A 219,430-nucleotide genomic window follows, 5' to 3' on the forward strand; every position below is an offset into this window, starting at 1 on the left:
GTTAAGGATCCGTAGAACCGAAACTATCGTATATCCGAAATATAAAATATCCATATCCGTCATTGAGATAATATTACTACGTATGGAGGAGACACCACGAACAAAATCTGTGCGCCATTTTTTTGCTCTAACTAAGTTTTAAAAATTATTATCTAGTTAGGTACTTAACGATGAAAGTTATTCCTTTGCACTTTTCCGTATTATTTGTATTATTTGTGCAATATCGTAACACACACGAAGGCATGTTTGATGCGTTTCACTTTAAAACCATTAAAAAATACCGCTCAACATACGTCACATGACGTATGTTGAGTGGAACATAAGTGATGTAGGCGGTGTCGTCTCCATATTAATATTATCTCAATGATATCCGTAACCAAAACTGAAATATATGTTCCGGATAATTTCATGAGACAAGTTACGACAAGTTGTTTTAATCGGCTGAGTGACACGCGCCGCGCGCGTCTTTTGGATTAATTGTTTACTTCTGATGCACAAGTCATAAACAAGTCAGCAATCAAATTACGAAATTACAAATACTTAAATTGGATAAACCGAAAAATAAGTGTTGTGAAAGTTAGTATGTGAATGTGTGTGTCATGTGTATTAATTTATTAAAATTATTAATCAAACAAACGAAATTGATAAATTAGTGGCTGAGATAATTGCGTTACAAAATTTGCCATTTAATTTTGTAGAAGGTTCAAATATTAATGCAGGCAGTATTACCACGTTATAATCTAAGAGGTCGGCAGTATTTTACCAATTTACTGTGTACTGACATCTACAATAAATTCATATTTCATGGAAGCAGTAAAACAAAAGATTTCCACTAAATCATTAGCTTTTGTAGAGGACGTTAACCAAACTGATACAATCAAAACAAAAACACTGTTAACCTATAGCCAGTATGGACGCAGTCAAGTTGAATATAAAATTTTTTCAGTAGTAGTGAATAATTAGTATAAGTGAATAAGGAAATAAATTGTAACAGTGTAAATAAGTGAAATAAATGTATGTCGAAGGAATGGTGTTTCTTTGTGCACAAACCCCAATATATACAGTCCACAACAACACTAAATACTCAATCTCAATGTAAGAGATGTACATCTCTGGTGCACCGGGTGCGAGGCAGTACCAATAGCGCTCTTAAAATGATTGCAGACAGATTCGATTGTGCGTACTTGCACCATTGTGAGCAAGTACACACATCTTATATTAATAAAAATAAAATGACTAATTATAAATGGTAAAATATACAATAATGATAATATTTAAATTAATGTAAATGTAAACTGTATAAAACAATGTAAACTAACATAGTAATTAAGAAATAATATAATATAATGCTGCGACAAAACAACGTTACGGCGGCTTTGCGGTGCGGCGCCGCAACGCATCGTGTGCCCCCGCCGTTAGAGCCTCGACAAGAAAATGTATTGTTGGTTAGAACAGTTCGTAATTCAGAAGGAAATACTACTGCCGTGGAGTACATTACTACTGATTGATTTATTTGAGTTATAAACGTATTTAATTGTAAATTAAAATAAATAAATGGTTTGATAAATACATTTTTAATTAACTACCCTAACTTTTAAATTAAATTAAATTACCTTTATTTTTTGTTCGTGGATATCACGAGAAGTGCGATCTAATCCCAATTTTTTAAAGAGGATTATGTGGACCGATGAAGCAACTTTTACGAGAACAGGATATACAAATCATAGAAACGATCACCTGTGGCTCCAAGAGTACCCACATGCAGTGAGACCCAGTAGCTTTCAGCACAAGTTTTCGGTAAGTGTATGGGCTGGAATGATAGACGATATCTTAATTGCCCTCTTATTTTGCCCGCTACATTGAATGGTCCAAGATTTTTGGAATTCCTGCAACGTTGGTTAAAAACAATGCGCGATTGGTACATCAAAAATATGACGTCACAGGCAACACTGTGTAACTTTTTGCAATTTATATCATAGTAGCATTTGTTCTTAAGTGAATGTAGGCGTTTATAAAGAAAAACTATATATTTAAAACAATTTTTTCATGAAACTCTACAGAGAACAAGAAAACCTATGGAATTGTTTCGATAAAAACTATCGAAATAGAGATATGAGAAAAGAATCTTTGGAAAATATCGCAAAAGAAATGCACCTAGGTAACACCGGAGAGGTAACCAATAAAATAAAAAATTTACGGTCCACCTACAATCAAGAAGTGAGTAAAAACGAAAAAAGCAAGAAGAGTGGCGCTAGCGCAGACGATGTGTACAAACCATCCATAAAATGGTTTGATATAATATAGCCCTTATATTTCACTGCGTTTTGCCAAATTGTTCTTATTTAAGGCCGGTTGCAGAGCTTCACCGACCATCAGTGCGTACGTCAGTCGCGCTTGTCATATGTATGGAAATACGCGTGCGTATGGTCGGTCTAGCCAAAGAAAAGAAAACAACATCCAATCTGATGAGTACCTAATTCTTTATTTCACTGATAAATGTTACATTTTTAGTTATTAATCATACGACTTTGCCAGGAGACAGCACCGTCATTACAGAAGTAGTTTTTATATTTTTCTCTCAATTTTTCGGCAACTGCTTTTGATCTGTTATTTGTTCGCGATCGGGCGATACTCGGTAATGCATTTATTTCTCATCTCCACGTTCCAAGGTTGACAGTGAAATTTGTAATATCTTCATAATCTACACTACCAGGAGGAGTGTAGATGTGTGGTGAAGATTTCCGTAACCAGTTGTGCAGTACGCATGTAGTTCGAATAATTTTTATTGTGGTCTCCTCTTGCAACTGGATAGGTTTTCCCAAAACGCGAAAGCGAGATGCTAAAATACCGAATCCATTTTCTACTATGCGTCTTGCCCTAGAGAATCTGTAATTGTAAGTTTTTTCAGCTGTCGTAGTCTCATTGGGATAGCGTTCAATAAGTACGTCTTAAGAGGAAAAGCATCATCTCCCACTACAATACCGCCTTCTGGCAATAATGTGTCATTTTCCAACACTGATACAATGAGGAAGCTTGGAAAACACCACCGTCAGAATTACGCCCATATGAGCCTATGTCGTCGCTCGACGCTTTAATGTCAGCCAACACTACGTGTGGAAGCTGTTAAACTCTTCTGGTTTTCACCCTTATCGCTACCAACCCGTGCAATCACTACACGGCAACGATGGAACCACCCGAATACAGTTTTGTCAATGGTTATTGAGACATTTAAATCGTAAAATCGAACATTTTTGGGCGCTAAATAATCCACACGTAATCACAAATAATTACCATCAAGTCCGCTTTAGTGTCAATGTCTGGGCTGGCATAATTGGCAACATAATTGTTGGCCCTGTCTTTATTGAAGGACGATTATCAGGTGGTAATTATTTAGCAATGTTACGCGGTGTAATTGAGGAATTATTAGAAAATGTGCCACTAGCCTATCTTAGAAATTATTCTTATCAACACGACGGCGCTCCGCCTCATTACTCAAGTGAAGTGCGTGATTTTTTGAATACAAAATACGGCCACAGGTGGATTGGGCCCGGAGGACCTGTACCATGGCCTCCCAGGTCACCGGACTTGACGCCAATGGACTTTTATTTATGGGGTGAGGTGAAAAGACGTGTTTACGTTGAGGAGGCACAAAGTGTTGAGGACCTCAAAAATAAAATAATTAGTGCGTTCAATGACGTTAAAAGTGAAAACGAGACACGTAATTTGTTAAAAAGACCTTTTAGAAAACGTGCTAGACTGTGTATTGAGAGAAACGGACTCCATTTTGAACACATTTTAAAATACACTTGAAATTATTATGGGTTGATTAGGTAAGTTTGTTTTGAATTATTGTAAATAGCTGATTCCAATTTTTTAAATACGCCATATTAAACACTTCGCATAATTCTTTTTTATTATGACGGTCCTAAGCCCGTTAAAGTATGAAGGGAAAATTGGAATCTGCTCTCTTACGTAATTATTATTATTAACACGAGTGGTTATCACTACTTAGAAAGTTAATTGTTACTTATTGATAGTAACAATAAGTAATGTAGTGTGTGTTATTATTCGCAGTAATCGAATATTGTAAATTCAGCGATGTTTGTGGCGCGGCGAATGGCGACACTCCTGCGAGAGTCAGTCGCCTGCCACTCGCCTACCTAAGTTAACGTGTAATAAAGTAGTTCAGCATATCCAGTATTTAATTTGAAGACCCCAGCCTCTGTACACTAAACTGGTGACCCCGACGAAGAACTCTCGAAGAAAGTTTGTAGTGAAGGGAATCGGCGTAATTAGTGACATTGGCTGTGGGGTAAGTTTTGTTCGAGATCAAATTCCACGCGGCACGGCGACAGGAAGTTAGCGTGACGCAATCGAAGAGCGCGCGTGGCACGTGGCGACTACTGCGGCAGGCGGCTCATCAGCCCATCGGCTATTAACTCATCGGCTCAATCAAAGAAGAAAAATGAATAAACCAGCAGCATCAGACACGGAGATCAAGGAAGGGGCGTCAGGCGCGGCGTTGGCATTGATAAGCGAGTCCACCAAGCTACCAGAATTTTGGACAGACTTGCCAAGGTTATGCCAATTAACTTTTTGTTACTATCAGCGCTAAAAACAATACCAAATCTCAATCACGCTTATTATTTGCCCCACAATGAGACTCGCATTCGAATGTGTAAAGTTTTATTCGTGCATACTCTTGCAATTTCCGATAAATTTATTAGAACTGTTCAAAAGAAAAATTACAGCTTCAGAATTCCGTCAAAAGAAAACCGAGGAAAACATGGCAACCACAATAAGGGCCGGTATTTCAGTTGTCACTGATCTTAGGAATAAATATGAGGTGAAGCTTAATTTCATAATAGCGTATTTCAATCCCGACCTAGTCTGAATTTACGCCTCAGTGCTGCCCTAAGCGTCAAAATAATTAAGTGACATATTTCTTGACCTTAAAGTGCGCCTCAAGTAACAACATAATTAATAATTGGTGGATTTTATAATTAAGCTAAATAGTTGCCTAACCTAAAAATATTTTCAAGCGTATCTTATTCGAAATTTCGTATTATCTTATTAGAAAGAATCGTTGTAAATTTAAGTATTTTAATAAATATATATAATTAGATTTTTAAAACAAAACGTAAGGATTCGTTTTCAGAAAACTTCTGTTTTCAAAACGAAACCTTAATGGATACATGTATCCATGTACATGTATCATATACATAAAAAAAGCCCTAACTACACAAGTAGTGAGTTGGAGGTTCTACAAAAAATATTTATAAAATATTTTAAAATTATTGAAAATAAAAAGAGTGATGCGGTATCCTGGCAAGCAAAACAAGCGCAATGGAATAAGATTGCATTAGAATTTAATTCTCAGAACACCACAAACAGGTATTTATATTGTTATTTTGCATTTCTAATACTAATCATACACTAATAATAAATATATTTATTTTATTTTTAAGCAATGGAGTATTTTTAATCTAGGTGCAGCAAAGTAAAAAAGAAATGGGAAAATATGAAAAAAAAACTGTAAAAGATAAAGTCGCTGGCCATAGGAAACATGCCACGGGTACTGGAGGAGGACCGCCGAATCCAGATCTGAAAATGGAACCCTGGGAGGAAGAATTCTTAATGCACATAAAACTGACAGCTGTAGGCCTTCCACCAGTATTTCATTATGACAATCAAGATCGAACATATCCTTTAAAAGCTTAATTATTTTATTGCAACAATGAATTCAATCTACTGTCATATAATTTATTATGCTTGTTTTTTTTTTTTGGTTTTATATAGAAATACAAGTCATAGAAGTTGGTGGGTTTGACCCTCTGATTGAGGCTGTTGCTGTTGAACCTTCAGACATAGACACAGACACATTAAAGGTGATTATATTGATTGATATTAGATAAGTGTTACAATAACGTCCTTATACTTTGATAAATAGATTTTCATTGTTTTGCAGGATTTACAGTACAAAGAAGTGACTTTGAAAGACATCGAGAATCCAGCAATAATTAAAAAGGTAAAAATGATTGTTGCATTAAAAAGGTAAAAATGATGATGAATTCCCGAGGACTTCGGAGTAGAAAAATAATATCATTAGTCGAAAAAAATCTTTCGACTAAGTGTAAGTTGTATATTTTTTATAGGTAGTATTTAGACAAGTCGTGTTACAGAATTTCAATTCGATTGCCGCCATTGTGTCGATATCTAATTATACCTTAAAATATTGAACTCATTACATTTCTGCTGTGAAAATTCTATTTAGAATTTTTCACGTCATATGGTTCGAAACCACTTATCTCAACCTGAAGTGCAATTAGCATTATCACATCTTAAATAAACATAAATTTAGCGATCTACAAAAAAAGGGTAATTATGTAAGTAATTCACAAACTGCATTCAAACCAGTGAAGAAGTGTAGGTTTTCTGAAAAGGCCGATTATTTACCGTGTTCCAAATGTTTAGGTTTTTATTCAAGGAAACAACTGTGGAGACATGCAAAAAAATGCAATAATACAACTTTTACAAGTCATGCACAAGTTGATGCACAAAATTTTCTTGTACGTTACGTTAAAGTCGACAATAATTTAATGAAAAACGTGTTTCCTCGTATGAAACCAGACAAGATATCATTAGTAGCTAAAAAGATAAATTAATTTGTATGTTTGGAGCTCAATATTTGAGAATACATCGCGAGGATCATTTTGCAACTGTAGTCTCACATAAGATGAGGGAGTTAGCGAAATTGCTTGTGGAAATAACTAAGCTGAACCCAAATATCAATAGCTTTGAACAAGTATTAAAACCACAATATTATGACACTTTAGCATACGCAACCAAAATAGTAGCCTGATACAATGAAGCAACACAAAAATTTGATGCCCCAACTTACGCCATGAATATTGCTACATCCATAAAACAATGTTGTAATATAGCGTTAATAAAAGAAAGAGATAGTAAACCGAAATCTGGCAACGTCGCACTCACAAATGCCGTTCATGCTATGAGGACGCTAGATAGTCGATGCGATAGGTAATTCACGATTAATATATCCAGAACGCTGAGACAAAAGGCACTCACGACAGTAGAATCGAATAGAATAGAATCTTCAATGTAAATTTAATTTCCCTGGCGTTATTGGCTGTATTGACTGTACGCATGAAGCTATAATCAAGCCAAAAATCATCGAGCATAATTATTTTAACAGGAAAGGATACCACTCCTTGAATGTTCAAATGGTATGCTTTGCAACAGCTGAATTAATTTGATTTATACTTATTTTGATATGAAAAATTTATATATTTCTATTCTTAAAAAATTATATCAATAAAACATATTTTTTAGATTAATTGACAACAGTACTAAAATATTAGTAAATAAATTGAGTTAGTTAGGTATATAAATCTAGATGGTTAAATCATTTTCAGATTTGTGACCAAAAATTAAAAATTTTGAATGTAAATTCGAAATATGGTGGAGCTTCACACGATGCCTTCATTTTCTCATCCAGTAAAGTAGAAACCTACATGCGTCACTTAATCAGCATGGGGAACAGTCTTGGTTATTAGGTAAATAACTTAAGTATATAATATTTAAAAAAAAAAATATTTAGGCTCAGGCGTTATGAATTAATCAAATTTTAAGGTGATTCTGGATACGCCCAAAGGCGCTGGCTAATGACGCCAATATTGAATGCTGCACCTGGGTCGAGTGACGAAGTGTACACTACTCGTCATGTGCAAGCACGGAACTGTATCGAGCGTTGCTTCGGTTTACTGAAAGCATGTTGAAGGTGTTTACTCAAACATAGAACCCTGCATTATGAACCTCACATTGCCAGCAAAATTGTGTCCGCATGTTGTGTCTTGTATAATATTGCAGTACAAGCTCGTTTGCCACAACCTGTTTATATTGCTGAGCACGAAGATTCTGGTGACATGGATCAAACCGGTACGGCTCATCCCAGCAACCAAGAAGACCTTATGCAAGGCAGGGTACTACGAGCTTGCTTAGTAAATCGATTGTAGTGTGTGTGAGTGAAGTCCCATTTCCCCTAGGGGGGTAAGGGGCAGATGCACTATGCATACATCTGTTTCACTGATCGATTTTCTTTAGGGACAAGTAGGTGATCAGCGTCACGTCAAGCGTCAGCCATTTGTCTCGGCGTACTGGACGCCTATAATTTATAACCATGGTTCGGGACTCAAAAATGTTGCGGCACGAACACGAAGAAAATCGCGAAAAATTAAATGAACACACAAAACACGGAGTAAACTCAAACTCAAACTCGCACTTAGATTTTATGCGACAGGGAATCAATTATTATCGACAGCGGACCTAAATGACATAAGTAATTCTACTTGCAGCCGAATTATAAAGAGACCTGAAGCTATAGTGGGTCTACTAAGAGAGTTCATAAACTTTCCAGACACTGAAGAAGCACAACAAATAGTTAAACATCAATTTTACAGAATAGCTAGATTCCCAAATGTTTTAGGATGTATAGATATATAAAGATTCAATTCGCCAGGTGAGTAACTTTTCATTTATAATTTTTTATGTGTGAAGTAGTTAGGGTAAATATTTAGATTAATACTAAGCCTTACCCTATCTACATACTTATTGTAAAATAGATTTCCGCCCGCGGCTTCGCCCGCGTTTTCAAAGGAAAACTCGCATAGTTCCCGTTCCCGTGGGATTTCCGGGATAAAACCTATGCTATGTGTTAATACAATTTACCCTCTATATGTGTGCTAAATTTCATTGTAATCCGTTCAGTAGTTTTTACGTGAAAGAGTAACAAACATCCATACAAACTTTCGCCTTTATAATAGTATTAAGATTTTAGGAGGAGATGATACTGAGTTATTCCGAAATACATGTCTGTCAATATGCAAACAATAAGTACTGCAAATTTATTGATAACAAATGTGGTGGCCCGCTGGCCTGGATCAACTCATGATGCTACAATTTACCAGGGCTGTCGTACATAATATATTAAGTTTGAAGCAGGTGAATACAGAGGAAATTATTTGTTAGGAGACAGTGGATATCCATTAAAGGTAAAAATAAAAGAAGGAAGTCTGGTGTCGAAAAGTCATTTTGGTTGCATTTGCAGCGGATCCTACCACGAGTTCCAGAGCAGTAGCTCGAAATTTGAACATTTAGGTGTAGCACACCATGCACCAAAATGGCAAATATCCATTCGATGGCACGGGTGTGCAGGGTCTAGAAGAGCACGAGCCCCAAAGAAGGATTCAGTTCTGCCGTTACCTTCTCAAATTGAAGATGGGTGGTTTTTAAAATCAATCTTATGGACGGATGAAAGCAAATTTAGTAGAGAGGGCGTAACTAATTTCCACAGTATCCACGAATGGGCCGACAAGCACAATAATCCACACTGGAAAAAGCAAATCACATTCCAGAGGAAGTTTCAGTCAATGTGTGGGCAGGAGTAATTGGCAGGACGTTGATTGGGCCTCACTTCTTATCGGATTTAAATAGCGATAATTATTTACATTTTCTTCAAAATGATTTACCGAAGCTGGTAGAGGAATCTGGGGCCTTAGACAAAGTAACAATTAAAAAACGATAACGAAGTTAGAAAAAGCAAAAATGTATGGGATTGACATACGCCGCGTTAGATCACGTGGTCTATCTAATGTCAATCCCATACATTTTTCCTTTTCTAACTTCGTTATCGTTTTTTAATTGTTAATTTGCCTAAGGCCCCTGGTGCCCCGATATTTGAAACAGATCACGAAATTATTTTTCAGCAAGACGGCTGTCCAGCTCACTGGACGTTAAATGTAAGGGAACATTTAAATAACAACTTTCCCGATAGCTGGATCGCCAGGGATGGACCAATCCCTTGGCCCGCTCGGTCACCAGATTTGACCCCTTTAGACTTTTTCGTGTGGGCTCGAGCCAAGGAACTGGTGTACACTGAAGTTGAAATAAACACAAGAGAAGACTTAAAAAAGAGAATTAATTCAGCATTTGAAACAATGAAGTAGCAAATGATGTTGAAAGTAACAACAACAGAAGTGAGAAAACGGGCCCGCGCTTGTATAAGAAATAACGATTATTATTAAAACCGGTATCCATATCGACACATAAATCTAATTCTGTTGTTTTAGGGGAAACTGCAACTGTTAGCATTAGTAACCATACCCAAGAAGATGAGCTTACAAACGATGATGATGTTATAATACCAAAGAAACCACCTCAATGTAACCGTGTTATCCGAGGTAAGGACTACTGTTTTTCTGTGAATGTTTTATTTTAAATTTTTCCAGACATTTTTTGACAGCTTTTTAAACAATAGTACAATGTTTGACATTGAAAAGTTTATTCTTGAAGTGAGAGAGACCTGCCCTTTACGATGTTCAGTTGGCCGAGTATCGAAACAGAAATAAAAGCAAAGTATTGGTATGATGTGGGAAGTGCTATGTTCACAGAGTGGGATGACCTAACCTCTAAAGAAAAAAAAGAGAAACACGTACAATATTATTTACTTAGGTAATTTTTGTTGCTATAATTGTTAGTTTTTATTGTCTATGGTAGGTATAACAAAATAATATACATTAATCGGTACAAAACCGTTGTTTCAACAATAATTATAGGAAAGATAATTTTCATTAAACGTGATTAATGACTATACAATAGTCATTTTGCCAAGGAACCGCGCCCACTGTGTTAAAATAATCTTTAAATAAGTTTCGAATTTGCATCCCCGAATTCCTTGTCCTTTGAATTACGGGTGTCACATTTTGTTGATTATAAATGTCTTCATTTTCCCCGTCAGTGACATTTAATGCTCGACGCTTTATAAAGTTGTGCAAAACGCAAGCTGCTTTTATTACAAGAATTGAACTGTCCGGTTGAAGATTTCTTGTATTATGAAATATGCGAAATTTTGAGGTGATTTGTCCAAAGACTTCTTGTGACATCTTTTTGCATTACCAATGTGCAAATTTGTCAGAGAGTGAATTTAAGAAGGTATTACCTATGAACAAATGTAAGTGAAAATGTATGTTGTGTAAATCAAGAAAACAAGGATTGTTTACTGGACCGTCTTCCCCTAAAGACAGTGTTGCACCGACTCAGTCTCTCAATAATATAATGAAACATTCCACGTAACGTCTCGCACGAGACAGTCTGTAGTTAAAAATCTTTTTGTCCGTAGGAAGACATCGACCTGGATACGGTCGCATTAAATTTCGATGAATACCGAATACGCATCTCATAAAAATTGAAATGTATGATATGAAGAAACTATCCAAGATTCCAACTAGTGATCACTGGAAGCACGCTACCACGAGGATTAAATATTACGTAAAGAATAATAAGGATAGCATCTACGACAACACAAACGATTACATTAAATGTTCATATGATAACAGATTATCAAAATATGAGACGCATAGTGGGCCAAACTGTGCACAAGTGCTTATGAATCGCCTTAGTGAAGATGTGAAAACAATAGTTAAAAAAAATAGTTTCCAAAAATGTCCCATTCCATTATCAGATGAAGATAAAATTAAAATTTCAAATTCAAACATATGTCATATTTGTGAAACTGAGTTAAATGGAGATCCTTTTTACGATTTTGATTGGCACAATGGCAGTTTTAGGGGTGTTGCATATCAAGTGTATAGTTCTCAGTACAGAACCCCTCGTCATATTCCTATATTTTTACATAGCCTCAGTCACTACGATGCTCATTTCATTGTCCATGCATTAAACCTCGATGATGGCAAAGTTGAAGTTATACCACAAAAATAAAGAACGATACATATCATTTTCAAAGCCGTTAACAATAAATAATCAATTAGTAAGTTTAAGATTCGTAGATTCATTGAAATTTTTATCGTGTAGTTTAGCTAAAAATCTTAATGATGATCAGTTTACAGAACTAAAAAGGAACTATCCTAATAATGAAGATTTTTCACTTTTAAGACGGAAAGGTATTTATTTATCCCTATGAATTTATGTGTAATAGTGATTGCTTGAAACATCCATCACTTCCTGATCAACACCAATTTTATAGTTCACTCACAGATTCAAATATTTCAAATAATGATTATAATCACGCAAAAGATATTTGGCAACATTTTAAGTGTAGTAGTATGTCTGATTATTCCAATTTATATTTTAAAACTGATGTTTTACTTTTGACTGATGTATTCTAAATGTAGTGTGTAATGTATAATGTATGTTATGTATGTGTGCGTCATACTATATAGTCCTGTGGTTCTTCAGTTTATGTGCAGTTGTAAAAACAGTTCAATACATTATAATACAAGCTTACAGTCGAGTCAAGTGTTTCATTACCACCAACCATTGCTACTTTGTAAATTTGGTGACTCGCCGCGAAGGCAAAACAACATAGGAAATATGGACGCAACAGCCATTAATAACGATGAGGAAGTCACGGTACCGTAGGGACCGTTGCGTAGGCAAAAGACGAAGGTCTTTAAGAAAGGATCAAAAGGATCCGAGAATACCGCCACGCCACCGCTACCCCCGAGAGATCCCAATTCCACGGGACCTAGACCAACTAGACTATCCACCGTTCCTACGAAGCCTAAAAACGAACCGATGTTCTCAGACATCGATATGATGGGTTTCCCTGGCGTAGCCCCATACCGCAGAACGAACGAGTTCGCTATCACGACAGAAGGATTTATTCCTTTATGTGAAAAGGAGTACGATATCATAGTCTTCATATCTATCTATCATAGTATTTTTCCGTTGTGTCCTGAAAACATATGTGTGGGTAATACTAAAATAATTAAATTAGTTTCGAGAGAGAAGAGAGTTCTTGGTTAAAGAAATACAAAGACTTAAATACTAGTTTGAGAACGTTAGCTACATCAAACTTTGAAAAAGACTTTTTTAAATTAATGAACAATTCTGTCTTCGGTAAGACTATGGAAAATATTGAAAAAAGAGTAAACGTTAAACTACTAACTCACTGGGATAATCGTGATAAAGTTTTAGGTGCTCAGGATTGGATTGCTGAACCAGAATTCCATTGAAAACAAAATTAATTTATGATCAGCCGATTTATTTAGGATTTTGTATTTTAGATATATCTTATGTATGTATTTAATTATAACTACATGATTAAAAAGTTTCATGATAAAATTAAGTTATTGTACACCGATACCGATAGTTTGATATATCACATTTTTACAGACAATTTTAATGAGGGTATAAAACTAGATCTACTTCACTATTTCGATACATCAGATTACCCGGAAAATAATATTTACGGATATCCAAAAATTAATAAAAAAAAATTAGGTTTTTTTTAAGATGAGAATAATGGTAAAGTATTCAAGGAATTTGTAGGGTTGCGATCAAAAATGTGTGCCTTAGAAATAAAAGATAAATTTATAGCAAAGGCAACTGGTACTGGTATTAGTACCGATGATCCTATAGTGGCCGAATGCTGGAAATATTTTAGTGGATGTGACCCCAAGTATATGCTCGTCGGTAACATACTTCGTTATTGGATGGAAAAGAAGAATAGTTATCCTTGGCTGTTTAACTGCGTCAAGCTTTGGTCTGGTGATCATGACGCACAACGCTGAGGTTGTGCGTCATGATTTAGGCATACAGCCATTTCCGGTAAGTTTAGAAATGCATTAGGTAAGTAGTACTGGAAGCACTCTGCAAGGTTTGCTGTCGTTTTTATAGCGCCCATTTTTTTAGTAGTTTAGACCCTTTCTAATGTAAAGTGAATTTAAGTGAAGTTAAATTTACATGTTTCAGGAAAATGACACCCCGTCTCCATCACATGAAGTGCAACAAATACAAGATGCTGATACTGACAATGTAAGATATTTAAATTTAATTCATAATTTTATGGAATTAATTAATAATATACTCTTATCTAGCATTTATTTGTTTATATTTACTTATTATAGATTCATGTACCACAACAACAGCAGAGTCAGGCACCTACTGAGGAATCACCAGCTATTTTATTTTATGTAAGTTATATTGTACTAAATACTAGTCACATCAGATTTATATAGGTAGTAATAGGTACATGTACCCACTATTATAAATCTGATGTGTCTAGATTATACTCTATTAGATCTGAATGTACACCTATAAATATTCAAATTCATCATTACCAATATAATTCAAAAAGTAATTTATCTGTAGGGTACTATTTGCAGTCAAAATATTTTAACCCTTAATTACTCGCGTGGGGTATATCTGACCCCACGGCGTATTTGAAGCGTCGTATCTCCGCTATTTTTAAAGCTACCTGCGTGCCTTTCTGAGTAGCTGCCTAAATACCTTCCCCTGCCGTGAATCACTCGCGAGCGCCGCTCCATGTTGTGTGGTTGTATCAGGAGATCGCGTCTGGGGTATATATTGCCCCACGCGAGTATTCGTGCAACTTTTTTGGACGAGTGAGTATGTGTATTAATATTTTATAATGTGCAGTACATATACAAAATGGTTCGTTTTTTTTTACTTATCTTTGTTTTATGTCTATTTGTTTTAGGTTAGAACGCCTAAAATGGCAAGTAAGCGTCTTTCTGACTACCAGATTGTTGAGCGTTTGGAAGACGACGAAGAAAGCATCATAGATAGTTCCGATGAAGATGAGGTAGACGAGGACGTGATCCAGAGTGACCACAACTCAACCAAATGTGTGCAAACTATAACGTCGGCAGACGAACAAAAATATGGCCTATGGTTATATTTACCACACTGCCTAGGGCCATACAAAAACGGCTAAAAAATGCTCAAGTTCAGGATCCTAGCCCCACTTCCAGAGGTGGTCCATCGACAACTTATAAAAGGTGCCATATATGTCCAAGGTCAAAGGATAATAAAATAAGATTTATGTGTGCCAAATGCTACCAGCAAGTTTGTCACGACCATTCTACTATGATATGTGAAAAATTATTGAATAAAAAGTTCCTAAATTTAAAGTTTCGTCTTTAAAAGTTTATTATATTTATATTGATTAAAGATAGTTTTATAATTTAGAACAATGTTGTCTCTTTCTAATTTTTATAATAAAAATAAAAGTATGTCATTAAAAATATGTTTTATTGTACCTTTAAAATTGGGGTTAAATATACCCCACGCGAGCGTAAGTGTAACTATATGGACGCGAGTAATTAAGGGTTAATATAATTTTATCCCATAAGGAAGATACCATTTTATCCAATTTACTTTTCAGGATCCCACTCTGATTGAGGACAGTCAAGAAGAACACACTCGTAGTTACAGACCACCAGCTCGTGCAATTTCGAGAAAACTGCTGTTTGCTTCCTCATCCAGCTCAACTGTTGGAACAAGCCAAAGCATTTTACGGGTATGTATCTGAGTAGAGACAGATTTGAGTTGTCACAGCAAGTGTAGACTGGCCTGTTGGTCTAGTGGTTAGTGACCCTGACTGCTATGCCGGAGGTCGTGGGTTCGATTCCCACCCAGAACAAATGTTTGTGTGATGAGCACGATCATTTGTTCTGTGTCTGGGTGTAATTTATCTATAATATGTATGTATTTAGAAATATATAAGTATGTTTATCAGTTGTCTAGTACCCATAACACAAGCTCTGCTTAGCTTGGGACTAGATGGCGTTGTGTGATAGTTGTGGAATATTAATATTATTATATTAAGTGTATCCTGTGACTGTGATGATTCAAATCATACCTTGAGAACAGATCCGCTACACTCTGGCTTTAGTTGGGTAACCATGTCACATGTTTTTTTTGTTTACTTTTTTATTTAACTACTTAAACCTAATTATTATACGTAAGATTTTTTCAAATCTCTTTCTGAAATTTCATGTGCATTCCTTGGAATTGTCAATATTTTTAATTATAATATTAGGAAGTGGGTTTCCTTTTTAAGATTGTTTCTGTTGTTTCAGAATAACCAGTTAGAGCACACTCCTCCTCCAAATCCTCATATATATCATCCGAGCCTGTCCCCTCCAACGGTAACACTGTCCCACACACCCACACCTTCACCTTCACGCCGTGGTTCCACCCAAGTAGCCTCCCCAGTGATTCAAAGAACTGCTGCTTCATCATGTAAGTGAACAATAAATTATAAACAACTTTCATTACCATTAGATGGAGAATTTTAAAGAAGTATGCATTTTCCATACTAAAATTTTCTTTTTTATTTTCTACTTAATTTATAAATTACTTAGATTAAGCGACAAAAATAAGTTTTGGCTTAGGTAAAATAAATAATGGTCATTCTGCTCACAAAAGATTTCATGTTTAGAAAATTAAGTAATAAGGTTTTTTTACTATTGGTAGTTGTCTATGATGGTCATTAATCGATATAATATCAAGCAAGCTGAATAAAGTAAATCATAGAAGTGACGACTTAAAGAACCTTCATGTAAGTTATGTAAATATTTATCTTTTTAGCTTCTCGTCACGCAGCTTCAGTTGCTTCACCTTCTCGCCGCCCTAGGACAGTTCGTGGTAGTCGAGGTGGTTCTGTGTGTAAGTACAAACTATCAAAACTTCACTTTTGAAACAAATGACAACGAAAAGCTGCTATTTATTTATGAGTTTTTATTAACGCGTGTACTAATAGGTGTTCTCTTTTCAGCATCACGTCACACGTCTTCAGTTGCTGCTCCTCCACCATCACAACGGCGAACGGAATTCTCCACCACCACCGAGAGATTCCTGAGGGTGGAAGAACAGCAGCTGGAGTTACAAAGATTAAATTCACAGATCTTACAGTCCTTTCTGGAGAGGAGTGCAGAGAGGGATAAAATTTTAGCTGAAGCTGTGGCTGCAGTCGGGAAAGGGCTGCAAGCATTGGCAGAGGCCAAAAATAGAGATAGGGTGTAGCAGTATGAGTCGTGTTTTAGTTTTTAAAGTATGATTTTTAGTTTTTAAAGTAAGATTTTTAGTTTTTTAAAAACTAAAAATCTTACTTTAAGTTCTGTAAGTTTTTTTAATATTTAAATTAAACACTTTTAACGAATACTAGCGCAGTTTTATTGAAAGACCCGCCTCACACACCACAGAATACATACAATAAACAACACCAAAATCAAAATCGAATATTTTTATTTCACTTAGGTGCTCGGTTCGGGTTGGTCGATTCCATGGAGAAGAACCGGCAAGAAACTCCATGGTTACTCTTTTAAAATATGGTATAGTTTTACAAACTGATTGTTACAAATTTTGAATAGGTACTTAGATATGTGAGAAAAACGTAGGTCTGGTAATAAGGGGAAAGTCCTTACGAAAATTAGCACTACAAAAGAAGAAATATATATAAACACACGACCTACTATGTTCTCACATTCACAAACAAGGAGTATGGAAAAATCTGTATAAAAAGAAAGCTATAAAGCTGGGTTACTTCTATATTGTCTTACAAACTAACAAATCTGAACAAAGAGAGTAAAAGCTTAGCTAAGGCAAAACGAACACAATAAAATAAAAAAACTATCAGGAATAAAATAGATGAATCATATCCTAACACGTGGATAGAAGAAGTTAAAGATTACAAATAAGTGCTGCTGCTGAGCTGCCAGGATCAAATTAATTATGACGTGAACGCCAAAGCCTATTCACTATGTTTCGCCTATGTAATTGCCCTAGAGCTAAATCGGTGTTAGATGGCAAATCCCTAGTTTGCCTCCTTTGAACTTCAGCAATTGTTTGAAGCTCTTCTAGTCGCTCTTCTTCCGAAATTGTGAATGCCGGCATTCCTGCGCGATTGCACATGTTGTGCAAAACACAACATGCGATAACTATTTTTGCAACTACGTCTGGATGATAGTTGAGCACTCTGTGCACTAATAAGCACCTAAATCGTCCTTTTAGGAGGCCTATTGTTCTCTCTACTGAATTACGAGCAGTTAAATGACGCTCATTATAATAAGCTTCTGGGGAATTATCTTCAGCGCCACTAATTGGTGTCATAAGGAAGGCGCGCTGAGCATATCCTGAATCACCTGAAAAAAAACATAACTATGTAGTTTTTATACCTAGTAATTAGGCTTATATTCTGAAGTAGGGGCAGGGAGGGATTAACTTACCGAGCAAAACAACTTCTTCACCAGCATTTGTTAATGCCTCTAAGTGTTCTTTTATAACACCATAATTAAAAATGAAGCTATCATGAGTAGCTCCACCATAAGTTGGATCCACATTTAAAATATTTAAATCTGCATCTGTAATCTGAAAAAAAAAATATAATAAAGATAATTGAATACCTAATGATAATTGATTACAACATTGAAATCCATTTTACCAATTGCACATTTCTTGCATGGTAGCCTTTGCGGCAGTAGAAACGTTCTTCATTCTCTGCTGGTTTTTTCATTGCCACCAGAGTGCCATCAATACACCCAAGAGCTGCTGGAAAGCCAAACTTTTTGTAGAACCTGTAATTTGTAAAAATGTAAAAAAATCAAAGGGTCACTTTAATTATAATATATTATACCTACTAACCTTTCTTTTAACATTTGTCTTTCTTGTATATTTTGAGGAAACCTTATATATTTTCTTACTATGGCCGGATTATTCAGAGCTTCCACTACTTCATTTATGCAACGAGATGCTGATGGTTGCGATAAATAGGTTCTTATGTTTTCTTTAATAATTTTCTGATAACTGCCATTAGCCAAGAATGACAAGGTGCATAATATCTGAAACAATAAATCAATAAAAAAATAAATACCTACTTTACCTGGATCTAGTCAAAACAACAAAGGGACCAATTTGGTTATTTTCATGCTGAATAGAATACCAATATTATAACTATAGGTACCTTAGACTAACATGAAAACATATATATGAGTACAGCTAGCGGGGAATCCACAAAGGGAATAAAATACTCCTTAATATGAAGTGTTTTTCTTAAATTAGGTATGGTATGCTTGGTTACAAATCTTTCCGCTATAAACTGTGTAAATACTTACAAAATTAACTTTATAGGTACTTAGTAAAATAAACTTACTTTTACACGAATTGAAAGTCCTTTTCCTAGACGTTTTGTGGGCTTTATCAGAGGCAGTAACTCATACTCCAGTTGGTCAATTAACTCCTTTGACAATCTATACACGCTCACATAGTCGTCATCTCGGGTTAATAAAGATAAACTTCGAATTTTGGTAGATTGTCGACGCTTTTCTAGTTTATCCAAAGCGTGAGCTTCTTCTAATATAGATTTATACAAAAACATTCTTGCCATCGTTATCGCTTAATTAGGTAGGCACTTATTCACTTTAAAAATACTAATGCTTTTATATAAACACTATCTAACTATGATTTCTTCTATTTTCACTCGTAAAATAGATACTTATAATTTGACACTTTGAACCGGGTTTGAGTGCGAAGTGAGCGTCGAGCTCACGGTGGAATTACCTTAAAGAATGCCACTTTTTATGTCATCTCATACTTTATCTGTCAAAATCTCGAGTTCAATATAGTTCAACTCGCAAACACGCTCGCAAGAGTAGCGCTAGTGTAGATTCGAATTATCAACCGAGTTTTAAGAATGCCAATCAAGAAACTCACAGCGGATTCAGATTCGAAGTTTAGAATGAAGTCTTACAGAATCACACTTCAGCGCGGCGTCATTCTCGATTGAACGCTGCGGTGTGCGGGTATGCGTCACGACATATATGAATGCGACAATATGAATTTTTTCGAAGACAATTTAATAGAATTAGTTCGCAGCTATCCTTCTTTATATAAAAATAAAGACAAAAAACATAAAAGTTTGATAATTACAGCAAAATTGTTCATGTTCACGTCTACCTTCGTAGCTGCCGCAAAATCAACTGACCACCTCTCCGCAGGGAAGGTAAATGCTGCGTCGTGACGCTGCGTTGGGGCGCATACCTCAGCGTTGTGCGTCATGATCACCAGACCAAAGCTTTAGGGCGATAATGAGCGTTCCCGCCACGAGCATACCAAGCGAGCGAGTTTTTTCAGTCGCAGGATTAACCATTACGGCTAAAAGGTCACAGTTAAGTCCTACTTCAGTCGACAGAATAATATATTTTATACATGACAATTATGACATGTGCAAGAAACAACTTAGCCACATATCCCTTTTTAACACGTATGTGAAAAGAGGTTCCAGCCATGATGGCAAGTCAAAGTACTTCACAAAATGATGCGAATAATCCACCACCCCAGCAAAAGGCGAAGAAACCATTTCCGAGACCACGACCGCAATTCAAGAATCGAGAGTTTCCAAATCCGATTAAACAGTCAAATACATCCACTCCAAACAAGTACAAAAGGTAAAATAATTTGCATATTATTTGTAATTGTCATTTATATTTTGCTCGTACTTTCCTATTTTATAATTCCTTGTTTTTTTTTTTATTTTGATTGTCGCCATAATATTTTTGTTATTAATATAATTTAGATTTTATACGATGTTTGATCTCAAATAAACGTGCCATATTGATGTTGATTATATAAAAATAAATAAGAAATTTAATGGAGATTTAGGCGTATTTTACTCATTTTCTCCATTCACGCGATTACGCCGATGACGCCGCCGCCGCCGGCAAATTAGATGCTAGACGCCGCCGCCGGTCAAATGAGCATCGGCGCACATGTCTACTATGTACTCATTAGATTTTACCTGACTTTTGGGAGTCTTTGTGGGAGTCACAAAACAGGTTATTGAAGTGGCACCAAAAATAAAAAGGAAGAAGCTGCTATCGTCTACTGTGGCACTAGCCGCTAGAGATGGCTGGCGTATCATACATCTCTACAAATTCTGACGACGGAGATCAAGCGACGCATCTCATAAAAATTGAAATGTATGATATGAAGAAACTATCCAAGATTCCAACTAGTGATCACTGGAAGCACGCTACCACGAGGATTAAATATTACGTAAAGAATAATAAGGATAGCATCTACGACAACACAAACGCCCTCGTATACAATATTACAAAGACAATAGCAGAAAGTGAAAAAGTTAAAAAATACTTTTTTAACAATGATCATTAGTGAATGTGATTCTGTTTACTTAAATTACTTCTATGTACTCATTAGATTTTACCTACATTGTTTGAAATTGGGTATCAGTTGCTCTACCAACACTTAACTGTTACTTACTGTACTACATACTTTCTTCTTTATGATAAAGATGGAAAACTTCAGTGAAATGTGCACCAGTGCTTTCTTTTCTGCATCCATTGAAGAGAATATAGAACAATCCAACAGCAAATTCAATCAGGAGCTGTCTAAAGTTTGTGATGAAATGGAGAAGCGTGAACTATTCGATTCATCGTATGATGATGAGTTGTATAATCAATGTTTGATGGTTGAAACAACGTTGATGTAAGTATTTGAAGTACAAACTCAAAAGAAATATTGTCTAATAATTTTCATTTTTGTTACAGTCAACCAGAAGTTGGAACAGGTATCAATCGAGGTATCACTACTTGTTCGGAATAGATAAAATAATTAAATGGTCACACTGATAGCGGAAACGCGATGTATTCAATTGGCGACGAATCGGGGTTCGCATTAATTATTGTAGCATTCTATCGGGGTCCGCCAATCGCGCCGCTAGCGTGAAGTCGTGTTTTTAGTGTTATTACCGGTCGCCTCGGAAGTTATTTACGCGCGCATCGGAGCGTGTCGTCGATTGTTTTACGTGATGAACACGTAGTAAATTAGTAAAAGCGGCCCGCGGAATTGTTAATTGTACTTTTTATTGATATTAGTAATCACGCGCTGACCGCGAGTTATTATTGTGAAGTGAAGGACGACGGCAATGGCGGCTGTACTGTGGTGACGTACACACATCGTAAATTGTCTCTTTTGCATTATCTTTTATTATCTATTATTCCCGTAAATATAGTTTTTCCTCCCCGAGGGGCCCCTATTGTTTTTATAACATTTGACTGACCGACACACCACATATTATGTGCAGTTTATGTTCTACGCAACGTGGTAATCTCAGGTATGTACCTAGGTTTGATTTAACTATTGTTGTATTATGGTAGCAGAGCAAAATAAATAACAAACATAATTCGTTGGTATACGGAGCGTGGTTGATCGCCGACCACTAGGTTTTTTTTGGGTAAAACGTAACACTACTAATGAAAATAAGGTTCATCAATTGAAACCAATGACGTGGACAACAATAAGGTGGAATGTGATACATACCATGTTTATATTAATAAAAGGTATCTAAACAACAATTTAAAAAGCAATATACATAAAAATAATCTTTTAAAATCACATAATTCATTAACAAATTTTACAGTTGTTGAAACCGCTTTTGGCAATCGAATTTTAACATATAGAATTAATAGTAAAACACTTCAATCGGAACAGTATTTTGAAACACCGGAATCGTTTTTAAATTCATTAAAAATCGATATCTTATTTTTGATAAATGAATGTATTCAACAACATACAATTGTTTAAATTAACTTCATATTGCATACTGATTTCAAACAACAAACTAAAGATATTAAAAATACGTTTGATTTTCAAACGTTTAATTACATAATTTATCAGGAAGATGACTTAAATAATTTTTATTCGTCACTGGACTTAAAAAGTTATCTACTGCGAGTACAAATATTGGCAAAAAAATGTTCACGTGCTTGAACAAAAGATATAGCAAACTTCATTACTTAAGTATCTGCAATGTCCAGATGTATATTTCACCTCTGCGCAAGACGATGAATTCCCGAGACCAGGTAGCAATGAAATGCTACAAATGATTGTCAAACTTTTAACGCGCACTGGTTGTGATCCGCCAGGAGAACAAATCGAAGAAGAGCAAGCATGTCAGTCACTTGACAATGAAATGCAACCTGAAGTTGCATTAAGTAAGAAAGAGGAGCTTAACGCTGAGATACAAAAAGCTTAAGTGGTCGATTCAGAGTCAGACGTACTCAATATGATTTAAAATCAACTATTCGTATAGAAATGGCTCTATTCGAAAACGGGGGTGATCGTGGTCGCCATCTGAGTATGGATTATGACTACCTTCTGACAGTGACTCCCATAAACGTAGAACCAGAAAGAATATTTTCTGCTACTGGCTTATTGTGCAGTAAAATTGGATCACGTCTTGGCGATAAAACTTTAGACTCTCTTATATTTTTAAGAGCCTGTTATAACGAAGAAAATATCGAGTTGTAAAATGTTGATGACAAATTTTGAAAATATTTTTTATAATAGTAGCTGTGCATATCGATACGAATGGCATCGGTCAATATTTTGATTCATATGGACGAACACCTGAACGATATCATCTCCAGTTCTTGAAAAGGAATTGTAAGAGATGGGACTGGAATGTTGTTATGATTCAGAATGATTGGACTTCAGTTTGTGGTGAGTATTGCTTAATGTATTTGCTTTATAAGTTTCAGGGATATTCAATGCATAGTTTTACGAGCATATTTACAGGGAACACACTGTACAACGATATTTGAGTGGATGAGATGATTCGCTCCTATTATATAAGTAGACAAGGCTACAATTCAAATGTTCATCGTTAATTATTTTTGTATAGCAAAATGGACAAATGGTCGCCAAATCTAAAACTCGCTTTAGCAAGAAATCAGGGACACCCCGAAGTTCGGTTTGGTTAATAGAAAGGTTATTTTAGGAAACGTTATTTGGTGACCATTTTCCATAAGCACACAAACCAGTAGATAATAAGCAACAACATTTTGGAAATAAAAATGGCAGTAAAATGAAGGACTGTGTTTTATTGATGATTCAGAATAGCGAGGTAGGTCGTAACAAAGAAGTTTAATACAAAAGCATTGATAAGCGAGGTGCACAGGCTTTCTTAGTTAGGGAGAACCCGGAGATACTGCGCGCCTTTCAAGCACGCAGTACCGCCGCGCCGGGGCTCAAAACGTTGCCGCGCCCGTTGCGCAACCACAGAGGGACTCTCCTGAGTCCCCACCGCTGTCCCCAGTGTCAGTCGAAGCGGGGTTCGAAGCCCCGACCGGAATGGAGTGCGAGAGCGCTCCTCATTCATCAGCAGCTTCGGAGGCGGAGTCCTCAGATTCGTCCGACGGTTTCGAAACCGTCAAATATAAAAAGAAACGCAAATTAAAAGACTCTGCGCCGCCCGCTAAAAGGAACGCGACCGTTCGTGATTCCTCTGCCCCTCAGGCATCCGCCCCTCAGGCATCCGAAGACCCGACCGCGGGCAACGCCGCGACGCGTAAACCGCCTTCCCCTCCCCCCGTTTACGTGAGGGATAAGTCAGCCTGGCTGAAAATCTCAGCCTATTTAGATAGTGAAGAAATCCCCTTCAAAGCTCGCCCAACTAAGGACAATATTCGTGTCCAATTACAAACTTCAATTCCAATTACAACTTTTGATGTATTTATTGGGCTCTTGGAGTTTTATACAGATTATATTATTACCAATTTTAAATGTGATAAATCGATCTAAAATCTAAAAGATCTGTATTGGTCCGGGAGCCAGCAGCAGATTTTATGACCAAGTTCCTCTCAAGCGGTAATTAGTAAAATGCATCAAAGTATAGTATTATGAAGCCTCGTGAACGTCAGCTGGAGCTCGGTTGGGGGGAAGAGCGGTTGTAGCCTCCCGTATCAGCTGACGGTTTTTCCACCAAGATACAGCCAGCTGACATATATATTTATCCACAGTTACATATAAGCTATCATCAGGTAAATTTTTGTTTGAGAGGAAATAACGGAAAATAAATTTTTCTTTAAATTTAACTTTCATGTTCGAGACACCAGCTGACGTATAATACACCATGTTGTAACCAGCTGACTATTTTTTTTCGTTGAGATATTGGGTTAGCTACAATTTGACAAATTTTTAGCTGAGAGGAAATGAATGAATGAATGTATTTTTTTTCGTATGTGCGTGGGAGGCACCCCCCCAACCGAGCGCCAGCTGACGTTCACGAGGCTTTATAATACTATACTCTCATGCGTCTGACGAATTATCTCTTGAGAGGAAATAGTTAACCAAATTTGCACCTGGCTCCCTAACCATATAAAACGGAACGTCACGCCTGCCTGTTTTTGACAGATGACATGCCCGCCAAAACGCCTTCTACTGACGCAGGACGCTCTTTTTTCGTTGTATTGGTACCGATTTCTGTTCATAACTTTTATATAAACTTTCTGATCATTTTGTTAAATTATATTCATTGATTTACATAGATATTACACCTATTTTGTTAAATAGCAATGGACTCTGAAGTGGTAAGTGACTTTTACGCATCCGTACCATTAATAATTTTGTTTCTTCGTGGTGACGCCAAATATGTTCGAACGCATTTTTTGTAAGAATATCTGTTTATTTTAGGTTCGAGGCAAACCTCTGACGAAGGATGAGACAAAATTATTGCTGGGCTTAATTGAGAGCAGCCCAATAATTTTGTCTAAAACAAAAAACGCCGCCAGCAACAAGATGAAAAATGAGGAGTGGGTCAGCCTGACACACAAATTTAATGCCACTGCCTATGTTTGTCGTCGATCACCCCAGCAGCTACGTTTAAAGTGGGAAATTTTAAAGAAACTTGCTCGTAAACGCAGCACAAAAATTAGGATGAATCGCATCCAAGTAAGTGTTGTAGAAAATTTTTTCATCTTTGTTTGAAATTATAGGTAGGTACTTATTACGTATAATGTTAAGTAATTTAGTACATAGTAAGTACATCAGTTTATTATTTTCACAGACTGGCGGTGGCATTCCAGAGTACATTCTCCGGATGACATTCTGGACAGAGTGGCCGATTTACTGGGGAGAACTGCAAGCGGCTTTGCTGTGCCATTTGGTGGTGACAACGAGGAAGCAGTTTTTGTTTGTGCTGGTGATGGTGATGGTGGTGGTGGTGGTGATGGTGATGATACTGGCGATGGGGCTGGGCAGGCTAGGGTGCTGCCGGTAGAATCAATACCAGTGTTGGTAGACCCAGGTATTGGTACTACCATGCCAGTAACAGTATATGATGCAAATACTTCATTTCCATTATCTATTATAGTTAATGGTAGTAGTACTCTTATATCAGAAAAAACTATAGATAATGCCACTTACCATGAAGCTGGGGACAGTAAACTACACACACCCAAGAGGACATTGAGTTCGCCTAAAATAGGTAAATATATTACCATTCATTAATAATTATGATTCATTAATAAATATTGTGGAGGAAGAGGTCAAAGGGGAAGGGGGGGCAAAAGGCTCTATGACCACTGAACTTTTCGTGAATTTTATCAACCACTTGGCAAAATATAAATCTCCAAGCAACTGCCTTCTTATTTTTGACGGAGCTTCATCACATTTAGATTGCGACATTGTTGATGCAGCGGAAAAACAGGACATAGTAATCAGCTTATATTTACTTTGATCAATTACAATTTTTAATGCCAACCTTAGAAATTAATGAGACCAGTGCAAGTTTATCAGAAACGACGCCGGAAGGAAACCATAATCAAACAAATGAGTTGACTGATACTCCTGAAAATACTCGCAAAAAAAAAAGAAAAATACTGACAGCGAAGACTGCACTTCACGACAAGTGGATAAGCTTACAGCAGTGTTAGAGCAGAGCATTAAAGCTCGACAAGGAGATAGTATTCAAGATTATGATAAAATGTTTATGTTATCTTTGAATTGATTCAAGTAATAGATAAATATAAATGCAATCCTCAATTTACTGGCTATGGATTTCCATATACTTCTTTTGAACATTGTCAAGGTCATACAGGTCATACATATTACACCCGGCCAAGAACGGAAAATTACTCAACCAAATCCATCTACATTGGAATATTCCCGAAGTATATATGAAATGTTTCAAGACAATAGTAAAATCCTTCAAAATGACGATATGGCATTCTATAATTCCCTTTTGCCAATTACAAATACATTTACCATCTCTCAAAAATGGCTTTTCGTTCTGAAGTTCTAAAAATAGCTAACATGATCCATCATGGCATCACAAGCTTTAGTCGTCCCCTGTCTTCCAGTACGACATTCATAGTAACATCGCCAGAGTATTCACAACATGCAACACAAGAATCAGCATAGTCGCTCTCAAATTATTGTTGATATGGCAATATGGCATTTATTTGCAATGCTTCTTTGATGTTCCGAAATGTTGTTGCTCGTTGGCCTGGCTCATGATGCAACTATATAAATCATAAATCAAAAACTGAGTAAGATTTACTTTGCTGACAACGGCAGTTAAACGAGATAGGAATTTGATAAACCAGAATATTGTGGAAATATGAAAGAGGGCAGGAAACGGCGCCATGTTTACGAACGAACTGGCTCGTGTAAAACAGTATAGAACGAAATTAAAAAAATGTAAATGTTATATTTAGTGTATGATTAGCTGTAAGGTACCTTTAGCGCGCAATAATTTTACTGCGCAGTCTAACTTTAATTACTCCTCATTAGGTTGTCGCGCCTCTCTGGCGCTTAGCAAAGAAACAACAACAAGTTCTAACAAAGAAAGACGTGTTGTTATTGCGTCGCGCACTAGACAGCCGTTAGGTCGTTAGGCCGCGGCGGTCTGCATGTATAAAACTCTGCCGCCGCCGTTGATCATGGCCAGACAGTCTTAATCATGTTTGCTTATTAATATTATTTTGTCTTTAATTTGTATTATAATAATATTTTAGTGTTCCCTATTGTTTTGTTCCCTTTGTGTTTGTTTGCTTTGTTTTATTTTATTAGTTTAATATTATACTCTGACTGTAAGCTGTAAATATTTGTGCAAATATAATTTTGTGTGTTTTAAAATTAAAGTCGTTTACCAAACTGAGTTTATAATTTAATTTATTTTCTTTTAATACGCGGCCACACGCTATACCTTGTACGAATAAATACATAAAGGGTATATATTTTTATGGACTATTTAGTGACCTTAATTGATATTCATATAATGGACTACCCCTGGTTCGGCTTTATAATAGACCAATTTAACATATAATCAAATGAAGTGCCACAATTGCTAGTGGCTAACTAGTTTTAGTAGTTATTAAAACTATGGACAGGAGATGCAAATAAAAGAATATCAAATTATTTAACATTCCTGGAAGAACGATGGAAGGTTGTATAAATAAAGCCAGAGAATTACTGTATCATTATTTTGTACCGCATCATGTCGTTATAAATCATATAAATAGGCAAGAAATAATTTATAGAAACTTAATAATACCAAAAGGGCTTGTTAAAGAAGATAGTGTACAGTGTACACCCATTGTAATTATAGATGGCACATATTGTTATGTTCAAAAAAGCTCTAATTATTTAGCAAAAATATCACAAATATGAAAACTTAGTAAAGCCACTTTTAATAGACTGTACTGATGGTAACATTAGTGAAGTACAGGGCCGTTATGCACCAACTTCTTCAGACGCTCAAATTATGCAGCATGAGTTTTGTAATGTAAATGGCTGTGCCAGTACAGCAGTACTTTTAAGCTAGTGATGCATTTATACTCTATAGAGGCTTCAGAGATGCAAATAAAAGTCGAGCAGTCATCATAGTAGTCGGTCGGTTGTAGTGTTGTTAATGGGAGATTTAAAAGAGACTCGGTGCATAAGACAGCCGTCAATAAAACAGAGAAGATACATCAGCAGAGAAGACGACAAGAGACTCATAAATATAGCGGAACTTGCCGCAAGATCCGGTTAACTATTGTATGACCGGATCATCAAGATACGGCACTGAGCTACCGCAATATTAGGTCACACCAACAGTGATTCTGGTTCAAAGCCAACGAATCCGCAGCATGAAAGGACGAGCCGTAGGAGATGTTTTAATATACGGCGGAAAACTGGAGGAAATGTTATAAACATTAAGTGCCACACGGCAGCGACTTTAAGCGATAGCGACTCGCTAGCGATGTCAAAATCTTTGTGTGGACGTGAATATTAGTAGCTGTCAATGTGGCGATCGAATCGCTGTAAATCTGAAAAGTCGACAGTCAAACAGTCGCCAGCCACATCGTTGCTGTGTGGTCGTTTATTGTGTACACAGGTAAACAATCCTCAGCATAATTAGTACAGGAACACGGTGTGCTTTAAAGTACAGCTGTTGTTAAAAAACTCATGGCACCTTTGCTTAGCAAAGGATATCGATTATCGATTACGTGTACGCCGTGTGTGAGCGATTTTAAAATGGCGGACCTACGTTAATATTCTCGGGCTTTTGTAACTGAATTAATTTATAGAATTATACCGGGAATTACCAACATTATGGATGGTTAAGAGTAAAGATTACTCAAACAGAGATTTAAAGTCACAAAGCTGTGAGATATTAGTGGAAAAATTTAAGGCGGTGGAGCCAAACGCTGATCGAGATTTGGTGATAAAAAAAATTAAAAATATGAGGGATGTTTGGCTAAGACAACACGAAAAGATTGAAAATAGCTTGAAATATCTTTTAAATATGAATATTCCGGAATGGCTGTGAAAGATATTCCTACTCCATCATTATGGTATTATGATTTACTTAACTTATCAAAGAGAGACACATGCGTACGGACGTATACCCTTTCTTTTGGACGTGAACGTTTATTTAGTTTTACTTGTATAATAGGACACTGAAGAACTTGAAAGATCTCTGATTTCAACATAAATGGATGACTCCTCTATTGAGTCACAGCCCCTACGTAATTGTAGTGGGTGTCGAGACAAACGTATACGACACATCATCATCGTAACTCTGTTGACGCTCATTATCATCAAGAGGAAATAATTACGTTTCATCTCTTGACACCTCTTATCCCCAATACTATAATGATAAAAAAGATAGAGTGAAGGGTGTTCTGGGCAGATTTCACAAAAGTGGCAGAAACCATCCCACAGAAAAAAGAGGCGGTGATCATAAAAGCCAAAGTTATGAAGCAAAGAAATTGTCTGTTCAATGGTTTATCGAAAAATTTAAAGGACAAGAAAGTCATTATTGTCGATCCAAAACACAGAGATTGTACCTTACCATCCGGCCTTAACATACGCATAATGAGCGTGAAAGTGATCTGAAAGTAAAGCTAGGATTTTTTCGCAAAATATTTAACTCGTACTACAATATTGGTTTGGAAAATCCAAGAACTGATGTTTCATCTCCTTACAAGAGCTAATAAAAAATGAAACCGATCCCGCAAAAAAACTGGAAGCGATGACTCAAAAAAGAATCCATAGATTAAAATATAAAGCATTTTATGCGATTTTGCAAGAGGAGGACAAGTCAATCAAAACTATAACCTTTGATTGTCAGAAGAATCAAGCATTACCCAAGGTTCCAGATCAGAGGCGGCTCGTGACAAAATTTTATGGGTGTTCACTTGAAATAAAACACTGAAAATACATGATGTAAAGCTGTACAATTTATAAAAAAAGGGTGTGTACTTATGTACACGCGTTAGAAGTTTATACTTCTTTGGCGTATGGAAAAAAAATACTAGATTAAACAACTTGAACATAGTTATCAATTTTCATACCACCTAGAACTAACTTCATGCTGTTTAATTTAGGTGAATGATAAAACCAATCGTAATTCAAGCATTATCCTTGCAAAAAGTTTACTAAAGTTTACTAATACTAAAACAATTAGTACCTATATGCCGGCGCAGGAGACCCAACTGTAGGTGGCGTGAATCATTTCTCAAAAGTAATTTTATCATATGAAATCAAAAGACTCGTTCAACGATGCTGCATTCCTCGAGGAACAGATATTCATAAATCTTTTTATTAAATACAATACTGCCATACCCTCAAGCGCTGCAGTCGAACGTCTGTTTTCCATGGGTAAAATGTTAACACCAAAGCGAGCCTCGCTTTCAGACGAGAACTTCAACATGTTAATGTTCATGAAGGGGAATATGCAGCTTATGCCCGACGATTAAATTACACATATGAATTATACAAGTATTTTGTTTTATTCCTAACCTGTTAACTTCCAGAACCTAAACCAATAAGTTGTATAAGTTCACTAACGCAACGATATAAAAATGCAATTTTACACATCTGATAATAAAGAAACTAAACCAAATAAAAGATCAAAGCGTGCGAAATCGCTTTTCCCTGAATCACAATATCGTAATACTAAAATATTAACTAGACCTCTTGTCGATTCATTAGATGACGATGATGATGATACGTCGATTCAATATCATGAAAACACATCTACATGTAAAGACAGAGATGACTTATGTGTGATTTCAACGTCATCAGCCAGACCGTATCAACATGATGTTGTCTCTTCAAAGTGAATTAAAGTCAATCATCAAATTTGAACTCAAATGTACTAATAGATCCTAACCTTCTACTAGTAAACTTTCATCACCAGCAAAACGCAAAACCATGCACTCCCACCACTCCCACAGACAAAAGACAAAAACAACAATAAACAAAAGTCCCGAAAGCCCCGGAAAGTCCCGGTTCTATTCTGAGCTAGTCCCGGACTTCCTGGGACTCAAATATAGTACCGAGACTTCATTCCCTACTGCACAATCTTCAACGGTAAACAAATTGCAGGAAAAAATAATGTTAAGGTGTGTCACAGGCCCAAATTCTCAATCCTAACTTTACAGCAATGGAGTCTTCACAAAGTAAACTTTGTATGACCGAAGTTAAGAAGAAGACCGAAACTTCGGTCATACAAAGTTTACTTTTGGTAAACATTGGTTTACGTTTGGCAAATATGTGCCGTAGTTTTAAGTTATTGTAAGCTCTTTTATAACCTATAAATATATTGCTGCCTGAAACGAATAATTAAAAAAAATAGTCTCTTTTTTTGGTGGAGATATCATAAGCATAAGCCAGCCTACAGTTTGTAGGGTTATAGCCCAAGTATCTTTGGCAATAACTAAACAGTTACCCAGATACATACACTTCTCGAATACAGAACAACAACAAGATCAAAAAAAAACAATTCTAACAACGAGGAAGAAGTCTTATCCGTCATGGATTGAACAATGTTATAGTGGCAATTGATTGCACCCATATTAAAATTAATAGACCAAGAAATGTGGAACACTCGGAGACCTATAGTAATAGGAAAGGTATCTTTTCTATCAATACTCAAGTAATAACATGGCCAAATGTGAAGATTTTTTTATATTGTAGCATGGTGGCCAGAGAGCTCCCATGACAGTAGAATTTTCAGAACTTCCCGTGCCTTCAGATAATTTTCTAGAGATGAGATTAATGAAATTATTGTTTGTGACGGTGGAATCCCTTCCTTGACATTTTTGTTAAGAGCGGTGACAGACTAGCGTTTTATACGCGCGTATGAGTAATGAGCTCGTTTTACGAAGCGCATGTAGGCGCGTATAGACATGCCTTTTGTCACACGCTCTTACCTATGTAGCGACGACAAGCCAATTCACGAGTTATCGAATTTCAAGTGTAGTACTTAGAACAAGACCCGACACCTACAAGTGTCGAGAAAAACATTCGAATCCCCCTGACGTGAACGTACAACCAAGAACTTTTCGATATTTAATGCAGATTTGATGAAAATTTGATAAGATCTAAACATTAGACAGCTACAGTAGACAGTATACAATAAACATTTAAACAACTTTGGACCTCAGAAACTAAAAATAACAGCAATCAAACACTAACAAAAATAACTGTTTACACGAACAACCACAGGGAACAACCACGAACCACATTTTTCTTTCAATTCAATCTGCAAAATTCGTTATTTGATTGTCAACCACGTCCATTATCCAATATCCATAGGGCACAGAATCACAGATTAAGTATTTAGTTACTTATGCACAGAATGTTCAACCAAAGACAATTAATAATTTTCGTTTGCACAGAGTATAAACTAGGTATCATGTGATTTAATACTCATAAAAATACCAACAAAAAATATATACTCGCACATAATATGCATAAAAACCATTTATGATTTTGACGACAACGTTCCAAATATATCAAATAATGGTTAGAACTTTTATATATTTAATATTCATATGCTAAGTTTATATGTATTCTGATCAATGATCATAAAAGGCTATAAACAGTAAAATCTAATCTATCTATAGCGAAAGAAGATTTTAGCGGAAAATTTAACTGGTACTACATACTGAATACTCTTACTTTGTCAACATAACTACTTTATAGCTAGATCTAGCAATTTTTTGATGTCAGGCAGCTACAATTTTTTGAAACTAGTAGCTAAACTTTTTAGCTACTTTTCCTGGCAACTTTTTGTTGTTGGCCAGAGCGATGAAAAAAACAAGATGCCGCCCGGGAATTCCCAAAAAATAGACCAGAAGCAATAATCTTCTACAAGGGTGAGCGAGATAACCTATCATGCGACTTGCTTACTCACTAAGGGGATTCCCCTTTTACCTACTACTTTCGTTGAGTTTCGTGGGTCTTTGCTTTAATTTCATTTTATTATTTTCATTCAAAGCTTAAATCTTCAAATCTACGCAACTAATTTTGACCCGGAATCTGTTTGCTTTGATCTTTGAAATTAAGCATCAGATTTTGACGAGGCTTTTGTTAAGAATGGTTCTTGAGGAAGGTTTTATTTAGTATATATTATTATGTTTTCTGCAAAGCGGATGAACCCGCGTGCGGAAATTTATATATTATGCCGCTCTTTGGTTGACATTATAATCATAGTTTATCCTACTAATATTATAAATGCAACGTTTGTGAGGATGAATGTATGTAGGATAACAATTAGAGACACACACACATAGAGGATAACTTGGATAAACACATAGTACTTGACCAGTTGGTAGTGGCCCTGCCTGCCAAGCCGGAGGTCGTGGGTTCGATTCCCACCCGGGGCAAATATTTGTGTGATGAACATAGATGTTTGTGCTGTGTCTGGGTGTTAATTATCTATATAAGTATTTATTAAAAATTATTATCAGCCATCTGGTTTCCATAACAAGCGATAGCTTAGTATGGGATCAGATCGTGCCGTGTGTGAAAATTGTCCCGAAATATTTATTTATTTATAGGTTCCATCCCGGAAATTTCACGAGAACGGGAAATATGTGGGGTTTTCTTTGAAAACGCTGGCAAAGCCGCGGGCGGTTAAGTTAGTTTTAAATAAATATTAAACTTTCTACAGCTCTGCATCAATACAATAAAACAAACCAATACTTCTAATATTTATTAACTGTCAACTTTGGTTACACGGTAAACAATGGTGAAACAAAAAATGAAAAAAAAAAAAAATAAAAATATTTTTTTATTTAAATAAAAAATAAATTACACGATTTCATACTCATGGATCACAATAATACATAATATATAGTGGTGTAGACGCCATGCGGCTCAATACTCGACTCCTAACCATTAACTACAATTACTATTTGACATAATTAAAATGGCGTGTGACATTTAAAAATTACTATACATCTGTACTCTGCCGTATTGAAAACACGAAATGAGTCATCAACAAAAATTGGCAGTGGAATTTGAACGCCATACATAAAAAGGTCAAATAAATAGCGCCTAAATGTTTTTAAGTGTTCATTTTGATTTCGCGGCTTCCTCGGCTTCGAGCCTTTTGCGCATAGACTCTGGCATCTCGGCCGGTGGTGGTCTGGGCATCCTGAGCCATACCTGTCGAAAAATTAAAAAGTTAAAACACGACAAAATGGCGGCAAATGTGACACGTGTGACATTTGACAACTCATAAATTTTCGTGTCCACATTTCATATCGGTAGGAACAATTGGTTAATTTGATTAATCATAGTACGTTAGTCTATATGTCTGTCTATTGCTTATATTGAATTTTAATTATTTAAAAAAAAAGAAAACCTCAAGGCTGTATTCTATATATCATCACGCTAAGACCAACAAGAGCTGAGCACTGCGCGTAAAACCGCAGGGCACAGCTAGTGGTCAAAAAATATTTTTTTATTATTATTAATTGACTGTCCGACCGAAATTAGGGATATTTTACAGTGAAATTTTGTTTTTAGTTTTAAGTAAGTAATCTTTAAATTTTATGTTTATACTAGCGGTCCGCCCCGGCTTCGCCCGTGGTACCTACATGTTTAAACTATCCTATCTCTCAAGTTGGATCGAACTGCACATGGTGTGCGAATTTTATTATAATCGGTTAAGTGGTTTAGGAGTCCATTGAGGACAAACCTTGTGACACGAGATTTATATACAGATTATATGTATGTCCACTTTTTTCGAAAAATAATGGCTTTATTAATTTATATATTACTAGCGGTCCGCCCCGGCTTCGCCCGTGGTACATGTTTACGTTTTCTCTACATAAGAACTAGGGATGTAACGATACCGATACCGATACCGATATATCGGCCGATATATCGGCAAGCCGATATATCGGTATCGCCGATAATAAATCAACCGATACCGATATTTTTTTATTAAATTCTTTCTTTTCTTTTATGTTTTTGCATTGTATTCATTCATATTGTTTTATTTCTGTTTCTGTAATAGTGTTAAGGAAGAGCGGAACCTCCTGACACAAGCATTTTATTTGCTTACTAGGAGTGTTCTAATCACAAATTTGTTTATGTAAAGGAAAGAAATAAATAATTTTGAATTTTTTTTTATTTTTAACGTGATAACGTTTTTAAAATCGTTTTAGTCGGGTGACATGTGCATAAACTTGTGTCACACCAAAACCTCACGAGCGCGATCGCAGGTATAACGAGAGAGAGACGGACCGATCTCCCGTTTCATCTCGAGCGCTGCCACTGCATAATGTTATCACGTAAACATCTCGATCGTAAACCTACTTTACAAACAACCAATTTTTTTGATATCAAATAATTCAAAAATCCGCGCCCAATGAACGATGCGGGAGGCCGCCCGCGCGTGCGCACTTTGTTTTCTGAAAAAACTCTACCAATTATAGTAAACTTTTATTAGGTACTGATTGTATGTGTATTACTTAAAGTTTAACTTCGTAAAATAATAATACTAAAATAAATGGTTTTGTTGTTTTTTGATTTGGCATTTTTATTTAAAAGAATACGATTAACAGTTGTCTCTGTTAAATGTTGGTAACTTTTTATGCATAATTCACTATTTATTTTTCTACCAAGCCATCGATATCGGTATCGGTATCGGTATCGGTATCGCCGATACATTACTACAAATATCGGTATCGGTATCGTATCGGCAAAATCATGTATCGTTACATCCCTAATAAGAACCATCCTCGTACTTCAAGGAATATAATAAAAAAAGAATTATCGAAATCGGTTCAGCCGTTCTCGAGTTATGCGCTTACTAACACATTTTGCGATTCATTTTTATATATATATAAGATTAGTAATAATTACCTTGACCGCATCATAAATGAACCATTGCAGAGCAGTCAGTGTACCGATCATCACAATCCTGGGGCCGAGACCCTTCCACACTCCGGCCATGCCCAGCTTGCCGATGATCGAGCCAACTGTGGCCGTCTTGTCCTGAAATTATTTAATATTATATTAGAAGGAGTTGTATGTATATGTATGGATATTATATTTATAGTTTTTAATATATCTTCACTACAAAGTAACAAAGATTTTCCACAGGACAGTTCTTTGGAATATTATGATATATTATGTAGTTAGATATAAGTTACATAATATTAAGTAATATTGACATGATTTTAAAAGAGCAACTATGGAGTTTCTTGCCGATTCTTCTCCATAGATACTGCTTTCCGAATCGGTGGTAAATGTTAAAAATACTTATGTAATGACGTTTCGAAAGTGCTACTAAATAGTATTCTAATTGAATAAATGGATGTTTGAGTTGAGTTGAGTTAGATCCATCCCTATGCTTATATCTTCAAAACTACGCAACAGATTTTGAAACAAACGCCTAAAGAATTTTCACTTTAAAATACCCATTCAAATCAAAATCCGTTGCATAGTTTTAGGGAAAGGGACAGCTACTATGTTTTTTATTTTATACAATGTCGTGAAAGTGAAGTATATATGTATTTAAAATTATATATTATGTATGTTTATCAGCCATTTGCTTTCCATAACACAAGCGAAACGCTGAAATATATATTTATTTTGGCTCCTGAGACACAGTATTAAACAAGTTCGAAAGCCGAATGATTCATTATTTTCACCAATCACCTGTATTATTGTGACAATAAAGATTTTTAAGCTATTGCATAGCTTCTATCGCGGGCCTTGAGCGCGGGGACCGAATCGAGAAATTCCGTAACGAAAAAACCTCACGCTCCCCACTCCGACGGGGACGGAGGTGTGACTTGAAGGCATAGCATGCAATAGCTTTACCGCGGCAGTCCTCGAGTGCCACACGTCTTTTTTTAATAATTAATTATTAAAAAAAGACGTGTGGCACTCGATTTTTTTAATTATTTATTTATCTCTCACCTGGTTAAGCTTAGATACGACAGTGTCCGCTGGGTGTGAGACGATAGCGCAGAACACACCAGCAATGTAACCCGCTGCGAAGGTCACAACCAATTGTTCACCCTTACTGCATTGGTCGCGGGGCTTGGGCACTACATACTGCGGAAATATGGTAAAATTATCTATACTAATATTATAAAGCTGAAGAGTTTGTTTGTTTGTTGGTCCGATTTAAAAAATTCTTATATATATTTCATCACGCTACGACCAACAGGAGAGGAGCTACGGGGGTGAAACCGCGCGGAGCGGCTAGTCAATTTATATAATGCATCTATGCGAAAATTATTAACTATAATTTTGTATCGTGGCTTGGGCACTACATACTGTGGAAAACGATAAAAAATTAATTTTTAAAAAACATGGGCCATATTATGACCTCATATTCCCAGTCAGTTTACGCCTTGAACTGAACTGACTGGCAAATTCATATAGATTTTTTTTCACTAGTAGTAAATAATGTATATGTGTCGACCATTTTTGTTTGTTTTTAGAAAGCGATTCGCTTCTGGTATTAGCCGGCGCTACCGCGGCACTAACTTAAATGACTATAAACAAGTTCTTAAAATATTCTGAATTTTTTAATGTTTTATGGACTCTCTAAGATATTTTATACGATCTAGCCAAATGTCGATGACCAAATCGTGAAACGTTGACGATTTAACGATCTGATCAAACTATGTTGGCCATTTCATGAAATGAGCAAATCTACGATATGGCCACGACATATACACATTTAGATGTAAGATACCTATAGTGAGAGAGAGAGAGAATAATAAAATTTACTTTTGTAAGTTACAAATGTTAACTTTTAAAATTAAAAATGAGACAATTTTTATTTATCAGTGTTTTTTTTATTTTTTTTTACCTTATACAACAGTTCGAGGGTCTTCTCGAAGCAGGCGAACTTCATCATGGTGTATGGGATCTGTCTGCCCCATAAGGGCACCAGGCCCTTGTAGAATGTCCCGTAGCCCTCGTTCTGGACCATCTTGGGCCACGCCTCGCGTAATGTCGACGCGAAACCGGGCATCGTTTGGATTCGCACCTGTTTTATATAATTATGTATTATTTTTAAATATCCTACGATTAGACTACGATTATACTACGTTTAGAAGCTATAATTTGATACAACTCAAAAACGCATGTTGTATTTGCCTATAATTGGATCTACATCTTGCAATGCATGCTAATTATATCACATACTCAAAATATATTATAAATATAAGATGTACATCTGTTGGCAAATCAAATAAATAAATAAAATCCTACTAATATTATATTTCTGTTTCTGTAATAGTGTAAGAGCGTATACGCACTATGCGGGTAGCCGCATTGCGGGTAGCCGTCCGGCTGACCGCAAGCACAATTATGTACGTAATATTCATTTCTATGCGCACTGCGATGCGGCTACCGCAGACCGCACAGTGCGCATAGAAATGAATATTCCGTACATAATTGTGCTTGCGGTCAGCCGGACGGCTACCCGCAATGCGGCTACCTGCATAGTGCGTATACGCTCTAGGAAGAGCGGAACCTCCTGACACAAGCATTTTATTTGCTTACTAGGAGTGTTCCAATCACAAATTTGTTTAAGACCTAATGTAAATGAAAGAAAGAAATAATTTTGAATTTTGAAATTTGAATTATAAATGCAAGTTTATCAGGATGGATGTTTGTTACTCTTTCACGCAAATACTACTGAACTGATTACAATGAAATTTGGTACGTAGCCGAAAATCCCACAGGAACGGACACTATGCGGGTTTTTCTTTGAAAACGCTGCCGTCTGCGTTTTCAAAGAAAAATCTAGTAAATATATGCTTAATATTATAAAGCTGAAGAGTTTGTTTGTTTGAACGCGCTAATCTCGGGAACCACTGGTCTGATTTAAAAAATTCTTTCGATGTTAGATAGCCCATTTATCGAGGAAGGCTATAGGCTTATCGCTGAGACCAACAGGAGCAGAACTGCGGGTAAAACCGCGGAGCGCAGCTAGTAAATACCTTAGCGGCCTCCAAAGGCGATAGAGCGATGTCAGCAAAGAACTCGGCAGACGCAGAGGCAGCCAAGTAAACACCAGTTCTGTATGTGTATGCTGTTTCCTCGTCTAACATGCCTGAATAGGCCACTTTGAACACTTCGTAAAGACCGAATTTGCAGAGACCCTGTATGATAGATACATAATAATAAATATAACAAAAAAAAGTGACGTTTCAGGGGAATTTTGTAAAGGTTTTCTCATAAAAGTGTGTCGTCACAGACTTTCGGTAGGAACAATTGGTTGATTTTTGTTTAATCATTGAGTAAAAATAAACTTGTAGTGACTCTGTATGATAAATAAATAGTAATTATTATAAATAAATGGTTTTTTGGGAGAATATGGACGTTTTTTCATAGATTTGAGTCATCACTGACTTAAAAACAAAAGAGAATATGCTTAAAAAATGGTCCGGGAGCCAGCAGCAGATTTTATGACCAAGTTCCTCTCAAGCGGTAATTAGTAAAATGCATCCAAGTATAGTATTATGAAGCCTCGTGAACGTCAGCTGGAGCGCGGTTGGGGGGAAGAGCAGTTGTAGCCTCCCGTATCAGCTGACGGTTTTTCCACCAAGATACAGCCAGCTGACATATATATTTATCCACAGTTACATATAAGCTATCATCAGGTAAATTTTTGTTTGAGAGGAAATAACGGAAAATAAATTTTTCTTTAAATTTAACTTTCATGTTCGAGACACCAGCTGACGTATAATACACCATGTTGTAACCAGCTGACTATTTTTTTTCGTTGAGATATTGGGTTAGCTACAATTTGACAAATTTTTAGCTGAGAGGAAATGAATGAATGAATGTATTTTTTTTCCTATGTGCGTGGGAGGCTACAACCGCTCACCCCCCCAACCGAGCGCCAGCTGACGTTCACGAGGCTTTATAATACTATACTCTCATGCGTCTGACGAATTATCTCTTGAGAGGAAATAGTTAACCAAATTTGCACCTGGCTCCCTAACCGGCCTGATTTTTTTTTTTAATCAGTCAATTCATATAAAACGAGAAAAACAGATTTTTATGAACTGACACCTGATTTTAAAAGTTGCGACCTTTTGCGACAATCTAAGTGAGTATTAGGATGCCAAAATACAAGATTTTATGTGGTAATTTATACAGGGTATCTCGAATTTCCCAGATTTGCAGCTAATTGGGCCTAAAATGACTACACAGCATATTTCCTAGTACATATCTATACTAATATTATAAAGCTGAAGAGTTTGTTTGTTTGTTTGAACGCGCTAATCTCGGGAACTACTGGTCCGATTGGAAAAATTCTTTCGGTGTTAGCTCATTTATCGAGGAAGGCTATAGGGTATATATCATCACGCTACGACCAACAGGCGTATCATCACGCTACGACCAACAGGCGTGGAGCCACGGGGGTGAAACCGCGCGGAGCAGCTAGTAAGTAATAAGTATAAATATATGTTATGTGTTTACCTGCAGCGAGTAACCAATGAATGTAGGCGCCCACCCCTTAGCCAGACCACGCATACCCTCCTCCCGTACAGACACTTTGAAACCGTTGACCACATTCTTGTACTTGTCGGGGTCCACTTGGAGACGGCACTTGACCAGATCGAGGGGCACCACCGCTGTATGGGTTATACCTGAAATTTGGGGGAATATTTAGTAGGTATATTTCGTTTTATATACTGCTTTAATAAATGTTTCTTTCTTTCTTTCTTTCCATCGATTCAAAAGTGCTTCTAAAAATTGAAGTCCCGTGTCCCCAAGTGGGGTAAGGCCTAAGAGGCAGATGCATTATACATCTATTTCACTGATCGATTTTCTTTAAGGGACAAGTAGGTAAGCCTTCTACGCCCAGCCAGACCGAGACATTTTTTTTCGTCTCCACCGGGAATCGAACCCAGGACCCCTCGGTTTTACACTCACGTGTCAACCACTGTACCAAGGAGGCGGTCTGTGTGCTTCTAGACGAAGTCTAATTGAATAAGAATTGAATAAATAAATGTTTGAGTTTATAGCATTTAAACGTCGGTATAATAATGACTAAATCGCGTTTAAATCCCGTTAAAATCTTATTTCTAAACGATATATATAGCCAAGCGATACGTGGATGGAATACACATATACGTACGACATGACGACTTATTTTGATACACGCATTTCATAGTGACATCTTTTGGCATATTTATTATCAAATACACGTGTGAGTGATTTAGATTTCATTGTTATAAACTATATTTAGAAGTGTAATTAGTAGTAAAAAAATGAATATAATATACTACTAACGTCTTTCCACCCGCGGTGAAAGCCCGCGTGGTCAAAGAAAAACACGCATAGTCTCCATCCCCGAGGGATTTCCGGAATAAAACCTATCCTATGACCTTTCTCATGTGTCAAGCTAAAAAATTTCATCCAAATCGATTCAGCTATTAAAACGTGAAGAAGAGAGAGACAGAATAATAGCTCAAAGACAAAAAGCTACTGACATGATTTAAAAGAGCAACTATGGAGTTTCTTGCCGGTTCTTCTCCATAGATACTGCTTTGCTAATCGGTGGTAAATGTTAAAATATGTAACGACGATTCAAAAGTGCTTCTAGAAGAAGTCTAATTGCATAAATGTTTGAGTTGAAGTTTAAAGTTTATTCCATAAGAAAATCAGAAAATTCGGAACAGAAATTTTATGTAAAAAATGCTATTCTTACGTATATAAATAAATATAAACATTTACAGCCGTACAAATAAACGAGTTATAACATTTTATGCAAAGAATAAACTAAGAATAAGGAAAAATCATACAAATAAACACGAAATAAATGTAACCTAGTATAACTTCGTAATAAGTATTCATACTAATGCTATTCCGTCCTTATTACGGCTACCACCCTAGTATAAGTCTGACATAACCGAGTTAGAACATATCTTTTAGTACATTTTGCTGTGTTTTACAAGTTTTAGAAGCAATTTTCAATCTAAATTTGAGATAATAGCAATGAGAGTAATACGAGAAGTAGAAAAAGTTGAGCAAATTAATAATTTCATTACGTACCTATTGAAATGGAAAATTTTGTATGAAATGTCAAAATATACGAAATTATGAAAAACCCTTTTGATATTTATAATGATTTATTTATTTACAACATGCGCCAAACCATACATACATTACACATAAAACTTATTTCTAAACTTATCACAATAATATACACTTTCGTTGAAAATATAAATCTTCTAAGCTTGGAGTTGTATGTTTTGAGTAGGTACCAGTTATTTGGCAACTCTCTATCTCAAGGTGGGTTTATCTTCTGTTCTCCAGATATTGGATAGCGTTATCTATCATTTGCTTGCATATTTAATGATATATTTAAATTATTTCCAATAAATATATTTTAAAAAATAAATAAACAGAACATCGTATGATGAAACTTCACAACAAATTCGACGTTGTCAAACGAGCGTCAGCAAAATGACAGCACCAAGGCTTAACCGTAGACAATTTCAATGTTTTTCATAATTTTGTGAATGAATTGCGACGTTGCCGCTTTGAGCCTATTGCATAGCGTGAGCATAGTTACATCGACGTTATTCCAAATTTATTTGTAAGAAATTATGACATCCTTATTCTTTATTTATTCTTATCATATCTATGCATTGCATAAGGTTTGAATAAGCAAGTTTTTATTTGTACGGCTGTTAGATAAAGGTATAAATACGAAAATCTGTAGATTATTACGTTACACTTTGAACTTGAATATTACTATATCAAGGTCGTCAGTTTATCTAATCTATCAAATGCGTAATCATAAAGCATACTGTAACACATTTTAGTACATTGGCTTTTCATATAATTGGTCTATAAACTAATAAATAAAACTGAAGTGTTTGTTTGAACGCGCTAATCTCAGGAATAACGGGTCCGATTTGAAAAATTATTTCACTTTTAAATGAATAGATAGTCCATATATCGAAAAGGTCAAAATGTTTTGCCCAAAAACAGCAAACAGCTGATCCGATCTGTATAAAATTAGGTACAGAGATAGAGATAGATTATTGTCTGGACTAGCTGTGCCCCGCGGATTTGTCCGCAGTGCTACGCTCCTGTCGGTCTTAGCGTGATGATAGCCTATAGACTTCCTCGATAAATGGGCTATCTAACACCGAAATAATTTTTCAAATTATACCAGTAGTTCCTGAGATTAGTGAGTTCAAACAAACAAACTCTTGAATATAGGCTAACTTTTCCCGGTTATACGAGAGACGCTGCGTGACACAGCTAGTTAAGTTCTAAAATATACTTGCATAATAACAATAAGAATGTAAAACATTATTATTTACTTTTCTACAATAATTAGCCCAGTTTCAAATGCGTGTTACTAAGGCTTGGCGAGAAGCCATTTTCATCCACATCACCTTGACTACATTGCGTAATAATATTATTATACAATAATAATATTCGAAAAAGTGTGACCATACAATTTTTTTTTCAGTCATTTTAACAAATTTCCGAGTACGGATTCGAACCTGCATCCTCGCCGGTCTCAAAGGCTTCTTTGACGCGTGAGACTTGAGAATAAAATTTCAAGGCTGCGCACAATATAAATAAGACTAATATTATAAAGCTGAGTTTGTTTGTTTGAACGCGCGAATCTCGGGAATTAGTACTGGTCCGATTTGAAAAATTCTTTCGGTGTTAGATAGCCCATTTATCGAGGAGGCTATAGGCTATATATCATCACGCTAAGACCAACAGGAGCGGAGCAATGCGGGTGAAACCGCGGGGAACAGCTAATATATAAATAAGCACTTACCGCAAGAAAGGATACCGCCCAAGCCGCACAGCGCGAAGTATTTGGTCGATCCGAACTCGCAAGAGTCCCCCTGAGCTACGGAGGCGGCCATACCTCCCTTGAATTGGGAAAAATAAATAAAAATAGTAAAAAAAAATCACAGGGATCTTTGATATGTATATTAACATATCATTTCATATAGGATTATGCACAAAAAATTTTAGATTTTTATAAAAAAAAGTCGTGTAGTTGCACCACGTTAATAAAAAATTAAAATGAAAGAGCGTTATATAATATTCATGCTATTTGTTTCGTTGGATTTGTCTCCGCTTAGATTAGTAAAATCGAGAAGATAAAGTTTTTAATAAAGAATCAATTACAGGCGCAGAAACAGGGTGAGAAACTATAAAAATATAATGTTTGCAGTCTTCTGCCATCTACCAAACTCATAGGAATGCTGTTCTATGAACACTTTATAAAAAATAACAATTTTAAAATTGCCACTTAAATATTTTTTTAAATGTTTAATCTGTAACTCATTGACGATTTTATCAAGGTTAATTAAAATTTTCCACATAGTGAAAATAGTAAATGGCCTCGAGGCAAAGTTTTTCTTCAAATTTGAAATTGAGACTGACTAATATTTAACGAAATAATAATAACTTTTATAAACGTTGGAATGATTGAGTATTAGAAAAACAGTCCACAATTAAATTTAGGTGGTCTCCTTATTTTCAATATCCTTATTTTGCTGGTTGATAACTTTGTACATCCTACGTCCTACTAATATTATAAATGCAAAAGTTTGTGAGGATATATGTATGTTTTTACTCTTTGACGCAAATACTACTGAACCCATAACATTGAAATTTAGCACACATATAGAGTGTAACTTGGATTAAAACATAGGATAGGTTTTATCCCGGAATTACCACGGTAACGGGAACTATGCGGGCTTTTCTTTGAAAACGCCGACAAAGCCGCGGCAGGAAAGCTAGTTGTATTTACATAATGTCATAATATATAAACAGCTTATCTTAATCCAAGGGATAAATCCAACAACAAAAAGAAATTAAAATCCGCTCATTGTTCTATACTAAAAGTGTTGCAACAGGACTTTCATTATTTTAACTACATAATATTATTAATATATAAAAGCCCTCAGATCTCATAATCTATTGGTCACAGGGTACCACCACCAGTTCGCAGACACGCTGCTGTCGCCAGCAGTGGTGGTCACACACCTTCTGCTAACCGGCCACACCCTCAAGCATGAGTTCTCATCATCGGGCTATGGTTTCTTTATGTTGTTTAATATGGTGTTTTAAAAGTAATCTCTATTTTATGTATTTAAAATCATGTTATACCCACACACACACACGCGCACGCACTCACTCACACACATACATCTGCACACATATTATATTTGTAAACTTTAGTTAAGGAAGAGCGGGTCCTCCTGACACATGTTTTTGTACTAAGAGGACTCATCCATTTTCTGTCTTTGAAAATTGTGTGTATGACATAAATATATTTTTCATTTATCATTTTTTTTTTTTTCATGTTATCCCTGTTTATTTAGAAAAATCAAAGATATGATAATTTACAGACGTTTCTACGAAAAAATTGTCAATCATGTGAATAAAGTAATATTTGAGGCATCTAAATAATAAAAATAAATAGGTTCTTTTAAGGCTAAATATATCTTATGATTTATTATTAAAATTTACCATAGTTATTAATTTCTAATTATTATTATCTATAAGTTATAAGTTTATAACTAAGTATTTAAAGTCCATAGTATTTCAAAATATAAAATTCAAAAGTTACCTACCTATATTAATATTTTATACTTGGGCCGTATTATGACCTCTTATTTCCAGACAGTTTACGCCGTGAATTTAACTGACTGGCAAATTCATATTATGATCGCAATAACCAGCCATGGTTGATAACCGTTCATATTGCCAATCAGTTCGATTCACGGCGTAAACTGTCTGGAAATAAGAGGTCATAATACGGCCCCAGGTATAAAATATTAATATAGGTATATAAGTAAACTGACGTTTACTGTGTAGTCTGGAGGAATAAAAATTAAATGTAAATTGAGTTACACGGTGAAAATCACAAACATATTTCAGTTACCTGTTCCATAGGTGCGGCGATGGCTGGTTCGCAGTTGGCCGGTGAGAGTGGGCCGCGGAACGGCGAATTCCGCGCCGTTTCCATTAAGGATGAGAACATTGTTACTGAAAATAACAGAAAATGCACCTTGTAGTATGCTTTTCTACCAATTAAGTGTACTTTTTAATACTTAGATAAAACACATAACTATATGGAAGTTCTGCAAAAAACTTTATCTTAAAGCCTCAGATCAGAGATCAGAACCCTAATAATAGGCCAGTATAGATTTGTAATAATCAAAATATGTAAACTATATTTCATCATTCAAATAATTCAGCTCACATAAACATTTTTTTAATAATATTTATCAGATTATTCTGATTTCTGACCAATTATTAGCCCACATCAAAATTATTCACAACTTATAATTTTCACCTGTATGCCTTCATTTTAGCCATAGTCAATGCCCTTTGTCGGAATGACATAAGATAAAAAAAAAGTTACAAGCCCTCAGATCTCATAATCTATTGGTCACAGGGTACCACCACCAGTTCGCAGACACGCTGCTGTCGCCAGCAGTGGTGGTCACACATCTTCTGCTAACCGGCCACACCCTCAAGCATGAGTTCTCATCATTGGGCATTATTTATTTAATGCTTTTGTCTCTTATAATACCTATACTAATTTTAAAAAGCTGACGAGACCTGTCTAGTCAAAATTAAAAGCAAGCCTAAATACCTAGTACAAAGAAATAATTGGTAACTCAACCAAATTTGTATGAAAATATTTTGAAAAGTAAATATTTATTTAAAATGACATGCAAATTTTTTATCTGAGAAAGGTAATGGCTTCTTATTTTATTTAAACTTTGAAAATAAATATGTATTTAAATATTGCAATGTTATTAAAAATTATATTACTTAAGTAAACAAAAAAAAACTTTATTATATGTTATACTTATTAAATAATGTAAGTAATCAATTCAGCTCACTCAAAATATAATTTATCTTTATGATATAAGTAAGCCTTTATAGATAGTGGTGCATTGCAGTATTATTGACACATATTTGATTGATGTAAATTTAATAAAAAAATAAGTTTTCTATGGCTTAGTATTAGTACTGGAAAATGCATCCTAATCCTATCCATTTTCAATATCTAATTAACAATAAACATAATTATTGTATAATATGCTTAAGTACTTAATTAAATTAAGATAAACCAATTTATCAACGAATGCTTTGATTTGCAGCAATTTCTAAAATTGTTCTAGAAAGAATTTAAAATTTCAAAAAGCAGTAAGTATTCAAAAAAAGAATCCTCTGTCAAAGTTTTTAAAAGTGACATGAGAAATCCGAAAAAAAGAAGTTTAAAACTCGGTCATAGCTTTTGGACCAACAATTTAAACTGAAATTGTAGTCAATAACTCAATAAATGTACTTTCAAATTGAAACTGGCTAAATCTGATCAATACTGAACGGCACTGGGTGGTTCTCGGTAACATCGTAAACTATACATTAAGTCACAATTTGGATATTACCAAAAGGCGAATTATATCGAGTAGAACATACTGCATTATCCAGAATACGCTTTTTTAAATATTATTTAATAATTAGTACAAGGTCACGTGCAAACATAATTCCATCAGGTTACGTAAGGTAAATTATAAACGAATTTTCAATAATTTTATGACATAGCAATGATAAATGTGTAATACTAGCGGGTGTACGAGTTCTTAGCCTGTATATAAATAAGAATATATTAAAAAATTAACTTACATATCTTATATCCTGTGGAAACTATGGGACACACACCTCACCGCGCTTGCAGCACAGTGACAAAAGGAAACGACGGCGACGCTGACAGCGCCATATCGGAAGTTACATAATCACGTGGAAACTATTGACAAGCGGCGCACGCTGTACAGATTAGATAAAATAATGTTACCGTATTATAAATTTTAATAAAAGCATGCTATGGTGGTTTGAAATTTTTTTGCCGGCCGGCCAAGAAGCTTGTATCTAATACACTGGAGATTTCAGTATGAACATTAACTTGTAACAAGAAAATAATGTGACCTTGAATGACGCCTGTATGTTTTTTTATCCCTTTCACACCTAACTTGGCAAGTTAGGTGTGAAAGGGATATACATATAAGCTTCTTGCGGCCGCGGCCGGCGCTTGCGAATTAAAAATTATAAGATGTTTAATATACGTTATATGTTTGTATTAGTATGTTGCAAAGTTGTATAACATGTACTGGATATTTAGAAATTTTCTTTCCGGATCACGTCAAATAATTTTGTATATTACGCAAATATTTTTCAATACATAAGTATTACCATTCCTTTTTATTAGTTATTACCATCTAGGTATTGTTAATTGATATAATATGATAGCACAAGGGTGCTTTTCCACCAGAAATGTGCTATGCAGCTATGCTATGAGCCTATGAAACTATATGTGACTGTTTCCACCAATAGTATGGCGCTGGCGGTGCGAGTGAGACGTGCATAGTGCAATGAAGATGAGCCGCTGCAAAGTAGCTGTGTGAGGAAGATGCGAAGCTCGATTTATGCATCAATAGTAGGCGATCTGAACGTAGCACGCATCCATAGCACGCATCCATAGCACGCATCCTTCCATACAAAAACATGTCTCAGCTGAGACCGTTTCCACCAGTGCTACGCTATGTGCATGAATGAATGGCACATCTGTGGTGGAAAGGCACCCTAAAAGTTTTATCAATAATAGGTACTAGTAATAAGTATGTTTTAGGGCCGATTTTTCAATCGCGAGATAAACAGTCTAATAACTACCCCTCGAATAGATTTATTCAATTATTTATCTAACTCATTACGGCTCGCCTATTTTTCAATCGTGATTTATTTGATGAATAACTATCTGACCAAATATTTCCATATTGGCAGCACTGCTCTCGGAGTGGCGAAACAAACATATTAAATTAGTCAGGTTAGAGCGGGATAGAGTCAAATCTTGCAATTTGTCAACAACCGTCATTATGACTCACGTCAGGAGTGCACTTGTCTTCTATGATTGTTGATTGTTGTTTTGATTCGAGTAAAGAGTTTGGTTAAATTTGTGTTTCAATTTATATATTTTACGATGGAAACGACATACTTAAAGGCAGCGTTCGGCAAATTTTCAATGGCATGGTCATCAGTACTATCAGAAACATCAATTTCAATATGATTTTAATTGATAATAATTATATAGAAAGAGGTTTAATCACGGACATGTATCAAGATAGACTAAGCGAGTGTATGTACTTCCCGTGTCCAAACTACGTTATTGAAACTTACTTGACGCTGGCCTACACTCAGTCCGCGCTTGCAGTTCGCCAAGGAAAGACGTGAAGCTGAATAAAGTAAAATGCCGAATTGCGCCGTTATAAACTGTAGAAACTCCACAGCTGTGAGTGGCCAAGTTAGCAGAGATGTTTCCTTCCACCGGTAAGTAATTTTCTAATCAGAATATGCACTATTTATTTTAAAATCAAATAAAGAATATTTGTGGAAAACGATCGTGACAAACACGGATACCAAATCATACGAAATGATTCGGAATACATTGCGGCTTTTACTTGGCACGGTAAAGATCGCGTCGTATGATAACAAGCAATGAATAGCGTCTTCTCATTTTTCTGTTCTCATTTTTCTGTCCAATTTTGTGGTTAGTGATGTTCATTTGATGCAACAGTTCTCGATTCTAATCGATTTTATAATCGAACAGAAAAATGATAATTTGTAGGAGCAATTTTTCAGAAAAAAAGGCATAGATTTTTTTTGTCATTTAATACGACTTGACCTAGAACTTTTAAGTATTTTAATACAAAGGTACTAAAAATAAATATTACGACATGGACGCCATTAGTTAAAGTGTCATCTTGGGAGTTTTTTAAGAAAACTCCTTATTGCTTAGACTATGTTTGTTTTTTCAGTTTTCCAAGTAACCCGAACATAAAAGGAAAATGGATCGATGCAACGGGACATAAAGATTGATTGATTGACAGTTTCATTACTTTCTTTCGATGGCCTCTCTAGTACGTAGTACATGGTAACTCAATGGGCATATGTAAGAAAAAGCTAAAACACATTAGTTTACTTGTTAGAATATTAAAAGGTTTATAACTTTATTTTATCATCCCTCTGTCTATGGTAATTATCATTTTTCTGTCTTGAATCGATTTAGTAATCGATTACGATTCATTTATTTGACTACCTCTTAGACATAGATCTAGTTTGATCTGATTTCTTTCGATTTACTTCGATGGGATAGGACGATACTAGAATCGCCGCGCGAGTGGCGGCCTAATCGATTTAGCGTAAAATGAAATTAACATCACTAAAAAGCGCTCGTGACGTCATAACGCGTCAAGGTCAGTACAAAAAATATGACACGCTTGGTTTTCATACAGATCGCGGTACTTGCGTTGTCTACTTAAATATACATGTCTGTGGGTTTAATTGTTAATAATTCTACGCTCTATGTTATGACATACGAAAATATCTCAAATTTGACGCGTCAGTTGTCAACTCAAACGCCTAACAGTCGAATAGCGCGCTATCTGGCCGTTGGAGCGGCAAATAGATTTATTCCTCAAATAACGTAGTTATTCGATAGATAAGTCCTATTCGTCTATTGAAAAATTGAATATTTTGTTAACTGAAGAATAAAGTCTATCTAGCTGTTTATCTGGGCATTGAAAAATCGGCCCTTATAGTTATAACTTATAATTCTCACCTATCGCCTATCGGGGCCTTGCTCGACTCCATCTTGCCCAGCCACCCAATCATACCAACTTCAATAGAAAATCTCTCTGGCTAGATTTACGGACATCCATACAGGCTGTAATGTTATTTATAATTATTGTTGTATGATAAAAATGATAATACAAGCGTTCCGTCCGGCGTTGGCCGCTTAAACAAATATAAAACCTCATAGGATTTTCGGTTTCACTAATAAGTAGGTAGTTTGTTATTTACCTAAACAATTATTTCATCTGAATTTCATAAGCAATATAAGGGCACCCGTACACGGACCGCTTCAAGCAGTTGAAACCGACGGCTTGAAGCCGCGACCGCGCGATGAACTAGAAGACTTCTATCTAAGACATTCATTCACGGCCACAGCAGTCGCGGCCGCTTCAATCCGTCAACTGCGCGGTTAATGATAGCGACAACCTTGACAACTCGAGCAGTTAACGACCGACCGCTCGAGCAGTCCATGAACGTCGCTCGGCCGTTAACTGCTCGAGCTGCCCGTGTATAGCGGCTCTTATAAATTATATCTAATATTTCATAAAGAATTTTTGACATAATATTATACCCTCATAGGAGGCCCGCCGCCCGGGTCTTTGCGTGGGAACATTAGTGGCTGATAAGAAGTTAAACATAAGATGCACCATAATATTAATTTATATTCTTTTAAACAACTTTTCTTCAGCAAACCTTTCGCGTGTCACCCTAGTGTCACCATTTGACTTTCGTCTTGTTTTTTTTTAATTATTTTTAACAATTCTTCTTGATTATGAACATAAACAAATTAGGCCAAACAAATGAGGACATACGTCATACTTAATTAATTTTATTTATTAATTATTAGAAATATTCTTTCTTTTTACGTTGATGTGGGAACTGGGAAGGTATTATTTTCTAATCATTATAAATTAATATTTTTACATTGCATATTTAGGTAAATATTTATCGTCTTTTTGCACGTTTAGGTCACGAATTAAGTTCTATCAATAATTTGTCATCAATCAATGTTGTCATAATCGATTGATAAATAATCAAAACATACTGGTAGAAATATACTAAAATTTACAAAATGAAATTTAAAAGGTATATATCATAAATTCCAGTAATTATCAGATATGAATTTACTAGGCTTTAGCAGCTTCAGCTTCACGTTCTACTGAACATTCCTTAAAAACCGCTAATTATTTTCAGTTAAAACTATGGTACCTTCAGGTACATGCAGATAATTCGATCCTCATGCCACCACGCTGTCATAGAAAGAAATGCGGCAGAAAATACCCCCATGCATTTGTATCTTCACCACGACCATGTGTTGACAGCCTGCACCTACCTCTAGACTTTTATCTGCCCCATCACATGTTCTACCCACCACCGTATTATCACGCACCCTTCATAAGGCACGAATACATCTGCGAATGTCCCGAAAGCCCCACAGTAAGCGGTCACAGTTCCATAGATTACATGGCAGCTAATCATAATAGACCTGCTGATAAACACAAAATATGCCCGGGAAATTGCACGCCACCTGAAGTAACTGATCCTCAACATGATCAATTAGTTCACAACGATAATAGAGCACAGAGACACGCACAAGTACCGTATACACCGTCAACATATAATGAACAACCACCGCAGTATCCTAATAACCCAGAGACCTCTGTAAGAAATGATCGCCAGAGATACGTAGAAAAAACTGATCAGCAGCATATAAACTTCGAAGAAGAAGAGTCTGTCTCATACCCTCATGGTACATACCAACAGATGACAAGAGCGCAAGAAAGAACTGGCTATAAAGAGCAAATTGACTCATATCCTAGAAGAGAAAAAGAAGTACCTATAGGAGAGCGGAATGCTACATACACAACATTGGAATCTGATCCAGGAACGCATAATCCACAACGTCCATTGACCAAAAATCCTGATACAAACACATTTCATCAATCAGTTAATCCTTCTTCCCAACAGATAGATTCACCTGGACACCATAATTTTCAAGGACCGCCTCCTCAATATACAGATACATTAGATGTTTCACTACCCCATTATTCCCTTCCACCTAGTTCCTGCTGTAAAAACCAACGATTCTCGGATTCACAAAGAACAATCAATTCTGAACGGACACCAAGCCCGCAAAATAATTCTGGGTTTAGACGTTACCAAGATTCCACTCCTGACCCAATAAGAAGATTTCAAGATGTAAGTTGAATTGATAATCTTAATAAAGATCAATGCACACGTGGATTTACTAAAGGCTAACCTATACGTGCCTAAACTAAGTGGCATATTGTACTTCATATTATGCGTCCTCTCTATTTAGTTATGTCGTTGGTAACGTGGCTATAGCCAAACTCTTGTTCTTCATCATGCTGATGAATCGATAAATATTTAATCAGTATCAGAATATCTGATGTTATTTGTAGTATCCATTATCTCATGGTTTCCATAGCAGCCTAATTTGCAAGAAAACTGCGGTTTTATGCAAGGCATTGACCAAATAATGAATAATTAAGTTATTCTTTAAATTTCAGAGTACCATAGAACCTAGATACCCGATGGCATCTGATTCCAATCCACCTCCATGCTGCGCAAAGGCATTCGACCAAAGAAAGGACAATAAACCACCTCTGTCCAAAGGTATGAGTGGAGCTCATAGACCAGGCTTCGTATTCAATGAAAATACAGACCACACACATGATTTATCTGCTAAAGGGTGTATGTCCAACGGGTCGGGTTGTATGCACGGCATAACCAGCATAATGCCAAAGGCCACACAGATACAAGAAAAGTTACCACAGCTAGAGGAAAAAACGTCTACATGTTCTTGCAAGGAGAGCAAAAAGATTCAAAAAGGAGGACCAAAAAGTAAAGAAAAGAAAGAGGCTGCTACTGACGTAAGTCACTCGGCTTCGAATTTGAGAAACCAGAGATTTTGTTCATGTAGATATCCACCTGCGTTCGGACAGTTTAGTTGTTCAGGGAATATTACGGGATCATGCATGTGTAATGAACAAAATTTTCAATAGATTTAAATTTGTAAATTAGTTTTCGAGTGCCTAAATTTTAATTGTAAATTAAAACAGTTTCAAACATAATAGTTTAGTGCATCTGTGTCAACTTGAATTGGTGGGAAATAGAAAAAAAAAAACTTTTTTGCAAAGAAAAAGTCAAAATATATGTGCAGCTCTATAAAACTCATGATTCTGAATATTTGTGTCTTAATCTTGGTTTTAATAATAACGAAAAATAAAACACCCATTTGTATGTCATAACATGTTTTAATAAAATAATGCACCACAATTCCTAGATATTGTTTTTCTTACAAAAAAGATATGACGTCAACTTTTCAGAACTTTAAAAGACGGAAAGAAAGAGATTTAATTTCTGTTGGTATTCGGTTTTATTTTTCCACATTTCAAAGTTTTTTGTTGCGTTTTAAACACAGTTTTAAGCTTTATATTTTTCCCAGGCTTCGTTTGATGTTCTACAACATCTGTAGGGTAGGAAATTAATTATAAAATGGTGCGCATTCTATAATATTTAAATATTTTAAATGACTGACTACAAAAAAGTCTCCAGCATCAAAAATCTAGAAGTTACTATTTTAAAAGTTATAGGTACTTACCTACAAAAAAGGCAATAAATTTGTTTGATAAATAATTTTATATTTAACTAACTACCTACTAAGTATAAAATGTAACGGATTTTTTTTTCAGTTTGCTCGTGCCCCGTTGTCGCCCTTTTTATTCGAGTTATAGAGTATGTACTGGGTCGTGATACGACAACGAACAATATTTAAACCATTATTTAAACTAATTTAACTAGCATTCAAATCTAAGAATTTTTATAAGTTCGGAAAATTAACTACTTTATATTTTCGGAAAATATAAAAGTTGATAACCTTTTTCAGACCACGTCAACTTTTTGGAAGGATTATCTGAGGGTTTGTCATCACTCTTTTTATAGTCTTGATCTGAAAAATGAAAATGAAAAATTCTTATTTATAAAGCATTAATTGATTGCTTTAAAGTCTTAAAGCAAGTATAGTCATACCACAGACATGTACTAATATTATAAAGCTCAATAGTTTGTTTGAACGCGCTAATCTCAGGAACTACTGGTCCGATTTCAAAAATTCTTTCGGTGTAAGATAGCCCATTTATCGAGGAAGGCTATAGGCTATATATCATCATGGTAAGACCAACAGGAGCGGAGCAATGCGGGTGAAACCGCGGAGCACAGCTAGTACAAAATCTAAGTAATACCTAACCATGTAATTTCTCCAACTGTGACCTCAGAGGCTGTATAAATACTCGTATAGGATGATTATCATTTGCAAAACCATGTTTCGTCATATCAACTGAAGCTGTTTCCTTGTAACATATCTTCTGGAGGAACTTCTTGGTTTGAGCGGACATAGTACTATTATGAGCATGGCCTTGCTTGCGTTTTGTAGCCATATTTAATTTAAGCACTTTTCTTATTAACTTTTCATTATAAATTTATACAGAACAAAATATTTTGTATAGAAGAGGTGCATGTTGTGACAGTATAATCAATTTTGAAGTTTTTGGTCATGTTCTACGAGTTTATAGTTTGATAGAATTTTTATAGAGGTAAAGAGGAATGTTATAGATTCTCTTATTAGGACCGGGACATTGTGGCTTCGTTTTTTTTGTGGTGTTTTTAGAATTCACGTTACATTAAGCCCGGCCGTACACGGAACTGCGGAGCGACGTACGCGGTCGGTCGTTGACTGCTCGAGCTGTCGCTACAAACCGCAGAATTGACGTCTTGAAGCGGTCGCGACTGCTCAAGCAGTCCGTGTACGGCAGTGTATGTCTATAGTTCACCGCGCGGTCGCGGCTTCAATCCGTCGGTCTCAACTGCTTGAAGCGGTCCGTGTACGGCCGCCCTATTTCTTTAAATCAGGGGGATTACCATGATGTCATATAGCAGCACTCAGCACACAGCATTTACTAATGCTAATATTTAATAATTGCTAATATTTATTTTTATTTTAATACTAGCGGTCCGCCCCGGCTTCGCCCGTGGTACATATTTATGTTTTCTCTACATAAGAACCATCCTGGTACTTCAAGGAATATAATAAAAAAAGAATTATCGAAATCGGTCCACCCGTTCTCGAGTTATGCGCTTACCAACACATTTTGCGATTCATTTTTATATTATAGATTTATATTTGACACGAAAGTCGAATTCAATATACCTTAGTATGTAACATAGAAAAAAAAATGTTGTTTTTAGGTCAGTTAAAAATAAAAAAACACCTTTACGAATATCTATATCATTTATTTATAATCTTAATTCACTAAAATAACACTTGTCACATAAAAACTAAACAAATACAAAAATTTTAAAATGCGCGGCCGAGGTTTCTTTAAAAAAAGTACGCATTATTCCTCAATCATCACTATGCTTTTGTTTTTTTTTTTATAAATGGTTAGATTTAGATGTCTTATTCAGCAGCCGTATTATGACCTCGTATTTCCAGACAGTTTACGCGGTGAATTGAACTGACTGGCAAATTCATAGTATATTCGCAATAACCAGCCATGGTTAATAATTATGGTATTATATGAATTTGCCAGTCAGTACAATTCACCGCGTAAACTGGCTGGGAATAAGGACATATATGACATGTTAGATAAAATTGTTAGAAATACATGGGTCATTTATTAAATAAAGATTATATTTCAAATGTATTTTCTACTTGCTTTCTCTTCAATATTTTTAGTCGCTAAGATTTTTTTTATAATATCGTACTCACTTAATTTTATTATTGATTAGTCTTTTAAAAGTAAAATTTGATGTTATCTAGTTCAACAAAACAGTGTGAAGGCATAACATACATCTTTTTTACCTGCCAAAGTAAAAATTTTGTGAAAAAAAAAAACATCAGAACCCAACCACCTATAAACTAATAACTTTTAACAATAGGATAAACGCACATATATCCAATGTAACTTTAAATTAACGTATTACATTGAAACCGTACTTGGCCCACCAAAAACCTGCGTATTGAGACTCAGTCTATAAAAAATATCTCATACAAAATAATGTGGTTTTTTCGCAATAATTCCATATTCCTGTAACGCTGGCACTAAGTCCTCCATTGTCATGATATATTTCTTTTCTTTCGGCCCCTTTTGGTTTTTCGAACTCTGCGCTAGCTGGCTTGAAGTACGCATTTTGCAATGCTGTAACGCGTCATTGGCTATGTCTGATAAGAACTTCTGGGACGCTAATGCAATGAGACGGATCAATCTGTAATTTTAGTTGTTTTTGATTAGCAATATGTTGGTAATTCTTTTATGTTGTTATTGTTGTGGGTTAGAAAGAAATGTTTGTTTCATTAATACTAATATCATTTTACAATAATTTTATGTGTAAAATTATCTGACATATATTTTTACACAAAAATTTATGATTTTTGTTTATCTACTTAAAGCATAATCATTTATAAGTAACATATTAATAGTTTCTTCATAAAAAACGGATTATCATCTTCCCTTTACTATATTTGAAGAACTATGTACTTTGTTGAACTTTTGAAGTATCAAAAGGATGAGGAAGTAGATAAAACCTATTTTCATTCAAATTTAGTATCGTCCTTGATCTTGTCGTATTGTAAAGAACAGAATAATACATTTCCTATACTCAAAAAGTGAACAGTTCATTGTCGTAAACTTGCTTATGTAAATGTACAAAAATACCAAGAAAATATTATAAATAACTTCACATTATTAAACGTATGACTAACCTGGGATCCTGAGATTCGAAGCCAGACATATTCAGGTAATAAGCGACAACTGAATCAGGTATGGATGGAGTATAATTATCTAGTTGTAACAAGAAGTCACTCAAAGCATGCCCGACGCCGTTGTCTTCCTCCATACCGACGGACGGGGAGTTCATACGACTCATCTGCATGCTAATGAAAATTATTTATATTCTAACTATTATTAAAAACATAAACGAAACGTAATTTATAAATAAAAAGCTCACCCTTGCGATCACAGTTGATGAAAGTAGGTAATAAACTAAAGAGTTTTATTGATGTCAAATGACGTTTGGTGCCATCATAGACAATGTTCAGATGTTTTTCATTTTTGTACTTTATTGAAACAAAATGCAATCTAATAATGAAAATTAGGAAAGGGAATTAAGTACTTAATATCAGCCTTTGAATGTGTAACCAATTGATTAAATAATGTTATTAAAATTATAATTATAAATATATATTTTTTGAATACGCTACGCGTATAAAAGTGCAAAATTAACTCATATTTTAATACACCGTACTACGATTTTTAACATAAGTACATATACTTTTTATTATTATTTTTAAAAGTAAAATAAAAATATTTACGACTTTCAAATAAACCTAAAGCGTCTTATTTACGGTCCATCTTGACGTACGTCCCGCCAAGGTCATACACGATGCACGACGCAAAACGACAGTGAATAGCGTTGACGTACGTCAATAATTATTATTATTATCTTGCTGGATGTGCACGACCAACTTTTCATCCAGCAAGCACCCCCACCACCGCGAACGTCGTGCAGATGGACAGTGAATAGGCTTGCTGTACAGCAGATCAGTGTTGCCAACAGAAATTAATGTAAATACTTGGAAACGTGGCCTATTGATATGATTTTTTTGTGATAACTTAGTGAGTAGTGAGTGCATGAACAAGCAAGAAACAGTTATTTTATATTTTTATGTACACAGGAAATACCCAATTATCATTACTTTTGGATCAACCTAGTACACATGGACAGTTTATATTCAGAAGTTATTATTTTAAAAGAACTCCAAGGCGAATTGTTGAATAACACAGATTTTATGCAAAAGTCCACTGCAGAAAAATGGCAATTTATTTAAAAAAAAATGTCTTGACGAATTTGTTTGTTTAAAAAAAATGATTAGCTATATACTCTCTGTTCCCGCCACTTCAGCATTTACTGAAAGAGTCTTTTCGGTCATTAATGTGAAGTGGCGGGAAGAGAGAAACCGAGCTTCATTAAAAATTAATTAAAAATGAGCTCTTGAAATATATAAATTTAGATTTGGAATGTTTGGATTCATATAATTCATTTAAAAATAATGAAAAATTCTTAGTTACTGCAAAAAGTACAAAAAAATACATTTTTAAAAATATTTATTTACTCTTTATTTACCTCCTTTAAAATCAGATATACTCTATTTCTTCAAATAAAAGTTGGCAACCCTAGCCATGCTTGATGCGCGCACGATCGTCAGTAGGATACATCCAGCACCGCGGCCTTGAGCCGACGTACGTCGGGGATTGACCGTGAATAAGACGCTTAAGTTATGACTGAGCAATTTTCATTTAACAATATTTTCTCACATGATAACACTTCGGAATAACGTTCCATTATTTCATAACCACATTTTGATTAGTTACAAAAATATACATTCATTCCTATATTACTTTTATGACATAAATATTACTTAACTTAATGTTATTTTAGTTCTTGTATAAAATATAAAATGTAATTGAATACATTTTTAGTCAGATAACCACGAAAAATTAATTACATTCAAACACGCTTAGTGCGAAACGAAACGCAGAATACATCAGTAATACCATGTGTTGTGTAAGGTCCCAAAAGTGTGGAAAGTTGGCCAAATTGTGACTATTTATGATAAATTTATCTACTAAAAAGGAAATATGCTAAAATTATTAAAATTTATGAATCTATCTTGTATTATATAATTTATTATGAAAGCTGTTATTTCTATGGTCATGTTCATATCTAGAAGGTCACGCCTGAGGAATGTCAATAACTAAGTACGATAAACTATCTTTAAATGAGTAAGAGATGCTTAAAAGTAAAACCATCTCTTATTAGGAGTAAAAACTAGCACAATTGACCGCAAACTATTAACGTGTTTAAAGTTTGCAATAATGTTGCCCACGTGAATAAACGGTGGGGAGAATAAAGAAAACGTTCAACAACATTGACCTCGTGGTATCTGCCGTCAGGTTGGCAACCCTACCCCTTCCTTCCTTCTTTTGCGCCGCTCCTCTAGGCAGAACTGCGAGAGAACGTGATCGATCGAATTTCAAAAAAGGCACACACCTACCCCTGTGCTCCCCGAGATCACGAAATTGCTCTATATCTCCTGATTAAAACATCGGGAGTTAGTGATTCGTGATTTTTCAATATAGTGTGTGTTTGAGATTTCACCTAAACGCCCTCGCGGCGATTACCTAACGAAGAACCCACCTAATTGAAAAAAATGTCAGGAAAGGGATTAGCAGATCCGGTCGCGTTCGCGAAGGACTTCATCGCCGGTGGTGTGTCCGCCGCCGTCTCCAAGACCGCGGTAGCGCCCATCGAACGTGTAAAACTGCTCCTGCAGGTGCAGCACGTCAGCAAGCAGATCTCCGCGGACCAGCGCTACAAGGGTATCGTCGACGCCTTCATCCGCATTCCCAAGGAACAAGGTTTCCTATCGTTCTGGCGCGGTAACTTCGCCAACGTCATCAGGTATTTCCCCACACAAGCGCTCAACTTCGCGTTCAAGGACAAGTACAAGCAGGTGTTCCTCGGTGGAGTCGACAAGAACACGCAGTTCTGGCGTTACTTCGCCGGTAACCTCGCCTCCGGTGGTGCTGCCGGTGCGACTTCCCTCTGCTTCGTGTACCCGCTCGACTTCGCCCGTACCCGTCTCGCCGCCGACGTCGGAAAGGGCGATGGCCAACGTGAATTCAGCGGTCTCGGAAACTGCATCTCGAAAATCTTCAAATCCGATGGCCTTACGGGTCTGTACAGAGGATTCGGTGTGTCCGTACAAGGTATCATCATCTACCGTGCGGCGTACTTCGGTTTCTACGACACCGCCCGCGGCATGTTGCCCGACCCCAAGAACACCCCCATCGTCATCAGCTGGGCCATCGCTCAAACCGTCACGACAGTCGCCGGAATCATCTCATATCCGTTCGACACGGTCCGTAGGCGCATGATGATGCAGTCTGGCCGCGCCAAGGCTGACGTGCTCTACAAGAACACCATTCACTGCTGGGCTACCATCGCCAAGACGGAGGGAGGCTCTGCGTTCTTCAAGGGTGCCTTCTCCAACGTACTCAGAGGCACTGGTGGTGCTTTCGTACTTGTCTTATACGATGAGATCAAGAAACTCCTTTAAATGTAAGAATTGTTACCATCATTTCAAATGGTGATTTAAAATCGCTACAATAGCCACTCCTTTGAAATCATGTATTATTAGATCAATAATGCATCCTAGTAACTTATTTTTAGTTAAATAAAGTGTTATTCGATGATTCCAGTTTGTAATTGTTTCATTGAAAAATTTCATGTTATATAACATCTGATATTCTAACAATGTTCAATCATCAACTTAAAAATCAATGTAATGCAGACAATTGAATATCATTCTGCATTCCAAATTTAGAATCTTATTTTTCTTTTTCATGCATTGTTATGTGCCAGTGATGTTATGTAACATTTTCTGTCATGTGTTAGGCCAAGGTTTCAAAGTACAGATTAAAAAAAGCATCTCATTGATCTAGCATTGATGTTATGTAATTAAATGTTTCAGGCAGCATAACCTATCTTATTATGTAACCTGTGTAGTGAATTTGCAAACATTCTGCTGTATAAAATTGTGATTATACTGTTATGTAACAGGCTTGTATGTTTCTGTGAGTGTAATGGTGGCCCACATTGCAATCATTTGGTAGGAATCAATGTATGTTAGTAGGTGTGGACCAGAAACATCTTTCAACTGCTCGGGTGTGAGTTTTTTAAAGAAAATTCATGCAAGACGAGTAAATAAAATGATAGTAATTAATAAATTGTTTTTTTATTGCTGTTACACTTATAGTTTTTCCTTACAATTTTTTATACATTTCAATAGAAACATTTTTTAAATACAATTTTTTTGTCAATTTGAACAGTAGAACAGATATGTTAAAGTAAATATAATTTTTTTTCTTAGACTAAAATTAAATTATTCACACTACACATAGGTTTCTTAAAAAATGGTACTTGATAATTCCTAATACAAGAATGAAAAATAAATTTAATTGGCTGCCTGAACTTTATTCATTAGAAATTATAAGAAAAGAGCTAATTACATAGGACATTAACTTTTAAATTAGAGTAAATAATAATTTAATTGATTATTACATAACTACATTTAGACCAAATTTTAATGGCCAATTACTAGACTATTAAATTAAATGGCATAAAATTTTAAGAAATAATGCATTCTTTATTAGGTACCCCATAGAAATAAAAGCAAGAATGCATTTTTAATTTTGTTGTTCAAAATTTTATTATGGCCATGCTGGGTACAACACCAAATCGAATCAAAATGGTCGCCCGGTGGAGCATGCGCCTGTCAGATGTTAATGACTTCGAAATTGTGACGTCACCATGACGTAGGTTGCTAGGCAACACCGTCTGGACTGCAGTATGACGTCATTCGTTACGTAAGTTTGAACTTTAGGTAGGTACACGGTTGAGACCTGAATGAATAGTTATTGCATTTTCTCATTGATTGTGTTCTTATTGTGTTAGTCTCCTACGATAATTACATTAGATCATTATTAGACCTACCTATTACATCGTTAAATGAGATAATTATTATGCTGTTAACCTTACCTTACCCTATATTTCTATCACAGATTATGTAATAAGCAGAGTAAACTTCGCCGTTTTTTCCATTTTTACTTTATAAAATAGAAACTGTTCTGATAGACTATACTTACGTTACTGTTTTAGATATCTAATAATATTATAAATCTGAAAAATAATAAGAAATTCACTACCTAGTTAGTTAGTTAGTAGTAGGTTCATACTTTTTTCAGAATTATGTACTTAACTACTACCTAGCATGGACGTATAAAAAAAGACGGACGCCGTATTACGAACAAACAACGTGAAGCCACCATAGTAAGCTAGCGATCGTGTAAAGACAATAAACACGCACACACTCTCACCATAGTAAGCTAGTCGGCCGCCATTACGTCGTGAACTACCGACTGATTAACTGCGTCACTGTTTCACAAAAAATATTTAAAATGCCGTCTTGCGTGGTTAAATGGTGTCGCAACAGTACAATTTTAAATAACAAAACACAAGGGATTACATTCCACAGGGAAGCAAGTTATTTCTTTTATGTTTTAATGACAAAATTATTACGGCAAAATTTATAGAAAAAAATACAGCCGCCATTGTCATCAACACAGCTGTTGCCATGGCAACATGGCACACACACATGGATGTTTCGCCGCCATTACTAGGCTTCACTCAATGTTTAGGCGATATACCGTCCGTCTTTTTTTATACGTCCATGCTACCTAGTTAGTTTTTTTTTTTTTGACAAAAAATTACGTTAAAAGGTTTCTGAAGTAAGTAGGTACATACGTTAAATCTTAATTATGTCACATGGTCCATATATGTATGTTAGTATCTTATCTTATCGTGACCTTGACGTATTTGTGTAGCCATTAGCCCATAGTCGCGATTTCATAACAAGTGACAATCGAACAATAATGTCTTGGCATAACCTGGGATAATTTTTATGAAAAAACGACTAAAAGCCGTCTTCAAATAATCAGAACTAGGAAAACTAAGAAAAATAATTATAACTAAATGGGTTATGATGGGATAACATTGAAGTTAGGCACCGCAGCATTCACCGGAAATAATACAGTCGAATTGAGATCCACATTTTTTTTAAAGTCGGTTTATAATGCTGTTTGTTATTCAAAAAGATCCCAATGATTCGCATGTTTAGTTACCCAAAAGATTCGGTGAATCGTATTTTTAACATTAAGGTAAAATTAGCTTTTCGCTCGTGTAGGCCAAGTAAATTCCCCATGTGGGCAAAGTAATGAAATGTTTCAGCGGTAAAAAGTATCCTGTACAATTATTAAATAGGTACCTAGTACCTACCTACTTATAATTTCTAGCCTCCTAATTTATTTCTTGAGACGAGAAAAAAGACAAATGTTCTATCAAAGATTAACTAGACAAATATTGATTTAAATAAAAAATATCTTTACATAATTCAATTATCTTTAAAAAATATGTCTGTTTCTGTTAGTATAATTTTATACTATGGTTATACTGTAAAAATACATACCACAATCATTGTACATATAAGTACAAATTTAAAGGTTATATCCAATAAATAAATTAAATAACTTCGAATAAAATCAATTTTAAAACGTTAAAACTATTACATAACTAACAATAGATATATTAATAATCAATTGACATCAATTGAAACCAGTGGCCGAGAGATAATACCTACTATTGATAACGTTATTAACGCAATAACTATGACTTATGATTATATTAATAAACATATAGAAGACAATACAATAGACTAAAACAGGATAAATTATTTATCTGTCCTTCTGGATTTTCACTAAATCGACTTCAAAACTTAGCTTCAGAACAAAAGAAGAGGCTCCCAATTTGACCTTTTTTTGAGTAGGTATGTTACCTCTTGGCTCTAAACTTTCGACAAGGTAGGTAATCCGTTTTTGATGATTATCTTTTTAGAATATGTACATTAATTTTCTAGATTTTATTTGAAACTAGTACCATTGCAGTTGACCGCCTCCTTGGTACAGTGGTTGATGCGTGAGCGTAGCATCTGGGTTCGATTCCCGGTGGACACGAAGAAAAAAAATGTCTCGGTCCGACAGGACACAAAAGGCCGATCACCTACTTGTCCCTAAAGAAAATCGATCAGTGAAACAGATGTATAATGCATCTGCCTCTTACCCCACTAGGGGACATGGGACTAGACAAGAATCAAATGAACAAATTGCTAAGTGACCCGTAATCGTACCTACTCGGGTCAGATAGCTAGCTAGAACCTCCGAGAACTGGTAATAACTGCATGTTTTGGATCGAAAGTCGACGCGTTTGGTCACTGTCTGAGCGTTGTTTAAAATACTAGCTGTGCTCCGCGGTTTCACCGCATTGCTCCGTTCCTGTTGGTCTTAGCGTGATGATAAGTATATAGCGTATAGCCTTTCTCGATAAATGGGCTATCTAACACCGAAAGAATTTCTCAAATCGGACCAGTACCTGGCTGAGATTAGCGCGTTCAAACAAACAAACTCTTCAGATTTATAATATTAGTATAGATAGATGAATATCGTACCCGCGGACGAATCATAGCTTATTCTGGTATATCAATCATTTATTGCCAAACTAATTAACTAACTAATTAAAACAGTTTAGCCAATTATATTATAATGTATTACGCCAGTGGCTTCGCCCGCGTTGTCTAATCTGATAAATTGTAAGTAAAACCTGTGAATGTTCCGACCGTCCCTCCATACATTTTTGATTACGTCTAAACACTTAACACAGACACTATTTCTTTAAAACTAATCATTTTATCACTTCTCTACAATGAAATGTGCCCGCGATCGAGTTTGATCTGCTAATTAATTTTTTTGAATTCTTAGACAACAAATATGTTGATATTGATTTAATTAATATAAATCGCTGGTTGTTTTTGTACCTAGGTTTACATAAATAAAAAATGTAAGATATACCTAAAGTGAAGTCCTGTGTCCCCAAGTGGGGTAAGGGGCGGATGTATTATACATCTATTTCACTGATCGATTTTCTTTAGGGTCAAAAAGAAAAAAAAGTCAAGTAGGTGATCAGCCTTCTGTGTCCTGCCAGACCGAGACATTTTTTTTTCTTCGTCTCCACCGGGAATCGACCCCTCGGCGTTACGCTCACGCATCAACCACTATACCAAGGAGGCGGTCGTATTCACACCTAGAAGCCAGAAGGTAGCATATTCTCTAGTCGGAAGCCTAAAAGTTAATTTTCACTGTATTCTTGTGGCTTCATTATCTAGGTATAGGATTATGTTGTGAAATATCTAGCTTCAATGAAAATATCCGGCCATTTTTTCGCATTCTTATGTATCATGAAGATATGGAAGACGAAAATGTTGTCGAATAGTGAAAAAAACGTGAACGGTCCCACTTTATAAATTACTAGCGGTCCGCCCCGGTTTCGCCCGTTTACATATTTCGCAATAAAAGGTAGCCTATGTTCTTTCTCAGGGTCTAAAGATTATCTGTGCCAAATTTCATCAAAATCGGTCCAGTAGTTTATGCGTGAAAACCCATTTCACCATCGACCACACAACCTGTGTGGTCGATGGTGGAAACCATACATACATACATACAAACCTTTCCCCTTTATAATATTACTAGCGGTGCGCCCCGGCTTCGCCCGTGGTACATATGAAAAATAGATGTTTGATTCTCAGACTTACCCGATATGCACAGAAAATTTCATGAGAATCGGTCCACCCGTTTCGGAGGAGTATGCAGACTAACATTGTGACACGAGAATTTTATATATAAGATATAGTATAGATAAGCCTATTCAAAATAAACAAACAAAAATATATTTCTTGTTTATAATAATAGTGCAGACTAGCTTACTGCCCGCGGCTTCGCCCGCTTAGCCAAAAAAATAGTTCCATCTTTGTATCAAATTTCATCCAAATCCGTTGAGGCTTGAAGGAGAGACAAGCACACAGTAATTGTACTTTCGCATCTATAAGGTATTTGTAGTAAGGTAGTGAAACTTTTATTACATCGTCTCAAACTTTTTGGTCTGTGTAGCGCATGTCGCGTGTATCGCCTGCGTGTATCGCATGACCGTCACGCGACATGCGCTACACAAAGCAGTGTTCGGAACCGTTCGAACAGTTTCACTTTTACCGTGGTTTCATAAAACCACACAACATTTTTTTTGGTATTATAACTATTGAAATGAAATGAAATGAAATGAATTGATTTATTTTGCAAGAAATGTGGAAGATTTACAGATGTTACATAATTCATTGTTCAGCACAAATCGTATATTATAAGTAAAAAGGTGTAGATAGGTTATTATAACGCTCTGGAAGTGACACGAAATGTGGCTAATTAGCCACATTTACTTCAAATATGTCTCTTTTTCGCTCACGATTGTTCAATCACGCTATGTACGTGTATGCGTAGTGTGCCGTTTTTGAAAATCCTTAGTATAAAAGGTAAAATTTTGACAATCGAGCCATCCCACTATATAAGGTCTCTACTTACTGCAGGATCTCTGTGAAACAGGTTTTGGTTGCAAAACTCTTACCTGGCGTAGTCAGTGAAGCAGATGTAGGTAAATCGCATCTGTTCTTTTCAAACCTTTTTTTGTATGAAATAACGGCGGTCCCCCGATCCCGCCTTGTAAATCACCTAGCAAGGTCGCTAGTGGTCGCTAGCCCCTATTAAGGCCTTAAGTGGGAAAGCGTAACAGACAGTGTATTCCTTGGGTGTTAACTGTAAAAATGAATTAAAATAGCATTTTGAATTTGATATATTATTTATAGCATGATTATGTATCGAAATTAAAGATTTTAAAGGATTTTAAACGTGTGCGGGGAGACACCTCGTGACCACGCTGCGCTCGCTGCAGTGTGCGAAATCGGGATAATGAAATAATGAGTAAATCGCGTTTAAAATCCGTTAAAATCTTTAATTTCTGAATGAATAATACTCGCGTATAATCAAATACAAGAAAATCCTTATGTATAATTATAACAAATAGGTACCTACTTATACAGATGAACTCTTTAGTTGGAAATTACATCATTTACGTAGTACAACATTTTATGAATCACCCAGCTTTCCGCCCGCGGTTTCGCCTACTTTTTCAAAGAAAATCACGCACAGTTCCCGTTCCCGTGGGATTTCCGGGACCTATCCTATGTGTTAATCCAATTACCCTCTATATGTGTGCTAAATTTCATTGTATTCGGTCCTGTAGTTTATGCGTGAAAACCATACATACATACATAATTCGACGACGCGGTTGGCGCAGTGGTAAGTAACTGCCTACTGAGCCGACGGTCCCGGGTTCGATCCCCGGTCAGGGCAAATATTTGTGTGATGAACTCAATTATTTGTTCTTGGGTCTGGGTGTTTATCTATATATGTATTGCACGCCTCATAAGCGAAGCGTTGAGGTTGGTACTACTGTCACTTCGCGCAAAACATCTGATTTTTCAAACTTAAAATGTCTTTATTTATCATACATTGCACTTGTAAGATAATACATACAGACACATATTAAGAAAAAACACTATTTTTAACATTCATAATATTTTTGATGTCATTTTTGTTATTTAAACTAGTTAAAAAACAGTTTAAAACAGTTCTGTCTTGGACGTCCGTGTGTCTGTATGTGCGGAGGATTTTCTTGTTAACACGATAGCGACCGAAATACTTTACTAATCGAGTCTTTTTTTTTCTCTTACGCTTGAGTATGCTCAGGAATAGAACCCTTTCATTTTTCAGGGTCTGATTCGATGTGGTTTAATTGTTATTAAATAAACAAAAATAATAATTAATAAATAATTATTAAAAAAAAATTATGAGGCGTGCACTTTTGGATTTTCCAAACTATTTATTAAATATTATATTTATCGTCGCCTAGTACCCACAACACAAGCCTTAATTGAGCTTACTGTGGGACTAGGTCGATTTGTGTAATAATGTCCTATAATATTTATTTGTTTTATTTATAATTACAAACCTTTCCTCTTTATAATATTAGTATAGATAGTATAGATATATACTAGTATAGATACCTTCTTATACTGATAAACTCTTTAGTTGGAAATTACATCATGTAGTAGAATATTTTATGAATCATGAATTGTTTTTGCTGCACATGCGAAATAATTGCTCTCATAGGCTTTTAAAAAATAATGTACGTAATAATACTGACCTAGGTTTTAGAACTGTGGTTTTAGTCAGAATACCTAAAACATTTTTTAATATCGCTAATAATAATAATATTTGTGAAATATATTTTTCAGCATGTCGTCGTAAGTCCAATAATATTTTCTTTTTATTATTTACTAGCTTCCGCCTGCGGCTTCGCCCGCGTGGTTTTTTGATAAAAGGTAGCCTATGTTCTTTCTCAGGGTCTAAAGATTGTCTGTGCCAAATTTCATCAAAATCGGTTGAGAGGTTTAAGGCCTGAATCGGGTAGAATTCCCTTTTAATACCGAAAATTAACTCTAGTTATAACCGTTTTTATTCTTAGATTCTTTATGTACATATCTAAAAAAAATGTATATTAAAGTTTCGAATATGATAAAGGGCATGGATGTTGTTTTTAATTTGTTTATTTTATAATCAGGTTTTTTGGAAAAAAATAATGAACTGTGGACTTTAAACCAAAACGCTAAGTCAATATAACGTCAATTATTGTAGTGTTTTTACGATCTAAGGTTTTTACAGTGCAGTGTGTTTATGAAATTGAAACACAGGGAATGGTTGTTTTAATTTTTGATTCCATATCCATTATCCAAATTATCTTTTTAATAATTTTTATACGTACTTTTACTACGATAGATTCGCGCCGGTCCCCCGATCCCGCCTTGTAAATCACCTAGCAAGGTCGCTAGTGGTCGCTAGCCCCTATTAAGGCCTTAAGTGGGAAAGCGTAACAGACAGACAGACAGAGTTACTTTCGCATTTATAATATTAGTAGGGAAGTAGGGATTACAAATTATCATTTAGATTTTAGAATCAGATATTAAAAAATAAAAATCAGTCACAATAGTAACGGAATAAATTCTATCCTAAATGTTTGAATAAATTTTAATTAAGGTAATCAAACTACGTACTTGTGACCAAATATAAGTGGCATCCTTAAGATACAAGGATACTAAATTAGTGGTGTAGGTACTTCATATTATTATTATTTATGATAATAAAATGACAATAAAAGTTAGTCATTCTTATTCAGTAAATACCTAACAAATAAATAAATTCTTTCTTTCTTTATTTGACAACAAAAAATATACATGTACATGCAATTATAGGATAACTTACATATAAGGGTGTATTCCGTTATGCACTGCGACCACTGTAAGGTGTGACGTCAATTCAGTATACTGTAAAGCCGTTCCTTTATAGCCAGTTATACTGGTTACGATTTAAAACGGAACGCAATCCAGTATACTGTCAGCCGCATTTTTTGACGCAGCATTCAAATGAGTGTATTAAAGTTTTCTAGAACATAAAAATAAACTGTTTTGGAGTACTGTCCAATTAAAAATATTTTAATTAATATTAATTGTAAATTGAATTTATAATATAATAAAAGTAAGTACTTTTTCATAAAAAAGAATAAAAAAGAACTTTCAGCTCGTATTTAACATTTTCAACACAGTCTAATAAAGTTTATTTTTGCAATTCTTCCATTGTTTTATTTATTAATCCAAACTAATTACAGAACTTTAAAATTTTCTGATTATACTGTAGCTTTGTTTAAGACGTTAGGCACTCGAGTAGTTTTGACTGATCATATTACTTGCTCTGTGGACTGATCACGTGATCAAAGTACTGCGAGTACCTTACCTCGAAAACGCCAGTGCTCACAGTAGAATATGGCGGCGATTAATGACGTCATAAATTTCCCTAGGGTACTGCGGCAGTATATTGGCAGTCCATAACGGAACGAATTTGTCTACAGTGATAGCACTGTGCAGTGGTTGCAGTGCATAACGGAAGACACCCTATGTAAAACATAAACCGTAGCTGTAGGTACAATTAATTGCAATATTTGAACAATGTCTCCTATGCTAGGAAATGATATGACTGTGCCCTGACTGTGAGTTAAAGCCCTTTGATTGTAGTGTCTTAATTCTTGCCGGCACTTCTCTGTAGAAACTGCTTTCCAAACCGATGCTTAATGGTAAACCTATGTTTAACAGCTACTAGTTATGGTTTCACTAAAAACTTAAAAAGAGTGTCTGAAATAAAAAACAGTAACAAAAACAATACTCTTTCCATGTCTAAATAATATATGAGACTCTAAATAATACATGACAAATATCGATTCACTACTTATTCACTAGCTTTCCTCGCGCCGCGGCTTCGCCCGCGATTTCAAATGCTGAAATAGTAATTAAATACTTATGTAGTTTTCTTTCCTTTTCAATAAGGTCTACTAATCCACATACTTAGTAGTAATTCTATTCTTAAAATATAATTTGGAAAATCCAAAAGTGCACGCCTCATAATTTTTTTTTAATAAATATTTATTAATTATTATTTTTGTTTATTTAATAACAATTAAACCACATCGAATCAGACCCTGAAAAATGAAAGGGTTCTATTCCTGAGCATACTCAAGCGTAAGAGAAAAAAAAAGACTCGATTAGTAAAGTATTTCGGTCGCTATCGTGTTAACAAGAAAAAGGATCCGCACATACAGACACACGGACGTCCAAGACAGAACTTTTTTAAACTGTTTTTAACTAGTTTAAATAACAAAAATGACATCAAAAATATCATGAACGTTAAAAATAGTGTTTTTTCTTATTATGTGTGTGTATGTATTATCTTACAAGTGCAATGTATGATACATACTTAAAGACATTTTAAGTTTGAAAAATCAGATGTTTTGCGCGAAGTGACAGTAGTACCCACCTCAACGCTTCGCTTATGAGGCGTGCAATAAGAAGAGGAAAACTGAGTTATAATATAGTTATGTATAGAAAAGGTCATGACCTTACAACAAAGCCTCATCGATTGCTCAGTGTTGCCAACTGTCTGCCGCATGCTTGCGTAACCGGAAGAGTATGTTTGGCGGTAAAAATACAATTCGGATACTCTTGGCAGATGAAATGCATGAAATTATAAAAAAACCTTTTTAACCGACGTTGCCAAAAAGAAGGTTCTCATGTTCTCAATGTGCTTTTTTTTGTTTTTGTTCACTATAAAGCTCGCTATCGATAATTCCGTGGATTTTCAACTGATTGACTCGTTTTAATTTTGTGTTTTCTAACATTTTTTTTGTAATTTGGACCGTTTAAGTAAAATATAGGTATCGAAAATTCTGACTTCTCCTTTTATGAAAATGAATATATTATAATGATTTCTATATTAGGTAAACGTTAAAATTAACGTAAAATTTATAATTATAACGTTTGTTTTATTTTTATACTTCTACTAGCAATGCCCTGCGGTTTTACCCGCATAGCGATAGCGATATATCGTGACAGTGAAAAGTCGGACTATAGGTTTAATTTTTATGAGCACGTGTGTCCGTAGCTTAAATCACATGAAAATCACCTTTACCCCGTCCCGCACTACGGCCTGCTCATTGTATTGAACAGTATACATACTATTTTCTGTAGATCGACATTTTTAAGAATTCGTTATATCTTTTGAATGGAATATCCAATTTTTTTCATTTAAAAAGTATTTTGCTGGTATTGAAACAGTCTATAATAAAACATCATTTAATGGGATAAGGATTAATATAATATGTGTATGGATAACATGGTTTGATTACTGTCGGCACTTCTATTTACTTTGAAAACGTAAAAAAGTTGTTGTAGTAACATAACTACTGAAGATGGACATATGGTATCGCGGACTTTCTTGTAGATATTGATCCATTCTATAATACCGTAGAACATTTTTTTGTTCTATCTTCAATAGATTCCGCATCGCACGCGATGACAGAAGTTTTATTGAGGAATTTTTTACACCTTGGGTTACATTATTGCATTTTTGGTAAGGATCTCTATTTTTTTTTCAAAATGCAATATAGCCTATGTTGCTCAGTGAAGATGTAGCTGTCTAATGGTGAAAGAATTTTTGAAATCGGTCCAGTAGTTTATGCGTGAAAACCATACATATCTACATACGTATACATACATAATTACAAACCTTTCCTCTTTATAATATTACTAGCGGTCCGCCCCGGCTTCGCCCGTGGTACATAATTACGTTTTCTCTAATAAGAATAAGAACCATCCTCGTACTTCAAGGAATATAATAAAAAAAGAATTATCGAAATCGGTTCAGCCGTTCTCGAGTTAAGGTGCGTATAAACTAAGCGCGGCAGCCGCGCGAGCCAATGTTCGACCAGAGTTGACGTTCATTTGACGCGCGAGCCAATATGTAGATATATTTTAAGTTGAACGTAGTTGCCGCGCGCGGCAGGCGATCCATCACGAACATCTCTTCTAGGACGCCAAAAGTGTAGAATTTTCTTTTTCAAGTCAGGAATAGGTATATCCATTTTCTTACTGATTTCTACCCACGCATCATACCTCAGCGATTTATTGTGGTATTGGGAGGATTTGCTGTTCCACAAAAATTCATTAGCGCCTCAATTGTTTTAGTAAACGGCACTTTTCGTTGTCCATTTTTACGTATAAGCCGCGCGAGCCGAATCACCAAAACTACAAAACGTCCACACGGCGCGCGAGCGAACAACTGAAGCTCCTTTGATGCGGTCTCAAAAACCGACAGCGAGCGGATCGCCCCGCGGCACGTTCGAGCGCGGCAATGTTCGCGTCGCCGCGCGCGGCGATCCCGTCTACATAGTGCGCGGCCAGCTCCGTCACGCTGGAACCCGCTTTAAAAAAAACCTTACTTTTTTTCAGCCTATTTTATCTACAAACGATGCTAATAAATGTAGTATAGGTCAATTATTTGTAGTCTTATTAGTTACTTAGAAAACATCATTGATATCGTTCGAAGTAAAAAATATAAATAATAGCGTGTTGATTAGTTTTGGAATGGGTTCCAAATTGATTGTAGTTTATTGTAGTGGCAAGAAAATTCTTTATTTGCGTTGTTTTATCTCAAATTATTGCAAGAAGGTCACAATAACAAGATTTTAAAAAATAAATAACACTTGTTCAAAAACTACAAACGATGCCAATAAATGTAGTATAGGTCAATTTTTTGTAGTCTTATTAGTTACTTAGAAAACATCATTGATATCGTTCGAAGTAAAAAATATAAATAGATAATAGCGTGTTGATTAGTTTTGGAATGGGTTCCAAATTGATTGTAGTTTATTGTAGTGGCAAGAAAATTCTTTATTTGCGTTGTTTTATCTCAAATTATTGCAAGAAGGTCACAATAACAAGATTTTAAAAAATAAATAACACTTGTTCAAAAACTACAAACGATGCCAATAAATGTAGTATAGGTCAATTTTTTGTAGTCTTATTAGTTACTTAGAAAACATCATTGATATCGTTCGAAGTAAAAAATATAAATAGATAATAGCGTGTTGATTAGTTTTGGAATGGGTTCCAAATTGATTGTAGTTTATTGTAGTGGCAAGAAAATTCTTTATTTGCGTTGTTTTATCTCAAATTATTGCAAGAAGGTCACAATAACAAGATTTTAAAAAATAAATAACACTTGTTCAAAAACTACAAACGATGCCAATAAATGTAGTATAGGTCAATTTTTTGTAGTCTTATTAGTTACTTAGAAAACATCATTGATATCGTTCGAAGTAAAAAATATAAATAATAGCGTGTTGATTAGTTTTGGAATGGGTTCCAAATTGATTGTAGTTTATTGTAGTGGCAAGAAAATTCTTTATTTGCGTTGTTTTATCTCAAATTATTGCAAGAAGGTCACAATAACGAGATTTTAAAAAATAAATAACACTTGTTCAAAAACTACAAACAATGTAGTTGATTGTAGCTAAACTCATATGTTTGTAGTGGCTGCTGAACCCCTGTAAGCAAAAACAAAAAATTTAGTGTTCAATAAGTTAATATATTCAAAAACAATTATGAGCCTTGGATTTCGTGTCGTTTGTAGTTTTAGAAAAAAAAATATTCATGCTCATACATACATCTTCGCACACGTGCGTGTTTGTGTATGCGTGTGGGAGTTTCGTAATTTAGTGTACATTAAATTGCACATGATATATGTTAAAAAAAAAAAAGAGTTGGATATCTTTAATGTTCAGTAGTTTGCTGTTCAATGTTACAAAGTCACTTAATAATCCGAAACTGCTGAGACGACAAAAGTAATTAAAATGAAATAATGGATAAATTCCATCCGAAACGAAAAAAAACTCAAAATAGTGCAATATAAAAAATTGGAATTAATATTGTCATTTATCGTTTATTGTAGTACTGGTAAAATAATTTATCCTCTAAAATAACTTCAAGAAAAATCAGATAAAACTAGCCAAATTGTAGTGGTATAATAAAATGACACTGGCATAAAAACTACAAACGATATGAACAATTGTCACAGTACCTTTATATTTGTATGTCTTGCTTATTACTGATTATAAGTGCGAATGAATAAATCTACTTAGTGTTTGATAGAGTGATACATTTTAAGACGTTAGAAAATAGAAAAGGAAATCGTTCGTAGTTTCACAGTTTGTCTTCCGACAGCATACCTTTATATGTATATGGACATTACCGATTAACCCTAGAAACATAACCTTCGTCCATCTGATGAATACGCGGTACTAAATACGCCATCTCTGTCTAACGCGTGCGCGTATAAACTTGCCTGTTCTTGTCAACTAAGTGTGCACCGCGCTGTTGCAGGCGACACCGGTGTTCAGCGCGTAAGTATTTTGTTTTTTGATTTATTGAGCATCTGTTCATCGTTTCGATGAATGGTTATGGTTTGTGTTAGTTTTGGTGACGGTTTGAAATATTTGCTTGTAGATTTTTGACATGGAGTCTCGACATGCACTGAATGATGACACAATTGCGCGATTATTGTTGGAAGAGGATGACACCAACTCGCTGCCGGCTTCTTCGGATGGTGAAAATGAAGACTTTATGGAGATGGACGACGTGGAAAGCGATCAGCAATATGAACCCTCTGACCAAGAGGACAGTCAGCAAATCCGTCACGGTTCATCACCATCTCACTCACGGGACCACGAGACCGACTCTCAATCACCTCCTGATTTATTGGAAGAGACTTCAGGTACTTCTTCATGTATTTTGACCTTACCACAAAGTACCATTCGTAGTCGCAATCGTCACGTTTGGGCCACAAGTAAAGGTCGTACATCAGGAAGGACAACTACGATAAATATCGTCCATGTAGCAAGATGGCCATCTCGTGGTGTAAGAGGAATGGTAGATCCTTTATTATTATTTGATCAGTTCATGACCGATCAGATATTTGAAGAAATATTGAAATGGACCAACTTTGAAATCGCTATAAAAAGACAAACGTATGAACAAGTCACATCTACTTTCAAAGATGCTTGCAAAGAGGAGCTTAGAGCACTTGTAGGTATTTTAGTGCTAACAGCAGCTCTGAAAGACGACCACCTCTCCCTTGAAGAACTGTTTAACCCTGAGTATTCTGGTACTAGGTACGTGTCATGTATGAGAATTTGTGGTGAACATAAGGCTGAATTCTGTGTGAATTGCGCTGTGAATAATTAGCTTTTGTATTTTTTAAGTGTAGAGTTATGCCCTAAGTTTATTTTGGCCAAAGAAAAAAAAGCTATATTTTGTTATTTTTTTTTTAATTTTAATTTTTACGTACCTTTTCAACTACGATCACCTTAAAACTAGTGCCTTACGTTACTATAATAAAAGTAAATAAAGATTTTTTTTTTTTAATTATTATGTTTTAATTATAAATAAGACCCTTATCCCTAAAAAATTATGTAGTAAACAGTTTTAAATTATAATGTTTTAAGTAAAAATTTCATACTTTAAAAAATGTTCATCAATATGATGAATGGTTATGTTTAAAGGGAGCATTAAGAAGGTTATGTCTCTAGGGTTAAATATTTAAAGCGTGCGTACACAAGTTTACAGTTACTATAGTGCCTACAGTAAATGTAGCATCGATTATACCTCAAAATATAAATTCAAAATCGTTGGACTTACAAGTATGTGCTGTTTTTCGTATTAAAAAATAATGACAGCAGATACACGGACTTTCGTAAGTATTGAAAACTTAAACTATCTCGTTATTGTGACCTTCTTGCAATAATTTGAGATAAAACAACGCAAATAAATAATTTTCTTGCCACTACAATAAACTACAATCAATTTGGAACCCATTCCAAAACTAATCAACACGCTATTATTTATATTTTTTACTTCGAACGATATCAATGATGTTTTCTAAGTAACTAATAAGACTACAAAAAATTGACCTATATTACATTTATTGGCATCGTTTGTAGTTTTTGAACAAGTGTTATTTATTTTTTAAAATCTTGTTATTGTGACCTTCTTGCAATAATTTGAGATAAAACAACGCAAATAAAGAATTTTCTTGCCACTACAATAAACTACAATCAATTTGGAACCCATTCCAAAACTAATCAACACGCTATTATTTATATTTCTTACTTCGAACGATATCAATGATGTTTTCTAAGTAACTAATAAGACTACAAAAAATTGACCTATACTACATTTATTGGCATCGTTTGTAGTTTTTGAACAAGTGTTATTTATTTTTTAAAATCTTGTTATTGTGACCTTCTTGCAATAATTTGAGATAAACAACGCAAATAAAGAATTTTCTTGCCACTACAATAAACTACAATCAATTTGGAACCCATTCCAAAACTAATCAACACGCTATTATTTATATTTTTTACTTCGAACGATATCAATGATGTTTTCTAAGTAACTAATAAGACTACAAAAAATTGACCTATACTACATTTATTAGCATCGTTTGTAGGTAAAATAGGCTGAAAAAAAGTAAGGTTTTTTTTAAAGTGGGTTCCAGCGTGACGGAGCTTGCGCGGCCGCCGCGCGCGCCAATGTTCGATGGTTTGCCGCGCTTAATTTATACGCGGCTTTATGCGCTTACCAACACATTTTGCGATTCATTTTTATATATAAAGAAGAAGAAGAAGATTATAGAAGTATAGATAGCAGGCAAAAATTAAGCAATACACCTACCAAAACATTTTTTTTTAATGAAATCACACTTTGTTTTTTTTATTTTGATTATCGATTGATTAATGCATAAAATTTTATTTTTAAATTGATTATTCCTTTTCGCTTAGAACCATGTATTAAATTCTGTGATTAAATTCATGACACAGATAGCACAGAACTTTGAAATTAAAAAATAGAATAAACAGTGAATGACGATGGATGATCTTCACTTTGACGATGGTGCCGACCTGCGGGTCTATGGGCGGCGGCGCGCGGCGGCGACTCGCTCTGCTCTCTCTGGTCGCGTTCGCGTTCAACCCCGTCTGTTGGCGCGCCAAGCAGCCGCTCCTTCATCTCGTGGATGTAAGGGCAACGCTGCATCGCGATGTAGAACTCGCGGACGCGCACCTGGATATACATTTAAGAACACTTTTATTTAAAGAAAAATAAAAATCATCTCAGAGAAAAATGCTATGTCGAGTATCAAGTAGCTTCGGTCAGTGAAAATAGATGTCGCTACTACACGCTATTGAGAAGAATTGAATCGCGCTAGCAAAGTTTTTTGTTGTATAATGATATAATTTTCTCCAATATCTATAATAATAGATCGGGACTGCTTACAGGGGATTAGCAGTCCTGGTCCGTCGGAACCTCATCCACCAACTGCTGCCAGTACCTCAGTTGCAGTCGTCGTACGCCCTCGGCGTAGAAATCTGCATAGACCGCCAGCCCATCCGTGTGTTCGCCTTTTACAAGCCGCCGCAAAATCGACTGGCAGTGGCTGATGTCCGAACCTTGCTGGACTCGCCACTGCCCACGATCCTCGCTGGCGACTTCAACGCGAAACATACGGCATGGAACTCCAACACCGTGAGCCCGGACGGCAGACGCCTACTGGACGATGCAGATCGCCACGGTTACGAAGTGCTAGGACCAGAGGTCCCAACGCACTACCCGTACTGTGCAGCCCACACTCCGGACGTCATCGACATAGCAGTAGCTCGCGGCCTCGCTGCCGCACCGTCACTTGACGTCCTGGATGACCACCTCATCTCCGACCACCAAGCCGTCCTCCTGACGCTGACAATGACTCCATTGACGACATCGCTGCCTTCTCCAAAGCATCGCCAGGACTGGAGAATCTTCGCCAAACACATGGCCGAACACTCGCCGTCCTTTAGAGTAGAGAGCCCTGCAGACGTCGATCGACTCGCAACGGACCTCAGCGCAGTCATGTCCAATGCGCTTCGAGATTCGAGACTCGATGCTGCAACTACTCGTAGAAAACCCCAGCTCCCTGCCTACATACTAGCGATGTTAGAGGAGAAGAGGAAGCTGCGTAGACTATGGCAAAACCTGCGATGCCCGGCCATGAAGACGCGGCTGAACGCCCTGGCAGCCAAGATATCAGACGCACTGGAAACGGTAGCAGTCGAATCTTGGCACACCGCCATCGAGCGAGCCGGCGATGACTGGTCCGGCATGCACCGCCTTTGCCGCCAGCTTTCCAGGAAGCCCTCTCCGATTAGACCCCTCATGGCCGGTGACGGAACCCCACGTTACCGCGCCGAGGATCGAGCGGAGATTTTCGCAGACTTCCTGGAGAAGCAGTTTACGCCTAATCCGACTGCGAATGTGCAGCACGTAGAGACCATCAAGCGACATGTGATGGACTACTTAGAATTGCCGATACCGCCGACAGAAGATCCCGTCGTGTTCTCCCCTGGTCGAGTCCAAAGGATGATTCGCCGAACTAAACTGCGCAAAGCCCCCGGTCCCGACCGAGTCACCAACGAAGCGCTGCGTCACCTACCCCCGCGAGCCATCGCAACGCTGACGCGGCTCTTCAATGGAATCCTCCGTACCGGGCACTTTCCATCCCCGTGGAAGCTCGGCCGAGTCATCCTGATTCCCAAGCAAGGCAAGAACATCATGCTGCCTGAGAGCTATCGCCCCATCACTCTTCTGTCCTCGACCTCGAAAGTTTTCGAGAAACTACTGTTGCTGCACATTACGCCCCACCTTCAGCCACGCGACGAACAGTTCGGGTTCCGCGCCGAACACTCCACCACTTTACAAGTGACGAGAGTACTGCACCACCTCGCTACCGCTTACAACAAGCGAGAACAATCGGTTGCAGTATTTCTTGATATGGAGAAGGCGTTCGATCGCGTCTGGCACACCGGACTCGTCTACAAGCTGTCCACGTCTACTACTCCGCGTCGAGTAGTTAAGACTGTGGCCACCTTCCTGCAAGACAGGCGTTTTCAAGTGGCGGTTGAAGACGCTTTGTCCACAAAGCGCCCCATCCGAGCCGGTGTGCCCCAGGGAAGCTGCCTGTCGCCCGTCTGCTATAGCAGATACACGGACGACATTCCAGTCGCTGGCGGAGCTATTTTAGCGTTGTATGCCGACGACGCTGCGTTTATCACCACCTCGCTGAACGCCAAGCACGCATCGGTAAAGATGCAGCGAGCACTGGATGCGCTTCCCTCATGGCTGGAGGACTGGAGACTCAAGGTCAACGTGGGTAAAACTCAGGCGATTTCCATCGGGCGGGCGCGCCTCCTGCCGCCCCCGGTGTCTCTCATGGGCGAGAGCGTCGAATGGTCACCGACGGCCAAGTACCTTGGTGTGACCATTGACAAGACGCTCTCGATGCGGCCCCATGTGAAGAACGTAGTTGCCCAGACGCGTGCCGTGCGGAACATACTCCGCCCCATGCTAGCATCTCACCTGCCTCTCCGTACGAAGCTGTGCATCTACAAGGCGTACGTTCGCACGCGACTCACCTATGCGGCCCCAGCGTGGTTCGCGTTAACCAAAGAGACAGACCGCAAGTCGCTGCGAGCGCAGCAGTCGCTAGCGCTCCGCACCATCTCCGGAGCACCACGCTTCGTACGGAATCAGGTCATCTCCAGGGACCTGCGCATGGAGAGCCTGGACGACTTCGTTCGTCGCCTGAGTTCCTCCATGTTCGCGCGCGCCGACGGAGCGCGATCCCAGCATTTGCAGGGCATCGCGCCATACCATCGGCGACCGCCGGACATAAGAGGCCTACCACGTGACCTAATCTCCTAGGACACGACCGCTTCCTCGCCGCTGGCTGATGGGCGCCCCCCGGCACCTTGCCGGCGGGCTCGACCTCGCTAAGCGGCGGGTGGCTTCACCCACGGACATTCCTCCCTGCAGCAGCTAGCAGATCGCCCGCGATACCACGCGGGCTCGATCGCACTGCAGCAGGACACTTCCCGGACACGACACCTCGGACCATTAGGTCCCACCCAGTGCCCCGCCTGTAGTTGTAGGCGGCGTTGCCACCACTGAAAGGGGCCGTCGCCCCGAACAGTTACCCCGAGGCCTGTGAAGGCCTGCGTGGAAGACCCCGAGATGGATATAATAATATATTATGTATGAGCCAATCCTAATGTTTTATGAATTTTTGGAAAATCTGACATTTAGTCAGATTTTATATTAGTTATATTATATTTTTATTTATTTATCTACCTACACGTTTCTATAAGTATGTATATTGTATGTAATATAATATTTACTTAATAATATATGAAGTATTAAGTATATTTATTTGTCTATTTGTATTCATTTGTAGTTTTTATTTAACTGCATACGATTTTAGCATAATAATTTATTTTCATATTAGCTTTCCGCCCGCGGCTTCGCCCACGTTTTCAAAGAAAAACCCGTTCCCGTAGGATTTCCGGGATAAAACCTATCCTATGTCCTTTCTCGGGTATCAAAATATCTCTATACCGAATTTCATGCAAATTGGTTCAGTAGTTAAGGCGTGATTGAGTAACAGACAGACAGACAGAGTTACTTTCGCATTATGATTTTTAAAGCACTGTGACTGCTTTTAGGTCGTGGGTTCGATCCCCGCTGATAATGCGCATGGAGAGCCTGGACGACTTCGTTCGTCGCCTGAGTTCCTCTATGTTCGCGCGCGCCGACGGAGCGCGATCCCAGCATTTGCAGGGCATCGCGCCATACCATCGGAGACCGCCGGACATAAGAGGCCTACCACGTGACCTAGTCTCCTAGGACACGACCGCTTCCTCGCCGCTGGCTGATGGGCGCCCCCCGGCACCTTGCCGGCGGGCTCGACCTCGCTAAGTGGCGGGTGGCTTCACCCACGGACATTCCTCCCTGCAGCAGCTAGCAGATCGCCCGCGATAACACGCGGGCTCGATCGCACTGCAGCAGGACACCTCCCGGACACGACACCTCGGACCATTAGGTCCCACCCAGTGCCCCGCCTGTAGTTGCAGGCGGCGTTGCTATCACTGAAAGGGGCCGTCGCCCCGAACAGTTACCCCGAGGCCTGTGAAGGTCTGCGTGGAAGACCCCGCGATCGCGATCGATATAATAATATATTATGTATGAGCCAATCCTAATGTTTTATGAATTTTTGGAAAATCTGACATTTAGTCAGATTTTATATTAGTTATATTATATTTTTATTTATTTATCTACCTACACGTTTCTATAAGTATGTATATTGTATGTAATATAATATTTACTTAATAATATATGAAGTATTAAGTATATTTATTTGTCTATTTGTATTCATTTGTAGTTTTTATTTAACTGCATACGATTTTAGCATAATAATTTATTTTCATATTAGCTTTCCGCCCGCGGCTTCGCCCACGTTTTCAAAGAAAAACCCGTTCCCGTAGGATTTCCGGGATAAAACCTATCCTATGTCCTTTCTCGGGTATCAAAATATCTCTATACCGAATTTCATGCAAATTGGTTCAGTAGTTAAGGCGTGATTGAGTAACAGACAGACAGACAGAGTTACTTTCGCATTATGATTTTTAAAGCACTGTGACTGCTTTTAGGTCGTGGGTTCGATCCCCGCTGATAATGCGCATGGAGAGCCTGGACGACTTCGTTCGTCGCCTGAGTTCCTCTATGTTCGCGCGCGCCGACGGAGCGCGATCCCAGCATTTGCAGGGCATCGCGCCATACCATCGGAGACCGCCGGACATAAGAGGCCTACCACGTGACCTACCCCCCTAGTCAAGTGGCTTTCTGTTAGCGTAGCGTTCAATAGAATAGACTACGAATGTATGAGATTGACGTAACCTGTAGATACGTTTATCTACAGCCTACGTCAATCTCATACATTCGTAGTCTATTCTATTGAACGCTACGCTAACAGAAAGCCACTTGACTAGGGGGGCTAGTCTCCTAGGACACGACCGCTTCCTCGCCGCTGGCTGATGGGCGCCCCCCGGCACCTTGACGGCGGGCTCGACCTCGCTAAGTGGCGGGTGGCTTCACCCACGGACATTCCTCCCTGCAGCAGCTAGCAGATCGCCCGCGGTACCACGCGGGCTCGATCGCACTGCAGCAGGACACCTCCCGGACACGACACCTCGGACCATTAGGTCCCACCCAGTGCCCCGCCTGTAGTTGCAGGCGGCGTTGCCAGTCTTGCCACCACTGAAAGGGGCCGTCGCCCCGAACAGTTACCCCGAGGCCTGTGAAGGCCTGCGTGGAAGACCCCGCGAGGTAAAATATATGTGTGAGCTACAATTCTAATATCCTAGAAATTTTGGAAAATCTGACATTTAGTCAGATTTTATTTATTTATCTACCTACACGTTTCTATTAGTATGTAATATAATATTTACTTAATAATGTATTATGAAGTATATTTATTTGTCTATTTGTATTCGTTTGTAGTTTTCATTTAACTGCATACGATTTTCGCATAATATGAATGATAATATGTAATTTATTTTCATATTAGCTTTCCGCCCGCGGCTTCGCCCGCGTTTTCAAAGAAAAACCCGTTCCCGTAGGATTTCCGGGATAAAACCTATCCTATGTCCTTTCTCGGGTATCAAAATATCTCTATACCGAATTTCATGCAAATTGGTTCAGTAGTTAAGGCGTGATTGAGTAACAGACAGACAGACAGAGTTACTTTCGCATTCATAATATTAGTAAGTATGGATTCACTAGCATAAATGGGTAAATTTTTAGCTATTTGTTAAGATATTTTGGCAAATGTACAAAAATAACTTAGATTCGCAACGATATAGGTAATCATATAGGTACTTAACTCTGGCGGGACTACCGCTTGATAGACACTTATATTATAAACTACGTCGCTGCTTATTACGTGAAAGGAATGGTCCCCTGAGACTTTACCTAACGTGGCGTAGTTGAATCTATAAAACTAAAAGATAGGATTTAGATTAGGATTTGATTTAGCCCCATTTTGTGACGTCACAGCTGTTCATTCAAACTAATTAAGTGTAATCTGATTAATTATGTTAATATGTATATGTGGGACTAGCTTTCCGCTCGCGGCTTCGCCCGCTTTGTCTAAAACCTAATAAATTATATACCTACTAAAACTTTCCTCTTGAATCACTCTATCTATTAAAAAAACCGCATCAAAATCCGATGCGCAACATACGGACAGAGAAAGCGACTTTGTTTTATACTATGTAGTGATATTCAATGTACAGTTTTGACTTTCCTACGATTTTATTATACCTAATATAAAAGTACATAATATTATAATAATACTAGCGGTCCGCCCCGGCTTCGCCCGTGGTACATATGAAAAATAGATGTTGGCCGATTCTCAGACTTACCCGATATGCACAGAAAATTTCATGAGAATTGGTCCACCCGTTTCGGAGGAGTATGCAGACTAACATTGTGACACGAGAATTTTATATATAAGACTAGCGGCCCGCCCCGGCTTCGCCCGTGGTACATATGAAAAATAGATGTTGGCCGATTCTCAGACTTACCCGATATGCACAGAAAATTTCATGAGAGTCGGTCCACCCGTTTCGGAGGAGTATGCAGACTAACATTGTGACACGAGAATTTTATATATAAGACTAGCGGTCCGCCCCGGCTTCGCCCGTGGTACATATGAAAAATAGATGTTGGCCGATTCTCAGACTTACCCGATATGCACAGAAAATTTCATGAGAATCGGTCCACCCGTTTCGGAGGAGTATGCAGACTAACATTGTGACACGAGAATTTTATATATAAGAAGATGTTCTTTCTCTCATGGCTATACAGGGTATCCCAATTCCCACTATTGGTATATACTAAGCGCGAAGGGACTTATAGTTTTGCGTACACTGATCACGTAAAAAATACTTAACAAAATTACATCAAAAAATTTTTGCTCAATTTTTTCTGAAAATCCATGTTTTCTTCTCTAGCTTCGCACAGCCGGCATATACCGCTTTGCTAATGTGAGCAATTTGTCTATGAAAACATAATCTTAAACGATAGCACACGTGTGGGTGGCAAAGCTGGGCGGGTTGCTTGTTATAGGTGTACGTGTACACATAGCGTTTTGAGAATTCATCCATTTGAAAAAAAACTGCTCCTGGGATTTTATAAGTATTTTTTACATACTCAGCGTATGCAAAACTATAACTTCCTTTGAGCTTAGTATACCAACAGTGGGACACCCTGTATATCGTTGTTCCCGTATCACATTGCGGATTTGTCGAATGTGTTTCATTGTTGGTAAGTACGTAGGAATTCGGTTGAGACTGATAAGCCGATCATAGTTTATCTAACTTAATATACTGATATAATTAGCGTAATTATAAAGAGATAGTGGAACGTGATTCACCTGATACCTAGGTAAGTACCTACAAAAAATATAAGAAAAAACAAAAATAAATAATACATCTATTTTTTTTACTTTTTAGTATTGAATCTTATATAGCGGCAACGGAAATACATAATTTGTGAAAATTTCAGCTTTCTAGCTATCACGGTTTACGAGATACAGCCTGGAGACAGACAGACAGACAGATAGACAACGAAGTCTCAGTAATAGGGAAATTTTACCCTTTCGATACGGAACCCTAAAAAATAACCCAAGAAATGAATAATTTTTGATATCGATAAAGTACATAGTTCTATATATATGTGCGTTCAAAGTTAAAACTAAGCGTTCAAACAACACACAAACTCCGCAGTTTATATTTTTAATTAGAATTATTTCCTCCTGCAAAAGAGTCTACTTACTTTATTTCATTTTACATAAAAATTTCAATCTATTTTTACTGCTACATATTTTCAAGATAAACATTTTAAAATTAAAGCATTTCACTAAATACTTTTCAAAACACGTGATTTCTCTATAAATGGTGTTATTTATCTGTGAAATCTCGTGATAAGCTTTTTGATTTATCGGTTTTATCAATTTCTTTAAAATGTAAATTTTTTATCCGTAATAATTCCTAACATTGTCAACAATGTCAACTTCGCGGTTATTTTAGAGCAATGTTCTCTACTAAAATTACAATGTTTTTTTTCTTCCTGTTGGCAATAACGCACTGTGTCACTATGTCAGCTATTTTATGTTCATTACGTAATTTTTTTCGCTTTTACGAATTTTGTTAGGAATTTTTAAAGTGAAACTTCTTTAGGCGGGTTGAGAGCGAAATTTCAAGGTCGCGTCATGGCAATACCGTCATGTCATGAAGGCGTCAGGCGACGATTTTGGTATCTCTGAATTTTGCCAAAGAAGTATCACTTCTAGCACGCGTGCTCGGCACACACGCTCTTTTTTAATATTTTCAGCCAAACGAGATATTTTCACATATCTACATAACTGTTAAGGAAATTATTTTTAAACAACGAAATGGTTTTGAAGTTTGGACCACGAATATTCAAGCCTTGGATTGATAACATATAAAACTTGATCATGGCCTTGTCAACTAAAAGGGCTAGTATACATATATTAGACAAAATTGTTTTATTGGATTAATTTGATTGGATATATTTATAGCTACTACCTATTCACCACAGCTCTATACAGGGTGTCCCACTGTTGGTATACTAAGCTCAAAGGAGGTAATAGTTTTGCATACGCTGAGTACGTAAAAAATACTTATAAAATTCCAGGCGCAGTTTTTTTTTTCAAATAGATGGATTCTTAAAACTCTATGTGTACACTGTACACCCATACCAAGCAACCCGCCCAGCTTTGCTACCAGCACGTGACCTATCGTTTAATTATGTTTTATAATAGACAAAATGCTCACATTAGCCAAGCGGTATATTATGCCGGCTGTGCGAAGCTAGAGAAGAAAACATGGATTTTCAGGAAAAATTTAGCAAAAATTTTTTGATCAGTGTATGTAAAACTACAAGTCCCTTCGCGCTTAGTATACCAATAGTGGGACACCCTGTATATTAAAAAACTGCATCAAAATCCATTGCGTAGTTTTAAAGATTTAAGCATAGGTACCTAGGGACATAGGGACAGAGAAATAAACTTATAAACTACTAGCGGTCCGCCCCGGCTTCGCCCGTGGTACATATTTACGTTTTCTCTACATAAAAACCATCCTCGTACTTCAAGGAATATAATAAAAAAAGAATTATCGAAATCGGTTCAGCCGTTCTCGAGTTATGCGCTTACCAACACATTTTGCGTTTCATTTTTATATATAAGAAGAAGAAGAAGATATAGATTATAGAGTGATTTGAAAGGTAATGTTTGAACTAATGCAGATAACGCGCAATAACTACTTCTACGCTTAAACCTTGCTTATTATCTTAATACTATTATAAAGGAGAAAGTTTGTATGGATGTATGGATGTATGGATGTATGGATGTATGGATATTTGTTACTCTTTCACGTAAAAACTACTGAACCGATTACAATGAAATTTAGCACACATATAGAGGGTAACTTGGATTAACACATAGGATAGGTTTTATCCCGAAAATCCCACGGGAACGGGAACTATGCGGGTTTTCCTTTGAAAACGCGGGCGAAGCCGCGGGCGGAAATCTAGTTATGTAATATAAATAATAAATATTATACACGTCATTACATTTATTTGATGCAGTATGCGTAAACTCGACTATTGACCGTCTTGTTAGCAGGGAAAACGTTGGCATTTGTAACTATTGTGGTATGGGCACAGATTAACCTTTTGAACGCCAACGACATCTATAGATGTCATGCGCAATCGTGCCCTGTGCGCCAACGACACCTATACATGCCAAGAAACAGATCATAGATAAATACAAAATAAACATATTAAACCTTTACTTTTACGTGTTTTATTTATACAGTTTATGAACTGAATCCCCAGTTATTACATAATTGTACACAGTAAACAAAATTGCCAAGTAGTTATTCAAATATTTGATGACAAAAAATAACTTAATTAATGGCTAAAAAAGCATGTTCTCTCGCGCCAATGACATGTATACGTGCCTACTAGTGATGTAGTGTAATATTCAAGTAACTTCATTAAAATTTTAGCGAAATTACTCTAATTCGCTTAATTTTTGTAATAACTACAAAAAAAATATATAAGCTTAGTCACTGAGAAAAAAGGTAAATACTACATTCTTTGGTATAATACCATATTGTCTATATTGTGGATATTGTTGATTTGAATATTTTCCTTTTCGCCAATCATGCGCATCCCTAGCACAGTATCGATATGCAATCCCTTCTGCGCCATTGACATGAATAGATGTCGGACTGGTGACGTCGTAAGCGCGTGCCGTGTTGTTAAGTGCGGAAAGTTGTAAAAATATTTTATCGAGTAGCGGGCGAGTGAGCGAGCAGTTTTCAAAATTTATTACCTAATAAGTCTAATCAGTGCCTTTATTAGAATATTCTTATGATACAAATTGTCGCTATGTCATATCAAAATATGGTAATTGACCTAAATAGGTACCTACATATAATTAGTATTTGTAATAACTCAAGTATTAAACTAAATGATTGGAAAATAAATATGTAGTTTTAATGCAATTCCCTTTATTTAAAGGTAATAGTTGTTTTGGTATCACTCCACAATAATACCTATAGTTCATATAAACTTAATAAATAAACTCGATAAGTTATAATAATATACAGCTACACATCCCTAATCAGAAGCGAGAGATTATAAAAAAAAGGATGGTTGCCCGCGCCATTGGCATGTATACATGCCAATGGGGCGTAACTGATAGAGAATAGTGCTGTAACTGGCTGCAATTTTATATGTATTTTTGTATCTCAAAAGGTTGATTTTTTTTGTTGATAGTTGCTATAAATGTGGTCTTAAGTTTTTACAGTAGGAGATGAGGTTAAATAAATATTATTTTTGTGTTATAAGCTGTTTATTCAAATATTCAAACGTGAATTATTATGTTTATCGATAACATTTTGGACTCCCTACTATTTTCAAGGTTATCTCATTGAATTTGTGGCTTGGCGTGGAGGGCACGGCGATGCGTTTTTGCTCTGGCGGTCAAAAGGTTAAGTATTAGTTACCTACTGCGTAAGGGGCAGACGGCAGTCTATGCATAATACCTGTACATCTGTTTCACTGATCGATTTTCTTTAGGGCCAGCGCGCACTAGCGATATAAGTCTGCCGACAGTCGATCGATTGTTTGATCTAAGCTTTGATCGAATAGGGATCGGGCTGTCGGATTCGATAGTTCACAGATGTACAACTTTTAATCTGCAAGTGCGCACACTGCCATATGCTATACCGATGCATGATGCTCTCAAGCTATCGGGCAAGTTAAAATTAGTGCGCGCGGGCTCTTAGGGACAAGTGGTTGATCTGTGTACTGCCAGACAAAGATTTTTTTTGTTAAGCCCCTCCAGGAATAGCAATTCTTCGCTCACACATCAACCATTGCACCAAGGAGGTCGTAATAATAATAATATACTAATCAAATAAATTCATTACCTCGTAATAAATGAAAATCCAAAGATAATTTAGCAATTTACTTTACATCTTCCAAATATCGTATACTAGCTGTGCCCTGAGGTTTAACCCGCAGGCCGCAGTGCTCCGCTCCTGTTGGTCTTAGCATGATGATATATAGCCTATAGCCTTCCTTGATAACACCGAAAGAATTTATAAAATCGGACCAGTAGTTTCTGAGATTAGCGCGTTCAAACAAACAAACAAACTCTTCAGCTTTATAATATTAACTAAAGATTACAATTCCAACATAAAAAATTATATTAGGTAGGTAGGTTGTAATTTTCCAAATGTCAAACGAGACAATTTTCTATATTTTCCATATCGCATCGTATTAGGGACAAGGCCCTTTGAAATTGACGTTATACGTGAGTCATACGGTCATGACCTTGTCCTAGTATCATCACAATCATCCTAGAATTGATAACAAGTAAAATGGTTCAGATAGGTTGTGTTATAAATTGTCAGGAACTAAATACAGAAAATGATAAAATAAATTAATTATTAATTAATTAATATTCGACGAATAAGTTTTTTAAGGCTTGAAAAATCTGTCCATACCTACCTAGGTAGTAGGTAAGTACTTACCTACTTATTAGAAATAAAAAATAAGGAAAAAATCAAATGATTGCATAGTGGCAATTCCTTCCTGCATGAAAATGTATGTGTAGTGTGTACGTGTAAATAAAAACCTCATCTTGCTAGGTACTACGAAAAAAAAATATTATTCGCAGGTCAGCAAGATATGTGATAATAATATGTCGCTCCGTGCTCGGGTCACTGGAATGTTCTTCAGCTGGACGGTGGACCTGTAGTGACAACTCAAACGTTGATTTTACATCATAGTTCAAACACATTAGAATGAATAATGGTAAAATCTTTAAATGAAAAGATGTACCTACCTATTAAGAGTTAAAATAATTAATAACTAGAGCCCATGTAATAAAAAATGTCATATTTATCATTTCTGTTGTAAAGTTCAGCAAAGACACATATTTTAGAAGCGACTCAATCTTCAGTAGGAACGGTTGTACCTATCTTGTCAAATCAACCTCAAATTCTAACTTTCCTCTATTAATTATTATTAATTACTACCTAAAACTACACAATAAATACTCTACTTTAAATTATATAAGTGAGTGCTATTTTGAAAAACCATTTGACCCCCATTGAGTAACCTTGTGTCTTGATGCGTAGAATTTTTGGCGTCCCGCCAAAACGTACCCTTACATAACCTACCATGTGATCGTTTGACGTGGTCTTGACATATTGAACGAATTACATTGTAGATTGTAGACACAAAAGAACTAATTGTAAAACGCATCGTGATATATTTTTAGAGAAACATTGAATTTTGATTGAATAGAATGCGTTTTGGCATATATAACCTTCTTTGTGTCGTAGTTTGGAACGCGGCGAATGAGCATTGAGCGGGAAATTTAAAAATGGTTACCTAGCATTATTGCAACAGTATTGGATAAGTACTGATTTGTGTAATATTATGTAGGTATGTTATTAATTTTGTGTGTATATTTAAATGTTATGTTCTTGTTTGATTAAGTTGTATTTCTCTAAATTCATACCATTATGTTAAAATTTAAAAGGAAACCGCGATGTAAACTATGCTCTTCTAGTGTCATTCTAGCGGTTCTAGCGTATAATATATTTTATGTTGTTTTTATTGCATTTTTTGCACGCCTCATAAGCGAAGCGTTGAGGTGGGTACTACTGTCACTTCGCGCAAAACATCTGATTTTTCAAACTTAAAATGTCTTTATGTATCATACATTGCACTTGTAAGATAATACATACACACACATATTAAGAAAAAACACTATTTTTAACGTTCATGATATTTTTGATGTCATTTTTGTTATTTAAACTAGTTAAAAAACAGTTTAAAAAAGTTCTGTCTTGGACGTCCGTGTGTCTGTATGTGCGGATCCTTTTTCTTGTTAACACGATAGCGACCGAAATACTTTACTAATCGAGTCTTTTTTTTTCTCTTACGCTTGAGTATGCTCAGGAATAGAACCCTTTCATTTTTCAGGGTCTGATTCGATGTGGTTTAATTGTTATTAAATAAACAAAAATAATAATTAATAAATATTTATTAAAAAAAAATTATGAGGCGTGCACTTTTGGATTTTCCAATTGCACGCCTCATAAGCGAAGCGTTGAGGTGGGTACTACTGTCACTTCGCGCAAAACATCTGATTTTTCAAACTTAAAATGTCTTTATGTATCATACATTGCACTTGTAAGATAATACATACACACACATATTAAGAAAAAACACTATTTTTAACGTTCATGATATTTTTGATGTCATTTTTGTTATTTAAACTAGTTAAAAAACAGTTTAAAAAAGTTCTGTCTTGGACGTCCGTGTGTCTGTATGTGCGGATCCTTTTTCTTGTTAACACGATAGCGACCGAAATACTTTACTAATCGAGTCTTTTTTTTTCTCTTACGCTTGAGTATGCTCAGGAATAGAACCCTTTCATTTTTCAGGGTCTGATTCGATGTGGTTTAATTGTTATTAAATAAACAAAAATAATAATTAATAAATATTTATTAAAAAAAAATTATGAGGCGTGCACTTTTGGATTTTCCAAATTATTTATTCTTATACTTACTCTTATACTTATGATAGCTGTTTATTGTACTTATAGCATAGAATAATTACTTTATTAGCATATAATAAAGAAATAGAACAACAATGAGCTTAGTTAACATTTAAGTTTTATTATAGGACCTTTTAATTTTAAAACACAATAATTATAATTAAGTATTGGACATTGAGATATACATATATGGAGACGACACCGCCTACAACACTTATGTTCCGCTCAACATACGCCACATGACGTATGTTGAGCGGTTTTTTTAATGGTTTTAAAGTGAAACGCATCAAATATGCCTTCGTGTGTGTTACGATATTGCACAAATAATACAAATAATACGGAAATGTGCAAAGGAATAACTTTCATCGGTAAGAACCTAACTAGATAATAATTTTTAAAACTTAGTTAGAGCAAAAAAATGGCGCACAGATTTTGTTCGTGGTGTCTCCTCCATACGTATAGTAATATTATCTCAATGGTATTGGACCGATTTTAAGATTTTTTTCAGATCAAGTTTTTATTAAAAGTTAATTATTCCTCAATTTTCATACTTTCACGCTCTAAGTTTTCACCACTACAATTTGGAATATTAATAAATGCCAAATATTTAAAATTAATTTTATACAGGTTAAAATAAAACAAAAACAAACAGTATTTACTATATTTATTTGAACATAATTATCTACAATTAAATACATGTTATCATATTATTACTTATTATAAATTGGTGATTGGAATGGCATGAATCAAATAATAAAACATTTCATTTAATAAATTGTGGATAATAAATAAAATTACATCTTACATTCAATCAGGATCATAATAAATTCAACAACTGATATTTGTATTAATATTTTGAAAAATATAACCTTAAAATTATCATAACATTCGTCCACACATTTTGCCGCGTTTTTAATACAGATAATTTTTTTTTTTCGTAGCGTTGCGACAATTTTTTTTTCTGCTTGTTTCTCATGTCACTTACTTGGTGTAGGCGTTGCCCTGTAATAAAATACATGTGATTAAAATTTAAAATACACAGAGTATAAAAATTCTTGAGGTATTTTTTTTAGGTAACGAGAAATCTTGGTGTCAAGAACCTTCGACCGCACGTTGACAGATTGGATAGTTGGCAAGATAAATCCGATAAAGAAAAAACACAAAACAGTGTTTTATAATTAACTAGCCGTGGCCCACGGTTTTACCAGTATTGCTCCGCTCCTATTGGTCTTAGCATGAGCTTACCTCGATAAATGGGCTATCTAACACTGAAATAATTCTTTAAATTTTCCTTAGATTGGCGCGTTCAAGCAAACAAACGAATTCGTCAACTTTCATATATAAGTTAAACAGTACATATTATATTACTAGTGGTCCGCCCCGGCTTCGCCCGTGGTACCTACATGTTTAAACTATTTTATCTCTCAAGTTGGATCGAACTGCACATGGTGTGCGAATTTTATTATAATCGGTTAAGTGGTTTAGGAGTCCATTGAGGACAAACATTGTGACACGAGATTTATATATATGTATATTAAGATGAGCCAGCCTTCAAAAAAAAAGTTCTTAAAGAATAAAAAACATTCAAAACATTATTCTTTTTGTATGTATTCTTATATTTTTTGGGTTTGATTTTACACGAGTATTTAGAAATTAAAGATTTTAACGGATTTTAACGCGTTTTATACATTATATTATTATCCCGACCTTTCGCACACTATGCAGCGAGCGTGGTCACGGGGAGACTAATACATGTAATGAATAAATGATAAATCGCGTTTAAAATCCGTTAAAATCTTTAGTTTCTTTTTGTCAGCTGTTTTTTCATGTACATATTATATAAATAATTAGAAGTATCATCACGCGATACTAATCAAACAGAATTAATGTCTAATTACAAATAACTAGCTGCGCCGTGCGGTTTCACCCGCTTGGCTCCACTCCTGTTGGTCTTAGCGTGATGTTATAATTATAGCCTATAGCCTTCCTCGATAAATGAGCTATCTAACACCGAAAGAATTTTTCAAATCGGACCAGTAGTTCCCGAGATTAGCGCGTTCAAACAAACAAACAAACTCTTCAGCTTTATTATATTAAGTACTAGTGGTCCGCCCCGGCTTCGCCCGTGGTACATATTTCGCAATAAAAGGTAGCCTATGTCCTTTCTCGGGTATCAAAATATCTCCATACCAAATTTCATGCAAATTGGTTCAGTAGTTTAGACGTGATTAAGTAACAGACAGACAGACAGAGTTACTTTCACATTTATAATATTAGTAAGGAGATATAGATTAAAATAATCTACTTATATATTTATCTACACGTGCTAAATAAAACAAAGTACGCTCGCACACGTGGTATTAATTTATATCTAGACTTGATTCTAACGGTGCATTCAGATCAAACGAGCGAATGCTCATTTCTAACTCCACTATGTCAAATTCTTTTAGTGTAAACAGGCGTAGAGCATTATTTCGTTGTTCACTGCGCGGTTGGTAGCGACAGCTTCGAGCAGTCAACGACCGACCGCTCGAGCAGTCTGTGTACCTCACTCAGCCATTAAATGCTCGAGCAGTCCGTGTACGGCCGGGCTTAGTAAGTTCGAAAAGATTCTATGCAATTTTCTAATACTGAACATCACTGAATACGAGTTTTCTTTTACACTAAAAGATCACGAAAGAATGCTCTTGCTCTAGCTATATGTTCGTTTGGTCTAAAATCTAAATGCACCGTGTCTAGACTTTAAAGGGGTGACAGACGTACGAGTAAGTACGCGAACTTGTGGCTCGACGACCTTTTTCGCTCGTGTGTCACCCCAAGTACGCGTACTTAAAAACCGTCGAGTAAGTTCGTTGAAGATCCAACATGTTTGAAATTTTACTCGTAGCCCGCCTTCGCTCGCACGTCTGTCACCACCGCGAGCCGCGAGCCTAGCCTGTCTAGCTATAATAGGTGTTACTAAGTGCAAAAGTTCAATTAATTTCGTCTTCTTCTTTTAGTTTTATGAAAATAATTTAATATAATTAATATGAATGAATATAATATAATTGAATATTGGCGAAGGTATCTTTGAATCACGCCAAGGAAGTTTCACTCCTGACGCGTGGGCTCGGCGCACACGCTCTTTTTTTGTAAAGTACCCTCAAAATATAATAGTAAAAACGAAAATATATCCTTCAATTTTTGAACATTTATTTTGTTAGAATGCTATTTACTTAAAAATAAGTGCTGGTTATTAAATTAAAAAAGTCTATATTTAATTCCTGAATAACATAAAATTCCCTCTGTTGATGACATAGAGACATTCGATATCGGTGACACGCGAGAAGCTACTGACCAAGCTCTTGCGTGTGTCACCGACGTCGAGCCGAGTAAGTACGCGAACTTTAAAACCGCGGTTTTAAAGTTCCTACGTCTATCAGCCCTTTTATCTGATACAAGCTGACCTAACGAATCAAAGTGCATTACCACGGATGTACATATTATATGGAATTTGTATGGCTATAATCTACACTAATAATATTACAAAGAGGAAAACTTTGATTGTTTGTTTGTTTGATTGTAATGAATAGGCTCATAAACTACTGGACCGATTTTAAAAAATTCTTTCACCATTCGAAAGCTACTTTATCCACGAGTAATATAGGCTAGGTTTTATCCAGGAAATCCCACGGGAACGGGAACTATGCGGGTTTTTCTTTGAAAACGCGGGCGAAGCCGCAGGCGGAAAGCTATCGGATAACTAGGCTTCCGCCCGCGGCTTCGCGGCCGCGGTAATTTACGAAAAACCAAACATAGTTCCCGTTCCCGTAGGATTTCCGGGATTGCGTCATTTTCCCGGAAAAAAAAAGTATAATTTAAGTTTTAAAAAGTAGTCTATGTCCTTTCTCGGGTATCAAAATATCTCTATACCAAATTTCATGCGAATTGGTTCAGTAGTTTAGGCGTGATTGAGTAACAGACAGACTGAGTTACTTTCGCATTTATCACTACATAGTATAAAACAAAGTCGCATTCTCTGTCCCTATTTCCCTATGTCCCTATGTCCCTTTGTACGCTTAGATCTTTGAAACTACGCAACGGATTTTGATGCGGTCTTTTTTAATAGATAGAGTGATTCAAGAGGAAGGTTTATATGTATAATAACATCCATTAAATAGTGGAGAAGTACTGTTATTTTTGAGGTTTCTAATGTGATGTCGTAAATAATTACATTTCTTCCGCTTACATTGCAAACGCAGGCTGAACCCTACGAGTTTTATCAAAATAATGTACTAAGTATTGTACACATTGAAAAGGTCTACAGAAAAGTCCGCGATGGCATATGTCTATCTCTTATGGATAACCCACAATAACTTTTTTTTTGTCATTTACTTTTTACGACAAATAATGGCTAATTTTCGAAGCGATTTTAACCAATACAGCATTAATCCTTAACCAATTAAATACCTTGAATACATTGTTCATTTAATATAGATCTATATGGCCCTTTACACCGTATGATTTAAGTGAATATTTTCGAAGATATTACAGATTTAAAAATTGCGGGACGTACCGTTTGCAGCGGTACCGGCCGGCCGGCCGGGCCGCTATGTTTTTATATACAACGTTAAAAGTTTTTCTGTAGTGTATTTAGTATCAGCATTGCACCCGTGCGAAGCCGGGGCGGGTCGCTAGTAATATTATATATATGTATGGATATTGTATGAAAGCGAAAACTGCTAATCTCTATATTAATTCTTGAAACAAAACCTTTGTATTGGTACCCCATTTACGAAAAACGTAGCGTATGTAAAAAAAGCGATTTAAAAAAAAGACTTTTACGAAAATTGTGCGGACGGGTCTTGAGTATGAAACTTGACATATTAATATTTAAAAAATAAATACATTTTACATATACACGCATAACTACATAGAACTCTGTCACTTCTGTCTTTCTCTATGTATCTTTAAAACTACGCAACAATTTTGATACATTTTTTTAAGTTTCTAGTTACATATTTTATTAATAGTACAGGTGTGTTTGTTATCCTTTCACGCGAAAACCACTGAACGGGTATTGATGATACTTGACAGTTGACAATGATGTAGCGCCTTATTCCTAGTAAATAAAAGACACCGCACGTTGGAATCAGATGTTTCAACGCACTGAAATGCAGCCTAAGACTCCTACTTATTTCCAGACACAAAACTCCCATCAAATAATTATTTTTAACAAAAAACTAATCGTGACACGGCACCAGCTATCAAAAAAAAAAGAATCATCAAATTCTGTTCACACAGTCAAAAGTAACCTACAAAGCTAAAAAACTTAGTCAGAACACACGTACTCTCGTTTCAAATCGGATATAAATCGCTCCGTTACGACGTAAAAGACAAACAAACAAACACTTTCACATTGATATTAGCATCTCATCTTGAAGCATCTATATTCTGTTCCTCGTGTCTACATCACGTGAACGAACCGAATGAATTTATATTTAGCCCAGTTTCAAATGCAAGGTTATTTGCATAGTAATTGTTGTATCTTTGGACTGACTGTGACTTTGGTAAAATACTAACTGACTTCTAGGTTACAATTCATCTATACTTATATTATAACCAGCTTACCGCCCGCGGCTTCGCCCGTTTTGTCTAAAACCTAATCCTAATAATAATCCTAATCTTCTTCTTATATATAAAAATGAATCGCAAAATGTGTTGGTAAGCGCATAACTCGAGAACGGCTGAACCGATTTCGATAATTCTTTTTTTATTATATTCCTTGAAGTACGAGGATGGTTCTTATGTAGAGAAAACGTAAATATGTACCACGGGCGAAGCCGGGGTGGACCGCTAGTCTTCTTATATATAAAAATGAATCGCAAAATGTGTTGGTAAGCGCATAACTCGAGAACGGCTGAACCGATTTCGATAATTCTTTTTTTATTATATTCCTTGAAGTACGAGGATGGTTCTTATGTAGAGAAAACGTAAACATGTACCACGGGCGAAGCCGGGGCGGACCGCTAGTAATATTATAAATGTGAAAGTTTGTATGGATGTTTGTTACTCTTTCACGCAAAAACTACTGAACCGATTACAATGAATTTTAGCACACATATAGAGGGTAACTTGGATTAACACATAGGATAGGTTTTATCCCGGAAATCCCACGGGAACGGCAACTATGCGGGTTTATCTTTGAAAATGCGGGCGAAGCCGCGGGCGGAAACCTAGTAAATTATATACTAAAACCTTCCTCTTGAATCACTCTATCTATTAAAAAAACCGCATCAAAATCCTTTGCGTACCTAGTTTTAAAGATTTAAACATACAAAGGGACATATAGGGACAGAGAAAGCGACTTTGTTTTGTACTATGTAGTGAAGCTGAAGAGTTTGTTTGAACGCGCTAATCTCGGGAACTACTGGTCCGATTTGAAAAACTATTTCAGTGTTAAATAATCCATTTATCAAGGAAGGCTATAGGCTATGTATTATTATCACGCTAAGACCAACAGGGGCGGAGCACTGTGGGTGAAACCGCGGGGCACAGCTACTAATATATAAACAAAATTACGTCGTGACAAGTGATAACTGCGTTAAAAACAACCGACTTCAAACTTGCACTTGCAACATTTACAAATACAGAAACAAATGCTTATAAAATAAAAACTACTGGGCCTATCCGAATAAAATTTTTATGGGACCAATTCGACACCATCCCGCATCGAACAAAAAAAGAATCACGTAAATCGGTTCAGAAACCTCGGAGTAATCGGTGTACATACTTACATAAAAAAAAAAACATACCGGCCGAATTGATAACCTCCTCCTTTTTTTGAAGTCGGATAAAAAGGGAATGCGCTAGGGTCAGCGATAGACGTTCCCATGCGACACGCCGACTCAGCCGTATAGTTAAATATTTATATAGTCAAATGTTTATGGATTTATGCAGTGCACATTGCTTACATTACAAAAATAAATCATTATAGTACGAGAGCTTATAGTACGAGATCCGGCTGCAGGATCAGTGCGTTCATCTGTTTTTTGCTGAAAACCGAATTTTTATGTATATTTATAATTAGGAGAATATATATCGACTAGGTTGCCAGTCAAAATTTGGCCGCAAGCATGTTTAATTAAAATTTTTCTAATCGATTTTTGGGAAAAAAATTCGTTCACTTGTTTTTTGAATAAAATGTAGTCTACATCACGTCAAATGATATAAAAATTCTAAAAAATCACGGTTGCCGCTTTTCACCTGGCCGCAACATCTTGGCAGCCTGGTGCAAACAGGTATGATTTCGATTTATTTTTACGTTCATAACGCACATTTATGAATCATATATCAAATTAAAGCTAATTTTTTTCTATTTATTATCATATATGGTTGCCTAATTAAATCCGGCCGCAAATAAGGGTTGCTGGCTTATAAAAATTATAAATATAAGATTAGTGTGTTCATCGGTTTTTTGCTGAAAACCGAATTTTTATGTAACTATATGTATTTATAATTAGGAGAATATATATCAACTAGGTTGCCAGTCAAAATTTGGCTGCAAGCATGTTTACACTCAACCTTAAATATTCAACATCTTTAACAGACGAAAGAACGAAAGAAAAAACATACCGGCCGAATTGATAACCTCCTCCATTTTTTGAAGTCGGATAAAAAGGGAATGCGCTAGGGTCAGCGATAGACGTTCCTATGCGACACGCCGACTCAGCCGTATAGTTAAATATTTATATAGTCAAATGTTTATGGATTTGTGCAGTGCACATTGCTTACATTACAAAAAAAAAATCATTATTCTACTTCCCGCTAATATTATAAATGCGAAAGTTAGCAAGGATGGATGAATGTATGTATGTTTGTTATTTACTCTTTCATGAAAAAAACTACGGGTCAGATTTGGATGCACGTGTTGAATGAAACCGCGCGGCACTACAGCTAGCTATTTAATAAAAATAATGCTGAATAAAATAATTAAGACAATAAAAAATAAAACATTACACATACACCGTACTAAGCCGCATTTGACACGCGCGTAGTAATTTTTAACTACCTATACATATATCTAACTAGATTTCCGCCCGCGGCTTCGCCCGCGTTTTCGACGGAAAACCCGCATATTTCGCCTATTGTGCAATTTATGTATATTTTACCTAATGTTATTTCATCATTTTGGTGTGTACAATAAAGCATTCATTCATTCATTCATATTTCCCGTTCCCGTGGGATTTCTGGGATAAAACCTATCCTATGTGTTAATTCAAGTTACCCTCTATATGTGTGCTAAATTTTATTGTAATCGGTTCAGTATAATTTGCGTGAAAGAGTAACAAACACATCCTCATACAAATGTTCGCATTTATAATATTAGTAGGATAACCTTTTCTTTTTGAAACTGCCTCTTTTGACATGGACCTTTAATTTGATTCAGATATTACTTAAAGTTTTTGAGTTATCATTATGATGTTTACTTTATCTGCATCTTTTGACATAAATATGTGTATTCATGTTACACATTTGTTAAAGAACCAGAAAACAAGAAAATTCTAAAAGTCTTTAGAAAAATTAAAATAATTTTTCTAAACATCATGTCCGTAATCATTTCCTCTTAACTGCCTATAATTCGGATTAGTTTATGTAGTATACTTCTATTTAGACATATTTATATTTATTTATATATATATATTATATATATTTAATATTTATATAGTTACTACTATGCAGTATGCATATGTGTATGTATGTATGTGTATCTTATGATATATTTGTATTTCATATATTTATTTAGGTAATATTAGTAATATTATTATTTATATATATATTTTTTTTTTTGTTCATTTTTACGTATTTATATCATGTACTGTATAAAATGTGTATATATTTTATTGTGTTCTCTTATTATTTCTACCCTATTCTAAAAATATGTTTTTATTTTGTCCGACAACTTTTTGCGCTTCTTTGCCTTTCTCCCCGTGGTTGCCTGGCAGAGATCACTGCATAGTGATAAGGCCGCCCTTTGTGCTTTCTAATCTTATTTTTTTATAACCTTTATGTATATTTTGTTTTTTTGCACAATAAAGTGTTAAATAAATAAATAAATAAATAAATAATTTGCGTGGACCACCTGTCTTTTAAAACTTCCACGCGTTATTTTTGAAAAGTTTCACTAAACGATCTTTAAAAAAAACAAACCACCTTGACCTTCACAAATCAACCTTATTGAACGAGAAGGTTGCCACTTGCCATGACAAATTTGTGTGCCGTCAGATTCACCGAGCAAATAAATTAAACTATTATTATAAACTAGCTTTCCGCCCGCGGCTTCGCCCGCTTTGTCTAAAACGTAATAAATTATATAATAAAACCTTCCTCTTGAATCACTCTATCTATTACAAAAAACCGCATCAAAATCCATTGCATAGTTTTAAGGATTTAAGCATACATTGGGAGGCAGAGACAGCGACTTTGTTGTTTATTAATTATTATGTAGTGAATTAGTGATTATGCTGAAGGCAGCAACAAGCATAATTTTTGTTGCCTATGAATGTAAATTAATTTTATCTAACACACTTGTATATATCTATACTAATATTATATAGCTGAAGAGTTTGATTCTTTGAACATGGAACAACTACTGGTCGATTTGAAAAATTCTTTCGGTGTTAGATAGCCCATTCATCGAGGAAGGCTATAAAAGTGAAGTCCCATGTCCCCTAGTGGGGTAAGGGGCAGATGCATTATACATATGTTTCACTGATCGATTTTCTTTAGGGACAAGTAGGTGATCAGCCTTCTGTGTCCTACCAGACCAAGAAATTTTTTTTTTCTTCGTCTCCACCGGGAATCGAACCCAGGACCCCTCGGTGCTACGCTCACGCGTCAACCACTGTACCAAGGAGGCGGTCAAAGGAAGGCTATAGACTATTATATCATCACGCAAAGATCAGTAGGCAAGAAGCAATGATAGTAAAACCACGGGACACTGCGGGTATTATATCTGTACATATAAAAATTAACCTCCTTTTCACTAGGTAACAGCATCACATAGGAATGGGTGGGCCTACCTATTTCAATAGTTGTTATTTTGATTTGTTGGTTGTTAGGAGAAAAACCATAAAAAATTTTATGTTGGCATCTAGAAAACTAAGAAAATGCGAAAACACTTACCCATGAGCGAGCTATCCATATGAGGGTCTCGTTGTTCAATCTGGGGCCAATGAGAGGGTTCATCTGCGCCATGTATGCACACAGCCAGCTGAAATTGATAGGATTTTTATTAAAAACATGCTTTTACTTTATTTGTAACGGAAAGCTAATATGAAAATAAATTATTATGCGAAAATCGTATGCAGTTAAATAAAAACTACAAATGAATACAAATAGACAAATAAATATACTTAATACTTCATAATTCATATATTATTAAGTAAATATTATATTACATACAATATACATACTTATAGAAACGTGAAGGTAGATAAATAAATAAAAATATAATATAATATAATATAAAATCTGACTAAATGTCAGATTTTCCAAAAATTCATAAAACATTAGGATTGGCTCATACATAATATATTATTTTAGATATTGGAGAAAATTATATCATTATACAACAAAAAACTTTGCTAGCGCGATTCAATTCTTCTCAATAGCGTGTAGTAGCGACATCTATTTTCACTGACCGAAGCTACTTGATACTCGACATAGCATTTTTCTCTGAGATGATTTTTATTTTTCTTTAAATAAAAGTGTTCTTAAATGTATATCCAGGTGCGCGTCCGCGAGTTCTACATCGCGATGCAGCGTTGCCCTTACATCCACGAGATGAAGGAGCGGCTGCTTGGCGCGCCAACAGACGGGGTTGAACGCGAACGCGACCAGAGAGAGCAGAGCGAGTCGCCGCCGCGCGCCGCCGCCCATAGACCCGCAGGTCGGCACCATCGTCAAAGTGAAGATCATCCATCGTCATTCACTGTTTATTCTATTTTTTAATTTCAAAGTTCTGTGCTATCTGTGTCATGAATTTAATCACAGAATTTAATACATGGTTCAAAGCGAAAAGGAATAATTAATTTAAAAATAAAATTTTATGCATTAATCAATCGATAATCTTCTTCTTCTTCTTCTTATATATAAAAATGAATCGCAAAATGTGTTGGTAAGCGCATAACTCGAGAACGGCTGAACCGATTTCGATAATTCTTTTTTTATTATATTCCTTGAAGTACGAGGATGGTTCTTATGTAGAGAAAACGTAATTATGTACCACGGGCGAAGCCGGGGCGGACCGCTAGTACATAATAAATTGTATTTAAGTATTTAAAAAAAATTACAATATTTATGTAGTAGCTATACCCAGCTATAGACCAACATAGTTTTATAGACATACTATTTTATATCTAGGCTATATTTATTCACAAGATTTGTTGATCAAAAATAAACTAAATTGTATATTTTATAAATTGTATGGTTGTGAAATAAAGATATTTTTATTATTTATCTTATTTTAAAAAATGAACAGTATGTACATAGACCGCCTTGCTTAAGTAAAGTGGTTGACATGTGAGGGTAGAACCGAGGGGTCCTTGGCTCAATTCCCGAAGAGACTAAGAAAAAAAAAATGTCTCGGTCTGGCAGGACACAGAAGGCTGATCTACTACTTGTCCCTAAAGAAAATCGATCAGTGAAACAGATGTATGCAGAATGCATCTGCCCCTTACCCCACTTGGAGACACGGAACTTCACTTTTTATGTACAAAATACAAATCAACCTTATTGAACGAGAAGGTTGCCACTTGCCATGACAAATTTGTGTGCCTTCAGAATATATTGTGTCTTTAAATAGTCTCAATGATTTACGTGGAGCATCTATCATAAGTTAGGCTTAAAATATACAATCATAGTGATTACTACCAACAATATGATCAATTTATTGAAATTGATGCGACTACAAAGTGAATGACACTACTAGACATGGAAAGTAATATTAAACTAGTATCATATGACGTCATACAAATTTTATTGCTAATTACAAATCTATTGTTCTCTAAGCACAAGAGAAGTATGCTGTTATCATTTAAGGAACTGAACTGAACTGAACTTCCAAGTCATTTATTTGGACAATTTTATAGTAAACAAATAAGGTTTAGAGATCGTTCAACCAGGCCCCAGGGTTTTACGCTTTGGTATACGTATGTATAAAGAAAACAGGGAAAACCATATAGGCGTTGGTAATTTTAGAATTAATAGAAATCATACTTACAACAACCAGCAAGTAGCTGCTGTTAACATTAACACCACCTGGATGATCCTGAAACGTTTTAATGATAGAATTAAACACGGAATACATGAAATGAATGAGGTAATACGAAGAAAATGTAGTTCAAGTACATACCCTCTGTTAGGTCCTTTTGGAGCGAAAAACGGGCAAACGATACCCACCACACCCCAGAGAACCGTGAAAACGGTGATGGGAACGAATGATGCGCCCATTTTGGGTCACTGGTGCCTTTATTTTGCTGAAATCTTTCAATAACACAAATATCAGCTGCCCAAAGATGGTGGACTTTTTTCAATGTTGGTACGACTGTACGTCGACAGTCATATGACAATACAATCGGATACTTATACTAGCAAATTAGCAATAGTAATGATTTCCTTTTCGTAAAGTAACTTATAAAAAACCATACATTTATGATGATTAAATAAAAACAATATTAATTAATACAATATAGCTATGAAAATGTTAGATAGAGCTCAATTTTTTTTAATCAATCATTCCGAGATTTATTTTGAGAATTTTTTTAATTTTTTATGGTGATGTTGCCATCGTCACAAAAATAGTAAAGTTAAAATCACAGTTAAAAAAACGAAATTCGGTTATCACATCAAGCTTATTTGAATGAAATACTTATTTTCTGTATATATAATACAAAGCAATATACTACTTTTATCAATAAAAATAACATTTTATATTGAAATCACTGAAATCCAAGGTAAATTTATTATGAACTCTTTGTAAATTGGTAATGATTTGTTGTCAATTACAGTCATCAAGCAATGACGAGACATTAATGATTTATGCAAAAGTTAAAAAAAATTGCCATCAAATCTTCCTCATTATCTCAAAATTATTCAAAACATTAATAATAGGTTTGAAAAATGCGACCACGAAAACGTAAAGATAAAAAACAGAAGAGGAAACCACATAAAAAGAGTAAAATTCATAAAACACACAAGAGACACATCCTTAATATTGCACCGTCTGATTTCGATTTTATCAATCAAATCAATCGTGATCATGTATGTATGTTTTTGTAATATAGTTATGAAAAACAATACAATTCATACTATATTAGGTATATACTATATATTATTAATATGTATTATAAATGCGAAAGTAACTCTGTCTGTCTGTCTGTTACTCAATCACGCCTAAACTACTGAACCAATTTGCATGAAATTTGGTATGGAGATATTTTGATACCCGAGAAAGGACATAGGATAGGTTTTATCCCGGAAATCCCACGGGAACGGGAACTATGCGGGTTTCTCTTTGACTGCGCGGGCGATGCCGCGGGTGGAAAGCTAGTATCCTATAAAATAAAATAAACTAGAAATAATTGATCTCATAAATCAATGGAAGTAGTGCGCCCTTGAGATCGTGTTTAATTTTTTTTTATATTATCCAATGCATATTAGATTATATAAAGATTTCCGCGAAAAGCGCGGCGAAAAAAGAACACCCATAATTGAACAGTGCACTTGCTATTCGCCTTGGAATTCGCATATTCGTGTGCGAAACATTTTTCTATGAAATCAAAGGACAGACGAATGTGTGCACATAGATTACCGTCAACAGTCGTATTCGAATATTTCATTGATTGAAGAAACGAATGGCCACCGAATGGCGTACTCGAATGTTTACATGCACCATGAAAAATTTTATTGTTACCATATTATATCCTCACAATCGTATCGTATCTAATTAAAGTATATATTTCAGGAATACCAACTAAAAGACGTTAAGAAAACTTGGAAAGTCGTGCCAAAAGATTCGTGTGAAGTCTACAAGGACCGACGCAAACGTGAAGATGAACAGACTGTGTCTGAAAGAGATACGGAAGAAAATCAAAGAGATGATACTAACCAGAAAGCACAAACGAAGAGAAGGGTCAGGCGGCCTTTGAAAAGAGATAGTCGAGGGTGGGTTGCTTTGCAATAAAAACTAACTTTATGTAACTTAGGTAAATGCGCGATGAAGAGTAAAAAAAATAATTAATAAATCGCTTTTAAAATCCGTTACAATCATTAATTCTAAAGAATATTACCAGACTACCTGCGCCCCGCGGTTTCACCCACCTGGCTCCGCTCCTGTTGGTCTTAGCGTGATGATATAATATAGCCTATAGACTTCCTCGATAAATAAGCTATCCAACACCGAAATAATTTTTCAAATCGGCCCAGTAGTTCCTCAGATTAGCGCTTCCAAACAAACTCTTTAGCTTTATCATATTAAAGTATAGATTTGCCCGCAGCTTCGCTTGCGGTCACACAAAAAAATTCATGAAAAACTTTTTAGCTGTACAAAGGGTCCATCAAGTTGTATATTTCGAATTCAAAATGTTCAAAACTACAAAAAAATGTTAATGATTATGTTCTTTCCAGACGGTTTCTTCCCGAATCTTCCAAATGCTCATGCTGTTCACGGACTCACTCGGATACATCATACGATACAGAGGCATCTTACGACGATTGAATTTATTTATTTTGTTACGTTTATATTATAATTGTTTTATTTTGGTGTGTGTGTGTTTTTTTAAATGTCAGTCCTTATCAAGTTATCATTTTGACTAGCTTTCCACCTGCGGCTTCGCCCGCGTTTTTAAAGAAAAACCCGCATAGTTCCCGTTCCCGTGGGATTTCCTGGATAAAACCTAGCCTATATTACTCGTGGATAATGTAGCTTTCGAATGGTGAAAGAATTTTTAAAATCGGTCCAGTAGTTTATGAGCCTATTCATTACAATCAAACAAACAAACAAACAAAGTTTTCCTCTTTATAATGTTAGTGTAGATTAAAGTATTGTCTATGTAAACTGAACCGATTTTGACGAAACTTCTAAATTATAAAGTTGTTTATACAACTAGTTAAATATAAATCATTTCACATCGACTTACTTAATATTTTTTGCAAACGTACATACATACAAACTTGAAACTATAAAAATTTTGCTTCCGTGTTTCTAAGCTGTAATAGAATAACATAAAAAAGCGACGCAATTCTGACAATATGTATTCTAAGCGTATGTATTATTTTGGTATTATTGGAAGAATTGCATCGCTCTCGAATTGATAACCTCCTTTTTCAAGGAGCGGTCTTCACGAATATATTAATGCGAAAGTGACCTTACTAATAATTTCTAATTACTAAATTTTTCCATGGATGGTAAATATTTTTTGACCTCATCAATTTTTAATTAATTGATCGAAATAATTTGAAGAGCTCATACATTATGGAAATACGGTACCGTCTATGACACAAATAAAAAAAAACAAATATGATTTTATTCATAGACCGTCAAGAAATAGAAGAGAAAAACAGGACTATTCAAAATATGTCAGTATGAAGCTTTATGCAGCAAAATTTTTGTGTATTTTATAAACGTTTGTAGTCAAAATTTAAAGAAATGTAGATCTTATTTTCGATGTCCGGACCGTTGAGTGTAGAAGACTATGCTTGTTTTTTTATTTGGTTAGGTATTTTGTCCATTTACATTACACTTCTTACGGTAACTGTTCTCGGAGTCGTATATATTTTGTAAGTGCTATTTTTTTTAGAATTATGTAATTAAATTAAAGTTTAAATGGTAGTATATGCACATTAAGCCCCACTTGAGGTACTGTAGTACCGTAACTTTGTTTGGGTTCATGGAATACATCAAAAAATATTATAGCAATAATATTAAATATATTTATATTGTCTAAGTATATGCTTTAGATATTAAAGTATATTAAATGGTATTTTGTAATATTTTTACCTTACAATACATATGTGATTCTTTTATTTACAACATTTTTCAACTTGTTTAAATTACAAACTGGCAACACAACGCATTATTTTGAATCTGCCAAATTCGAAACTGACCGTTTAAAAACGTCAGTTTGAAAAATTTGTAAACAGTTATTTACAAAATACAAAGTGATTGTATTTATAATGAAAAGGTGTAAGATTTAATTGAAAATCAACAAAATGGATACAACAGACAATAATAAATCTTTAAATGCAACTGCAACGTAAGTAAAACACTTGAAAATAAAACAAGGACATCGCTACATCCAAGCAATTGAAATTACTGTTTTCTTCTAAGATATTCTTAACACTAACTATATTTAAAGGAACTATCTATTAATTATTAATAACAATAACATCGCATTCGCTCGAAGTATAGTCAGAAGCTTACACAAGTAAACTTTATTTTATATCATACTATCTTACCGCCCGCGGCTTCGCCCGCTTTGTCTAAAACCTAATAAATACATATACTAAAACCTTCCTCTTGAATCACTCTATCTATTAAAAAAAAACCGCATCAAAATCCGTTGCGTAGTTTTAAAGATAGCATACAAAGGGACATAGGGACAGAGAAAGCGACTTTGTTTTATACTATGTAGTGACTTAGTGTAAATCACATTTAGTTTAGTTTACCATTATATTTTTATTCGAATATGTTAAATATACTTTCCATGGCATGTATGATATATCTCCAGAATCACATACAATGGCAGAAGAATTTTAAGAAATAAGTCCAGTACTTCTTGAGATTAGCACTTTCAAACAAACAAACTATACAGTTTTATATTAGTATTATCTTATACTATTAATGTAAAGCTGAATAGTTTGTTTAGTTCAGATGAGGGCTGTATCATTTATAATATAACTAGCGGTCCACCCTGGCTTTGCCCGTGGTACATATTTACGTTTTCTCTACATAAGAACCATCCTCGTACATCAAGTAATATAATAAAAAAGGAATTATTGAAATTGGATCAGCCGAAACGGGTTTCATCTTATATATAAAATTCTCGTGTCACAATGTTAGTCTGCATACTCCTCCGAAACGGGTGGACCGATTCTCATGAAATTTTCTGTGCATATCGGGTAAGTCTGAGAATCGGCCAACATCTATTTTTCATATGTACCACGGTCGAAGCCGGGGCGGGCCGCTAGTTTTTATATACAGTGGTGGACGTTTAATTAGAAACACGTAACAGGATGAAGTAGTCATCAAATTTATTTACTTTTGTGTATTAACGTATTAGTGATTAAGCATTATTTCATATGTAATAGAACACCCGTTAATCTAGTTTTATAATAAATTGCTTATTTTTAATCAAACGTTAGCTTAAATTAATAAAATTAAACAACTTTAAGTGAAACCTGATTTCCAAGCATTTTCAGTCTGGACAACAAATTAGAAACAGCATGCTTCGAGTGTTCCAAAGTCAAAACCTGTTGAAATGCCGACAATATTTTTTTCTTCTACAAATATTTTCACCGTTTTTTAAACATTCCGTATAAAAGTTTCTGAAAATTAATTTGCTTTGCAGTATAAATGGGTAAAAGTAACAATTGTGACCCCATCAACAAGAAAAATAATTTTATGTTTACATTTTGACAAAAACTGGAGTTACAGGATAGAATAAAATCATTTAGAGTGTTTGATAAAAAGATATTCAATGCTACAGTTTATTTAAAAGAGCATGGTACTTCTGATTAAGTACCTAAAAAAGCTCGACCATGAAAAACCACTGCTCGCGAGCATAAGCAAATAATTATTTTCTCAAAGATGGATCCATTTAAAGGTTCCAATTCTATTAGAAAATATATTTTTGCAAACGTTTTAAAATCTCATACAATCTAAGGCACGACGTTGTAAAGCCGTTGTTGTCTATAAAGATTATAACAGTCTAAAAACAACTCCATACATGCCCATACTATAATGTTTCCTCCGCCATGCTTAACTGTTTATTTATTATCTAAGGCCTGGTTAACTTAACGACGCGTGTATCCTTTGCCATCAAAATTGATTAAATTAATTTTAGTTTCATCCCAAAATAAAACTTTTTCACTGGCGTACTGTCCACTATCATTATTTCTAAGTAAATGAAACACGTTGTTCCCTTCCTTGTAAGAAGCTGTACTTTCCTGGCGTCTCTCCAAAAAATTTTGCCTCAAATTACCGCCTGCGAACCGATCTCATCGACACATTGCGAGGTTCATCTTCGGAAAAAACTAATTTTATAATAGAATTTGAACTTTTAAATGGATCCATCTTTGCCAAAAGAATCATTTGCCTATCCTCGCGTGCAGTGGTTTTTCATGATAGAGCTTTTCTAGGCACTTTTTCGGAAGTACCATGCTCTTTTAAATAAACTATAGCATTGAATATATTTTTATCGAACACTCTAAATGATTTGCAATTTTCCTGTAACTCTAGTTTTTGTCAAAATGTAAACTTAAAATTATTTTTCTTGTTGATTGGTCACAAATCATACTTTTAACCATTTATACTGTAAAGCAAATTAATTTTCAGAAACTTTTAGATAGAATGTTTAAAAAACGGTGAAAATATTTGTAGAAGAAAGAATATTGGCGGCATTTCAACAGGTTTTGACTTTGGATCACGCGAAGCATGCTGTTTCTAATTTGTTGTCCAGACTGAAAATACTCGGAAATCAGTTTTCACTTAAAGTTGTTTAATTTTATTAATTTAAGCTAATGTTTGATTAAAATTAAGCATTGTCTTATAAAACTAGATAAACGGGTGTTCTATTACATACGAAATAATACTTAATCTTTAATACGTTAATACGTAAATGTTAAATGAATTTGATGACTACTTCATCGTGTTACGAGTTTCTAATTAAACGTCCACCACTGTATATATGAATATTTTCATATAAAAATGTATAGTTTTTATAAACTATTTAAAAATATTTCTATCCTTACAGGAGGAAGAGACGATCATCAATATTGAAGAGTCAAAGGCCGCCGCGCACTCCATTCTCCGAGTTGGAGTTTAAAGTAGCCACTCCGACGGACACGACCAAGAATCGACGTGTTAGCTTCTCTAGGCGAACGGGCGTTGCGTAAGTTTGAAACTTTATTCATTTACTAGCGGTTCGCCCCGGCTTCGCCCGTGGTACCTACATGTTTACGTTTTTTTTTTCATAAAAACTATCCTATCTCTCAAGTTGAATCGAACTGCAAATGGTGTGCGAATTTTATTATAATCGGTTAAGTGGTTTAGGAGTCCAATGAGGACAAACATTGTGACACGAGATTTATATATATTAAGATTTTATAGGAATTAGAATAGTAGGTGAGTTTTATCATAAACTCCGCGCGGTTTCACCCCCGTGGCTTCACTCCTGTTGGTCGTAGCGTGATGATATATTATAGCCTTCCTCGATAAATGGACGATCTAACACCGAAAGAATTATTCAAATCAGACGAGTAGTTCCCAAGATAAGCGCGTTCAAACAAACAAACTCTTCAGCTTTATAATATTTATCATAAATTTTTCAACTTATTTTGGAATTAGACTGAATGTGCTTGAAATCCGTTGTTTACAAAGCAATGTATTGATGTTAGTACGATAAACAAGACTAGACAAGACTATTATACTCACAATTACATTAAAAAATTTGTCAAAGCTGAGAGGCAGAGTCTTCTAATGAGCGATACAATAGACTTTGAACATTACGGACACAAAATAAGGTGTTAATTTCAATTAATGTTTTATATGCAAAAAAAAATATGCACATTTGTTTGATGACCTTTCAGCAGTTATTTCACTATAAAGATACTAGTGGTCCGCCCCGGCTTCGCCCGTGGTACCTACATGTTTAAACTATCCTATCTCTCAAGTTGGATCAAACTGCACATGGTGTGCGAATTTTATTATAATCGGTTAAGTGGTTTAGGAGTCCATTGAGGACGAACATTGTGACACGAGATTTATATATATTAAGATTATAAATTGCTTTCCACCCGCGGCTTCGCCCGTGCAGTCAAAGAAAAACCCGCATATTTCCCGTTCCCGTGGGATTTCCGGGATAAAACCTATCCTTTGTCCCGGGGTAAAAAGTAACCTATGTCCTTTCTCGGGTATCAAAATATCTCTATACCAAACTTCATGCAAATTGGTTCAGTAGTTAAGGCGTGATTGAGTAACAGACAGACAGACAGAGTTATTTTCGCATTTATAATATTAGTATGAGTCCTGGCTGATGATTTTAATGTGTAGGACATTTTAAAATGCTTTAAATGGTTAGGGAGCCAGGTGCAAATTTGGTTAACTATTTCCTCTCAAGAGATAATTCGTCAGACGCATGAGAGTATAGTATTGTAAAGCCTCGTGAACGTCAGCTGGCGCTCGGTTGGGGGGGTGAGCGGTTGTAGCCTCCCACGCACATAGGAAAAAAAATACATTCATTCATTCATTTCCTCTCAGCTAAAAATTTGTCAAATTGTAGCTAACCCAATATCTCAACGAAAAAAAATAGTCAGCTGGTTACAACATGGTGTATTAAACGTCAGCTGGTGTCTCGAACATGAAAGTTAAATTTAAAGAAAAGTTTATTTTCCGTTATTTCCTCTCAAACAAAAATTTACCTGATGATAGCTTATATGTAACTGTGGATAAATATATATGTCAGCTGGCTGTATCTTGGTGGAAAACCCGTCAGCTGATACGGGAGGCTACAACCGCTCTTCCCCCCAACCGAGCTCCAGCTGACGTTCACGAGGCTTCATAATACTATACTTTGATGCATTTTACTAATTACCGCTTGAGAGGAACTTGGTCATAAAATCTGCTGCTGGCTCCCGGACCAAAAAGTTTATTTATAATCATTACAAACTTTGAGAACGATTAATTTTTTTTAACAAGTATTTCATCAAATAACACCAATTAAATAACACCAATTAAAATGTACTTGTATTTTCAATTACAGAGAGTTTGTCACCAACGAAGCGACAACAACATGGAAGAACTTTTACGAGGAGCACAACAAGAGTCTAGAATCGTCTGGCAATGAGTCAGGGGCGAACAGACAAAAACCAATGACAATAGGACAAATAGGCAGATCTATATTCGACCAACAGTTTGATGAAGTGGTTGCTGTGGATCTCGGAAGTACCATCGTACCGACAAACTCGAAACAGGACTACCAAACGTCCCTAAACACTGCCAATTATACACAACAAGTCGCTGCCTTAGAATGCACAGGCGAGAGACTAACTTTACCGCAACAGAACTTCGAATTAAGCGCGCTAACAGACCACCAAAGCAAATTGTTCGGAAATGACTTTACTTGCACTGGCATGACCGAAATGACCAATCCCATGAACGTTAACTTCTCCGTAATGCAGACTCTGGATGGCAAATGTGATGATTTAGATGAAATACAGCAGGATTTGAAACGCGCGCAGCAAAATGTTATGTGTCCTGGACCAGTTTTTAGTGGGAATGTGTCTGAATATATAGAAGTCGATCTCAATATGACGCATGTTGGTCTGAAAAATGATGAGTATGATATGTCCATAACTGATACAGTTTGTAGTCCGAAAGTGCAAGAAGTACCCAAAAAGTCGCTAAGCAAAAAGTCGATAAGTGAATTTAATATGGAGGATAAAGAAAATCTAGCAGTTAACCCCTACGCGCCGTTAATAGAATCCGAAAACTTTGCAGTTAACGAAGAAGTGGACAAAGTATTAGTGTTTGACGGTAAAAGACTGACCGTACAAACAGAGAAAAAGCAAAAACCAGAACCGCCGCTCAGAAAGACGATAGTTTTGAACACAGATGACGATTTACCGAATTTCACGACCCCAATGACTAAATTGAATCATGATACAGTTTATTCTGAAGATAACTTATCCATGACGCAAACGTTGGAGAGTAAAATAGATGTACCCAAACGGCAGACGATAGTCTTTGAAAATGATAAATGTAACATATCTATAACTCAAGCCCTTCCCGCAAAAGTCATAGTCGCTCCAGTAATAAGCCACGAGGATAAACATAAAACAATAGTTTATGAAGACGATAATATATCTTTCACACAAGCGTTACCTGCTAATTTAATTTCCACTAAACAGCATGATGGAACGGTACATTTTAATACTAGTGAAATATCGTTTACGCAAGCGATACCCCAAAACATAGTACAGTCGAAAAGACGAACGATTTGCAACGAAGTCGATATATCCATGACTCAAGCTATACCCAGCAATATATTGACTAACAAGGAAAATCACAAAACAGTATTATATGATAATGATATGGAGGTATCCATGACTCAAGCAGTTCCTCAGAATATAATTTTATCCCAAATTTCGAATGACAAGCAAAAAACGGTCGTTTTTAACGATAGTAATTGCGATATTTCAATCACTGAAGCTTTGCCGGCGAAAGCGATTCTGCCAATATTAGAAAATGTATTAATTGCCGCGTGTGACACAAAAACGGAAAACATCGATAAATCTCGAAAGGAAAGTTGCTTGAATAAAACAGAAGTTAAATATCAAGATATATCTATGACACAAGCGCTACCTCCAAATATAATACTTTCTAAACAAAAAGATGAAACTAAATACGACTTTGAACAGAACATGTCTACAACGCAAGTTTTGCCGAATGGGCTATTAATAGAAAATGAAGAATCGGTTGAAAAACCTAAAAAAGAAGAAATAATACAACCTGATGAAGAAAATATACATAAACATGATATAAAAGAAGCCAATAATGATAAAATTAACAAAACATATGATGATAAGAATGATTTGGGTAACTTGCCTCTCGCTAAGCCCATTCCAGGAGATATTCTAACAATAAAAACTGATTTGGACAAAACACAAGAAAATAAAACACTAATAAAACCAGAAAAGTATATGTGTGATCAAGACTTTATAGTGTACCAATCAATGGAATGTAATGTTAGCAATAAAAAAGGTAAAGAACAAGATCTAGATGTGTGTATTGAAGTTGATAAAGTAACAGAAACTGATTTATATAAATATTCAGATGATACATTAAACGAAGAAGATGACAAAAAACCTAAAGAATCTACAACAAATATGTCTAAAGAATTAAAATCTGAAAGTATTGTAATAGAAGAAAATAATGACATTGCTGATAAAATGATTAGTGGTCCTACCTCGCATAGTTCATTAAAACCTAAAAAGTCTATATTGAATGAACTTTTAGACATGTCCAATGTATCTTTAAATCATTGCGAAGAGAATGTAATGGCCGTAGTCGAATCTCAAGTTGAAAATGTTAAAAGTGACGCAGTTGAATCTCCGAAAATAGAAGACCCTAAAAGTGATACTTCTTCTAAAAGTGGAGTGTTTATTATACGAAGAGACAGTAATTGCGAAAATACAGAGATTGTTGAAGTAGAAGAAAAAATTGATACTGTGTTGAATAAACCTGAAATTGAGAGTCGCATTCCAGCTCTAGAATACAAAGTTGATGACAATTGTGAAGATTTGAACAATACAATAGATAAATTAAAAACAGCAACGAAAAATATGCATTACGAAGAAGCAAGTGACGCCAACTTTGAAAATAAACTAAAAGAGTCGAACATGTCGAGAGTATCAAAATCTCTTAACGCGGCAGACGATACAAGGGAGCTTTTGCAAATGCTATCCGAGTTTACCGATCGTCGTTCCTTACCACCCATAAAAGATGAACCAGAGATAGAATATGAAGAGAAAGTTGAAATCGACTCAAAGAGTTTAGCAAACAGACGACCAACATTGAGCAGAGAGGATTTGCTCAATAATATATCTATGGCTCAAGCGGCATTAAAACAGTCGCGATTTGACGTAGACAGCGATAGTGTAGAAGAAACAGACGATTCTCCGGATGACGTCATGTCTATAGAGAAATCTGGAAGACGATCGCTAAGAATCAGTAGCGATGTGGTCAAGGCTTTACAATTCGATGAAACAGCGAGTGATATTAATACAGAAATGGATATATCTCCGCTTAAGAAAACGGCGTTCGGTGAAACTTCATATATGAAAGAGAGAAATGAAAAAGCTAAAGTTATACCGACGTACGATGTGTCGGACGGTATAAAGGAACTAATGAGTGATCTGGTCAAGCCTCTGGCTGATGTACAACCGTTCGAATCTAGTGTTAAGAAAAGTCCATCGACCGTGAGCACACAGATTCAAGCAAATCTCATCACTTCAAGCCAAATCGATTTAGATGTTGAGTTACTTTCGAATACAGAATCTATGGCGGATATAAAGAAAGACGTGGCTTTAATGGACGAAATAGCTCGCTTGGGCGATAGAGCTATTTCTACTATATTGAAAAACTCCGTAGCTCCCGTATCTTTGGACGTGTCTATGGAGGAAGTACATCAACCAGAGAGTCCTGAAAGTCCAGTTAAAGAGCAGAAAATACCACGAAGAAACCAATCTATACCCGGCCAAATTATTTACTTCGATCAGCATAATCCTCTTAATAACGTACTAATTTCGCCAATGGATTATGAGGACGCTCATCCATACAATCCAATTAAATCCCACGAGACATTAGTACCAGAGAAACGGTCGGTACAATTCTCAGATTCGAAAGAAAATAAAGTCGAAATTAAAAGAGTATCAACGCAATATAACGTGGACGTTCAGAATTTACCGGCTGGGGACGCGTGTTCGGACAAAAAAGATAATGAAAAATCTGATATTAAAAGTATCACATCTAACACAAGCAAACCGCTGTCTATAGATCGATCCACTGAAGGTATAGCAGCCGATTTGAAAGACACGGAAATAAACACAGAAATAGTCATGAAAAAGAATAAAGAGTTGCTAGAAGCGAACTCGTCTCTAACTCTAGTAGATGACGCATTAGCTCGTAGTACTTTCGATGTAGACATTGATAGTCGTCCACTTTCTGAAGACGAAGTTACAAGCAAGCAATCAGCATTAAGAGTTATATACAAAATGGACAAAAACGGCGTGCTTACTGAAAAAATAGAGTCGAATGACGTCATCGATTTGACGTCCAACGAAGAATTTTACGAAGACATTCAATCTTCAAAAGCAAGGAAACGTAGTTACAGTCCAACTAAGCAGGAAAAGAATAAACCGATAGTGGAAGTAACTCCAAAACCAGTTAGCAAAATACAGAAGATTTCCAAAAGTCCGAATAATAGTGACAAGGAAAAGTCGCCAAAAACACTATCAGAGAAAAGGTCGCCGAAAAAGTCGAAAAGCCCGAAGAATAGGAAGCCGTCTGTCACAATACAGCAGTTACTAACTGAATATAACATAGTGGATATTGATAGAAAGACAATTTCGGACGAAGTCGATCACGCGATTAAGAACGTTATGTCCATAGACTCAGAGTTCAAAGAGAGTGTTCAAACTGTGACGTCATATACCACAGATGTTCTTAGTGAAAATACAGAGAGTGTAGCTAATTTGAAAACGTCTGGAAGTGAAATGTCACAGGATTGGCCGAAAGAAACGTTAAGTGAAGAAAGTTCGAGAAATTTCTTTAGCGAATGTGATTCTAGTTGCAATGTGGTGGCCAAACTTAATATGCTGCCGTTTATGGGGTGAGTTTTATTTTTATAAATAGTTTTATGAATACTATATTGAGTAGCTTTTCGCCCCAGCTCTGTCCCCATTTTTGTAATATTTTTTACCACTTAATAGTATCCTTATAATAATATCTGTTCAGTCGTTTTAGAGCTGTTTGTGGTGTAACCGCCCGCGGCTTCGCCCGCTTTGTATATACTAAAACCTTCCTCTTGAATCACTCTATCTATTAAAAAAAACCGCATCAAAATCCGTTGCGTAGTTTTAAAGATTTAAGCATACATAGGGACATAGGGACAGAGAAAGCGACTTTGTTTTATACTATGTAGTGATTAAAAAAAAAATCTGCATGCAACCAAACTTATCCTATGCCCTTTCTCAGGTCTCGAGCTATCGATGGGGATTCTAATCCCATCTCATGATCGATTTTTATTCTTCTTTAAAAAAAATGAATTGTGTGTTTCTTTAAAAAATCTAAACTAGAAATACTCGTAGGTTATTTTTAACAATTATTCTCAATTTAGTAATATGATGTAAAAAAATTAATACTAATATACTTAAAAGTTAAAATTTCAAAGATTAGAAAAAATTCGATCACAAGGTGGAATTCGAACCCGTTACCTGCGTCTTCCGCCATTCTGGGGCCAATTTTTTTTCTCCTATATGCCTTTGCTTTATGTCAGAACATAAAAAAAGCGTTTGAATGCTGTAAAACTTAAAATTTCTTATATTTATGTATCCAAAGTATCTCAATCATAAAGCCACCTATTCCTTTGCTTGCTTTACGATTCAATGCTATAAAACTATTTTTTACTATATTTTTTTCGTTACCAAGGAAACCAGATTGCGAATGGGAGAGCAGTACGGGTGACTTGTGGTCGTTTCTGTTGCTCCGGTCTCGTGTGCGCGTGTCTATCCGTCTCGCTCACTCTTACCTGAACGCGCCGAGATCGAGGGTGACGGCAGATACGGGGGTGTTGGGTGTTAGCGTGGACGCTGTTAGGGATGGTATGTGGGTTTTTATCCCTTTTTTTAAAGATTGAAATAAATAAAAAATGTTTTATTGACACACAACAAACTTGAAACTACAATTCAAAAATATATGTTGTATAATGGCAGTTGTACAGACTCAGCCAAGCTATCTGGCATTAAGAACCAAACAGCGCTGACATAGATCCTTCTTACGAGTGTAGATTTAAATCAATTAAAGCCTATGTTGTGGACGACCACTAGCTTTATATCTAAAAAAGTTTCATCACAATCGGTCAGTTTTTGCATGAATTCTTAGAAACATACGGAAAAAACAAATTTTCATAATCGTTCATTTCCATTCTAGAATCACATTTTCTCTCTAGAATCACACTCATTTCTACATGCATAATTCTTCTAAAATTCGAGATATTTGATTCCAAAATCACACAATACCATTCCAGAATCACCATTCTCACACCAGAATCACACATTCCGATTCCAGAATCAAACTCAAACCCATTCTTTTTTTTTCGTTCATTCGACTGACCGGTTGGCTTGGTTGGTAGAGGTCCTGCCTTCCAAGCCAGCGGTCGTGGGTTCGATTCCCACCCGGGGCAAATATTTGTGTGATGAACATAGACGTTTGCTCTGTGTCTGGGTGTTAATTATCTATATAAGTATTTATTTAAAATTATACATGTATGCTTATCAGCCATCTGGTTTCCATAACACAAGCGAAAGCTTAGTATGGGATCAGATCGTGCCGTGTGAAAAATTGTCCTGACATATTTATTTATTCTAATTCTAACACGTTCCAGATGAAAGAGACCCGCTTATATCGCTATGCATTCGCCTAGCAATAGAATCTATGCGGTACGAATGTTCGCGCAACTGCAATAAGGCGTGTGACGTACCGAGCACGCTGAAGCGATGCTATAGTGTCGCGCGTATAGCGATACAGTGGGTGAAAGCGATGCGGGACGCTATGTATCGCTTAGCTTTCAGTGTGACCAAGGACGGGGTTGTGACATTGAAGGTTAGTATATATATCCACAGATTAAAAAGAGCATGTGTGCAGAGCACACGTGTCAGAATTGAAATTTCTTTGGCAAGATTCAAAGATACCAAAATCGTCGCTTTAATCGATGACGTGACTGTATTGCCATGACGAACGATGCGAGACGCCATGTATTGCTTAGCTTTTTCTCTGACCAAGGACGGGGTTGTGACTGAAGGTTAGTATATTAGCCACAGATTAAAAATAGCGTGTTGTGCCGTGCACACGTGTCAGAAGTGAAACTTCTTTAGCGAGATTTAAAGATACCAAAATCGTCGCTTTACTCGATGACGTGACGGTATTGCCATGACCGTGTCCGTGTGTACTTTTTATTAAGATTTATTATTAAAGTTTTAATTAATAATGTTGATTAATAATTTAAAAATTTGTGAACTGATAGCGATTGAAACTGAAGCAGATGAAAATTGGATACTAATGTATAATTTATTTATTGGATACTAAAACTGTTCTCTATTATTTTTTTTTTGTCTAAACCTTACTTATCCCCACGTTTGAAACCATTTTGTTCCTTCTATAATTTACTAGCTTTCCGCCCGCGGCTTTGCCCGCGTTTTCAAATAAAAACCGTTCCCGTTCCTGTGGGATTTCCGGGATAAAATTGTCTTTGTCTTATTCTGGGCCTTCCGCTACATACCAAATTTCATTGTAATCGATTCAGTAGTAAGTATTTGCATGAAAGAGTAACAAACATCCATCTATCCATTCATGCATCCGTCCTCATAAACTTTCGCATTTATAATATTAGTAGGATTTTGTATGTTTTTTTTAGTACAAAAATCCATATTATAATATTAATGTATAAATGCAAAGTTTTATTGAAAAATATAAACATCTCTAATTTCTGAACATTTTCGCTTATAACTTTTTTGTTTATAGTTCTAAGACAAAAAGTTACTGAACCTAAGTTGTAGAGAATTTAATTTGCAACAAATAATGTTAACATTGTTTTATTATCAGATAAATAGTTTAAGAGATATATCGTAAAAACCATTTCAACTGCTATTTTCAAGATGGCGGCCATGGGACAAGGGTGGCGACCCCACAAACTTGGTGATAGCTTCACACTGACCCCCCCTACACATCAAAAAAATAAAATTGCGTCCTCTAAAAAACGCAACCCCAAATGTAACTTTTCAATGAACTATTTATACATTTCAGGTAGCGAACGTGCCGCTCCGCTCAGTTTGGGAGTTGACAATGAAGATAGAGTTAATTGTGGAAGACGCACAAGAAACCGCTTGGCCGAGGGCCGGTAATATTGGTAAGTTTGTAGAACGTTTATCTGCCATGTTTTGCAAGCACAATTAAGCGCGTCACACACGGTGAAGATACTATAATATTTTATCTTAAGATACTGTTATATTTTATATTACAGTATCTTAACTTTTTGTGTCAGTCAGTTTATCTTAAAAAATTTTGTGGTCATGACCCACAAAATTTCGCGTCATTTGTAACAGGATGGCGGTTCTACAGGAGTCTTAGTACGCAATGATAAAAATAAAAATGATGGTCCGAACGCTGATACCGGATGCGTTAAGATACTGTAATATAAAATATAACAGTATCTTAAGATAAAATATTATAGTATCTTCACCGTGTGTGACGCGCTTTAATGTTTCATTTTTGTGAGGGACTGTAAGACTCACATCGGTGGAGGCTTCCACCCTATAATTGTGCTGGGGTTGGTGAAGAGAAAGACCAAATGCTGCTTATTACTATACGACGAGTCTTCTACCGCAGAGTGTACTATGTGGTCTGAGTTATGCGAGCGTGCGTGCTTTTGGCGCGAAAAGCGGTTATATTTATGTGTCGATTACAGGTGTTAATGCGTGCGGTAGGAAAACTCTCGCGTAGTACTCATTTATTTCTCATAATTTCTTATATCTATTACATTATATTATTTACTTATATCTATTACATTATAATACTATTTACTTATGCTAAAATAACAACACCAATAATCATAAACTTTATTTGTCAAAACAATCTATAAACTATAAAAATTATACGAACACTATTTTTACTATCTATTATGTATCACACACTATTTTCTCTTATATACTATTACAAATTACGAACATAACACATTTAAATCAGTCTTAAAACATTCTATACAGGTTAACACAACTAAATACACGAAAAAGAACATTACATATACATTATAAACGATTAAACTTGTTATGTAAAACAAATGAACTTATAACACAGTTAAACTATTATGAAACGAAATAAACACTCTATATAAATGAAACTTAAAGTAATAACTTTTACATACGTTTTTATATTGTCGAGAACATTCTCCCGCCGTGAATTGACTCTGAGTCAATTCAGTCTCCTGCGTGAGCGGCTGCTGCTGCTGTCGATGGTAGCACGATGAGTTTCTTTGCAGGTCGCCGGAGTATGCTCCCCTTCGTGCGGACGTCCACTGTTCTCACGATGCCGTCTGCTCCCGGGTAAGTTGCTGTGATGATTCCGAGCGGCCATGTGTTGCGTGGGAGTGTGTTGTCCACTATTAGCACTATGTCACCCACGCGTAGCGCCGCGCCTTTGCCGTAGGGCTCCCGCCGGTTCTGCAGTCCAGGTAGGTACTCCTGTACCCAGCGTGTCCAGAACATGTCCGCTAGTCTCTGTGCTGCTCTCCAGTGTGTTCTGCCGATCAGGTCTTTGTCGTCGAACGGGCCCCAGGTAGGTACTCGAGCCGGTCCGAGCAGCAGGAAGTGATTCGGTGTGAGCGCTTCAGGTGAGTCCGGGTCGACTGATACATGTGTCAACGGACGGCTGTTGATGGTGAACTCCACTTCAGCGAGGAAGGTGGTGAGTACTTCCTCTGTTGGATGACGCTGATGCAGCACTGCTTCTAATGCTGTTTTTGTGCTTCTCACGAGACGTTCCCACGCGCCGCCCATGAACGGCGCGCCTGGAGGTATGTACCGCCAGTTGATGAGTCGCCGGCTGGCTTCGTCTTCTGTTGCTGCGTCGATCGCCTGACGTATCTCCTTGTCTGCCGACTTCAAGTTGGTTCCATTGTCAGACCAAATCTCTGTAGGGCAGCCGCGGCGCGCTATCATTCTTCGAAGCGCCATGACTGCTGATTCGGTGGTGAGTGAACCCGCCAGCTCGAGATGTATCGCTCGCGTCGTGAGGCACGTGAAGAGTGCCACATACCTCTTCTGTGTTGATCTATTCACTGTGACTGTTAGCGGGCCGAAATAGTCGATTCCCGTATATGTGAACGGACGTTGATGGTGTGCAAGTCGGCACTCGGGATGGTCGCCGGTCGGTGGCGCGGTCGGCATAGCTCGTCGTCGTCTGCACGCAAGACATCGATGTATTATCATCCTCGTCGCCGGTCGTAATCGAATAATCCAATAATGTTGTCTGCACTCTTAATTGTAGCCTCGACGCCGGCGTGATGTAGCTGTCTATGTATATATTCTATATACAGCTTTGCTTCTATACTATTTCCGTCGAGTATCGGAGGATGTTTTTGACTATCGGTGATGTCGCGCGTCCTTGCTATGCGTGTTTTCACTCTTATCAGTCCGTTGATAAGAACAATTGATAATTGTTTTGTTCTACTGTTGATAGGCGGCGCTACATTCTTCATTAAACAGCTTAACTCGTTCGAAAAATAACTATGTTGACTCGCTCGCACTATTAACTCTTCAGCTTGTTTCATGAGTGACGCCGCTATTGTTTTAAATTTTCTATTGTCTTGTACTTGCGTCCGTTTGCTATTGTGTTGTTGTTTTTTAACTTTTTTATTCCAGTTTTCGTCGGCGCGTTGATTGGCTTTTGTTTTCTTGTAATTAACTTTTTCTGTGCGCGCCGATCGACATAAATCGATGAATTGAAGTACTCTTGCGGTCGTTCGTATTAAACGTTCCCATTTTGAAAATCGCGCGGGCTCTGGAAGCGCTTCTGATAGGTTGCAGATAGGTTGTCTGCTGACTATGTTGTTGATTTTTTCTTCGCCCGTTTCATGCTTCAGCTTCGGCTGTTCTATGCACCATGTTGAGGGGTCCGACTTGAGGAATTCGGGGCCCTGGTACCATCGATGGGTGTTGCTGAAGTCATGCGGTATGTCTCGTGTGGCGTCGTCTGCTACATTTAATTTCGTAGGTACCCAGCGCCATTCGTTGACCGCGCTGTGTTCTTCTATTGCGGCGATGCGATGAGCCACGAACGGTTTGTACGAGCGGGAACCTGTTTGCAACCATGTGAGTACTGTGCGGCTGTCGGTCCAGTATGTGATGGACTCCGGTTTTCTATCATGTTCTTCGATGACTGTGACCGCCATGCGACATCCCATCACAGCTGCTTGCAACTCGAGTCGTGGTATGGAGGTGACCTTGAGCGGCGCTACGCGTGCTTTTGCAGTGATGAGTGACACGTGTGTTTCACCGTCGGCTGTGGTAGCTCGCCAGTAGAGCGCTGCTGCGTAGGTGGACTCGCTGGCGTCGACGAATACGTGCAGTTGTAATGACGTAGCTTCACTATATTGTGAATAGCACCGCGGTATGTTGATGCTACTCAGCGCTTTCAGGTGTTGCGTCCAGCTTCTCCACTTCGATGCGAGGTCTTCGGGCAGCTGTTCATCCCATCCGATTCCGCGGCGCCATACTTCTTGTAGTATCCGCTTGGCATTGATGGTGACCGGCGAGGCGAGTCCGAGTGGATCGAACACGGACATCACTGTTTTCAATAACTCACGCTTAGTGGGCTTTTCGATGTCGAGCGCGCCCACTGGTAATCTTGTCATGTCGAGGTTGAACGTGAGTGTGTCCGCGGCTGGTCTCCACATGAGACCCAGAACTCGTTCTATTTTTGACTCGTCGTTGATGTCGACCGTCGTCATCGATGTGTTGTTCTCACAGAGCGCTTCTATAACTTGTTGTGAATTCGACGCCCATTGCCTGAGTTCGTAATGTGCTTGTTGATGTATATAACGAACTTGTTTAGCTATCTTGATCGCCTCTTCTGTGGTTTTGTAGCTATGGAGATAATCATCTACGTAGTGATTGTTCACGATCGCTGCCGCCGCTTCCGGATATTCTTGTTCATATTTTGCGGCGTTTGTATTCTTTACGTAGATGGCGATGGCTGGCGAACACGTGGCTCCGAATATTAGTGACGTCATCCTGTATTCCTCCGGCGGCTGGTCGTCACGTCGATTGCCTCGCCACAGGTATCGGAGTGCGTCTCTATCTTCTATATTCACTTTCACTTGCATAAACATTTCGCTTATGTCGGCGCTCACTGCTATTCTGTGTTGTCTGAAGCGCATCAGGACCCCCGGGAGAGATTGAAGGAGGTCCGGTCCCGAGAGGAGGTGATCGTTGAGTGAGACCCCCTGGCTTCTGGCTGCTGCATCATGTACCACACGTACTTTATTCGGCTTCATGGGATTGAGCACCGGGAAGTGTGGTAGGTACCACGTTCTATTGTCGCTTTTTTGTGGCGGCGCGGGCTCGGCGTATCCCTTTTCTATTAAAGCGTTCATCTGTTCGTTGTACTTTTCTTTCAGTCTTCCGTCTCTGTCTAATTTATTTTCTATGCTGTACAATCTTCGAAGTGTATTGCTGTAGTTATTCGGCATCTTGAAATCTCGTTGTTTCCACAATAACGGCATTTGATAACGACCATCTTCTGTCTCTGTCGCACGCTCTTTGAGTTGAGAGAGAGCGCGCTGTTCCGGGTCGTTCGCTGGCCTCTTCTCTTCTATTGTGAGTGACTCGATGGCGAAGAATCTTTTCAATTGCTCATCCATGTTGTCTTCTATTGTTATGTGGTTTACGAAATTAACTCGTTGTCCTAGTGAACGAGTGTGCGCGCCGTGTAATACCCATCCCAACGGCGTGCGGGATGCGACGGGCTGATGTCGTTGTCCCTTTCGCACTTCGGACGCTATGAGCAGGTGCCAGTTGTCTTGACCGATGAGTATTCTGGGCTTCGCGTTGTAATATTTCAAACTGTTTTCTAAATCGCCAAGATGCTTGCAGCCGCGGACGTCTTCATCTGTTATTGTTTGCGGCGACAGTTGTAGGTGTTCTATTGTTCTCGCAGTCATCTTGTGATTTTTAGTTGTGCCGTGAATGGTGAGAGTGATACGGCGTGACTTCGTTGCTTCTATCTTCGTATTGGCGATCGCTTCTATGTGTAATGGATCGAAAGTGCCGGTGACGCCCGTCCTCTTCGCTATGTCGTTGTCTATGAGTGTGACGGTTGAGCCGTCGTCGAGGAGCGCGTACGTGTTGACATCTCCCGCCGGTCCGGATACACATACGGGCAGCATCTTCAAATACGCTCGCGTACCGCTCTTTGTCCATGTTGATGCGACCGTTTCTTGTTGATTTTCTGTCTCTTTCTCGGCGTGGATGAAGTGAAGCAGTCTGTGATGCGATCTTTCACAGTTATTTTCATTGCATCTTCTCTTGGGGCAATTGTGATTCTTTGTTCTATAACGAAGGCAGCGGAAACATAGCCGTTGTGATTTAGCTATGTCCCATCTCGTAGACACGTCGTTTTTCTTGAATTTTTCGCACTGTGATGTGTTGTGTCCCTCTTCCTCGCAGACTGGACACTTCGATGGTGGCTTGCTGACCGTGCTGAATGTTCTTTGAGTTTTTCTTCTATTTTCTATATTTTCTATGTTGCTTTCAGGTTGAGCGTAAGGGCCGCATCGTTCTGCCTCCCTCTCGAGGAAGCGAGATAGCTTCAGTAGGTCGGCCTCTTCTGTCTCGTGCTCCGATGAAAAATCGTACCATCGATACTTCATTACTGGTGGTAATTTTTCTATTGTGATCTTCGTAGCTTCTGGATTATACAAATAATGTATGCGATTGAGAGCTTTCAGTGTCGCCGTGATGTTGGCGACGCGGCTCGCGAATACGCAGATATCTCTCGGCGTGTCGGCTGGGCGTGGCAACGATCGTAGCCGATCTATTTCGGCTAACGCTATTGAGTCTGGTCGGCCGAATCTTGATTCTAATGTCTTCATAATTTCTTCTGGATTTCCGCCGTATATGAGGAGACTCTCGACTGCTTCTTTTGCTCGCCCTTTAAGACTTCTGCGAAGGCGTGCTGTATTTTCTATTTTCGTAAACGCCGGTGCAGATTCGTTGTACGCTGCTTTGAATGAGAGCCATTCTTGATGTGACCCCGTATACTGTGGTAGATCGGTGATGTACCTCGGTGTTGTTGCAGGACCGCTTCTCGCGGCGATTGTGATGGCCGCCGCGAGCTCTGATATGTTGATGTTCGACGAGTTCTTCTCTGTTGACGCGTTGCTTTTTTCAGTTTTCGTAATGTTCACGTCGGTTGCTGCGGCGGGGGGGGGCGACGTGACCGTAGGTATTTCTTGCTGTGGTTCTTGCGTAATGGCTAGCAAGTGTGGCTGCGATGTGTGTAGCCATTGGCCGACCTTCTGGCGTGGCTCGTTCGATATGACGCTGCGGTTTTCTTCTTCACTATCTTCGGCTTCGATGGCGCTGATTTGTTCTTTAATTAATTTGAGTTTTAAGCGTAGCGCTGCTCTTTTGGCTTTCGCCAATCTTTGTTTCTTCGATTTTCTTTCTTCTGTGTAGGTTTCGTCCTCGCTGGAGGTTTCTTCTGTACTATGATCTTGACGACGTCGCGAACTTGCAGTTTTCGTTGTTTCTGATGCGGTGGTTGACTCTTCATTCGTCGAGGTGTCGGTGGTCGTGCTTGCATTTTCTGTAGTGGGTTCTGTAGGAGCAGCACGGCCGCCGGCTTCGCTATTTTCTTCCTTGCTCTTCTGTCTTGTAAGCGGCATTTTTTTCTATTTTTCTATTCTTCTTTCTTCACAATCCGGAATCGATGGACCAAAATGTGAGGGACTGTAAGACTCACATCGGTGGAGGCTTCCACCCTATAATTGTGCTGGGGTTGGTGAAGAGAAAGACCAAATGCTGCTTATTACTATACGACGAGTCTTCTACCGCAGAGTGTACTATGTGGTCTGAGTTATGCGAGCGTGCGTGCTTTTGGCGCGAAAAGCGGTTATATTTATGTGTCGATTACAGGTGTTAATGCGTGCGGTAGGAAAACTCTCGCGTAGTACTCATTTATTTCTCATAATTTCTTATATCTATTACATTATATTATTTACTTATATCTATTACATTATAATACTATTTACTTATGCTAAAATAACAACACCAATAATCATAAACTTTATTTGTCAAAACAATCTATAAACTATAAAAATTATACGAACACTATTTTTACTATCTATTATGTATCACACACTATTTTCTCTTATATACTATTACAAATTACGAACATAACACATTTAAATCAGTCTTAAAACATTCTATACAGGTTAACACAACTAAATACACGAAAAAGAACATTACATATACATTATAAACGATTAAACTTGTTATGTAAAACAAATGAACTTATAACACAGTTAAACTATTATGAAACGAAATAAACACTCTATATAAATGAAACTTAAAGTAATAACTTTTACATACGTTTTTATATTGTCGCGAACAATTTTTTAAATACCGTTAATCATAATATAAGACTAACTTTTTGTAATATGTTTGGTAACGCCAATATAATTAAAATAGTAAATGTAGAAATTAAACGTTTATTGTTTGTGGTGTGTTCCTTCATCCTTCCCTACATACGAGCACAACCAATCATCGCGTGGTCACTAACCACGTGACACGTCCAATAAGACGTGAACGCGACGTGCTTGTCGCTGCTGTCAGTCGGGTTCGCTCCGTGCCTTCGCGAGGTTCGGGACTCGGCCACCGCCGGAGAGCTTCCACGAGGCTCTCTAGATCATCAGGCATTGTGCCCTTGTAACACCACCGGGGTATCCCGTGCCCCGGCCCTTGGTCGCGCTCACCGCCGCGTGTGTGTTTGTGTGGAGTGTGGGACTGGACGCCGTTCTTGCCCGCCGCGAGCTGGAGGACCCTGACCGCGTGGCGGCGCGTGTGTTCTGGACGCTACTCCCTCCGACGAGGTACGTGCCGTATGATCCCGTCTATCCCTCTTTGCTAACACCGCGTAGATCTAAATACAGTCCACTTTCATATCGAGAATATATTTACGTATATTTTTTATATTGGCGCGACCATTGAGTGGTCCTTCGAGCCGGATAGTAACCATTGTTTGGTCATTCCGTATAAATACCTGATGATTCCACCGCCCTTGTTAGGATACTCATTGTGTAGGCCCTAATAAGCGATTAGTAGTATCTTCAATGCGAAATACTATTTAATATACCGCATATAATAGAACGACAATGCGTCTTCTACTATTCATATAAAATATATTTTAAACCCGCCCTTATTAGGATACTCATTGTAGGCCCTAATAAGCGATTTAATAGTACATTCATTGTGAAATAACTATAATATACCGCATAGATCGACATTGCGTCATCTATTATTTTTTGCTTAAAATATATTTTATTCCGCCCGTAACATTAAGTTACGCGTATATTATTATTAAAATAGTTAATTAAAACTATATTCATATCGTTTATCCGCAGTTATAACGCTAAAATCATTATAAATCGAACATATTTCATCATATTTATTTATCCGCTACCCGCGCTCGAAATTTATAACGTTATCTAGGTCATTCCGCGTCCCGCGATCCGCTGTTATAATCCGACCATATTGAAAATTCAAACTCGGTTCATATTACGCTTGCGTCGCTGACCTACTTTATTTAGTCGTATTACTTGTTATTGTAACTTGTATTGTAACATTCTCTGTTCGAATATATACTTTTGTTATTAAAAATGCCGCCTAAGAAAATGACTAAGTTACCTGATAGTGACGCTTCGGATGTTAATGATTCGGAAGATATAAATGATTCGCAGTTATCCATGTTATTAGCTAAACGCGAAATTATATTCGAAATGGTGCAACAAATGTATGATTTGTCTTTAAACGTTCATAACAACGCCTCGCTTATGGAAAGTTTCCTTGACGAGTCCGCGCAGATAGAATCATTACGTGAAAGATTTGAAAAATGTTTAGACGAATACAATACTCGCTTATTATTATTAACACCTACCGCGAAACCTGATTATAAAAGCCTCGTTGCATTCGAGTCTTTATATAGCAGAGTTATAAGAATTAAATCGCAATATTCGCAACCAAGTCCGTCACACGGAGATATTAATAATTTGCATAAAAATAGGCCTAAATTACCGCCTATCGAATTAGTACCATTTTCGGGTGATATTCGCTCATTTCCGCTGTTTCTTTCGAATTTTGAATCAGTTGTTCATAACAATCCCGGCCTTACAGATGCCGAGCGTTTATATTATTTACTAAGTAAATTAACGGGGAAGGCCACAACTGTTATAGCTGGTATAACCCCCTCCGCTGAAAATTATAATTTAATATTACAAACTTTAAAAGATAAATATGATGATAAACGTATGTTGGTTTCCGCGTATTTAAATCAAATGTTTGATTTTAAACCTTTGCATTCTCCGTCCGCAACAAACTTTGATTTATTTACAGATAACTTTGTTAGCGCAGTGCGCGCCTTACAAAATATAAAGTTAGATAATATTACAGATTTAATGATTGTTCATATCGCGTTGAAGAAGTTAGATTCAGATACTGTTCGCGCTTTCGAGACAAAGTTTGGTAGTGAAATGCCTACTTTTGATAACTTAGTTCAATTTATTCAAACTCGTGCGAAGGTATTAGAACGCATTCATCCTTCCACAAATTCGGGAATAAATAAACCGCCTCGAAAGTATAATAATTATAACCGCAGTTCAAATAATATCTCGTCTGCTCCGCCTAAGTATCAGTCTTACGTAACAACCGCTGATTCCGCTTATAGTTGTCTTTGTACAAATATTACGCATCAACATTTATTTAAATGTTCAAGTTTTCATAAAATGAGTCCGCAGGAACGTTTGAAATACGTAAAGGATAGAAACGCGTGTATAAATTGTCTCAGTATAAAACATCAACTTTCTAGTTGTTCGTCTAATTCTAATTGCCGCATTTGTAAATTAAAACATCATACGATGTTACATTTGAAACGCGAATCTTCCATTCCCGCGCCTGCGTCTCACCCCCCGCCGCGCAGCTCCCCGCCGTTGCTTGCGCCGTCACAGCCGTCGGGCGAGTGCGTCCGCTCCGACATTGCGCTATGTACCACTAGCTATACAGCTGATACTGATAACGCATTTCAATGCAACGCGCCCGCGAATAAACAACATACTATTTTATTATCAACCGCTGAAGTCGTAGCTTATAATTGTAAAGGCGAACGGCTTGTTATTCGCGCGCTTTTAGATTCCGCTTCGCAAAGTCACTTCATTACAAATGAATGTTGTGAACGTTTAGGTATTAAACCGCAGAAAACCGAACGTACTATTATTAAGGGGTTCGGTGGTTCAGAAAAAATTATAAATAGTAATTCCGTAAATATAAAATTTTATTCGCGTCTTGACAACAACATATCTTTTAATATTTCACCGCTAGTTGTTGATCATGTTACGGATTTACTACCTACCGCTGTTATAGACACTTCTGTCTTATCGCATATTTCGCATTTACCGCTCGCAGATGAGAGTTTTGGTACGCCAAATAAAATCGATTTATTAATCGGTGCTTCTCTGTTCCCTCATCTGCTTCTCCCCGACGTAGTTCATGCATCTCGTGACTCGTCGGCGCCCGCTGCATTGCGCACGGTGTTAGGCTATGTAATAATGGGTTCAGTACCCACCATACCTAACATACATAAACCGCCCTTGACGTGTTGTCACGTTCAAGAGACCGCCGCTATTGACTCATTAGTCAGGCGTTTCTGGGAGCTCGAGGAGCTTCCTACCGCACCGCCCGTTCAACATCCCGATGATGTTGAATGTGAAGAATATTATAAATTAACTACAACCCGCGACCCCGTGAGTGGTAGATATATTGTTTCGCTTCCATTTAAGGATGATTTCTACACTCTCGGTGACTCATTTAATATTGCCCGCAAAACGTTTCATGTGCCTCGAAAGAAAGCTTCAAGCTTCACCTAAATTAAGGTTGGCATATGATGACGTCATAAAAGATTATCTAACGACAAATTATATTTCACCCGCGCCTCCGTATGATCCGCGTGACCCTACACCTATTTATATTATACCGCATCACGCTGTTCTGCGCGAGGATAAATCGTCGACTAAGCTGCGCATGGTTTTAGATGCTAGCATGCCAACTTCTGGAAGCCAGCGTTCGTTGAATGACCTTCTGCATGTTGGGCCGAATTCACAAGGCAATTTGTTTACAATAATTTTAGGTTTTCGTCTCCACGCGATTGCCATGACCGCCGATTGCCGCCAACAGTTTCTGCAGATATTCGTGCGTGAGTTTGATCGTCGTTTTCAATGTTTTTTATATCGTTTCAGCCCGCAGGATCCGCTGCTTCTTTATCAATTTAATCGAGTTTGCTTCGGCATCAAGTCTAGTCCTTATCATGCACTGCGCACGGTAAGACAGCTCGTAGAAGATGACGGCGCGAAATATCCGCTCGCGAGTGGCATTGCGTCTTCCTCGTTGTATATGGATGATATCGCCTCCTCTATTCCCACGGAATGTGAAGCAGTTTCGCAGCAGCTCATCGATTTGTTTAAGGGAGCTCAGTGGGATCTTATTAAATGGAATAGTAATAGCAAAAATGTGTTAGATAATCTTCCCGCTTCGCACAAACTTTTACCCTCCGCGGTGGAGTTTGATAAGACCGTGCAACATAAATTACTTGGTCTGCATTGGTCTACCGTTGATGATTGTTTTTATTTTAAAATTACCGCTCCCGCCGATGTGATGTGCACTAAGCACTCCATCTTGTCAATTGCCGCCCGTCTGTGGGACATGATGGGCTTCGTTGCTCCCACAGTCGTGTATAACATCCCATCAGATAATTTCTACCATGTTTCTGGTATTGAAATTCCCGCTGATGTTCTTTCGCGTGGCATTATGCCACAAAATCTCGTCTCGCACCCTCTGTGGTTCCAAGGACCCCAGTGGGCTCGTTCGGACCCATCTGATTGGCCTCCTAGGAGTCTCGATGGTGAGTCTATTGCAGACATTCCCGAACGAAAATTATTAGCGCACACTGTGTGCCCGCCTATAAAGCATTGCGCTTTATACGATACCGCCCTTCGCGTCTCGGCGCGTCGTGTATTTTATATTTATAGGTTCCTTATATTATTACCCCGCCGCGGTGTTATGATGACCGTAGAGGAACCTAATTTCGCTGAGAATAAAATTATTCCCGCCCTGCAAAATAAATATTTTGCAGAGGAGTATTATAATATACTCTTTTATAAATTTTATTCGCAGGCTCTCAACCGCTTGAGGCCTTTTATTCGCAACAGACTTATCCTCATCGGACGTCTAAGCGATACCGCCCTGGAATGTGCACATAAGCATCCAGTGATATCACCGCACAATGATCACATAATTATCATGATCATTGATTATTATCATATTAAATATATGAATATTATAACACATTTGTTTCGTGTTATTTTAATAACCGCGCTTTTATTAGCTTTACCCGCGCCGCAAGTCAAATCTGATCACGTCAGTTTACTTGATAGGCATTCGCTACTGGACAAGTTAGTCCAGTCGTTTTGGAAACGTTGGAGATTAGAATACTTACACGGTCTGCAGGTTAGGCAGAAATGGAATACGCTTTCCACACCTATTACTCCTGGAACGGTCGTGGTTGTGATAAATGATAATACACCGCCCCTAACCTGGCCTTTAGCCGTCGTAGAGAAAGTACATCCTTCAAAGGACGACGTCGCGCGCGTTTGTACAGTTAGAACCGCCAAGGGAACTTACCTTCGCCCGGTCGTTCGTTTATGTCCGCTTCCAAGACAATAGTTATATCGCATTAGTATATTACCGCAGTTAGTTAAGTTTAATTTTAAGTTTTTGCACCGCTTTCGTTTATAATTTCTTAGTTATAATACCGCCGTGACTTTAGGAATTTTTTATACCCCGCTCGCTTTACGCGATCCTAGAGTCATAGAATTTGTTAGTTGTAATACCGCCGTGACTTTAGGAATTTATATACCCCGCTCGCATTACGCGATCCTAGAGTCATAGAATTTGTTAGTTATATTTCCGCCGTGACTTTTAGGATTTTTTTATTATCCCGCTCGCATTTTGCGCTCCTAGAGCCATAGAACTTGTTATTTATATTACCGCCGTGGCTCTTAGGACTTTTATCAACCCGCGCGCATTATGCGATCCTAGAGTCATAGTTTTTCGCTGTATCTTATGATTGGTTTTAAATGGTGACCCATTTAGGGCGGGTGGATATGGTAACGCCAATATAATTAAAATAGTAAATGTAGAAATTAAACGTTTATTGTTTGTGGTGTGTTCCTTCATCCTTCCCTACATACGAGCACAACCAATCATCGCGTGGTCACTAACCACGTGACACGTCCAATAAGACGTGAACGCGACGTGCTTGTCGCTGCTGTCAGTCGGGTTCGCTCCGTGCCTTCGCGAGGTTCGGGACTCGGCCACCGCCGGAGAGCTTCCACGAGGCTCTCTAGATCATCAGGCATTGTGCCCTTGTAACACCACCGGGGTATCCCGTGCCCCGGCCCTTGGTCGCGCTCACCGCCGCGTGTGTGTTTGTGTGGAGTGTGGGACTGGACGCCGTTCTTGCCCGCCGCGAGCTGGAGGACCCTGACCGCGTGGCGGCGCGTGTGTTCTGGACGCTACTCCCTCCGACGAGGTACGTGCCGTATGATCCCGTCTATCCCTCTTTGCTAACACCGCGTAGATCTAAATACAGTCCACTTTCATATCGAGAATATATTTACGTATATTTTTTATATTGGCGCGACCAATGTTATTATTAAGGGAGAAGCAATACAGTGTTTAACTAGTTTGGTAGTCAGTGGATCACCTTTTTTATGTCATTAAACTTTTTTTTATTATTCACTAGCTTCCCGCCCGCGGCTTCGCCCGCTTTGTAAATTATATACTAAAGCCTTCCTCTTGAATCAGTCTATCTATTTAAAAAAACGGTATCAAAATCCGTTGCGTGGTTTGAAAGATTTAAGCATACAAAGGGACATAGGGACAGAGAAAGCGACTTTGTTTTATACTATGTAGTGATGCAAGTATTTGTAAGGACGTATATATTTAATTAATAATGTTTATACTAGTTTGAAATTTAGTTTAAACTAGCTGTGCTTCGCGGTTTTACCCGCAGTGCTCCGCTCCTGATGGTCTTAGCGTGATATAGCCTTCTTCGATAAATGAGCTATCTAACACCGAAAGAATTTTTCAAATCGGACCAGTAGTTCCCGAGATTATCGCGTTCAAACAAACAAACTCTGCAGCTTTATAATATTAGCAAATAAATAATTTACTTATTATTGTGTGACAGGTATAACAACAATAGTGGCAGACGAAATGGTTCCCGTGGAAACTTTGCGGCGAGTGGCCAAGTCAGTGCCGCACGACTGGGGACACGCGCCCAGGACTATATGGTGAGATAATAAATAAATAAATAAAAAATGTGTGCGTGTACTAGTGTACACACGTAAGAAGTGAAACTTCTTTATGACCTTATTTTTTCAAAAATAATTTACTATATATGCAACTTTACAGAAATACGTCGAATCACGCGTGGTAGGGATAATAAAAAGATGGCGCGTAACGGAAAAATGTCACGCGTAACGAAAAAATGTTACACTAAATTTATTTTCAACCCCGATAAAGAAGTTACACTAATTTTATATTCAACCCCGATAAAGAAGTTTAACTTCAATAAATGATCGTTTTTTTTAAATCTTTGTTTATTTAGGGATTTTTGTCCAAAAGGACGATGTCAATCCCATCGTACCTTGTACAAATATGTTAACTTTTAAATCTATATTATACTAGCTTTCCGCCCGCGGCTTCGCCCGCGTTTTCAAAGAAAAACCCGCATAGTTCCCGTTCCCGAGGGATTTCCGGGATAAAACATATCCTATCTCTCAAGTTGGATCGAACTGCACATGGTGTGCGAATTCTATTATATTCGGTTAAGTGATTTAGGAGTCCATTGAGGACAAACATTGTGACACGACATTTATATATATTAAGAGTTGAATAGCATGTGTGGGTGCAGCTAGAATGCCATTATATGTATACAACAACATTCATAGTGTTTATAATAATAGTTTAAAAAATATATTGAGTCAGTCGTTTGGATTCAAAGAAATAGTAATGTGAGGAAGATCTTTCATTAAAAAGCACTCGTGTCAGAAGTGAAACTTCTTAGACAAGATTCAATCGTCGCCTCACTCCATGACGTGACGGTATTACCATGACGCGACTTTGAAATGTGACTCTCAACGCGCCTAAAGAAGATTCACTTAAAAAAATTTCGCTTCTGTAATATTATTTATTTACTAGCTGTGCTCCGATGTTTCCTGTAATGATATATGTATAGCCTCGATAAACCTTCCTCGATAAATGGGCTATCTAACACCGAAAGAATTTTTCAAATTGGACCGGTAGTTCCCGAGATTAGCGCGTTCAAATAATCAAACACACTCTAATCTTCTTATATATAAAAATGAATCGCAAAATGTGTTGGTAAGCGCATAACTCGAGTGTTGTGGACTGTATAATTTTTGGGGTTCGTGGTCGAAATAAAACCCTTCCTTCGACATACATAAGTACATATATTTTCTCTTTACAATTACAATTTATAATCCTAATCACTATTACTTATTAACTACTTGTCTGTAATAAGGACTTGCTCTAACTGATCACTATTAGTACTTATTCGCTACTGGTCTGGAGTAAGCACTTGCTCGAACTGAACTCCATTTGAGAATTCGGGCTATTTATATGCGTCGCCGGCGGGGGGATTCAAAGCGGCCGCCCGGCGGCGAGGCACAAAGCGGCGGCGGCATCCAAAAGGCGGCGAGACTCAAAGCGGCGGCGGCATCCAAAAGCGGCGGCGGCTGTCTTGCATTTGCCGCCTAGGCCACGCCTCCTCCACGTGTAAACGCAATGCACGTGGCGTACTGAGTACAGCGCGATAGGCGAAACCGCGGTGCGCCTCGTCGAAACCGCGGTGCGCCTCTCTGCCACGTGCAGCGTTAATATTCCGCCTCATACACGTGGAGCCGCTGCGCGGGGAGCCCCGTTACCGCCTGCGTGTACTCGTCCTTTACAGTCCTCCCCCCGGCGTAGCTTGCGTAGCCTCCTTCATCACGACGAGCTTGCTGACGGGGCGTCTGAAGATCCCGCTCTTTGTCTTCACTTCGGCTACCCGCACAGCGTCGTCCGGCCCGGCGTGAACGCGCACCACGACCCCCATGGGCCATGTGTTGCGCGGCAAGACGTGGTCCACGATGATGACCACGTCACCTTCCTCGAGGCGTCGCGTGTCTTTTCGCGCCTCCCCCCGTGGCACGAGCGTCGGTAGGTACTCCTTGATCCATCTGCGCCAGAAGTGGTCGGCGAGCGCCTGGCTGGCGCGCCAGGTCCGTCGGTCTGCTTCGTCGCACGGCCCCGTCGTCGGCAGTCCCGTTGAGGAGCCCAACAGGAAGTGGTTGGGCGTGAGGGCTTCGGGGTCGTCTGGGCTCACGCTTACGTGAGTCAGCGGCCTCGCGTTCACCGCGAACTCCGCCTCGGTGAGTAGAGTCCGCAGCACCTCTTCTGTCGGCGCCTTCTCCCGTAGTGTCGCGCCGAGCGCGGTTTTCACCGACCGCACCAGCCGCTCCCATGCACCGCCTTGATGCGGCGCACCCGGCGGTATGTAGCGCCACTCCATCCGGTGGCGCAGCGCTTCTTCTTGTAGCGCCGGCGCCCACTCGTTGTACGCCTTCTTCAGTTCTTGATCGGCGCCCCTGAAGTTTGTACCGTTGTCTGAGTACATCAGACGAGGCCACCCTCTGCGAGCTGCCATCCTTCTCAGCGCCATGATGGCTGAGTCCGTTGACAGAGATGCGACGAGCTCCAGGTGCACGGCTCGCGATGTCAGGCATGTGAACAGCGCGCCCCATCTCTTCTCTCTTCTTCGTCCGATCTTGACCATCATTGGCCCGAAGTAGTCGACCCCGCAGTTGGTGAAGGGTCGGTGGAACGGGTCGAGGCGAGCGCGCGGCAAGTCCCCTTTGGCTGGGACCTGCGGCATGGCTCGGCGTACTCGGCACAGCGCGCAGTTCTTCTCCACAGCGCGCACTGTAGGCCGCAGGTGGATGACCCAGTAGCGCTGCCTCAGGTCGTTGGTGACGCGCTCGCGGTTGGCGTGTCCGGCGGCACAATGTTCCTGTAACACTATTAGTCTGGTTATTCTGTGCCGGCCGTCGAGGATTACCGGCTTCTTCATTGTGTCGGGTGCCGTGGCTGCGTTTATGCGGCCCCTTACTCTCAGCACGCCGTCTTCCATTACCGGGTCCAATTTGTACAGTCTACTGGATCTGCTGATGGGGCGCGCGTCCTTGATTCGCTTTATGTCTTCTCCAAAGCTGTCGTTCTGTGCGCGCTGCACCAGCAGTCGTTCGGCTTGCTCCAGGTGGCGACATTCTAGTCTCGTCGCCGTGTGTCTGATGCGTATGTCAATGAATGCGAGCACCCTTGCTGTTGCTCCCACCAGTGTGCGGAATTTGGAGAAGCGCTCTGGATCCGGCAGCCATTCCATCTTCCGTGGCAGCTCGCTTACATGCAGTACATCGGCCTCGTCCGTAGTTTCTCGTAGTTCCTTCTCCGTGGGCCACTGGTCCTCCGTCTTTGTCAGGAATTCTGGACCCTGGAACCATCGATCATGTCCCGTGGTGAAACTTAGGCGGGTGGCGTCGTCGGCAACGTTTTCATGAGTCGGCAGCCACCGCCACTCTTCCCTTTGTGTTAGTTCTCCAATCTCACCGAGGCGATGCGCGACGAACGGCGTGTATCTCTTTGCATCGTTGCGCACCCAGTGCACCACCGTCGATGAGTCTGTCCAAAACCAAGTACGAGATATGTCATACCTGTGCTCTCTTCTTATCTGATCGGCGAGTCTGGCGCCGATCACCGCCGCCTGCAGCTCTAGGCGCGGGATTGTCTGCGCGCGCCGTGGTGCCACCTTTGCTTTCGCCGAGAAGAGTTTAACTTGCACGCTGCCGTCCGTTCGCCGCATACGCCAGTACGCCACGGCTGCATACGCTTGTTCACTGGCGTCGCATAGCACGTGCAGCTCGATGTCTTCGACGTTGTCCGTTGCGTAGCATCGCGGAAAACGTAGCGCGCCGACCGCTTCCAGCTGCGCCAGCCAGCCCGCAAACTGCTCGCCCTCTTCTTCAGGTATCGGTTCGTCCTTTAAACAAGTCCCGTGGCTTTTAGCTGCCGCATCGAAAACCAATCGCTGCTTCCCTGGCTTGTTGGGATTGGTCACAGCGAAATGCGGCAGGTACCAGCACACGCTGCTCTCGCCTTCACTGCCATCGCATGGAACCGCATACCTTTTCTCAAATAAGTTGTTCATCTGCTTGGTGTACTCGGCTGCGAATTCCGGCGCGGCGTCCATCTTGGCTTCAATCTTCAGAAGTCTCCGCAGCGCGGCATTGTAGCTCGGCGGCATGCGGACATTATCTCTTTTCCATGGCAGGCCGATTTCATACCCGCCCGGCGTCTTCTTCGTAGTCATCTCGACGATTGACGTCGCTCGTCGGTCGGCTTCACCAATGCGCGGTCTACTGGCTATGTTCAATGATTCTATCTTGAAGTGTTCTTCCACCAGGTTGTGCAGCCGTAGGTCCGCTTGCTGCTGTTCTCGGACGTGAAGCACGCAGTCCCTTTCGACGATCATTCGACGCGGCGTTGTCCCATGTATCACCCAGCCGAGATTTGTCTTGGAGGCGGCAGGTTCGTCTGCGCCGCCCGTCCGAAGTTCTCTTGTCACGATATGCTCCCAGTGGTCGGTACCCACCAGGACACCCGCGCGTGCTTGTTCGTAACATACCTCATGTTCCGGTATGTCGCGCAGGTGTCTGTACCGAAGCAGGGAACCCGGGATGGACTGCTGATGCAACTGTAGCCTCTTCATCGTGCGGGCGCGCAGGTCGTGTAGTGTCCCGTCGCTCTGCCCCCGCAGCTGCACCGTCACCAGCCGACTTCCTTCTTCAATCTGCTCCATGTTCGCCCCGTGGATGCGGAGCGGCGTGGCGGGACCTTCGGCGCCGATCTGTCGCGCCAGGTCCTCATCAATGAGGGTGATGGTGGAGCCCTCGTCAAGCAGTGCGTGCGTCGATACCTCCCCCCGTGGGCCGACGACGGTGACTGGACACATCTTCAGCAGGACGGCGCGGGGCGGTGCGGTTGCGCGGTCAGCAACCGCCATGACGGTTTCTTCGGTCGACGCAGCAGGCTCTTCTCTTCTTACGTCGTGCAGTGATGAATGATGCGGGCGGTGGCACTGGTTCACGCCGCATGGTTTCGCTCGACAGTAGATGCGCCGATGTCTCTTCGTGGCGCACTTGAAGCAGGCGCCCTTTTCCCTCACCAGCGCCCACCGCTCATCCACCGACAGCTTGGCGTAGCGCGGGCAGGCAACCATGGTGTGGTCGCGCCCGCAGCACAGGCAGAAGTCTTCTTTCTTCTCTTCTTTCTTCTCTTCTTTCTTCTCCTCTTCATCACCACTGCTGGAAACTATGGCGTATACTGCCGACTTCCTTCTTGGTGGAGCAGGTCGCACTGCCGCTGCTGCCGCTGCTGCCATGGTGTCTCTGCGCGCTGGCGCAGTGCTGCTCGTCGGCGCGTATGTATAGCGGAGCGCCTGGTCCGCCTCTCTCATCAGGAAGCGGGACAGCACCACAATTTCCGGATCTGCCGTTCCTTCCTGTGAATATGCATAGTCGCACCATCTGGACCGCAGGTGCGGACTTAGTTTGTCCAATATCTCCCTTGCTAGCATAGGGTTGTATAAATACCCTTTCCTATCTATGGTTTGAAGTATGCATACCACGTTCTGTACCTTCACAGCGAAACTGTTGATGTCCTTGGCCGCTGCTCCAGGTCGCGGCAGCTTCCTCAGGTCCTCCATGGCCCTGTCGATAATTATCTCGGGCCTCCCGAAGCACTGCTCCAAGGTTTTCATGACTGCTTCAGGTGATGAAGCAGTGTGAAGCAGCGCTGCCACGGCGTCCCTTGCTTCCCCCTTCAGGCATGTACGCAGCCGCTGGATGTTTTCTGCGTCGGACACTTGGTACATGCTGCTTGTGTCCCGGTAGGCTGCTCGGAACGGCAGCCACTCTTCGATCGCACCTGAAAATATAGGAAGGTCCGCATGGCGTAGGCGCGGTCGCGCCATCTTCTCCAGGGACGCCGCCAGCTGCTCTATTCCTGTTCGTCTGGTCGGCGTCGGCGATCTTCCTCTTCTTTGTTCGGATCGCTGGTGTCCGTCATCCTTCGGCACAGGATGTGACTGGAGCCACTCGTCCACCTTGTTTCGTTCTTCTGTCGCGGTGACGGCATCTTCCGGCAGGCCCTCGTCTTCCTGTATGGCGGACACCTCGAACTGTAAGCGTTTATTTATTAGTTCTTTCTCAATTTGTAGTTCTTTTCTCTGTAAAGCGGCGAGTTGCTCTGCCGCTTCTAATTCCGCCGCCTTAATCCGCCGCGCCGTACTCGCCGACGACCGCACCGATCTAGCGGATCTCGCTGGCGAATGCCGTCGCGGTTGCGGCGGGATCTCCATTGTTTCTGTGGCTGACGTCAAGCGTGCGTCAGACGGCGATGCTAACGGGTCCAGCACCAGCCGCCGCATTCGTTCTTGCCGCACACGCTCTGTCTCCTGGCTCCGGTCTTCAACTTCCACAGCGTCACCCTGGCTGCGGGTTACCACCATGCCTAAAGAGGTGACGCACCGCAGGCTTATACTGGCAGACTCGTTCCGCTGACCAGCACCCCTGATTCCCGGCGCGTACCACTAGGTCACCACTGGCGGCCCGTGTCTGCCCGTAAAAAACCTTACGACTCACCTTATTGGACTAGTACCAACAGCGCGGCCCCGTCGGTAGGTACCTGACTCGCCTGGTGACGATCAAAAACACCAGCAGGCTAGTACCAACGTTACCGGTTTGCCGATATTCGTCCCTCGAAGGTGAGCTCGTTGCCGATGCGTACCTCTCTTCGGCAGGATCTGGTCTTCCACGTGCAGCGTTTCTTTCTTGAAGTATCCGGCGCTCGTTGGATCACACGTTGTTATTCGGCGATCGTAGGGTCACACCTTGTTATCCGGCGATCGAAGGACCACACGTTGTTGTGGACTGTATAATTTTTGGGGTTCGTGGTCGAAATAAAACCCTTCCTTCGACATACATAAGTACATATATTTTCTCTTTACAATTACAATTTATAATCCTAATCACTATTACTTATTAACTACTTGTCTGTAATAAGGACTTGCTCTAACTGATCACTATTAGTACTTATTCGCTACTGGTCTGGAGTAAGCACTTGCTCGAACTGAACTCCATTTGAGAATTCGGGCTATTTATATGCGTCGCCGGCGGGGGGATTCAAAGCGGCCGCCCGGCGGCGAGGCACAAAGCGGCGGCGGCATCCAAAAGGCGGCGAGACTCAAAGCGGCGGCGGCATCCAAAAGCGGCGGCGGCTGTCTTGCATTTGCCGCCTAGGCCACGCCTCCTCCACGTGTAAACGCAATGCACGTGGCGTACTGAGTACAGCGCGATAGGCGAAACCGCGGTGCGCCTCGTCGAAACCGCGGTGCGCCTCTCTGCCACGTGCAGCGTTAATATTCCGCCTCATACACGTGGAGCCGCTGCGCGGGGAGCCCCGTTACCGCCTGCGTGTACTCGTCCTTTACATCGAGAACGGCTGAACCGATTTCGATAATTCTTTTTTTATTATATTCCTTGAAGTACGAGGATGGTTCTTATGTAGAGAAAACGTAAATATTATGTACCACGGGCGAAGCCAGGGCGGACCGCTAGTATAAGTATAGATTCGGAAAAATAATCTTTTAAATTTTAAGAATAGAAGCATCTTTTTCCCCATAATATTTTTAAAAAAGATATTTTTTGTTACAGGAAATTATTCAAATTTCTCAAACGCAAGATGAGAGATGAAGATTTATGCGGACTCACGATATTAAATACACTAAAATGTCATTAGTTTCTACACTCAACAAGACTGAAGCGTGAAGCTGTAGTTAACTTAAACTCAAATTCATACTCAAACTCAAATATTGTAACACGCAAATTTATTTTAATTCATACTCAAACTCAAACTAAAAGTCACACTCAAACTCATACTCAAACTCAAAGTTAAACTTCAAAAATTCTAACACGCAAATTCATACTCATATATAAGAAACTACGCTACTAGAAAATGTTTAAATTTAAATATTAATAAATAATAAATATATTTTTACGCTTCGCGACATTGGGCGAATTATTTGTATTATATAGACTAGCCTAGTCTTTTTAATAATATGTATATAAAAACTAGCAGTCCGCCCCGGTTTCGCCCGCAAAGAAAAACCCGCATAGTTCCCGTTCTGCGGGATTTCCGGGATAAAAGCTATCCTATGTGTTAATCCAAGTTACCTTCTATATGTGTGCTAAATTTCATTGTAATCGGTTCAGTAGTATTTGCGTGAAAGAGTAACAAACACACACACACATCCTCACAAACTTTCGCATTTATAATATTAGTAGGATTTGTAGGATTTTAAAGATGTGTTGGTTAGTTTGGAAAGAGACAAAATACTGTGATGTTATCTCTCTTTCTTAACGCTTAAAGTTTCTACATACAAACATTTTTTAAGATATTGAATAACTAGCGGTCCGGGATCTTGTACATAATATCAAACATTTAAATAAATTTTGAAATCGATCCAGTAGTTACTGAGATTAGCGCAGTCAAACCAACAAACTTATAATAGTATAAGTTTGTTTACCTTCATAATATAATCCCTACTTATAATATTATAAATGCGAAAGTTACTCTGTCTGTGTGTCTGTTACGCTTTCCCGCTTAAACCTCTCAACCGATTTTGATGAAATTTGACACAGACAATCTTTAGACCCTGCGAAATAGGCTACCTTTTATCAAAACACCACGCGGGCGAAGCCGCGGGCGGAAGCTAGTTTTATAATATTGCTACAGCTTTACGTGTCATAAATATTAGGTATTTTAATAGGATTTTTTATATAAATGGTATTTCGGAAAAATGGCAAGAGGCATTAAATATAATTGTTTAAGTTATTTCTTTTATATAATTTACATTGTTGAATAAATGTGTGAAATAAGTTGTTTGTTTTATTTTACTCCTTTTTGGCGATGTCCTGTACTTTACGAAGGGCCGGCGCAGATATGGTGGAGCGCAGTGCATAGCATTTTTCATTGTCAAACTATTATCGACATTGCACTCATTAAAATAAAATTCAAAATCAAATAACAATTTTTTCCCGAGTAGCATCGAAGTGTCACATGCGAAAGGTGCGTTTTTGAATATTGTTGAGGACAATGTCGATAATAGACTTGTTGAATTGTCCGAAAAAATTGACACTTTACTTCAGGGCAGTAATGATCAAAGTTATAGTGCAGGTCCACACTGCGAGCCTAGCGCGGTTGCGACGGCGGGCGCGAAATATCAAACGTATGAAACGCGCCTTTGCGTCCACATTGACATGACTATGGCGGAAGCCTAGTGCGACGGTAATGAGCGAGCCAGCGCGCGTAGTTTTCAAACTCTCCTATCCGCGCGTTCTGGCCACACTACGGGCCTAGTCAGCAAGCGACCCAATGCGCGGACGGCGGGGGTATCAAACCAGTTCGGTCTTGTCGCTCGACTTCTTATATTATATCCTTTATTGTTTTTCGTAAAATAGCGGTAAATACTTAATTGTTGAAGTGAAACTTCTTTATTTATAAGTGCGATTCAATCTAAAACACTTATATACACCACAGTAATTTTGTAGGGTATAATCTCAATTCTTCATATAAGATTCACCCGTTATTCCTCTGTTTTATTTATTTCGTGTACAACTTCTATAATGATCTCATCTCAAAATAGGACTGTCCAGTAAAAATAGCAAATCGTCCAAAGTTTGCAACACCCGAAAAACGTCGAACCGCTACTTGAGCTCGCGCGTCGGTGTGGCCACCGCGAGCGCCCGCTCGTCGCGCCCGCCTAGGCCGCCGCCACCGCGCTGAATGTGTGGACGCACACATACAGGGTTACTTGTAAAAACGAGCAACCTCGCAGGACAAGATGGCTAACATCATAAGTAACAACATTCGCTCATTAAAAAACTCAGCGATATGCTTCAGACAATTTTTGAGCGTGATTATGAGAATAGTAAGCTTGAACTTAACCTAAAAGATCTCAGTATTCAGATATCGAAACATTGTATTGATTGTCTTTTCTATTTATAAGTCTAGAATCTGGAGACCCATAAAATTTAAGAATATTTGCATCCACAGAACTCGGAAACCCTAGGTATAGGTATATTAGTAGGTAGGTTGTAGGTATAGTAACCAATAATACCTAATTATTGTTTTAAAATAGGTACTTTTTCTTACTTAAATCTTGGATTTTTCATGGAACTTTTCAAAAATGAATTTCATAAAAGCAGGGTAACTAACTACATAGGGTTTTAATGAAAAACTGAATATTTTGCATACACTTTATTATCACATTATTTGATTTCTTACAGAAGCTAGATTTGTGTTCCTTACGCCATACCGCCAATGGCCGTCAAATCGTTTAGTTGATGTAATTTCAACTATGGGCTGCGTATTTAGGGGAGAACCTAGAGATTTCATCATTTCATAGGTGTTGTTTGGACGAATTATCTGGAAATATAAATAGTAATTATTATTTGCCACCATGTATATACTCGTAAAATAATATTTAAAACTGAAAAACAGCAATAATAGCATAAAGGGCACCCCGTCAGCAAAGCAACCAATTTAAAATAAAAAATGTAGGTATTTAGTATTTAGGTAGTTACTGCGCTGATTTTCAGAGGAGACTTCGTGACTAAAAACACATCTAAAACTAGCAGGGTACTTACTCTTCCAAAAACAACGCTTTGCAAACAATGATATTTTATGTATAGATACGTTATATACTCACAATATATCCAAAAAAAATGCTTCATATGCAGTGTCAGGCACACACAAATACAATTTTCATTTTACTTAATTTATTACATTGACAGACTGTATAAGAGAGATGGCTCTAATAAAATGATATAAACAAAAAAGACAAAGATAGTTTGTCACTTCCGCGCAGGTGTAAGCAAAAGTCATAAGAATTCGCCAATTAAATATAAATAAACAAATAGTTGCCATGGTAATTGGCATAGACTAACGACACAGAAGGTTCAATGTTATAGAATATAGATGTTAGGTTTCCTAAATGTGACAATTTCATTTACTATTTTATGATTATTATGATGTCGTATTACAATGAAAAAAAAAATTTTTTTTTGGAGATATAACTGTATATTAAGTATTTATTACTAGCTGTGGTGTTCGTTTTCGGTCATCATCATTTCACCCGATAAACACCCACTGCTGAGCATACTGCATAATCCTCCTTATAGAACTCCATAAGGACCGATCTTACGCTATTCGTTTCAAGGCAGTTCCCGAAACCCGTACAAGGTCATCACTCCAACTTGTAGGATAATAATTATAATAATAGTGGTGCCTAGATGAAAAAAAAGGATGAAATAAAAGAAAGGATGAAGTATAAGCCTTTTTTATCTAAAACACAAATAAAATTTATGTTCAATAGCTATTTACAGAAAAGCAAATAGCATTTTTCGTCAGTAGCGATAATCTTTTCTTTAATGTTAACGTATATTCAACATCATTTTATTTTTATTTATCATTTTATTATTGCAAACAAACATTTTTGGCATCACGATTTCATTGTATATAATAAATAGCTATATTTGTTAATTATATGCACTGGATGTAAACTGTGGATTTAAATATAAAAATAATCAAGTATTTACCCAAATCGAAATTAATAAAATAACCGTTCTATTTTCAATAATCGTATCTACATGATAATCTTTGAACACAGTGTACGCTAGCTTTGTCACACTAGTGATTGAAGCAATGTTTTATCCCTTTCATTATTTCAATACACGTGTCAAGCAAGTGTCATTCATAAAGAATTGTAAATTGTTATTTTTACTCTTAAACTGTAATAATTTAATATAAAATATATGATATTCCTGTGATATGATATTCCTTTATCTTTTTTTATTTTTTTGCACGAATACGTGCACTTTCTGAACACACAGGAAGGCATTTTCGACAACTTTAATGTACCTATCGGCATATACGCTCACTGGGACTGGTGACAATCTGACTGATTGCATTGGTCCCAAATAGGACCAATTCACGGAATCAGTTTTGGTGCGTTGATGACGTATCTACCTCTTGTTTCTATATATAATATCATTGTTTGCAAATCAAATTTTGGTATTGATTTAAACGTTATATTGAAAATACCGCACATCTCATCGTTTCTTGTTACTCGCATTGATAATAATCCTGTAATATAAGATTCGTTTAATGTGAAGATTCAGAATACGTTTGGCCACAGAAAATCTCAAGAACACGTAACTTCTTATATCACAGAAAGACCACCTAGAGAAGTTTAGCTTTGGTAGCATGTTAACCGAAAACAAAATAAGAAGGACAAACATAAAATTACATTAAAATTAACAAGCTTTTAACTTCGACTTCATAGTCAGAATACCTAATTTCCGATGGGAATGAGCTGTACTATGTTGCCCCACGTCTATATCTAGATAATTAAATCATAATATCATACAATCTCTTCGTTGCGACGTGAAAGAAAGAAAAACACCCTTTCCTATTATGTATATTATTAAGCAGGATCGATAAATAATAATATAAAAAAGACGTGTGGCACATGGGGACTGCCGCGGTAAAGCTATTGCATGCTATGCCTTCAAGCCACACCTCCGTCACACCGTGCCCGTCGGAGTGGGGAGCGTGAGGTTTTTCGTTACTAAATTTCTCGATTCGGTCCCCGCGCTCAAGGCCCGCGATAGAAGCTATGCAATAGCTTAATAAACAAATTCGTTTTAGGGAAATACATTTACCTGGCATTGAATGGGAAAAATGATAGTTTTCAGCCCCGATAGGTTGGAATCTGCCCTTCTGTGCGTAGCAACCAAACCCGTTATTGTGAACCACATCTCCACCACTCCAGAATAAATTGGGGACTTTTCTACAAATTTATCTTTTTGAATATGCATATCAGTGGAAACAATAATATGTATTATCTATTATGTATATCATCTACACTAATATTATAAAGAGGAAAACTTTGTTTGTTTGTTTGATTGTAATGAATATAGGCTCATAAACTACTGGACCGATTTTAAAAATTCTTTCACCATTCGAAGCTACATTATCAACGAGTAAAGGCTATAAAACATGTAGGTACCACGGGCGAAGCCGGGGCGGACCGCTAGTATTAGATAATTGTGGTTTAATTTTTTTAGTTTAGGTATGTCGTTTTGATTGTCATATAAGTAATCTATATTTTTAACAATAAATGCAATGTACTACTATTAAATCCGCATTGCTGCGCAAAAGTAACTGCCAATACAGGATAATACATAGTTAGGTAATAGGATATTATGAAATATATTGGGCATTTTTTTGGCTTCATAAAAATAAAATAAAGTACTTAAACACACCAAAAAGTCTTTATTAAAACCACCATTATTAAAACTGCCTAAAAACAAAACCTATCTCTGCCGCGAAGTCGACGGCATTTGCTCCCGTTTCTCTTCAGAAAACTGGTTCACAGCGAGGCAATATTTCTCAGAATGATACGTCCTTGATATCTGCGAAAGTAACGGGCTTCCATGAGGAGAGTTCAGCCATAGAGAGGCACTACCCGTCTGCCCGACCATCGCTATGAACGCAATCAACATCCTCGTATTTAGCAAACCCCTTTGTATTTGGGGCTGCTTCAACAACGTCTCCAGGATATAACCATCTGGTAATCCATTGATAAGCTCGAAAACACTGGACCCTCGCTCTCCAATCAACCATGACGCAGCAGCTGGTACATTACTCCCAGTATAACGTAGCGCCGCCTCCGAATCTTCTAGCGAAAACCCAAGATTTTTCAACGTTACAAGCGCTTCTGGGTTCGGCGGTTCGATTATCTTCGCTCTCCACGCACGAAACTTTTCTAAAAACCGCTGCAAATGCTCAGCTCGTTTGTACGAATCGTCTCCACTTGTAGATGAAACCGATGCAGTGTTCTCTTCTGTAGCGTTTAATCTGGCTGCTATTTCTTCTGGCGTGATCACTTGGACCGTGAACTGCTGGTTCCTCTGCGGTTCGTCTAACGCTGCTGATAGCTGTGCTAATGTTAGCTCGTAATTCCGCCCTGCTGCAGCTAATCGAGCTCCAGCTTCGATTAAAGATATCAGAATCTTCCGCAGTTCAAACGACAATTCATTGGTCGATAATAATGATTGTAAATTTGGCTGTCTAACTGCGTTTTGTGGGGAAGGTAGAGAGGCTGTAGCAGCCGCTATAGCACTGGGCTGTGGCGCTCTAACCGACCCCAAATCCCATAGAGCACCAGCATCTGGCGTACGACGCTCTATAAGCAGTAACTCGTCAAACATGGCCACTTGTTCTTGGGATATAGTGAGAAAATCGTGGAGGGTTGTCGTATCGGATACGCGTACAATCTTAAACCGGCTCGAACTGTTCTCTCCGTTTGGATAGAAATAATCAATTGATCTGTTTTTCACTTCTTCTATTAACGTATCGTCTGGAAAGTAAGCACTGAACACCTGTCCTTCTGGACTGACGATCTTAACGAAGACATCATTTTGACCATTTAACCCGGTATCCGACACCAGCATCTGTGGTGATCTCTTCTAGATCGATTACTTTAATTAAAATCAGTAAAAGGAATAGAAATATGCTAGTAAAAAAAGCTATTAGACACAAGATTAATTTTATCATAATTTGACGTCATTTTGGTGACGTGTGACGTTATTTTTGTTTTGTTAACACGGAGTCGTTTCAAAAAGGTTTTGTATGGAAATATATGTTAATTTTTAAGGTAAAAAATAGTAATAATCGAGGGACGTGCATAACTAAATTGTTAAAAAAAACATCAGCAACATTTTAATGCAAATGGATTCCCTTGCGGGGAACAATGCGACACACAAAAATGTAGAAATAAATCATAATTAATAATTTAACTAATTAACTAAGAATTAACTTCACCTGGCTGATAAAAAGTAGTGTATAAATAATCAATCTCTATCCCAAACATAACTATATCGGCTCATTTTTGTATTCTTCATTTATCCTTACAAACTCCCACGTTTATAACTAATAGTCTTAACTATAGGTATCCAGACATACATACCTAAAGAACCGTGTACCAACATAGCCATATCCAACGCCGTCACCATCGAGAAGATCCAGGAATAATTTGCAAGTGTTCGGACATACGTCAGTGAAAAGCTCTGCTGCCATCGTACCCATAACAGCGGCACCACGGATTTTTAATGTTATGTACACTCTGATAAATAAATATTATTTTTATTCATGTAAATTGACTTTTAATTAACAAGACAAGTGAGGAGCGTCGCGATTAATTGCGCGAGTAGAGCAGTGTGTGGCCAGAGAGGGCAATGTCGCGGTCGCGGCGAATAACAGCAGCGCGATGAGCAGAGCGATGAGCAGCGCGAGGAGCATAGTGTGGCCGCGACATTAGATACCATTTTCAAGTTATTTGCACACTTTGCAATTATGGGCAATTATTATATGTTAAATTTATTATTTTGTGAAAAAAATGATCTGCGAAATATATTTTCTACCGGCTTTAAAAAAGGAGGAGGAGGTTCTTAATTCAACTGTAAGTACATATTATAATTTTTGTGTTTTAAAACGTTCTTCTGATGATTATTACTCCTTATTTTTGCTACGCGTTTGTCTATAGAAAGCAAACCTTGGTCTCTTGACGCCCGGTGGAGGTATGAACACTGGGTCTTCTATTATTTCCTCTATTTTGAGTGGAAACAATATAAATTCGCTTCGTGACATGTGCATTATTCTCAGTTTAGTGTTAAACCATTCTTTGTTTAAAGACGATGAAGTTTCTAGACGTGGTGGCTGAAATAAAACTATTTACATAAAATCAACAACTAGAGTGAGACGATACAAAACTGCCAAAGCGTCGTTTGGGCAGAGTTTTGATTCGGACAATTTCTGAGTTTTAATCTATACTAATATTATAAAGCTGAAGAGTTTGTTTGTTTGTATGTTTGTTTGAACGCACTAATCTCGGGAACTACTGGTCCGATTTGAAAAATTGTTTCGGTGTTAGATAGCCCATTTATCGAGGAAGGTTATAGGCTATATTTCATCACGCTACAGGCAACAGGAGTGGAGCCACGGGGGTGAAACCGCGCGGAGCAGCTAGTAAGCGATATAATCTGAACTTTAAACTTTACTGCCACGATAATTTGAATGAATGTTTTATACAGCATTTTTGACGACCTTTTGATAGGCAATTGTGACTTAAAAATAATATTAACGCTTGGAGATACTTACAGTACTTTTAATTAGCTTGTATAATTTTTTATTTTCCCTACATATTCGTTTGTATGTGTACAATCTTTGTTCGTAATATTGCTTACACGGTGGTGGTAGTCGAGTCCAACGACTGTCGATTTTACCCTACGATCATTGAAATATAGACCTTATCATTATTATAGTATGGTTGATACATATAAAAGAATGAAATCCAAACATTATAAATGTGAAAGTAACTCTGTCTATGTGCTCTTCAACACGCCACAACCACTGAACCGATTTGGATGAAATTTGGTAGCTTGAGACAACGGAAACTATGCGCATTTTCCTTTGACTATGCGAGCGAAGTTGCGGGCATAAACTGCGAAAAAATTAAAAAAAAAAGTGTTCAATTCAAAAATTTTGTATTCGAAATCTTTAATATTCCAGTTTTTGTTGTCCAGCTCACTGATTTAACTTAATACAATACAAACTCTAGAAAAAATATCAAATAGTTTTTTTTTTCTGTATTTTTTCTTCCCACTCTTTTTGACGTGACAATTGACTTTATAAGAGTGTCTTATAATTCGATAGAGCCGGCTGCACGCACGAAAAAACATGACTCATGCGGCGTTACCTCGCTCTGAGGCGTTCCATGTAAGGCTTGAAGTGCAAGCGAGAGCGCGGAACGAGCGACAAAGAAGCACAATCGGACGTTGTCACGTTCAACTATCGTCAGTAAACCGACAACCAATTTTTTTAAACATATCAAATACAACATACAAAATACTTACCTTAAAATGCGCCGCCTTTATAGCCATAACCAGCTTAACATTCTCATAATACAAATCACGAGCATTATTCACCCATCCTGGTAGATCTCTTACCATTCGATTGGCCAAATATATGGGCGAAGAAGAATCTACCTTTGAACCTATTGCTTGATGTTTCTATTAAAACAATTGAGTTAAAAAAAACACACTTTAAAAAGATAAATTAATGAAATTATTGTATATAGTCATTGATGCTTGAAAAGTGTTTAAAGTTTGATTTAAATCAGCACGTCAAAAGTGGGTGAAAATCGTGTATTATGGAATCGGTTACATACAGACAGGCTTAAAAGGCAGACAGGTACTACAAACTAAGATATTTTTGAATTTTTAGATACGTGTACACTCCAGAATGGTAATATAGTAGGCAATTGCCTGACTCTAGCGAGCGAGATAGTATAGCGCCCGCCAAACTTCTTGGCCTCAACGTAACGTGGTGGGGGAAGTTTGCGCATCAAGTTTTTAGTACATTTTTATATGCGCAAGCTTCCCCCACCACGTTACTTTGTTGCCAAGAAGTTTGGCGAGCGCTATAGTAATCTGTTTTAAACAAGAAGCTTATATCTAATACACTGGAGATTTCAGTATGAAATGATGATGTTTTTTTATCCTTTTCACACCTAACTTGACAAAAAAGTATACGGGCGTCATTCAAGGTCATATTTTCTTGTTACAAGTTAATGTTCATACTGAAATCTCCAGTGTATTAGATATAAGCTTCTTGGTTTTAAATAAGTGAATGAAAGACCGTCTTAAAAACGACTAACCTACTAAATGAATGATAATTTCTGCTAAGAAAAATCGTAAGATAATTTTCATTTATATTATATAGATTTTCTTTAAGCATTCACAATATTATTTTCATATTATATTCATATTTTACATATAAACTATAGCAAGTATTTCTATAATATGTGTGTTCTAGTATAGTATAAGCTACATAACAGGCAAATATCAACAAAATCTGTTCAGTTCTCACGTACTTACTACATACTTTCGCGTATATAATATTATTAGGTTAAATTATTTACTTTAGCTTTTTTCTTCTTACTAATTTTTACACCTGTAACTTCTGGAGGGGGGGAATAGTACTTCTTTTCGGGTTTAGGTTGAGCCCGTAATATTGCTTTTATTAGAGTCATTGTGTGTTATTACGAGAATTTTGAAAGCAAACATGAATGAAATTAATAATCTATGAGGTCGTGATATACAGATTATATTTTGCTATGAATTAAAGACTAAAAATAAATAAATAAAACTAACATATTCAATCGATTTAAAGCTTAGAGCAATTAAACCAACAGAGAATTTTATATTAAAAAAAAAATAATTTTCCAGTTCTGTTTTTTAGGTATGTATATTTTTCTGCAAAAATTTGCAGCATATTGTTTTTAAAAAACTCCTTTTGAACTTGGGTAATAAAACAATTTTGCTCCACACAAATTATTTATTACTAAAATACTGTAAGGTTACAATATCACAATAATGTGCCTACAAAAAAGCAGTGATACAATATAATGTAAAATAATATAAAGCTACGAATACAAATTCTATGCGACTAAAGCGAATTACACACGAACGGTTTAAAATAAGCATATTTGAAACAATTGACATATTAAAAAAGTTACGATTGATTTCTTATCTGTGGTCTATCTAAAGGCGGGAAATTTTGACATTTAAACGTCATTTTCTTTTTGTTTTATAAATGGAGAAAGTTTTTATTCAGAGAGCTGTTTTGAATTTAGTTAATTTTTAACGGGAATAACTGCCTTTTTTAAAAAAGTAACGATTGATTTCTTATCTGTGGTCTATCTAAAGGCGGGAATTTTTTTGTGTTTGGCATTTAAATGTCATCTTTTTTTGTTTTATAAATGGAGAAAGTTTTTATTTAGAGAGCTGTTTTTAATTTAGTTAATTTTTAATGGTAATAAATGAAAATCGTGTATAAAACGCCTGAATACATAAAACATCACGGGAATGTGACTAGCATTGTTAAATATTATTGAGATCTATAAAGTTATCATTAAAATTAAATAAATGTCAGCGTCTTTTTCGTTTTTTATTTTTTACATTTTTATCTATAGAGAATCTGTTTTGAATTTTTTTTTTATTAAAAATAGCTTTTGCTATTCAGTACATCGAGATTCAAAGAAATGCATTTATTACAAACGTTTTTTTTTTCCTTTTTTAACATATTTTTTATAAAACCTCAAACTATTAAACTACATGTGTTTTTTTGGATTGACGTAGAATAAACAACAAGACTCACAATCACGCTCAAAAATTGTCCAAAGCAAAACTCTGCCTATGCATATGCTATTATAAGGCATAGCATAAGCGATACAATAAACTTTGAACATTACTACCATGAAATAAGGTGTTAATTTCAATGAATATTTTATAAGTTAATATATTGTTTGAAAAAAGCCACTCAGATTTTTGACGATCTATCAATAGGCCATTATGAGTCTAGGTGTTCGGTGTTCAGTACGTCAATTATTTTTTGAAGTGAAACTTCTTTATAGGGGTTGGAAAAAAATTTAGTGTAACATTTTTTCGTTACGCGCCATCTTGTTCTTATCCCTACCACGCGTGATTCGACGTATTTTTGTCAAGTTGCGACGAATGTACGTAGTTGTCAGTAGTAAATTATTTTTTGAAAAATAAGGTTATAAAGAAGTTTCACTTCTTACGTGTGTATACTAGTACACGCACACATTTTTTCTCTAATGACGTTGTCTCAAGGCAGTGTGTGGACGAGGCACAGCTGACAGTGGTCTGGCCAGGCGAGTACTGGCGCGAGCCACTGTCGAGTACGATAGGTAACGGTCTGACAGATCCGGTGGTTCGATCTGGAAGAAAAATACAATATAATATGGCAAATATTATAAAATATACCAGGTGTAATCTTTAAGTGTGTACAGGCGATTATTCCGTAACTTTTACAGATATCCAAAAAACTTTAATCTCTTTACCTACCCTAATGAGTAAAATGACAATTATAACTTGTCTATAAACTAAGGGCGTATTCAGAAAGAAAGCTTGAAACTTATAAGCGCTTATAAGCGCTTATCGGCGCTTATAAGCGCTGGTAACCCGCGCAGGAAAATATATGAACATGCGCTTATAAGCGCTGATCGGCGCCGACAAGTTCCAACAAGTTTCAACAAACTTGTCGGCGCCGATCAGCGCTTATAAGCGCATGTTCATATATTTTCCTGCGCGGGTTACCAGCGCTTATAAGCGCCGATAAGCGCTTATAAGCGCTTATAAGTTACAAGCTTTCTTTCTGAATACCGATTATATATATATATATATATATATTTTTTTTTTTTTTATTACATAATAACGATTACACCCTGTATGACAAACAAAACAGTAAAATTGTAGCGCTATGTTGTTTAATAAGTATTAAGTTATGTATAAATTAAGTTGTATATAAGTATATTCATAAGTAAAATAATAAATTTAAAAATACGTTACTTGTTTGTCAGTTCTATACGCAACGAGTGATTTTGTGACATGGTTTTCGTATCTGGTTATAGTAGTTTATATGAAACGTGCCATTCTTCTGGCAAAATTCATTAGATGTCTTTGTATTATAAATGTGAGATGTATGATAACTGTAATTTAAATAAATGTTCTTTGACAACGCGAGCATCAGCTAGCATGCATAATGTATAATATATGTATGTGTCCCAGCAAACGTTATTCTGCCTTACTCTTATCACTTAGGGGTATGAACCGCCCGCGGTTCCGCCCGCATTTTCAAAGAAAAACCCGCATAGTTCCCGTTCCCGTGGGATTTTCGGGATAAAAATCCAAGTTACTCTCTATATTTGTGCTAAATTTCATTGTAATCGGTTCAGTAGTATTTGCGTGAAAGAGTATCAAACACACACATAAACATTCTCACAAACTTTCACATCTATACTATTATTATAAAGTTGAAGAGTTTGTTTGAACGCGTTAATCTCAGGTACTGGTCCGATTTGAAAAAAAAAAATATCTTTCAGTGTTAGATAACCCATTTATCTAGGAGGGCTATATATCATCACGTTAAGAACAACAGGAGCGGTGCACTGCGGGTAAAATCGTACAACTAGTTAAGTATAATATTATGTAATAATAAAAATGTAATTTTACATGGCTCTGTCATGTGTTTGTGTGTATATCTTACATGGCTCGCTTGTGTGTGTATGTGTGTGTATATCTCAAATGACTGTCGTGTGTGTGTGTGTATATATCTTACATGGCTCGCTTGTGTGTATGTGTGTGTATATCTCACATGGATCTGTCGCTTGTGTGTGTGTGTGTGTATGTGTACGTGTGTGTGTGTATATATCTCACATGGCTCTGTCTCTTATCCACGTGCGCTTGGTGCGGCGCCATGTTGTTCCCGGTGTAAGCGACGCACTTCACTTGCCACTCGCCGAGCTGCTCGTTCCAGTGAACGTACTGGTCGATTAGTGTCTGGAATACATAAGTCATAAACATTATCATATTGTTAGACGTAACTTTTGATTTAATTATTTTGTCAATTTAGTTGTCATTATTTCATATCAAAACATGTTAAGCTGTCGAAAACTATAAATTGCCGCTATCTTTTGAATCGTGGCGCATTCGTACGAATCGCGCCTAGGGGCTTCGACGTTGTTTATACGACGTTCGACCCAACTACTAATTAATAAACCCCACTTTGCTAATAGTCTTTGACTTGCTGTGATTTGTTATCAACCGTCTACATCAATTAGGCAGTGGTGTAGAATCGCAGTACATTCTTATTACATTCAAACTAATATTTAACCCAGTCGCTCGTGTAATTTCTTACAATATTTTATTTTTATTCATTTATTTACACTTTATTGTGCTGGCATAATAAATAAATCCTTAAAATTAAAACTTATAACGAGTCCAGCACAGAAGGCGGCCCTTATAACTTAAGAGTGATCTCTTCCAGGCAACCTACTGTGTGGAGTAATAGTATGAAGGAGGAGGTAAGTAAGAAGTACAAAATAAATAAATTATATATAGTTATATGAGATTTATAAACACATATAAAATATTATCATAATTAAAACAAGAAAAAAAACTACTGTGTGTGCCGAGCACACGTGTCAGGAGTGAAACTTCTTTGAAATTCACAAAGATACCAAAATTGTCGACTTACTCCATGACATGACGGTATTGCCATGACGTATTGCTTGAAATTTTACTCTGAACGCACCTAAAGAAGTTTCACTTCAAATGGGCTAGCATACTTTAAGGATGCGTTCTCAAAATAAGTATGTATGCGCGTCTATATTTGCGCGGAATATATGCAATGCGTCCAGAATGACATGTACAACAATACCACGTGTTAAAACTCATACGCACCAAAATTAGTGATATTTAGACAATTTTAAATTTATTCTAAATTTATTTGTAACATTTTCGTGAATATTAACTCAATAACAAAAATATAGCTATCGTGGTATTAATAATTTTTTACTTCTAAACGAGCTTACTAAAATGCTTAGAGTTGCCATAACAAAGTGCTATTTGCCCTACAAAAATACCCCAAAAAGGTTTACCTGGTACTCCTTAGGTATATACGAGTCCAGGACCAAATCAGTCAATTGTAATTCCCTTTTCAGTGCTCTAATACCATTTAGTATCCCCTCCATCTCCCTTTGCTGTTTTAACTTAGCTCTGAGTGAAACAATTGGTACAATGCCCAAACTGCTTTTAATACCAAGATACCATAGAAAAATGACCCAAAAAGGTGTACCTATTACTTACATACTAATAATGTTCAGACCACGAGCCTAGCACTTAAAAATTATTGTCTTATAATATGGTCTACTTGCTACTCCAGATGTTCAAATATTTCTCGTACTATTTTACTACCAAATTACTCTACAAGAATGTGCCAAAAAAGTCTTCTAAACTGGATATAATGTTCAGACCACCGAATTAGCATACTATGTAATATGGGTACTAAAGATAGGTCTACCTGATACTCCTTAGGTATATATGAGTCCAGGACCAAATCAGCCAATTGCAGTTCCCTTTTCAGTGCTCTAATACCATCTAGTATCCCCTCCATTTCTCTCTGCTGTTCTCTCTGCTGATCTGCCAATTCTGCTTTAGCCGAGTTTAGAAGTTGAACCGCTCGCTTTAGTTTACGGGTTTTTGCTGCGTTCTCTTCTTGTAGACTGGAGTAACGCTCTTCGAGGTCTAGACGTTCCGCCTGAAAGGAATTTTTATAGTTAAAGTATTTTTAGCCAATTTATTAGGAACTAGCGGTCCGCCCCGGCTTCGCCCGTGGTACATATTTCGCAATAAAAGGTAGCCTATGTTCTTTCTCAGGGTCTTAAGATTATCTGTGCCAAATTTCATCAAAATCGGTCCAGTAGTTTATGCGTGAAAACCATACATACATACATATTACATACACACAAACCTTTCCTCTTTATAATATTAGTATAGAAGTATAGAGTAGCTATGTCCCGCGATTTTACCCGCATTGCTTCGCTCCTGTTGGTCTTAGCGTACAGTAGGTCTATACATATTATAGCCTCCCTCGATAAATTATCTAATACCAAAATAATTTTTCAAATAGGACCCGTATAGAAGATTACAAAAGGTTAAGATACTTCACAAATAACATGAATAAACTTTTAATCTATCTATATTCCCAATTTTTGACAAGGTAATCTATAAGGTATTCGAAACTCGGAAGAAATAATATAATAAAAAAACCGTGTTTAAAATCCGTTAAAGTTCTTATATTCTAAAAACACTAGCAAAGCAGTTCCCCTGCGGACGAACTTGGGCAAAATATTTTCAATTAAGAATGTTCTTTTCTGATACATAAGCTCCTTCAATGCCAAGAATCACCAAATTGTGTTCAGTATTGTTTTTTAATTAGGATTCAATAATAAATTTTAAGGACAAAAAAAAACATTGTAAGGACAACATCGTTGCAACGATGTCCACGCGCACTTCCCGCGCTTCTAAGCGGAAAGGCAATGAAATAATAGAAAAAATTGATAAAAAATATATGCACGTTCAATTACGAGCAGAATGTAGAAGAAGTTATGTACCTACCTAACATCTTTTTAACTACCTACATTGCAAAGAAGATAATTTGAAAATATATCTTTATTGACGTGACAACGTCTTATAATTCGATAGAGCCGGCTGCACGCACGAAAAAACATGACTCATGCGGCGTTACCTCGCTCTGAGGCGTTCCATGTAAGGCTCGAAGTGCAAGCGAAAGCGCGGAACGAGCGATAAAGAAGCACAATCGGACGTTGTCACGTTCAACTATCGTCAGTAAACCGACTTTACAGACAACCAATTTTTTTTATAAAAAAAATCTTACCTCTTTCTTCTGCAAATCTTCTTGCAATCTCAATTCAATAAGTTTCCTCTGGTCCAATTCCCTGGCAGCTTGTTCCAAGAGTCTGCGCTGAGCGTCCGCTCGGTCCAGAAGATTCTCACCACCGACAAGCACTTTTGATTCCAGACGTTGCAACTTGTCTTTGAGCTCTTCTTGCTGTTTTCTGTATAGAAAGATTAATATTTAGAGTTCTTTTTTTATATTTACTAGCGTAATTTGTGTAGAGGTTTTACCTTTTAAACCGAGATAGCTAGAAAGCTGAAATTTTCACAAATGATGTATTTCCGTTAAATAATATATAAAAGTTGTATGTGTATTCCGTTAAATAATATATAACATATAAAAATTAATAAAAGTAAAATATTAGGGGGGTTCCCATAGTACGGAACCCTTCGTGTGCGAGTCCGACTCGCGCTTGGCCGGTTTTTATAATTCATGGTTAAGAAGATTTATAATGAATAGTGTAATTTTGTGTTAGAATGAAATAACATTTTTTTTAAATTTTATTCCCGGTCGTAGCAAGTTCTATTTCTTTTTTAAAATAAAGAAATGTTTCCTTTTAGCAAAATTGTTTGTCTCCAGTATTTCAAGTACTTTGTCTCCAGCGTCCATCGAAAATTTCCACACTATATAAGGTTGCAACTTACTTGGTTCTCTGCAACTCGGCCTTCTTTTCTTCGAGAACTTTCCGAGCCTGGTGTGCCATCTCCCTTTTAGCTTGTTCCTGAAAAAAAAATAGATAATAAATTTTACGTAAAAATAATCGTCAAATCTATGTATTGTTTGTACGCGGATAATTTCCGAACGACTGCACCAAATGTGATAAATCAATCTTTTTGAGTTTTCTAGCGTCAGCACAATATTATTTCAAAGTATTTTTTATCGATGATAAATTAAACGAAACTAATAAAAATAACAGCTACTTCTTCTTCAGAAATAGAAAGAAAAATTTATTTTAGTTTGACAAAAAATATTAAAAAGCCTGGTACTAAAAATTTAATTTATTTTTATAAACACTTATTACATTAAAAAATAGCAAATTATTAACTCTTGTTAAAGAACTCTTACCTTCTCTTCCTTTCTCAATCTACGACGTAGTTTCTTCTCCTCTGGAGCCAGTACATCCATTTCGGGGTCAGTGAGAGTATCATCCGTGTCTTCTGATAATTCTTCTTCATCCCCTTCTTCTTCCACATCTAGAAGAGAATATAATAAATAATAATAAATAAATATTATAGGACATTATTACACAAATCGACCTAGTCCCACAGTAAGCTCAATTAAGGCTTGTGTTGTGGGTACTAGGCGACGATAAATATAATATTTAATAAATACATATATAGATAATAACACCCAGACCCAAGAACAAATAATTGAGAATAATAAGAATATCTGTCTTACCACAAAAAACTTTAGACAGGGTTTAACTTTAAGCGCGGGTTCTCTTTAATGTGGTTTTGTCGTATTTCACATAGACAGCTATTAAAGTGACAGATCCCTGGTTTAAAGTTAGACTGTGTTTAAATGTGTAAGTGTGTGTTGTGGTAAGTCCATAAGAATTTTATTGTCTAGAGAATGAGTTTTCACGATTAGAGCTCGACTCTATATTCAAATTTAAAAATTGTTTGTTTGAAACAATAAAAACACGTTACAAAAACATTATGAAAGCAAAAGAAAAAACAAATTGATCTATGTATTAGAATTATCATATTTTTAACGAACATGTACCCGGGTAAAAAGTTACCTATCCGATCATCTGTTCTTGCGTGAAAGAGTAACAAACATACATTCATACATTTTGCGTTTATATATTAGTAGGATAGTTAGATTTAGTTATTTAAATAAATCAATAGATTCTCACCGATTGCTGATTCCTCCAATTGCTTCTTAAGTTGATCAATCTCTTGCTGGAATCTGAAATAAAATATGTATTTAAATATTTATTTTGCAAAAAAATAATCTGTTCTGAATACGAATACTAACAAAAATGGAGATTAACGGTTTTTTATCTTTTTTTATATATTTTCTAACACATTAAATAAATATTAAAATATATCTGTGTGTTTGAAGCGCTATAAAACTGGAAATCTTATTTCAAATACATTTATTTATGTATGTATTAAACATAGAATTTGCAGCAAAGAGTACACAATTTATTAATACAATAAATAGGTTTAAATTGAGAGAAAATATAACGTTAAATTGTTTTAAAACTGCGAAAAGTAAAATAGTATGTATCAAGTCAATTTGTTTTTTCTTATAATTTATATTTAATAAACCAACATTATATGTACCTACATGAAAATCCAAAAAGATCGCAAAAATTGCACGAAGAACGATTGTTTTAATTAAAAATCTTTTTGTTACTATAATAATCTCACCTTGTAAGCAAAGCATCACCCGGTTCGCTGTTAACATGCGTCTTATTCTCAATATTTTTGGCTCGATTCGCGTATCGGAGTGTACTTATTGTTTCCACGTAATTTGTGTCCGCTGGGCCGATTGTCGCTATCTGTTTGCATATATAAATATATTGAAGTGTATTCATATATATTTATAAATCAATACAAGCTTTAAAAGCATTAAAAAAAACTGGTGAATACCATATAATGTAATCAAATTTTAATTAAAAAAACCCCAATCCCATTTTGTCGTTGAATTTCAAATTTATTAATCCGACATTTTTTAGGGCCGCCATCTTGGATAGATTATCATGAAAAATATTAACATAGCGTCTGGGGTATATAGGATCGTCTTAGCGCCATTATTTGACGAGATAGTAGTAACGAGATGTTGTTTTATTAGCGTGCGATTTCACGCGCAGACGAAACCACGGATAAGAGCATGTATTTCTACTTTTATTAAATCACTAGCTTTCCGCCTGCGGCTTCGCCCGCGTTTTCAAAGAAAAACCCGCATAGTTCCCGTTCCCGAGGGATTTCCTGGATAAAACCTATCCTATGTTGCTCAGTGAAGATGCAGCTTTCTAATGGTGAAAGAATTTTTAAAATCAGTCCAGTAGTTTATGCGTGAAAACCATACATACATACATACATAATAACAAACCTTTCCTCTTTAATTATAATTATTTTAATTATTATAAAATTATAATTAGTACATATAGACATAATCTACATCAATGTGTGTAATAATAATATTTTTTACTTATTTTAACAGTCACCGGCTAGTATCTACGGTTATTGAATAATCTGAGGGTAAACTACGAAAATGTGTTATCGTTGGTTAGTGGTAAATAAGCGCAAGGTGGTTTTATTTATTCCTGAAAATGGCATCACTGGATGACGAATGGATGGCGCGTATTACAAGTATCACGCAAATGCGTCAAGTGGGTTTCACGTGAAAGAGTAACAAACATGCAAACATCCATACATTCTGACAAACTTTCGTGTTTCATACGCGTACCTAGTTATATTACTGAAAAGTTTCATCCAAATCCGACCAGTACTTTTTGAGCCAATTCGTTAATACTTACAGACAAATCGTCATAATATTATAGTGAAAGTTTATGAGTATGGATGGATGGATGTTTGCAACTTTTTCACGCAAATACTACTGAACCGATTACAATGAAATTTGGTATGTAGGTAGGTGAAGACCCAGAATAAGACATAGGCTACTTTTTATATCGGAAATCCCACAGGAATGGGAACTATGCGAGTTTTTCAGGCGGAATTATATTATTTGTATTCAACTTACCATAACAGTTTTCGAGTTGCCACCAAGCGAGTCCTGTAACAGTCTGGTCAGCTTACTATTTCTATACGGTATATGCGTTGATTTGCCATCAACGAGCGCAGAAATAACATTGCCCAAAACGGATAGAGATTGGTTAATTTTAGTCGCTTCTTTCAGTCGAGTGCCCGTAGCTTGCGTTTTGCTTTGCCGTTCTGAACCCTGAAAAATTATTTGTTTTAAAACATTTATTATATAAATCTCGTGTCACAATGTTTGTCCTCAATGGACTCCTAAACCACTTAACCGATTATAATAAATTCGCACACCATGTGCAGTTCGATCCAACTTGAGAGATAGGATAGTTTAAACATGTAGGTAGTAGGTACCACGGGCGAAGCCGGGCCGGACCACTAGTGTTTCACATTTTTTAATTTATGAATTGCATTTTAATACTTAATACGAATAATTATCATTATTTAAGAAATATGTTTTTGTATTTAGGTTTAATAAATTTTGCGACTGGCTGATAAAGTCACCGATTTCTTATTTAAGATTTTTTTTTATAAAAATGATACATACACATATACCAATTTGATCCTTACCCCAAACACAATAAGATGGAAAATCACTCAAAGCCAAGTCCACACAGTCGATAGACATTCATACAAAATTGAACCTTACCCCTTATATATAAGATACAAATTGCCTTACAACGACTTATCAATATACGCCTTACCACCATGCTAATAATTACAAATATGCCAGACAAAATTGAACCTTACCGCCAAGTCAACAAGGTGCAATTTCCCCATCTTCACGTGCATCTTATTATCCGAACCACGCTTGCTACTCTCGACCGTGATGGAGAAAATGGCGTGCGATCTAGAACTCTCTATGTTCATAGCTGTAGCTCCTATGTGCCTGTTTTTGTTGCCAACCGCCATTATTTTTTCTAATTCATCTGCATTGTGGACTACGTAACCTGAAATTATGGAATTTTAAAATAGTCCAGTCTGTGGGGAAATGTAAAAGCCTCTGCTCTACAAAAGGTGGCGTAGAAAATGTTTTGAAACGATATTGTTTAGGTATGAAAGGTTAATCAAAATCCAAGTTTTCGACCTTGACGGACCCAGGCGCTAGCCGCCCTCTTGAATTAAAGGTGCTAAAATTAGGTATATTTTAAATAACTTCTCAATTGTTTACTAAATCACAAAAGTGTCTATGAGGGGTTCAAAGAAGACAATATTACCTACATTTTTTTCATACATGATTATTCTGTAAGTCTTAAAGGTAAAAAGTTACAAGCGACGGAAATAATAATATTTACAGAAATCATATAATTTTAATTATTATGTTTAAAAATTGTGCAGCAATCTTTTTTTATTCTTTTTGATGGCCCAGGCTGGTTAATGGTGGCTTCTTCATTATCGTCGCTGAAATTTTCTGTTTCATTGTCTGTATTTTTAGTTTCCAACCATGAAATTTCGTCGATTAAATTTACTTTTTATTGATAACTTTATGAATCGTTCATATCGGATATCTTCTAAGGATTCCTTATCCATGTCCCCTCCGTAAAAAGTTACTAGAAAGCGTGCTCCAGCGTCTTCGATTTCTTCTGGTCATGATGACGAAATTTCATGGTTGGAAACTAAAAATACAGACAATGAAACAGAAAATTTCAGCGACGATAATGAAGAAGCCACCATTAACCAGCCCGGGCCATCAAAGAGAATTAAAAAATGATAGCTGTACAATTTTTAAACAAAATTAAAATTATATGCTCAATCTAAATCTAAGCTCTTTCAAAACAATGCTAGTGTGATGTGCATAAAGGTATTTAATCACATTCCTAAAGAGCTGCGTGAAATGCCAGGAAATTTGATGCGTAGAAGGTTGAAAATATGGTTGGCGGAAAAATGTTTTTATTCTTTAAATGAATTTTTTAAGCGTGATATGTATTAATAAAAACCTGTTAATTTTGATGTTATTGGATGTATGTACCCACGGACATGTATCAAGATAGACTAAGCGAGTGTATGTACTTCCCGTGTCCAAACTACGTTATTGAAACTTACTTGACGCTGGCCTACACTCAGTCCGCGCTTGCAGTTCGCCAAGGAAAGACGTGAAGCTGAATAAAGTAAAATGCCGAATTGCGCCGTTATAAACTGTAGAAACTCCACAGCTGTGAGTGGCCAAGTTAGCAGAGATGTTTCCTTCCACCGGTAAGTAATTTTCTAATCAGAATATGCACTATTTATTTTAAAATCAAATAAAGAATATTTGTGGAAAACGATCGTGACAAACACGGATACCAAATAATACGAAATGATTCGGAATACATTGCGGCTTTTACTTGGCACGGTAAAGATCGCGTCGTATGATAACAAGCAATGAATAGCGTCTTCTCATTTTTCTGTTCTCATTTTTCTGTCCAATTTTGTGGTTAGTGATGTTCATTTGATGCAACAGTTCTCGATTCTAATCGATTTTATAATCGAACAGAAAAATGATAATTTGTAGGAGCAATTTTTCAGAAAAAAAGGCATAGATTTTTTTTGTCATTTAATACGACTTGACCTAGAACTTTTAAGTATTTTAATACAAAGGTACTAAAAATAAATATTACGACATGGACGCCATTAGTTAAAGTGTCATCTTGGGAGTTTTTTAAGAAAACTCCTTATTGCTTAGACTATGTTTGTTTTTTCAGTTTTCCAAGTAACCCGAACATAAAAGGAAAATGGATCGATGCAACGGGACATAAAGATTGATTGATTGACAGTTTCATTACTATAAATAAATAAATAAATCGTTTATTTGCAAGTAAACATGGTATACACAGGTGTCAAGAATAAGATACATTATTTCAGCATGTTTAGCCGTTTACTTTCTTTCGATGGCCTCTCTAGTACGTAGTACATGGTAACTCAATGGGCATATGTAAGAAAAAGCGCTTAAACACATTAGTTTACTTGTTAGAATATTAAAAGGTTTATAACTTTATTTTATCATCCCTCTGTCTATGGTAATTATCATTTTTCTGTCTTGAATCGATTTAGTAATCGATTACGATTCATTTATTTGACTACCTCTTAGACATAGATCTAGTTTGATCTGATTTCTTTCGATTTACTTCGATGGGATAGGACGATACTAGAATCGCCGCGCGAGTGGCGGCCTAATCGATTTAGCGTAAAATGAAATTAACATCACTAAAAAGCGCTCGTGACGTCATAACGCGTCAAGGTCAGTACAAAAAATATGACACGCTTGGTTTTCATACAGATCGCGGTACTTGCGTTGTCTACTTAAATATACATGTCTGTGTATGTACCTATGTTATATAATCTGCAATGTAATCGTGAAAAATTTGTATGCCAATTGTTTGGCGAATTGTGTGGACTGTTTTGTTGATTGAATCATGTGACCTTATATATTACCACAATTCTGACAAATAAATAAATAAATAAATAATAAATATGATTTCTGTAAATATTATTATTTCCGTCGCTTGTAACTTTTTACCTTTAAGACTTACAGAATAATCATGTATGAAAAAAATGTAGGTAATTTTGTCTTCTTGGAACCCCTCATAGACACTTTTGTGATTTAGTAAGCAATTGAGAAGTTATTTAAAATATGCCTAATTTTAGCACCCGTAATTCAAGATGGCGGCTAGCGCCTGGGTCCGTCAAGGTCGAAAACTTGGATTTTGATTAACCTTTCATACCTAAACAATATCGTTTCAAAACATTTTCTACGCCACCTTTTGTAGAGCATAAATACCTACAGACTGGATTAGAAGTAAAGTATGGTAATTTTATATTAACCTACTATAAGATAATACTAAAAATTGTCTGAAGCAAAACTCTGCTTACGCGTCTATTAGGCAGAGTTTTATAACACTTATAGGTATACTTAAATGCTGGAAATAGAAACTGCTTTCCAAACCAGTGGTAAATATTGTTTGTGTATATTGAAGATTTAGCAGCACTTCTACCAATATAAAAGAAAGTCGTGTTAATTACAAATTTTACAATTCAAGATTGGTTGAATAGATTTAAATGATATTTGGTTCGTTGGATTCGTCTCCGCTTGGTATAAAAACTGATAAAATAATGAGAAACAAAGAAATTACTACTCGAGCAGAGACGGGGCGAATAGCTAGTATATTGTTTTGCCCTCACCAGTCAAGTCCTTGACAAAGACGCCTATATCGGGCCTCTCTTTCACTTCCAGACTCTGGTGTGGGTTGTTTCCTAACAGATCTCTTACTTCCTCATTGTAAATCTCCAAATATGTCACGCATACGAGGAATCTGAAAGGATATTATAAAATAAACTAGCTGTTGCCCGCAGCTTCGCTTGCGTGGAAAATATAAATTTTCATGGTATAAGTTTTCATCCCCTATTTTACCCCTTTAGGGGATAAATTTTCTAAAATCCTTTCTTAGGGGACGCCTACGTTATGACATCTACCTGCATGCCAAATTTCAGCCCGATACGTCCAGTGGTTTGGGCTGTGCGTTGATAGATCACTATATCAGTCACCTTTGAGTTTTATATATATAGATGTAATTAGTTAAAAAAACACGCTTTAATAAGATGAACTCATGAAATTATAGTATTGTCACCGATCCTTGATAAGTGTACAAAGTTTTAATTTATTTTTTGTATGGCAAAAAAGCTTGAAGAGACTTGTGGACCTAGTGACATTTTTAGTGCGTTGTAATTGTCTAAGAATAAAATGTATTTTTTGAAGTTATAGTGTTCTTATGTATGACTAGCTTTTCACCCGCATAGTCAAAGGAAAACCCTCATTGTTGCCGTTCCCATAATAGGGATTTTCGGGATAAAAATTATTCTATGTGTTAATCCAAGTTACCCTCTATATGTGGGCCAAATTTCAGGTAAATTGGTTCAGCAGTTCTTGAAGGAGTAACAAACAAACAAATAAACATATAAACTTTCGCATTTATTATATTAGTAGGATATATTCTCTATACCTCTACTTATACTTGAACAAGTAAAAAACAATACTAACTTTTCATCATCTTTCGCCTTCGCAATATGGCTGAATATATGGGCAAACGAGTTGGGTATTATGCCCCTCAACTCTGGGGCAGAGTTGCTGCCCGCCATCGTGTACGTTTTGCCTGTACCCGTTTGCCCATAGGCAAATATGGTCCCGTTGTACCCTTTGAGTACCTCCTCGACGATGGGACTAGCCGTCTGAATGTATATGTCCATCTGAAAATTCATTATTTGATACTGTAATTATTTCTTTAGATCAAAGCCAACTATTTTGACTGCCTCCTTGGTACAGTGGTTGACGCGTGAGTGTAGAACCGAGGGGCCTGGATTCGATTCCCGGTGGAGACGAAGAAAAAAAAATGTCTCGGTCTGACAGGACACAGAAGGCTGATCACCTACTTGTCCCTGAAGAAAATCGATCAGTGAAACAGATGTATGCATAATGCATCTGCCCCTTACCCCACTTTGGGACATGGGACTTCACTTGTTTAACTATTTTGAAAAGGGTATAACTTTGAATTTGATATTTTGGTTTTATGGCACACAAATGCTTTATTAAAATGTTTTTTTTTATTCTTTAAAAAAATAAGGGTATATAGTATAAAACAAAGTCGCTTTTTCTGTCCCTATGTCCCTATGTATGCTTAAATCTTTAAAACTACGCAACGGATTGTGAAGCGGTTTTTTCAATAGATCGAATGATTCAAGAGGAAGGTTTTAGTATATAATTTATTAGGTTAAGCGGGCGAAGTCGCGGGCGGTAAGCTTATAGAAAGAAAAATCCCACAATGTCTCAAGTCTCATACCCTTCCACATTCCAAAAAGACACACAAATACTTATAAACCTCCCTAGCACTCAGAATTCATATTTTAATTGCATCCCCTGACCCTATTTCATACCACCCCGCTGCACACAGACCCATGTAGGTCACCCAATTCCATTTATCGATTTTATGAGACCTCGCCTCACTTGAATCTTTTCAATTTTCATAGAAATGTAGTTTGTAGCATCGCGATTACAGGAAAATCAGATGGGAATGTAATCTACACTAGCTATTAGTTATTATTCTGTGTCTATACTAATATTATAAAGCTGAAGAGTTTGTTTGTTTGAACGCGCTAATCTCAGGAACTACTGGTCCGATTTGAAAAATTATTTCGGTGTTAGATAGCCCATTTATCGAGGAAGGCTATAGGCTATATACCATCACACTAAGACTAATGACATAACAAAAGCGGAGCAATGCGGGTAAAACCGCGAGGAACAGCTATCTCAGGAGTCAAGACGTGCTCAGGACCTACTTGTTCGATTTGAAAAATTATTTCGGTGTTAGATAGCTCATCGAGGAAAACTATACAGGGTGTAATCGTTAAGTGTGCACAGGCGAATGGCGATTATTCCGTAACTATTGCAGATATCAAAAAACTTTAAACTGATATCGAAAGCCCTTTACGTAATGAGTAAAATGACAATAATAACTTTTTAAAAATAAAACGGGAAATATCCAAAATATTTACATCAAACCCGCCAATACATTTAATTTCCCAAACATTTTGTATTCAAAGCAAATGTTCGGACTTCGGAGTCACATCCTCGATTTAGAAAACCATTGTATTCCACATCGAGCTCTATTTACAGTTTCTACATGAATTTTTAATAAAATTTGCGAAGTAATTTAAGCATAAAACCAAAAAAATAACCTTAACCTTTCATATTACATGTTGGGGATAGTCATATCTCATACTAAATGTATGGGCGTGTTTTATGTAATTTTTTTTGGATAATTCCCGTTTTATTTTTAAAAAGTTATTATTGTCATTTTACTCATTAGGTAAAGGTCAAACAACAAACAACAATTTTCACGTCACAAAAGAACGTTTTTAAATGATTTTTGTTTGGTTAGTCTGGATATGCGTCTAGAGATAATTAGTCTAAAAAAAACTGCTGTAGTGAAATATCTCAGTGGAATTTCTTTGTCAAAGCGAACCCATCAAAACTAGTAGTTTATAAGACTTAAATATGGCGCCGTAGCGTAACTACGTACAATTTGGGTCAGTAGGGCAAGTGTCGAAAAGAACGTATAGGTACCTACCGTACGTTGATATAATATAACAATGATATAACTTTTTCTGAACTAGTTTATAGTGCTCTTTGTTTGTGTGCATTTTGTTTTTGCGTATAGTGAACGATAAACATATTTTTAGAGTAATTTGCAATAGAGAAAAAATATTGTTTGGTAATTAATCAGGGTAGTTCTTAATTTTAACTGTCATTTCGGTTTTACACCCAGTTAGATTTTTTTTATTTTTTACAGTCGATAGGGAAGAGCTTGACCACAATCTCGCTTGATGTTAAGCTGAGATGTGGTCAGAGATAGTACGCGCTTCCCTAGAAGGTACCTGTTCACTCTACGCATGAAGACCCCCATATTGTACTCGTCGGGGAATACAGATTCAGGAAGACTGTTCCAGTTCCTTGCGGTTCGGATAAAGAATGTGGAATCGAACCGCTTAGTCCGGGTACATGGAACGTCCACCATATGGCGATGCCTAGAATCTAGATTTGGTTTGGAGACCAAACTTTCCGTATTTGGTTATATTCTCCAAGGTGTACATTCATATTGACACCAAAAAAAATACCTTTAGTATGTGGAAGATCTGGAGATTATTCAACAGTTATATTTTTAAAAGATAACCATTTCTGTACATTTTTTTAAGCTATTGCATAGCTTCTATCGCGGGCCTTGAGCGCGTGGACCGAATCCAGAAATTTAGTAACGAAAAACCTCACGCTCCCCACTCCGACGGGCGCGGAGGTGTGGCTTGAAGGCATAGCATGGAATAAATAGCTTTACCGCGGCAGTCCCCGAGTGCCACACGTCTTTTTAAATTATAACTCTATGTCTTATGTAATGTGTGTCGAAAACCAGTAGGCAGATTTTTCTGAAGTTCCAAATTCGAAATTTAAAATCCCTCATTCCAAAACATTATCTATTACTTCAGATGACCATAAACAAAATATTAAATAACACCAATTCTTCTTTATGGCATACAAATCTATAGGGTTAAAGACTATGAATGCCCATTTGTGACGTCATAGAGGCCCATAGAGGTTGTTAAGGCTGCAGTCTAGCAAAATTGCGTTTTCAACAAGTTATTTGACATTTTTTTCCCGGCTAATGAAATGATAAACTGAATTTTTTTTTCTTGTTTATCAATTAGTGTTATATACGCAATGCGCGTGAATTTTTTCACATTTATAAAGTTACTTTATGTTACCTTAATCAGGCCTTCAAGATAAGTCTATTTCCCCCAAAGACATTTCGAGCTAAGTTTGTGCACTCACTACGTTGCAACCGATTACAATTTACACAATCTGATCAGCGCATTATTATCCTTATATAGTCGTTATTAAAAACTGCTGAACACAATTGCCGAAAAACTTATGATTTTCTTAATTAGAACGTTATAAATTCATTAAATTTCCCATTTTTTGCCTTACAAAATCTATTGATAAATACTGCTAAAAGTTATTTTTTCCATTAATTTATTCGAGTTGGTTGAAGACCAATGAGTATTAATCCTTTAAAAAAATTTTTTTTTGAATTTTGATAATTCTTTAAATATTAAAAAAATATTTAAAATAATTAGGAAAAATCCTAGCGAATTTCTTCAGTCGCGCTCCTTGGGCCGGAGCGTTCTGACGTGTGCTCTACGCTCGATTTTCCTTCATACCGAAGTGAAAGTTGCTCTACTTCATTAAATTTAATATTTTTGTTAATTGATTATTTTTATCTTAGTTTTGTGCAAATATTCGTATTTTTAAACATTTGATTTCGATATGGAAAATAAACGAAAAAAATACGCTTGTAACTACTAGAAAAAAAAATTATCTTCGAACATAAAGTTAATGAAACCAAATAGATTGCAAAGGCGATTGGCAACAATTTCTTTATTTTACGGGGTGTCAGTAAAGGGATGTATATTTCTTTAAAACTAAAGTAAGCTCATAAATTTTCTTATAATATAATTTTTTTGAAGTTCCAAAAATGTTTATTTTTCGTTTGAGAAATACGAAATATAATATAAACTTGTATTGAGAACTTGAACTTCCCAAGTTCATCCGGGGAAATCCCCATACGGGGAAAATGATTTGTTTACTCCAAAATTGATCCGAGGTGTTTTAATTTTTTCTTCTAGTCATTTTCAACGTAGCGGCATGTTGTTTGATTATTAATTTTGTAACTTAAATACAGGATGTTGGTTTTATATTCTGATCTTACAGACGCGCTGACAAATTTAGTCCGCCATTTCTAGTTTAGTCTACCAACTCTAAGTACCAATATTAAAACGAATGGATTGTCATCACATCATCAAAACGCAGATGTAATGGAAGATCACAACAACATAGAAAATTCAGTGGGTGTTGAGAACTAAACAAACACAAGTAACAGAGACGCGAAGAATAAAAAAAGAGGACGAAAACGATAATTCGTTGATGCTCTCCCTTTTCGACGTATTGTTAGGGTACATCACCAATCTGCAAAAAACAAAACTGATGATTCCCAATTGCTGATTAAAAATGAAAAACAAATAATCGACAACAGTGGTGAAAATTTGCTGATCACAATGAAACATCCTTCAGTGGTAGCAGATTTACTCATTTCAAATGTATCGGTGAACAGCGTAAAGGAGAGGAGGACAGGAAAACATTATGAATGTGGATGGTGGATTGTATACAGGGTGTAATCGATAAGTATGTGCAGGCGATTATGACGTTATTATTGCAGGTATCAAAAAACTTAAAACTGATATCCTAATTGATCCTGATACCTAATGAGCAAAATGACAATAATAACTTTTTAAAAGTATAACGAGAAATATCTAAAAAATTTACTTTATACACTCCCATATCAAAAAGGGAAAATGGGACTAGTAGAAGTTAAATGTCTAATTCCGGCAAAAGACATGAATGCGGAAGATGCGGTTAAAAAAAAATAATATTTGAAATACAATGCAAAAAATAACACTTTTGTCATAGATAAGAATCATGACTATTTTTTCTAAATTCAGGGACAACTAAACGTTGCAGAAGCAGAAGTCTGCTTATTTGCTGTTTGGACTGGAGTGAATAATTCGTTAAAAATATCTTCTTATATATAAAAATGAATCGCAAAATGTGTTGGTAAGCGCATAACTCGAGAACGGCTGAACCGATTTCGATAATTCTTTTTTTATTATATTCCTTGAAGTACGAGGATGGTTATTACGTAGAGAAAACGTAAATATGTACCACGGGCGAAGCCGGGGCGGACTGCTAGTAATATATAAAAAAGTATGTAACGTTTAGGCAAAATAAAATGATGGACCATTATCAAGATTTTACATAAATTGCCTACTGTCAGAATTGATTGATTCGAGACTTCAGCATTCGATGCCCATCAAGGACCCATCCTATATCATTCAAGCGATTGAAAAAAAAGAGATAAATCCAGTGCAACCGATAAAGCATCAGAATGCTAGCAAAAGATTTATTAGGTTTATCAATATAAATCTATATATTACACATAATATAATAAATCTGTAGAAGACGCGAAGACTGACATCCGCGCGGACGGAGTCGCGGGCGGAAGCTAGTCAGAAATAAATATCTTTTGTTTTCATTTAACACAAACATTACATTTTTTTATTATATACAAAATTTGTTTATCCGTTTTATTAGTTAAACTGAACAACTTTCACTAAGAAACTTAGGTCGAAAAAAATGTATAGAGTTCTGCATTTTGTATGGAAAGCTTATTTTTTTTTATATTTCGTCCAAATTTCTTTGTAAAAGTTGATCAGTTATATAAACATGAAGTTAAGATATCAATAGAAAGTATTCGCAAATTTTGTGTACTGATAAAAAAAAATCACCCGGTGTAATTTTCACGAAAATTGTTTCAAATTGTCATTTTTGGTACTTATTACGAATATTAAATTATGCATACGAATGATTTAATTTTTAAAAATTAAGTGGAGCAATTTTCCCTTAGTACATTTGTATTATTTACATATAGGATGACAGGATGCATTTGTTTGCACTACTAGACCAAGCCCTTAATAGCTGCGGCACGTAACTACTTATGAAAATTATTTGACGTAAGAACATTGATGCATTTTAACAGCTGTTTTTAGCATGCTAGATAAACTAATATGTATTATAAAGCTGAAGAGTTTGTTTGTTTGAACGCGTTAATATCAAGAACTACTGGGCCGATTTGAAAAATTATTTCGGTCATTCGGTGTTAGATAGTCCATTTATCGAGGAAGGCTATAGACACAGGCAGCACAACTAGTATAATTCAATACTAGCTGTGCCCCGCGGTTTTGCCCGCATTGCTCCGCTCCTGTTGGTCTTAGCGTGATGATATACCTATAGCCTTCCTCGATAAACGGGCTATCTAACCAGGGGCGTAGCTACCGCCGTATCAGCCGTATCAATTATACGGGGCCCCCGCGCCAAGGGGGCCCCCAACTTGCGTAAGCAAAAATTACTAAAAACTTCCCAACTTTTTTTTCCAGAAATGACAAAAGTAAAAAAAAAAGCAATAATTTTCTGGCCTCCTGTGTGTATATTCAATTTGAATTGTTTGTAAAAATTTTGGAATAAGTGACAGATAGATAATTAGTTATGATGAATAAAATATATTTCTTTTAATTTTATGCAAACATTTTCTTTTTCTTTTGTGAGAAATCTTTACCCTTCCTAAGGGCCCCCAAACAAATTTTATACGGGGCCCCGCCAAGGCACGCTACGCTTCTGTATCTAACACTGAAATAATTTTTCAAATCGGATCAGTAGTTCCTGAGTATAGCGCGTTCATACAAACAACTTCTTCAGCTGATTTAATTACGATTGAATTATGATTGATGCAATAAATGTACTGGTCTAAGATCCGAATATAGGTCGACCTGTACCGGCGTGATAATAGAATGAGACCAATTTTATAATAAATGTAGTCTATTAAAAAAATCTATTAAAGATGGGTTGACTGAAAAAATCCTGGACAGGACATTTTGATTATTTTTTCAAAAATATATTTTTTTAATTAATTGCCGTACTTATCAAGATAATAAAAAAAATTATAATAGACTTGAACTTTGAAGTATGAAACCTACAGAATGTGCAGTCATAGGGTTTTCTAATATTTACCTGGACAAACTGCTAGGTTGGCACTTGGCAGGTATAAACAGGCATGTCCGTACCAGTTACTTTCACTTGATGGGATGATAGAAAAAAAATATAAATCGACATGAGCGTTGTTTTATAACAAAATTGTTTATTGTCTCAACACTGCATAATTAAAAAAATAAAAAGATTTTTTAATAATTAACTAAAAATATCCTGTCCAGGATTTTTTCAGTAAACCCATCTTTAATAGATTTTTTAATAGACTACATCTTTATATATAAAAATGAATCGCAAAATGTGTTGGTAAGCGCATAACTCGAGAACGGCTGAACCGATTTCGATAATTCTTTTTTATTATATTCCTTGTAGAAGTACGAGGATGGTTCTTATGTGAGAAAACGTAAACATGTACCACGGGCGAAGCCGGGGCGGACCGCTAGTTTATTATAAAATTGGTCTCATTCTATTATCACGCCGGTACAGGTCGACCTATTTTCGGATCTTAGACCATACAGGGTGTAATTTTAACAGATCATATTCAGTTCGATTTCCGGCCATGACAAACGAATTTTCGGAAATCTTTAAATTTCTTTTTTTTCAAAAATGGAATGGAATTCAAGAATGGAATGATATTATAAATGTGAAAGTAACTCGGTTTCTTCGTCTGTCTGTCCCGTCTCTTTTTCACGCCTAAACAACTGAACCGATTTGGGTGAAATTTATATTAGACACTGATATAGGATAGCTTTTATCCCGGAAAACTCTCGCCAACGGAAACTAAGCGAGTTTTCTTTTAAATACGCGGGCGAAGTCTCGGGCGGAAAGCGAGTTAAAAATAAAACCTTTACCAAGCTTGCTTATTGCTTGGGTTAGCTAGTATCCTTATATTCACAGAAGAAAGTTCAACTAAAAGTTATTATAATTCGGTCGGTATAAAATCGTACTATCCTATCCTACTGACTACTAATATTATAATTAATGTGAAAGTTTGTGAGGATGGATGGATGTATGGATGTTTGTTACTCTTTCACGAAAAATCTATTGGACGGTTTTTTGAACTTTACTGCAATATTGGTTACTAGCTTTCCGTCCGAGGCTTCGCCTGCTTTGTCTAAACCCTCATAAATTATATACTTAAACCTTCCTCGAGAATCACTCTTTCTATTAAAAAAACCGCATTAAAATCCGTTGCGTAGTTTTAAAGATTTAATAATAAGATTTAATTTTATAAGCATACATAGGGGCAGAGAAAGCAATTTTGTTTTATACTATGTAGTGATGTAAAAGTTTGTGAGGATGTATGGATGTTTGTTACTTGTTCACGAAAAATCTACTCTACATATTTCGATGAAACTTTACAGTAATATAGGTCATCAGAATAACAAATGAGCTTATAGCCTTCTTTATTATGCTCTGCGCGGCACAGCTACTTGGTTTATATTTTTATCCATTCACGAACCATTTTGTTTTAGAGCATCTATTATTAGTCATGTTTGATAGAAAATAGCTTCACTAAATAGTATAAAACAAAGTCGCTTTCTCTGTCCCTATGTCCCTATGTCCCTTTGTACGCTTAAATCTTTGAAACTACGAAACGGATTTTGATGCGGTTTTTTTAATAGATAGAGTAATTTAAAAGGGAGGTTTATATGTATAATAACATCCATTAAATAGTGGAGAAGTACTGTTATTTTTGAGGTTTCTAATGTGATGTCGTAAATAATTATATTTTTTCCGCTTACATTGCAAACGCAGGCTACGCGTTTTATCAAAATAATGTACTAAGTATTGTACACATTGAAAAGGTCTACAGAAAAGTCCGCGATGGTACCTATATGTCTATCTGTCTATCTCTTATGGATAACCCACAATAACTTTTTTTGTCATTTACTTTTTACGACAAAATATAATGGTTAATTTTCTAAGCGATTTTAACCAATACAGCATTAATCCTTAACGAATTAAATACCTTGAATACATTGTTCATTTAATATAGATCTATATGGCCCCTTACACCGTATGATTAAAGTGAATATTTTCGAAGATATTACAGATTTAAAAATTGCGGGACGTAGCGTTTGCGGCGGTACCGGCCGGCCGCCATTGCACCCGTGCGAAGCCGGGGCGGGTGGCTAGTTTGTAATAAAAGTACAAAAGTATTATAGTTACAAAACCAGCAGGATTGTTTATTTTCTACAAAATGCTTTCTACCTACGACGGGCTCTTTTTTCTCTCAGTTTGGCGTGTATGATAAATGATAATCCCTATTCCCTTCAGCTTCGGAGTCATTATAATCATAATCAACTTCCACTACATTTTAAACAAATCTGACTAACTGTCAGATTTTTCAAAAATTGACAATTTATCTCGGCATAGTGCTTCGTTCTTTCTTTCCATTCAAAAATTATATCAGTATACAACAAAAAATTTCACTAGCGCGATTCAACTCGACTCAATAGCGTATAGCGACATCTATTTTCACTGAACTAAGTTACTTGTTCATATAGCATTTTTCTCTACGTTATTTAATTATTATTGAAATGATTTCTGGAACAAAATGTTTTAACTATGTTCCTAAATTTTAATATGATAGAATAAGGCCAGGTAAGGCAACCTCAACTTATAACTTGGAGCATATTTGAAGTGAAACTTCTTTATCGGGGTTGGAAAAAAATTTAGTGTAACATTTTTTTGTTACGCGTGACATTTTTCCGTTACGCGCCATATTTTTCTTATCCCTACCACGCGTTATTCGACGTATTTCTGTAAAGTTGCATAAAATAAATTATTTTTTGAAAAATAAGGTCATAAAGAAGTTTCACTTCTTACGTGTGTACACTAGTACACGCACACATTTTTTTCTACTAGTGATTCAGTAAGCAGTTTCTATATAGAAGAGCCGGCAAGAAACTATATAATTGCTCTTTAAAAGTGTTATCAATTTTGCAAAATTTCTCATTTAGATAATACTAGATTTGTGACCGCGGCTTCGCCTGCGTTTTAAAAGAAAAACCCGCATAGGTCCCGTTCCTGTAGGATTTCCGGGATAAAAGCCTATGTTTTATTCTGGGTCTTCAGCTACTTACTTTTACATACTAAATTTCTTTGTAATCGGTCAAATAGTTTTTACGTGAAAGAATAACAAACATGCATCCTCACAAACTTTCGCATTTATGATATGTAGGTCGTAGGATGTAAGAGCACTGTGTGTCATATGTGTATGGTGGTTCGCTAGAGCATTCCATCTTTTAAATTATATGAATATGATATATGTATTATATAACACTGTATTACAATTTACAAACCTCAAAACCATATCTATTGTGTAGACATTTTTTGTCCAAATTTGATTTATTCACTTTGATAATCTATACATATTATAAATCTGTAGAAGGGTCAATTCTGTACATTGAAAATATTGAAAAAATAAATAGCAGGGGGTGTTACTGGATCGATACCAAACCCAAATATGTGATTAAAAAATTTTTGTCTGTCTGTCTGTCTGTCTGTATGTGAAGACATCACGTGAAAACTAACGGTTCGATTTCGATGAAACTTGGTATAATTATACCTTATTATCCTGGGCGTAAAATAGGATACTTACTTTTTATCCTGAAAAAAATACGAAGAAAAAAAATAATCTTAATTTTTCAGTTTTATCCATAGACGTTGTTCTGTAGAACAGCGAACACACGTTGGGTATTATTATAGGCCTAGCCGTATTTCAGTCCAATAGATATTTATAAGATGGTATTGTCAGAGTTACTCAAAATGGAGAAATAAACCATCCACGCGAAGAGCGACATCCGCGCGGACGGAGTCGCGGGCGAAGCTAGTTCGAAATAAAATAATATTCATATGATACTAAAAGATATGTATTTGTCTTCCTTTTTACATTAAAGTTCATGTAATTTTATATTGTAGTCGCATCTTCAATAACTTAAATATATAAAATATCAATCGTTGTCAATATTATATATATATATATATATATCTATACTAATAATTTAAAGAGGAAAGGTTTGTAATTATGTATGTATGTATGGTTTTCACGCATAAACTACTGGACCGATTTCAAAAATTCTTTCACCATTAGAAAGCTGCATCTTCATTGAGCAACAGGAAATCCCACGGGAACGCGGGCGAAGCCGCAGGCGGAAAGCTAGTCTTATATATAGAAATGAATCGCAAAATGTGTTGGTAAGCGCATAACTCGAGAACGGCTGAACCGATTTCGATAATTATTTTTTTATTATATTCCTTGAAGTACGAGGATGGTTCTTATGTAGAGAAAACGTAAACATGTACCACGGGCGAAGCCGGGGCGGACCGCTAGTTGAAACATAAATAAAAGATCTCTTAGGTACTTTGGTCATAATACTTTCTATCTTTACAGTTTCTTGCCGGCTCTTCTTTGTAGAAAATGCTTTCTGAAATAGTGCTAAATGCTAAATTATGTAATTTGAAAAGGGCTTCTCAAGGAACTCTAACTTAATGAATTAATGTTTGAATTTTTATTAATCCAATAGAGAACAAAGCTTATTTCTTAACCTTCATCTCTTGAAATTTCCATCAAAATTTTCCAAATAAATTCCATAAGCATTTTCCTAAAAACATACATTTCCTTTGCCTACACTTTTGCCATAATACTATAAAAAGAAAAAAAAAACAACGTTCCATCAAAATTCAAAATCAAACCGCGAACCATAAACAAACTGACTTGCATTCCATAAGTCGTTCTAATCCATAGAGTATAGACTATATTTTAATCTTTTTTTTTTAATTCTAATTCCCGCCTTCACAATGTACAAGTAGGTCAGTAGGGCGAGGACGGAGCCGCGCGGTAGGTGTGCGCGTTGCATGTATTGATCGAGCACTGTAGTTCTATTTATGTAGTATGGACATTGGGATGTACTTTGGTCAGGTTGCTATGTCGAAGGGTGTATGCAGTTAGTTTTACGTAGTTATGTTTGTTCCTTTGTTGTGAACTATGTATATTTATGAACCATTATCAAAAATAGCTTTAGTAGTACATATAGCATTTTTATGTGTGTCTATATTATCCTTAATTAGGTATATAACAAAGAATTAAAGCGTCTAGATTCTAAAATAGTCTACAAACTAACCTTCTTTCTATTGCTATTAGCTTCTAATTTGCATTATAAAGAGGACATCTAATTTTACATGTCTGTAAGGGGTAATCTTCGAAAGAACTGATTCGATCATAAAAATTCTTTGACTAATAGAAAGTTAAACAGCTATTCAGGAGATCCTGACCATTTTTCTTTACCCTGGACTAAAATGGACAAAGAAACGTTCTATGAGTTAAATGCAATTAGTTAAGAATAAGTTCCTTTTTTTTAAGTGGGGAAATCTTCCAAAGATACCCACGGCCCCCGGGGAAGGAGCCGTGGGTTATGTCGGATTCTTACCGACTAAAACCCCACTGTGTTCCGTCGAGCCCCTTTAATGATGGGGCCGCTGGTATTGGTTGGAATTCTTCCGCGACCAAGAATAAGTTCCTACTGTTTTACTTTTTCTATAATTTCCTTTGTCTATTAAACTATACGTGGTCAAAATTTGTTATCTATTAGCTGCGCCCACAGTTTTACCCGCATTGCTCCGCTCTTATTGGTCTTAGCGTGATGGTAGCCAGGAGAAATGGACTATCTAACTGACAGTGAAACCTATTTTTATTCCGGACCCGTGTTTCCTGAAATTAGCGCGTTGAAGGAAACAAACTCTTAACACAAATAAATAATAATATGAAGCTGAAGTGTTTGTTTGAACGCGCTAATCTCAAGAACTACTGAACCGATTAAAATTATATCATTTTATTTGATGGACGCTAGTACTCATAAATGTATATTTTTAACAGATTCTATACGCATACTGAAGCATTCTGGCTTGGTCATGGGCATGGGGATTAAATAATATTAGGTTTATTTATAACTAGCTATGCTCGCGCCGTATACATATAAAAAATTATGGTGCAGGTAGGTAATAGACTTAAATGAATCTTTTAGCTAAAGAATAATCCGATTCAATCTTTAAGATTGAATCTTCTGTCAAGAAGTAGCCAGTTGGTTTAATAATTATTTTAAATTAATAACCATTTCGATAATTACAAAGAATGTGATTGATTCTGCGCCATTTTGTGACGTCATAGGTAATTAAAACGAAACTAAGAACAGATACCCCTAAAGACATTCACAACCCATCTAGATGGGACGTATATCTGTACTAATATTATAAAGCCGACGAGTTTGTTTGTTTGAACACGCTAATCTCGGGAACTACTGGTCCAATTTGAAAAAATATTTCGGTGTTAGATAGCCCATTTCCTCGATAAATGGGGCCCATATAAGGCTATAGGCTATATATCATCTCGCTAAGACCAACAGGAGCGGAGCACTGCGGGTAAAACTGCGGAGCACAGCTAGTAAATACAAATGAATCAAGCCCCAACAAGGTAACTAACTGTAACTGCGTCACTTCTTCCCTAGTCACTGTTTCGGGTACATCATCAGATCGAATTGAGCCTTTATAAACCGTAGTAATTTATAAATACTAAAATAAAAAGCTAAGAGAAAATGATGCCTTTATCTTATGTATCAAGGTTGAAATAACCAATTTTTCAACAAAAATAATCATTACAATGGGAACATAAGCGATGAAGTTATATCCACGAATATTCGAGAATAAATAGGACACAGGAGGCTGATCACCTTCTTGTCCGTAAAGAAAAGCGATTACATAGTGAAACAGCTTGCATAATGCATCTGCCCCATACCCCATTTGGGGATACAGGCATTCACATTTTTTCCAACTCAAACATTTATTTATTCAATTAGACTAGTAGAAGAATTTTTGAATCGTCATAACATATTTTTAACATTTACCACCGATTTGGAAAGCAGTATCTATGTCAGTATTACAAGTTAATAATAAGTGCATAATCATAACTACACCTACCCACACACACATACTCACACTCACACTAACACATACACACACAAACATTAAAGCGCTTTCCACCTTTACTTGTAATTTTTTAAATTTTATTTTGTACTAGAGGTCTGCCCCGGCTTCGCCCGTGGTACATATTTCGCAATAAAAGGTAGCCTATGTCCTTTCTCGGGTATCAAAACATCTCCATACCAAATTTCATGCAAATTGGTTCAGTAGTTTAGGCGTGATTGAGTAGATAACAGACAGACAGACAGACAGAGTTACTTTCGCATTTATAATATTAGTATGTATAACGTAGGTATACTGTTAAGAATTTAATGGGAGAAGCCACTGGCTCCTGAGACACAGTATTTAACTAATTCAGGAGCCTATGGATTCAAATATAAGCTGTACCTATTTCTTTATGTCAATAAAGTTTTTATTATTTATTTATTTATTTATAACATGTCAAAGAACTTTTTGCTTTATCTGCAGGTGAAACCGCGCGGCACATTTAGTTCTACATAATATTTAGCCTCTAATTCATAGGAACTCTGAACATTTCTCTATTTTTAACTTTAGTATGGCGACCCTGGCCTACATTAGTAACATGAAACTATCATTTGAGGCGCCAAGTCGTATGCCAAATAGAAACTTACTAGATGTGCCTTGTTTTTTGCTCGTGGACAAATTCAATTCTTTTCCTTTTTCTATATGGTCGATTTTTTTAACAGACTATTACCTTTTTTTTAATTTTATTTTATTTATTAAAAAGGTTCATCACCAGTTGTTACATATGTATCATTCACGTAAAACAGTAACATAGGATTTACACATTATTATGCACAACTATTACAGATGAACACTACATTCACAAAGAGTTTAGACTGTTTGAGTCTGAGTCTTCAACTAGGTAATATTTACATTCTAAACTAGCGGTCCGCCCCGGCTTCGCCCGTGGTACATATTTACGTTTTCTCTACATAAAAACCATCCTCGTACTTCAAGGAATATAATAAAAAAAAGAATTATCGAAATCGGTTCAGCCGTTCTCGAGTTATGCGCTTACCAACACATTTTGCGATTCATTTTTATATATAAGACTAGCGGTCCGCCCCGGCTTCGCCCGTGGTACATATTTACATTTTCTCTACATAAAAACCATCCTCGTACTTCAAGGAATATAATAAAAAAAGAATTATTTAAATCGGTTCAGCCGTTCTCGAGTTATGCGCTTACCAACACATTTTGCGATTCATTTTTATATATAAGACTAGCGGTCCGCCCCGGCTTCGCCCGTGGTACATAATATTTACGTTTTCTCTACATAAAAACCATCCTCGTACTTCAAGGAATATAATAAAAAAAGAATGATCGAAATCGGTTCAGCCGTTCTCGAGTTATGCGCTTACCAACACATTTTACGATTCATTTTTATATATAAGATTTCATCCAAATCATTCAATAGGTTTTGTACAAAGTTAGATTTTGGTCCGGACTAGCATACATACAACTTAACTAAAGAAGAGCGTGTGTGCTGAGCACACGTGTCAGAAGTGAAACTTCTTTGGCAAGATTTAAAGATACCAAAATCGTCGCCTTACTCCATGACGGTATTGCCCTGTTTTAATGTACTGAATCGAAAATTTGAAGTATTAATAAAAATTAGGAGTTATATTGCATATCTTTACTCTTTTCGTTAGTCCTTATTTCAGCGATAAAAATGTTTTACAAATATTATGCGCTTAAAAGGTAAACATCATAGTTTACTAGCCTTAAATGTTGTATTTTTAGGGTTATTTGCAATTTCATTACAGAGAAGTTGCGAACTGTAACGATGCTTTTTAAAATGGGAAAGATTTAACAGTATATTTAGATTTTAATCTTATTTTATTAATAAGGTAAATTTTGAAGACAAAGCTTATGGATGAGCAATGGCAAAAAATGGCAACCATCGATTAATAATAATTGATCTAACAATCAATTATCTGACAAAAGATAAATGAGGTAGGAAGTGTTTAGGCACATGAATAATATAATAAATAGAATTGGTTTAATATTTGAAATATATAATAAGAACATTACTTTATATTTTATAATACAGATACATATTTCAATATAAGTTTTCAATTTTTTTTTTATAATATGTAGACAATATACATCAATAAAATATACATTTATAACATAAAGATAACAGATATAACATTACATAAATAAAAATAAAAAATGTGTGCGTGTACTAGTGTACGAAGAAGTGAGACTTCTTTATGACCTTATTTTTCAAAAAATAATTTACTTGCAAGTTTACAGAAATACGTCGAATCACGCGTGGTAGGGATAAGAAAAAGATGGCGCGTAACGGAAAAATGTCACGCGTAACGAAAAAGGAGTTTCATTTCAAAAACATTGCTAAAATAGGTACACATTTGCAAAGCAAATACGCACAATACATTTTACAATAAGATACAATACACACGCCAAAAAAATTCAAAATCAAAACACCCTCAATTCATAGACTATTTAGTCGATGGTCTTCACAGATGATTAAATGCGCAACATTCACGATGCATGAGCATTACCGCCCCCTTGCACCGTCAGAGGACGTGCAAGATGCATAAAGAACGTCACGCAGTTTGCTGTTATGTTGGTAGTCTATGGGTGTTTATAGTCTATGACTCGATTGACCGGCAACATTGTTATTTTTAACAAATCAAATCATTGTCCTTGTGTAAAATATTAAAAAAAATAATGTAATTACTAAATACATATAAAGTAACATTGTTCATTGATCAATATGTCAGAATTTATTTTTGGAGATGATAAATTTAACAAAATAATGTAAATAAATAGGACTTGATTGCATATAATTGTAAAATTATCGATAAATAAGAAACAGGTTTTTGTTCGATCATAAATTTCTGAATCTAATTAAAACAAAGTTGCCAAATCGAGTCACAAAGATATATACATGCTGTCTATGGTTCTTCGTTTTTTCTTCGTACAGATTGTAAACACAACCTACCCACCATTCGACAAGACTGACGGTAGACAACGTCAATCCGGACGAATGGCGGGAAAGTAGCATTTGTTCTTCTTCTGTATGGTTCTTCTTTTTTCTTGACTCTGGATTTTCTATGAGACTTAATAAATAGGAGAGCAATACAAATATATTTTGTACCTTTACAATATAGGAAAGGAATATGAAAGGATACGAAAAAAGGGATTTCAGAGGAAGGAAAGGAAATCGTGCCAAGAATATTAATAAGTATATATCCTAATAAATTTCAAGTAGCATTATTTTTAATAATTAAAAACCAACAGTAGCCCAAAACTTATTATGATTTGAGCATACTCAAGAGATGTCGTAGGTAATTTTATAAATATTATTTTGTGTTGAATGTAACTTTTTAAAAGTATAAGTAGTAGTATTCGATCTTTAAAAATCGAGATGAAAATTTATAATTATAATAAGACGCGTAAATATCGAAGCAGTATAATTAAAATTTTTAAGTTATGTTTAACACAGATATAGCTATGAGAGAGTAGGTCATATTTCTGTTACTATTATGTTAACTTCCTCCTATTTGATTTAGTTTTTACTAGCACGATTCATTTTAATGCTAATTAATTAAAATTTATTTATTATCATCTTAATATTATCACTTGTTTATCTGAAATATTCACTTACCACAAGAGCTTCAAAATTATCGGGTATTTTCCGATAGGTTCGTTGCAAACAAATGAAGGAGTCAAGTTTTTCGTCAAGGTTAAAAAATCACGAGCGCGAAGCGCGAGTGATTTTTCCTGAAAAACTTGACGACTTTATTTGTTTGCAGGGAACCTTGAGGGAAATGTCAGATAATTTTGAAGCTCGTGTGGTATTCGGGAGATTATTTTTCCGTCCCAAATGTCGGCCAATAATTTCACAATTGAATTGAACCTGTCAGTTTGACGTCAACGACCAGAGAAAATTTTCAAAAAATTATCAGTATGCAATTGTGCAAAGTGCAATTCTATTGGTTGATATTTGGGTCGGAAAAATAATCTCAATTATTCGTACCTACAACGATTTACTATTTAATAAAATATGCATAAATAATGTTTTTGCTATCATCACTAGTATAAAACAAAGTCGATTACTCGGTCCCTATGTCCACTTGTAGGTATGCTTATAATTAAAACAACGCTACCGTCATTGATGCAGTTCTTTTATTAGATAGAGTGATTCAAGAGAAAGGTTTTAGTATATAATTTTTTAGGTTTTAGACAAAGCGGGCGAAACCTCGGGCGGAAAGCTAGTTATATAAATCGTATATTTAAGGGTTATCGCGAAGATAATTTTAAAACAACTATATTCACCAAAACACTACCTAAAAAACGACATAAAAACTTCCATTGCAACATCGACTGTCGCAATGCCGAATTTCGATGACCTCCAATTATTAGTCCGTTGAAAACCGTGCTCAATCATAGTACACAACAACAATAGTATAATAATAAGTATTAGTAAACCGTAAATACGCGAACAACCTTCCACCACAAGGGCTGAACTACGAATGACGTTACGACAAGTGAGTGCATAGCACCACCTTTCGGCACGCTATTCCATGCCGTATCTAGTCTACTTGTATCTATATCTATGGTTCGTGTTTAAAATTATATTATAACCTAACCTATTTCCCGTACTTGCGGCGTGAATTATCAACATCGAAGATAATCGTTGTGATTAGATAAAACAGTTTCACACATGTTGAAATATTTCTGATAATTATGTGGAACAAAGGTTCTTATAATGTATTTCTTTTTTATATCTATACTAATATTATAAAGCTGAAGAGTTTGTTTGCTTGTTTGAACGCACTAATCTCGGGAACTACTGGTCCGATTTGAAAAATTCTTTCAGTGTTACATAGCCCATTTATCGAGGAAGGTTATAGGCTATATTTCATCACGCTACGGGCAACAGGAGTGGAGCCACGGGGGTGAAACCACGCGGAGCAGCTAGTGTATATATAAAATCCCGGAAATCCCACGGGAACGAAAACTATGCGGTTTTTCCTTTGAAAACACGGGCGAAGCCGCGGGCGGAAATCTAATTAATAATAATTCATTTTGGTTAATTTTTGTAAAAGAAGAAAAGAGAAAAAGGAATATTTCCACTTGACTTGTTAGAAAATTAAATAATTAATCTGTGACTCTTTTGAAAACATTTTTTCAAAAAATCTGTGACTTTTTTTTAAATAAATTTTTATCAAGAAAGCATGACGGATAAATCTTAGTTTTTATAGCGACTTTTGTGATGAAATTATGAAAGAGCATTACAAAATGCAATATTATATCTTCCTATATGCATTTTTGAAGTGAAACTTCTTTATCGGGGTTGGAAAAAAATTTAGTGTAACATTTTTTCGTTACGCGTGATATTTTTCCGCTACGCGCCATCTTTTTCTTACGAAAGAAAGAAAGAAAAAATATTTAATGCCACATGTTACACACACTTAATAACTACTTATATTACTAAAAAAAATATACAATAGTTTACATGGCAATCGAGTCAGGCTCAGCCATGCTGTCGGGCTTTAACACCTGAACAGCGCTGATTTTCAGTCTGCCCCCTTATCCCTACCACGCGTGATTCGACGTATTTCTGTAAAGTTGCATATAGTAAATTATTTTTTGAAAAATAAGGTCATAAAGAAGTTTCACTTCTTACGTGTGTACACTAGTACATGCACACATTTTTTACTCAAATGCATGAGTTATTATTTTTATTATACATGATATTAAATAATGTTTAGCTTCTACTTTGTATAGCTGCTTTTTAAATAAAAAAAGGAGACTGAATGATATTTCGCATGTGCAGTTTAAAATATTAAAAGTTATATCATTATAGTCTGACTGGTTGGCTTGGTTGGTAGCAACCCTACCTTCCGAGCCACTGGTTGTGGGTTCGATTCCCACCCGGGGAAAACTTTTGTGTGATGAACATAGATGTTTGCTCCGTGTCTGGGTGTTAATCTTCTTATATATAAAATTCTCGTGTCACAATGTTAGTCTGCATACTCCTCCAAAACGGGTGGACCGATTCTCATGAAATTTTCTGTGCATATCGGGTAAGTCTGAGAATCGGCCAGCATCTATTTTTCATATGTACCACAGGCGAAGCCGTGGCGGACCGCTAGTTATCTATATAATTATATATGTATGTTTATCAGCCATCTGGTTTCCATAACACAAGCAAAAGCTTAGTATGGGATCAGATTGTGCCGTGTGTGAAAATTGTCCCGAATATTTATTTATTTATAGTCACTTTGAAATCTTTGAAGCAATCTTTAAAGTGGACTTGGAAATTGCATTTGACAATATTGTATTTAAAAGCAGATTGATTAAGTAAGGCTTTGATAAGAAAGAAACAAAATTAAATCAATTTTTTGTAGCTATAGGTTTAATTATTTAAATGTTAATCTTGCATTATATCTTCTTCTCTTATATATAAAAATGAATCGCAAAATGTGTTGGTATGGGCATAACTCGAGAACGGCTGAACCGATTTCGATAATTCTTTTTTTATTATATTCCTTGAAGTAACTACGAGGATGGTTTTTATGTAGAGAAAACCTAAATATGTAGTACCACGGGCGAAGCCGGGGCGGACCGCTAGTATTTAATATTTTTATAATTTTTAGGGTTCCAAACTTCAACAAAAAAAGGAACACTTACACAATAATTTTGTTGTCCGTCTGTCTGTCTATCAATACCTTTTTATAGTAGTTTGTTACATTGCTATAATATAATATGTACTATGTAGTAATCTATGAACTGTTAATTTTTTTAAATAATACACATTTATCTAATTAGGTCACTTCGAGGGCAGTTAATTTACATTCTTGTTAAAGTAAAATAATTATAAATACTGTAATTTGTGAAAGAAACACCTATACATAGCTATAGTAGAAGGTACTTATAATTATATGGCAACCTAATGTAGTATGTACTTATGCAGGTGATGTCATCTTTTAAAATTGATGAGGAAAAAATGCAATGTAGTTATTTTCAATTAGAAAACATCATACAGAATGATGACCATACAAGATTCCAAATTATAATTTGGAACATTGAAACGATAATTTAACCTAAACAGGAAATGGATTTGCTGCAGAATTACGTCATATCTCAATATAAGGTTATTTCCTTACCTGACTAGTGTTGCTATCGAAGACTGCATCATAAGCGTAAATGCGCGGCGGCTCTGGCGGCGATACATTCGTCCTCGTGACTGCTATGGTATTATTCACCGTGTCAACTGATACGCAGTTGTACGATCCGTCGATTTTTTCCCTCGAATCCATCGGACGCAGGCGCACAACCACCCGAACATTCTCGACCGTCCCGCCCAACTCCGCATCCTAGCCGCGGAAATTAGAAAAAAAAATTAACAAGATTTCCATTTTCCACACACGTGCCGCGCAATATGCGTAGTTACATGACCCTGACATAAATCCCTTATGAGTCACGCGGAAACGATACTGTTGCAAGTAAAAGTTTGGCTACGTAATCGAATTCGTTAATTCCAATTGGAATACGCTCCCATTGCAGCAATGTGGCTGAGGAAATGGTGAATTACGAAATCGTAGCCCGGAAATCACATGATAAGAATAGTAATGGCACTTACAGGCATTTTGCACGTTGTTCCTCAGTTGATTCACGCACCAGAGTGTTTATAATCGCACTGAAGCAGTGACGTCTTTGTTTGTCGAATATTGAGTAAAATCAATACTGTCGACCTACTTTTCTTTGGGCCCTCGATTTGTTCGCACTGCCCTCGCTGCTTGCTAACGAAAATGAAATTGAAATGACTTATGACAGTTAATTTATAGGTGTTGCCTTAATAGCGTCTTTTGTATATGGCAATAATTTCTAATTTAAATTTAATAGAGAAAATAAATAGTTTTATAATAGGTTTAGATTATATGATACTTAATAATAGTAGGGGATACTCAAATAAAACAATAATAATTATATACAAAATGTCTAGCTGTAAAATCCAAACAAAATTTATAAATTGGCAGAATCTCTCCTCACTGGGATCGGTAGTTGCCATTTGAAAAAAAAAGAAGAAGAACAAAATTTAAAAAGAGAAATCGATGTAAACATTTCTATGCGTAATTAAATCAATGTATTGTAGAAAATAAAAAGCACTCAAATGTAAAGAAAATAATTTCTGAAAGTGTCTCCATCGATTTTTTGATGAAATTGGAAAAGTCAAATTCTAGGTGTGATTGTGTCAATTAATGTCAAGCTCTAAGTCGAAACTCGAAATCAAAATACTGTCAGTGTCATATGATAAAAAATAGTCGAGTGATGTTTATTTTCATTAAAAAAGAAAAACTTATCTATAAATTCCCCAATGGCTTTGTTTAATTTGTAATGGATAATTTGAGCAACCGTATAATAGAATTAAAAAGTAAAAAATGTCGGGCGATACTGTCCAAGGCTTGCCCCATATTGAGGCTGTCGACGTCAATACTGTAGTGAATGAAAATAATTTATTAAGTGATTTATCTAGTGACTCAGGCGCTGAAACCTTAGAATCATGTTCTGCGACGTATCCCCCGTCTTCCGATTCCGAAATATCGCCTTTAAAGTCTCCTGATATTGATAAACAGGCCAATAATGAAAGGGCTATAGAAGTTGCGGAAAAAGAAAGTAACTCTGCCTTTCCTGTATCGATAAGCCCAGATAGCGAACAAATTAGCTTTACATGCTCTGAAAAACAAAGTCTCGATGACTGTAATACAGAAATTAATACAAATCAAATGGACGAAGATATTTGTAAAAATAATCAAGTTTCAGAAAGTCTATTAGTATGTGAAAATAAATCTCTATCCACTTCTGAAGATAATCTCAGTGACATTGTATGCAAAGACAATGATCACTTGAACAAATCAACTACAAGTTTGAATGTAATTGATGAGAAATTCACAATACAATCATCGCTCAGTAGGAGCGCTGATAATTTAACGAATGTCGAAGGAACCAACGAATTGGACACTGAACAAATTTTGAATGAATTCCAAAACCAAAAACACAAAGTTGCCGCAACACAGAAGATATTACCAGACAATGTGCAAATAGATTTAAAAAGTAAAATACCGAAAGAGATTCTATCTCAAGACCTAGGCAGTATAGTTCGAAACGTACACGGCATCTTCTCTTCCGTTAGCGGTAGTTTAAAGAATGCATATAACAACCAAAGAGTAACACAAAAACCTGTAAAAACGAAGCTCCCACAAAGCAAAGTTCTAAACGACATATTTGAAGATGCAGAGGATAAAATCGTAAATAAACCGGAGATTCTTCCGGAAACAACAGATACAGTTAAAGCAGAGGAAATAAACGATAACGATATTAATAAAGATGTTTTAAAATTGCAAATAGAGTCGTTAGAAAGAGTTTTAGCGGAGCAGAGAAGAGATAATGCATCGTTACGAGAGAAAGTTAATAGGCAAATGGAAGAGTTACAAGCAAAGGACCAGGCTTTCAAGGAGTTGGAAGTTAAAATTGATTTGGTAATATATTTCATTATTATTAAGAAATACATATTTATATAAGGGCCAATTTTTCAATGCTTGGATAAAACTTATTCATCAAATAATGTATAAAACTACCATTTTAAAAACGTATACTATACTCTGTCCATTATATTATTTGCTTTTTGACAGCTCCACGCCTATGAAGGATTGTATTGTCTATGTTAAAATGTCATACAAATAATTATCGTTCTTCATGGACCGGCCCCGCCCACTTAGTGATTTCTACACAGAATTATTCAATGATGGGTCGATAGATTATAATAATCGATAGAAATACTCTGTAAAATATATCCGATACAGAAAAACTCTTCTAATAAGTTATATCATTTAAACATAAAGACAAACAAATTGTAAGATAGAAACAAATAAATAATAAAATATTAGTTTAGTTTAGTTTTAACATAAAATTCATAGATATGTGGTCTTATTATCACATATCTTATCAGTACGTTTACGTTGTAACTATTATTTACGTACCTAATTCGATTTTTGATAATATTTTGAATTTATAATTGAAATGGTATCACAATCGATAATCTTTTAGACATCACTTCTGGTATCACCCGTCGAGCTGTCAAAAAGCAATTCTTATAGTGGACAGACTATAATTGCCCGTATTTGACAGTTTACGTGACATTTTAATATTATTGTGTAATACTTTATTGGACGGATAAGTTTTATCCAAGCATTGAAAAATCGGCCCTGATTGTGTGATAGAATTATTGAAAGAACAAATATGTATGTATATTAAAAGTAATTTTGTAAAGTAATAAAAAAAAGTATTCACATGAAAATTTTTTCACAATAAAACTAAATGTTTGCTTCCTAGTAAAAATAATGATGAATAGAATTTTTGAAAATTGGTAATCAAAAGTCCTTTAGTATAAACCGCATACAAAAGCTACATCACCACAAAATTTCATCAAATTATGTACCAAAATATCTGCCAACCCACACTTGACCAGCATGGTGGATACATAGGCCTGTGCCATAGTAGGCCCATGTCCTAACAGTGGGAATGTATAAGGGCTGATGATGAAGTAACAAAAACAGTCTTCACAATTCTTACAAACTTTCACATCCTTCTAATGTTACAAATGCGCAATTTTGTAAGTATGAATATGGATTCTTAAAAGTAAAAACGACTGAACTGATTACAATGCAATGTGGTATGTAGGTAGCTGAAGATCCAGAATAAGACATAGGTTACTTTTCATCTCGAAAATCCCACAGGAACAGGTACTATGCGGGTTTTTCTTTAAAAACGCAGGCGAAGCCGCGGGTGAAAATCTAATAAGTTTTGCTCACCCACCTCCTTTAAATGTGTTTCCCTGTTAATATTAATGGTAGTCTGGAAGAGATCGCTGCCTAGCGATAAGGCCGCCATTTGTACATGTACTTGCATCTACTTGTCTTTTTCTGTGTTTATTGTAAATCTTGTGTGTGTGCAATAAAGAACTATCTATCTATAGAGGGTTTTGTAGGCTTTCTCTTAGCTTTACTTGGCTAAATAACTTTCAGATGTCAAAACGTACAGAACAAGCGCAAAGGGAAAAAGACGCGGCCGTTATGCGTTATGCGAGCCTCGAGTGCACTGTGATCGAAGCGAGGAAGACCGCTGAGAACGCTGTGAAAAGTGAACGGTCAGCAATTGCTGAGAAAGAGCTGCTGGTGAATAAGCTGAAGACGGCGAGGGAGGAGAAACAGAGGATATGCCAGTTGTATGATGATAAGGTGGGAATTGGTTATGTGAAACTATACAGGATTTCACACACACACACACACATATATTTAAGTTTCTTTTGTTTAAAATTAAGTTTGAAAACATAAATATACAATAATTAATTCATCTGAATACTTAATTCGACTGGCCGGTTGGCTTAGTTGGTAGTGACCCTGCCTTCCAACCCACGGTTGTGGGTTCAATTCCCACCCGGGGCAAATATTTGTGTGATGAACACAGATGTTAGCTCTGTGTCTGGGTGTTAATTATCTATATAAGTATTTATTTAGAATTATATACATATGTATGTTTATCAGCCATCTGGTTTCCATAAAACAAGCGAAATCTTAGTATGGGATCAGATCGTGCCGTGTGTGAAAATTGTCCCGAAATATTAAATATGTATTAAAAAAAAGACGGGTTGCACTCCAGGAATGCCAGCAGAAGTGAAAACTTGATTATTAACGTTCAGCATGTTTGATATTTTGGAATGGTATCCGTCTTACGCTTTTTCGACCAGGCCACGTGTCCTGACGCGAGTTTAAGATTTTATACCCAACGCCGCTAAAGAAGTTTTCACTTCAAATATTAATATTATATTTATTCCAGTGCCATGACCTAGCGAACAGTGAGAAAGAAGTGTCGAAAGTTCGGGAAGATCTCAAAGAGTTGGAAGGACGCTTGAAATGGACTCAGAGCAAACTTCGAGCTGAAATGGATGCCTATAAGGTATATAGATTACTAGCTATGCCCCGCAGTTTTACCCGCAGTGCTCCTCTCCTGTTGGCCTTAGCATGACGATATATAGCCTAAAGCCTTCCTCGATAAATGGGCTATCTAACACCGAAAGAATTTTTCAAATCGGACCAGTAGTGCCTGAGATTAGCACGTTCAAACAAACAAACGAATTCTTCAGCTTTATAATATTAATTATAGATTGAGTAGACAAGACAGACATTGTCTTAGTAATTTAAATGTTGCCATATGTAAGAATCGTTTGGAGCTAACAGATAATTCATTTAATTTGCGCCAAGTCGCGTTCTGGCATACATTCCTTACCGATCAGGGTTGCCTGGAAGAGATTGCTTTTAAGCAATAAAGCTGCCATTTAGTACGTATGTGCCGTGTGTTTCATTGTATCTTAATTGTAATTATAGTATAGCTTATTTATGTTTGGTATATTATGTACAATAAAGAATAAATAAATAAATAATTGTGACTGTCAAATAATAGGTAAATAATGTGCAATAAAATAATATTGCAACTTTAAACTGAGATATAACTTCTCTTTCAAGTTAGATCAAACTGCACACGAGTTGCAAATCAAATTATAAATCGGTTCAGTAGTTTAGGAGTCCATTGTGGACAAACAACGTGATACGTAATTTTTATATATACATACTAGCGGTCCGCCCCGGCTTCGCCCGTGGTACCTACATGTTTAAACTAGTCTCTCAAGTTAGGTCGAACTGCACATGGTGTGCGAATTTTATTATAATCGGTTAAGTGGTTTAGGAGTCCATTGAGGACAAACATTGTGACACGAGATTTATATATATTAAGATACATATTATATGTATGTATATTGTATATTATACATATATTTCTTTGGCACGCCCTTCAGCAAAAACCGCTGCACGGATTGTGCCTGTGCATTTACATCAAACGAGCGATTGCTCATTCTAACCCCAAATTATTATAATACATACTAGATTTCCGCGCGCGGCTTCGCCCGCGTTTGCAAAGGAAAACCCGCATAGTTCCCGTTCCCGTGGGATTTCCGGGACAAAAACTATCCTATGCGTTAATCCAAGTTACCCTCTATATGTGTGCTAAATTTCATTGTAATCGGTTCAGTAGTTTTTATTTATTTAATCATTTATTGTACCACACCATTTAATATTACAATGTACAGTATAATTTTTACGTGAAAGAGTAACAAACATCCATACATCCATACATCCTTACAAACTTTGGCCTTTATAATATATATTAGATAATATTAGATATTAGATGTCAAATAATTTTAGTGTAAACAGGCGTAGAGCATTATTTCGTTTCTTAGTGCGTTCGAAAAGATTCTATGCAATGTTATAAATACTGAACAACACTGAATACAAGTTTTCGTTATCACAATTCGTGATCACGAAAGGAAGCTCTAGCTCTATGTTTGTTTGATGTAAATGCACTGTTATGTAATGTCGTTGTTAATTGTTATCATCAGAATTTTGGTAGTAACATAGACTATATAGACTATAAATTTATAAAGAATAGAAAAAATTCGATCACTCAGCGGGACTCGAACCCGCATCCTTTTGCGCCATTCCGGGGCGGATGTCTGACCAACTCAGCCACTCGTGACCGCCAGAGCGATCGAATAAAAAAACTGAAAGAATAGAATAAATTCGATTGCTCTGGCGGGTCACGAGTGGCTGAGTTGGTCAGGCATCCGCCCCGGAATGGCGCGAAAGGATGCGGGTTCGAGTCCCGCTGAGTGATCGAATTTTTTCTATTCTTTATAAATTTATATTTATAAAGCATAAAACAATAAATATCAATAACATAGACTACATAAAAAAATAATTATAATTCTTGTTTCAATTACTTTCCTAGGAAAGTGCAGAACGAGCCGAGAAACTATCGCAGCAAGTTACCGAATTAGAAGCCGCTAAAGAAACTGCGTGTATCAACGCATCTGACTCTGCAAGGGCTAAACAGTTGGGTAAGTTAATGCACTTAAACTTGTTCTTTACTAGCTTCTGTTTGCGGCTTCGCCCGCGTGGTGTTTTGATATAAGGTAGCCTATGTTCTTTCTCAGGGTCTAAAGATTGTTTGTGCCAAATTTCATCAAAATCGGTTCAGAGGGTAAAACGGGAAAGCGTAACATACAGACAGACAGAGTTACTTTCGCATTATAATATTAAGAAAGGATAGTAGGGATCTAATAGCAATAACTTTTTTTTTCGCATTGATTTTTGTACGCTTTATAGTTTTAATACATAATAACCTATGTTCTTTCTCAGGTTCTAAAGATTACACAGCTCAACAAAAAAACAATTTTTTTTTGTTGCCCTGGATATTTCTACAGAATATCCATACTTAAATCATGCTTAAATCTTTAAAACTACGCAATGGATTATGATGCAGTTTGTTTTTAATAGATAGAGTGATTCAAGAGGAAGGTTTTAGTATATAATTTATTAGGTTTTAGACAAAGCGGGCGAAGCCGCGTGCGGAGAGCTAGTATACTTATATTTTATCTTATTGCAAATATTTCAGAATCAGAACTAAAAGAGAGTCAAGCTGCCCTCATTTTAAGGACACATGAAAAAGAAGACTTCGAAAGAAGACTAAATACAGCATTACAGCAATTGGAAACGTGTAAGAGGGAAAGAGACGAAGCTAGCAGCGCTCTCGCTCACACACAGGCTGAGGTGAGAAAAAAAGCAAAATTATATATTGATTATTAATTTAAAAAAGTGCGTGTGTGCCGAGCACAACTGTCAGAAATGAAACTTCTTTGGCAAGTTTCAAAAATGCCAAATGGTCGCCTTACTCCATGACCTAACGCGCGCTAAATCTTGTATAATAGTGAACCATTTGATGCTTGTCGTACAAAATTTATCTGCAAACGATTTTTGAAGTATAACTTCTTTATCGGGCTTGTAAAAAAAATTTAGTGTAACATTTTTTCGCTACGCGTGACATTTTTCCGTTACGCGCCATCTTTTTCTTATCCCTACCACGCGTGATTCGACGTATTTCTGTAAAGTTGCATATATTAATTATTTTTTGAAAAATAAGGTCATAAAGAAGTTTCACTTCTTACGCACTAATAATGTTACCACACATTTTTTTTATAAGGTGCAATGACATAATATTTATACATATAACACATAGGTTCTCTAAAGCATATATTTTTTTTTGAATCTGTAACGGCTCAAAATAACGTTATTTTGCGATGATTTATGTCTTTTACTCCCACACATTTTTCTTTTTTTTATCATACATTTTTTACATACAATAAAAAAATCATGTAATTCATAACTTACCTTTATTATTAAAAAAAAAGACGGGTTGCACTGGGGGAGTGCCGGCAGAAGTGAAAACTTGATTATTAACGTTCAGCATGTTGGATATTTTGGAATATCCAACATGCTGAACGTTAATAATCAAACACAAAACAAAATATCCAACATGGATATTTTGGAATGGTATCCGTCTTACGCTTTTTCGATCAGGCCACGTGTCCTGACGCGAGTTTAAGATTTTATACCCAACGCCGCTAAAGAAGTTTTCACTTCAAAAATATTACACGTTCCCATACCTGAGACAGACGTATACATTTCCAGTTGGAGCGAGTGAGACAGCATGCGTCCAGTCTTGAAGAAGAAGCGGCTGAATTAGCAGCTTTAAGAGCTCAAGCTGCTTTGGCTGATACACTCAGTTCACAGTTGCAGAGGTGAGATACTTCCTACTACTATTATAAAGGCGAAAGTTGGTAAGTATGGATGTATGGATGTTTGTTACTCTTTCACGCAAATACTACTGAACCGATTACAATGAAATTTAGCACACATATAGAGGGTAACTTGGATTAACACATAGGATAGGTTTTATCCCGGAAATCCCACGGGAACGGGAACTATGCGGGTTTTTCTTTGAAAACGCGGGCGAAGCCGCGGGCGGAAAGCTAGTTCCATATAAAGTTTCCTTTATACAGTGTGGAAATTTTCGATGGGCCCTGGAGGGAAAATAAGTATGTACTTAAAATACTGAAAATAGCAAATTTTCCTGAAAGGAAATTCTTGTTTGTCGGTAATATTTTACAAAAGAAAAAAATTATCTATTAAAAGTATGGATATAAGAGCTAATATTTTATAGCAAACTATATATTTTATAGTATGGGGATATTGCCGCGCTTCGCCATTATTATACATGTAGCTTCTAAACTTCTGCGATGACCACTCTAGAAATTTGCGTGAAGTTTTAACATAATATAAGCCATTTATTTCATGATCTTTAAAAAAATTTAAAATACGCAAAGTTTGTAAAAAATGACAAAGAAAAATATTTTTATTTTTTTCTAAGGAATTTAAATATAAATTCGAAATTCGAAATATGAGGATAAAAAGTTTATTTAATGGGGTATATTACTCAGTCATCAATTTATTAAAAAAATACTTTTCTTGAACTTATAATTACATTCGAAGTCGCCCATACCTCGCGCTTACTGACATCTTCAAAGACCTGTATTTTGAAAACTAAGTTTCTAAATGAAAAAATATTTCGTATACATACCGAGGTAATACAGGTGTAACATACTAAAATATAACCGAAATCTGAAACCTGACCCTGAAATCTATGTCCGCTTCGCGTGAAATGCCCCATTTATAATATTAGTATGGATTCAAAAACAAAATACATGCAATGATTTTGATAAAACATTACAGCTCGTTTGAGAAATGTGCCTGATTTAGTAAAAGCTCATTATCACACCGTTAGGCCCGGCGCCGATATGTCTCACTTTTCATTGTCAAACTATTATCGACATTTTCCTCATTAAAATAATGTTCAAAAAAGCGCAGCGCGCTTCCTTTCGCGTGTGACGTTTCGATGATGCCCAAAATAAATTGTTGTTATTTGATTTTGAATTTTATTTTAAGGAAAACAATGTCGAAAATAGTTTGACAATTAAAAAAAATGGTTTTCTGTAAAGTCGGTTTACTGACGATAGTTGAACGTGACAACGTCCGATTGGGCTTCTTTGTCGCTCGTTCCGCGCTCTCGCTTGCACTTCAAGCTTTACATGGAACGCCTCAGAGCGAGGTAACGCCGCATGAGTCATGTTTTTTCGTGCGTGCAGCCGGCTCTATCGAATTATAAGACTTTGTCACGTCAAAATGCGCTACGCTTCGCCATATCTACGCCGGGCCTTAGTATGCATTTTCTGAAAACTTTTTGCTAATGTCTATTTTTTATACACATCAGAAAGTAGAGATTTCAACGAACACAATGCCCTCCGACTTTATGTAAAAAGTTGATATACACGCACGCGCGGTCTAACCCCATTTATCATCGAACTAGCTTCCGCCCACGACTTTGTACGTGCATCCCTGCTTTTCCCCGTTCCCGCAAGAATTTCGGAAAATCCTTTCTTAGCGGATGCCTACGTCCTAACACCTACCTGCATGCCAAATTTCAGCCCAATACGTCCAGTGGTTTGGGCTGTGCATTGATAGATCACTATATCAGTCACCTTTGAGTTTTCTATATATAGATGTATGTTTATCAGCCATTATGTTTCTATAATGGGATCAGATCGTGCGGTGTATGAAAATTATCCTGAAATATTTATTTAAAAAAACATAAATCTCCAGGGAAACAGAACTCCGTTCGCAAGCGGAAGACGCGTTGAACGCGGAACGGGCTCGAGGCGAGACTTGCGCTAAACGTGAAGCGGCTGCTTTAGAGCACGCAGCACGACTCACCGCAACACATGTCGCGGAGAGAGCACGGGCTGCACACTGCGAGAATACGGTACAGTATATACAGTACACTACACTAGACACTATGTGAAGCGGCTGCTTTAGAGCACGCAGCACGACTCACCGCAACACATGTCGCGGAGAGAGCACGGGCTGCACACTGCGAGAATACGGTACAGTATATACAGTACACTACACTAGACACTATGTGAAGCGGCTGCTTTAGAGCACGCAGCACGACTCACCGCAACACATGTCGCGGAGAGAGCACGGGCTGCACACTGCGAGAATACGGTACAGTATATACAGTACACTACACTAGACACTATGTGAAGCGGCTGCTTTAGAGCACGCAGCACGACTCACCGCAACACATGTCGCGGAGAGAGCACGGGCTGCACACTGCGAGAATACGGTACAGTATATACAGTACACTACACTAGACACTATGTGAAGCGGCTGCTTTAGAGCACGCAGCACGACTCACCGCAACACATGTCGCGGAGAGAGCACGGGCTGCACACTGCGAGAATACGGTACAGTATATACAGTACACTACACTAGACACTATGTGAAGCGGCTGCTTTAGAGCACGCAGCACGACTCACCGCAACACATGTCGCGGAGAGAGCACGGGCTGCACACTGCGAGAATACGGTACAGTATATACAGTACACTACACTAGACACTATGTGAAGCGGCTGCTTTAGAGCACGCAGCACGACTCACCGCAACACATGTCGCGGAGAGAGCACGGGCTGCACACTGCGAGAATACGGTACAGTATATACAGTACACTACACTAGACACTATGTGAAGCGGCTGCTTTAGAGCACGCAGCACGACTCACCGCAACACATGTCGCGGAGAGAGCACGGGCTGCACACTGCGAGAATACGGTACAGTATATACAGTACACTACACTAGACACTATGTGAAGCGGCTGCTTTAGAGCACGCAGCACGACTCACCGCAACACATGTCGCGGAGAGAGCACGGGCTGCACACTGCGAGAATACGGTACAGTATATACAGTACACTACACTAGACACTATGTGAAGCGGCTGCTTTAGAGCACGCAGCACGACTCACCGCAACACATGTCGCGGAGAGAGCACGGGCTGCACACTGCGAGAATACGGTAATATTCAAATAAAAAAAATATATCTCTCCCCAAAAATCCTAAACCATCTGCCCTTTCAGACTTCCGTCCTATTGCTATTTTACCCTTCCTATCTAAAGTTTTAGAACGCTTAGTACAAGAGCAACTAAGTCGCTTCCTCAATACTCACGATCTCCTCAATCCTTTTCAATCTGGCTTCCGACCAGGTCACAGCACAACTACTGCTCTTATTAAAATCACAGACGACATTCGCCGGGGGTTTGACAACAGGCAGCTAACATTACTTTCTCTACTTGACTTTAGCAACGCATTTAACACCGTCGATCATGATGTTTTGTTAGCAATGCTTCGCTCGCTCAACATATCTCCAACGGTTATTGACTGGTTTCAAAGTTACTTGTTTGGACGTCGGCAGCGTGTCATGGTTGAAGACTTGTCTTCTTCTTGGTGCAACGTAAATGCTGGCGTCCCGCAAGGTGGCGTGTTGTCTCCTCTCTTATTTTCAATTTTCATTAACTCTATTTCCAAGAATATTAATTCTCCCTATCATATGTATGCAGACGATTTCCAATTATATTCGCACGCCTCTTTATCTGAACTACCGAACGAGATTTTTCGCATAAATACTGAGCTTGCTACCATCGTTAAATGGAGTAAAGACCATGGTTTAAAAATAAATCCTGAAAAAACCAAGGTTATTGTTTTGGGAAGTAGACAGCTCACAAGTAGAATTAACTGGGAAGACCTACCTAGTGTTATGGTTGACGGCACAATGATTCCCTTCAGTAAAACGGTGAAAAGTCTTGGTTTGCACTTAGACGAAAACTTATCCTGGTGTGACCAAGTAAAGGAAGTGCAGAAAAAAGTGTATGCCTCTGCTTCTTCTCTTCGTCGGTTGCGCAACTTTCTTCCGATTTCTACCAAAGTTGCGTTGACTCAATCCCTTCTACTCCCCTTCCTGGATTATGCCGACTCCTGTTATCCCGATCTTCACGAATATCAACTGGACGCTCTCGAGAGGCTGCAAAACTTTTGCATCAGATTCATCTTCGGCTTGCGCAAGTTCGATCATGTTTCTGATTTTCGCAAAAGACTTCACTGGCTCCCTATTCGTCTTCGCCGGAATACTCACATCCTTCAACTCTTGTTCTCTATCCTGTTTGACCCGAAAACTCCTATCTATCTTAAGAATCAGTTCCAATATTTACATTCCAATAGTTCCCTCTCCCTTCGTTCTTCTGATCTCCTTCTCCTATCCACCCCTATTCACCATTCCAATTTTTTTAACTCTTCCTATACCGTCGTAGCAATTCGACTGTGGAATTCTCTCCCTGAGACCATCAGACGCGCCAAATCACTGCATATGTTCAAAGCACTTGTAAAAGAGCACTTTTTTTCCACTATTTAGTTTCCTTTTTTTTTTCATCTTATGTATATATGTATATATTTATATGAATTTGTATATATCATGTTTAATAATATTAATAATATTATCTATAGTATGTTATATTTTATTTTTTAGCATATTTATGTCTTATATTTATTTAATTGTATTTATTACTATTTTTTAAGTATTGATGTAGTATGTATGTAATATGTATTGATATTTTTGAGTTTTGTGTACATAATTATTTATGTTATATAATTATTGTATCCCTGTATATTAAGGTTTATTTCCCATAGCTTTTGATTTTGTTTTCATAACCTTGATTTTATTTATTTTATGATTGCGCCTTCGCGTTTAACCAGCATCGTACATGTCCTTTATTTATATGGTTGCCTGGAAGAGATTGCTTTAAGCAATAAGGCCGCCTTTTGTGCACTTACCGTATTCATGTTTTCTTGTTAAATTATGTTTTCATTACTGGTACTTGTACAATAAAGTGTCATAAATAAATAAATAAATAAATATCTGTTTCGGGTCGTCGGGTAGACAGTACACTAAACAGTAATCTACACTAGACAGTAAACTACACTATATAGCAAACTGCAGTAGATAGTACACAACACCAGACACTACAGTATTCCATAGAGTTAACTGCACTTAACACAGTACACTATTCTATATACTACACTAGACAGTATACTACACAATAAAGCACACTGCACAAGACAGTACACTATACTAAACAAAAACTACACTTATATACACAGTACACTACACTACAGCAGCACGACTCACGGCAACACATGTCGCGGAGAGAGCACGGGCTGCACAGTGCGAGAATACGGTATAGTATTTAAATAAAATAAAAAAATGTGTGCGTGTACCACACGTTCAAAAAATAATTTACTATATGCAACTTGACAGAAATACGTTGAATCACGTGTGGTAGGGATAAGAAAAGATGGCGCGTAACGGAAAAATGTCACGCGTAACGAAAAAATGTTACACTAAATTTTTTTCCAACCCCGATAAAGAAGTTTCACTTCTAAAATGTGTCTCCGTCTCGGATGTTTATTCGGTAAACTGCACTAGACGGTTCACTAGACAATACACTTGACATTCAGTATAGTGCACTATAAAGCACACAATACAATAAGCTGCAATAGGCAGTACACTAAACAGCAATCTGCACTATACAGTACACTATACTTGTACACTACACTAGACAGAATATTACAATGCAATGGATAGTACACTATACTATAGACAATACACTAAACTAAATTATACACTGTACTAAACACTATGCACTACACACTAAATTCAAATTCAAATTCAAATTAATTTATTTGCCAAAAAACATGGTATACATAGATGTTAACAATTGAGTTCCAGCATGTTCAGCCGTTATTAACAGCATGCAAATTATGTCACTTAATTATAAATCAAAATTTCATTTATTATTTTCATTATCATTAAATTTCACATTCTACAATCATTATTAACAAAGTCAATCAATCAAAGTCAAAATTTATATTTGAAGTATTCTGCCATTGTGTAAAAGGAACGCATTGTGTAAACAGTACACTATACTAAAAAGCAATACGACTCACCGCCACACATGTAGCGGAGAGAGCACGGGCTGCACAGTACGAGGCCACGGTAATATTCTAGTAAAGAAAATATATCTGTTTCGGGTATTTATTCAGACACTACACCACTAGATGGTACACTTAACATTCAGTATAGTGCACTTAAAAGTACACTACATAATACAGTAAACTGCTGACAGTACACTACTACTATATGGCTTTTATAATCTTATGGTGGCAACTTTTGTTTTTACAATTCTTCACATAACCTAAAAATTTCATCCTACTGTGATTGACCAGTGTCGATAATTTTTAAAACAAAAAAAAAAAATTATCGAGCCTGGTCAAAAATAAGGATGGTTTACGTTACACCGTGCTGCGACCGGGCCCTGTCCGAGGCTCGATAAAACATTATTGAAGTGAAACTTCTTTATCGGGGTTGGAAAAAAATTTAGTGTAACATTTTTACGTTACGTGCTATCTTGTTTTTATCCCTACCACGCGTGATTGACGTATTTCTGTAAAGTTGCATATAGTAAATTCTTTTTTGAAAAATAAGGTCATAAAGAAGTTTCACTTCTTACGTGTGTACACTAGTACACGCACACATTTTTGTTTACTTTTTATATGAAATGAATAATACGTTACCGTGGCCGTGGGCACAGTGTTGAAATGTGTATACATAGATATTGTTTCATTTATTGCCCGGATTTTGCACGGCCCGGCTCCGTCTTTCATGGTAGTGTGTTTCATGCATAATGGTTTACAAAAATTTAATATCTCTTTCATATAATTTTATTATTATTAACACACTTTTAGTAGTTTCTTCTGTATGTGACCGACTACTTCATACTCGATTTTAACCCACTTTTAATTTCATAACTTTAAAGCTTGTTTTTCAAGTGAAACTTCTTTAGGCGCGTTGTGAGTAAAATTTCAAGGTAGCGTCAAGGCAATACCGTCACGTCATGGAGTATAGGCGACGATTTGGGTATCTTTGAATCTTGCCAAAAGTTTCACTTCTGACACTTGTGCTTCGTACACACGCTTTTTTATTTTCTTTAATTAATATTAGTTTTAGAAATTACAGTATACATAAATTTTCTAAACATTACAGGCGCAAGCGTTAGCCGCTGACAACGCGTCACTCAGAGAGAAGGTAGCGGGTTTGGTTCTCGAAGTAACCAAATTGGAAGAGGCTTTACGTGAAGAGACTGAAAAGAGGAACAAGGAGACTAGAGTACTTGCTAGGAAGGTAATCTATACTAATATTATAAAGCTGAAGAGTTTGTTTGTTTGAACGCGCTAATCTCGGGAACTACTGGTCCGATTTGAAAAATTCTTTTGGTAGGCTATAGACTACATATCATCTCGCTAAGACCAGCACGAACGGATCAGTGCGGGTGAAACCGCGGGGCGCAGCTAGTTATAACATAAAACAAAGGGCGGTTTAAAATTGTGGCAATATGAATCACTACATAGTATAAAACAAAGTCGCTTTCTCTGTCCCTATGTCCCTTTGTATGCTTAAATCTCTAACTACGCAACGGATTTTGATGCGGTTTTTTTTTCATAGATAGAGTGATTCAAGAGGAAGGTATAAAATATGTACATTTGGTTTTAGACAAAGCGGGCGAAGCCGCGGGCGGAAAGCTAGTATACAATATTTCGTAACAAGATGATTTAAGGGTTCCGTTTCCAAAGGAAACAATACCGTTTTAACTTACTATATACTAACATTACTAACAAAGCTGACGGCTAAAACTATCTGAAATTTTCATCCAAACGTGTTGAGCCGTTCCACACTGATCGACAGACAAACATACAAACATTTCAGGTAGCGGAATTAACAGAAGAAGCGGCAGAAGCGAATAAGAAGTGGGAGTGGGAGAAGGGAGAAGTGGGAGTGCTTAAGAAGAAACACGCCAGTGCCATAAAGGTGAGCACACACTGGGTGTACTGATTTTTAACCGACTTCAAAAAAAGGAGAAGGTTATCAATTCGGCCGGTATGTTTTTTTTTTATGTATGTACACCGATTACTCCGAGGTCCCTAAACCGATTTACGTGATTCTTTTTTTGTTCGATGCGGGATGGTGTCGAATTGGTCCCATAAAAATTTTATTCGGATAGGCCCAGTAGTTTTTATTTTATGAGCATTTTTGTCTGTATTTGTAAATGTTGCAAGTGCAAGTTTGAAGTCGGTTGTTTTTAACGCAGCTATATAGACTTGTATATGTTTTCTTTAAGTATTTGACTGACCGGTTGGCTTGGTCGGTAGTGATCCTGCCTTCCAAGCCAGAGGTTGTGGGTTCGATTCCCACCCGGGGCAAATATTTGTGTGATGAACATAGATGTTTGCTCTGTGTCTGGGTGTTAATTATTTATATAAGTATTTATTTAAAACTTGAGGTCCGCCCCAGCTTCGCCCGTGGTACATATTTCGCAATAAAAGGTAGCCTATGTCCTTTCTCGGGTATCAAAATATCTGCATACCAAATTTCATGCAAATTGGTTCAGTAGTTTAGGCGTGATTGAGTAACAGACAGACAGACAGAGTTACTTTCGCATTTATAATATTAGTATGGATTATATATGTATGTTTATCAGCCATCTGGTTTCCATAACACAAGCGAAAGCTTAGTATGGTATCAGATCGTGCCGTGTGTGAAAATTGTCCTGAAATATTTATTTATTTTATTTATACTTATATTATACATATTTAAAGGAAGGAAAAAAGAGAGAAACACTTAAATTTTGTATACTTATTTCATTTTCTCAAAATTTTCTTATCTATTAAATTATATTGACATTTCGATATTATTAAATGTAACATTTAAATAATACATAAAAAAAGAATTCAAAAATTGTGTTGCATATCACTACATAGTATAAAACAAAGTCGCTTTCTCTGTCCCTATGTCCCTTTGTATGCTTAAATCCCTAAAACTACGCAACGGATTTTAATGCAGTTTTTTTAATAGATAGAGTGATTCAAGAGGAAGGTTTTAGTATATAATTGATTAGGTTTTAGACAAAGCGGGCGAAGCCGCGGGCGGTAAGCTAGTCTCGATATATGATAGATAAGGTTTAACAAAAAGAGTCTTAGGCGCGGGACATATACAAGCGCCGCTTAATGTTATAAAGAGGAAAGGTTTGTATGTATGTATGTATGGTTGTCACGCATAAACTACTGCAGCGATTATGATGAAATTTGGCACAGACAATCCTTAGACCCTGAGAAAGAACATAGGCTACCTTTTATTGCGAAATATGTACCACGGGCGAAGCCGGGGCGGACCGCTAGTTATTATTTATATAAAAGTACTAGCGGTCCGCCCCGGCATCGCCCGTGGTACCTACATGTTTAAACTATCCTATCTCTCAAGTTGGATCGAACTGCACATGGTGTGCGAATTTTATTATAATCGGTTTAGTGGTTTAGGAGTCCATTGAGGACAAACATTGTGACACGAGATTTATATACATAAAAGTATATGTATTTCTTTAGGAATTAAATCGAGAACTGCAAAGAGCGTTGAAACGCGTCGAACAGTTGGAAGCTAAGATGCCGCAAAATGGTGATAGTACATCTATAAGAACTGGTGAGTATCGTAAGTTCTAAATTATCTCCTATCCTGGATTCGATTTTGCCCTATCAATCACAGAAACTTTATCAACACGAACCAGTAGTTCCAAAGACTAGCGCGAAAGAAAAAAACTCTTTTTCTGTATAATATAAAGTGTAGATTCTTGTTTATATTTTCTGCCCCATGAACTATTCATGTTAAGTAACTCCTATTTAAATTGAGATAATTATATTTAGGGGCTCACAAGACCCAATTTTGTAAAAATTTAAGTTATTTGAGCAGTTTTTTAAGAAAAGATATTTATTGTAACCCATCAAAAAAAAATTTAAGTTAATATTCATCTTATTTCGAAAACCGTGGACGGACTCTATACATAATTGGACGAAATCGGCTCGATAGAAAATAATTGCAAAGATTGGTCTTAAAATCATCATTCAACGATTCTATGTGTTTATTTTTTTGAGGTACGGGTCTGCAATTTAAAACACGAAGTCAAAATATTCATACCTGAACCTCTAACGAGTCATATTTCGCATACGACCCACACTTTTCCTAAAATCACATATTTTCTTATTATTTTCTTCTACGACCTGGCCCCGCCAACAGTGATATTGCGCTCTCTTTTTCGCACACTGTCCAATTGTATGGGAGTAAACGAGAGCGCAATATCACTGTTACTTAATCATCAATTGGGTCTTGTCAGCCCTTTAAGAAGACATCAAACTCATTGATAGCGAATTTTTATCATATTAGTTACTTGGTAAAAAAACTTTCCAAGCAGACACAAATAAAACGAACCAACAATAATTAAAATCCATTCATCCGTTCTTGAGTTGTGGTACCTAACAATACTTTCTGTTTTATAAATAACATATATAAATAATAAATATATTATAAGAAATTACACGCGAGGCCGAGTTAAATATTAGTTTGAATGAACTGCGATTCTACACAGCTACCTAATAATTGATGTAGGTAGTTGATAACAAATCGCAGCAAGTCAACGACTATTAGCAAAGTGAGGGTAGTTGGGTCGAACGTCGTATAAACAACGTCCGAGGCACGATTCGTACGAATGCGCCACGAGTCAAAGGAAAGCGGCATTTTATAGTATTCGACAGCTAAGCATGTTCGGACAGGAAATAATGACAACTATTCATCCACAAAAATATTAAATCAAAAGTTAAGTCTAACAATATATTTTTAACTTACAGGTTCAGTAACATCACTAAGTAGTGGGGAAAGTGCGCCCCACGAAGAGAGACTGACAAACGGACATGCAGACAATTTACCAGATATACAGGTAATATATACATGTATAGGTAATTTGTATAAGTGTCATGTGTTAGCAACCGATATATGAATTTGATATTTTTGGTTTTACGGCATTCAAACGCTTTACAAATAAAATTTATAAAGAACTAGCTTTCCACCCGCAGCTTCGCCCGCGCAGTCAAAGAAAAACCCGCATAGTTCCCGTTCCCGTGGGATTCCCGGGATAAAACCTATCCTATTTCCCGGGGTAAAAAGTAGCCTATGTCCTTTCTCGCGTATCAAAATATCTCTATACCAAATTGCATGCAAATTGGTTCAGTAGTTAAGGCGTGATTGAGTAACAGACAGACAGAGTTACTTTCGCATTTATAATATTAGTATGGATAAAAAAAAATATTTATAAAGCATTTGAATACCGTAAAACCAAAAATATCAAATTCAACAAAAAGGTCGTGTTCCATCGTTGCAATATTGTATTCATTGAAAAAATGTGTGCGTGTACACACGTAAGAAGTGAAACTACTTTATGGCCTTATTTTTCAAAAAATAATTTACTATATGCAACTTTACAGAAATACGTCGAATCACGCGTGGTAGGGATAAGAAAAAGATGGCGCGTAACGGAAAAATGTCACGCGTAACGAAAAATGTAACACTAATTTTATTCCAACCCCGATAAAGAAGTTTCACTTCAAAAAATTTTGATATTGGTTGAGATGGTTGTTTATCATCTCAATAGATGGCGCGCGGTGTGTCCCTTAGACACATAATACTGAAAGAATAGAATAAATTCGATCGCTCTGGCGGGTCACGAGTGGCTAAGTCGATAGGATGCGGGTTCGAGTCCCGCTGAGTGATCGAATTTTTTCTATCTTAATATATATAAATCTCGTGTCACAATGTTTGTCCTCAATAGACTCCTAAACCACTTAACCGATTATAATAAAATTCGCACACCATGTGCAGTTCGATCCAACTTGAGAGATAGGATAGTTTAAACATGTAGATACCACGGGCGAAGCCGGGGCGGACCGCTAGTTATTTATAAATTTACAAACCGATACATGTACAGACGAACTTACATGTAAGTGAAGGTATGTATAACCAAAATAGAATTTTCAATTTAATGTTTACTTCACAGATTAAAACTGGCAATATATTCGAAAAAATGTTTCCTAAGGTATATTTTTCATGTCAATTTCTACAGTAAAATAGACGTATTTAAAACAGAGAAATATTTCTAATATGTTTGTGTATAGTACTAGTTCCTTTTGTAATAAATAGTATTGATCTTTAGGCGCGTTGAGACTTGAGAGTAAAATTTCAAGGTCGCGTCATGGCAATACCGTCACGTCATGGAGTAAGGCGATTATTTTGGTATTTTGAATGCTGCAAAAGAAGTTTCAATTCTGACTTTAGTGTTAGGGTGCGCACAACCGGGCTACCGACCACAGCCACTGGTGGCCAGGGACAGCCACTTCAAACTTTTTTTTCATGTTTCAAGCATTGAGATAATATTACTACGTATGGAGGAGACACCACGAACAAAATCTGTGCGCCATTTTTTTGCTCTAACGAAGTTTTAAAAATTATTATCTAGTTAGGTACTTACCGATGAAAAGTTATTCCTTTGCACTGTTCCGTATTATTTCTTTTATTTATGCAATATCGAAGGCATATTTGATGCGTTTCACTTTAAAACAAATAAAAAATGAGCGTGCAGTTAAGCCATATGGCTTATGGTGAGCGGAACATAAGTGATGTCTCCATATGTATATCTCAATGGTTTCAAGTGGCTGTCGCTAGCCACTATACTATTGTCATGACGCGACCTCGAAATTTGCACTTTATTATATTTATGTCTATTTTTTACTATTGTACATGTGCGTTGTAGATATTTATACAGGGTTTCCCAGGAATGGTGGAAATTAATTAATCTAGTACTCACGTGAGCGCGAGAGGTAATAGGGTATAAACTCAAAGAATCTAGAATTTGTGAAAGAATAACAAATATCCATCCTCACAAACTTTCGCGTTTATAAAATTAATAGGATTAGGAAGGAATTAGGACGAAATCTGCAGACGTGATGTCCATAAATGCAAGAAAATTGTATATATCTTAATCTATACTATAAAGCTGAAGAGTTTGTTTGTTTGAACGCGCTAATCTCGAGAACTACTGGTCCGATTTGAAAAATTCTTTAGGTGTTAGATAGCTCATTTATCGAGGAAGGCTATATATCATCACGCTACGACCAACAGGAGTAAAGCCATATAAATATATCTTAATTTTATTAAAACTGGCGTAGATTGCTGAGAGTTTTGACAGCACGGGATTGTCTCACACACAGCCTCCGTTAGGCTTTGGCTTTGCCCTCTTCAATAAGTTGCTAGCGTCGCCCGTTTATACGGGAGGGTCATTAGGAAGGCGAATTGCCCTGTTTTAGATTTTTAGACCTTTTGTTTGGAGGATACGGATTTTCAGCATTTGATGATGTCACTTGACCGACCGTTTTATAGTTTTTCGAGCCCGGCCACTTTGCAGGCCGGGACGGAGGGGGACGGGAGCAATTCGAACTTTATGGGGGTGGTGGGAGGCGCGATTGTGGAAGTGGTAGTGGGAAGTTAGGCGGGGTGCTTAGAGCCGGCTGCACGCACGAAAAAACATGACTCATGCGGCGTTACCTCGCTCTGAGGCGTTCCATGTAAGGCTTGAAGTGCAAGCGAGAGCGCGGAACGAGCGACAAAGAAGCACAATCGGACGTTGTCACGTTCAACTATCGTCAGTAAACCGAATTTACAGACAATCAATTTTTTGTGTGTGGTGTGGTGTGTGGTGTTAGGGTGTGCACAGAGTGCGTGGGATAGGGTTTTGAAAATGACGAAAGATGACCCCATTGCCCACGCACACGCACGTTCTAGATTATCCACTATTTCTGGGATACCCTGTATAATATGTCAATGATTATGTTTTAAATATTATAATTATTATAATATTTCCCATATTTGCCCACGCCAGACGCGCGAACCAGACAGACAGACACTAATCGAGCGTATAGTACAATTGCAACGGGCGGCCGCCCGCCGAGCGGAACGCTGCGAGTTCCTCGAGGAACACTCCCGGCAGCTCACACACGAGCTGCGGGGCAAGGCCAGGTTGTTGCGGCACTTGCTCGCCTCACTGCCCGCGGGCGCTGTGGCCTCGCAGAACAGTGATCGGAACAAGGTGAGGGACAGACAGACAGACAGACAGACAGACAGACGGAACACTCCCGGCAGCTCACACACGAGCTGCGGGGCAAGGCCAGGTTGTTGCGGCACTTGCTCGCCTCACTGCCCGCGGGCGCTGTGGCCTCGCAGAACAGTGATCGGAACAAGGTGAGGGACAGACAGACAGACAGACAGACAGACAGACGGAACACTCCCGGCAGCTCACACACGAGCTGCGGGGCAAGGCCAGGTTGTTGCGGCACTTGCTCGCCTCACTGCCCGCGGGCGCTGTGGCCTCGCAGAACAGTGATCGGAACAAGGTGAGGGACAGACAGACAGACAGACAGACGGAACACTCCCGGCAGCTCACACACGAGCTGCGGGGCAAGGCCAGGTTGTTGCGGCACTTGCTCGCCTCACTGCCCGCGGGCGCTGTGGCCTCGCAGAACAGTGATCGGAACAAGGTGAGGGACAGACAGACAGACAGACAGACAGACAGACGGAACACTCCCGGCAGCTCACACACGAGCTGCGGGGCAAGGCCAGGTTGTTGCGGCACTTGCTCGCCTCACTGCCCGCGGGCGCTGTGGCCTCGCAGAACAGTGATCGGAACAAGGTGAGGGACAGACAGACAGACAGACAGACAGACAGACGGAACACTCCCGGCAGCTCACACACGAGCTGCGGGGCAAGGCCAGGTTGTTGCGGCACTTGCTCGCCTCACTGCCCGCGGGCGCTGTGGCCTCGCAGAACAGTGATCGGAACAAGGTGAGGGACAGACAGACAGACAGACAGACGGAACACTCCCGGCAGCTCACACACGAGATGAGCTGAAAAGGTGGGTTGGATAGTGGATAAGAGAGTAAAAGAAGGAGGGATAAGGTAAGGGGTGGTGCAAAAGGTTCAAAGGAGCGCTTAAGAATAAGGTATACAGGGTGACTGGTAATTCGACGTGATCCTTCAAAGGGGTTATACTAGAGGTCATTTGCAAAAAATTAATAATTAAAAATTAAATATACTGTGAGTTATTTCAATTGTTTTTTTTTTTAATGTGAGTGAGATTCCGTGCTTTCACAAACGGCACTCAGTAATATAAAAAAAATGTGTGCATGTACTAGTGTACACACGTAAGAAGTGAAACTTCTTTATGACCTTATTTTTCAAAAAATAATTTACTATATGCAACTTTACAGAAATACGACGCATCACGCGTGGTAGGGATAAGAAAAAGATGGCGCGTAACGAAAAAATGTTACACTAAATTTTTTCCCAACCCCGATAAAGAAGTTTCACTTCAATAAATTTGTGGAGATTGTTTTTAACAATTGTAATAATTATTACTAAAATGTGACAATTAGGTGCTTTAAGATTTATTATGATAGAATTTCTTAAATGTAATGCTTGAGGTATAAAGCTAAGGTTGTTTTTTCCATGCTCACTGTAGTTAATCAGGAATCTGTCGAAGGTATTTTTAACATGTATATTTATATAAGTAGATTTGTATCATATGTTTGTTTCATCTCGATACGTAGTGTTCACCATTGGTTCATTTCATTTAGTATATTCTATAACATTTCATGTCACGACATCTAGTTTTAGTTACGTTTCTACACGTAGTAGTAGCCACACTACTATAAGCCACATTTCAAAGTTTTCTGCATTGAGTCCTTACCCGCCAAATTTAAACTTTTTTGCATTAAATTTTAAGTAAGAACAACACTGTTTATAAAAAGTGGAGATTCTTACCATTCAAGTTTCCTGTTTGTTGAGAAAATTAACATTTTTATTTTAAATGAGAATAAAAAAAATCACATACAATATCACAAAATTATTCATTGATTTGTAGATATTTGATGTAATCCATACTAATATTATAAATGCGAAAGAAACTCTGTCTGTCGTTCTGTTACTCAATCACGCCTAAACTACTGTACCGATTTTCATGAAATTTGGTATGGAGATATTTTGATACCCGAGAAAGGACATAGGCTACTTTTTATCCCGGGAAAATGACGCAATCCCGGAAATCCCACGGGAACGGGAACTATGCGGGTTTTTCTTTGACTGCGCGGGCGAAGCCGCGGGCGGGTACCTAGTACAAAATATTCTTAGACTTTGTTGATGTGTGTATGTGAATACATATAGTTATATAGCTGTCTCCCTTTAACCAATACAATTTGGTGGTTATAGAAAGAGATAGCACGCCTCGGCGGTGGAGCAATGGCGGCGGTATGGGGGGGAGATCCAAATGGCATTTCTCTAGAACTGTCACTAGAGATTAACAAGAAATTGCAGGCTGTTTTGGAGGATACATTGCTTAAGAATATTACGCTTAAGGTAAGATTATTATCCGTTTTATTCTATTAAATCTGCTTCTACTTGAGATATCTTGTACATTTTCTTTTAAAAATCCCCCATATTCATGGTAAACTAGTACTTATATTTTATAAAGAATAGAAAAAATTCGATCACGAGGCGGTACTCGAACCCGCATCCTTTCGCGCCAAACCGTGGCGGATGCCTGACCAATTCAACTACTTGTGACCCGCCAGAGCGATCGAATTTATTCTACTCTTTCAATTTTTTATGTATCTAGGGGACACATAAATAATAGATGGCGCGTGGTGTGTCCCCTAGACACATAAAATTGACAGATCGAATTTTTTCTATTCTTTATAAATTTATATTTATAAAAGCATTTGAATACCATTAAACCAAAAATATCAAATTCAAACTAGTACTTTTCAAACATTTGAAGTTTTGTTATCCAGACACTAAAAATCATTAAAATCTGTTCCGGCATTTCTTAGTTAAGTAAGTAATATCACGACTATCTTTTATTCAAATATGTCACATAGCTATAGAATTTCTTCTTCTTAAAAGAATTTCTTTCATTTCATTCTTTTTAAAAACGAGCGTTTGTGCCGAGCACACGTATCAGAAGTGAAACTTCTTTGGCAAGATTCAAAGATACCAAAATCGTCGTCTTACTTCCTGACGTGACGGTATTGCCATGACGCGAACTTGAAATTTTACTCTCAACGCGTCTATAGAAGTTTCACTTAAAACATCGAAAAATAAACGAAAAATGTCGGCATTCCGAAAACAGCAATTCTAATTTTTTTTTATATATTTTCAGGAAAACATTGACACGCTAGGAGAAGAAATAGCGAGGTTAAAAGGCAAGAAAAATACGGAAACAAAATGAATTGTTGCATTCCAAGTGTTAAAGGCTATGTGAATTTAAAATTGTTATTTTTATTGTGTCATCAAAAAATTTATCAAAAATAGTATTCAGAGATTGGAATTTTATAATTTTGAGGGTCAGAATTAATATCCCAGTGCAGTGTAAAGAAAAATACTTACAAAAAATCCTACTTACTACAAAATATTTCAGAGAAACGGAAAGGCATATTATAACTATAGTTTTCTTTAAAATCCAATACAGAAAACAAAAAAAGTATAATATTTCAACATGCATATTGTATGTGAATTTATTTCATAACTAGCGGTCCGCCCCGGCTTCGCCCGTGGTACATATTTACGTTTTCTCTACACAAAAACCATCCTCGTACTTCAAGGAATATAATAAAAAAAGAATTATCGAAATCGGTTCAGCCGTTCTCGAGTTATGCGCTTACCAACACATTTTGCGATTCATTTTCATATATAAGATAAATCGGTTAAATGGTATATTATATGAGTAGAACATAACCTCATACTAAATTCAAAATGGCCGCCTCAAGAGGGCTTAAAACTATTATTCTATACATAAGTGCTGATTTTTCAATCCTCGGTTAAATCTTATCCGTCTAATAAAGTACTACACAATAATATACAGATGTCACCTAAAAACTGTCAAAAATTGGGCAAGTAACACGTTTTTGAAATGGTCGTTTAGTACGATATTCGATGAATAAGTTTTAACCAAGGATTGAAAAATCGGCCCTTAAATGAAAAGATTTTGTTTAAAAATAGAAAAATATAAATTGACAGTATTGTTACACCTTTTTCTTTTTGAGACGAAGCGGACTGAGGATATAAAATTTTCTAAAAGACAAACAAAAAAAATAGATATTAGATAAGTCAGTACCTTTAATCTTTATATTTTAGTTATTATAAATGCCATTTTTTATTTCAAGTGCTCATATCTAAAACCTATACATTTATACATTCTAGACATTTATTTTTAAGCTGTGTTAGTTGTCTGATAATCTGTGTTAGATTTAATAATTCCCAAACAATATAAAAAATACTGATTTATTTTTATTATAATATCATCAGATTTTTTGTTTTCGAAAAATTATAAACACTCCCCTTATATTAATATTTTTAGCTAGAATATTTTTTGTCCTAATAATATCCTGACGACTCTTTTAAAATAAAAAAGAACAAAATTTATGCTAAGTTCATTTTGAATTTAAAACCTAAATGTACCTGAACAATGCTTCTTTTAAAAATACGTATTTTTGTTATTTTTATTGCAGCTTTTCATTTTCATTTTCTTGTAATTTGATCTCTAATTTACGTGATAAATTTTGTAATTATTGGAAAAAATCATATTTAAAATAGTTACGGCTCCGGAAATATTTTTATGAAATACTCTGAGTTTTTGTTACTAAAATAAGATTTTTTTTCCATTATGTCAGTTTTTCCGACGTACATATTAAATATTTTTTGGCGTTTATGCATTCGCAGTTATCATTTAATACTTTAGTACAAACTACTTCATTGTAACTCTATTTATTATAAAACATAGACCTAAAACGTCCAAAGATAAATGAAATAATATATGTATATAAATAGTTCAGATATAGTATGGGAACATATCGTATATTGCAAAAGAAATAAGAAATATTATTCTTAATTACAAAAATACACATAGATTTTCTTAAAATATATTTTTCTTTTTAATTTTATTTGATATTTCTGAAAATTACCAAAATACAGTTCAAGACAATCGAAATAGTCATGTCGTCTCGCTTACACATTGATAGTGGTAGACCACGATAGAGATAGTAGATAGATCTACTATCTCTATCGCACTCATTGCATAAGAATTGGCGCCATTTTTAAATTAATTATAATATTAGGAACGTTTAATTTCAAAAAAATCGACTTTTAAAATGTATTTTGTTTTGCATAAAGATGAAAAATATTGTGAGGAAATTAAATTTATAATTTCTGTCAAAATTATATTTGAAGCATGTCGCAATACGAATATGTAAAAATGTGATTATTGTTTATTTTTTTTTATTTCGTACAAAAACTACTGAGCGCTATCAGAATATGTCAAAGCATTTATTGATGAACTGATTTTTCGGAGGCTGTTTGTAAAAAAATGTATAAATAATTTCTCTATGTTTTGTAAATATTTTTTGAAATTTTTTCACGTTGAAACTTAATAATTCTTTTCCATACCTAATTATTATTTATTGTAATTCCATGGAAAAGTATTTAAAGAAATGATTCTACTTTATTCCTTATATAACATTAGTCAGTTTCCCAACTTGCTGATAAAGTCAATGATACTGAATGAAACTCAGAACTTTTTGACTTAATTTTTCATAGAGTCATTTTAACTGACAGATAAGCTATTCAGAACATATCCAGAAGTTGCGAAACTGACAGTTTAAAAAATGGCTGCATTACGAAATTTATGAACACAGTTTTATGTAGTGTTCGAATGACAAATTAGAGCAGTTAACGGCTGAACGACGTACACGGACTGCTCGAGCTGTCGCTACAAACCGCGCAGTTGACGGCTTGAAGCAGTCGCGACTGCTCGAGCAGTCCGTGTACGGCAGTGAATGAATTTCCATAGTTCACCGCGCGGTCGCGGCTTCAAGCCGTCGGTCTCAACTGCTTGAAGCGGTCCGTGTACTGCCGCCCTAAGTCCTGTTTCTATATTTTAAAACTATTTTCTGATTTTGGATATATGTACTTGAATTTACAAATTACAACATTACTTCAACTAATTGCACCTAACTTCTTATTATTACAAATACTACTTGTTTTAAATTATAGAAATGGGCCGACAAAAATTAATATCGCAAAATATGTTTAAGTATTAAATATGTACAATAACTTAGTATTCAACTTATTCAAGTAACAACTATATATAAGTATTTATTCCTGTGTCTGTGTGCGTTCTCCATTATGTAAAAATTGTTTAAACAAATATTAATTTAGAGTGTATCAAAATGTTGGCTGGTAATAATTATATGTTATGGTGTTGTGTATGATAATCGAAAATTAAATATATTTTCAGCATTTTTTGTGTTTTATTTCTTACTAGCTGTTGGTTTTAGTGTGATGATATATAGCCAGCCTTCCTCGATAAATGGGGTATCTAACACGGAAAGAATTTTTCAAATCGGATCAGTAGTTTCTGAGATAAGCGCGTTCAAACAAACTCTTCAGCTTTATAATATTAGTAGTACCTATAGAAAATAATAGATTTAGCCCTTTCTTTGGTATCACCATATTAAAGTATAAGGTAATATGTATATAAAAATTGATTATATTCTGCAGTGCAGTCAAATTCAAACTACGCTATTATTTATAGATGTATATTCTCTCTAATATCTATCTTTCACACATAAGCAGCTCACTGCCGAAATCGTGGTTAAATTTGACATAAATTAATCTTAGTCTCGAATCTCGATTCAAACTCAAACATTGATTTATTCAATTAGACCTCAATTCAATTTTCAGATTCAATCAGATCTAGTAGAAACTAGAAGCACTGGAATCGTCAAAACATATTTTAAAATTTACCACCGATTCGAAAAGCTCTATATAAGAAGTAGAACCGGCA

The 219,430-nt window shown here is 36.8% G+C and overlaps 16 protein-coding genes across 16 annotated transcripts; 9 read left to right on the forward strand and 7 right to left on the reverse strand.

The window, feature by feature from the left end:
* The first annotated feature begins 5,132 nt into the window (after window positions 1-5,132).
* On the forward strand, window positions 5,133-6,095 carry LOC149475940 (uncharacterized). The gene is made up of 2 exons (XM_089713108.1): window positions 5,133-5,697; window positions 5,799-6,095. The coding sequence occupies exons 1-2, from the start codon at window positions 5,512-5,514 to the stop codon at window positions 5,913-5,915; spliced, it is 303 nt and encodes a 100-aa protein (XP_089569234.1). The 5' UTR covers window positions 5,133-5,511; the 3' UTR covers window positions 5,916-6,095.
* A 7,498-nt stretch (window positions 6,096-13,593) lies between these two features.
* LOC149475941 (uncharacterized) lies at window positions 13,594-17,001 on the forward strand. The gene is made up of 7 exons (XM_089712505.1): window positions 13,594-13,647; window positions 13,792-13,854; window positions 13,947-14,012; window positions 15,227-15,361; window positions 15,924-16,086; window positions 16,435-16,512; window positions 16,622-17,001. The coding sequence occupies exons 1-7, from the start codon at window positions 13,594-13,596 to the stop codon at window positions 16,867-16,869; spliced, it is 807 nt and encodes a 268-aa protein (XP_089568631.1). The 3' UTR covers window positions 16,870-17,001.
* A 4,238-nt stretch (window positions 17,002-21,239) lies between these two features.
* Window positions 21,240-26,664, forward strand: LOC149475942 (uncharacterized). Its single transcript, XM_089712541.1, has 4 exons — window positions 21,240-21,973; window positions 23,209-23,361; window positions 25,333-25,590; window positions 25,706-26,664. The coding sequence occupies exons 2-4, from the start codon at window positions 23,341-23,343 to the stop codon at window positions 25,916-25,918; spliced, it is 492 nt and encodes a 163-aa protein (XP_089568667.1). The 5' UTR covers window positions 21,240-21,973; window positions 23,209-23,340; the 3' UTR covers window positions 25,919-26,664.
* Window positions 26,665-34,119: 7,455 nt separating this feature from the next.
* LOC149475943 (phosphate carrier protein, mitochondrial-like) lies at window positions 34,120-48,244 on the reverse strand. Its single transcript, XM_089713071.1, has 9 exons — window positions 48,103-48,244; window positions 46,346-46,449; window positions 44,222-44,318; window positions 40,888-41,057; window positions 39,399-39,560; window positions 38,261-38,440; window positions 37,357-37,494; window positions 36,295-36,426; window positions 34,120-34,587 (listed from the first exon to the last, which is right to left on the reverse strand). The coding sequence occupies exons 2-9, from the start codon at window positions 46,442-46,444 to the stop codon at window positions 34,495-34,497; spliced, it is 1,071 nt and encodes a 356-aa protein (XP_089569197.1). The 5' UTR covers window positions 46,445-46,449; window positions 48,103-48,244; the 3' UTR covers window positions 34,120-34,494.
* On the reverse strand, window positions 37,110-190,471 carry Klp64D (kinesin-like protein 64D). The gene is made up of 15 exons (XM_089713024.1): window positions 190,303-190,471; window positions 189,827-190,036; window positions 168,516-168,721; window positions 167,660-167,790; window positions 164,252-164,451; window positions 163,491-163,688; window positions 162,155-162,285; window positions 161,635-161,687; window positions 160,842-160,969; window positions 160,421-160,497; window positions 159,756-159,936; window positions 158,379-158,615; window positions 156,734-156,856; window positions 155,093-155,235; window positions 37,110-37,283 (listed from the first exon to the last, which is right to left on the reverse strand). The coding sequence occupies exons 1-14, from the start codon at window positions 190,306-190,308 to the stop codon at window positions 155,110-155,112; spliced, it is 2,007 nt and encodes a 668-aa protein (XP_089569150.1). The 5' UTR covers window positions 190,309-190,471; the 3' UTR covers window positions 37,110-37,283; window positions 155,093-155,109.
* On the forward strand, window positions 51,623-54,433 carry LOC149475945 (uncharacterized). The gene is made up of 3 exons (XM_089712612.1): window positions 51,623-52,188; window positions 52,297-53,301; window positions 53,634-54,433. Exons 2-3 carry the CDS (start codon window positions 52,342-52,344, stop codon window positions 54,126-54,128), a joined length of 1,455 nt encoding a protein of 484 aa, XP_089568738.1. The 5' UTR covers window positions 51,623-52,188; window positions 52,297-52,341; the 3' UTR covers window positions 54,129-54,433.
* Window positions 54,480-56,026, reverse strand: LOC149475946 (uncharacterized). Its single transcript, XM_089712506.1, has 3 exons — window positions 55,373-56,026; window positions 55,004-55,075; window positions 54,480-54,595 (listed from the first exon to the last, which is right to left on the reverse strand). The coding sequence occupies exons 1-3, from the start codon at window positions 55,560-55,562 to the stop codon at window positions 54,480-54,482; spliced, it is 378 nt and encodes a 125-aa protein (XP_089568632.1). The 5' UTR covers window positions 55,563-56,026.
* On the reverse strand, window positions 56,395-58,215 carry LOC149475947 (transcription initiation factor TFIID subunit 10-like). Its single transcript, XM_089713001.1, has 3 exons — window positions 58,132-58,215; window positions 57,887-58,057; window positions 56,395-57,390 (listed from the first exon to the last, which is right to left on the reverse strand). The coding sequence occupies exons 2-3, from the start codon at window positions 58,054-58,056 to the stop codon at window positions 57,171-57,173; spliced, it is 390 nt and encodes a 129-aa protein (XP_089569127.1). The 5' UTR covers window position 58,057; window positions 58,132-58,215; the 3' UTR covers window positions 56,395-57,170.
* Window positions 60,145-61,447, forward strand: LOC149475948 (ADP/ATP translocase). The gene has a single exon (XM_089713189.1). The coding sequence runs from the start codon at window positions 60,395-60,397 to the stop codon at window positions 61,301-61,303; it is 909 nt and encodes a 302-aa protein (XP_089569315.1). The 5' UTR covers window positions 60,145-60,394; the 3' UTR covers window positions 61,304-61,447.
* Window positions 75,436-76,557, forward strand: LOC149475949 (uncharacterized). The gene is made up of 2 exons (XM_089712565.1): window positions 75,436-75,582; window positions 75,686-76,557. Exon 2 carries the CDS (start codon window positions 75,695-75,697, stop codon window positions 76,421-76,423), a length of 729 nt encoding a protein of 242 aa, XP_089568691.1. The 5' UTR covers window positions 75,436-75,582; window positions 75,686-75,694; the 3' UTR covers window positions 76,424-76,557.
* LOC149475950 (V-type proton ATPase subunit e 2-like) lies at window positions 92,921-104,861 on the reverse strand. Its single transcript, XM_089713100.1, has 4 exons — window positions 104,668-104,861; window positions 104,536-104,583; window positions 102,438-102,525; window positions 92,921-93,275 (listed from the first exon to the last, which is right to left on the reverse strand). The coding sequence occupies exons 1-4, from the start codon at window positions 104,763-104,765 to the stop codon at window positions 93,255-93,257; spliced, it is 255 nt and encodes an 84-aa protein (XP_089569226.1). The 5' UTR covers window positions 104,766-104,861; the 3' UTR covers window positions 92,921-93,254.
* Window positions 105,405-107,031, forward strand: LOC149475951 (uncharacterized). Its single transcript, XM_089713097.1, has 3 exons — window positions 105,405-105,575; window positions 106,279-106,478; window positions 106,941-107,031. Exons 1-3 carry the CDS (start codon window positions 105,435-105,437, stop codon window positions 107,029-107,031), a joined length of 432 nt encoding a protein of 143 aa, XP_089569223.1. The 5' UTR covers window positions 105,405-105,434.
* On the forward strand, window positions 108,414-143,429 carry LOC149475952 (uncharacterized). The gene is made up of 8 exons (XM_089713009.1): window positions 108,414-108,568; window positions 111,287-111,424; window positions 113,294-117,922; window positions 118,741-118,913; window positions 119,696-119,913; window positions 121,114-121,216; window positions 135,382-135,484; window positions 143,024-143,429. The coding sequence occupies exons 1-8, from the start codon at window positions 108,525-108,527 to the stop codon at window positions 143,106-143,108; spliced, it is 5,493 nt and encodes a 1,830-aa protein (XP_089569135.1). The 5' UTR covers window positions 108,414-108,524; the 3' UTR covers window positions 143,109-143,429.
* Window positions 145,633-153,525, reverse strand: LOC149475953 (uncharacterized). The gene is made up of 8 exons (XM_089713072.1): window positions 153,415-153,525; window positions 152,348-152,503; window positions 151,593-151,718; window positions 150,988-151,151; window positions 150,403-150,558; window positions 148,094-148,221; window positions 147,391-147,515; window positions 145,633-145,796 (listed from the first exon to the last, which is right to left on the reverse strand). The coding sequence occupies exons 1-8, from the start codon at window positions 153,523-153,525 to the stop codon at window positions 145,635-145,637; spliced, it is 1,128 nt and encodes a 375-aa protein (XP_089569198.1). The 3' UTR covers window positions 145,633-145,634.
* Window positions 148,748-150,012, reverse strand: Kpc2 (Kip1 ubiquitination-promoting complex subunit 2). The gene has a single exon (XM_089713070.1). It carries the CDS (start codon window positions 149,885-149,887, stop codon window positions 148,748-148,750), a length of 1,140 nt encoding a protein of 379 aa, XP_089569196.1. The 5' UTR covers window positions 149,888-150,012.
* Window positions 190,472-190,933: 462 nt separating the features above from the next.
* LOC149475955 (coiled-coil domain-containing protein 186-like) lies at window positions 190,934-216,258 on the forward strand. The gene is made up of 15 exons (XM_089713106.1): window positions 190,934-192,199; window positions 193,745-193,957; window positions 194,556-194,675; window positions 196,560-196,668; window positions 197,226-197,380; window positions 198,299-198,408; window positions 200,327-200,486; window positions 205,654-205,791; window positions 206,374-206,475; window positions 208,047-208,140; window positions 209,340-209,428; window positions 212,420-212,626; window positions 214,055-214,075; window positions 214,801-214,947; window positions 215,750-216,258. The coding sequence occupies exons 1-15, from the start codon at window positions 191,102-191,104 to the stop codon at window positions 215,816-215,818; spliced, it is 2,832 nt and encodes a 943-aa protein (XP_089569232.1). The 5' UTR covers window positions 190,934-191,101; the 3' UTR covers window positions 215,819-216,258.
* The last annotated feature ends 3,172 nt before the right edge of the window (window positions 216,259-219,430 follow it).

Source organism: Colias philodice, chromosome 29, assembly GCF_061535455.1.
Source record: "Colias philodice isolate Cphi_HAF_F1 chromosome 29, ilColPhil1 Martin Lab GWU primary, whole genome shotgun sequence".
Lineage (NCBI taxonomy): Eukaryota > Metazoa > Arthropoda > Insecta > Lepidoptera > Pieridae > Colias > Colias philodice.

Bases quoted from the DNA above. Each gene is read 5' to 3' on its own strand.
- LOC149475947 (XM_089713001.1), bottom strand. From the start codon at position 58,056: ATGCAGATGAGTCGTATGAACTCCCCGTCCGTCGGTATGGAGGAAGAC. The intron at 57,391-57,886 runs GTTAGTCATACG...CTAAAATTACAG, and splicing joins TTCGAATCTCAGGATCCCAG to ATTGATCCGTCTCATTGCAT.
- LOC149475943 (XM_089713071.1), bottom strand. From the start codon at position 46,444: ATGTTCTCATCCTTAATGGAAACGGCGCGGAATTCGCCGTTCCGCGGC. The intron at 44,319-46,345 runs GTAACTGAAATA...TCCCAATTCAAG, and splicing joins TCGCCGCACCTATGGAACAG to GGAGGTATGGCCGCCTCCGT. The intron at 38,441-39,398 runs GTATTTACTAGC...TATATAAAACAG, and splicing joins CGCCTTTGGAGGCCGCTAAG to GTGCGAATCCAAACGATGCC.
- LOC149475951 (XM_089713097.1), top strand. From the start codon at position 105,435: ATGCGACCACGAAAACGTAAAGATAAAAAACAGAAGAGGAAACCACAT. The intron at 105,576-106,278 runs GTATGTATGTTT...TATATATTTCAG, and splicing joins ATCAAATCAATCGTGATCAT to GAATACCAACTAAAAGACGT. The intron at 106,479-106,940 runs GTGGGTTGCTTT...TGTTCTTTCCAG, and splicing joins TTGAAAAGAGATAGTCGAGG to ACGGTTTCTTCCCGAATCTT.
- LOC149475940 (XM_089713108.1), top strand. From the start codon at position 5,512: ATGGGAAAATATGAAAAAAAAACTGTAAAAGATAAAGTCGCTGGCCAT. The intron at 5,698-5,798 runs CGAACATATCCT...TGGTTTTATATA, and splicing joins TTCATTATGACAATCAAGAT to GAAATACAAGTCATAGAAGT.
- LOC149475949 (XM_089712565.1), top strand. From the start codon at position 75,695: ATGGAGTCTCGACATGCACTGAATGATGACACAATTGCGCGATTATTG.
- LOC149475953 (XM_089713072.1), bottom strand. From the start codon at position 153,525: ATGACTCTAATAAAAGCAATATTACGGGCTCAACCTAAACCCGAAAAG. The intron at 152,504-153,414 runs GTAAATAATTTA...TTGTTTTAATAG, and splicing joins GTAAGAAGAAAAAAGCTAAA to AAACATCAAGCAATAGGTTC. The intron at 151,152-151,592 runs GTAAGTATCTCC...GTTTTATTTCAG, and splicing joins ACAAGCTAATTAAAAGTACT to CCACCACGTCTAGAAACTTC.
- LOC149475945 (XM_089712612.1), top strand. From the start codon at position 52,342: ATGCCACCACGCTGTCATAGAAAGAAATGCGGCAGAAAATACCCCCAT. The intron at 53,302-53,633 runs GTAAGTTGAATT...TTTAAATTTCAG, and splicing joins CAATAAGAAGATTTCAAGAT to AGTACCATAGAACCTAGATA.
- Kpc2 (XM_089713070.1), bottom strand. From the start codon at position 149,887: ATGCTGGTGTCGGATACCGGGTTAAATGGTCAAAATGATGTCTTCGTT.
- LOC149475955 (XM_089713106.1), top strand. From the start codon at position 191,102: ATGTCGGGCGATACTGTCCAAGGCTTGCCCCATATTGAGGCTGTCGAC. The intron at 208,141-209,339 runs GTGAGTATCGTA...TTTAACTTACAG, and splicing joins TAGTACATCTATAAGAACTG to GTTCAGTAACATCACTAAGT. The intron at 212,627-214,054 runs GTGAGGGACAGA...TGCTCACTGTAG, and splicing joins AGAACAGTGATCGGAACAAG to TTAATCAGGAATCTGTCGAA.
- LOC149475942 (XM_089712541.1), top strand. From the start codon at position 23,341: ATGATTGGACTTCAGTTTGTG. The intron at 23,362-25,332 runs GTGAGTATTGCT...TGTTTATTTTAG, and splicing joins TGATTGGACTTCAGTTTGTG to GTTCGAGGCAAACCTCTGAC. The intron at 25,591-25,705 runs GTAAGTGTTGTA...TTATTTTCACAG, and splicing joins TTAGGATGAATCGCATCCAA to ACTGGCGGTGGCATTCCAGA.
- LOC149475952 (XM_089713009.1), top strand. From the start codon at position 108,525: ATGGATACAACAGACAATAATAAATCTTTAAATGCAACTGCAAC. The intron at 111,425-113,293 runs GTAAGTTTGAAA...TTTCAATTACAG, and splicing joins TCTAGGCGAACGGGCGTTGC to AGAGTTTGTCACCAACGAAG. The intron at 121,217-135,381 runs GTAAGTTTGTAG...ATTGTGTGACAG, and splicing joins GCCGAGGGCCGGTAATATTG to GTATAACAACAATAGTGGCA.
- LOC149475948 (XM_089713189.1), top strand. From the start codon at position 60,395: ATGTCAGGAAAGGGATTAGCAGATCCGGTCGCGTTCGCGAAGGACTTC.
- Klp64D (XM_089713024.1), bottom strand. The intron at 162,286-163,490 runs GTAAGTTGAATA...ATATGCAAACAG, and splicing joins GCAACTCGAAAACTGTTATG to ATAGCGACAATCGGCCCAGC. The intron at 160,498-160,841 runs GTAAGAGTTCTT...TTTTTTTTTCAG, and splicing joins GATTGAGAAAGGAAGAGAAG to GAACAAGCTAAAAGGGAGAT.
- LOC149475941 (XM_089712505.1), top strand. From the start codon at position 13,594: ATGACGCACAACGCTGAGGTTGTGCGTCATGATTTAGGCATACAGCCA. The intron at 13,855-13,946 runs GTAAGATATTTA...TACTTATTATAG, and splicing joins AAGATGCTGATACTGACAAT to ATTCATGTACCACAACAACA. The intron at 16,087-16,434 runs GTAAGTGAACAA...TTATCTTTTTAG, and splicing joins AAGAACTGCTGCTTCATCAT to CTTCTCGTCACGCAGCTTCA.
- LOC149475946 (XM_089712506.1), bottom strand. From the start codon at position 55,562: ATGGCTACAAAACGCAAGCAAGGCCATGCTCATAATAGTACTATGTCC. The intron at 55,076-55,372 runs GTTAGGTATTAC...TTCATTTTTCAG, and splicing joins ACAGTTGGAGAAATTACATG to ATCAAGACTATAAAAAGAGT. The intron at 54,596-55,003 runs GTTATCAACTTT...CCTACCCTACAG, and splicing joins GTTGACGTGGTCTGAAAAAG to ATGTTGTAGAACATCAAACG.
- LOC149475950 (XM_089713100.1), bottom strand. From the start codon at position 104,765: ATGGGCGCATCATTCGTTCCCATCACCGTTTTCACGGTTCTCTGGGGT. The intron at 104,584-104,667 runs GTATGTACTTGA...AAAACGTTTCAG, and splicing joins CCAAAAGGACCTAACAGAGG to GATCATCCAGGTGGTGTTAA. The intron at 102,526-104,535 runs GTAAGTATGATT...TATCAATTTCAG, and splicing joins GCAGCTACTTGCTGGTTGTT to CTGGCTGTGTGCATACATGG.